General features: G+C 50.0%; 3 protein-coding genes and 1 long non-coding RNA gene across 18 annotated transcripts; 2 read left to right on the forward strand and 2 right to left on the reverse strand.

Moving 5' to 3' along the window:
- The first annotated feature begins 275 nt into the window (after window positions 1-275).
- On the forward strand, window positions 276-9,104 carry LOC139083489 (uncharacterized). The gene is made up of 2 exons (XR_011540248.1): window positions 276-700; window positions 8,066-9,104. It is a non-coding gene; the product is annotated as an uncharacterized lncRNA (long non-coding RNA).
- Window positions 9,041-119,103, reverse strand: IQSEC3 (IQ motif and Sec7 domain ArfGEF 3). Of its 7 annotated transcripts, none has more exons than XR_011540240.1 (15): window positions 118,408-119,090; window positions 84,965-85,048; window positions 65,769-66,048; window positions 52,705-53,834; window positions 50,512-50,673; window positions 35,307-35,429; window positions 34,636-34,802; window positions 24,913-25,052; window positions 23,587-23,712; window positions 21,560-21,659; window positions 21,212-21,373; window positions 18,247-18,339; window positions 16,091-16,140; window positions 15,008-16,006; window positions 9,041-12,700 (listed from the first exon to the last, which is right to left on the reverse strand). XR_011540240.1 is itself a non-coding variant. In XM_070620451.1 (14 exons), the coding sequence occupies exons 1-14, from the start codon at window positions 118,956-118,958 to the stop codon at window positions 12,295-12,297; spliced, it is 3,591 nt and encodes a 1,196-aa protein (XP_070476552.1). In that variant the 5' UTR covers window positions 118,959-119,103; the 3' UTR covers window positions 9,041-12,294. The 7 variants fall into 7 exon arrangements, 3 of the variants coding, with proteins under 3 accessions (XP_070476552.1, XP_070476551.1, XP_070476553.1); XR_011540239.1 differs by having other exon boundaries at window positions 9,041-12,717; XR_011540241.1 differs by lacking the exon at window positions 16,091-16,140 and having other exon boundaries at window positions 9,041-12,717.
- Window positions 119,104-162,078: 42,975 nt separating this feature from the next.
- Window positions 162,079-179,414, forward strand: WASHC1 (WASH complex subunit 1). Of its 5 annotated transcripts, none has more exons than XM_070618933.1 (12): window positions 162,569-162,676; window positions 163,435-163,617; window positions 165,953-166,106; window positions 175,202-175,313; window positions 175,523-175,669; window positions 175,869-176,005; window positions 176,260-176,395; window positions 176,557-176,758; window positions 176,856-177,029; window positions 177,738-177,896; window positions 178,728-178,796; window positions 178,953-179,414. In XM_070618933.1, the coding sequence occupies exons 3-12, from the start codon at window positions 165,958-165,960 to the stop codon at window positions 179,090-179,092; spliced, it is 1,425 nt and encodes a 474-aa protein (XP_070475034.1). In that variant the 5' UTR covers window positions 162,569-162,676; window positions 163,435-163,617; window positions 165,953-165,957; the 3' UTR covers window positions 179,093-179,414. The 5 variants fall into 5 exon arrangements, with proteins under 5 accessions (XP_070475037.1, XP_070475033.1, XP_070475034.1 ...); XM_070618935.1 differs by lacking the exon at window positions 162,569-162,676 and adding an exon at window positions 162,820-163,350; XM_070618936.1 differs by lacking the exons at window positions 162,569-162,676; window positions 163,435-163,617 and adding an exon at window positions 162,079-162,231.
- A 1-nt stretch (window position 179,415) lies between these two features.
- Window positions 179,416-213,052, reverse strand: DDX11 (DEAD/H-box helicase 11). 5 transcript variants are annotated; one of them, XR_011539942.1, is made up of 27 exons: window positions 212,564-212,714; window positions 209,143-209,290; window positions 203,253-203,501; window positions 202,420-202,506; window positions 202,027-202,181; window positions 195,894-195,939; window positions 194,793-194,900; window positions 194,483-194,570; window positions 193,853-194,061; window positions 192,088-192,240; window positions 191,109-191,155; window positions 190,683-190,762; window positions 189,774-189,818; window positions 189,586-189,653; window positions 188,014-188,052; window positions 187,608-187,719; window positions 187,314-187,445; window positions 186,694-186,806; window positions 183,648-183,720; window positions 183,183-183,286; window positions 182,342-182,491; window positions 182,007-182,075; window positions 181,810-181,927; window positions 181,279-181,363; window positions 180,879-180,957; window positions 180,545-180,699; window positions 179,416-180,464 (listed from the first exon to the last, which is right to left on the reverse strand). XR_011539942.1 is itself a non-coding variant. In XM_070618930.1 (27 exons), exons 2-27 carry the CDS (start codon window positions 209,284-209,286, stop codon window positions 180,435-180,437), a joined length of 2,721 nt encoding a protein of 906 aa, XP_070475031.1. In that variant the 5' UTR covers window positions 209,287-209,290; window positions 212,911-213,052; the 3' UTR covers window positions 179,416-180,434. The 5 variants fall into 5 exon arrangements, 3 of the variants coding, with proteins under 3 accessions (XP_070475031.1, XP_070475030.1, XP_070475029.1); XR_011539941.1 differs by having other exon boundaries at window positions 183,183-183,331; XM_070618930.1 differs by lacking the exon at window positions 212,564-212,714 and adding an exon at window positions 212,911-213,052 and having other exon boundaries at window positions 181,810-181,910.
- Between the last annotated feature and the right edge of the window lie 6,909 nt (window positions 213,053-219,961).

Genomic DNA, 219,961 nt, shown 5'->3' on the forward strand with positions numbered 1-219,961 from the left:
GCACCCTTCACAAGCAGGACAGCGCCCTCCCCCCGCCCTCGCGATGGAGGGACAGGCTGCGCGGCTCTCCTTCCCTTCCCTGGAAGCCAAATGCTTCCCACAGCCTTCTCCCCATTGCCCCGGGGGCTCCCCAAGAGAGTCGGCCAGCTTTGGGGCAGCCCAGCTGGCTGGAGACACGGGCCCAGGCGAGGCAGGCTCTCGGCTCCCCGCCGCCTCCCCCGAGTGCGCCTGCGTGGGGCCTGGCGCTTTCAGCTCGTCGCAGGCGTTTGCGCAGTTCCGCAGGTGGGTGGGGCGCCCGCGCTCTGCGCGCCCTGAGTGCTGAATCTCGCAGTCTCTCTGCCTCTGCGGACACGCATTGCCCTCTCCCGTTGTCCTCCGACCCACGTAGTCCGCCGGGACTCAGCTGCCGCGGCTCCCCCGGCTTCAAACCCACAGCGCGTGGAGGAGGGGCTCGGCTCGGCTCGGGGACTGCGGCGGCGGGCAGCGTGTCTGCGGGCGTTCCTCCCTCCAGCCCCAGCGCTCAGGGTAGAGCCTCTATGGCCCGCGGGTCCAAAGGGATCTGGATGGGGCGGGCTGAGGCTGGAGGAAACAGGGTGTCAGGGAAAGGGACTTCCAGCCAACTCACAGCTCCTGGGAACCCACTCACACTGGGTCCACAACATGGGCAAGGAGCAACAGTTTGACTCTTTAAAGTGCCCAGGTACTAATACAGCTGTGTGTGTGTGGGTGCGCGCGCAAAGAGCAGGGGTGGAGTTAAGCTTGGGATCCATTTTCGTCTCATCTCCTAGACTGTCGGAGTTTCAAACTGGTGGCCAGAGGCCTCGGCTGGCAGCTATGATTTGTTTGGCCAGTGTGATATTTAAAAAAAATTTTTAAGTGAATGACTTTAGGCATTTTCCAGTTTAACACAGGCTCCACCACTCCCTATTACTCACACCTGAACTTTTTACGCATTCATGTTTGAAGGCATTTGAATTCATAAAGCTGTGCTCTGGGGGAAGAACTGAGAACCTTTGGGCAAGAGAGGGAACCAGAACCCTTGCTTGAGCGGGAGGGGGAAACCAAAGGCCAGTGGTCTCAGGAGTCCCAATGTCTCAGAAGGGGGTAGTCGCAGGACGGCCACCAACTCTGTCTTGTTCATGTGTGGACTTCCCATTCTGTAGACCCTCTGATGCTGTTAATCCTGGATCAGTGACCCTCCCACCCAGGCTCTTCCCTTTCCCAAAGAAGGGTGGTGGCTAAGTTTAATTTCAAAGCTAGACCAAGGTGTCAGGCCACAGCAGCCCTCCGTGGCGGAGGGGACTCCAAAGCCAAAAAGAACTCAGTTGGATTTTCTGGTGTTTGGGATCGCTTCTGTAGGCAAAAGCATTTTTATCTTACTGTGGCACTCCTCCACTCTGTGAGGCTAAGCCTGTCCCCCCTTTCTTGGCACCCCAAGCTACCCCTGGGAGTCCCCCCTGCTCCCTAGGCTGGGCTTCCTCAGGCGCTGGCTCTCCAAGGCTGCTGGTGTCTTGGGGTTTGCTGTCCCCAGCCACTCACCTTGGTTCTCCCCTGTGTCCCCTTTGACAAGGCTGGGCCTTGGTGCTGGCCTGGCTTGGACTCTCCCCCTCCTGTCTCATCTGAGAGCCCCTTGCGGGGTCCAAGGTGTGGGTTACGCTTGCAGGAGCTGAGGAGTGGGCTAAGGTATGCTCAGTGCCCTCCACCCCCTGCCCCCAGGCTGGGAGAGTTCTAGGAGCTGAAGAGGGCCTTCAACTCTGCTGAGGTTGGAGCCCCCGCCCCCTGATGAGTGGCCTGACGGTGGGCAAGGTGGTGGTCTGTGTGTGTTAGGTCGGAAGGGCTGTCTTAACTACCGGGGCATCCCACTTCTGCAGCTTCCCAAACCCGGTCTGTGCAGGCCCCCTTAAGACAGGGCCTGGCTCTGGTTTGGGGCCTCTGGGAATCACCTGGGTGCCACCTCCAGCTGACCTTCCAAACCGCCCTCCAAGTCCAGCCCACCCTGCGGCAGACACCTAACTTCTGGTCAGGGTCTGCTGTCTCTGCTGCCCCCACAGACAGGAAGCATCAGCTGGGCCCTTTCGTTCTGTCCCAGTACTGCCCAGGGATGCAGGCTCTGGGTCCTCAGGTCAGAACTCCTCCCACCCTGGTCAGAGAGAGAGAGAATGTAAGCTGCCCAGCCTGTCAGCCTTGTAAGCCCTTGGCTGCTGAGGGGAGGGGACAGGGTTATGGGAATGGATTTGGGGCAGGAGGAGGGAACGGAATCATGTTGGGGCGAGAGGGACAGAGACTAGGAGGCCTGGGGGACTGGGATTCGGGAGGATGGAGCCTGGAGTTTGTGGGGCTAGAGTCGGCTTGCAGGAAAGGCTGGCATCTTGTCCTAGTATAGCCAGGGCACAGGAGGAGCTCCCTGGGTAACCCTTTCTGCCCAACTCCTACCTCCTTTTCCCCTTAGGCCTGTGGTGGCTGGCCTGAAGATGGCCCCCAGGGGTCCTCACCTCCTGTGTTCACACCCTTGGTCCACAGAGTGTGTGTTGGGATGATGGTGAGTGACTTCTGCTGCTGGGTCATCGAAGGCACTGTGGCTCCCACTTTGATCTCTGGGACCACTTGCTCTTGGGGAAGCCACTCGCCGTGCTATGTGGACACTCAAGCGGCCTGGCTGAGAGGCCCACGTGGAGGGAGCTGAGGCCTCTGGCCAGGAGCCATCACCAGCTTGTTAGCCAGGTGAATGAGCCACTGTGGAAGTGGATCCGCCAGCCCTGGTCAAGCCTTTGGATGGCTGCAGGCCTGGCTGACACTGGCTGCAACCTTATGAGGGGCCCTGAATTCCTGACCCGCAGTGAGAGGTAGTACGTTTGTGTTGTTTTAAGCTGCTGAGTTTTGGAGTGATTTGTTAAGCAGCAGTAGGTAACTAATGGGCCCCTTGCTTTCCTGAGTACAAGAGTCGTCCTCTTTGAGGGTCAGATGTGGCCCTCATCAGAGGTGCCCCTCAGCGCTCTGGGAAGGAGACCTCGCTGGTGTTCTTCCTGTCTGAGCCCCTTGCATTTCTCCCACATGCTCACCACTTCTGACCCTTCCAGAGCCCTCCCGGACCCTTCCCCTCGTCTCCCTGCCTCTCTCCCTCCACCCTAGTCCTCATGTGCCCGCTCCCTGATGACCCAGTGTGCGTGGCTGCCCTGCAGGTTTAGCTGCTCAGGGACGTAACAAGGGCCGATTGGATCTGACAGGGATGAAAAGCCTGTTAACCACCCGTCAATACAGAGAGGCCTGGGGAGGACGGCTGAGGACTGATGAGGGCCAAGCCTGGCAGGTCACATGGGGCTGAGACAGGCTAGAGCCCTGGGCCCTGGTGCCGTGCATTCGGGCACTCTGCTTCCTGTCTGACGACTGGCACAGTCAGGACATCTCGCAATGGGTCGGGGAGGCAAGTGCAGAATTGCCAGGTGATGCAGACAGAGAGAGGAGAGCCCTCGATGCCTTGGGTCCATCCACAGAGTCAGTACCCAACCCCACTGCTGTAGCCAGGATTTAGCCAAAACTCCAGACACGATCATTCTGAGGCTTTCTCCGCCCACACCCCCTCACCAACGCCCTGAGGGCAGCTGAGGTGGGATGGGAAGGGCCCTGTCCCTGAGGCCAGAAACCCCACGTTCCACGCCAGTGACGCCGTTGCCAGCAGAGGACAAGGCCTTTCCAGTGAGACTGCTCAGCTGCGCTCAGAGTCCAGCCTGCGGAGGGAGTGAGGGTGGCCACGCTGCCCCTGCCAAGCTGGTCCTGGCGAGTGTGGCTGGAGTCTGGGCGTGTTGCTGAGAGGAGGGTCCCAGGAGGAGATGGGGACAAGGACAGAGTGGCCAGAATAGGCGGGGGGGTGGGGGGAGCATAGGAGGAACGGCTCTTAACCGGCCACAAATTTTTCCTTTGTAGTAATTCTCAGGTTGTTTCCTCTTGATTCTTTAGGGCTTTTTACAGAGATAATCAGACTGTTCGAAATAATGACAGTTTTATTTCCCCGATTATCATTTCTTTCACTTTTCGTCTCGTCTTCCTTCACTGGGTGACTGGAAGTGGTGGTGGTCCTCCGTTCGTCCTCGTGTGGCGGGAGCGCTCACCTTTGCTCTGAAGCGCAGCCTTGAGCTGGGGCTTTGACGGGTGCCCTTTAGAGGACTATGACGCTTGCTTCTGTCCCAAGGTTGCTGGTTTTTTAAAATCAAGAATAAGTCTTGATGGGATATTAACTAGACTTATTGTGGTGATCATTTTGCAATATATACAAATATCAAATCATTATATTGTACACCTGAAACTAATACAATGTTTTATGTCAACTATATCTCAGTAAAAAAAGAGTAACTGTTGCATTTTATTGATTGCTTTTTCTGCATCTATTGAGATGGCCATATTGTTTTTCTCCTTTAATCTGTTCACGTGGTGAATTATATTAACAGATTTTCTAATATTTAACTATCTTTTAAAATTCCTAGTACAAACTAACTTGGTCCTGGTGTATCTTTTTTTATTGCTGTTATTCAATGCTAGATTCAGTTTCTTAATATTTTGTTTAGAATTTTGTATTTATGCTCATAAGCAAGAGTGGCCTGGTGTTTTCATTTGTTACATTGTCCTTGTTTGGTTTATTTTTTGTTTTTAGCTTTACACTAGATTCGTAAAAAGGCATTTGGAGATTTTCTTTCTTTTTGTCTTCTCTGAAAGAGTCAATAAGAGATTGGAACGACCTGTTCTGTCTGTGTGTCAGAGCATTTTGTAAAATCATCTGGCCCGGGGTTGCTTTTTTGGGGAGTAGAGGTGGTGGATAGATTTTTAACCACATACTCAAATTTCTTCAATGTTTATACAGCTCAAGTTTTCTATTTTCTCTTGAGAGAGTTTTAGTAAGATATTTTTTTGGATAGTGTTTATCCTGTGAAGGTTTTCAAACTTATTGCCGTGAAGTTTGTGGTTTATTGATAGTTTATTTGTGGTATTGTCTCTGTTTGGCGCCTCTGCAGTGTTGGTGGCTGTGGCCCTCGAGTTGGTACCTGTGTGATGCTCTTTTTCACCGTCAGTCTTATCAGAGGTTTGTCAATTTTATTAGTCATTTCCTAGAGATAACTTTTGGCTTTGTTAATCCTTTCTGTTGTATATATATTTTATATTTCATTACTTCTGCTTTTGTCTTATTATTGCCTTCCTTCTACTTACTGTGGGATTATTCTCTTGTTCTTTTATTCTTTAACTTCTTAAATAGTCCCCTCATCCGTAGCAGGAAGCAGGTGGACTGACTAACCTGTCTGCTGCCAGGTCCGGCACTGGGGACTCTGTGATTCCTTGTGATGGTGGACAAGGCTCCCCCACGCCTGCCTTCTGCTGCCCCGGGGGGTGGGGAGGCTACTTCCTGGCCCAGATGTCTTGGAAGGAAAGAGGACTGGGGGCTCCTGGGGGGAAGGGGCGGCAGGTCTGTCCAGGGAAGTGGGGAATGTGGGAACACGAGCCGGCTTGCCTGGTGGTCTCCTGCCTTCCTGCGGCTGGTTCCCACAGTTTTTCCAGAGCCTGCCTTGAGGTTCCTTAGGGTCATGGGAGCAGGAAGCACTGAGGTGCTAGGGCCTGGCTCCTGCGGTGACGGCGCCTGGTTCCCCAGGGAAAGAAGCCACCCAGACCTGCAGGGGGATGGGAGGAGGGGATGAGGAAAGAGTTTCAGTTCCTCATCCTCCAGCTCTTTCAGAGTGGAATTTTCCGGGTAGGACCAGTTCTGACTCCCAGCCAGGGCATGGGGCCTGTCCTTGGCCTGGCTGCCTTCCTGGGAAGCAAAGGCGGCAGACAAGAACTCAGCCTGTGACTCCAGGCCACTGGGCTCTGGCTGGGCCTCACCGTCTCCTGGAGGGCACACCTCGCCCTGCCTGTGAAGGGTCTCTCCCAAGACCAGCAGGGCCAGGTAGCAGCCTCTCCAGGCCATGCTTTGCTCTTGGATAGAGAGCTCTTCTGAATGCCTTCTTCCCTGGCACTCGCTATCTGCATCTGTGACCCCAGCCGGCTGCTACCTTGTCAGAGGAGAGGGAGTTGGTGAGAGGCAAGTAGAGCAAGTGAGGGGCTCACTGGACAGGGAGGTGACAGGTTGCCTGAGTCGTGTGGGGTCCTATGAGAAAGTAGCCTGAGCATGGGAGGGACAAGCGCTGGTGAGCTAAGGACCAGAGTGGGTGTCCCCCCCCTGAGCTGTTTGACCAGCAGTCGGAGGGCCGCAGCGTGCACGTGAGCAGCCCTGCCGCAGCTCCTCACGGGACCCTTGTCCCAGGCCCAGCATCTCGCAGCCCACAGCCGGACCTGTGCCTCCTGCTCCCTCTGCAGTGCCTTCCTTCAACGAGGATGCCGTGGGCCGGGGGCAAGTGCATTTCATCCAGGGTGTGGACGGACGTTGATGGATGGTGACTTCTGGAAGCAGTGATCCCTGAGCCACGTCTGTCAAGGCTTGGGGTGTGTGTGTGGGGGGAGGCATGCCAGGGCCCGCTGCGGTGTTCCGCCAGCCCTGCTGTGGGAGGGCTCAACCGTACTGGCCTGTGTAGTTCACTCTGAGGGGAAAGGTCGTCAGTGCGCGGGCCAGGTGGTACCAGGCCATGGAGTCCATACCCTTGTTATTTTAAATGGCAAACTCGAGTTGGCTTGGATTGGGGTGCGAGGAGGAGGTGGACAGAGCCAGGCCGCAGGCTGCCGGGAGCCGGCCCCTCCGCGTCAGGAGCTGCCCTGGACATTGGTGGCCCATGTTGGGCATCGGCTCCTGCCCGCCCTGTTTCTCTTCTGGGGTCTGCATGGCGGCCTGTGTCCTCCTCTGCAGCCACCCGCCCTGCCTTCTGGAGCCGCCTGACTGCCTGCTTTCGCTCCACTTCCTTGCCGTACGGTGACTATTTGTCCTGGGCTTTCTAGGAGAAGCCCAGTTTTATGATTTCTTCAGTAAAGGTTGTTTTTAAATGTGTTTAAGTAAGACTTAGTAAGAATTTTCATGTAAGTAAATTCCTACATCAGGAAATGGGCCTTTGGCTGTCTGACTGTCCCAAGTTTCTGCTTCTAAAAGCCGTGGTCATTCCGCCCGGTAGAGGTGGTCTCTGAACTGCTCACCCACCCTCAGCCCTGACCGGGAGCTTGTGGAATTTGCCTCTGTGGGCAGCTTCCCTGAATGCTCTAAAGGAGCTCCTCCCTCATGTCTTGTACCACCATCCGCAAGGTGAACACAGTCAGTCCATTGGTTTACCTTGGATGGCGCCGCCATTGTGAACTCCTCGAGCGCAGGCACTTTGCTTCCCTGTCACTGTGTATCCCCCACACCGAGACCAGCTCCAGGTGCTAGGTGTTTATAAGCTTATTGTTGGATTTTCCCAGATTCCCAGCACTGCACCTTGTTCTGGCCCATTGCTCTCAGCTGGAAACCCGCAAATCCCGGGACCCCTTAGTGGGAACATTCCAAGCCTATGGACGATGGGTTTAAGTTTCCTCAGCTAGAGGGTCATGACCAGGGAGACGCACTGACCACATCTGTCCATCCCCATGGCAGATGGACTCAGAGGGGCCTGGAACACGAGGGGCTCTGTCAGAATAGGATGATCTTCCTCTCTCAAAAGAGGGACGGCCAGTCCTTGTAGACGAGCTCAGGGCCAGAAGACTTGGAGAATGGCGACACCGCCCCACATCCCTGGACAGACAGCAGCAGGCCCTTTGGCCCTAGGCACTCTCCCATGCCAGGCTGAACTGGGTCTCCTCAGGATGCTCTCAAGGGACCAGTCCTCAGCTTCTTGGGCCAGAGAGTTCCCAGGGTGGGACAGGTCACAGCTGGTCCCAGGCTTCTGGAATTTCCCACTCCCTGAAAGGAGGGTGAGGTCATGTTCCTTTTCACTTCAACAGGGGATAATGGCGCCCAGCCTGGGGAGCTGTCTGGGTTTCTGGGTGCTCAGAGTTCCGGGCACCAGGAGAGCTGGATGCCCTCTTTGCAGGTGTCCCTGGACCAGCCGTCCCGCCCGGTTGCTTTTCTCCCATGGTGCAGCCCCTCTGATGCCTCAGCTTCACTCTCTCCTCCCTCCCCTCCCAGGAGAAATCCCCCTGCGTCCAGCCCGTCCTGGAGCCTGATCCGAGCACTGCACGCGGCTGTGGATGCTCGCTCGCCCAAGCGCCTGGAGTCTCTCTTCAGCCTTGATTACAGTCTTCTCTCCTGCGTTACAGCCACTTGGCTGTCACCTTATCTCTCTGCAGAATCTTGGCATCTCTTCCTGCTCCCAGCAGGGGACCTGGCACCCTGTGGGGCTCGATAAATGTTTGCTCCATTGCACTCTATGGCTCCAGGCACTTTTCCTGACAGTGTGCCCCCAATCCTTTCACTGGAGTCTGCCGTGCCTTCCATTTCAGGAAGAGTACACCCCGGGGCTTGGCAAACCAGACCACACGATTGGAAAGTCAGGCTTCAGGAGCTGATGTCTGGTGAAAATCAGCTGAGGCTGATGATGAAACACGGTCAGTGGGACCTGACCCTCCAACATACCCCTGCTCTCCACTGCAGAAAGCCAAGCTGTGCAGACGGGGTCCCAGCCGCCATCTCACTCTGCCGGGATGCTCACAGGCAGGTGTGGCGCTTCCTCCCTCCAAAGCTGCCCCTGGTCTCCACTGAGACCTGCTGTCTCACCAACTGGCTAAAGGCTGAATGTGAGTGTATGTGTGTGCATGTGTGCGTGTGTTGGCGGGGATCACATTCCTGGCCCTCTATCCCCAGCTCTGACCTAGTGCCCACCTGTCAGGTGACTCCCCACACCCATGTGTCACGTATTTAAGACGGGGCTTCCTAATCCTGTCACATCGAGGCTCGGAAGTACATCACCCTCGGAAGTACGTCACCCTGGCGACGGGATGACGCCACTACAGCCAAGGAGAGCAGCCTGGAGGCTGGCGGCCCCGCAGAGACCCCAGGGTGAGGGCGTCAGAATGTCCTCGTGCCTCGGACTCTTGCAGTTAGATGCTCTGATCTAAGGTGGGCCCTCCCTCTTGGAGAACAAAAGAAACAGAACCGACACAGTTTGCTCAAGTGACATATTTCAATATAATCTCTAAAACTCTATGAATTAAACAGATAAAATACCTCTGGGCTATTTTGTTACAAAATATTTGCCATTTGGATTAGCTGCTGGGTGCAGCCACCCTGCCTTTCCCTAGAGAGGTTTCTCTCCCATGGGGTGAAGGGTGTATGCAGGGAAGAGGGAGAGCAGCAAGGAGGTGAGGACAGCAGGACACAGGGACGGACGGACAGATGGTCATCAGGAAGCCTACTGGGCACAGAGACATTCTGCAGGCTGTGGAGGGACAGGGGTGGGGGTCAAGGGCCTGGGGCTGATAAGTGTGTGCCTTTGGACACAGGCAGGCGGGCTTCCAGGTCAAGCTGCCAGGGCAGGACCTTGCTCCAGGTCTGAAGGTATGACTTGCCCAAAAGTGGGTGGGAAAGCCAGTTTTGTCTCCCACTTCTGATTCTGGAGTTGGGGCCAAATGGATAAAATTGAGAGAGGGGCCCAGGTCCCCCAAAGTAAGGCCTAGAGAGTTGACAGAGCAGGGCCATGTTGGGGTCACTGGGCATGTACCCAGCAGTCTGTGTCCCGGAGTTCAGTCAGCACTCCACTGCCCCTCGGCCTTGGGCGACCAGGAGGGCCCAAGAGCCTCTCCAGCTGGGCCCTCTGGGAGGGCTGGGGGCCTGACAAGGCCCTGCATGGGGAGCGGCAGGAGGCTCGCTCCAGGTTTCTTGGTGCTGGGCTCTGGGGACTGGGACAGTTGGGTCCCAACCTTAGCCTGGTGACTGATCGGGGAGGGAGGTTACAGATGCTGGGAACTCTGGCTTCCCTGACAGTGAGGAGGGCCAGCTACACCTGCCCTGGCCTTCAGGAATTAAAAGCCCCTCACAGCTCAGGACCAGCTCCATGTGCTGCTGACCCCAGGGTTGTCTGCTTCCTAGGCTGGGACTCCCAGTGCTGCCAGTGGGGCCCAGGGCAGCCACCACAGCAGCCAGGGGTAAGCCCCTACCTGGAGAAGGACAGTGAGATGCCTGAGTATCCAGGGCCTCAGAAAGAGACAGGCTTCATGCACCTGCCAGCCCTAAGACCTCTGTGGGTCCTGCCTGGAAAGTTGGGGCTTCAGCAGAGGTGGGGGGAGGGGCCAGAGCTGCCCATCAGCTGGGAGGAGGGTACTTGGTCAACTGGAAGCACTATGTGAGCACGGTGGGCACTGTGCCCCTTCCTCGGCAGCCCCTGGCACTTGTGGTCCCCACCTCATAAACATATTTAGGCACCTCATAACTCCTCTTCCTCCATAACTCACTCCCCGCCGCCCAGCCGTAACTCCCAGTCTATTTGCAGCCCCCTCATTCAAGATCATCCACTGCATCCTCACAGCCCCGGTGCCTCCTGAGTCCCTGACACCTACTGCCCTGGCCAAGGGTGTCAGTCGTGTCTGGATTCGTGCACCCCATCTGTCAGCCACTCCGTTCCGAAAGGCTCTGATTGGACTGGACTCTGTTCCAGAAAAGGCACGGGAGAGGGGCCAGGGCAACAAGGAGGGGAGAGCAGATCTGCTGGGAGCCACAGTGGGAGGAGACGGCAAACTGGTCACGAGTTACGGAAACTGGGCTGACAAAGACAGGGCCGGAAATAAACTTGCTGAGTGACATCATAATGACACCTGGTGACCACACACGTACACATAAAACTAGGCCACCTGGAACCTCTGAGAGCGGGGGAGGAATCTGTGCCTCCCAGCCCCGGGAACTGCAGCTGGGGTGGGGCAGGGCAGGGACAGCGAATTCACTTTAGACCTGGCCAATATTCTCTTCCGTCTCTTGGAACACTTTGATAACGGGCTCCAAGTGTGAGGGGATCTTAGCGAAGGACAGCAGTGAGCCGTTGGCACGGGATCGGAGAGGCCAGCCTGGCTTGGGACGGACACCTCCTGAAAGGGCCATGTTTGGGCAGCCATGGCACAACCCCTGAGGTCTTGGAGGCTAGGCTGCCAAGCTCCACAGGGCCCATAAAGGTTGGCTCTCTGATTCTGCTTGACCCTGAGGTCAGCAAGCCTGCTTTGCTCTCCTTTGCACTTTTGAGGGTGTAGGGGCTCTTTCGGCCACCCATGCTGGCGGTAGGGCTGGCACCTTGCAGGAGGGGCAGGAGTGGGGAATCTAAAGGATGGGGGGCTGGTTTGGGATGGCAGCAGGGGAAATGCAAGCGCCCCGGAGCACCTGGCCCTCCAGCCCACATCCGCATCCCAGTCCCTTACAGAAGCTGCAGACTGCAAGGGAGCCCTGACTCGGGTGCACACCCCCTCTGCTGGCTGCACTTGCCCCCGGGGACATCACTGCCTGGCCCGGTTTTCGCATCGACAATGGAAGAAATTAACCTGGTTCTGTGCATGTGTTTACTCTTATGCCCCGTGCACACTTTGCCTTGGCTGGGTATTATCTGGGGCTAGAGAACTAAGAAACTCTTTAAAAGGTGCATTTTGCAGACATATGGCCTCATGATTCCACAGGCCTGTTGAATTGACCTAGTGAGAGCTGAGAATGGTCCCTGTTTCCCTCCTCCCTTCTCGAAGCTTTCCTGGAGTCTGGGCAGCCCTGGGCAGGCAGGGCCCCAGCTCCTGAGAAAGCAGGAGAAAGCCCTGGGAGGAGCCAGAGGATGTGGTCAGGACAGCCGACATCCCTGGGGATGGAGGAGCAGCCTCTTGAGACCGCGGGCTTGCGGGGAGGGGCCAGCGGCAGCAGAGAAAGCCCCTTCTCAGAACTTCCCCCAACCTGGCCCCTCCAGCGATCCAGGGCCAACCCTCCTCCACCCAGTGTGGTCCCTAGTGCTGGGATGGTGAACCAGACCACCTACTGTCCAGTGCTTGGGTGCTGGCCACCCTGCCCCTCACGCTCGCCCACCCAGCCTGAGTCCTAACAGACTCAGGACCCAGAAGCTGGTTAGGCCCTCAGCTCCTGTTTCCTCCAGTCCAGGTCCAAGTGGTGGCAGGAGGAAGGGGAGGCCTGGCCATGCCTGGCTGTGGAGGCCCTGGGAGAGTGAGGTGGTGTCTCCAGATCTGGGGGGAGGGGTGCTCGATTGAGTAAGGGAAGCATGGTCAGGCGAGGCAAACCCAGGTGCCAGGGATTGGGGTTCTCGCTCCAAAATGACGGTGATTGGTGACCAGGAACACAGCGTGCCAGGGCGAGGGGAGCAGCGAAAGGGCAATCGGGGCTGCTGGGTGCAGCCCAAGGCCCGGCGGCCAGCCCTCCTGGGACCGCAGTGTGGTGGGCAGAGTCTACACTAGGCTCCTGGAGCCGCTGGAGTACCGGCGCCGGTGCAGCAGGGAGCCGGGTGGGCAGAACTGGTGAGGGTGGTTGTAGGGGGGCGGGGGCGGGGGCAGCGGAGGCTGGTGGACCTTGATGGGGGAGCCTGGGCCACCCAGGGGTGTGGAGCTGCAGGAGTCGGAGGAGGACGAGGCATAGCAGGAGAGAGCCTGGCTCAGCAGGGGCTCCATGCGGGCCAAGCAGGGCTTGTCCAGGACAATGACCTTGACAATTTGCTGGCACTGCACCAGGGTCCCCGGGGGTGTGGGCGGCGGCGGCACGGGCTGCTCCCTCAAGGGGCTAGGCTGCAGGTCTGGCGGTGGCGCCGGCGCTCCCCTCTCGGCCCCCAGCCCGGAGCTGTGCTGGGACGTTTGAAGCCTGTTGTGAATTGACACCTAGTTTAGAAACAGCCAGAGAAGCATGAAATGTTACAAGACTACTTCCCAGCTGCTAGGACTGGCTGCCCTGAGCCTCCCTCCCGGCTGCCCCGGCTCCTGTGCCCATCAGGTGTTCTCAGCCCTCACTTTGCCTGCGCCCCATCTTTCCACCCAGAGGAAAACGGGCTGCCAGGAGTGCTGACCCTGGGTGGAGCAGGAGACTGTGTTCTGCCCCCGACACTGAGCAGCCTCAGTCTCCTCATTCGTGAGACAGGCGGTGGGACCAATGGACTCGAAGGCTCTGCCTAGCTCTGCAGTCTGAATTCAGGGATCTGCTGGGCGGCTTCCCATCTCCCTCTCCACCAACTCTGACCTTGAAAAGCAGGGGTGACAGCCTTTGCCCCCTCCCTGCCTCCCAGGGGTGTGTCGAGGACAAAGGGAGACTAGACACAGACACAGAACCAAGCATCTGTGAGCCTCTCGAGCCCCCTCCTCCCGCCGGCTCTCTAAAAGGGGTAGCTCGTCATCACTGTTGACATCATGAGGGCACCCAAACCCCAAAGTGGCAGGGGCCCCTGCAGGGTGATCTGGACCTGCCCCATCCTCCCAGACTCTCTAAGGCCATGAGCACGCATTTGAGAGCAGCCAGACAGCCAAGGCCAGTCAGGTCCCCAGCTGCCTTTCTGGCCCAACCTGGGTCCTGGTTAAATTTGTCCCGCTGCAGGAGGGGTATCCCAAAACGACTCTAGTGTGGACCCCCTGGGTGGGGCATGAGGAGGTGGCCGCCTCCCCCAGACCATGGAGGTCACTATGAACTAGCCTGGCCTCTTCTCACTAGCAAGGGAAGGTGGAGGAAATGGGTGGGAGGCTAGGGGTTTAATTCCTCATCCCTCCAGCACCCCAGCCTGTAGATGGGACACAGCACAATCCCCTCCAATGCCTGGGCCCTCTGGGGGGCGGCTGAGACCCTGCCCTCTGAGGATGCTTCCTGCCGCTTGTGGGCACCGCGACCACGACCCGCTGCTCAGAGCATAGGGCCGGAAATGGAGGCTGCAGGGGAGGGGACCTTATCCCCAGGCACAGGCCAGGATGGCCCAGCTGGAAGCTATCTCAGAGCCTTAACCCACAGATCCTAATCCTATTTATTGGCAAAAGGTGTGACTTTAGGGACCACCCCCTTCCTGGGTCTGTGCACTCTGGATGGGCTGTTTCCCTCTCCACAGGCTCTTCACATGCGTTCTGTCTGCCCCTTCAGTGGTCACAAGCCCCACCGCCGTGCTGAGCAAGCTGCGGGCTTCATTCTTCAATCTCAACCTCCAACTCAGCAGCATTTCCTAGGCCTGAGATTCCCCCAAAACATGAAGGAGCCCCGGCACCCCTCACGGCCCTGCCAAGACACCGGGCAGGCAGAGGGCACAGCTGAGGCCCGCCTCCCTCTTGGGGAGCCCTCTGGTCCCTAGTTGGGCAGAAGGCCTCTGTCCACCGTGCTGGAGGGGACCCGCTCCTTCCCCCACCTGCTTGTGTTCTGAGTTATCTCCCAGAAGAAAGGTGGCCTGAGACAGCGGGGGCAGGCTCATCCCCTTCTGTTCTTGCCCACTAGACTTGACCACTGCCCCTCCCCAGGCAAACACTTGGCCGCCCCTGTCCAGAGCCACTGGGCCCTCCTTCTCTTCCTCCTCAGCTGCTCCCCACGCAGCCCAGCTCCCGGCCTCACCCTGCACCTCCACTGTCTGCACCCTCTCCTCCGTACCCCAGCCTGGAGACTTTATCTTTAATGGTCAATACATGAAAAGCAGGAAGTGACAGCAAACCCTTCTCTCGTTCCCACCCCCTTCTCACCTCCCAGCTGATGAAAGAAGAGAGAGACAGAGAGAGAGAGAGAGAGACAGAGAGAGGGTGGAACGTGAGCAGCAGGTCAGAACAGCTCAGAGAAGATGGAGAAGCACCTGCCAGAGCTGGCTGGGCCAGGCAATGACAGAGAGAGGGCAGAGGACCGAGAGCTCAGGGTCCAGCTGAGGGCCCGGGGCGGCGAGGCTGCCCTCTGTGCAGGGGAGCAGAGCTGGCAGGGCCCTGGGACTAGCTGAGGGTGGCAGCCTTGCAGATAGCCACATGGCCCTCTGGGCAGAGTAGGAGGGGAGACAGGGCCATCAGATTGCTTGTCCTCCCTAAGCACGTCAGGCTGAGGCACGGGCAGGGTTGGGAGACCAACCCGGAGGGCTGGTAACTTCGTGTGTTTATCTGCAAGGCTAGAGAATGGGCAGCTGCAGGAAGATGGGGGGTGGGGGGGGGCAGGGGATGGAATACCCACCCTGGGGGCTTGTCAGCTGCTGGGGCAGGAAGCTCCTCCGGTAAGGGTGCCTCCTCCAGACACAGGTGTGTGAGGGGTGGGGGCCGCCGGGAGAGAGAGAGAATCTGGGCTCCCCTGGGGGATCTGGGGCTTCCCCGAGCTTAGCCAGGCTGGGGGGCAGGGCTCCTCCCTCAGACCTCAAAGTGGGGTTTTGGAGTGGAAGTTGGGAAGGGGGGTGTCTGTGTGAGCAGCTAGCGGTCCCTGGAGGCCTGGCAGAAAAGCAGTGAGTGGGGCTCCTTGGGGTGCAGGGGGCCAGTTGGGGAGGAATGGGGCCCAGCAAGTCTTGTAGGGGCAACTGCACAACCCTCAACCTGGGGACACTTGGGAGTCTGGCAAGGACCAGCTGCTGCCACTCCTTGCCCCGGTGTGACCTGGGGACGGCATCGCCTTCCATCCAACATGGACAGTCTTCAGAGTCATCGGCTGTCCCCCTGGGGACACCCCAAGACAGCCCCGACCCTACTCTGCCTCATTTCTCCTGCACACGGTCCTCCCCCATGCCAGCTTTCCAGACGGACCAGCTGCTCCAGGGAGAACTGCCCCCCGCCAGGTGCCCCCACTCTCCAACTTCTCCAAGAGGGGTCTGACTGCTCGGGGACCGGACATGAGGGGTGATTCTCTGGAGGTGCCCAAGCTCCCTCCGCGGGAGGACGGGGGATGCGGGGCAGTGGGTGGGGTTCTCTGAGGCAGCAAGTATGAGGGCTGCAGTGGGCAGTGTGCTGGGGAAGTGGACTGCGGGATTGGGAGGGCTCGCCATGGAGGTGTCATGGGCGTCCTCTCCACGGTGTGAGCTCGGCCAGGAGGGTCAGCGCGGGCAGCCCGGCTGGGGAAGGGGCAGAAAGTACTGTGGCTTAATTAGGCGCTGGAACAGCGGTGATACCCATGCTAGCAGTAACTTTTAATTGTATCTCTTGAAATTGGTAAAATGGTGAGTCGGGCTGGGGAGGCATTGATTAATACCTGAGAAGAGAAACAACAGAGACGGTGAGAAGAAGGACAAGTCGGGGACGAACCACTCACCTGGGCAACCAGGCCTCCACTTACCTCCACCGTGCTCTCCGCAGGCTTCTCCCCCAGCGCGGCTTCCCTTTTGGCTTTGAATGCAAAGAGCACAGGGCTCATTCTCCACTGGTCCCAACGTGAATCCCTACTTCCCCCCAGGACCCCCAACCCAAGCATCCCTGTAATTAGCTGGTGTGACCGAGAGGCAGCCGGGGCAGTGCACCGTAAGTCACAGTCCAGTTCTGCCACTTAGTAGCTGTGTGACCTGGGACAAGATGCTACACCTCTCTGGGCCTCCACAGACCAGAAGATCTTTCTGATGTGGGCATTGCCGAGTCTAATTTACCCACAGTCAAAGCCTTCCCGATATGGACTGTGGAAATTGGTTATGAGGTGGCATTGGTTCTTGGGTCCCAGAAACACAAGGAGGCTCTTCTGTGTGTTTGTGGGCATCATGTTAATCTGTCCCCTCCAGTCGCAGGCTCCCTGAGGGAGGGGCCATGCTCCCTTTTTGTTCCTATCCCTGCTATGTAGTTCAGTGGGGAGGACTCCACGGGCTGAGGCCTGAATGGCAGTCACCGCAGGGCCCGGCATGCATAAGAGACAATAACGTCTCCGTGATTGCTCCAGGCATTCTGACTGGCCTGGCACAGCGCCAGGGACCCTGCGGACCCCCAGGGACAGCTTGATGACTTTTTCTGGCTCAGTCACCCCAGCTCCCACCCCGCCCCCAGCAGGCATCCCAGGGCCCCTCTGCCTGAGCCTTCTGATTTCTCACACACCTCAGTGGGTGCCAGGTCCCTGGCGGTGCTCTGCTTTCTGCAGCACAAGAGGGAGCTGGACCATTGTTTGGAACCGAGAAGCACCCTACTATGGAGGCACCTGAGGGACAGGGCCCTGGAGATATGCATCCCGGCCTGGCCAGGGTTGCAGCCTCTGAAGGAGGGAGTCTGGGATGCAGGGTGCGGGGCAGGGGGTCAGAGAGGCAACCACAGCTGAGCTTTGGCTCTGGATTTTAAATAGCTGTGAAAACAAGCAGTGACCCATGCACTGTGACCTTACAGAAATGAAGGGGCCGGCTGAGAACCAGGCGAGTGGAGAAGTAGGAATGCAGGATGGCAGCTCAAACCCACACATGGAGGACGGCATCACACGGAGATCGGAGATCGGCATGCAGCCGCAAGAGCCCCAGGGCATGCTTGGGAAATGAGTCACATCTCCCAGCTGGGCAGCGGGTCCTGTGATGCTGTCTGGCCAGTCTGGTGTCATGGCTGTAATGAGGGTCTTGGACCAGTGTGAAACCCACTGGAGGGTCTCAGCTCAAGCTGATGTCTTTCCGGGCCCCTGGCTTCCCAGTGCTTTGAAGAAGTGTTAAATGTAGGAACAGGTGGCTGAATGAATTAATGAGGGACAGTTCTGGATGGTTGGCTGGGGTTTCATTGGGATGGGATTGAATTCTCATGCTGCCTCTCCTAATTCTCTTCTATTCAGGACAAGTGGAGGGGGCAGAGGTCGCTTTTCCCAGGCTTCCTGCAGGTTGGGGTGAGGTGGGGGGTAGGGGGATGTCAGTGGGGGGAAGGAAGCAGGTCTAGAGATCGTGGCCAAAGGTGATACAAAAGCTGAAGCTGGCTTGATTCGTCTGGAGTGAGTAATTCAAGCTGGAGAGACCATTTGAGAATTGGGTTTGAGGGCTTATCTGGCTTGGGCTGGGTTGACTCTGGCCTGGGATCAGAGAGTGCTGACGGGGCAGACGGAGAGTTCCAGACCCTTCCGGCCACCCCTCCTTCTTACCCTGCTCCCACCCCAGACACAGCAATTTCTTCTCAAGCGATTTCTCTTTACCACACCTCCAGGCGCCCCCAGTGAGCCTGGCTGGGGAGGGGAGAAGGCACCCCAGTGGGGCCCCTTTAGGGCTGGGGTGCCAGGGTGGACAGCAACATGTCACACGGACCCTGGGCCTTTGTGCGGGTTGTAAACTGACCAGGGTCTCTCTCACCTTCCTCCTCACGCCCACTACTAAGGCCGTGAGATAAAGCAAGTGGGAGCCCCTCAGCAGAAAGGAATGGCCCTGGGAACGTGCACATCCCTGGCCCGAGTGCCCCGGGCCCCCAGCCCAGGGTTGGTGAGTGGCCTCCCTGTGGCCCGGGGCCTGGCCATGCCGGCCTGGGGTCTGGAACCCTGAGCAGAGCCAGGCTCACCTGTAGGCGATCCCTGCTTCGACTGTGGGTCCCCCTGGGCTCCGCCGGACCTGAAGGAGAGCGTCTTTGCTCCCTGCTGCTTCTCCAGCTCCCCTAGGGAAAGGAGAGGCTCATGAACAGAGAGAAACCTTGACCTCTACCACACAGAGGGGAAGAAGAAATGACGAGAGAGAGCAGGAGGAGGAGGCAGAAGAGGAGAGGCTCCCTAACAGGGCTACGAAGCCTGGGCCCCAGAGTCTGGCACCCACCTCATGGCAAGCCTCAGGCTCTTCGTCTGTGCATGGGGACAGTAAGGCCTGCGTGAATGCTGGGGAGGTGGTAGAACAGGTCGGTAAGAGGGAGGTGGATGCCGGGTTTGAATCTGGTTCTAATACTTCCTAGCTGGTGGCTTCAGGCAAGTTACTTAACCTCTCTGTGCCTCACCGGAGGGGACAGCAGTGCCTACTTCAAAGTGTCATTAAGAGAATTAGGTGGGGAAATACATTGAAGCCCTTAGAATAAGCCCTGGCTTGTGGCAAGTGCTCAATAAACACTAGCTTTTATTACAAAGTGTAAGAAGCACTCGGCACGGCAGGCTGCAGCAGCACTGGTGCTGGCCACTGCCCCCCTGGGCCGGCCGCACCTGCGAGGAGGAGCCCCGCAGCCAGGCTCTGTCTCAGGCCAGCCCAACGGGCACCCACCTGGCTCCGCTCCACCTCCCCTCGCTGGACCACAGACCGGTGCCTCTCTCCCCCTCCTCCTGGCGGAGCGGGTGCAGCACCTCCCGGGCGATCGGCCGGCCAGGAGGAATCGCTCCTTCAGCGGCTCTTTTCCAGGAGACACGCTCCAGTTCCTCTCACTGAAGCTGCTCTCCGGGGTCCCACTCTCTGTCTCTCTGGTTGTCCACAGTCCGCCGATGCCAGACGGCAGACCCCCGACCAGGACAGTGTGTCCTGACTGCCCGAGTCACACCGGCTGGCAACAGCAGTGCCGGCTGCTGAACTGCCCATCATCCCTCCCAGAGGGGCTCTCGTGGCCCTAGAGAAATTAGCCTCGTCCTTACAAGCCAGGAGCCCCAGGACCTGTGTGCGAAGCCTGTTTAGTCACTGACTGCATGAACGTGGACCACTTCCATAAGTTCTGTTAGACTCAGTTTCCTTATTTAAAATGAGGATAATATGACTCACCTTGTGGAAGGATGTGGCAAGAATTAAATAACACAACAGATCAGCCCCGCGCCAGGCAGGCACTAAGTGCTCCTTACATGGCAGCTATTGCTGGTTTTCATTTTCTGTTTCCTACTTTCTTTCCTCCCTGCCTCCTGACCAGCCTCATCTTTCCTCAGCTGCTCCTTCCCTGTCGCCCGACCTGAAGAGGAAGAGCCAGATGTGAGCCTCTCGCGCCCCCTGCCCTCCAGGCAGCAGGAGAGGAGAGCCACCTCGACATAAGAGGTTCTGGTACTGTCCACTCCCTTGTACTTTGGGGTGGGATATGCCCTGCTGCTCCCAGGCTGATGGGCGAGAAGGCGCATCTTCTGGCAATTACGGCCCCAGGGCCATGTGGAGCCATCGGTGACATTTGGACAATGAGAGAAGTGAAGCTGTTTTAGGGCACGTCCCTGAGAATGTTCAAGATCAGTGGCCAAGGTGCCATCTCCAAGCATCCAGTCCAGCCCTTGAAAAGAGTCTGGCTGTTACACCACTGGCCTCAAGAAGGCCAGCGGAGTGCTGGAAGGACCTTACCCCCGCCTCCCTCCTCCATGAGGGACACAGTCTGCTCTGGTGGCTTTTTCTGTTAACTGCATTTAACTATTTTCTGAGCAGATTCTCAACAGAAGCCCTTCTCTCACTCTCAGAGCGGGGACTACATGAGCCTCGGAATCAGACTTAAATGCAGATGCCACCTCCTGCGCTTCTGACATGCACGACCTCGGACACACTCCTGAACCTCTTGGACTTTGATGTAACGTGGGGACAGACACCGAACGGTGTCACTGTGAGGATGGGTGGAACACAAGCAAACTGCCCCGAATGTGGTTGGTGTTCCCAGGGCAGTGAGGAAGAGCGCGGCCCTGCACACGGGCCCCTGCTCAGACACCCTGCTGCCTTTCCTACTGCGCAAGGGATTTCTATTAATTTAGAAAACCTCAGGGGCCATATTGGGCAGGCCCAAAGTCTGTCTTTATTTTCTGCTTTAGTTTCTGAGTCCATTCTTATTTAATTTTCTTAAAGGTCATCGGAAGCCGCTTCTGTGCTTCAACAGTAAAAGCTCGCAGGGGGCCAAGGTTCAGGGCATCCAGCTGTTTTCTAAACCAAAAAGCAACCGTTAAGCCACCAACACGGGCAGAGGCCCGCGTATGTCCTCAAGCGCCTGGACTGGGACAATGAAGAATGGAGGCTTTCCTCCCAGGAACAGAGAGGTGAGCCCAGGATGAGGGATAGTCAGAAACCCAGGCTGGACTCTTCAAAAAGACAAAGTTATGAAAAAATAAAACGGGGACGATTCTTGATTAAAAGATATGACAGAAGTGAAACGAACAGACGCGGTATGTGGCCCTGGGCTGGATCCGGGGCAGACCCCGCAGGCGGCTGTTTGGTGGGAAGGGACGTCCCTAGGCCCCCAGACCTCTGGTTTGCAAGCTGGCCCTGGGTGCCTGCTTGGTCCTGGTCAAACACAGCAGAGTTCTCTGTTCTATGGGGCCCTCACTCAGCCCCACGGCCTGGCTAGATGTGCACACACGTGTGCATGCCCTAGTGTACCTCGCTTTAATTGTGAAGAAACATGAAGAGCAGTACACCCACATCAGGCGTGATGGTGCAGTGGGCCTGGGGGAGGGGCGGGGGGGTGGTGGGCGGCCCCTGGCTCACCCCATACTCACTCCAAAGTGGGGCAAGGACTGAGTCAGGTCTGTCTACCAGCCGACCCTGCTCCTGGCTGACTGGGAGCCCAACCGCCTTGGAGACACCGGGGTGCACTGTGTCCTTACACTCTATCCGGATCTGCTCCAGCTCCGTCACCTCAGCGATGGATTCCTTCAGGTCCTCCACAAACTTCTGCATCTCGTCTGAACCCAGGGCACAGAAATGCAACAGCTGCTTCTTCTCAGAGCCCGAGAGCGGGGTCACCAGCGTGATGCCATGAGAGTAATCTGGAAACCAGATCCCAGGCCCCCAGGCTGTCAGCAGCGGCAGGCGAGGCTGGAGCCAGCCCCACGTGGAGAGTGGACGGGGCCTTTGGGGGGGCGCTTGCCCCTCCCGCTCCCACAGCCCATCCTGTCTCCCTCAGCATCCCCCAACCGCCCTCTGCCACGGCCCCGGGTCCGCCCGAGACTCACATTCATTCTCAAAGAGGTGGAACTGCATGCCCAGCAGGCCAACTGCCTTGCAGAAGGTATAGGTGGAGGAGCTCTTCTTCTTCGGGCAAAGTTTGAGAATCTGTCAAGAGAGGGAGATAGACACCGCTGACAGGTGTACACACATGTCAACATGCATGTACACACCTGGATGCATGAACGCCCAGGGACACCTGTGAGCACACAAGTAAACACACACAAAGACACAAGCACACACATGCATACTTATATACTTAGGCGAATTCATGCATATACATACATATACGTATGTATACACATACAATATCAAAATATGTTTTTTACTGCAGAAACCCTTCCAGTGGCTATTCCCAGGGCACTTAGAAGCCCAGCCACACTCCAGGCCCCACCCGCTCTGGTTCCTGCCTTACTCTGGCTTTATGCTCAGGCTGGGCTCTCCTTTCTGTAGCTTGAACAGGCACGCTCTGTCCCACCGCAGGCCTGTTGCACACGCTATTCCCTTCCCACAGCTCCCCCTACAGCTTTCTGCACGGCTGGATTACTCTCTGAGATCTTAACTCAAATGCTACCTCCTTAAAGATTCCTGCCCTGACCATCCTATCTAAAACACAAACAAAAACAAAATTAAACAAACGAAAAAACACACTTTAACGCTATCCTGTCCCCCTGTTTTACTGTCTTCATAGCAATTTCCTCCAACTTGACATTATCTTGTTTGTTTTCATAATTATTTTCTATCTCCCTCCTCTACTAAAAGGAGAGCTAAGTCAGCCAGTTGCTCAGTACACAGACATTTCCTCAGCACCGTCGCTGAGCTGGGCTCTGGGGACAGAGGACAAGAAGCAGGGAGGGCCCGGCCCTCAGGTGCTGACACCACAGTGGAGGAGACCGCCAGGGGCAAACCAACCATCAATCAATAAAGCATAACAAGCAAGGAAACAGCGTGAAGAAATGGATAACTAAGGTAATTTCAGAAACCGGTAAGTGTTTTGAAGTCAGTGACATAGAGTAAGGAATAGAAATAGGGCTGATGACCAAGCTAGGTGAACAGGGAGGGCCTCTTGAGGGAGTGACACATGAATCGAGACCTGAACGAAGAGAGGGAGGTGGCCAGCAAAGGTCTGGGGGAGCTTTTCAAGCAGAAGGAGCAAGAACAAAGGCCTGAGACGGGAATGAGCTTGGCCCATGGGAAGCAGCTGAGGGGGCTGGTGCCAGAGCAGCCAGGAAAGCAGTGGAGGCAGCAAGGTGGGTGGCACTGGTGGCCCAGGCGGGGAGCGCAGACCTCCTGTGCCTGGCATGGGAAGAAGGGTCGAGGCTGAAGCGTGGCAGACACGTGGCCTGATGGGCACTCTAGAAAGATCACTCTGCGCTCTGGGAAGATGGACCTTAGAGGCGGGATCATTGGATCTGGGATAATTTTAGAGGTAGTGCAAAAAGACTCCTGGACAGAGAGGATGTGGGGTATGAGGGGAAGACAGAAATCAAGGCCTCCTCACCACTGCTTCCTGCGCTTAGAACAGTGCCTGGCATGTAGTTACACTCATTAAACCCTTGTGGAATGGACGCCTATTCTCAAAGGGCAGACACCAGGTACCCCACAGATGTGTGCGCAGGCACGCACACACACACACACACACACACACACGCAGCATCCCCCAGGGCAGCGGATGCCCCTCTCCAGCCCACCGTCCCCCACCACCACCCCTGCCGCTGTGGGCTGTGCAGCGCAGCACAGTACCGTCCCTGCCCCAGGGTCCCTCTAACATGGGAGAGGCTGGTGATCGGGGACCTAGTTCATTCTCACCAGGACTGTGGAACATGAACAGATCATTTGCTCTCTCTGTGCCTAGAAAGCAAGAGTGGTCACCTCTGCCTGGGCTATTCACACCCCATGATGTGGACGTGTGTGCTGAGAAAGGCGAATCAGCCCCCAGGACACGTCTTCTGGGTGAGGTCGCTGACAGCCCGCCCCGCCCCTCCGGGCCCTGCCAAGGCCGAGCAGAGAGCAGGCGCCCGCCCAGTCGGCTCACCACCAGCAGGTCGTTGAAGAGGAACACCTCCCTCTGGTGTGCGGCCTGCTTCTGCAGCTTGTTCACGTCCGTCACCTCGAAGAGCCGGCTGCAGCAGACCAGGCGGCGATGGGGCACCGACAGCACCTGCAGCGGGCACAGCTCAGCGGAGGAGGCCCCGGAGCTCAAGCCTACCACCCCACAGCGCCCACCTTCCAGAAGAGCAGGTGGAGCCCAGGGCTCCCCAGCAGGGCCTGAACTGGACCCTAAGCCTCTCCCGTCCTCATCTTCCCCCTTCACCACACTTCTGAGGCAGCAAGGCTTGGGGAGAAGGTGTTCACCATGCTGGGGCACATGGGGACACGAGGGTTGGGAAAGGATACTGGACAGAGCTTTCAGACGGTTCAGATCCAGTCGCTCTCAACCCATTTCCCTCCAAGGCCTTCCTGAGGGCACCCCCACATCCCCGGCTGTGGCCTGCAGGACAGCACCTCCACCCCTTGCTCTATTGCACACCCAAACACAAGTGTGCAAGAGGGAGGGGGTTACAGGGACACTCGAATCTGCTGCAGTGTGTAAAACAATCTGTTCCACTGGTGCCTGCAAACTGGACACATGCTGAGACCTCAGCAGTCAAGGCTCCGGGTAGAGAAGGGCCAGCCCTGCCTGGCCTGGGTGCAGGGGTCCAGCACAGAGCCTCAGACAAGGCCCGCAAACTGCTCCCCAAGCCAGCAATTTAGGGAGGAGGACCAGGAGGTGGTTAGGGTTAGGGAGAAGTTAGGGAGGTGGATCCCAGAACCTTGGTCTTTCTGGTGTAAAGAGCCCCTGCTGACATATGGTAGTGGAGTAACCCACAGAGACAGCTCACTTTGAAAATCACTGCGAACTTGGAACATATTGCAAACTGCAACATAGGTCACAACCAAGGGGCACCCTGCCCCTGTGGCTGAGACCCCACAGTCGAGAGCCCATGGTGGCCCATTTCTTGTCTTCCATTCAGTAGGAGCAGCCAGGAGGGCCCAGGGCCTATCCCATCCAAAACCTCCCTATCTGGCCATCGGGACACTTCGTCTGAGACCACAGGCAGTCTCGCTTCAGCACCTCCTGCTGCAGGGGCTGGTCGCAAGAGGCAGTGAGGCAACCAGGCGAGTGGGAAAAGAGGCACGTAGGAGGCCTCAACAGCTACGAAGTGGATGAGTAACGGACAGTGTTTTGAAAGGTGAGGAGAAGAATGGGAGGAGACATCAGGAAGAAAGCAAGGAAAGGTGACGGAGATGGGGAGCCTTGGTGGCCACAGGAGAGGGGGTGGCCCCATGGGGTGAGTGCCGCTCTGCAGCAGGGACTTACTGTCTTCATGCCCACAATGGACTTCTCCACCTTGGTGACATACGTGACGTGGTCCTCATTGGACTTGAGCTCCTTCTGCTGTATCCTTTCGTAGATGCCTACCACTAGCTCCCTGGGGATGTCGGCGCCGTCATCCACACCTATAAATGTGGAAAGGGCAGAGGAAGGGGGGGCGGGGGGCGGTGTCAGAGGCCTGGCGCCAGATGGGAAGCCCCCTACCAGACTGATGCTCCTAAAGGGGGGCTGCGATTTTGCCCTGTTCCTGTTCCAAAGCCTTCAATGGCTGGACCCCCCCACCCATTAAATTAAGCACAAACTCCTCAGCCAGTCACCAAACTGCCATCATATGGCCCCAACACACATTTCCAGCCTCATCTCCTGCTGTTCCACAACTGGAACCCCCACTCCTCCCTCCCAGGCCTCTTTCCTCATCTCCAAACACAGCCTCCCTGTCCCTGCCTTTGCTTCTACAATTCTCTCATCCTCCGTGTATTTGTCTTAGCAACTTCCCGCTGCCTGCCCTGCCCTGCGTAACTTGAAGCCCAATGTTCTGTCTTGTTCTCTTTCGAGTCTCCCCCTCTCAGGCCCTCCCCTCTGCTCCAGGAGGGAGCACGGTGTGCAGTCATTAGTTGCTGAATGGGTGTCAAGATTCTTGCCTCTCTGGGAGCATGGGAGGGGGTCAGACATTCCATGATGAGGGGCAGGGCAGCCCCCTGTGGGGGCTCCTCATCAGGCCAAGACCCCAGGACACCAGATAGCAAGAGCTGATTGGGAAACCCGGGTCCATGTGCAAGAGAAAGTGCACCACCCCCCCACACTGTGCCATCTTGGCTGAAGGTGGAGGGCTCAGAATACGTGGCTCTTGACCCTCACCCAGTGGCGACAGGGATGCAGGTAGCAAGACCCTCCACCCAGCTCCTGCTCCACAGTAACGATAAAACTCTGGCAACAAAAAATACAAGCAGGAAATACACCAATGAAAACGAACTTCTTTAGGCAATAAAAAAATTCATAATAATAAAAAACTTCAGAGGCAATAAAAAAATTTCTTCTTTCCACTTTTTCTAAATATTTCTTTAATAACTATATGCTTCTTTCTCAAGAGGGAAAAATTAAACATAAAGCAACTTTGGCAAGTGTCCTCAAAGGAGTTTTCCTAACTACTGAGAGGACGTTACACCTGCCATGAGCAGCTCTCTGGATGGACCCTGTTTCTTCCACATCTGATCTTGGGCAGATGAGCCATGTGGCAGCCCTGGGGTCTGGGGCAAGAAACAGCACGGTAAAGACTGAACAACTGGAGGCTGACAGTTAAAGATGGCAGGCTGCATGCACACCTCTGAATACCCTGGTAAAAGGAATTTTTAAAAAAGGCATCCAGGAGGGGCTGGCCCCGTGGCCGAGCGGTTAAGTTCGCGCGCTCCGCTGCAGGCGGCCCAGTGTTTCGTTGGTTCGAATCCTGGGCGCGGACATGACACTGCTCATCAAACCACGCTGAGGCAGCGTCCCACATGCCACAACTAGATGGACACACAATGAAGAATATACAACTATGTACCGGGGGCTTTGGGGAGAAAAAGGAAAAAATAAAATCTTTAAAAAAAAAAAAAAAAAAAAGGCATCCAGGATTGGTGGTTACCAGGGGAAAGGGGGGGTGGGGCACGGGCACAAAGGGTGAAGTGGTGCACCTACAACATGACTAACAATAATGTACAACTGAAATTTCATAAGGTTGTAAACTACCATAATCTTAATAAAAAGTTAAAAAAAAAAAAAAGGCATCCAAGAGTGACGTCAGCATCATAGTGGAGTGAGCTTGCCCAGGACTCTCTCCCCTCCAACATACAACAAAAAGGAGCAACCATATTCCAACAGAAAATATCCTATAGCACAGGAATCCTCGGAGAGTCATGGCAGCCAAACAATAGAGGGCAGAGAGGCTGGAGCCCCCCTCGGAGGAGCTGGAACTGGGTAAGAGAAAACTTCACTCCCTCCCCTAAAGACTGGGATCCCTGCCACAGGAGGATCTGTGAGGGAAGGAGTGGGGTAGGGGTCAGGCATCCTTGGGATCACCCAGGACTCCCTAGGGCCCTTGCAGCCTACAGGGAAGCCCTATAACCGGGTGAAAGCTTTCATGCAGGGTGACCTCATCAGGCCAAGACCCCAGGACACCAGATAGCAAGAGCTGATTGGGAAACCCGGGTCCATGTGCAAGAGAAAGTGCACCACCCCCCCACACTGTGCCATCTTGGCTGAAGGTGGAGGGCTCAGAATACGTGGCTCTTGACCCTCACCCAGTGGTGACAGGCTATAATTGCAACCGAATAATATCACAATGAGAAAACCCTGTTCTTCCAGCATCAGGCAGTTCATCAAAACTCCAGACCAGGGGCCAGCCCCATGGCCGAGTAGTTAAGTTCATGGGCTCGGCTTTGGCAGCCCAGGGTTTCACTGGTTCAGATCCTGGGTGCAGACATGGCACCACTCATCAGGCCACATTGAGGCAGTGTCCCACATGCCACAACTAGAAGGACCCACAACTAAAATATACAACCATGTACCGGGGGCTTTGGGGAGAAAAAAGCAGAAAAAAAAAGATTGGCAACAGTTGTAAGCTCAGGTGCCAATCTTTAAAAAAAACAAAAAAAACAAAAAACTCCAGACCAGAGAGAAAACAATAAATATCCAGAATTCTGTCCTGAGGACTCAGAAATTAGTAAACTAAATGATGATTAATTCAGAATAGCTATCGTCAAAAAACTCAATGAGGTAAAAGAGAATATAGAGAAACAATTTAACGAGTTCAGGAGCTACTTCACAAAAGAGATTGAAGCTATAAAGAAGAATCAATCAGAAATACTAGAGATGAAAGATACAATGGAAGAGATAAAACAAAATACGGATTTCCTGAATGCCCGTGTAGACACCATAGAGGAGCAAATCAGCATAATCGAAGATAGACATGTTGAATTGCTCCAGACAGAGGAGGAAAGAAAACTGAGATGAAAAAGAAATGAAGAAAGTCTCCAAGAAATATCTGACTCAATGAGGAAATGCAGCATAAGAATTATAGGCATCCAAGAAGGTGAAGAGAAGGAGAATGGAGCAGAAAGCAGGCTCAAAGAAATAATAGCAGAGAACTTCCAAAATCTAGGGAATGAGAGGGAAATGTGTGTGGAGGAAGATTTCAGATCTCCTAGATTTGTCAATGTAAAAAGACCTACTGCAAGGCATATAGTAGTGAAACTGGCAAAAATGAATAACAAAGAAAGAATACTCAGGGCAGCAAGGCAGAAGAAAATAACCTACAAAACCCTCTATCAGACTTTCAGTGGATTTCTCTACAGAAACCTTACAAGCTAGGAGAGATTGGAATGATATAGTCAAAACTTTAAAAGATAAAAATCTTCAGTGAAGAATACTCTATCCAGCAAAAATATCCTTCAGATATGAGGGAGAAATTAAATCTTTCCCAGATAAACGAAAGCTAAGGGACTTCATAGCCACAAGACCTCCCCACACAAGAAATCCTCAAGAAGGCTGTCATACCTGAAAAAAGAAAAAAGGGAGAAAAGGTTAACAAAACACAGAGTAGGGAGACAAATAGACAGAAGCAGAATAAGATAGCAAATACTCAACTATAGCATTAGGCAAAAGGGAAGGAAAACATCAAAAACAAAGACAATCTTGTCACTTTAACCATAAACTCACAGCACAAGTTGGAATAAGATATGAGAATAATAACTTAGGAGGGACGGAGGAAAGGGACTGAATCAGTTTAGACTAAGGAAATAAGAGGCCATCAGAAAATGGACTATGTTATGCACGAGATTCTGAATACAAACTTCAGGGTAGCCACTAAACTAAAAAGCAGAACAGAGACACAAAAGTAAACAAGGAAAAAACAAAGAAACACAGCATAAAAAAACTGTAGAATTCAATGGGTAGACTAAAACACACAGGACGAGAAACAAAGGAAATGCGGGAAAACCAGAAAACGAGTGATATAATGACAGCATTAAGCCCTCATACATCAATAATCACCCTAAACATAAATGGATTGAATTCTCCAATAAAAAGACACAGAGTGGGAAGGTGGATTGAAGAACAAGATCCAACAATTTGTTGTGTCCAGGAAACACATCTCACCTCCAATGACAAACACAGGCTCAGAATGAAGGGGTAGAAGATGATACTCCAAGATAATGGCGAACAAAAGAAAGCAGGTGTCACAATACTTATATCAGACAAAGGAGACTTCAAGATAAGGCAGGTAAAGAGAGACATAGAGGGTCAATATAAAATGATCAAAGGGACACTACATCAAGAAGAAATAACACTTATAAATATCTATGCACCCAACACAGGAGCACCAAAGTTCATAAAGCAACTAATAACAAACCTAAAAGAAGATATTAAAAATAACACAATAATATTAGGGGACCTCAACACCCCACTGACATCAATGGACAGATCATCCAAACAAGGAAACAGTGGAATTAAATGGAAAGCTAAAACAGTTGGACTTAATAGACATATATAGAACACTCCATCCAAAAACAGCAGAATACACATTCTTCTCAAGTGCGCATGGAACATTTTCAAGGATAGACCATATGTTGGGAAACAAGGAAAACCTCTATAAATTTTAAAAAATTGAAATAATAACAAGCATCTTCTCCGATCATAATGCTATAAAGCTAGAAATTAATTATAAGAAAAAAGCTGAGAAAGGGACAAAGATGTGGAGACTAAACAATATGCTATTGAATAAGCAATGGATCATTGACAAAATTAAAGAAGAAGTCAAAAAATATCTGGAGACAAATGAAAATGATAACATGCCATACCAACTCATATGGGATGCAGCAAAAGCTGTATTAAGAGAGAAATTCATCGCAATACAGGCACACCTTAACAAACAAGAAAAATCCCAAATAAGCAATCTCAAATTACACCTAACTGAATTAGAGAAAGAAGAACAAACAAAGCCCAAAGTCAGCAGAAGGAGAGAAATAATAAAAATCAGAGCAGAAATAAATGCTATTGAAACAAAAAAGGCAGTAGAAAGCATCAATGAAACAAAGAGCTGGTTCTTTGAGAAGCTAAATAAAATTGACAAACCTCTAGCCAGACCTACAAAGAAAAAAAGAGAGAAAGCTCAAATAAACAAAATCAAAAATGAAAGAGGAGAAATAACAACAGACTCCACAGAAAAACAATGGACTATAAGAGAAAACTATGAAAAACTATATGCCAACAAAATGGATAACCTAGAGGAAATGGATAAATTTTTAGACTCTTACAATCTCCCAAAGCTAAGTCAAGAAGAAGCAGACAATCTGAACAGACCAATCACAAGGAAAGAGATTGAAACAGCAATCAAAAGCATCCCAAAGAATGAAACCCTAGGACCAGACGGCTTTCCTGGGGAATTCTACCAAACTTTCAGAGAAGATTTAATACCTATCCTTTTCAAGCTATTGCAAAAAATTAGGGAGAACGGAACACTTCCTAACATATTCTATGAGGCCAACATCACTCTGATACCAAAGCCTGACAAGGACAGCACGAAAAAGGAGAACTACAGGCCAATATCGCTGATGAACATAGATGCAAAAATTCTCAACAAAATTTTGGCAACCCGAATACAGCAATTCATCAAAAGGATCATACATCATGATCAGGTGGGATTCATACCAGGGACACAGGGATGGTTCAACATCCACAAATCAATCAACGTGATACACCACATTAACAAACTGAGGAATAAAAACCACATGATCATCTCAATAGATGCAGAGAAAGCATTTGACAAGATCCAACAGCCACTTACGATAAAAACTCTGAACAAAATGGGCATAGAAGGGAACTACCTCAACATAATAAAGGCCATACATGACAAACCCACAGCCAACATCATACTCAATGGGCAAAAACTGAGCGCCATCTCCCTGAAAACAGGAACGAGACAAGGATGCCCTCTATCACCGCTCTTATTCAACATAGTACTGGAGGTTTTGGCCAGAGCAATTAGGCAAGAGAAAGGAATAAAAGGGATCCAAATAGGGAGTGAAGAAGTGAAACTCTTGCTGTTTGTAGACGACCTGATCTTATATATAGAAAACCCCAACGAATCCATTGGGAAACTTTTAGAAGTAATCAACAACTACAGCAAAGTTGCAGGGTATAAAATCAACTTACATAAATCAGTAGCATTTCTATACTCTAATAATGAACTAACAGAAAAAGAACTCAAGGACAAAATACCATTCACAACTGCAACAAACAGAATAAATTACCTTGGGGTAAATTTAACCAAGGAAGTGAAAGACCTATACAATGATAACTACAAGACTTTCCTGAAAGAAGTTGATGATGACATAAAGAGATGGAAAGACATTCCATGCACATGGATTGGAAGAATAAACATAGTTAAAATGTCCATACTACTTAAAACAATCTACAGATTCAATGCAATCCCAATCAGAATCCCAATGACATTCTTTACAGAAATAGAACAAAGAATCCTAAAATTCATATGAGGCAACAAAAGACCCCGAATGCTAAAGCGATCTTGAGAAAAAAGAACAAAGCTGGAGGCATCACAATCCCTGACTTCACAACATACTACAAAGCTACAGTAATCAAAACAGCATGGTACTGGTACAAAAACAGGTGCATAGATCAATGGAACAGAATTGAAAGCCCAGAAATAAAACCATACCTCTATGGATGGCTAATCTGCGACAAAAGAGCTGAGGGCCTACAATGGAAAAAAGAAAGTCTCTTCAACATATGGTGCTGGGAAAACTGGAAAGCCACATGTAAAAGAATGAAAATTGACCATTTTTTTTCACCATTCACAAAAATAAACTCAAAATGGATCAAAGACCTAAAAGTAAGACCTGAAACCATAAGGCTTCTAGAAGAAAATATAGGCAGTGCACTCTTTGACCTCAGTATCAAAAGGATCTTTTTGGACACCATGTCTTCTCAGACAAGGGAAACAATAGAAAGAATAAACAAATGGGATTTCATCAGACTAAGGAGCTTCTTCAAGGCAAGGGAAAACAGGATTGAAACAAAAAAACAACCCACGAACTGGGAAAAAATATTTGCAAGTCATATATCCTACAAAGGGTTAATCTCCATAATATATAAAGAACTCACACAACTCAACAACAAAAAAATCAAATAATCCAATCAAAAAATGGGCAGGAGACATGAACAGACATTTCTCCAAAGAAGATATACAGATGGCCAATAGGCACATGAAAAGATGCTCATTATCACTGATCATCAGGGAAATGCAAATCAAAACTACACTAAGATATCACCTTATACATGTTAGAATGGCAAAAATAACCAAAACTAAAAGTCACAAATGTTGGAGAGGATGTGGAGAAAAAGGAACCCTCATACACTGTTGGTGGGAATGCAAACTGGTGCAGCCACTATGGAAAACAGTATAGAGATTTCTCAAAAAATTAAAAATAGAAATACCATATGACCCAGCCATCCCACTACTGGATATCTATCCAAAGAACTTGAAATCAGCAATTCCAAAAGTCCCATGCACCCCTATGTTCATTGCAGCATTATTCACAATAGCCAAGACGTGGAAGCAACCTAAGTGCCCATCAGCTGATGAGTGGATAAAGAAGATCTGGCATATATATACAATGGAATACTACTCAGCCATAAAAAAGGATACAATCGTCCCATTCACAACAACATGGATGGACTTTGAGGGTATTACGTTAAGTGAAATAAGACAGATATAAGACAGAATATAATAATAATAATAATAATAAGACAGAGAAAGACAGTCTCTGTATGACTCCACTCATATGTGAAAGTTAAACATGTAGACAAAGAGAACAGATTAGTGGCTACCAGGGGAAAGGGAGGGGGAGGGTGGGGCATGGGCACAAAGAGTGAAGGGGTGCATCTCCAACATGACTGACAAACAATAATGTACAACTGAAATTTCACAAGGTTGTAAACTATCATAATCTCAATAAAAAGTTAAAAAAAAGAGGCATCCACCCACAAAGACAGAGAACAGGGGAAGAGGCAGGGGCATCACGGGGCCTGGACAGTGGATGAATGAGTGGCCAGATTTGTAAACCTGAGAAAGTGGAAACCAAAGCCAGCAGAGAGGTTAGAAGCCACTCAACACACCACAGAACCACCAGAGGGCTCTGGAATTGGTGGAACCCCTGAAAGTGCAGGTGAGGGAGGGCTGGAAACAGGAAAATTGGGTGCAAGTCGGTTAAGAAGCAGTTAGACTTCCCTGTCCCTTCCTCCACTCCCAGTCTTCTGACATAGGGTTAACCCTCTGGGAGGGATGAACCAGGAACTCTGGGCTGGGGGCCTCCAAGCCCAGCCAAGGTCAGGAGCCTGTGTTGAATACTGGGGGGTGAAGTTGATGTCTGTATTAGGAAACTGCCTCAACTCCATCTCCCGCAAAGATCTCAGAACATTGGCAGCCAGACTCATGTGCTCTGGGCAACAGATTGGACGTCTCTGCTGGGGAATCAACCGGCACAAGAGAAAATATCTAAAGATACTGCAGTAGGGTCCCCCAGTGAAACAGCTCAACTAAACCACACTATGAGCAAGCCCACCAGTCAATAGCCCCCAGCCCTGCTCACAGAACTCTTCACCAGCCTTTTAGTGGCTCACTCTTAAATATGAATGGACAACCAAGTTTCATCAACTACACATAGAAAGTTTCTAATGTGAAAAAGTATGGGAAAAACAGAAAAAGGGACCCAGAATAAACAGCAGCAAGCAGGGAGAAACTGAAACAAACAAGTAAAACATATCATCAGTATCTTCAGGGATATATAAGAAGATATTGTCTTTACAAAAAAGAATAAAATACTATAACAAAAAACTTATTGAAAATGAAAAATATGACAGCAGAAATTAAAAATTTAGTAGGAGACTTGAAAGATAAAGCTCAGGGACATCTTTAAGAAAGTCAAACAGAATAGAAAAATAAGCAGAAGCATATTATTTAGAGATATGGAAGAAACACAATAAACAGCAAAAAAAAAAAAAAAAAAAAAAAGGAAGTGGTTGCCTCTGAGGAAGGAGAGTGGGACGGGGCAGGGACTAATTATTTTGTGGTAAGCCTTGTAGAATTATTTGACGTTATTAAATTACGTGCATGTATAACTTTCATTTTTTAAATGCTAAAAAAGAAAAAACTCAATTGAGCACATACCATACTGTGCCAGTTTTGTTCTGATATGTGCCAGTAGGTGCACTATATCAACTAGAAAAGGGCTTGGCTAGCAAATGCCATAAAGTTACCTGCAAGGTTATAGGGACCCAGGACCTCAAAGCCCTGTTCCTGGCTCTTCCCGCAGAAGTCATGAAGACAGAAGGGCTGGTACACCCAGGCACCAGCTATGGTGCCAGGGCCTAGAAGTCAACCAATGGAGGACATTCCATGGCGGGTAACAAGCATTGACCAAGGGCCCACGACGCTTGGTGTAGGGCAGTGGCAGTGGCTCCTGCAAACTCCCCAGATGCCTGGCATGCAAGCAATTTTCCCAGGCTGCTATGTGTGACCAGGCCCAGAGGGCAGTGTCCAGTGCCCTTGGCCACTGGGGTGACAGTCTCCAATCGGGGCTCAGACTCAGAGAATGGACCCCGGACAGACTGGGCCTGAGCAGTGGCCTCGCCCTTCTTGTCCCCAGCCCTCACCTCGCAGATTTCGGATGAAGTCCTCCAGCATCATCTTCCGGTCCGGCTTAATGTTGGGGCTGTACATGTCGGTGTTGAGGAGGATGACGGCAAAGGCGAGGATGAAGATGGTGTCAGGGTTGTGGAACTGCTGCACCACCTCGGGGTTGCACATGCAGTAGCGCTGGCTGTGGGGGGACACAGAGCAGGATGCTGAAGCCCCTCGCCACCCTCCCGGAGCTCCAGCTATGGGGGGCTATCAGGGGAGATATCCGATTCTCTGAGGGCTTTAGTTTCCCCCTCACCCTGTTGATCATCCGCCCCATGACCTGTTCCTCTTCCCCACTGAGGGGAGGGGCAGGTGTCACACGCCCCCGGATCCGCCAGGTTCCAGCCTTGCACAGAGGCCTGCCGATGGCGATGAGTGAGGTGTGTGTGTGTCCACCTGGAGGGCCCGCGGCTGCTCTAGCTCAGAGCTTGAGGGGTTCTGTTCCTTTTCTTCCTTCCCTCCTTTCCATCCAGCCCACTCCTCCTGCCTCACCAGGAGGGCTCCTCCCCAGCCTCTGACTGGCCCCCACCATCTCCTGTCCCCCAGGCTCTCAGTAGCTGTGCTTCCCCACGCCCCTCCCCCGTACCCCAGGCATGTGTTTTGAGGGGTGTGAGGGCAGTGGGGCTGGGGAAGGGGGTCCCACCTGAAGGCCTCTATGAGCCGCTCCACCTTCTGGGCTTCCCCCTGCACACGGATATGTGCCTGGAACTTGCGCAGGGCCTCGTCCAGCTCCATACCGGAGAAGTCCATCTCGTCCACCACGCAGCTGAGGGCAGGCGGGAAGGAGGGGCTGTGAGGAGCGGTCGGCTCCCCAAACCTCCCTCCACCCACTCGAGCTGAGGAGTAAGGTGTGGCCCACCCACCAGCTGGAACACCCCACTTGGGGGGTGGGCAGGGATTGTGGTCTGTGACCAACCAGGAGGGGGCAGGCGCGGGCTTCCCAGGTCTCCCTCTCAGAACCCAGGGCCATGGCTTTCTCAGCCTGACCCAACAGCCTGCGAGGCAGACGGCCGACTGTGGCCTCCATTTCACGCTAAGAGGCCCAGGGAGCTTAGCTCGTGGGCTGAGATCACAGAGCTGGGAGCAGGCTGGATGAGACCATCCTTCTCCAAATCTCAAGTCCTTTCCTTTCAACCTCAGAGCGTCTCAGAGTCAAAGGTTTAAAGAATAAATTTCATTCAGTATTCTTTCGAAGACCCGTTAGGAGCCGGTGTGTCTCCCTGTTTCCCAGCCCTGGTCCAGCGGGTTCCCGGGGCTGCAGTCTCCTCCCGCAGCACATCCCCCCCCCCCCCGCACCCCCCCCCCCCCCCCCCGCCCATTCTGCCTCAGGCCAGCTGGGAAAGGAGCAAGCTGGTCCTGACCCGGGAGCCCCCAGCTCTCAGGGGAGGTTGTGGTGGGAAGGCTGTGGCCTCTGAAGAGTCAGTGACAAACTGGCTGAACACAGGATGGGACAGTGTGACAGACAGTCAGATTCTGGCCTAGGCTGACCACTGAATTTTGTGTGATGTTGAGTCAGATACTCGCCTCTTGGAGCCCCAGTTTCTTCTTCTGAGAAGGGAGAAGGTCAGAGTCCTGCTCCCCAAGGGCCCTTCCACCTCTGAAATGCCACCTTCAGCACTGGAGAATTTGCCTCTGAATGTCCCCCTTCCGTGTGTGGGGGCAGGAGGAGGTGGGAGATACGTGCCTGTCACCTCCACTAGGCAGTCTCATTGCTCTGGCTTGGCCTGCTTCTGGGGGGCCCCTCCCTTCCAAAGGGTCTGGGGCCAGGACTCTCCCAGTCCCCACCTCATCCTTTCTTACCCTCCTCTGGGGTGCCCTGTCCCCAGGGCCATGAGCAGTGAGGCAGGAATCTAGGCCCAGCAAAGCAGCAGACCTGACGTCCCCCGAGAATTGTGGAAGCTGATCACAAGGGCCCTTAGACGCGGCTCACACATGCCAACACAGCTCTCGGCTGATTCCTCGGCTTTCTGCACCCACGGTCTGTGCTCATCTCCTCTCTCGTGCCGTTCTATACCCAGCCTCACACTGCCTGCTGAGGGTGAGCAGCCCCTCTCTCCCCAACAGGGGCACAACCCTGGGCCTCAATGGCCTGTTCACTGCCTGTCTCCCCCGCCACGGAGGGTGCCCTGTGCTCACAGATGTGAGGCCAGAGTGCGGCCCAGCACGCCGAGGGGTGCAGGAGACATTTGCCAAGTGACTGCACGAGGGGAGGGATGAGCTCTGAGCAGGACCCACTTCCTCCTTGATCCTGGCTCCTCTGCCAGGCCCGCTGCCTAGCAGTCTCAGAGATCCTGACTCAAACCTGGCTCTGCTGTCAACTTTAGGAGAAAGCAAGGGGAGGTGCCCACGTGGTAGTGCCCGGGGCCGGGGAGTCCGTGGGCTCTGCCTCCCTCACTCCTTTCAGGGGGACCAAGGGGGGTGCTTCACTGGGCTCTCCTAGAGAGGGAAGGGCTGGAAGGGTTCTCCCCCCACCCCCACCAAGGGCAGGGTGATGGCCATCTCCAGGCTGGGAGCCCATCCTTGGTCCAGCCTTCTCTCAGGCTCGTCTGCCTGGATAGTGAGTGGTGAGGGGGTGGGGCCGGGAGGTGCAGGCAAGAATTTAGCCCAAGTATGAGAACTGGCACGTCAGTATCTGGGCATCTGAGATGGACAGCTGGGTGGTAGAGGTCTCCCGATCCAGCCTGATTTCTTGGCAGCTCTTGTCACCTCCACTCTGAGCTCTCCCCAGCTGGAACATGAACTCTGATGGCAGCATCATGGGACCCACATCTGTGTATCTCCCAGCCCAGCCCAGTCAGGAGCTACAAATCGAGCATGATTGAGCTACAGAGGGATGCTGTCCGGAGGAGGCGAACCAGCGCTAAGCAGCAAGGGACCTGGGAGCTCAAGCCAGGGAGATGAGGAGAGGGAGGAGGAGACAGACACGGAGACAGTGAGAGACACAGAGGATACAGAGAGCCAAGTGAGACAGACAGAGAGACCAAGGAGAGAGAGAGACAGAGGGAGAGAAAGAGACAAGGAGGCAAAGAAAGGAAGAAAGACAGAGCAACGAAAAGGAGGAGAGAGAGATAGAGAACAAGAGAAAAACAGAGACAAGGGAGAAAGAGAGAGAGAGAGAGACGGCATGGGGGACGGGAAAAGACAGAAGGAGATGAGGGGGAGAAAGCCCACAGACTGGACGGGAGGACCCAGGCACGGAGCACAGAGGCAGCCACACCGCACACTCTCACCCTAGGGACCGACCCCCTATTTTGTAAGGCCAAGGGGGAGAGCAATGGGCCCCAGCCTGGCCAACCTTGACCCAGGGGCCTTGTTTCCTAGTGAACCCCAGAATGGCCTGTGATCCCTGGTCTGGCATCCACTGTCCCCAGGATGCGCCCCTATTGGTTCATCTACCTGCCTCCCACCTGGCCCCTGCCATCTTCCTGCGGGCCCCTGAACCCTGAGGTCCTGGCACCCAGTGTCCCTCCCAGAGCCTCGGTGCATGGACCCTCTGCCCCAGAGCTCTGGACCAGGCGCACCCCACGATGAGGAGAGTGGGTGCCAGGAGGCAGCAGCAGGAGGCGGTGGAGTGGCAGGCGCAGGGTAGGATTTGCTCAGCCGAGCACGATGGCCTAGTTTCCAGCCCTTCACGCAGGTGACACACAGCCCGCTTACTTGCCCCTGGCTGCAGCTAAAAGCTCCAGTAATGAGCCGGGAGCCTGAGTCAAGGACCGGGACAGGAGATGCAGTCAGGTGGAAACGCCAGCTCACAGAATGGGGAGCGCTGACTAAATCAATGATGGCCACAGGAGCGGGAGGACTTCAGGGAGGAACTGAGCCTGTGGCTCAAGTCTCCACATCCCTCATCTTTGAGGACCCCACGAAAGAGTTTTGAGGCAGCTTATCAAAATGTAGATCCCTGATCCTCACCCCAGATCTACCAACTGGGACAAGTGCAGGCAAGGCCTGGGAATCATCATTCTTCACAAGCTCTCCAGGAGAGTCTTAAAGGTTGAAAACCAGTGGCTGAGCTGAGTGCAGGAATAGGAGGGGATCGGCTCACATGGAGACTTTTAAAACATGAGTCCAGCAACTCCTAAGCCACCAGGGCAGCAGTTATTGGGGCACATCTGTCCCTGCCTGGCTCTCAGGGGCTGCTTTCATGGTGGAGGTGGTCAGGGAGGGAGGGAGGGACGGAGATGCCGTCCCCGTGACACATACACATATTTCCTGCCTTCCTCCCTGCAATTTCCACCATAGGGCATCAGTGTTTGATGGGCAGGTAATGTCCTGGGGTTCTCAGATCCTAGGGAAAAAATCTCAACCTCTTCTGCAAAACGCCGAGCTGGAAGGGAAGAAGCTGTGTTGAGCGGTGGAAAGGCGCTATTACTCCCCAGGAGACAAATCACTCTGCGGAGATGGGGGCTGGGCCAGGCGACCTCTCGGGACTCCCAAGCCTGACATTCTCGGACAGGAACTCAGAAGCAGAGAGGGCCACAGCCAGCCCTGAAGGGGCTGCAGATGCTCCCAGCCGGCAGGAGACCATAGTCACTTCTGGCTGGCTTTGGAATACAGCTCCTGATGACGGACTGCTCCTCCCCACTCCTCCCAGAGAACCACCACGTGCAGCCCTGGTGGGGCCTGTGCCTCTGGGGCAGGTGCCTGGGCTGAGGCTGCGCTCTCTACCCATAAGCCTACTCCAGGGACCCTCACCTCGGGGGCTCCGTCGCCCTAGCATCACCCACATTCCCTGCCCCCTCCCCACTGCATGATTCTTTTTCACTCCCTAAGTATAAGCATCAGTCTGCACTTTGACCTCTTCTATCTCTCTCCTCTTCTCTCACCCTTTCTCATTGCTTCTCTTATTTTGCAGTATCTACTAGCACTTACAATCTCCCCCTCCCCATCCTTCTTTGCCACCCTGGAATCCTTGTGGGGAGCAGATTGTCGAGAGTTTTCCAAACCTATCCTGCTGCCTCTACCCGGGATAGCCAACAGCCACCTCTCCTCTTTCATCATCTTTCAGGTGAAAACATCACATGTTTCTGGGGACGGTCTTTTCCAGTGTATAACCTCCCCACTTTACAGAAGGCAAAACTGAGACCACAAAGGGGCTTGCCCCATGCTCCCACGACTAGGAAGAGAGCAGGCTTTCGGCTTCCCGGTTTTGTGAGGCCTCTTCCCATGGTTGGGCCCTCCCCACTTCACAGGGGGTCCTAACAGCAGCGGGAGAAGCTCCCTCTGCACTCGCATTTACTGAGTACTGTTCTTCGTGCTTCACTAAGTGCCCAATGACCTAATCTTCTCAATCCTGTGCGATATTAACCATTATCCTGTTATTTTTTATTTCCTATGAGAAAGCTGAAGCTCACACAAGAGCTGGCCCTGCAGGGGGACTGCACACATCGCATCCTTCCGGGCCTCTCCTGGGCCAGGCAAGCTGCCCTCCCCGCTCGGTGGCCGGTGCTAATGTGTCTCTCCCTGGGGGCTGCTGGCTCACCCAGATGCCTCATGGGAGCCTGTGAGGGGCTGGGGGGACAAATGGACACAGTCATGGAGTCCGGTGTGAGGAGCCACCTCACTGTCAGCAGTCAGCACAAGGCTGTGCGGCCACCTGCGGCTTCAGAGCTGGCCTGGGCACACAGCCCACAGCAGGGACCAGACCCCTGACCTCCCACCTCCCCTTCTCTGATGCTTTCTTTCTCGTTTCCCTTCCTTCCTACAAACATGCATTGAGTGCCTCCTGTGTGCACTGTGCTGTGCTAGGGACCTGGTATAAGTGGCAAACAACACAAACACAGACCCTGTTCTTGGGAGAGACACGAACACCAAACACAGAGTCAGAAATAGTTATTTCATCGTAATTATGATGAGTCCTATGTAGATGAAGGACGGAGTTCCCTGAGAGGACAAAGGAGATGTACTTTATGTTGGCGCATTCGGAAAGGCCTCTGTGGGGACACGACATCTGAGCTGAGACCTGAAAGATGAGTAGGAGCTGACCAAGGGAAGGGGAGAGTCGGGGAGAGCTTTCAGGCAGAGGTGGGAAGCATATGCCAAGACCCTGTGGTCGGAAAAAGCTTTCAAGAAAGGGTGGACAAGGCTGTAACACAGAGAATAACTGGGAGAACGGAGAATGGCCGGCTATGGGCCTAGGGAGGTGGGCAGGAGCTTGATCAGTCAGAGCTCTGTGGGTCACAGGAAAGATTCTGTGGGGGACAAAAGGAGGGTATGATCAGAGGACTGATACTATCCAGTTTGTTTTAAGAAGATGTCCCTGGCTGTTGGGCAGAGAATGAATGGAAAAGGGAGGCAGGGAACAAGAATGAAGCAGGGAGCCTAGGTGGGATGCTACTGCAGAGGGCCAAGTTAGAGATGACGGGGCTTGGGCTAAGATGGAAGCAGTGGAAACAAATCAAATGGACGATCTGAGATACATCTTACAGAAGAAGGGATGGGCCTAGGTGATGGATGGCATGTGGGAAGCGAGGAAACAAGGGGCCAATGATGAGTCTCAGAGCTCTGGCATGAGCACTGGGGGCCTGGTGGTATTATTTTTTAAGAGGAGACCATGACGGGGTGGACACAGATGCTGGAGCAGAGATCGAGACTTCAGTTTCAGACACATTAAGTTTGAGATGTCTTTTCACATACTATCAAGTTTTCCCTCTACTAAATCATTCGCATTGGCACCTAAATTCTCCCTTTTCTATTTTATAAGTTAAAATCCTGCCTTGACCCTTCTTTGCTCTCTGGTCACTACTATCCCTTTTCTCTACTCCCCCTCGGAGCCAAACTTCTGAAGGCACCCCTAGCATGGTGTCTCCACTTCCTCGATCCCATTCGCTTTTCAACCCGCTCCAGCCAAGCATCTACCTCCAGGATTCCATTAAAACTTCTCTCATCATGGCCACCCCTGGCTGCCATGTTGCCAAGTCCAACGGCACCAACTTCTGTCCTCACCTTGCCAGCCTCTTGGCAGCCTTGACATGGTTAATCACCCCCTTCTCGAAACTCCCTCTCTTGCATCCACCACACCACCCTCCCCTAGGTTGACTCTTTCCTCTCTGGAGGTGCCTCTCCTCCAGCTCAGGCCTCCTCCTCCACCTGACCTCTAACTTAGGGCTGGCTGCTAGGCCCTCTTATCCCTCTTAACAACCTCTCTCTAGGTGGCCACGCCCATTCCAACGGCTCTAAATGCCGCCTGCATGCTGACAACTCTTAAGTGTTCATCTCTTGCGATGAGTTCACCTTTGTTATTTTATTATTAGTACTAACCAGTAAATTTTCCTTTTGGTTGACCTATATTGTCTATAAAAGACTGCATAAGTGAGTGAGTAACGGTGCTGCTGAGGGGAGAGGGCCCCTGGAAATGGTCAGCTCTACGCGTGGGACTGGATCTTGCCCAGCCGCTTCTGAGCTCTGCCTGTTGAGATCCTCTGGGCGTTCTGGTCTGGGCGTCAGTCCCTGGCAGTATTCACATGACCACAGGTTGTGCTCACATCTCTTGCAGGGAAGTCAGGTTGCATATATTTTATGTTTTACCTAGTAGTTAAGTTTTAACTTGTTCACAGTAAATATCTGACAATGTCTGGTTTGAGGAATTCTTCAGATGAATTGTCCCCAAACCCAGCATCTCCCTCCTCCCCCAAACTGAAAACATAGGCCTGTTTATCTGGTATAATTTGCACAGATTACTCCAGTGGGTCTGAAGCACAAACATACTCATATGCAGAGACTGAGTGTTCTGAGTTCTCAGCAGCTCAGGAGGCTGTCCACCGCGATCTGGCCACCTCTGTTCTCCTCCCACCCATCACCAGGCCCTGTTGCCTCTCCATGCCTCTGGGCTCCACCCACTGCTACCCTCCCCGCAGCCACTGCTGAGGTTTAGGGCTGCATCAATTCTTGCCACCACGTGACTGCAATAGCCTCTTAACCAGCCTCCCTGCCTCCAAGCCATCTTCCAGAACAATGCTTCCAGGGCACCCATTTGGTTCTGCCACTCACTCCTCTGCTTACATTTTTTCAAGGGCTTCTTCCCACAGCCCTAGTAGGGAACCCGAGGTCCTCAGCAAAGCAGACAGGGCCTTGCTAGCTCCCCAGCTTCTCCTGCCCCTCCGGCATGCTGGCTCCACTCCCGCACCCTCACCATCAAGCCTCTACCTTTTGCACATGCTGTCCTTCCTTCCTGCCTCCCAACCCCAACCTTACAGGTCTCTGTTTATCTAGGAGTCTCTCTAGGAGTCTTCGTCGGCCTCTGCTGCACCCTGGACACGCCTTCTGTCTACCACTGCATTTGTCTCCTGGGTCATGACATTTCCCTGACTATCTCCCCCAAGCCACGCGCTCCTTCAGGACAGAGGCGGTTCTTTTAATCTCTGCATCCCTGACCTATATATGAATTCAAGAAACATTCGTAGGATGAATGAGTGAGTCACAGACCAGCTGAGTGAATGACGGGGCCTGGAGCCCCTGCTCAGCTGGGGAAGGAGCCCAGTGAAGCCCTGTCCCTCTGGAGACTCTGCACGGTGGGCCAGGATTGCTGGGCCTGCTTTGCCAAGATAATGAGGAGCTGAGCCCGAGACCTGGACACAGCCGTCAGGGAAACAAGCCCATGGATTCTACACCTGGACAGCAGGCAGTGTGGCATGCACAGGCTTCCCTCCTCCTTTGGCTGTGTATGCAGGCGTGTGAGAGATGAGAACCGGGCAAACCCACGCCGATTAGCCTGCTTCCAGCTGAACCTGCCTGGACCTGCTCAAGCGCCGCTGATGGGCAAGCAATCACGAGTGGGAGCTTCTGCTCGACGCCCCCTCTTTCCTGTGTGTTTCTGTGGGGGCTGGGGCGTGTACTTCACAGGGCTGGGTAAGTGTAAGCACAGATGTTCCCTGCACCTGTATAAACAGGGACAATATCGCATAAAGTTGCTTGTTAACACTTATCTGTGTATGGAATCAGTTTGCATTGCGGGGAAATGAAGTGTTGGACTTGACTGTGATCAAAATGAATTTCCATCATCTCAACCTTTTTTTAATGATAGCAAAACACTGTCTGGCAGACAAAGGACTTGGTTGGGAGCTGGAAATAAGTAACGACAGCAGCAGAGATCTTTAACTGGCTGGGAGAGACAGCAGGAAGGCCAAGCGCAGGCCCAGGCTGAGCAGAGGTGCGTGAGCTGCAGACCCGGGACTCCGGCTCCAGGAGGAGACTGAGCCCAGGTTTCGGGATTAGGATGGAAAATGAAACCGCCCACCGTCACGGGATGTAGGAACCCTGGTTTTATTTCTGCAGTTCTTGGCTCATACAATTGAATTAAAAATACCGCCATCCGTCAGAGAGTTATTTTTATTAGTCAGAACTTATAACATGCCCAACAAAGGTCATGGCTTTTTGGAAATGTGCAATGTGGCTAAGAAAACAGAGCAAGAGGAAGCTGATGCAGGAGGACCTGCCAGTGCTCCTGGTGACGATAAGGGGACAAAAGAAAATCTCGTTTGAGGGGGCCTCAGAAGGGATGGCTGCCAGCCACACCTTGAGGACTCAGGAACCAAAAGAACCTCGTTTAAACTACCTAAGCAAATGAGAAGTCAGTGCGGATGCCTGAGGTGATTTTCCTTCTGCTGGGCCTGGCAGCATCCCTGTTAGCCAGTGGTTCTCGAACTTGAGCGAGCATCAGAATTGCCTGGCAGGCTCATTAACACACACATCGCTGAGCCCGCCCCAGAGTTTCGGATTCAGTGGTCTTGGGTGGAGTCTGAGAGCTGACATTGCTAACAAGTTTCTAGGTGCCGTTGCTGCTGCTGTTCCGGGGACTACACTTTGAGGACCACCACTCTGTGCCAGTAACAGTGGGCAGAATGGGAAGAAGCCAGGCCTTTGACATCAGATACCCCTGGGTTTGAATCTTGTTTCCAACATTTAGCTGTTCAGTCAAGTCACTTAGTCTCTCTGTGCCTCACTTTCCCCATCTATAGAATGGAGCTAACACCTATAACATCTAATGGGCAGGTGGTTATGAGTTTCAAGAGACAATGTATGTAAGGTTCCTAGTATATGACAGAGCTTAGTAAATGATGGCCAAGGCTGAGCAGACATGCCAGATGAGTAAGTGGATTCGGAGTTCCCTCTGGCATAGGTAGTAAGACCCCTTCCTCATTGCCAATGAACTCTGCCTGAAATTACATTGTTAGATGTTTGTCTCCAGTGACCCTTTAAAATATACGCATATCAGACAGAGGAAACGGAATCTGGCTCAGCTCCCTTGAGATTTATGAATCAGTTTCTCAGCTCTGCTTTCTTCTCTGATGAGAGGGTGAGAGCACAGCAAATAAAGGTGAGTCAAGGGACGAAATAGTAGCTGGTTCTGTTCAATTTCTCAGCCACTGGCCAGGGGACCAGTCACATCTTCTCTCTGGGCTTCAGTTTCTGCCCGGGTGAAATGAGAGGGCTGGACTAGCTGACCATCCAAGGGGTCCCTCAGCACACGACTCACACCTGGGCTCTGACAGCACCAGGAAGGCATGCTGACCCCACTTCTCCTGGGGTGGAGTGCAGAGGCAGGATGGGGCAGGGGCAGGGGCTCAGGTTAGGGACCATTCTGCCTGGCTTCAGACCTCAACCACTGATCAGCTCTGTGACTGTGGGCAAGCCACCTACCCTCTCTGTTCCTCAGTTCCTTCATTTGGTACAGATTAACAGCACTCACCTACAGAGCTGCTGTGCACATGGAATGAGGTTTTGCATGTAAGGCTCTTGGAACAGTGCCTGCTGGCGCACAGTAAATGCTTGCTATATGTGAGCTGTCATTATTACAGTTCACGGCCTGCTCACTCACAGACGGCCTTCCTAAAAAACCCCAGGAGAGCATAACTCCCAGGAAGCCCCTCTAAGAAGTCCCACTTCAAAGACTGCCCAGTCTCAGCCATACTTGAGTATCACACAGGGATTGAGAGAGATAGGGCCTGAGTAATCAGGAAGGGATCAGGTGGAAGGTCTGTTCATTTTTGTGTAAAAGCCCAATACATATGCTAATGTGACCAGGCCAAGGGGAGCTCCACTCCGAATTTGTTTACCCCACGTGTGGGGTCCCAAGATCTCCACATGCAGGAGTAAGTGGGTCTTAAACACTAATGTCTCTTTACTATTAAGAAGAATCTCTTGTCCATCAATGTGGGGGAGGAGGGGCAGCAGTGGTGGAGATGGGGGGAAGGGAACTGGAGAGTGAGGGGTCAAGGCCATAAAACCCAAAGATATCACTTTTAGAAGAGACCCCCTCCTTCTATTCCTCTGGGTGGTGGCAGTGTCAAGTTTGCAGAGCAGGGGGAATAACCCCAAAGTCTTCCATCCCTGCCTGCCCCAGGCCTCCTTCCACCCTCCTCCAGACCCATGAGGCCTGCTCTGCCCTTCCTTGTGGAATTCCTCAGGAATAAGGCAACTATTCTGAAGTTACACACAGCACAGTGGGCAGGACATTCTCAGATAATATCTTCCTAGTAATGAAAGGCCAGAGCCTTCCAGCCTGTTGAGTTTGACAGACAATCTGTCTTCATTTCTGAATGTCCCCTAAGAAGAACAAATCTGTTACACTCTGGCCAACACATTTCCATGGAAATAAAATAATGAAATCTGACTAAAATGTCAAACTCTAATATCTAACAAAGAATGGAGTAGACACGGTGAGAGAAGGAAGAGCCAGGAAACTTTCTTCTGGCAGCTCAACCCAAACGCTGCCCTTGGTGTATTTCCATGGAAATGACAGACATCCATGCCCTCCACGTGCATGTGATTCACACCGGAAAAGATCACCCAGGCCAGAAGAGAGGCTGCTCAGAGCCCGCATGGAACATTCCCCCATCCGCTGGCCTTCAAACCTGCTGAAGCGAACATTTCAGAGAGGAAATAGAGCAGAGCCAAATTTCCCAGCCATGTGAAAACTGAGAGGGAGAAGCCTCCAGCCCTAAAGCATCTTAATCCTGGCTGCGTCTGGCTCCCGCTGCCGGCCCGCCACTGCCCTTTTCTCCCCAGCACCACAGAAGGCTTCCTGGAGGACGAGATGGTCCCCGAGGGAGCTCCCCTTCCTTCCCTAGCAAGCCCCAGCAAGTTCTTGTCGTCTGAGGAGTAGATTCCATCTCAGACCAGACCTGAGGTGTTGTGGCGGAGGGGGCAGGTGCTTGTAATGCCTTGTGCTTTCAAGTGGGAAAGATAATAATAGAAATGGCTACCATTTTTAAAGAACTTAGTAAGCATCAGACACTGAGTTAAGCACTTTATATGCACTTAAAAAATTAATTCATATGAGATAGGTACTATTATCCTCACTTGACAAATGAGGAAACTGAGGCTGGTTTCTCCCAAATAAAAAACCAAAATCCTTCCCAGGTAAACTCTGACATGGACACGGCCCTTTGAGCTCAGAATGCCTTCTGTCACTATTCGATAAAGCCTGGCTGAGTACATTGCTGTTGGAACATGTCTTCTAAGCACGTAGGACACAGAGGGATGGAGGGGTCAGCTTCTAAGAGTGCCGAGGACCTGATTCTGGAGGCAAATGTCACCGCACCGGTGATGCTCAGACATGGATCAGCAGCTGAGGCAGATTCTGCTCAGCCCCTCCTCCTTTCCTGTCCCCCACAGGCCCAAGGCCGGGGTTGGGAGGGCTGGGGGTCCTGCCCCTTCCCCTCCTAGAGCCTTTCAGCCTCTCCTCTTCCTGTCTGACTGCATCTTGAGCATGCTGTGGCTTAGGCTGTCTCAGTCTCCAAGGGGATGGGTGATTTATGTCCTTTTATTCAGCAAACAGCTTTGTATAGAATGGATGCGACTTGCTAAATGTCACCGGGCGGGGGCAGGGGAGCCGTGTAGAATCCCAATAAAGCCTGGAAGCCCTGGGCAAAATGGCACTAGGTGACTTTGTTATTGTGTGTTTTCTCTGGTGGGAGTGAGGAAGAGGCAGCAGCTCCTGAAAGGTTCCAGGATAGCTGCTTGAATGGCGGGAAGCGCCAGCACCCCAGCACCTGGCTCTCTGCCCCTGCCTGCCTCTCCCTGCTTCTCGCCCTTCTCCTGGCACTGTGCAGGGGACAACAGGCGGTCAGCAGACGCAGACCTGGGGAGGAGCGCTCCTCCCTGTGGAGCTGTCAGCCTGCAGGGCTGAGTGTGCCAGGGCCTCAGAGCCCAGGGCCCGCCCGGCTGCAGAGTGAAGCACGAGGGACCTGGGCTCAGTCGGGGTCAGCCCTGCACCCGACCTTCCCCAAACCCTCAACGCCAGCTGCAGCCTCCTTGGCCCCTCACCTCCCTTTCCAGGCTCCTCTGATCTCTCCCTGCTCCTCCTGTCATTTCTCCCCTTTGACACCTGGGTCTATAAGTTTCCTGAGGCCATGAGCCATCCCTATTCCTCCCTGTGCAGGCCCCCCTACCCTGATCCCACATACATACATGGGATGCCCAGCTCAGCCCCATTCCTAACACATGGGAGACACTCAATGTTTGTTGAATGAATGATGAAGGGTCATCTTGTTCCCCCATGAACTCTGGTCCCCCAGCCCTGCCCTGGAGCCTGTGGGCTGCTCTGGCAGGATGACAACGCATGGCATTGACGTTTAGGGCAAAGGATTCTGCATGATGCCAGTGTGCTACAAATGTACTAAGGAATGGGAAAGGTGGCAGATTCACAGGAGTTGGAGGGACCTTTGAGATCACACAGTCCAAGCCTCTTGCTTTATGGATGAGCCAACCCAGGCCTGGAGGAGAAGCGACTTGTCAAAGCAACATGGCATGTTGGGAGGAGAGCCAGGGTTCAGAGCTGGGCCCTCTCGCTCAGGTCCAGCCGTTTTCCTACCCCACTACACTGCCTCCTCCTCCCAAGCTGACCCGGGCCTCAGCGGCCAGCCCACTCCCCTCCCCAGCACAGGCTGGTCTCAATCTCCAGCCCGCACTCAGTCTCCCAGGGTGGAGGGCAATTAGCTTCCACTGTGCCGCTCAGCACAGCCTGGGCTGGGGAAACCACGAGTTCCCAGCACTCCAGGTCAACGTGGCCTGGCAGGTTAGAACTCCAGGCCAGGCCACACGGGGACCGTGGAAGGCAGAAGAGAACAGACAACAGACAGTCAGGGCCTATGAGTGAAGTGGTCATCCCTGCCCCAGAGCAGAGAGACAGAGCAGTGTCACCCAGGGTGGGGGGCAGCTGGGAAGAATGGAGTGGGAGGGCACAACCTCCACTCACCCTCCCAGAATGCGAAGGGACAACGGTAAAGGGAAATGCCAGAGGGTTGAGCCAGATGCAGAGGGAAACCTGCTCTTTCTCCCCTTCCTCTCATCTCCTCAGGGCGTCCCCTCAGGGCACCCCACATGGCAGGGGGCTGGTAAACAGAGAGGCGGTCAGGGGAGAGGGAGAGGAGAGGGAGGGCAAAGGAGACGAAAAGGAAACTGTGCATGTATCAGTTTACCCCCGTCTGAGAGGCACTCGGAGCATCTCAACCGCTAGCTCCAGGCGGGAGAGCAGACCACCCAAAGCCACCGAGAGTCAGAGGCAGGAACTGGGTTCTGCCGACCAAGGGCCATCCAGGGATCTCAAAGCCCTCAGAAGGGTCCAAGCCCCCGTTCTTCCGACTGTATTCATTAGACAGCTACCCTATCAGTGAATTTAGGAAGGTGACAGGCATTCCAGAGGGCAACTGGTCCACCCCTCATAATCCAGTCCCCACTCTACAGGCAAGCAGACAGGCCCAGAGAGCAGGGTTAGCACAGCACCAAGACTGCTCCATAAACAGAAACCAGACCTCTGAGCTCCCACTCCAGGGACGCTGACGACCTTTCCAGTCAGGCCTGGTGACTCCCACGCTTCCAAACCCTTGGTCAGGAGCTCCCTGGCTCTCTGTAGCAGGCCCTTGCTGCTCCAGGGACAAGTACAAAAGGGAGAGGTTCTCCCAGGACCCCTGGGAAAACACTTCTGCTAACTGTCCCCAAGGAGAAAGCGGGGAGAGAAGTAGGGGCTGCTCCCTACAGAATGGTGACTTCCCAGAAGGAAGTGAGCTCAGGGGGCCTCGTGGAAGAGACGAGCAACAGGGGAGTGGCAGGGGCCTGGAGCAGACTGCCAGGGCCCCACGGCCTCTTGGCCAGGGGAGGAGCGGCTCCAAGGCCCTGCTGTCAGCCCGGAGGAGAGCCGCCCCCTGCCCCACCAGTAGGAAGGGGCTCTCTCCAGTCCACCCTGACAAAGTCCAGCACCAGCAAATGCAGCCCCCTCATCCTCCACTCCCATCTATCGGACTTTAAAACATTCTTCTCTGATTGTTGTGATTTTGGCGGTCAATCTATCTTTATGGAATCATAATATTTTCTTGCTTTAACACCTGTCAGCCTAACCTTTTTTCGGCCTCACATTTGCTTCTACCATATGTAAAGAAGCTTGTGTGGGGAGCAGGCAGACCTGCAGGGGGACGGACTGGTGGCAGAGGGAGGGTGGGCTGAGGGCCGAGACGGCCCTAGCCGGACACAGCCCCCTTTTTCCAGGCTCGTTCCCTTGCCCGGAGAGTGGCAGAGGGAGGCCTTTCTGTCTCCTTCGACCATTTCTGCACCTCTGGTGGCTCCAAAGGAGCCCGGCGCAGAGCGTGCTCCTCGAACGAGTGACTTTGGAGAAGAAACAGAGGCCGGTCAAGACGCGGTGATTGGCTAAAGGCCACGTGGGCCTGGCTCTGGGCCAATCAGGAAGCTGCTGGCGCTCGAGCAAGGGTTTCTGGGAAATGGCCAATACGTCAGGGGCCTCGAGCCCTGCCCTGGCTGCTGCTTCTGCTGAGGTCCCGGGACCCTGAGGAGCCCCTGGGCAGGTGTGCGGGGAAGGAGGGAGGGAGGGAGCCAGTGGGGGGGGGGGCACTCACTCCAGCACGTCGCGGTTGAACTGCTTCTTGCTGTTGCCCAGGAACTCTCCGATCATCTGCCGGCTGAGGCCCTTACGCTGGAGCAGGAAGTGGGCCACTCCGATGGGGGTGTCAGGGATGAAGCCGCGCGAGATCAGGAACTGGATGCCCTTGTCCGGGTTTCTGGAGGTGGGGCGGCAGGAGGAGGGGAGAGTGGGCCAAGGCTATCCGCGACTTCTTTGCTCCCTTTCTTCCAGCCAATGGAACCCATAAAAGTGCCTGGAGGTCTTTGTAAAGACTTTCCAGGAAATGGCAGGATTCCTTCTGCTGCAGAGGGGCTCCCCATTGGAAGCGCCTCTCACCAGAGCCTCACTCTCCTGAATCTCCCCACATGGGAGTGAAGAGAGTGAGCAGTGGAAGCGGGAAGGTGGGCTCCGGCCAAGCAAAGTGAATTCCAGAGCAGGTGGGGAGGTGTGTCTTCCCTCTTCCCGCCTCACTCCCACTGGACCTTACCCTGAGGTCCCCAGGCCAGCCAAGAAGGCCCTTCCTCCTTGCCTGTATCCTGTTATCTATACGCACCCCAGAATCTGGAGAGAGGGTGAAACTGGGACACAGAGGTGAGATTTCCACCACACCCCCTCTTCCTTGTCAATGGTGGACACAAGAATCCTGCTTGCCAGCATTTCCTTCTCAGGCTTGAATCTTTGTGTGTGGGTGTGGCTGTCGCATGGGTGCTGTGTCCTAAGGCTAATGTGCCTGCAGTGTGGTCTGAGAATCCAGGCTGCTCCCTGAACTGTTTCTTACTGTCCAGGAGGAGCTAAGTACAGAAATAGAAGGTAAGTATTTAGAATCTTTTATAGCATTTTGACATTTTCAGGACAACTAAGCATGTGATTGTTTTTCTAGCAATTCAGTTGTATGGTGTTTTACAAAAGTAGCAGCCCACAGCGTGTTGGGTAAAAACCCAAGCTGGTCCTTCACTACAGATAGTTTAAGAACCACCGTCTTGGGGGCTCCGAGTATCTGTGTGAGCATTTGTGTGCATGTCGAAGTGATGCCTGGATGTGTCAGGGTAGGGGCTGTGCTCACCAGGGTGGCAGCCTGATGTAGAAGAAAGAGCAATGGCCTGGGAGTCAGATCTAGCTTCACCTAAGTCTGGCACCTGCTAGCTGTTTCAGTGTAAGCAACTCACCCTCCTGGTGTGAGCCTATTTCCTCTTCTGTAGAACGGCATAATAATGCTGTCTCTAGATACTGCTGGGAAGATTGCAGATGCTTTATGAACAGTAGCTATGCTAGAATATAAGCTTCTTGAGGCCAGGGAATGTGTCTTACTCATCTTTATGGTCACAGGTGCCTCCCACTCAATAAACAACAGCTGAATGAATAAATGACAGTACCCTTGGGCGGGAGGGAGGGATGTTGTGTTTCCTGGCTCAGGGCTCTGAAGGAAAGGGTGAGTGGAGGGTGGAGATGAGTGCCTCATCTACTTGAGACTTCCCCCGGAGGGGCAGGTGTGTTTCCTCTGCTTGCCACCAGCTGTATACATTCTGGTTGCAAGGAAAGGTCTGGCTGGGGGCTCTGGCTGGGAGCTCGGAGCCATGGCAGTGCTCCTTTCTCTCCTTCCCTTCCCCTGTTCTCTTTCTACTCCACCTCCACTTGCTCCACACTCTCCTCCTTGTCACCGTCCCGGGTTCATCCTGCCCTCTCCTGCTTTCTACTTGTATTCCTTACACTCTCTGCTCCCCCTCCCCCACCCCAGGCCCTCATTTCCCTTTCTTCATTTTCTCCCTCACTCACTGTCTCCTCTCTCCTCTTCATCAACCCCATGAGATTGCTGTTTCCCTCATGTCATATCCCACCTGAATGATTTCTGCTCAATCCTCATACTACCTGTACTATTATTTACTTAATACTGTATTTTCTTGTAAATTTTCTCACTTTTCAAACCTAGATTCATCTTAAGCAGCAATAGTGGTGAAAGCATGGATTTGAAGTGTTATTTGGTCCCTAAACCTTCTTTAAATAAACGGTTACAACTGAAACGTGTATTCGTACACAGTATCTCAAGGAGCAGGCGCACCGGGAGGACACTGGGATCACGTGGCCAATTCCCTGGCACCGCGCTCACCTGTAACTGCGAGTCCCCCCTCTTCTTCCCTTCCCCCGGGGGCCTCCCCAGGACTCCGTGGAGCTCTGGAGCCAGGACACTTACATATTGAAGAGGTTGAGGCCGATGCGGTAGAGCCGCTTGCGCAGCGTGTCGGTGGAGAGCGTGGGCGACTTGCAGCTGGCCGGGTTCTCGCAGTGGTAGCGCGGCAGGCTCAGGATCATGGCCTGCAGGGCTTCCTTGGAGGCCGAGGCTGACACTTCCGAGCCCGACTTGGCGGACTTGGTGGACGTGCTGCTGCTGCTCAGCTGCTCTAAATGGTCGCCGGCCTCAGCCTCGGCCGCTTTCCCCGCCTCCCCTGCCTCCTCTTCCTCCTCGGCCTCCTCTGCCTCCGCGGCCTCGGGCGCCGCCTCCTCCACCACCACCTCTGCCGGCCCAGGTCGGTTGGCTCGCAGGACCCCGTCAGCTCCGGCCTCTGCGCACGTGTTCTCGGCGGACGCGTCCCCCTCCCCCGCGGTGGTGGCCCCCGGGGCCTCCTGTCCCCGGGCATCGCCTGGCTCGGCTTTGCCGCTGGTGGACTCTGCTGGGGTCTGGGCCGTCTGGGCGCCCAGACAGTTGGCCACCGACAGAGCCGTGGAGGAGGAGACAGAGATGTTCTGGTTGGCGATCTGCACGGTGACATCTCGGAAAGCCATCATGAGGGTGCTGCTGTGGCCCTGGGGCAGGCCGGCGGCCTCCGTGGCCTCTTCCCCGGGCCCCGGGTGGGCACTGTCGGTCTCCCGCAGCTCCTCCAGGCCTGGAGGCCCGGCGCCCGCGTGCAGGGCCTGGTGGATCTGGTAAGCGCCGCTCTCCTGCAGGGAGCACATGGTTTTGAGGCTCCAGGTGCTGAGGGCGTCGTCGATGGACTTGGCCAGGGACTGCACCTGCTCGGTGAAGGAGTCCTCCAGCTCGGTGAGCGTGCCCGCGAAGGTGGGCGGCAGGGAGGGCGAGCGCACCAGCGGCAGCCCCATGAGGCCGTAGCCCTCCATGAGCGCCTTCTCGGCCGCCAGGCTCTCGGCCGTGGGCGCCCGCACCTTGCGCAGGGAGATCCGCCGCGGCAGGCGGCTCTCCAGCAGCGAGTTGCGGATCTTCTCGAAGTTCTTGCTGAGCTGGTACTGGCGGAAGGCGGTTTGGATGGTGCAAGCGGCGCGCCGGGACACCAGGTGGCCTCCGTACTTGTGTTCTAGCATTTCAATCTGCAAGGAGGACGGAGAGGAGGAAGCGCGGTTACGGAAGGCGTGCTATACAGCTCCTCCGAAAGGCGAAAGGCGGTGCTGGTGGCTGCCCGGCAGCGCCGAGGAACGCACAGCTGGGGGTTGGGGGGCACTGAGGGGCTCGAGTCGAACACTCCTAGCCTGTCAAGGCCTGAGATACCAGGTCCTTGGCAAGACCCCCAGAGGTGTGGGGTGTGGGATGTGGGATGTGGGATTGGATTGCGGGCTTGGTAAGGCCTCAGGGCAGGGGAGACAGGTGCTGCTGATGGTGGTCAGATATTGCTGCTGTGGGGGCGACTTTAGAATGTTCGTATCAGAGACGCATACGGACGTAGTTACGGATGAAATGCGCGATATCTTGAATTTGTATTGAAATACTCTGTCAAAAAAAGTGGAAGGGTTGTATGAAACAATATTGATAAAATAGTTGGATGGGTGGAAACGACTATTGGTGGTGAACACGTCGCAGCTTACTACAGAAACTGAAATATAATAATGTACACTTGAAATTTACACAATGTTATAAGCCAATGGGACCTCAATAAAATAATTTTTAAAAAATAGTTGGAGCTGGGTGATGGTTATATGGGACTTTATTACACTATTCTTTCTACTGTCGTGTACATTTAAAAATGATAAAAAATGCTTAAGAAGTTGTTGCTATTCCGTTCACCTGTGTTGCCTCTCAGCATTCGTGTCACTGCTTTGGGGTAGTTCCCGGGGGCTTTATCATCTCTGTGTTCCCGGTACCCAGCCCAGGGGCTGGCACAGGGTAGGTGCTCAATAAATGTGAATTTAATAAAAAGGTGGATGGGTGATGGATGGCTGTGTCAAGAGCAGGAGCCCCTCTAGGCTGCCATGCTCCACAATTCGAGTGCCCTCTGTTCTCAACAATGGGAGCTGTACAACCAGGGCAGGGCTTGGGGGGCTGGCTGGGGCGGGGGACGGGAGGGCATGTTACCTCATCTGGGCGGGTCTGAACTCAGGATGTGGTGCCAGTTTGTCTTCAAGGCCCTTACTCACCTCCTCTCAGTCTGTCTCCCTGTCTGTGGTCTTTTCTCCTCTTTGGGTTGCTGTGCTCTCACTTTTTCTCCCTTATCAATACCTCTCAGGAAAGGACTAGAAAGACATTCTCCCTGAGGTGTGGTGTGAATAACCAATAACATTTCACAATGCCCCTTCCTGGAGGTTTTTGTATTTAGATAACAGATGAGGCCTATGGTAAGGGGATGGACATAGCGGTAGCGCTGTGGGCTCCAATCGTCCTCAGGGAAGTTTGGGAAATGAGGAAGTGTTCCTGGGCCCTGAAATTGTGTCCTGTTCACAGCCATACTCTGCACTGACATACAGTGTCATTCCTGAACTAAGAATCAGGATGGCTGGGCTGAGATGAACAATTTGAGCCAAGAACAACATCATTGCTCATGTTCCCCCGGGGTCATGAGTGGGGAGGGGTACAGATGGGCCCAATTTCATTCTCCAACACAGGGAACCTCCACTCTGCTCCCTGCTCCACCCTACCCACCAGGGACCACAGCTGGAGTGGCTGCCTCCCCACAACCCCAGCAATGCCCTCTGCTCCCTCCCTGTGGGTGCCCCACAGCTGGACCAGCAGAGGTACCCTCCTAGCCCAGGAGATGGCACAGATACAATCCGCATCCCCAGGGACAGTCCCAGGTAAAATGGGATGTCCTCAATCTTGTCTTCAGCTCTCTTAGTCTTGCCTTTCAGCGCCCTTCCCCATCCTCAAAGCTAGTGCTTTCTCTCCCCACATCCAACCCTCCTCTCCAAAGATAGTTGGGGAACTTATTCATATTAAAGTTTGAATGGCCAAAAAGGCTTCCTATGTGACTCCTTCCAGAATATTTTCATTTCACAAGGTACAAGGCCTTAAGCAGAAGGCAGGAAGTTCTCCTGGTCCCCATGATCCTCATACCATAGGCCTTCAGGCTGCTTTCAAGAATCATACCAAGTGTATTTGTTATTTACTGCTGCAGAACAAATTACCACAAATTTAGCGGCTTAGAAGAACCCGCATGTGTTTCCTCACAGTTCTACAGGTCAGCAGCCTGGGCATATCTCAACTGGGTTCTCTCCTCAGGATCTCACCAGGCTGAAATCGGGGTGTCAGTCTCATGTGAAGGCTCAGGGTCTTCTTCCAAGCTCACTGTTGTTGGCAGAATTCAGCTCCTTGAGATTATAAGACTGGGGACCTCAGTTACCAGACCCTCGGCCAGATGGCATCTTCACAACGTGGTTATTTGTCCCTTCAAGACTGACAGGAGAGCGTCTCTCTGATGCTTCACCTTCTTTTAAAGGGTTCACCTGATTAGTTCAGGCCCCCAGGCTGGTTTCCCTTTTGCTTGATGTAGCATTGACTGATTGGTGACCTAATCATAGGAGCAATGTCCCCTCTAGTCTCTAGTCCCGCCCACATCTGGAGGTGGGGGGATCTTGCAGTGTGCACACACAAAGGGGCAGGCATCTTGGGAGCCCTCTGAGAGTTCTGCCTGCCACACCATTTGGACATTTGCCTACGGGGTCTCTATCCAGATACACCCTCGTGTACCCAGGAGCTCCGGAGAAACAGATGTCTACCCCTGAGGCATTCTGTTCCTGCTTTTGCAGAAGTCACCCCAGAAGGGATAGGGCACTGTAGCTCCACTGGTTCTCCCTGCGGGACTCCGGCAGGTTCCCTGAGGCTGGAATGGAGATTGGCCTTGGCTCAGGCGGGAAAGTCCTCAACAGGAAGTGTAGAGTGAGGGGAACTGACCACTTCACTGCCTCCTTCTCTCTCCATTTCTATCTCCCTTTTACCCCTCCCCAGCCACCATGAGAAACTGACACTGCGCAGGAATTCACATCTCCTTCCTACCTGGCCTATTTATACTTATAGGGAAATCCTGGGCCCAAGAGCATTCTTTATAGGTTATGAGATGCTTTTGGCAACAGAGGGAAGGTATGAAATCCCACTGCCTGAGATGTCTCCAAAACGATAAAGAGGTCCATCCCCCTGGCATAGTATCATCCTGTTTGGAGGCAGAAGGCTGGCTAAGACAACCCAAGGAGACCTCTTCTACCAGCCCACATCCTTGCTTCACCCAAGCAGAGAAGAAAGCCAGCTTTTAAATTCTTAAATCTGTTCCATCAAGTCCTCCACTGGAAGGTAAGCCCCACGAAGCAGAGACTTTGCCTGACATGTTCACTGCTTTATCCCCGGTGCTTGGAGAGTGCACAGCACAGAGTAGGCCTTCAAGGAATACTTATTAGATAAAGAACTACTTCCAAAGTTACCTTTGTGACTCTTAAAGACCTTCCTAATCTCACCTGTAATTTTCCTCTCCTGGAGCTGATGATCTTACCCTCTCTTGCCTCCTTTGTAAGTTCCCTTCATCCTCTAGTCTCTCTTTTACTTGCGTTTCCAACCTCCATGCCAACATTGGCCCCTTTCCACAGCCTACAGGCCCTCTCAGATCTCCCCAGGCCGAGACACAACTCTGCTTGGCTTCCCTGCTCTGGCCCACTAGCCCAATCTCTTTCTGTTCCCACCAAACTTCTTGGAGGACTCGTCTACACCCTCTGCCTCACTCCATGAGCAAACACCCACCTGCCAATCCACCCCCGCAGGCCCTGACCCCTCACAGTCTGCCTCTCCTACCAGTCTTCTAAAATGACTCTCAGGAAGGTCACCAATGACCCTTAATCACTACATCCAATGGCCCATCCTCAAGCTTGCCCCTCCTTCCTTTCTACAGCTCTTGACATCTTTATCACCTTGAAACTCTGTTCTCAGCTCTCATGGCCCAGTCTATCTTGGTTTTCCTGTCTCCACGCAGCTCTTTAATCCTATATTCTCACCAGAAAATCCCCAAGTATGCTAGTTACAAGTCATACACGTGACAACTTCCATTCCCCAGACACATTCATGTTATTTTCCCAAGCACTTCTGGACATCATCCACGACTTCCATGTTGGAAGTCATTAGAGCAGCCCCTGGTAGCTGATAATTAACAACTAATTGAGAGGGTACCTATGTCAGGCAGAGCCTTTGTGGCAACTCTAAAGATGTTCCACAGGCTAATAGCTTCTTCCTTCTTGTCTGAGAACCTTGTCACTGTCATAATTCACTCTAATGGGTTGATGAGCAATCCATAGGGGAAATACCCAGTCCTAAATCTACCTCCTTCCCGCTGGTTGATCTTGGACAAGTTTCTAAACATCTCTGACTCTCAGTTTTCTTATCTGTCAAATGAGGCTAATCCTGCTGATGCTGTAGCTTGTTGCGAGGATTAAACTATTTCATATAGCACCTGGCACATAGTACGTGTCCAGTAAGTGGTAGCTATTTGAGGACATGATGACTCCGTGAATGACTGTCAAATCTCCATTCCTGGCCTTGATTCTGGACCTGCATTTCCCACAGCCTGTGGGTCCCTCTGTCTGTCTATACAAAGCCGTTTTCTTTCCCCACCTCACTCAAACCAGCGTTTAATGACTTCCTTATTTGCCTAACAGGACCTTGGCTGTGATGCCATCCAGCCTGGGAACCCTGCATTTGTCCTTGGGTCCTCCTTTGCCCCATCCTCTGCATTTGTCAGCCTCAAAGTCCTATAGCCACCCCCCCCCCCACCTCCACTCCCTGCATACCTTTTGCTATCACCATGACCGTTCCACCAGACTGTCAGCACGCGGGGCTCTCTTTTGCTCCCCACTTGGACCACTCCGGCAGGCTCCTCACCGCCTCTCTGCTTCCTTCTCACCCCTGCCATCCACCTTTACTATAGTACCCTGATCTGGTCAGTGCTTCCCAAGAGCAGATGTGTTTACAGGCCGTTTGTTGCTGGAGGCCATTGCCCAAAAGAAGTATAAATGCTTCCTCCTGGCATTCTGATGCTGAGCAATCTGGCCCGGCCCACCTCCCAGCCTCTACTGCAGCACAGAGTCCATGTAACACCACAGAAGCCTTTCCAATCCGCCAACCAGACGGGTCTCCCCACCTTGGGCCCCCAGAGAGAATGTTGTTTCATACTTCTCTTTGACATTCAGTTTTCTCCACAAATCTCTATGATATTTATCTAACCCATCCTTCCCTCCCCTGCTGCTCTCCCAGACTCCAACAGGGCACAAGATATGTCTCAGTCATCATCTGGTTCATGCAGAGCACCCAGCACAGAGCCTGGCACCGAGCACCTGCTCACGAAGGTACTGGAATTCAGTTGGATCTTCAGCATTTTTCCAATTCATTTAACACAATCATCTCCCATTTATTCCAGCCTTGTGCCTGCAGCACCCAGAGCCTGCAATATCCCCAACTGCATCCTTTGCAGCCCACCCTCAATGCTCTATCAGCACCCACAGACTGTCCCTCACAGGCAGGGTAGTATTATCTGTCTCTGCATCCCTGGTGCCCAGCGCTGAGCCAGATCCATGGCTGGGGCTTAATAAATGTTTGCCGACATGAACTAAATGGAACTCTCTTATGCCCCAGGGGAAATAAAAATCCAGACTCTCCCCAGACCTGGGCTTGAAGTCAAATGCTGCCTCTCTCCCTCTGCCGTGCATTCCCCTTCCCCCACTCTCAGAGGGCCCCAGGTCAGCTCCATCCACCCCAGCCAGGCCCTCCCATCCACCCTAACCCTGTTCTTAACCAGGACGAGGTCAGAGAGCTGAGAGAGATGGATGTGGGAGGGGACGATGGCCCCTGGGAGTGAGGGGTCTCTGGGCCCAGTGGCCAAGGAGCAGCTCTGCTCACTTCTCTCTAAACCCCATGAATCATGGGTAATTGCGGCCTCGCCTCCTCCCAAGAGAGCAATCTCTCAGCTTCTGCCAGAAGAAGCAGTGGAGGGGGCTGAGCGGACTCTGTCTCTCTAATGAGCCTCTCAGTGTTAATTAGAACATGCTCCCTCTTTTCAGGTTGCTGCAGCGGCTGAACCTGATGAGGGCTGCTGAGAGACAGCCGCCAAGTCGGGGGAGGGGGGGGAAGAGCGGCTGGCTGTGGGGCCACAGTGCTGAGGAACCTGGGGGAGTTGGCCCGGGGGGGCTTTCAAATGTAAGCAAGGATTTCCTCTGATCCAAGATTTCTCAACTGAGCACATTAAAGCATTACATGGTGTCAGCCTGCAGAACTGGGCAAGGGAAACCTCACGTGAGGCTGAGGAGCAGAGTCTGGGGAAGGGTGAGGAGCTTTGGAGATGCTGGGGGGCCCACAGGAGAGGTCAGCCTGCACTGGGCAGGGCTGTGACGCCTGTGTCTTCTCTGTGCGCCCACCTCCATGCCCACTGTCCAAAATACAGAAAGCGCTCAAGATAGCAGGGCACTGAGGCCTTGGGAACCTCTCCTGAGTACAGCCAGGTAGCCGACAGGATACTACAGCTCGGCTCCTCCTCTGTCACAGAGACTGCCTCAGGTCGAGCTGCTCCAGGAAGCCTGCTTCGAACCCCAGGTTGGGCTGCTTGCCCTCTCCAGGGCCCCCATAGTGCCCTGTGCACTGCTTCCATGGAGAAGGTGCTGGGTTAAAATCATGGGCTTTGGGTCCAAGTCTTGGCTGCACCGGGGATGCATACCTAGGAATGTGTCCTTGGGTAAGTTCTTAATATCATTAAGTCTGTTTTCTCATTCCTAAAATGGGGATAGCAACAGTACCTCTCTCACAGAGAATCACGCAGATCTGGGGAGACGATGCGTGCACAGTGCTTAGCATTGTGCCCAACACTCAGTTAATGCTGCTGGTGCTCACTAGTGCTGGGTAGCTGTCAGCGCCCACTGCTGGAATGTGAGCTCCCTGAGGACCGGGGCTGTGTCCTGCATCGTGGTGTCCCCCGGCCTTGCACAGGGCCAGGACAGAGCAGCTGTGCAATACTGCCCCCTGAGCTGAAAGCAGCTGAGCAGACGGTCAGCCCCTGCTGTGACTTGCCTTCGCCACCATTGCCACCATCGTCTGTCGGCTGGCCCTCTGCTGCCCTCCCTGTCTGTGGTACAAATCTCACTCTCGGAGTGGGAAGAAGCCTTGGATACACTCCTGTACAACCTCTCATTTCACAAATGAGGAAACCGAAGCCCAGAGGGTTGAAAACATAGCCGCCACTTCTCCCCTTGAGAGGCACCCCACGGTGAGGCTGGACTCTGAGGCTTTGGGTATGGGAGAAACGTGGGGAAGGGGCTGCTCTCCAGAAGGGAACATGGTTTCCACCCAGGACCCTGACTTGGGGAGCAGGACCTGGATGCTACTGACTGCAGCTCCATGTTCCCCGGCGTGGACAGCACAGAGAGCTTTGCAATTTGGACATCCCAGCTGGGCTCCAATGGGCTGCTCCCCCACCGTGACAGAGAACAGGATACAAACTGCCTGGAGAACCTGCATAAATCACTCCTGGAAATGACTAGGAAATCACTCCCGTGCCCTCTATATCCTTGCCACAGACGCTTCCCTAAAGGGCCCCCCAAGGGGATCTGCATGTTCCCTCCCTGTTCCCCAAGGCTGTAGCCTCAAGGATCACTGTGAGGTGAAGTGAGAGAGTTGAGGGCAGAGGGAGCTGAGGATGAGAGAAGCTGTCAGGAGGACCTGCTCTCTGTGCGACTATGGGCAGGGGCTGAGGAAGGAGCCAGCAGGTGCATGGGGCCGGGGAGAACAGGGAAGCCTGGGCGGGCCTGACTCATTCATTCGTTCATTTGTTTGTTCTTTCGTTCATGTGTTCCTCCGATATCGAGCATTCCTAGGCACCAGAGACTGTGCTGGGTGCAAGAAAACAATGGTGGGCAGGAGCAGAGCAGCACCCAGTGCACAGTACCATGGAGTACTTTGCTCCTCACACAGACTTTGAAGTGAATGGCACCCCTGGAGGCTGCACAACCTGCTCGACTCTGTGGCAGCCCTGGGAACAACATGGTCCTGCCCGTGTGAGTGGGACCACCACCAGAATGGCACAGAGTCAGCCATAGGGCACTCAGTGAAAGCACACAGCCAGGTTCGGGGATACCTGAGTGTGAGGAGAGATCACCCAGGCAAAGCATGATTGGGGGACTTGTGGGAGAATTCCCAAAAGAGGAAATAAAATATGTGAAGGCCCAGAGGCAATGGATGGCATGGAGATTTGGGGAAAGGCAAATAGGAATGGCTGGAACCCTGAGGGGGAGCAAGGCAGGACGTGGGCTGTTAGAAGAGCCTGGAGAAGTCCATCCTGCACACGATGGGGAGCCCTGGAAGGCTCTCACACAGGGCAACACCATGATCAGATGTGCTCTTTATAAGGGGATTCAGCAGCAGAGCGGAGATCCAGTTGGAAGAGGCCCAGCTGAAAGCAGGGGAACCTGCAGGAGGTTCCTGAAGGGCACTGGCCAGAGATGATGGTGGCCTGGACTAAGGTGGGGGCAGTGGGGTTGGCAGGAGAGGTGGGATTTGGGAAATTGTTAAAAGGTAGCATCAGTGGGGTTTGGGGATGGAGCAGATGCGGGGGAGAGAGAGGAGCCACAGAAAATGCCTGGGATTCTGGACTGGCTGATGGAACGGGCCTGGCAGGTTGGTGGATTGGGGAGATAATGGTTGTCCAAGATTCCTTCTGGTCCAAGGACTACAGGATTTGTGTGACTGGCAGGGATCACAGGATCAGAATACCAAATTCTAGGGGCCGGCCCCAAGGCCAAGCGGTTAAGTTCCCACACTCCGCTTTGGTGGCCCCGGGCTTCACTGTTCCTGATACTGGGTGAGGACCTAGCACCACTCATCGAGCCACAATGAGGCGCATAGCAGAACTAGAAGGACCTACCACTGGAATATATACAACTATGTACTGGTGGGTTTGGGGAGAAGAAGAAGAAAAAAGAAGATTGGCAACTGATGTTAGCTCAGGGCCAATCTTAAAAAAAAAAGGAAAAAAAGAATACCAAATTCTAGCTCTCAAAGAAACCGAAGGTAGAGTCAGGTCCTGGCCCCAGGCTTCAAGCCCATCCCCATCCCCTTCGGTCTCCGAGTTACTATTTTCCCCTTTTCATCTGTGAAGCAGTTTCTTCACTCCAGGAACCGGGGATATAATGATGAAAAGTCATGCACCTGCCTTCAAGGAGGACTCAAGCCAACGGGAGAGGAGGATATAGCACTGAAGGGCTATGATAGGGAACACCTGGGTGCTCCTTCGCAGCATCCAAAGCAGCCTTGAGAGGGCAGGGAGAGCTGTCAGGGAGGAGGAGGGGGCCCCAAAAGAGAGTCCTAAAGCAGGAGGCAGAGTAATGGAGGCCAAGTGCAAGATGTGGGGGGAGTACGAACGTTAGCAGTAGAGACAAAGGGAACAGCATGTACAAAGCCCCAAAGATATGAGGCAACTGAGGCTCAGGGAAGTTAAGCAACTTGCCCAAGGTCACATAGTTCATTTGCAGAAGAGAAAATAGCAGAGCTTCATCTCTTGTAAATGAGTGCCCTGTTTTTAATCACTTTGCTCCAGCCCCTTCAATCCCTTTGTGCCCTTTTCCTTCCACCCCTAGCCTATGCTCAGCCTAGAGAAATACATGAGCCAGGGGAGGTGAGCTGTTCCTCAAGGCTGAGTTTTCTCAGCACCAGGGCTCCTGTCACACTCTCTACCAACCTCACCTTTCCTGCCCCACTCCTGCTGGCCCAATTTGCAAACTCATCTATTAGAATTATGTCCACTATAAAAAAGGTCCATAGTACCAATCAGAGTCCTGTACAACTCTCCATATCCTACCTAGTCAGGCAGAATTAAACTAACCTCCTGCTGAAGCATGAGTTTCCTTTGGCATTGTTAGTTGGGTACTCCTTAAACTGAACGATAATCTATTTGGGGGGCAGGCAAGGACCACGTTTTTTTCTTTTTGGTACCCCATTCCCTTGTTGCTTTGCACATCATAGTTATTAAAAAAATATTCACTCAATGAGCTCTTACTATGTCTGAGACACTCTGCTAGATGCTGGAAGGGTACAGAGAGGAATAAGAGACGGTCTCTGTCCTCAAGGAGCAGAGGCATGTGGAATTGAGAGTCTCTCTCATCTGGGCCAACTGACCACCCACATCACACTGTAGTGTTCCAGATGGACTGTCTTCCAGCCCCTGCATAGGTATTCCCAGAACGCAGAACTCATTACCTCACAAGCAGGACATTTTATATTTTTAACAACTCTAATTGTTAATTGAGCTAAAAGCTTTCTCTCCATAGTTTTCACACATTAGTACCACTATTTTTGCCTGGAATGATAGAAAATACATCTAATCCCTTTTTCACATGCTTGCTCCTCATATTTAAAACTTGTTTTCATGTCTACAGTTCTCCACATGACTCAGCCAATCCTGTTTTCCTTCTTAGGAGAGCCTCAGAACCTCTTTAATAAAGCCCCCAGAACCAAGCATGGGCTCCAGAGAGGCCCTGACCAATAAGAAGCGTTGGCTCCTGCCGGCTGCTCCCTTATACTGGGGGCTTTATCTACCCAGCTGAGACGGCTGCTGCACTCACTTCTTTGGCAGCTGCTTCGCGATGTTGATTATCTTGAGCTTACAGTCAACTAAAGCCCTAAGGCCTTTCTCCCAGGACCAAGCCTGCCCATCTTATAATAATGCTGTGGGCTTTTCAAAGCTAAGAACAGAACTTTAGACTTTTTCCTTATTTCATTTGAACCATCTTTCTGCCCTCATAAGATTTTTTTTAAAGTTTTGGATTTTATCGTCAAGGTATTAGCTATCCCCTTTTAGCTTTGTGTCATCAGAAAGTAGTGCTTTGTCAAAATGGTTGAACAGGGCAGGACCAAGGACAGCGCCCCACTCACTGTCCCAGGAATGGGCATTGATAGAAAAATTAACATTTTTTTGAGACTTCTGTTTGAGAACAACTTATTTGACTCTATTGTTATCTAATCCACTTCTCACCTTGTCCACATGGATATCATGGGAGATTTTGTCAAATACTTTACTGAAAGCCAGATACTCCACCTACAGCTGGCCAGGATAGCAGCTTGGCATTGATGCCGAAAGAAAGAAATGAGGTTGGTTTGGCTTGACTCAGTCTTAGTGACCGTTCTACTAGCTTCCCTTCCAAAGACTCACTTTGTTGAGTTAAAGAATGTTTTCTTAGAACCTACACATTTTAGAGCTAGAAGGGACCTTGGAGATGATTCAACGACTAATTCACAATTTTGCTGATGAGGAAACCAATGTCCAGAGTGCTTAACTGGAATTCCCAAAGTCAGAGTTAACTAGAGTAAGAACAAGGATTGGACCCCATGTCTACGGCTCCAAGTTCAATGCTCTTTATTAACAATATCAAGTCATGATGTCTTTCTCTAAGCATGTGCACACGCACGGGTGCAAACACACACACTTACAGATCTTTCTTCGGGTCTCTTAGTTGTCAACCAAGACAAACCGTGGAAGATGGAAGCCTAGAACCCCTCAATGGGATTTGTTCTCCAATAGAAGAGCTTTGGACTCCCCTAATCTGGGTTAATCTTGGGAATCCTCAGTCTGTCTGGAGGAGACCACTGTCTCTGCACCCCATTTGAGCCTGTGTGTGCCTACTCATGGGGCTTGCCCCTTGGGTGGGCATGTAAGCTGGGCTATCTCTTTTAAACAGTACATGGAGGTAGGGACTTCCCCAAGAACAATGGGCCACTTCCCTAGAGGTTTGTGGGGCAGTTTAGGCTTCCTGCACATGGTGAGAGGAGCAGAGCCCTGGACACACTGCCTAAGGGCCTGGCATTGCAAGGGTGTGACCCCTGCCATGTAAAGGCTGGTTGCCTGAGGAACTGGGCTACATGGAAGCGCAGATTACTTAGCTCAATTTGGGAGAACTAGTGGCAAAAGAGGTGTGCTTGCAGCAGAGATGGGCCCAACTGGGGAGATCCATGGTACCCTGGACAGCTCCCGAAGGCAGGGCCCCTTCACCACCCTTCCCGCCCCCCTTGGAGGCCCTGGGTACCTGTTTACTCTTTAGGTCAAGGGAGAGCTCGTAATCGGAGGCGGCAGGGGCGTGGGAGCAGAGCGCCGTCGCCAGGGCAGGCTGCTGCCGGCCGGGGGAGGCCATGCGGTGGGGGCCAGCCCGCGGGGAGGCACCCCCCGCCCCCGGCCGCTCCTCCTCCTCCTGCAGCTCCTGGGCTTGAGCCTTCGGGACATGGGCACTGGGTCTGCCGGCTGCCACCGCCGCCGCTGCCACCACGGAGTCCTCCATGCCCCCACCGGCCTGGGCGCAGGAGCCATCACTGTGAACGAAAGGCAACGGTGCTCGGTTGGGGGAGGGGACGGAGTGCGTGTGGGCGTGGGAGGGGGCAAACCGGGCACAATGGGCCTTTCTAGGGGTGGGAACCGGTGGGGGTGCCTCCTGCAGCTCCCTCTTGGGAGGAGCTGTCTTGGCAGGGAAGAGCCCCAGGCAAGGAGGAGAACCTGAATGTGGGGAGGGTGTCCTGGGCAGAGGGCAGAAGGAGCTAGGAGCAGAGCTCACAAACTGCTTGGAAGCCACAGGGCAGAGGGAGTAAGAATAGGCTGCCTGGGTTCAAATCTGGGCTCCACCTCTTGTTAGCTGTGGGACCCTGAACAGGTTACTTAACCTCACCGTACCTCTGTTTCCCCATCTGTAAAAGGGGTTTAGTAATAATACTCCCTCATGGGGATATTGGAAGGCTTAAGTTAGTTAAAGTTCTTAAAACAGTGGCTGGCTCGTGGTCCCTGCTATGTATAAGGGTTAACTACTATAGTTATCAGTGGTCTGGCTCCCTGGCCACTGGCTTAGGTAACTGGAAAGAAGCTGATCCATATTGCAGCAGCTTCATCTTTAGACCACCCAAATGAGTCTGGGAAGGAGTAATGCTTATAAGCCTGGCTTGGGCATACAGCCCCTCTAGGGCAGGGGGACTCCAGCTTTCTTGGACTGGGTCTGTGACGAGGAGGGCTCTTGTCCTGCTGGGTTTAGGGAAGCAGCTCTTCTTCCCTGACCCCACCTCTTTCCCCTGGAGCCACCAGCAGGCTGAGCCATAGCTGCTGCCCCCCTCCTACTCTAAGAAGATATCTGTCAGCTGGAGCCGGCACAGCCCAGCATGCCCAGGGGTGTCAGTGCACTCGGGCTGCTCCCCTCCTCCGCCAGCCTCAAGTTCTGCCCTCCTTCAAGGCCAAGAGCTGAGTCACCTTCTCCGTGAAGCCTTCCCAGGTGACTCCTGCTTTTACTGCTCTCTCTGCCAGAACACTAGCAGCCATGCTTAGGGAGTCTCTGTCTGTTTCACAGCACAGACTGCAATCCAGGCTCTACCACATGTGGCTTTGGTTAAGTTGCTTTTCCTCTGAGCCCTGCTTTCCTCATCTGTATAATGGAGGGTACTAGTACCTACCGTATGAGGTTGTGGTGAGGGGTAAAGATGGCAGAATATGTAAGGTGCTTAGCACAGTGCCTGGCACAGAGCAAGTGCTCAATAAATGCCAACTCTTACTTCCCCATCTCTCCCCTCCTGGAGGCCAGGGCCCATATTCCATTTTATTCTCTTCCTCCGCTTAATGCTGGGCAAATGATAAGTGCTCAGTGAGCACTTGCTGATCAGTGAATTGGAGAGAATGCAAGGCCACAGGGACGCCCTCTATGGCAGACAGGGGTAGAAGGTCAGGACTGGAAGGGACCCTAAGGTCATCTCGTCCAGGCTTCCAATCTCCCTTTCTTACAGCTGAGGAGCAGGAGCCCAGGGAGGTGGGGTGGCCCTGGTCAGAGAGCTAGGCAAACTTAGGACTTATTTCTTCCAAGGCTTTGCCTCCATGTAAGATGCCTTGAATCATGCCAGAGAAGAGACCTCTTCCTGTTGCTTCTTCCCAACTTTGGAGCCTCCTGGTGCTAGACTAACCAAGGATGAGATGAAGAATCCTCTCTTCACTCACCCTCCATCTGTCCTCCCAGCACTGCCCTGCGCCCTCTTGCCCCCAGATAAAGTCCAGCTCATTGACCGGCCCTAGCAACAAGGAGCCTCAAACTCCCTAAGGAAACCTTCCTTGCTACTCCTTATTTCTTTGCTCCATCATTTTTTCTGTGGCTGCCAATCAAGCAGCAGAGTTGGATAAGCTCCAGATAGCTGCTGTTTTCTTCACGAGTATCACCAAGAAATTCTTTTTAAGATCTAACTTCAGCTCCTCTTGCTATCGGACATGCCCATTCTTCCTGCAGGGCACATAGAAATAGTCCTCCCCCTCTCCTGGCACAACCTACCTCCAGGGCCTGGGGGGCAGCATTCGGTCTCACCCATCTCTTCTCTGGACTGTCCTCCGTACTGGCGCTCAAGGCCTCTTCCCCCACAAAGAGTTCCAGACTCTTTAGAGAATTGGTGGCTTCTCAGGGCTATGAGCACCTTTACAAATAGCCCTTGCATTCTTTGATTGCTGGAGTGTGCTTGGCAAGAGGTTCTGCAGAGCTGATGCCCCTCCATAGCAGAGCTCAACAATGACAATGGAGGGTGGTGGATAAATACCCCAGCTTCCTCGTCCCTTGGGCAGAGCAACTCTGTGGCACATTCCACAGCATCCCCCCAAATTGCCCAGTGACTGAGCCCCAGTGGGCCAAAGCAGTGACTTTGTCATCAATGAACCTGGATTTCCTTCTCTTCTGTGTCTCAACCCCCACTCCACTAAATCAACACTTCTTGGGGTCACCTTGTCTCAAATAAACTACTTGTGTTAAAATAAAACAAATTTAAAAAATAGCCTTCTTTGTGGGCCACCCCTCTGGATACAGAAAAAGGCTCCAAGGCTTTTTCACCTGAACTCCTTCGCAGGGCCTGGGAGTGAGGCGGCCCTCCATTGACATCTCCAGCATGCTCACACACACATACACAATGCTTCTAACTAGCTCTGTGGCTTTGGGTAATTCGTGTCCTCCTCCTGGGTCAGTTTCCTCACCTGTCACTGAGGGGACCTTACTCATCTCTAAGGACCCTTCTAGCTTGGACATTCTGGGAGCTTGGATTCAAGTGCCAAGGCCAGTCCACCAAGGCCCACCAGCTCCAAAGTGCCAGGTTCTCTGGCTGGTGGAACCCACTCTGCCTTTCCCCATGTAGTGCATGGGGGCCTGAGAGACTGTGGCCCTCCCAGGTATCTGAGGAAGCTTTGAGAAAGCGACCCTGTCCTTGCCTCCTTCCTTAGACCTCTTCATAGACTCATGTGGTAGAAGGCAGCTATGAGACCCAGGACTGCTGTCATCAATGTGGCAAAGTTTAAGGTTATATAGTGGAGGGCAAAGAACACAGGCTCTGGTGTCAGGAAGACCTGGCTTAGAATCCCGGTTCTGCTACCTGCTGTATGACTTTGAGCAAGTTACCTAACCTCCTTGTGGCTCTATTTCCTTATCTGCAAAATGGGCACCCTAATAACTCCTTTGCAGGGTTGCTGTGAGGAATACGTCCAGCTTGCGGAGAACCTAGTACAGCGCCCCACACAGGAGTCCTTGATAAATGGTGATGGCAGTGGGGGTTGTATTCTGAGCTGGAAACCTGCAGCATGGAGTCCCAAAGAAATCCCAAGAAAAATAGTATGGAGAATTCCTACATGGAAGGGGTTCTCAACGTTTAGCCTTCCTCAACCTTCGCAAAACTGAAACATTAGGGTTTTTTTCATCATACCTCATAGTCTTTTCCAGACCTCTAGACTAACCCCCAGGGTCTTTAGGGAGGGAAGTGAAGATGAGTTGGCTTCCTTGGGGCTTCCTCCCACCCATGTTCACCATCCACTGGAGCAATAACACAGTGAAGGGCTTTGGTTTGGGAGTCACCACGTCATGGGATCCATGGCCTTGAAGGAATCTGTGTGTATCCATCACCTACAGGTAGGCCCCTTCGCTGTACCTACCACAGTGTGGGCATGCCCCAGGTGGGCATTTGTCCAGTGACTATTGTGTGGATTTGTGTTTTGGGTATTTTTCAGGGAGCAGTGGAGGCCCTAGTGCTCAGAACCTCTATTTGGTGGCTAAGCATCGACAGGATGTTCCCAGCCTCTGCTTCCCTCTCTGCACCCCATCTATAAAAAAGGTCCAAGGAAAGAGGTTAAATAGTCATCCTAGGCCGTCATAGCTGGAAGGACCCTCTACTTCAACTTAGAGACCATCTACTTCAATCCACAGTCTCTTATGGAACCGGAAGTCCATTGTTCCGGCACCTGGAACATCAATCCTCCTAAGACACAGGCTATGTCCCTTAAGCTTCCAGCGTTTGCTGGCCTGTCCTCACATCATGAAGCTGCCATCCTTAGTGGGTCAGATTGCAGGCAGCCTGGCACTTGGACAGGAATCATGTGGATGGGATTCACTCTATGACCTGCATAGCTTCTTGTAAGCCACTCGTTCAAGATCCTGGAGGGGCATCTTGGTGACCTTAGCCATCTCGGGTTCCATATCTGGCTGCAGAAGCAGATTCCTCAAATGTCAGCCCACTAGCCTGGGGAAACTTAGGGTAACTGCTGACATAAGGGAGATGCTAGTCACAAGAGTCTTCCCTGGGTTGGGCACCCCTTTGAGAAGGTAAACAGTAGAATGTGGGTGGCACCAAAATGAAAGGGCTCTTAGAAAGCTTTGGTTGTGCCCACATGATATTAGGCTGATACACATACAGGGGCCCAGGCCATCCACAGAGGTTATGCCACGCATGAGAACACAGAATCTGAGTATGGGAAATGAAAGTCTTTGAGAAATCGGGGGAACAAGCAGTTGCTTGGAGGAATACTACATGTGCCCAGGACCAGAATGACCTGTGTGTTGGAACTGAATATCACATTAAAGGAGGATCACTCATGTGGGAAGCTGGCTGTGCTTAGAAGGATGCGAGGGGCCTGCTGAGCATGCCTGGTCCTGGTGCGTATATGACTCCCCTGGGGTTCCATGACCACTCCAGCCTGTCTATCATCTCTGCTACCAGAGTTGACTTCCTAAAATGTAGATGCTTTAATGTCAATTCTCTGCTCAGAACCATCAGTGACTTCCTGGTACTGCTGGGATAAAGCCTGCCAGTGTGGTACTCAAGAGCATTTGTGATCTTTCCCCAATCTCCCTTTCTAGCCTCATCTCCACCAAGTGACCTGTCCACAGTGAACTCTTCCCAAATCTGCCAAGCCCTCTCAGTCCCCATGCCTCTCACATGACTTCCTTCTACCTTAAAATGCCCTCCTCTCCGTGCTCCTTCCCTTCCACTCATTCCTTTCTCTGCCTTGTCAACTCTCTCAGGACTCACTCAATGCCCCCAAGAAGAGTAAGTCCCACCCTCCAAGGTGCGCTAATAATTCTTGGCACTTGCTTCTATCTCAACAATGACCATCTTGTGCTCTAATTACTCACTGATGTGTCTCTCTCCTCCACTAGACTATGCCATGAACACCTTTTTATCACAGGTGCTTATCACAGTGGGCTGGCCCATAAGGCATGTTTAATAAGTGTTAAATGAATAGATGGATGGATGGGTGTCGTTTAATCTCTACTACTTTCAGAAGGGTAGAGATACTGGAGTGGCCTTGGTGATGCACTACCCAGACCCTCCTTCAAAGAGCGACCTCTTGCCCGGCTCCGGGAGTGCTGTTGGAGGCTGCCTTCAGCTGTCAGCCACAGCAGCCCCTTCAGAGATCGTCTCAGCTGCAGAAAGCTACTTGGCCCAAAGTTACAGGTTTCCCAGGGCTGCCTGCATCCGGTGACTGATTGAGGCGGGGATATACAGGCTCACCCATTTGACCGAGTGCCAGGCAAGTCTGATAGGTGATTCTTACTTCAGAGCTTGCTGTGGGATTGGCCAAGGCTTCTGTCGGACCTCTGTCACATTCCACTTCTCCCTTCGCCCCATGCTGCATTTCTGTCCTCCCTTCCAAGGGAGTTGATCCCGGTGCACCCCTAGTAAATTCAGCACCGTGCACTCAGTGCTTCCGGGGAACCCAATCAGCGATGAAGACTAGCGCTTCTTTTCCTTCCTGTTTCTTGACAGCCAGGTTTACCCTCATTTCCCTGCCCCCAGACCTGCAGTCTCTCTGGGCTCCACACACCTTTGACAAGGACTCTGGGCTCTCTTCCCAGAAAAATGCACATTATTTCATACATGCCGAATTTTACCTCCATGTTCAGAGGAGACACCATGGACCCAAGCTAAAAACGCCACTCTGGAGAGATGACCATGGGTTATCTGCCACATGCTGAGGCCAGTGCCAAGGGCCGCAGGCAGCTCTAGGGATGCAGAGGAAATACTTGGGGACCACACACCACGGAGCTCTCAGACACTGGCCACCATTATCCTCAACACGGATGGAATCCCGTTCACAGGTGAAAGAGCTTGAGTGGAGCGGGGGGGCCCCTGGCTCTGCAGCTCCCTAGCTGGTCATCTTGGGCAGGACACCTAACTTTTCTGCACCTCAGTTTTCTCATTTGCAAAACGGGGGTGTGACTATCTCCTTTCCAAGAGAATGATGAAGAGGAAACACCTCGTAGACGGGTATGCTGGCCACCAAGGGAAATACAGCCCTTCTCTGAGGACTGAGTGAGGAGAGAGGGCACCCGGCAGGACCCCGCATCTGTGCTCACACAGCCCCTCCAGGGAGCTGGCTGGGGCAGTGAGTGTCCTCCCTGGGCTCCCAGGCAGACCCTGCGAAGCCATGTTGCCCATGGCCAGGAGCTGGAGGGGACAGGAGCAACTGAAGAGCTGTGCAAGAGCGAGGAGAGGGGGTGGGCTCTGCTTGGAGAGGGGGAGACTCCAGGGAGGGGTCACCTAGGCCCACGCTCCCCTACCAGAGGCCTGGGCACAAAGATGGAGAAGGGAATGAGGGGGAGCCTGGAGGCCCAGCCCCTGAGGGCTAGCTGGTGCTGGTGGTGGCCGGCCGCTGTGGTGGGAGGCGAGGGCTGGTTTCCCGTCTGTGCAATGACCAGCGCAGGAATTGCTAGAGAACTTGCCAGGGGTGTTTGAAGGCTGAAGGACTCCTCAGCTGGAAGATTCCCCCAGAGGGCCAGACCAGTTGCACTAGATTATCCCAAACTCTGTCGGCCTTTCTTAAAGCTCTTCTGGGACAAAGAAACCAGGCATTTTCCAGACAAAAGCTAACAACACGCCTCACATCTCAAGATTTTTCAACCTTTACTAAATTACTGCTTTCTCTCCTTTATCAGAATCAACAAAGTGATCTCAGATGGTCAGAACAAAGGCACTGAGCAAGGGAAGCCAAGGGTCCTTCGGGGTCCAGGAGGTACTGGGAGGGCTGAGGTGAGCAGAGACCAGTGCGAGAGACACACTTGCTCCCTGCTGATTCAAACGTCAGGCTGGAGGATGCTGGGGGAGGCGGTGGAAGAGCACTGGGCTGCGAGCCAGGGTCCCATCTAGCCTCTGCCCTCAGTGTTCCGTGTAACCTTAGCAGTTGCTTCTCTCCGGGCCTCAATTTCCTCATCGTGAAATGGCCAGCCTGAGCAAGATGCTTTGCTATCCGGAAGGAAGGAGAGGCCCAGCTCCCTCCGCCTCACCTTCCCTCTGCATGGGCCCTGGGCCCATGTGGCGCCATCCCTGCTCGCCCAGCCAGTGGCTGGGCTCTGGCTCCCCTGGCCTCAACACCCAAGGACACAGCCAGAGCCTCCCCTTGCCTCGCTACATCATTCAATCCGTGCCAGCACCGCCCCCAGCCCGTGGCTCCTTGACCTCCATTGTCCAAGCTGGAAGCAATTTCTCAGAATAGAAACCCCTGGAGGAGGGCAGCTGTGGCCTTCCGGGCTCCCCCTTGGCAGAGGCTGCCCTGACTTCATGGGCTGTGACAGATGCTTCTCCCCCCATCTCCCAGGGGCCCTGAGAGAGGAAGTTATTCTCTCTCCTGTTGGCTCCTTGCAGACTGCAGGCTTTGGGCTCACACCTGCTCCAAAAGGTGCTGACTGGTGTGCTTTGTCTGCAGGGGGTTCCTTCTCTGGAACCTTCTCTAGGCTCTGTCCTCCTGGTACCCAGGCCCACACACCCAGGGCGCAGCTCATGTGGACTGTCCCCAGACATCCCACATGGAAGCCTTCTCCGCTTAGCCCACCCCACGGCGAACGTCAGCACCTGGGCATGTCAGAAGCTGGTGGGCTCCAGGGAGGCCTTATCCAGAAGCTTCCTCAGGACGTCTCCCTCAAAAGTATTGAATTTTTCCCTAAGGCATAATTTCTGAAGCTCTGAGTTCGAGATGCTAAGAGAAGCTTATCAGGAGGTAATAAGGGCTGGGAGGCAGCAGAGTTTAACGAGTATGAGATTAAGAACCAGACGAGACCAACCGTGGTTAACATCCAGCCACTCACGGGCTACATGACATTGGGCTAGTTCCTTAACTTCTCTGAGCCTGTTTCCTCATGTGTAAAGTAGGGACACTCACCACGTGATTTTGTGGGAGAGCTAATAAGACCACGTCCACCAAGCCTCTGGCACCTACGTGGTGCTCGGGAATGTGGGCTTCCTTCCCTGACCTGGCCTGTTGTGCTTCCCCAGCTTCTGGCTAAAGAGGACTCCCTGGAGAGCAGAGACCTCTTGTCCTTCCCGGGCCTGGGGGGAGCCCTGTGATGGTGACTGACACAACCCGTGTGCACACAGCGCCTCCCAGAGGCAGGGCAAGACATGGCGCCTGGGGGTTTTGTATTCTCGCAGCTGTAAAGTCCCTTCATTTCACCCTCCTCCCGTTCCTAGCCAGATCAGCCCTACCCGGCCCCAGCAGGGCAGGTGTTTCTTTGGTCCTACGTCATTTCCGGGGAAGGGTATCTTCCCAGCTCCTCATGGGATCAAATTCACCACATGCCAGGGGAAGAGTCTCTGATGGCCGACAGGTGCCTGTGGAGTCAGGTGTGTGCTTGCAGAGAACAGGAGTCTTGTGACACGAGAGATGGAAATGGCAGAATTACCAGAAGTGTGGGACATTGCTCTGGACATCCACCAAGTTACTACGGAGCAAGATTCCCAACTGTTTCCCTACAGTCACCTTTCTTATCTCCAGCTTTCCTACTGGAAGTCCTTCCTAAAGTCTAGCTTCAATCTTTCTTGCTGCAGTAGAAACCACTCACACGCTTATGGTATCAGAATGGCCATGCTATTTCCCACATGCCTGTGGGTTTCATGGGTCATCTCCAAAAGTGTTTGGGAGGGAGGGAAAATGCAGGACACACTGGCTTTGGGAAGAAGCCTCAGAGATTCCAGCTTGGGGACCCCTTCCCCCACAGGCAGGGCAGGGGTCAGTACCAGGCCATAAACCTTTCCCTGTGGGAGTTAAATTGTCTCTGGCTCTTAGGAGAACAGGCAGTCAAACTGTCAGCTGGCAAGAAGAGTCTCCTGATAAAATGCCTCTGCTCTTAATCTCATCCTGGCCTGCACTGTGACAGCTTGCGGCTCGGTGACATCATTGCCTCTCCTGCCCTGATGTCTAGAAAATCTCCTCTCTGGGCCTGTTGGCCTTGAGTGTTTGGCGCTCATCTGGGTCTTTAGCTTCTCTGATCTCTTTCCCAAATTGGCCCCTCAGTCCTCAGAGTGTCTCTCGCCTGGATATTGGGCTCTTTCCAGCCGGCACTCTGTAGGTCATGGGCCAGGCTTGAACAGAAACGCCTGCCAGCTGCCTCCCTGCCCACCGCCCGCCATCCGGGGGACTGCCGTCCCTCTCTCTGCAGGGCACGGCTCCATGACCCTGAACAACAGGCGGGCAGTGTGTCCCTCCCACTTGCCATACCAGGGGCTCTGCCACTGGAACTCCAACTCCTGAAGTCGTCAGTCCGTTCTTTCTAAACATTTCCCAGTCATACTTGAGTTCCCCCTCTCTCGGGGCTCCTGGATCTTCACCGATTTCTCCCTCTCTGCTCTGGACAAATCCAGCTTTAAAATAGCTGGCATTTGGGGTGGGCTCGGTGGCATAGTGGTTAAGTTCACGCACTCTGCTTTGGTGGCCTAGGCTTCACAGGTGTGGATCCCGGGCCCGAACCTAAGCACCGCTCATCAAGCCATGCTGTGGGGCATCCCACATAAGACAGAGGAAGACTGCCACAGATGTTAGCTCAGGGCCAATCTACCTCACCAAAAAATAAAAATAATGATAATTTTAAAATAAAATAAATAGCTAGCATTTATCAAGTGCTTACAATATGCCCGACACCTTTCCATTCATCATCTCATTTAATCCTCCCAACCACTCTGAGAGGTCAGCCCTATTATCATTCCCATTTTACAGATGTGTAAGTCGAGGATTAGAAGGTTTAAGTAATTTAGCCAAGTTTGTAAGTGGCCAAGCCAGTACTTGAGCCTAGATTTGAATTGCTCTTTCTGTGCTCGCGACTGCTCCACATTCTAGAGCTTCCTTGACGTCTTCCTGAATTCATTTGCCAGCTCAGGTACTCTTTTCCCACCTCCTCGCCTCTCTTTTCCTCTCCAACCTAGAAAGGAATCTACAGAAGTCATCTGCTGCTCATCCCTCTGCCCTTGGAGAAGCAAGGGGACTCTTGTATTTGTAAGTTCTTTATTGATCAGTAATCACGAGCATCTGTCCACCAGCCTCATTTTTCATTATGCATCAGTAAATCACACTAATACATCAGTCCTTATGAATCTATTTCTGGTGAGTCAGTTCCCTGGAATCCACGGATCTCAGAGCAGCCTAATCGATTCCCTGAATCTGCTGAACCGCAGCCTGGACGTAGAACATGGTGACCACACCACGATCCTGCCAGTCTGTGTGGGTGACGGCACCTGAGGCGTGACGGAGGCAACACATTCACACAGTGCCAAGGCAGAAACAGGGCTTGACGTCACTGCTCTTGCAGCCCCTCTCTTTGTGCGGGCTCTCTCTCTGCCAGCTTCCACCTTCGGGAGCTGGTTTAACAAGTTGCTCCTCTTCTCTGAGTATTTCCTCGTCCATAAAACGAACACAATCATTCCTGCCCCTGTGACCTTTAACAGGCTCGTGAGGATCAAATGAGTGAGAGGATGGGAAGGAGGTTTGTAACCTGGAAAACGCCATCCACATGCTAGCCGGTAAGGCTGTGCCTGGCTTTCCACTTAAATCTCCCTCTTTTCCCATCAGCAGTGTCCTCAAAGGGAGAGAAACTGCACAGAGATTAGACAACGCTGAACCTGCCAGCGCGGAGGAGGGCAGTGGGCAGCGGCTCACCCTGAGCCGTCCCAGGGGTCACATGCCAGCACGCAGGCTGCACTGCCCCAGATGCGTGGGGGACAGGGAAAATGAGAGGAGGCGTTGTGCGGGGGCTATAGAATTATGAGGGAGGTGAGGTTTTTCTCCTTTTAAAAACTTCCATTTGAGTTTTAATAATAAATAAAATGGAGAAGGAAGAACCCCATGCACTGGCCTACCCAGCGCTTCTTTCTTCCCTATGCTCCTGCTGGCCGGAGCGGTGCCTTTCCCAGCTGCCTCTGGAGTCTCCTGTTCGGACCACACATGTGCCCTCTGCCTTGCTTTGTAAGTGCTCCTGGTCTCTGTGTGTGTGTGTCCCGCCCCTGGCCAAGGCAGAGCGCCTCTGCAGAGTCACTGCCACAGGGCCCTGCGGATCAGACAGCGCCCCCTCCTCTACAGCACGGGGCGGAAGCCCAGGCGGGAAGCAAGGGCGCCTGGTCTGAGTCGGAGTGGAAAGCGCCAGCTCCGTCGGGAAGCCTGGGGTCCTGGCTGTTCTGCTCCTCGCCAGCTGGGAGACCTTGGGCAAGGGACCGCCCTCCGGTCTTCAGTCTCCTATCTGTGTCATAAAGGGTTGGTGCATCCCTTGGCTGTCTTCCAGCTGTGACATCCTGAGCTTCAAGATCAGCAGACCCTTCCTCCTTACCCCCTGGCACTTCTCCCTCCTGGGGACAGCAACACATGCCAGTCTTCCTTCACAGACACCTGTCTTTCTTGTTTTGTTTTCTTTTAATTGTCACAGAAGAACTCTCTAAAAACCTCCTTTCTTAAGCCATTTCAAGGCCTCTCAAAGGCAGTAAAGTCTTTAAAAATGGCTGATCTGATTAAATCACTCTTGCTGTAGATTAAGATTATTTCCTCTTTCTTGGTTTGATGAAATGGATTTAAAACCCTTTCTGTCAAACATCAGAAACACTTACTAAAAGTATAAATTATTCTCGTTGTCATGTTATTGGTTAAAAGATAAACGAATAGGTAAAGATGACCTTTCAGAGGAGAAAACAGAACAAAACAAAAAAGCACAGGAAATAGTGAGGTTAGAAAAATCTCTAGGCTGCAAAGAGAGGTTACTCTTTCTGGGAACGAAAAAAGACTATCCAAGGGGCTCAAATAAGAAGTTTTTGGTAAACGAAACCGGAATCTGTTTCCCAGAAAATTGGACAAAACTCTGCATTAATGAATGCCACCTGGACAGAGATAGCTAGGCATTCCTCATGGTAGCTTTCATTTTGTTGTTCTGGAAGTATTATCTTTCCTTATGTTTATTTCTTTGGATGATAAAGCCCAGAGCTTCTTTGCCCCTTAAAAGTATTCTCTCGGTCATTTCTCTCTTCAGCTTGGTGGCTCTGATGTGTTTACCTAATGCTGCCCAGAGTCCTTGCCCAGGGAGAAGGGGCAGGAAAGGAAGGCCCAGTCCTTGAACTACAAATAGGTTCTCCGGGAAAAGCTGCCCCTGAGCAGCCCACTTCCTCGGCGGGGGGGAAGCGGGAGCCGCAGGTTACCCTCTGCCACGCTTTACTTCCTGTGCTTGCAAACACCTCTCTTCTTTTGTCATCTGATTCCGGTGGTAGAAGCTGCAACAGGCACTTGGTTCAAGTCCTAGCTTTGCCATTTCCCAGGTATGTGGCTTTGGACAAGTCATTCATCATCTCGAGTCCTCAGTTTCCTTGTCAGGAACATGGGAATAGTCAGAGTTTAAAAGCTTTCAGCGAGAATTAAATAAGATACTTGTACAGCAGGTAGCAAGTGCTCAGCACACGACAGCTAGTCTTCTCTCTCCCTCTCTCATGGTGGAAGACACAGCACAGAAGTACAGAGTGAGGAGGCATTCTCTCCCTACCCCTAGGCGCAGCACTGATGGAAAGCTACCTGTCCTCACCAGCAGCTCTTTGAAGGTGGCCCAGCTTGGCCTCACTCACACCCCCTGTGGACAGGTAAGTTGCCTACATGCCCACTGGTCACAACTAGGTCTCTTGAAGAGACCAGTCTTAGAGGATGGCTCAAGGCCTGGGAGGGGAAAGTGCACAAGGAAATTGGCCTGGACAAATACTTGACTCCAAACACACTTTCACATCCCACCTGGGAAAAGTCCTCTGAACAAAAAGTCAAAAATCACAAGACAAAGCTTCCTAACACTCCCTGGAATCAAGCGGGGACCCTCCCGGCCAAGGTACCAAAGTATTTTGACATCTGTTTTGTCTTTTGTGCCTCCTGAGTCTGGCAGGGAAGACACAGATGGGGCAGAAAGCAGAGAGAGATAAAGCGACAGGCCACACAGCTCATCAGGGGACAGAACTCTCTAGTCCCGGGCTGGCATTCTTCCGCCATCTTTGTTGAGGTCACCCTGAGCGGCAGAGCCAGGCCAGGGCGGATTCTGCTGCAACTACAAGGAGAGCCTCCAAAGGCCGGTGAGCAAACCTGCTCACAAAGCCCAAACAGGAAGGAGCAGCTCCCCGCCGCTGCAGCCGCGCACTTTGGTCCAGGTGTGCTGTCCCACACCAAACGCCAGTCCTCAGTTCCCGGGTACCTCCTGGGCCCCCTAGCTGGCAGATGCTCCACTCTAGGGCGGGGCATCACGGGCATTTTCACGGCGCTGCCTTAGACCACATGATCCCAACCCGGGCAGAGGCCTCTGGGAACCGACCACTGGACTTCCCCATGGCCCCCCGGAGCCCGCTGCCTCCCTGGTGTGAAGATGCAGAGACCCCAGATCCTGGGTCTGGGCAAGGTGGGTGGGACCCCCCACCCCCCAACCCCGGGGCCTGCGCCGGAAGCCGAGGCTTCGGTGGGGAGGACGATGCGGCCCCGCAGCCCCAGGACGTCCCACTTCGCCCCCCCTGGCCAACCCAGGGCAGACTTCCCAGCTGCCTCTGCGCCGGGATGTGACTCGGAGCAGACGCCTGACGCCGAGGACCTCAAGCCCAGCAGTTTGAAGACTAGACCGTATCGACTGAGAATTTAATTGTTCCTCACTCGCTGAGTAAACACTGCTGGCCCATTGATCACGCCTCGGCCAGGCCGGCTGGCGGAGAGGAGAGGCGGGCGGGTGCGCTGGTGATGCGAGCGAAGGGCTCTCCCCAAGCCATCGCAGGAAGGGTGTCCCTTCTTCTAGGGCATCGGGAGCTCAGCCTCCAGCAGCGCCCACAGCCACCGCAGCGCACACTCTCCGGGCTGGGTAGCGGGGGACACACGGGAGCCATGTGCACCACCAGCGGAGTGGGGGCACCGGGAGGGACTGGTTAGGGCAGGAGGCGCCCTCACTGGACGCGGTATAATGCTAAGTAGGAAATGAGGCTGCAAAATCTTTTCTTTTTTCTTAATGGGGGGAAAATGTCAAACCCAGTGCCTAGAAAAATAAAACCCTGGAAGGTCGCACACTAATTTATTAACAGTGGTTAATTCTATATGACTGCTTCAATTTTTATTTTTTCTTTATATTTCTGTATTTTCCACATTTCCAACAACTAGCAAGTATAACTTATAATCAGAGAAAATAAATGTTATTTAAGATCAAATGAAATGGCTAGAAGGATTTCTCCTATGCTCTTAAAAAAAAAAAACCAAACCAGCAGCAGCTCTGTGGAAGGAGGGTGCATTGTGGTCTTAGCCCTGGGCTCACCTTCCAGCTCCAGAACTGATTAGCAGGGGTCCCTCTCTCAAGACACTGAGCTTCTCTCCATCCCAGAGTCCTTACCTGTAAGTGGGAATAGCGGCTCTTTTAGAATTCCATGAGAGGAAATATTGAGAGTGCCTAGTCAACATGCCTGGCATGTTCAATAAGTATGTTCAATAAATATTGGTGTCTCTTCCATCCTGAAGCAAGGGTGGGGTGGGTGGGAAGGAAGGACCAGATATCGGGGTGAGTCAGTTCAGTCTGCTGCCCAGAGTACCCCCACCATGCCCGATTCCTCCCCAGGGCTGAGGCTTGTTCTCTCTCTTCCCCAGTGCCTCCCCTTCCTGAGCCTGCTCCCCCGACCCCCAGCCTCCGCTCATTACTCTAATAGAAGCCAATCTTCCTCATCTCAGGCCCCATTGCCACCCACAGAGACAATTGGGCTGCCATTCTGCTGGATGCTGGAAGGCGGCTGGCCAGCTCCAGGGTCATTGTTCGGAATGTCACTGAGAGCCTGATAGGGAGGGGGCCGTAGGATGGAAGTAGGGCTGCAATTACCAGCCTATTCAGTTCCCCAGAATAAAGCCCTGTCATTAGTTAGCAGCGGGAGGAGGTGGGGAAGTGGGAAGAAAGAGCCTGGCATGCACTTGCTGGCCCCTGGCTGGCTGCTCTGGCTCCACCTCCACACCCCCCCACCTGAGGGCCTAATTACCCTAGTAAGCATTGGTCGTTTGCCTAGGGGTTTGTGAACCTAGGCACAATGTACGGTGGTCCAGCCTCAGAGGCCTTTGCTAGCCTCATAACTGCCCCACTGTACCCCAGTCCCTGATACCCACCCCTCAGCCTCCCATCTTATAGACACCCAGCTTCCAGACTTGCTCAATTTTGGGTCTTCCCACTCCTGGGGAGCATCGCTCCCTGGCAGGCTCCGGGTCCCAAGACAGAGTTTCTCCTGACCCCATCCCCAAAGGCTGCTCTACAGGTGGCTGGGGAAGGCTGTCCTGGCACCCACCCACTGAGGGCTGGGGCTTTGCTGCCTCTTTGGGACCTGTGCTGCCTCCTGGACCACCGCAGCTCTCCCCTGGGCTGAGGGTTTGCCTCAGGCTGCAGCAGCTCCTCTTTAGCGGTAGGTCAGAAGCGCTGTGGGTGATCCGCTTATATAGATCAGCTGCCACTGCAGCCCCAGGGAATGAGCCCAGCGCTGAAGGAAAGGGATTCTTGCTCAGCCCTGCAGCTTGGGGTCGCGGGGGGACAGGGAGGGGACCAACACCTTAAACTTGTGCTGTCCTTGGTCACCATTGGCTTCAGCCAGGGTGCAGGGAGAGAAGGTGAAGGAGCCTCCATGGCCAAGTAGGAGTTCACACACCGAAGGCCCTAGTGACCCTGAGATCTGACTGGTTGGTTTGGCTTCCTTATTGGGGTCTCCTGCAGAGACCCATTGGCTTATCCCTAGAAACCCTCCAAGGAGGCTGATTCAGGTGGAGCCTGGCTAAGCTCATGGGAGACCAGACTGACCGGTGGGGAGGGGCCTGGCTTGTGGGGCCCAGGATCTCCTCGGGGTGGCCCAGAGGGCTCTGTGACCCACCCACCCTGTGCTAGTCCTCAGCCTGGCCGCCCACCTTGGAACATTCTTGTAGAGAAACTCACAGGGAGGCTTGGGCTACACTCTCTGGAGGCGGGACACCTGGGTAAAGGGAAAGGATAAGGGGCGGTGAAGGGGTCACTGATAGGGTTGGGAGCAGGGATGTTGGGAATCTGATGGGAGACAACTTATCACAGGATGGAATTCCCCCAAGAAGCCATGAACACACAGACCAACTGACACATACACTATTGGACTGTCAGAAAACATCCAAAGGGCCTCCTCCCAGAGAAGCCAAGAACTGACATCAGAGAGACAGACAGACAGACAGACAGACAGAAACACACTCTAGGAAACTACAGAGCAGACAGACAGGACAACTGGGAATAGTTGGTAACAGAGGCAGACAGCAGCAGAAGGTCTGGACCAACTTGGGGGCAGTCTCCCCACCCCACACAGAGGGGAGGGGTGCAGTAGGCAGTGCTTACAGGTCTTCCATGAACCAACGTTCAGGGAAATCTCCCCCCTCCCACCATCTTCTCCAGAGCACCCCCATGCCAACCTCAGCACCTGCCCCTTGAAGGGGAAACTAAGATACGCCATTTCCTACCATCCCACCCCCAATCTTGGAAGAGGAGCCTATTCCCTTGGCACCCCTGCCCCCATAAGGGGACAGCACCCCTCCCCTCCCCCCGCATACACCCACCTCTCTTTCCCACACCACACACCAGCTCCTCCTACTCCTTCCACCTGGAGCCAGGGCTGCAGGGTGGGCTGGCCAGGCAGTTGAAGGAGTATTGGCACGTGAAAGAATGGGAGGGGTGAGTGTGAGAGAGAGGAAGGACCAACTGTGGAAATCCCAGGGGAGGATTTCTGTTGCCGGCGCCTCCCCAGGACTGAGCTTCTTGAGGACGCTATGTTATCCATCCTCACCGATGCCCAGTGCTTGGGTAGCAGCAATTAAATGTTGGCTGAATTGAGTTGCATTGATGGAGTGGGAGGCAGACTAGATGGCTCTTCTCTCTCCTCCTCCCCTGGCAAGGAGGACATTATTAGGAAGAAGACTCGGCCTGTCTGAACAGTGACAGCTCAGAGGAAGGAGCCAGGGCGCTCCAGCTCCTTCCTCCCAGATCACCCTCATGCTGCCCGACTCTCTGTCCTCTCCTCTTCTCTCCCTCTGTCTCATTCTCCCATTTTACTTCTTCCTTCCAGTTTCCAGATGAGCCATTTTTAACTTGGGGGCATCACAGTGCCCCACTAGATGAGGAGGTCCTCAAGGATCCGAGTGGCCTCACTTGTCCTCACGTCCCTGGACACGGAACTCAGCACAGAGACCACCGGAGCATCGGCACAGCACTTGGTCCTTCCCTTTGCTTTCCATCCTCCAACTTGGTCGGCCTGAGGGAACAGCCATGCTGTCCTCAGCCCTGGATTTAAGGATCTTGAAGGTGGGGGCCCTTTATTTTGGCACAACTCCCATGGTTCCCTCCTTGGAGTCCTGCCTCTTCCCCTTCCCCCTCTGACTTCCCTTTAAGGGAAAATAAGTAGTAATGCCTCTCAGGGGACGGTTTTCTGTCCCCAAGCTCAATAGATACCATCTCTGATTACTATCTAGTTATTGTCCAAGGAATAAAGGGAGAAAGATCATGGAATCAATGAATCTTAGACCTGAAATGGCAAGCAGTGCGAGTCAAATATCCTCAGTGCGAGTCTGGGCATTGGTCCCTACTGGCTGTGATTGTGGGCACGTCCCTTGAGTCTGTGAACCCTATTTTCCTCTCACATAAGACAGGGACAATGAAACCTGCAGTTGATAGGCTCAGTGAGATTATATGTAAATGTCACTTTCTAATTAGACCGACCCCTTCATTATACAGATGTGGAAAGTGAGGCCCAGGGGAGTTAAGTAACTTGCCCAAATTCTGACGACAGGACACCGTAGATGGGGCAAATCTCAGGCCAGAATCCAAGTATCTTGACTCCCAGTAAAGTAAAGAACAAGTAAAGAAAAGAGAAGTGTGCTGAACTGAGACAGAAAAATTGGTGGAAAGAAAAGAGAAGAAAGTGTAATAAGGGCCAAAGGCCAACAACACACACAGATCAGGATGAGGGAGAGAGGAAATGGATGTGGGCAAGGAAGAGAAGACATGGAGGAACAGACGGCAAGAGAGAGATGAAGGTGGAAGGAGAAAGATGAAAGCATGACGGAGAGAGAGACTCCGAGGACAGGAGGCAGGGAGAAAGAGGAAGCATGAATAACCCAAAACAAGATGGAGAAGAAAGCCTGGGACAGTGACACTGAACCCTGACTTTTCAATACCTCCCCTTCCTTCCCAGGTTGTCAACTAACTCAAGGAAGGTTGAAAAATCCTTAAAATTAAACTCAGTCATCTTGGCTCCTTTATGGATGGAGAAAGATTAGAGAGAAAAATGTAAATATTTGTTGTAAGAGGAAGGATGGACACTGTCATGGGTTGAGTGCCTACCGAGAGCTAATCACCTGCCATGTGAGGTACATCTATGTATATAATCAAATCGCCTCCCTTGATGTTTAAAAAATTCTGTTTATATGGGCTGTTTAGTGGGAAGGAGAGTAGGTTTAGAATTTGAACAGTAGGGTGCGGTGATCTCAAAAGTTGGGAATGGCTCACTGGGTTCCAGTGGAAGGAAAGAGAAATGGAAGTATGAGGAAGGAGGGGAAAACAGAGAACAAACACAAACACAAGACTCAAGAGGAAGAGGCCAAATGGTGCAGCGGTGTGCGTGTCGCTCTGAGGGGCAGGACAGTGCGGGTGGGGAAGGGAGGAGCGTCCACAGTACTTCCCACCTTTGAGAGGCCAGGTCGGAGCCGGCGGGCTTCTGCTCGGCGTCGGCGGCTGGGCAGCAGAACTGGTGCAGCACGGTCTCATTCCTGAGGGAGGGCAGAGGGAGAAGGTCAGGGTGTGGCAAGACAGGCCGGGCCCAGCTCGGTCCTCGGACACCAAGGCATTTCTGCCCTGAAACCTTGCCCTGGGTAGCGCTGAGGCCACCCCATGCTGCCCCCGGGAAGGGACAGCACTGACTCTCGGCCTCAGGCCCTTCTCTGTCACCCACAGGCCCCGTGCAAACACCGCCTCCTGCTTGCAGCCTCCCTGACCTCCTGTCCACCCCTCCTACTTCTGCATCCCATCTCCCAGGCAGGCTTCTCTATGTAGATGCACCATTTATTCTGCTCTATCTTTCATCACTATCGTCATTAGTTCTTTATAACCCTGTTATAAGGTGTGGCAAGGCAGAGCTAAGTGTGTTCATCTGTCATGCACAGAATTGCATGCAGTAAACATTTTTAAGCTGATCATATACAAAGACACAAAGTGCTCAAACAGAGGTTTCAGTGTGGCCGGCAGAAAATCCAAGGTCTGGGCTTGATGAGGGATTGATATAATGCCGAAGAAAATACCAACCTGAAGGCAGAGATCTGGGTTTTAGTGCCAACTCTCCAGCTAGCCAGCTGGAGACACCAAGTTCACCTTTTCTGGGTCTCAGTGTATTTACTAAGGAAATAAGGGAGTTGAGCTGGAGAAGTGGTTCTCAGCCCTAGCTGCTTATTAGAATCACCGGGAGATTTTTTTAAACTACCGATGCCTGGGCCCTCCCCGCCCGCAGGGACTGATTCCCTTGGTCTGGCCTGCGTTGGGGGCACCAGGACTGTTTATAAGCTCCCAGCTGATTCTAAAGGCAGCCAGAATTGACAGCCATTAAACTCGATGATTTCCAAGGTCGCTTCCACTCTGAAATGCTGTGATTCTGACATCCACTTTGAGCCACCTTGGGATTCAATATTGAAACTACTTTTGGGTAAAGTTGTCCTGATCTGTTGCCTTGCCTCCCTTAGCAAGCAGTGGCCATTATGGAGTCAGAGATCGTCAGACATGGAAGGGCCCCCAAAGATCACCTGAAAGGGATGTTTGAACTTCCTTTAGCTTCAGAACCTTTTGTCCAAAACCAGTCTTTATGGAAACCCATTTTGTAAAACAACCAAAGAACAGCTCCAGGGTCAGGAAGTGGTGGTGGTGGTGGCGCTGGTGGGGTCTGTGCCACCTCCCTGACATCCTAGCCCCAATCTTGGTAGCTATCTCTCACCCATCACTTGGGGGCCCCTTGGCTCCGAGAGCACAGACTGGAACTGCTGAGTTTGGCTATCCTCATGGAACAAAATAACATTGAAGCCTACCTTAATTTGACAAAAATAAATCTCAGAGAGAATGCATGTTTAAATGAGAAAAAAATAAAATAAGGGACAATTTAGAAGAACTGGGGAATATAGCCTAGGTGTTGGGGAGACTTTTAAAACAAAACAGAAAACTGAGAAGCCATTAAGATAAACATGTATGACTACATAAAATGAAAACATCTTGTATGGAAAAAAACCCTAATAAGTCAAAAGACAAATGATAGAGTGGGAAAATATATTTGCAATATGACAGAAGGAAAGTTAATATGCATGTTGAGATCCCACAAATTCACAATGCAAAGACAAACCCAGTCAATAGCCTCCTGGGCTGCCCGGCCTCAAGAGAAGAGGAAGAAGGAAGGAGGAGACAGGGCGGGAACTAGAAGGGCTCAGAGCCCAAACAATGGAGGGGCAGGTGGACCCAAGTGTGTAGATAAAGTGGAGAACCTATGGCATAGTGCCCACCCCCAGGTGCACCTGTGCCCCAGGACAGGTTTGGAGTTGGCCCAAAGCCCCCAAGAGCCTAGGCAAAGAGGCGCAGCTCGTTCACCACCCACAGCACTGGCATTGCAGGAGGAGAGCTCACTCAGACACAGTCACAGGCCGGCACAGCAGAGCCTGGAGGCTCTGTTCTGATCCTGTCTCTATTTCCCAGAGGTGTCCTCCCAGGGCTTGGAGCTGCTCCTCTGACCAGGCACTGAGACAGGCTCTAGATGGTCCTCCCGGGTCCCCAGACTTGGCTGTGTTGGCTCATGCAATGGGCAACATAAATCTGGATGTCCCAGTCCTTTCGTACCTTGGGCTTGGGATGGCATGGGGATGGCAGTGCTATTGGGGGTTGCAGTGTCTTTTGGGGTTCCTGCTGATGGGGTCCTCAGGCCAGTCCAGCTGAGAGAGGAAGCTTGCCTTCAGCCCTCCTCCTGTTTCTCCTCTTTCCACCTCCTGCCCCATGGGCCTCCTCAGCCTGGGCCAGGGGCTCCCCATTGTGACCTCCCTTCTTGCCTTCTCCAGGGTTTAGTTCATGCTGAATTATAAGTCCTGCTCTGCCTGCCTCTGACCAGCCTGGCCACCTCCCCGGCTCAAGGTCATGAGTCAAGTCCCCTGATGTGGGCAGATCTTACCTCAGGTTGGCTGAACGTAGCTTCAGCCTCCCAGACTTCCCTTCTCTCCATCCCAAAGGAGAACCAAAACAAAGGGACCCAAAGACTTCCTTCCCATGAAAAATGAAATTGGAGATGTGATGAGGAAGGCTCTTTACCTCTATCGTATTCTTCCCCAAAACCCATAACCCCAGTCTAACTGTGAGAAAACATCAGACAAATCCAAACTGAGGACATTCTACAAAGTCTCTGAGAAGTACTCCTCAAAACTGTCAAGGTCAGGAAAACCAAAGAGATGGGAACTGTCACAGACCAGAGAAAACCAAGGAGACGTGACAACTGTCATGTGGTACCCTGGATGGGATCCTGGAGCAGAAAGAAGATGTTAGTGGAAGAACCAGGAAAAGACAAACACAGTCTAGAGTTCAGTAGATAGACAGACAGAGAGATGATAGATGATAACCCTGGCGCAGCAAAAATACTAATAATTGTATCTTAGCACTTCATAGTGGTTACTATGTGGCATGTGCTGTTCTAAGCTCTTTCCATGTAGTAACTTATTAATCATCATAAAACAACATCCGACTAAACTTCCTCATCACTCTACAGCTGAGGAAACTGAGGCAGAGTGCATTTGTGAACCACTGATGGAATATCATGCACTCGATATGTGCCTCACTCGTTATGGCAACTCTTTATGATGTGGGTGATCATCACCTTTTTTACAGATGAGAAAACCAAGACTCCGAGGAGGTAAGTGACTTGCCCAAGGTCACACAGCTAGTTAGTAGGAGAGCCTAAAACCCAGGCAGGCTGGTTTCAAGGATCATGCCCATGTCTACTTCAAATGTTTTTTGGCCAGTGGGCATTCATGTATTCAGCCACCAAACCGTGAACTGGGAGTCCCCAGTGCCTACCCTGGGGCCTGGTACACTGTTGGCGCTCAGTGCGTGAGGGTGCATAGAAGTGTCACATGCAGTTCCTGTCTCAGGGAGCCCACCAGCTATGAGAACATCCAAATTAACAACAGGCAAAGCCCCTGTTTGATTGAAGCTGGAAAAGGAAGCCATAACCAGGGTGTGGGCAGAGGGACCATGGCCTAGTTTCTTCTTCTCTGCCCAAGTCCGAGATTTGTCCTAACCTTGCTTCCTGAATCCCTAGTCAGCAGGTCACAGCCCTTCCTCTCTCTCTGCCTGCTCTCTTCCTGTCTTCCGTGGGAGCACTGCTACCATAGCAGATGGACCACTGGGCACCAGAGGCTGAGAAGGGGAGTAGGGGGCATGAGAGACAAGACAGGGTCCTTGGAGCGGCACCAACCCAAGGCTGTTGCCAGGATGTCGCATCACAGCTTGTCCACATGTGAGGCAGGGGCATGGTCATGACCTGCCTCTGTCCAGAGAATGCAGAATAAGACTTTCTTCCCTCGGAAGGGCTGACCTGAGGCCTTGTTCCTGCCCCCTACATTGATGCCAGGGTCGTCAGCTCTCCACAAATGGATCACAACCCCTTGGAGGCTCATCCAAGCCCCTGAGCTCTCAGAGCCTCAGTGTCCTCAATTGCAAAACTAGGATAACAGTCACTACTGCCCCTTGCAGGGCTTTGGGGGAGCAAATACAACGATGGATGTAAAAGCACGTCTTAAAGGTGACAGCTACACGAGTAACAGCAGCTCAAATGACAGATGGGAAGGAAGAAGCACTTCCTTCCCCAAGGAAGTGCTGCTTCCCTGAAGGCAACCAGTGCTGCATTTTGTGAGCGCCAAGAGGCAGAAAATGTCCCCTCGCTATAGCAAGAACCAGCTGCTCTCAGAACCTGCTTCCTGGGGGCCTCTGCACTTGACATGCTCAGCTCTCTGTCCCTAATTTATTACACCAGAGTGGATCGTGACCCACAACATCTCTGCATCCCCATTTCATTGTGGTGGAAATTGAGGCCTGGTGTGGAGTGAGACAGGGTCCCAGCAGGTTGAGCAAATCCCTGAGATGCTGGGCATTCAGGCAGAGTGCCGGGCCTCATTTGCTGCCCATTGCTGACAGAGGAGTAAAGAAAGGAGATGGGCCTGTGCTCACAGGACTGACTGTCATCACTCACGGTGTGCGGGGCACCCTTCAAGGTGCATTAGGAACTTGAGCCAGGCCTTGGAATCATACAGCCCCCAATCCACCCTAGAGCATGAGCCTGGGGGCACTTTCTCAGAGCCACCAAGTCACACAATTCTGGAGGCATCATTCACATCGTAGTCTGTGAGGTTCGCAGCCCAGGGCTGTGGCCCTCAGAGTTCTGGAGCTGGCAGGGACCCAAGGAAACTGACAATGGAAGGGACCCCTGACCCATTCTCAGTCCTTGGCTCTTGGAATTCCAAAGGAGGGAATTTGTGGTATCAGGCCAAAAGCTTGTTTCTTGTACCCTTAATTCCAGGGCCCATGACTTCAGGCAGAATTCAGTGGTTCCTGGGTTTAGCAATCCCCAGAGCCTCCAACAGACGGATGTTGAAGGGGTAGTTGGATTGTGGGTAGACGTGGTAAACCTAGATGTGGGGCAGTCCGGACCCAGAATGAGGACTGCGATGTGTTGCTGTGAAGCTGGGCTGGGAAGGAGCTGAGAGCCCTCAGTGAACGAGAAGAGCAGCTACTCAGGGAATTTCAGGGCACCAGCCAATCAAGACAGGGGTTAAGGATTTCAAAGAAGGCCGTGTGGGCCTGAAGGAAGTGGAGAACCCTAGGGTTCCACCAGAAAAGGACCCTGTTTCTTAAAGAAGTAAGCTGCGAAGAGAGTGCTGGTGCTGCCAGGGGAAGGACAGAGGCTGAGGGCCAGCTGGCTGGAGGCAGAAGGAAACCTCTATGCTGCTGGAGCTCATTAATGCTTCCCCAGGGCCAGGCGCTGGAAATTACAGGAGGTTGTGCACCTACAACTTCCCGCATCTATATTTAGATTGAGACTCAAGATTCTACCTCATGGCCATAAGAATAGCTGTGCAGTTTACAGCAACTGATGAGGTCCAGTCGTGCAGGGCTGAAGTGGGCAGAGGGACTAAGAAGGGGGACTCCCAGCGAGAGAATCAAGGGGGAGAAGCCAGGATGCCGGTGGGGCAGCTTTGAAGGAGGAACTCCCCTCCCCTTCACCAAGCTGAAGACAGCGGACTTAACCCCCAGCTTTTGGAAGGAATCATCCAGGGAACCCCTCTAAAGGAAGGGCCTTGAGCACCAGGAAAAGGGAGAAATCACAGAATCATTTCCAGTCACCTCCTCCAGCCCCTCCCATCCTGGTTCCACCGTCACTAGGGCTGGCAGAGCCTGAAGACTAGCTTCCTTTTTGTCACTTCCTCTTAATTTTCTCACTTCCTCCAGGAAGCCTTCTCTGTGTAAACAAGATGAATAGGAGGAAAAGATACTCTCATTATCTCAGAAGTCGCTCCTCTTCCTGAGGCGTGGGAGAGGCTGAACAGCCAAAACAACTTTGAAAGACAAGAGCAAGTTGTAGGCCTTACACTGTGTGCTTTCAAGACTTAAAATAAAACTACTAAAATTAAGACAATTTGGTGTTGGCATAAGGAGAGACACACAGATTGATTGAATCAAATAGAGAGGCTGGAAATAGACCCAAACATTATTGATTCTTGGTAAATTGATTCATGGTAAAAGTACCAAGATAATTCAATGGAGAGTGATGATCTTTTTAATAGATGATGCTGAAACAACTGAACATCTATATGAAAAAAAAAAAAAAGACTCTGTGCATATCTTGTACCATATATAAAAATTAATACAAAATGGATCATAGACCTAAAATAACAAACAGAATTATAAAACTTCCCCCAAGAAACCATAGGAGAAAATCTGTCATTTACAATATGCAGAGATTTTCTAGATGAGACAGAAAAAGCACAATATGCAGAGATTTTCTAGATGAGACAGAAAAAGCACAAACTATAAAAGAAAAAAATTGATAAACTAGACTTCATCAAAATAAAAAAATTTTCTTTGAAAGACACTGTTAAGAAAAATGCATAATACTTATGACTCAATAATAAAAAGACAAACAACTTTATAGAAAAACGTACAAAAGATTTGAACAGATACTTCACCAAAGAACGTATACTAATGACATCATTAATCATTAGAGAAACGCAAATTAAAATCACAATGGGATACCACTACACTCCCACTAGAATCACTAAAATTAAAAAGTCTGACAATACCAAGTGTTTAAAAGGGTGTAGAGCAACTGGAGCACTCAGACACCACCAGTGGGAATGTGAGATGGTGCAGCCCTTTGGAAAGCAATCTGGCAGATTCCTACAAAGTTAAACATACACTAACCACATGGCCCCGTAATTGCATTCCTAGGTACTTATCCAAGGTAAATAAAAACATACATTGACATAAGACTGTTCATAGCAGCAAATGTTCACAGCAGTAAAAAGCCAGCGACTCTGCACATCTACAGTCAATTGATCTTTGGCAAGGCAGCCAATACTGCACAACGGGGAAAGAAGAGTCTTTTCAACAAGTGGTGCTGGGAAAACTGCATATCCACATGCAGAAGAATAAATTTGGACCCATATTTTACGCTGTACTCAACAATCAACTCAAAATGGATGAAAGACTTAAACATAAAACCTGAAACTGTAAAACTCCTAGAAGAAAACATACGGGGAAAACTACATGACATTGATCTTGGCAATGACTTCACAGATATGCCATCAAAAGCACAGACAACAAAAACCAAAATAGACAAGAGGGACTACATTAAACTAAAAAGCTCTTGCACAGCAAAAGAAATAATCAACAGAGTAGAAAGGCAACCTATGGAATGTGAGAAAATATAAGTGGTTAATTTCAGATAAGTGGTTAATTTCAGAAATATATAAGGAACTCCTACAAGTCAATAGCAAAAAGACTAATAACGCAATAAAAAATGGGCTAAAGACTTGAATAAACATTTCTCCAAAGAAGACATACAAATGGCCGAAAGGTTTAAGAAAAGGTGCTCAACATCACTAATCATCAGGGAAATGCAAATCAAAATCACAGTGAGACATCACCTCACACCTGTTAGGATGGCTGTTATCAAAAAGACAAGGAATAACAAGTGCTGGTGAGGATGTGGAGAAAAGGGAACCCTTGTGCACTGTTGGTGGAAATGTAAAATGGTGCTATGGAAAACAGAATGGAAGCTTCTGAAAAAATTAAAAATATTACTACCATATGATCCAGAAGTCTTACTTCTTGGTATTTATGCCCCCCAAAATTGAAATCAAGATCTTGAAGAGACATTAGCACCCCAATATTCAGTGCAGCACTATTCACAATAGCCAAGATTTACAAACAGCCTAAATGTCCAGCCATGGACGAATGGATAAAGAAAATGTGATATTTACATATAACAGAATATTATTCAGCCTTGGAAAAGAAGGAAATCCTGCAATGTGTGATCACATGGATGAACCTCAAAGACTATGTAAGTAAAATAAGCCAGTCACAGATGGACAAATGCTGCATGATCTCACTTATATGAGGTATCTGAAATAGTCAAATCCTAGAATCAGAGAGTAGAATGGTGGTTACCAGGGGCTGGCGGAGAAGGAGCAATGAGAAACTGCTAATCAACGAGCATAAAATTTCAATTAGACAAGATGAATAAGTTCTATTCTTCTGCTGTACAACATTGTGCCTGTAGTTAACAACACTATATTGTACATTGAAAAATTTGTTAAGAGGGTAGATCTCATGTTAAGAGTTCTTACCACAATAAAATAAATGACAATAAAAAAAGTTAAACATCTACGTGTTTTGATTTGAATATTTATTTCCTGAGTTGCATGACTAAAATGAGTGGTTCCCACTTTGTGAGCATCTGTGCCCTGGCCAGAGGTATAGGAGTGGGAGGGAACTGGCCCTGAGTCAATAAAAGGAGGACACAAATACATATGTACACCAAGGCTTGTCTGCAAATTGAATAAATGATCTATCCTGCACACATGTGGGCCATGTGCTCTAAATGTATGCAGAGGCAGTTAGTATCAATAAAATAGATTCATGTAAGAAAAAACAAACAGCAACAACCTAAATGTCCATTAACTGATAAATGGATAAACAAATTGTAGTCTATCTATACAATGGGATACTATTCAGCAATAAAAAGGAACCAGCCTACTCATACATGCACCAATGTGGCTGAATTTCAAAAGAGCATTACACCAAGTGAAGGAAGTGAGACACGAACGTCTACACATCGTATGATTCCGTCTGTGTGTCGCTCTAGAAAAGGCAAAGCTACAGTGGCAGAAGGCAGATCAGGCTCAGAGACACGCGAAGAGAGAGATTAAACTGCAAAAGGAACAAGGGGTCATTTGGGGTGATGGAAATGTTCTGTAGCTTGACTGAGATTGTGGTTACTTTTGTCAAAACTCATCAAACTATACCCTTAAAATGGGTGAATTTTATTGTAGGTAATTGTACCTTAATATGGCGGGCTCTTTTTCTAAGACCAAAATTTCTCCCTCTCCCTTCTCACTTCTTGATACTTCATCAAGAGGCTTTAGAATAACTTCCCTCCTCCCATTGACCCCAGATCACCTAACTACTAACCCTCCTTCAAGCAGCAGAAAAAAAAACACTGGATTTTTCCTTCCCTTCAACCACTAGATTGGATTTTCAGAGACCAGATGGCTCATGACTGAGCCAGAGGAGTGCAGGGGGCCAGAAACTAGGACAATGAGAAAGTTGGGGGTGGGGACGGTTGAATGGGGAAAATTTGGGGCCTGGGCTTGGGATTGAGAGACCCTGGGAAGTGCAGTGGTAACAGCGCTGAGAAGGAGACCCGGCCCCCACTCCACCACTGCCCGCCCTTGGGAAGGTCAAGTGCTGGTGAGCAAGGCTCTTCGACCTGCCCTGTTTACCTCACTGAGTTGTGGGGATTCAGTAAAACATTAAATGTGAAACTGCCTTGGGAGAAACGTAATAAACCCTGCACAGATGCAAAATCTCATAATGATTATGATTGATATTATTAGTCTTTGCCCCCAAGGAACTCAGCCACCACAGCTCTATTGCAAGCAGGATGCCATCTTGACTTCCTTCTCCCCGGTCCCCCACCCTGTTCTCCAGGCCTGGGGGCTGTGGAGCAAAAGGTAGATTTCCCTTGCTCATTGGTGCCATCTGCCACTGCACAGTCTTCCACAGGAAGCTTTGGAAAGATCTTAATAAGGCAATGATTCCAGATGTGCCAGCAGCAAGGGGCAAAGGCTACAGAAGGCACCGCCCTGTTGGCATCCAGGTCCGGGGTGGCCCACCGGGTTCAGTGTTCTTCCCCAAACCTGACAAAGGCTGCAACCTCCGGGTGGACTCCCGGTCTCCAGGATTTGCATCTCTTTCCTTCTCTGCTCACGTTCCTTCGGGAGAGCTGTAAAGCTCATCCAGTCCATGCCCCTGCCGCCAGGGATGGAAGTTACAGAATCCTGGGGAAAGAGTTGCCTGCCTCTCCTTTTCAGATAGATTTTCCCTAAAAATACGCTGCAGGCTCTTCAGCCGTTCACACGAAGGATGTGAGTTTGGTCCCGCAGGAACCCAGTGTTTTTCTCTTGGGTTCCAAGGAGCCTCAGAGCCCTACTGGCCACCCCAAGGGCCACGCTGAGGTCAAGAGGAAATTGGAGAAAGCAGAACAGAGGGGCTTACACTTCAGCCAATGGAGCTCTGAGTTGGTCTGTTTTATGTATTAGGGATGCCCATTAGGGTTAATTTTGGGGGGAAAATCGTTTTTTTAAAAAAACAGCTGGGAAAGCGTTCTTCTAACCTAACACCCCCTCCTGCCACTATTAAAGCTAGCTGAGTGTCCCCCAGTCACAGTGGCCTTACAGGCCCTGCCTGCCACCCTCCTGCAGGGCTCTCCTTGGCTCTCCTTTGCCCACTGCCTGGAGGAAGACTTCTTGAGTAATCCCACCTAAGTCCTCTGTACAAACTGTGCCTTGGTTTCCTCATCTGTAGAATGGGATACCAGAACTTCTTTAAAGCACTGTGTCTTTTTGGGTGTTCTTGCTGAGGAGGATTTGCCCTGAGCTAACATCCATGCCAATCTTCCTTTATTTTTTAGTACGGAGGTCGCCGGCATAGCACGGCCACTAGCAGAGTGGTGTAGGTCTGGCCTAGGAACCAAACCAGGGCCACTGACGCAGAACGCACTGAACTTAACCACTAGGCCACTGGGACTGGCCACTTTAAAGAGTTGTTTTGAGGATGAAATGAGTTAAGACATGTAAAGCAGTTACAGTTGAGCTTGGCACATAGTAAACGCTTAATAAATGTTAGCTATTGTTAACACAGCCCGCTTCCACCACCCTGGCCTTTGAGATCTCCCTTTGAGATCGGGGAGAGGAGCTCCCGTCCTCTCCAAGCCCCTCACGCCCTCTCCTCCCCTGCTGGTCATCAACGTCATTTTCATAGGCCTTTGCTCCTCAGCATATGAACATGCTCAAATCTCTCATCCTAAAAACGTTATTTTTCCCTACAGCTCTTCTCCCCGTCCCTTCTACAGCCAGCCTTCCAGAAGAGCTGCCTGCCGGCAGGGGCTTCCTTTCGCCTTGCTCTCCCGCCAGCTTGCTGTGATATGGCGCTTCCCCCGGAGCCCTAATACAACTTTCCGCAGGGAGGTCCCCGACGATCCGGTTGCTAAACCCAGCGGGAATTTCTCGGTTCCTGATTGACTTGTCTTTCTGCAGTAGTCATTGGCCAGACCCTCCTTCTGAAACACCCTCCTCCCTTGACTTCCAGGGAAGTGGTCTCCCTGCTTTTCTTACTTCTACCTCTTTTTTTTTCACAGTAATAGGAAGACATCAGCCACCATGCGGGAAGGGGAGGCCATGTGGAGAGGAACCAACAGCCAGCGCCAGCTCGCCAGCCATTTGATGGCCATCCTGAAAACAAATCTTCCAGCTGTGGTCAAGCCTCCCCAACCCACGCCATGCGCCATGAGGCGCAAAACAGGGCTAGTCCCTAACAAGCCTAGTTCTGAATGAAATGGACGCCTGGCCTTGAAGTTTCGCGCTGGTCGAAGACCAGTCTGGGTGGCTTCTCCCGCACTCTCATAGCACCCCGGGGCTGTCCACCGCTGTCCCCTCGAGACAATGAGCTGCCTCAGGGGAGGGGACACCTCTCTGCACCCGCTGTGCACTGACGCAGCATTGCACTTCCTCACCGCTCGTCCCCGGAAGGTGGACGCTGCGGCCGCCACTGTTCACGCTGCGCAGAGGAGGAAACTGGCTGAGGGAAAGGAGGTGCTTGTGCTTACTTATCTGTGGATTTTGCAAGTTTCCCACTCACTTCAGACTACAGCCAGCGGACCCCATCTCCTTAAGAAGGCGTGAAGGCATCCTTTCCCTAACAGAAAGCATCCTCTCTCCTCTTACTCAGCGTCTCCCCACGGAGCCGGAAGACAAGAACACTCCAGACTGCTTGCTTGTCTGTTTATTCGTTGAGCACGTATTGTCTGCTGGGAACTTGACGCACAGAAAACTAAAAAACAAAGGACTGGAGAGGTAAATATCATTATCCCATTTTACAAACGAGCAGGGAAATTTAGCAAGTGGTCAAAATCGCACTGCTAAGAGACTGAGGGAGGACTTATTGCAGGCCTGGTCCCAGCCCCCAAGTGGTTTCACTGCCACAGAAGAGACTGTGGAGACCACAGAGGAGGTCTGAGTTCAAGTTCTAGGGAGCCAGCTAGCTGTGTGGTTTGGGCGGGTCACCGAGCTCTCCGAGTCTGCTCCCTCACTGGACTGAGTGTCCTGAGAGGCGACTGGCAGGAAAGCTCTCCGTGGAGGACGCAGACTGCAGGCAGCAGGGGGTGCCGGCGGTCGCTGTACCAGCCTCCTGGCTGCAACTCCAGAGCCCAGGCTGCCCACCTCCCAGCCCCTCCGTGGACCACCCATGCCCTTCTGAAAACGTGATTTCATTTTATGGAGGCGCCAGGCACAGGGGAAACACCTCAGCTTGGAATCAGGCTGATTTGAGGGTACATAGCACCTTGGCCATTTACTAGCTGTGTGACTTTGGGAAAGTCTCTTAGCCACCCTGAGCATCTTCCCTTATTTCTCAAATGGGCATAATAATAGTAGTAAGTCACTGGATAGCTGAAGGAATTAAATGAGAATGTGCACTTTAGTTCAGCCCACGGCCCACAGCAGTGTATAATAATAAATGGTGCTCACTCCACTCTTGAGTTAGTTGCTGTATTTCCAGTCACATGCAAATTCCCTGTCCTGTGTCTCTACTCCACACACACGCACAGGGCCTGCCACCGTCGCCTCTTCAATGTCTGCTGAACTGAGGGCACAGCCGGCCTGGGCCTAGGGCATGCCTTTTTTTTTTTCCAATTATACAATACGGTGTTATCAACTAGAGTCACCATGTTCTGCGTTAGACCCTCAGACCTTATTCAGCTCATATTTGAAAGTTTGTACCCTTTTACCCACCTCTCCCTATTCCCCCACCCCCAGCCCCTGGCAACCTCTTTTCTACTCTGTTTCTGAGTTTGACTTTTTTTTAGATTCCACATATAAGTGAGATCATGCAGTATTCGTCTTTCTCTGTCTGACTTATCTCACTTAGCATAATGCCCTCAAGGTCCGTCCATGTTGTCACAAATGGCGGGATTTCCTTCTTTCTCATGGCTGAATAATATTCCATTGTATATACATATATACACTACATTTTCTTTATCCATTCATCCATTGGTGGACACTTAGGCTGTTTTCCTATCTTGGCTGTTGTGAATAATGCTGCAGTGAACATGGGAGCACAGATATCTCTTCCACATAGTGTTTTCATTTCCTTTGGATACATACTCAGAAGTGGGATAGCTGGATCACATGGTGGTTCTACTTTTAATTCTTTGAGGAACCTCCATATTGTTTTCCATCGTGGCTGCATCAATTTACGTTCCCACCAACAATGCACAAGGGTTCCCTTTTCTCCACGTCCTCACCGACACTTATCTCTTATCTTTTTGATAGTAGCCATTCTAACAGGTGCAAGGCGATAGCTCATTGTGGTTTTGATTTGCATTTCCCTAATAATTAGTGACGTTGAGCATCTTCCCACGGAACCTGCTGGCCATCTGTATATCTTCTTTGGAAAAATGTCTATTTGAGTCCTTTGCCCATGTTTTCATAGGATTTTTTTTTTTTTTTTTTGCTATTAAGTTGTATGAGTTCCTTATATATTTTGGATATTAACCACTTATCAGCTATACGATTGGTAAAAATTTTCTCCCATTCAATAGGTTGCCTTTTCATTTTGTTGCTGGTCCCTTGCTGTGCAGAAGCTTTTTAGTCTGCTGTGGTCCCACTTGCTGATTTCTGCTTTTGTTGCCTACTGCCTCCCTTACCACATTTACCACAGTGGTGCTCACACAGTACTGCCATCTCTTCCTTTTGTTACAGCACTTCATGCTTTATACCGCATTTTCTCACACATCTTTTACTCTTTGTACCACCTTGTGAGTTAAATCTAGTCATTTCCCTTTGCAGATTAGGAACAGAGATGTGACCTGGTTTTCCCCGAGGTCACACAGCTGGTATGGGGCGGAACCAGCATTGAGCTAAGGTCCTCTGGTCCTGGGAGTGTGCCCACGTGGAGCGGGGAGGCAGCCACAACCCTCCAGGAAGGACTCCTCCTCGAGGCCCCTTCTCACATCACAGAACCAGCGTGGTTCCATGGAGGCCAGCAGGCTTTAGGTTTGGGAAGACCTATGTTCGGTCCCTGCCATACCACTGGGATGGCTACGGCATCTCCACAGATTATCCCACCTTCAGCCTAAGTTTCTTCAGTTGGGAAGAGGGAGTCATAAAAGAAACTACCTCGCAGGACTATCTGAAGCTCAAACGAGAAACCACATCATGCTTAGTACGATGCTTAGCACACAGCAGGGGCCACAGAAACGTCCGTACCTGGCGCCCTGACTGAGCCGAGGCGTGGGAGGGGCAGAGACTGAGTGTGGTTTTGCACTTTGTAGTTAACAGCTTGGCCTGCCTGAGCCTCAGCCTCCTTCCCTGTAAAATAGCATCTGCCTCCAAGCCTTACCGTGAGGGTTAAATGCGTGAACACTAAGGGCTTAGAACCGTGCCTGGCCAGTCAGGATGCCCCTGCAGCTCCCAGCCCCGGAGGTGCTCCCCCGCAGCCCTCGAGTGGCGCACGCAAAGCCTTGCAATAATGCTGCGGGGCCGGCCCAGCCCTGTCCATGGCTGAAGTTCCCAATCAGGAAGCAGACTGAAGTCCAGGGAAGCCCCAGCCAGAGACCCCAGGCTACTCCAATCTCCAGATTTCCAGAGTCTGCCCACCCTTCAGGGCCCAACGCCAAAGACATTTCCTCCACAAAATCTTCCCTGGTTGGTTCTCGTGCCCACCCGCCTCTCCTGCTGGCCTCTGCCCCTGCCTGGGCTGGACACTCACCTCTGGACTCCCACAGCAGCCTCCCTGCGTGGGACACCAGCAGGCTGCAACGTCACTTTTTTCCACATTGAGCCACCAATCTTTATATACAAGTCCCATCTCTGTGCTAGAGGGAGCTCTCCAGAGCGGAGCTGTGCCTGTGACCAAGTCGTCTCTACAGCTGGCCGGCTTCAGGCATATGGTAGATACCATTTGTCACCTCAAGGCGTGAATAAGTCCCTATTACTGAAGGTGCAGGAGAGGAATGAGGAATCACACACACACGTGAAACGTGCACATGCACGGAAACCAAAGCCCAAGTACATACCACAGAGACCTCTTCACCGTATCATCAGATGTGCAAGGCGTGTGCAAGCCATTGCCATACATTACCTCCTTTTAATCCCCATTTTACAGATGAGGAGCCTCAGAGAAGCCAAGATACTTGCTTAACATCACACAGCCTTGGCATCAACCTGGCAGTCTTGGGGAAGCATAACTCAGACCAGGAAACTCTGTCTGTAACTTGCGTGTGCCAGGAGACCCCATCCTTTTCTCCACTCCACGCTCACCACCCAGCCCAGCCCTAGAGCCGTCGGGGGCTCCCAGCCCCTGAGCTTCACGCTGCCCTCTCTCCTTCCTGCCCAGCAGGGTGGCACTGCCAGCACCCCAGAGCCATTCCGTTGCCTAGGTTGAAGCCTATTTCTTTGAAGTCCAGCCGCTCTGTAGGGAGCCAGGAGGGGTCCCAGTGCCAGGCTGGGCGGCTCACTGTGGATTACAGAGCCAGGCGCTTGCCTGTGTCTTGCCAGCTTCCCTCACAAGGGATCTCTTTATCACCTGGCAGACAGGTACCTGGCCGCCGGGCGAAGCCAGCTTGAGAGCATGGATCAGGGCCGTCCAGGCCGTGCCAGCCTCAGAGGCTGCTTCTCGCCGCATCCTACTCAGCACACCAGAGAAGCCGCCCACACGCATTACTCACCCGCCTCAGTGGACTGTGGGCCTGCCTTGTGTTCCAGGATCAGCGAAGGCATGTCCCAGGCAGTAACAACGACTGCGTTTGTACAGTTTCTGATTTACAAAACACTTTTGAACGCCCTAAGAAGAAGCCCAGTGGATAATGGTAGTAAAAATAATTATGTATTATAATTGTAATAACAATTAATGTTGCTATTAATGCCGTTTGACCGATGAAGAAACTAAGAGGTTTGATGGCCTCCTGAGAACCCACAGCTAAGACCAGCCCCTTGCCCTCCCACCGCCGCAGGCTGCTGCTGGCACCCTTGACCCCGCGGCTGGCATCTGCAGGGGAGGCAGCTGCTGGGCTGTGAAGGGAGGAGCCTGGATCTTGCCCTCCATCGCACAGTCAGACTCGGAGTTAGACAGAAACATAAAACCTCATCCAGCCAACCCACCTCCTGCAGCTTCCACTGGCCTCCGAGCCACCCGCTCAGCTCATGTGCACCAAACCAACTCACGTACCCACAAACACCCATCACCCCTGGTGAGCCGGCTTCACGCTAACACCCAATGTGCTTACATACACCTGAGCGGGTGTGCAGATTCATGCCCCTTGGTGCACACACACATACATGCACACACTCCTTAATATGCACACCTCACTTCACATACACATCCAGAAACCTCAAAACAATGCACATAGGTCCTAAATATGTTCCCAGTCTCATACTCAATATAAATTCCCCAAACCTATGCACACATGATCCTGCACGCTCATATACATGAATGCAATCACTCCTGGATGTGTAGATACGAGTATACAAATATACATATTTTCACATACAACCAGGCATGTGCACACAGACACACACACACAGGACTGAGACCCTGTTCCATACAGGAGCCCTCCTCCGCATGTGGGCCATGGAAGGATATGATGTCCCATGGGGACTGCAAATCATGCATCTGTGGCTACATGTGGGCATCATCTTTCGGGTCCTCTAGCTCAGTGCTGCTTGCAGGACAGAGATGAGTGGGCCAAAGGCCAGGTTCAGAGCTGCAGCAACATGAACAACTGTCACATGGGCATGGTGCCACCAGCCTTTTTGTCCCTGAACATTGAGCCACATTCCCGATCAGGCCTTGCCTAGGGGAAGCACTTCCTACACCACAGGGAACACTCTTGGAGTGGGGATAGCTACATCAGGGCATAAGGTTAAAGCTTGCATGTGAATCTTGAAGACATCACTTTAGCTGTGTGACCTTGGGTGGGTGACCCTAACCCCTCTGAGCCTCAGTTACCACATCTGTGAAAGAGGGCTAATAATACCTTCCCAGCAGGATTGTGTGGATAAAATGAGGTAATAAATGTACATAAACGCCCAGCACAGAGCAGAAATGAGTGCATGGATATTGAAAGAAACACTGAATAACGAGTGAATATGAAATGACTAGGAACTGCACTCCAGGGCCCTCTCTGCTGAACTGTTCTCCCTCTCCTGCCTTTTGAACCCCTCAACTCTGTCTTCTGTCATGGATCACGTCACTCCCCTGTTCAAAGTCCCCACCCCCATGACTTCCCATTAACCTCACACCCCACACACTCCTCTGGAAGGCCCATTCTGACCTCTCCAACCCCATTCCTCTCTCTCTCTGCCATCTGACCACCCTTCCCTTCTTCTATTCTTTGAACAAATGCATTTCTTCCAGCCCCAGGGCCTTTGCACAGAATGTTTCTCTCAGGTCTTCACACAGCTCTGTCACTAGCTCTATTTAATCTCTCTGCTCAAATGTCACCTCCTAAGTGAGGTCTCTCCTATCAAAACTACCCTCCTCCCAAGCACCCCTTATTTTTCTTTATAGTCCTTATGAATTTATACAGACATGCGTTAACTTCCTTGCTTAATATCTGTCTTCTCCTCTTGAGTGTGAGCTCCATGATGGCAGAGTCTGTCTGGCCTTCTCACCGTGAATCCCCAGCAGCTACAGCAGAGCCTGACCTGCAGTGGGTGCTCATTAAACACTTGTTACACGAGTGCGCAGATATGACTCCAGCCCTTGAGAAACCCGAATAGAACCTTCCATCCCTAAGCAACAAGAAGATGCTCAGCCCCCCTCTCCATATTCCTTCTTCCTGCACAGCATGGCTCATCATCTTTTAATTGGCCCCAGCCCCCAGCTAGCCTAATGATACGTGTGTGCGTGTGTTGATAAATGAGTGTGTCCAGGCTGATCTGTTCTGTTGGTTCTTAGGCACGGAGCTGCAGCAGAGTCCTGAGAGCTTCATTTAAAGGAAACTTGCCTGCTCTCCTTCCCCAGCCCTGATTGACCGACAGTCTCCAGGGTGGAGGCCAGGGCAAGTGCACTTTGAAAAACTTCTCTTGGCCATTTGGGTGCATGTTACTGCAACTGTCTGCAGAAGGTGGTGGAGGGCAGAGGCTAAGAGTGCCGACTACCCAGACCACACTGCCATGGTCTGAATCTGGACCCGGCCTCTTGCTGGTGGCTTGACCAAAGGCAAGTTACTAGACCTCTGCGTGCCTCATCCCCACCAACAGAGAAGTTGTTAGGACACACATTGAGATAGTCTGTAGGGCATGTGTCACAGTGCCTAGCCCACCGTAAGCACACGGCAACACGTTAGCTTTCCTTAAATTATTATTACTTTCCTCTTGGTAGTGACGCCACCGTCCTCAGTTTGCGCCCCCCACCCCCCCAGCTTAGTTGTGGGCCTTTCCTGTGGCGGGTGGTCGGTAAGCATAGTTGACTGTCGACTGGTGGAAATAAACCTGCTCCTCTCTCTCTCATCTTAAAGAACCACCCTCTGTCTGGAACCCACTCCCCTCTCCAGTGATCACCCCATTTCCTTACTCTCCTTTAAAGCAAAGTTCATCAAAGAGTTTTCTACACTCGCTTTCTACAATTCCTCGCATTCCGTCATCTTTTGAACTTCTTGTTAGGGAAATTTCAGACACACATTTTGCCAATCTTCTACCCCCAACTTTTTTGCTGGAGTATTTTAAAGCACACATCCGAAATAATGTCATTTTACCCACAATGTCTCTCTAACAGGTAAGAGCTTTAAAAAGGTGTAATAACAGTATCGTTATTATACCTAACTAAATTAACAATAATTCTCCAGTATCTGTGTTCAAATTTCCCTGATTGCCTTAAAAATGTCTTTTTACAGTTGCTTTGTCTGAATCAGGACCTCATCAAGGTCCGCACATCACATTTGGTGGACGTGTCCCTTGTCTCTTTCCCCTTGTCTCTTAAACCCACACTGATCCAGCCCACGGACCGTCCTCATCTCTCACCGACTCCAGTGCTGGACTCTACTTTCCCGCCCTCCTCGTTGAAATGCCTCTTTGCTAGAACACCACGTGGTTCTCAGCTTTGGTCCTCCTTTGACTGCTCCTCCTCTCCCATGCGCACCTCTGGACAAGGACGGGCTCCGGGGTTCCATCCCTGGTCCTCACTAGTCTTCTTTTCTCGCTCTTTGGTGGCATCATCCATTCTCAAGGCTTTCAAAGCCATCCCAAATTTGTATCTCCAGTCCACTCAAATGCCTACCAATCGTCTCCACGTGAACGTCTAGCAGGCATCTCAAACTTAACACCTCTAAAACTCGACCCTCATCTTCGCCCCAGACTTCCTCACCTCATCCTTGCAATAACTAAGTCCCAAACTCCTGGGCTCACCCTCAGCTCCTCTTTCTCTCACACTCCACGTCAACCCCTTGGGAAGTAGTTTGGTTTAACTGCTTATCACCGTTTTCACTGCTGCTACCCCTGGTCCAAGCTACTTCCACCTCCGACCTGGACTTTGCAACCACTGCCCCCTTATCTCCCTGCCTCTGGCTTCTTCCTTCAGTCTATTCTCAACTGAAACTCAACCCAGCAGCCGAGGGTCCATTTAAGCATTCTTAGCTCAAAGCCATCCGCTGGTTCCCAGTTTTTCTTAAATAAGAGCCAAACTCTTCACAATGGACTCCAAGGCCCTATCAGTGTTTCTCAACAAGGCACATTGGTATTTGGGGCAGGAAAATTCTTCATTATGGGACCTGTTCTGTGCACTATACAATATCTGACCTAAGCCTTACCCACTAAATGCCGGGAGAGCAACACTTTCCCCTTCAGCCCTGCCAGCCATTGTGACAACTAAAATGTCCCCACACATTTCCAAACACTGCCTGGTGGATTTGGAAATCCCAGCAGAGACTCTCTCACAAGGTCTGCTGCACCCCTGCACTCTCCCCACCCCCCCACCATGCCCACCCGCATCTCTGATCTCTCCTCAGTCTCTCCCAGAGCTCCCTCTGCTCCTGTCTTACTTGAGTGGCCAGGCAGGCTCCCTCCCAGCCTGCGCTGCCTGCTGCCTCCGCCAGGAATGCTCCCGCCCAGACCGCACAGAACTCCCGTCTCCAGCTCTTTGCTCAGGTGCTGGCTTCTCAGTGAGGCCTTCCCTGTTTGAAACTGCAGGCCCCCTTCTCTCTTTTATTTTTCTCCAGAGCACTTATCCCACCAGATGTATTTTTGTCTGGAAGCTTCATGAAGGGATTTGGGGGGGGGGGGGTTGTGCACTGCTGTACCCCAGTGCCTGGAACAGTAACTGGCACACAGTAGACAATAAATACTTGTCAAGTGAAAGAAAAAATACAGATGCCATGAGTATATACTTCTGTAGCACAGAAGACAAGCACTTTTAAGCCACAGGAATAAAGAATTAATTTCATTCTTAGCAAGGACTGGAGTATGCTCAGCCTGGGTGGGAGAGCCTCAGGTTATTTCTTCCTGAAGGAGGTGGGGTTTTAGGACTCACCTTTGGCTCGTTTTGAACCAGATTATGACATGCTAGCAGCTCCCCCAACCCTGGTGACAGCAGACAACAAAGGGAGCTGCAGGGAACAAAAGCGAGCCAAGCCAGAAGAGCGGAGAAGAGTTTCCAGTAGAGAAGCACGCTCGCTGACTCTGATTTCTACCGCAGTTCACTAATGTCTGTGGGAGCCCACAGCAGCGCGTCAACAGCTGGAGGGCCACGGTAATCTCGGCCTGCCCACCCCCGCCCTCAGAAAAGTCCACCCCAGATGATTAAACAGGGGCAGCTTCCCAGAGCTTGCCATCCAAACTCTCAGCAGACCAGAAGAAAGGCCCTAGGTTCACAGCCGTACAATGGAAGACTTCACAGCTGTTAACAAGAACGAGGCAGCTCTTCTCACACTGAATAGGAAGGACCACCAAGACAGATTACTAGAGGGAAAAAAGGCAAGGGGCGAACAGCGCATGGGATGCTACCATTTGTGTGAAAAGAAATACACGCGCACACACATGCACAAACGTATACATATATGTGTAGATATCTGCTTGAATGTCCCTCGACATTTCCTGGAAGGACACAGGAGAAATTGCTGGCAGTAGTTGCTAGGGGGCAGGGCTGGCGGTGGGGGTGAGTGGGTTGGAAACAAGGGAGAGGAGACACTTTTCACTATAAACTCTTACATCTTTTCAATTCTGTACTATGTCAATGTATTACCTATTTGAAAAAAGTAAATTAAATTTAAAAAAGAACACAATCATATTGAAAAATGACAACCAACAGGGCCATGGGACAAGTTCAGCATTTTTGGTGTTGAAATGAAAGCCACGTGCACACGTACAGGTGGCCAGAAGTCGGAGGACAGAGTCTCAAGCGGAAAGAGCCCAGAGGCGTTCGCTGACCCCGTTTGACAGAGCCTATCTGTGGCCTGGGACTGAGAAAGCCAGTGGGTTCCTAGGTGCCATCCAGAGCCAGGCAGGATCCAGAACCTGCCTGGTTGGAGCAAGGGGTGAGCCCACCCTGATCTGGCCACACCCCCTGGGCACAGGGTCCCTCCTAGCTCCTGTTCTAGGAGAGCAGTGATGAGGTAAGGCTCCACAGTCATGTGGAGCGGTGTAGGTGTGTTGGTCTGAATGAAAATAAGATCGGGGGTGGGGGAAGACGGTAGATGGGAATGCCAGGGGAGGGGGGTGCATGTCTTCAAATATCTGAGGGGCTGTCAGAGAGGGCGAAAAAGAGTCGTGAGCTCTCTGGAAGACACAGGAAGATGAGGAAGAGCACCCTACCTTCAAAAAGCACCTTCTGGGCTGGTTCTTGCCAGACGAGTCCCCAAATACCAGCAACTACTATACTTTGGGGCCTCACTACACGGAGGCGCTCGGCTTGCCTGGCGCCATGCTGGCATTACACCTTAATTTTCACAGTAATCTTGGGAGGTTAGTACCAGTCGTTTCCCCATTTTGTAGATGATAAAAACTAAGCTGTCGGGGGCCACGTGGCTGTGGCCAAGTGGTTAAGTTCACACGCTCTGCTTCTGCAGCCCAGGGTTCGCCAGCTCCAATCCTGGGTGCAGACATGGCGCCCCTCATCAAGCCATGCTGAGGCAGTGTCCCACATGCCACAACTGGAAGGACTCACAACTAAAAAATACACAACTATGTACCAGGGGGCTTTGGGGAGTAAAAGGAAAAATAAAATCTTAAAAGAAAAAACAAACCAAGCTGTCATTGCTCAAGATCATGCAGTGGATACACGACTGAGTCAGGATTCAAACCCAGCGTCACACTCTGAAGTCGTATGCTCCACCCTAGGTCCGGCCAGAATTCTAAGATCCCGTGACGTAGTAAAGTACAAATATAAACATGCGGAGGCCAAGACAGGGCTGGGATTCTTTCGCCGAAGTGTCTTGGCCACAAGGAAGGCTAGGAGAGGTGGAAGTTGGACAGTGACACCATCCTGATCCCTGATCCTCTTAGCTGTCCCCGGCTCTTCTCTAAAGGGAATCCACTCACACCAGCCTGGGCTGGGGCCTGCGGAGCCGGGAAAGGAGCTCACGTGCAGCGCGAGGGTCCACACCCTCGGGGTCGCAGCGCGCGCAGAGGGTGGGCGGGGCAGGGTCTGGGGCCCGGGCGGCGGCAGCAGCAGCAGCAGCAGCGGCCCGGTGGTGACGCCGCACGGAAGCCCCCTCCCCTCCCCTTTCTCTCCCCCTCGGTTCCCAGGACGCGCCGGCGGCGGCGCGGGGGTTGCTCCCAGACACCGTGGGCGGGAGGCGGGCGCGCGCCAGGCTGAGTCGGAGAGGGCCGCGGGGGTGGGAAGGACTAGGGAAACAGCCAGACTCGAGAGACAGGCCGGGCCGCGGGCGGGAGCGGAGGCCGGCGGTGGGGCGATGGGGAGCGCGAGGCGCGGCGAGGGCCCCGGAAAGCGGGCGGAGGCGCCACGGGCCTGGGGGAGCCTGGGCGCCCAGGTGCGGCGCGGGGCGGGGACGGCGCGGAGCCTGCGCTTCCTGAGCGGGTGACTCAGCACCGCCTCGCCTGGCCGGGGGCGCGGGGCGGCGGGGGCGTGCGGCTTCCCCGCGCCGGAGGTGCCGGCCTCTGCCGCCCCCGGGGAAGCGCGGAGTTGGGCGCGGGGAGGGGCGCGTGGGCCGGGAGATTCCCTCCTGCTTGTCAGCAGCTCGCCAGCCCGCCCACACAGCCAACAGCTGATTCTGCATTCCCTCCCCACAGAGAAGCCCCCGGGGGACCGCGGCCGGAGGAGCAAGGGCTTTCCCCAGGCTGTCCGAGTGAGTTTGGGTGCAGAAGGTACGAGAGGGGACCGGAGGAAGGAAGGGGGCTCTCTCAGGCTGGGGCAGGGAAGGAGCAGGCTGGGCTCTTTCCTCCCGCCGCTCCCGGTTTTTACGCATTAATGTCCAGAGGGAGCGCGGTGGAAATCCCTGGGGTACTTAGAGCCGGAAGCCCCTGCGAAATTCACCGCATCCCTCCCTAGCCTGCAGAGCAAGGCCACTCTACACGGGACCACAGGGGTGTGTGAATTCCGCGTCTCCCTCAGTCCCCCATCCTGAGCCTCCTTCCCAAGGCTCTTATCATTTGGAAGTCACTTTTCGCCTCTAAGCTGGGTCCTTCTCGCTGCAGCAACCTCTTAACAGCTCTGCTGCCACAGGCTTGGTGAGCTGAGAGCAGAGAGGGGCAAAAAGGCAAGGGAAGATTGATTGTCCCCATTGGGAAGAAGGGGAAATCAAGGCCCAGAGAAGGGAGGGGTTTGCTCCAAGCTTACACTTGGGATCTGTGTGAGTGGGCACAGCAATCAGGACTCATCACCCTGGTGCTGCCCCACAGTCCCTTCCCTGCCTCCGGAGCTCCCTTGGCCTTCCCTGATGGGCTTTTGAGTTAGGGAGCGCCAAGAATGTTAAAGATGTCGAGTGAGCCAGCTTGGAAGCATCCAGGGCATCTGTTTGTAAAGACCAGGCTGTGCACAGGAAATACTGACTCTAGACACAAGCAAGAGATTCCCAACTGCTCTGCAGAGTTTCTGTTGCTGTTTTAAAATAATTATTGTGTTGAATGAAAATTGTGGTAGATTGCAATCGTTTATCAAGGAAGAAATTATGGAATTCCCTTGCTTCTCTGCCTGGGATGGGGAGTGCGTTCCTGATTGGAGGCAAGGCGACGGCTGGTTTGATCAGATATATCCAAAGCCCTGCGAGGTGATGCGGTGCCAGGCCCCGGCCGCAGCCAGGCCAAGATGGGAAAGTCACAGTGCAGCTTTCTGTGTGTCATGCTGCTGCCCACTTCCTGAGCTTCCACACACCGCACCACAACCGAGTCCCAGGCGCCCTGCCCCTACACCCACCCACCCTCCAGGCAGGCTTGTCCCCAGGAGCTCACTTCCTCCAGAGGCCTGGTCCCCTGCAAGCTGATGACAGAGTGAGGGGTGGAAGGCCAGGAGAGGAAGACGCAGGAGGAGCCGGCTGGCCAGGAGGGATGAAGCAAGTCATGCCGAGATAGGAGAAGGAAGCCAGAGTCCTGATGGTGTGACCAGACAGCGTGGCATGGGCAGGAGGAAGGCCTGTGCTGAGCTTTGTTGTGAGGCCTGCACATCTTTTGTGTGGTGTGGGTTGTCATCTAACTCCTCCAGCCTGTTAGTAACACAGTCATCCATGCACAGCTGTCCACTCAGTCCCACAAACACGTCTATGCCATACACACACCCACGCACCTTAACGGTGTCCTAACGTTTCCCTGAACAGAGCTGACACTGGTTGAGAAATAGGAGTAAGAGGCCTGGAGCCTGGGGTGCTGCTTCCTAGTGTATCTCTCAGGCCAGACGGTGACCCCAAAACCCAGCTCTCCTCTCTTCCACCCAGAAACACGGCCGTAATTCAGGCTTCCTTTCCCTCTCATCCTCATAGACCCATTGCCCATTGTTAGTTCCACCTGCTGACAAGGTCGCGTGCGCGCACGCACGCGTGTGTGTGTGTGAGACTGAGCTGAAATGCTCACTCAAAGGGCTTTCTTGTGATTTATTCTTAATGTAGCTTCCCAGGCAGAGGACTGGACTGGGCACAGGCTGGGGGCAGCGGGAGAGGAGGGCTCTCCATGCTCATAGATAGGACTGGGGTGGGATGTGTTAGCTGGGAGGAGCACCCACGTCTCCCTCGCTCTATGGCCAGCCTTAAGAGCTGAACCTCTGATCGAGCTTTTCACACACGCTGTGCTGTTGTGCCTAAGCACAACCTACTGCCCCAGTGGGGCCTCCCTCCGGCTGAGATCTTCCTCAGCCCTGACACCACACCCTCCCCACCCTCCACCCGCCATCGATGAGCCTGCCTGGGCCCTACATACTCAGAGTTTATTCATTCAACCAGTCTTTATCAAACACCGACTAGATGTTGAGTTAGCCTCTCCTCCCCCATCCTCTTCAGACTCATGCGACACCAACCTCTACTACCTACTGGCCCTTCCTGCCCACATCTTCCTGCCTCATGGCAACTCCAAGAGAGTTGTATGAAATTTTGTCATCCAAAAAATTGTTTTAAGATCCTAGAAAGGACAAAAGAGCTTACCAAGCACCAGGATGCTCTTAAACCTCTGCCTTATGATTCTTACACGTGAAGTTCATTGGGAAAGCACCCCTTCCACAGCCTAGAGAAGTATTTTTGCAAGACAAGCCAGTGTGGGGGTGCCCTGGGTCCCTCCCCTTTGCTTACCAGACCAGGCAAGGCAGTGCCAGTTCCCTGAAAAATATGGCCGAGGTAAAGATCATTTAGGCTCTCAATAGCCTCCCTCAGGAGCCCTTCGACTCCTTATGAGCCACCTGCCCTGGCCCTTAGTCAGCCAGTGCCATCATGGTATCCTCTTCCCTCATCAAACCTGCTCTTGGAAACCGCTCAAATAAACTCTTTCATGCTGAAGCGTAAAAGGCTGATATAGCTAAATGTGTTGTTTTTCTCCTGTCCTAGGAGAATTTGAATTTAAACAAGGTGGATAATCTTGAAGCACCCAAAGAATTCCTCTAATTGTGGAATTGCTGGCATAGGTGAGATATTCTGGAAGGCAGAGAGACCTCCGTGGGTCCTCTAACCCTGCACGCTAGCTGAGGTTTGGCCCGCACACCCATGGGTCAGTCCTGATCAGTTCTTCTGGTCTGTCACTACGTATTGTCAAGAGTACTGGATGAAGCGTTAAGAGAATCTGAGCTTTAAACCTGGTTCTGCCACTAACTAGTTTGGAAGCACCAGTGACTTCTCTCTCAGGCCATAGTCTCCTCATTTGCCAAATGAGAAGTTTGGACCAAATATCCTGATAGGACCTTTCCAGCTCTGACATTTGTCTGACTCCACAGATGGGCTAGGGCATCCTGGTCCAGCTCCTAAAGCCCTCCAGCCCCTGGAGCTGTGGCCCAGAGGGAATGGCTGATGCCAGCCCAGAGCGTGGGCAGGGATTTGGACCGTCCTGCTTGCCCTCGGTCCACTATAGCCTGCCTGCCCGCCAGGGAGGAACGGTACCGCTCAGCACACACCAGTCTTGCAGAATTACGTAACCATCCTGGATGGACTTTTCCAAACAAAGAGCAGCAGCAAAACAGCCCGTCCCCGCACCCTGCCCAGCGCCCCAACACACACACACATGCGCGCACACAGACACACAGAGTGGTCTTCCCCTATGGTGGCCTCACAGCCACACCACCCTGGGAGAGAATTTTAGACGCCCACCATATTTTCTTTTCCATTTGTTTTGTTTTTCCTAGAAAGTATTTCATCTAAGCAAGTCCTTATGAGAAGAAACTCTTTTACCCTCTGGGCTTGACCAGAGACGCAGAGTCTTCCCCCAACTCCCCACCAACCACCACCAGAAACCCCGCAACAACACGTCAGGCCTCTCATTTTCCTGGTCCCTGCCTACTGTTCTATCGAGCTTTCTGACCTCAGAGTCCTGCAAAGAGCGGGTCTACCCTTCTACCCAACGATGGAAGGGTCTGGAGAAATGGATCTAGCTTTCATTCCAAGGAAGTGGGAAGCAGCCTCCTGGTTCGGACTCTACCCCTCCCACTCTCCACTTTTCTCCTTGACAAGTCCGTGTACTACGGGAGACTGTAGTCTCCCTATTTAGAAAATGGGGCAGGTCATTCCTGTCACCATGGGGCATTGGGTGATAACTCAGGTCCCTTCGACGTCTTTAAGAGAAGTGCAAATAATCTTACAATGCAACAGAAGGATGTGAGTTGGGCTTCAGGAAGCATTTCCCAGCTGTACAGTTGTGAGACCTCATCACGAATCGCTATGGGAGGGTGGATTTGTCCTGTGGGCTGCGTTTCAAGGTCAGCGCCACATTCGTGTGTCTGGAATAGCTTGGGTGCACATTGTCCAGAGGTAGTGGGGAGAAGAGGATGGGCACATGTGGAAAGGTGGCCTGGAGGGATGGAAGGACCCTGAACCTGGATTCTAGTCGTCGCTGTGGTCTGACTGTGGGTGATCCCTGCTTTCTCTATCTGTAGAAAGCCTTCCATGTATTGAGCACTTACTATAGTGCTCGAAAGAGTACTGAGCACGTGACAATATCTAATTTTTAAATTTTACAACAACTGTTTGAAGTAGATATTATTCCTCACTTTATAAATGAACAAACAGAGGCTCAGGGCAGGTAAATAAGGACTGTCAGCTCTCCCAGCTGGTGGTGGTAGAGTGGGGTTCATACCCAGGGATGCCCACCTCCCAAGTCCATGTTCTCAACCAACTAAATCCTGAGAATTCTGTGATTCTATGGTTTCCTTATGTTCTTTTCAGCTTGAAAATCTAATTTCTCCCTCACTCTAACCTGATCCTTGTTTGTTTGTTTGTTAATGCCCTCGTTGCCTGAAATGGAGAGGACCACCCCTTTCCTCCGTGGAAACCAGAAGCCCTTTGCAGGTTGTGTGGGAACCTGCACCTTGTGCTTTTCTAGAAGCAGAGGAGGAAGGAGCTACAGTGGCCCAAGGCTCGGTGGTCCTGCCAGATGGCCTTGCATTTGGGGATCTGCCAGAGGCAATGAGAGTGTCCCCAGGACCGCTTACTAAGAAACCCCTTACAAAGCTGCTGCTGCCCTGTATCCAGGCCACTGAGAGTATGTTTGGGTTCCAGTGAAGAAATGTTTAGGCTCTGCAACAAGGGCAGCCTGTCTCAAAAGCTTTACGTGGGATTTAAATTCAGGATCCAAGTCTCATTCCAGACCATAGACAAGCTATTTGTCCCAGCTCTCTCCTCCTTTTTCGTATTACCCTCCTTTTCATTGACTCTCCACCCAGAACTGACCCCATCTGTCTTTTTTCATAAGTGACCTTTGAAACTTAGGCTGTGCAGATATTTGCTGAATCAGCAGGACCAATGGCTGCTCCTCTTGCTTGGTTTCAGGCCAATGGGAAAACGTGCCAGGATGCCTTTGTGAGGCCCTATGGTGGCAACTGTGTGGGTCTGGGAAGGGCTTGGGAGTAAGCAAGGAGAGAGATGGGTGGAGCAAGGCACAGGGCCTGGTGAGGGAGGCAACGGAGTTTCCCAGAGGAAACTTGTTTCTCTTGAATTCTGTTCTTTTTGGATGAAAGGGAGGGAAGAGCAGTGGTCTGGCCCTTGGAAAGAAAGGAGCCAGCAAGTCTTTACAGGTGCCCACTCTGTGTCAGCTTCCAGGTGAGCAGAAAGACACACACTTCCTCCTCTCCTGAGCCTTCATTCCTGCCCCATTTCCCAGCTTACCAGCTAGAAGTCCTCTCCCCACCGGAGACTGGGGAAGAGGAAGATAGGCAGGTTGGCGAGCCTTGGCCACAATGTTGCTTGCTCAGCAAGCAGGCCTTCTAGGCTCAAGGTAGACAGAGACCCTGAGGCTCTCCTTACCCTGTTGATAGGGGTTTAGCCCTGAGGGGATTAGGGTAAGGGGGACTGTAACATGAGAGGGTTTATGCACATGCAATACGGATGTCTCCGAGGGCTGACTCTTCTGGCGTCTGTCCCCCTTCCCGTTATTCTTGGCTCTTACTATTCCTGACATAAACCCTTGACTCCAACCAAGCAAACCTCCTCTCTAGGCTCTGAACATGGTTTGTATGCTCACCCTTTTTACCCTGCGCTGTTCTGATAGAGGGCAGCTCTAAGCAGCTGCAATCCGCTTACACTCGCTTGGATGTTTCTGGATATGTGTCTCGCATAGGTTGAGCAGACTGTTTGCTTCTTTCCTATCTTTCCACAGCACAGAATGCAGACTTTTGAATGGACTGGACACTTGATGCATAGAGTTGACTGACTGACAGACCTTCACACTCTTAGTAGTTCCCAGGATGGGCCAGTCATCAGCTGCCATCTCTAGGCCGACAACACTGACTCAGTAGGAGCAGAGACACCTGCTCCAATCAGCATCTTAGACAGCTCAGGCTAGAAAGCACATCCAGCAGTCTTCTAGCCACCATCCAGCCTCCCGTCAGTATGAGACCAGGGAGCTCAAAAGAAGACCCAAGAAGTACTTCACGCTTAAAGGGCGGGAGTCGAGAGGAGGAGACTTCCCCCTGCACCTTCAGTGGAAGCAAAAGATAGGAAGAAAGCAAAAGAAGGAAGAAAATATGGGAGCGAGAAAGTGTTTGAGGGAGAGGGAAGAAGAGGAGAAGAGAGAAGGAAGGAAAAAGGGGAGGAAAGTAGTGAGAAAGAGGAGGAGTATGAGAGGAAGACAAGGGAGGGAGGAAGAGAGGAGAGGACGGGAGCTGCTGAACCATTCAGATTTGATAGCCACTTGCAGGTGGGAGTTTGGAGTAGGAGCTGAATTTAAATTATATGCAAGAATCTTACCTAACCTCCGGTAATCCTCTGCCTATGGGCTTGGGGACATGGGCAAGCCTGGGTCCACGGCTAAATGCACGGCTGGGTGGGTGGGCAGACGTGCTCAAACGGAGAAGCTGTGGTCGCACTGAATCCAGTAGCTTCAGGTAGGGGCAAGCGCTTGTCTGGCAAGGAGGAGCCTTCCAGGCCAGGCTAAGGCTCTGGCTCTAGCCGGGAAAGGGATAATCAATTCTGTGGATGCTGTGAGCTTTGATTGAAAAAATAAAGAGGGAAGCTACGATTGCTGCTTTCATTAAGAGGCGAAAGCAGTGGGGGCTGGAGCTTAGCAAGAGCCAGGAAGCAAGCAGAGAAAGAGTTTTAACCCTTTGAGAGTCTTTCTTCCATGATATGTCTGCACCCATCCACCCCCACATCATTGCTTCCTTGGCCCAAACCCCAAGGCCACCACCTCTGTGTCTCCCTCAGCTGAAGGAGGAGAGAGGCCAGGCTGCATACTAATGCAGACCTGATGAGAATTAAATGATATATTATTTCCGTGTCCCAGGTTCCCCTGGGCTCCTGTCTTCTCCTGGATTTGAGCAGGAAAAGGAGTTCTGGGGGTAAGAGACCAACTGTGTGGTGAGATAATGTATCTAATACAATGCCTGGCTCCTGAGAACCCCTTCCCAGCCATCAGCAGCCTCACCAGGGCCACCTTCTCACTCTAATGAGGCCAGAGAAGGGAAATCAAGGAATGAGAAAAGACTGACAGCGAAATTACGATCTGAAGATCCCCCCTCTGCCATCTCTTCCTCCTACTTCAGCACACCCCATAGAGAACTGATTCAGCAGGGAAATCCCCAGGAGAAACATCAGAGAGAGAGCTGCTGGCTCTGCTTTTCCTCTCCTCACCTCACCCTGTCCATGAAGATCTCTCTGCCTGCTGGCTGCATCTAGCCCTGCATCATTGAGAGGCATGGGCAGAGGAAGACAAACATATGAAATGGGGGTCATGGGTGGACAGCAGGGTGGGTCCAAACATGTAGTCAGCAAAGATGATTCCTTTTGGAGGTTCTGTGGGGGAAACTTGGGTTGAAGCTAAGCAAAACAGTGGGAATAAATGAGTGGTTCAAAAGGCATTCATCCAGCCAAGATGTCCATGATTTCACATCCAAGGGGAGAGAGGGCTGCAGGGAGGAGGGAAGGCATGCATATCCTCGCTCTCTAAGTCTCTGGGTGTCCAGGCTTGGGGAGCAGGGGGAAAAGCTGGAGGATCTGGAGAAGCAAGGAGCTACTGGTGGCGTTAACCTCTTAGTGCCTGGCACAACTTCCTAAGTGAAAGATTTCCAACAACTTCCACTCTCTTCCACATTCTAATTATTTCTTATTTTTGTTCTGCTCCCTTGGGAAGCAAAAGCAGGACGAGAGAAAAGGAAAGATGAGGACACTACAGTTCCTTTCTGGTTTTGACATGTGAGGCTGGATAGGAATCCAGGTGGTTCCTAAATCCTTGGATTCCCAGCAAGAGCACCGAGGCAGGAGAGTTTGGGCTCTCTAAGCTACTGCAGGGGCCACAGCAAAGTCCTTGTCTAAGAAAAATGGTCTTTCCTCAATCCTTCTTGCGCACACAGTCCCTTGAAGGGATGCAAAGAAAATGGGGATGTAGTGGAAAAAGAAGGGAGACACTAAAGGGCGTAAAGAGAGGAATCAGATGATGAACTAGAATTACCAGGAAGCTGTGGCTGCCCCCAGGGAAATGGAAGAGTTCTTTTTCCTCTATTTGGGGAAAAATCCACATCATATCTTGGAGGACGTTGCCTTTTTTGAGCCATGGGCACTGGGTGAAAATTGACTTTCTGCTTTTTATGCCGGAGACAGAAAGGAAACTGTGATGCTGAAGAAAGGGCCAATGGGCTATTGAGGGAGCTGGGGAAGAAAACCACATCTTCTTGGGGCTTGAATCAAATGCCATAGGTCTGCCCAGTCAGATTATCCTGGATCTGTTCCCCTAAGAGCCCATGGTTCTGGTCAAATCTACTCTGTCAGCTAACATGTCCTGACCCAACTTCTCTAAGTCTACAGCAGATATGAAAAGAAAATGAGTTTTTAAGGAATACGTCAAATCTGCACAAGTATCCGCAGACCTAAAGCACGCCGAGACTGGATGGAGATGGGATTCTTGGCTCTCCTCCCTCCTCCCCCAAACCCAGCTCTTAGCATCACCACAGTCAGGGTCAGGTGCTGACGAGGTATTGATTTCCCCTGAGCTGTTCTTCCATGAGGTTCTCCCATCATCTGTCTAATCAGAGAAAGGAAGCTAACATGGTCACAGCCTTCCCAATACAAAGGAGAGAATACTCCTATCCTCTTTCATCTCTTCTTCCCATATTCCTAGTTCATGGATATTGAGAGTAAGGAGGAGCTTGAGGTCCTAGAGTCCCTCACTGGGGGTCAATGAGCATATTTATCTCGGGACTCAATGTGAGAGTCCAGTTATCACCAAATAACTGAGGGGAAACAAGTTTGCAGTCACTAGCCATAACAGAGAGATTTAAACAGGAATTACATCCAAATACCAACTCCGTTTGCCAACTGTCTCTTTCATCATTGTTCCCTTTCCATGACTGCCAACCACCCTGCACAGAAATCCTCCTTGAGGCAGAGGAAAATGCTATAACCAGACTGAATCCTCATGCTATAACTGAGTCCTCCATTAGCTGGGTGGGTTGTTTCCTTGCACTTCTTTGGTTCTGTGGGGATTCAGAAAAAAGGTGCCCACTCAGGTCAGAGCAGAGTAAGCTTCCCCAAATGAGCCACTCCTGGCTTTGACTCCCACTGCATCAGTTTAAGAGCCAGCTTATTCCTCTGGAAAATGCTTTCTCCTACCCTTCATCTTCCTCTACCTCCAGCCCCGTGCTTTCTCTCATCATTCCTGCTTTTCCACCTTATCCCCTGCCTCCTGAATTCCCGTAGACCCTAATTCTACTCTTCCTGGACCCAGGCCTTTTAAAGCTCTTAACATACCTCTTTGCCAAGCCTCCCTCTTTTTCATATCTCACTCTCCATTCAAATAATTTTACTGCCCAAACTCCCTTCCAAATTTTTCCTAACTTAAAAAAAATGTTCAACTGTTTTCTTTTCTTCAGTTTAATCTTTACCCCAACTTCCTCTCAATCTTGTCCCTTTTAAAACCTGCCAGTTTCCAACATCCTCAATCACTTAAAACCTTTCCTTTCCTGCCTTGCCCCCAATGATGGTCTGGATATTCCCTTTTGCTCTAACATCCCCCCAAACCCTCTCAAACGCTGATATCATTACCTCCTTTCCCCCAAACCTCCTTGACACACTTCTACCCCCAAGCACCTTCTCACTTCATGTTACCCTAGTCCTTCAGATTCTCAGGTGCACCCGATTTCCCCCTTGTCTCCTCCTCACACCCATTGCTTCCGTTTCTCCCACCACAACAGCCCCCATCTCGTCTTCCCCACTCACTCGGGTCTCCTGCTCAGGACGCCCTTGCCGAGGGCGGCGGGGGATTTGTGCTGAAGGAGGGTTCCAGCGGCAGCGCAACAACTCGGGGGACGCTCCTTCTCCTTGTCGGCGACGGCCCCGGGCGCCACCGGGTGCTGGTGGGGCGACTGGGGTGCGTGAGCCCTGCTGCTGGGGCCCGGCTGGGGCTGCGCCAGGAGCTGTCCGTGGTGCTGAAGCGGTGGCTGCTCCGGCGCGGGCTGTGGCGCTGCGGGCTGGAGCTGTCCGTGGTTCGGGACCGGTTCCTGGGCCCCGGCCGCGGCGGCGGCGGTGGCTGGGGTAGCCGGCAGCGGGGCAGGCGACGGGGCGACGAGCCCGGGAGGAGGCTGGGCTTGCAGCAGCTGCTGGTGCTCCCACAGGCTGCGGTTCTCGGCGCTTAGCTCGTCCAGCCGCCGCTCCAGCTCGTCGATGCGCTGGCGCTGGGTGTGGATGAGGCTCTGCTGGTTCTGCACGATGGCCGTGAGCTCCTTGAGGTAGAGCACGGCACGCACCGGGTTCTCCAGCAGGCTCTCCATGCCGCCCGCCGCCGCCTGCGCCCTGCCTGCGCCTGGGCGGGCGGCGGGGAGCGCGAGGGCGCGCAGGAGCCGAGCAGCCCCAGCGATCCGCTCGCCTCCCTCTCCGGCGGGCCCAGCCTCCCTCCCCGCCGCCGGCGCCGCGTCACTGCCACACAGACATTCACACACGCACCGAGGGGCGGACCGGGCGCCAGGGCCCACCCACCCGCCCGCCCACCTCTAGGCTTGGTGAGGAGTTCGGCATCCTGCAGGGCTGACAGGAAAGGAAGGAGGCGAGTGAAAGAGAGGGTAAGGGAGCGGGATAAACGGAGGAGACCCGAGATGGCCAAGGTAAATCTAGCGAGAAAGAGAAAGCGGGCGAGGCGGAAGTAGTGATACTGGGAAAGTGCGGTGGGACGGGTAGGAGAGAGAAATGTATGTAAGAAGAGGAAGTCATGGGACTCTGAAAGGGTCACGAATTCTTTTTCCCAGAAGCTGGGCGTCCGTCTTAAAGACCTTCTGAGGAGAGGCCACATTTGCTCTTTTGTACTCAACAATCTATTCTGCTGGGAAAGTCCCCGGAACACAAGGATCGTAGGCCTCTAAGGGACCCTAGAGAACATCCGGCCCTACTCCTTCCTTCAGCCAGGAGGAAACTTAGGGTGGGAAGGCTGTTTATGCTGGGTTTTCTCTGGGAATGGGACCTCAGGACAGTTTTGGCCACTCTAATAGGAACACAAACTAAATAAACCAAGCCCTCTGTGTCATGGGCTAATGCTTCCAGAAACTTCTGAAGCGATCATTCAGCTTGAAAAACATTTATGAAATGCATACTACTCCCAAACACTGGCCTAGGTGGTGGTAAGATAAGGATGACTAGGATGGAAACTTTGGCTTCTTGAAGTTTATCACTAAGTAGGTGAAACAGGTAATAAATATTTAATTTCAATATACAGTGGTGATTGTAAGCGATAAGATAGAGATACGCCCAATGCGCTATAGGAGTCCCACAGCTTGGTGATCTGGGAAGGCTTATTGGAGGAAATAACACTTGAAGTGGGAAGGATTTTCCAGAAAGAGGGAACAGCATAAGCAAAAGCTCAGAGATAATGAATCAGCATGAACTGAATCAGTTATTAATTTCTACAATAAATGTACATAAAACACCCACTAAGCGCTAAGTAATGTGCTAGGAACGATGCAGGCTACACGTTGCATAGATAATAAGTTATAATTTCTATAGTCAAAGAGATTACAACCTGGTAGAGTAGATATAGCATGCACATGAATAACTAAAATACAAATCAAAATGACTGTAAGAGCTCGTCAAGCCGAGTGCCAAAGCAATTTGGGGGAGGGGGATGTTGTGTTTAATTATGGTGATCGGATAAGAAGGAGGTTTTATTCAAGGTGGGCCATGAAGGATGGGGAGGATTTCAACAGGTGGACAGAACAGGGGACCACAAGATGGGAAAGATGTGTCAGACAGCAGGAAAAGACTTCGGAATGGAAATAGAGCACTTTAGTTTAATTCAGGGAAATGACCTTTGCCTCTGGGCTATAAGTGCTCTTAGCATATCTGCTGTTGTTCTGTTCCATTCTCCACACAGGTGGACTCTCAGGCCCCCTGTCTACTTGCTGTTGTCCCAAGGTAGACATATCTGTGAGTGTGTCCAGTGAGCTAGAAAAGCCAAGCCCATCTGGTACCAGACGTGAATGACCTTATGCGAAGGGATCTGTGCTTTGCAAATATATTGGTTTCTCTGCACTTGTAATGTGTTTTTATTTTGCTTTTCTCACATTTGTTTTCCTAGCAGACTTCCTTTGGTAAAGCATGAGTGAAGGAGGTTTAGCCACAGCTGAGCCAACAGTTGGGAGGACAGGGTACCCAGGAGCATACTTTGGTGGTGATCGGTTTTCCTGCTAAAGAAGGGAGGTGTGGGATGGAATGAAGGCCCACGAAAACTCAAACACTTTTCTTCTGAATTGTCTTTGCTTGCCTAGTTGACTTGTTGTCCAAGAGTTGGGTGTTGATGGAGACCAATACTATTTCTATAAGTAAAATAGCCTGTGGCATAAGCACCATGGGGCTTGTTTAAAATGCAGGTTTTTGGGCCCCATATTAGTCCTGCTGTGTTGAAATCACTAGGAATTGGGCCCAAGTGTTTTCATTTTTTAACTTTTTCTTTTATTTAAAAAAATCAACTTTATTGAGCTACAATTTACATGTAATAATATGCACCCACTTTGAGTGCACAGTTCAATGAATTTTAACAAATGCCTACACCCATGTAATCAAAATTTCCATCACTGCAAAAAGTAACCTCATGCCCTTTTGCAGTCAATTCCTCTCTTCCTCACCCCAGTCAACCACTGATCTACTTTCTGTCAAGATAAATTAGTTTTGCCTGTTCTAGAATTTCACATAAACGGCAATGATACAGTGTATATACTCTTTTGTGTCTTTCTTTTTGCCCAGCATAATGCTTTTGATGTTCATCTATCCTGCTATAGGTATCAATAGTTTGTTCCTTTTCATTTCTGAGTAGTATTCGATGGTATGGGAATGCCATAATTTATCTACTCACCTGTTTGTGGATGTTGCGGTTGTTCCCAGGTTTGAGGTATTTTGAATGAAGCTGCCATGATCATTAATGGACAAGTTTTTGCTTGGACATATGTTCTCGTGTTTTTTTCATATGTTTTCTGTGCATGTACGTTTTCACATATTTTATGTTTCATATGTTTTATCTGGAAGAAAAAGCTAGAATTGGAATTGCTGAGTCATGTTCTAAGTATTAATTAACTTAATAAGAAACTGCCAAATTGTTTTCCAGAGTCTTTGTACTATTTTTTATTCTCATCAGCAATGTATGAGACATTCAAGTGTTTCCTATCCTTGCTGACACTTGCTATTTTTAGCCTCTTTTGATTTTTTCAATTTGAGTGAGTTAGTAGTATATCAAGATGGCTTTAATAAGTATTTCCCTGATGACAGATGCTGTTGGGCATCTTCTCGTGCGCTTATGGCTATTTGTATATCTTCTTCGCTCACTGTTTCTGTTGAATTGTCTTCTTATTATTGAGTTGTAAGAGCTCTTTATTTATTCTGGAAAACAGCCTTGTTCAGATGTATGTATTGCAAATATTTTCTCCAGTCAATGGCTTGCCTTTTCATTTTCTTAACATTGTCTTTTGAAGAGCAAAAGTTTTTATTTTGATAAAGAAAAACATTCATTTTTTTCTTTTATAATTAATGCTTTTTGTGTCCTATCTAAAAATTCTTTCTCTATTCCCAAAGCCAAAAACATATTCTCCTACGTTTTATTCTAGAAGTTTTATCACTTTTCCTTTTATGTTTAGGTCTATGGTCCATTTTGGGTTAATTTTTGTGTTTGGTATGAAGAGTCAAAGTTCATTTCTTCCTTAAATCTTTGACAGCATTCACCATTGAAGCCATCCCAGCCTGGAGGTTTCTTTGTGGGAAGATTTTTAACTACAAATTCAAGTTCTTTAATAGATATGGGGCTACTCAAATATTCTATTTCTTTGTGTATCCATTTCAGTAATTTGTCCCTCTGGTAGGCAGAATGACATCCCAAAGATGTCTATGTCTTAATCTCCAAAACCTGTGAAGGTGTTACCTTACATAGCAAAAGTGACTTTAAACGTGTGATTAAATTAAAAATCTTGAAATGGGTAGATTATCCTGGATTATCTGGATGAGTTCAATGTAATCACAAGAGTCTTTATAAGAGGGAGCTGAGAGTGTCAGAGAGGAGATTGTGACAACAGAAGCAGAGGTCAGAGTGAAGCAATTGCTATCTGGGAACCAGAAGCCAAGGGAATGCAGGTGGCCTATAGAAGATGGAAAAGGGGAAACCGATTCTTCTCCAGAGCCTCCAGAAGGAATGCAATCCTGCCAATACCTTGATTTCAGCCAGGTGAAACGAATTTTGGACTTCTGACTTCCAGAACTGTAAGATAACAAATTTGTGTTTTAAGTCATTATGTTTGTGGTAATTAAACAGCAGCAATAGGAAATGAATACATGTGTCTTTCAGGAATGTATCTGTTTCATCTGAGTTGTCCAAATTGTTGGCATGAAGTTGTTTATAATATTTTCCTACCAATCTTTTAATGTCTGTAGGCTGTGTAGTGATGTCTCCTCTTTTATTCCCAATATTGGTAATTTAGGTATTTTTTTTTCTTTAATCAGTCTGGCTAGAGATTTATTTATTTTTAAGATATTTTCAAACAACCAGTTTTGATGTCATTGATTTTTCTCTATTGTTTGTCTATTTTCTATTTCATTGATTTCCTCTCTCGCCTTTATTTTTTCCTTTTTCTACCTACTTTTGTTTCCATTTGCTCTTCTTTAACCAGCTTAAGAATAAAGCTTCCATAATTGACTTTAGACCTTTCTTCTCTTTTAATACAAGCACTTAAAGCTCTGAAGTTCCCACTAAGCACTGTTTTAGTTGCATCCCGCAAGTTTTGTTTTCATTTTCATTCAGTGCAAAATATTTTATAATTTCTCTTCTTGCTTCCAAATCTTTCTCTTATTGATTTCTAATTTAATTCTTTTGTGGTCAGAGGACATACGCCATATGAGTTCAATATTTTAAAATTTATCGGAACTTTTATATGGTCCAATGTACGGTCTCTTTTGATGAATGTCCCATGTGTAATTGTCTGATAGCTACTCCAGCTTTCTCATTATTAATGTTTGCATGTGTGGTAGGCAGAATAATAGCTCCCAGATATGTCCATATCGTATCCTGGGAACCTGTGAATATGTTACCTTACATGGCAAAAGGGACTTTGCAGATGCCATTAAAATTAAGGACCTTGAAATGGGGAGATTGTCCTGGATTATTTAGGTGCACCCAACCTAATCACATGATTCCTTAAAGATGAAGAACCTTTCCTGGTTGTGGTCACAGGGATACATGGCTATAAAAGGACGGTCAGAGTAGTGTGATGTGAGGAGGACTGGACCAATTTTGTTTGCTTTGAAGATGAAGGAAGGGGCCATGAGCCAAGGAATGTGGATAGTCTCTAGAAGATGGAAAAGGTAAGGTAATTGATTCTCCCTTAGAACTTTCAGAAAGGAATGTAGCCCTGCTGATCCTTGATTTTAGCCTAGTGAGACCCACACTGGATTTTTAACTTATAGAACTGGAAGATAATAAATTTGAATGGCTTAGGCCACTGCATTTGTGATAATTTGTTACAGCAGCCACAGAAGACTAATACAGCACGTTACAATTTTTTCTCATCTTTTTATTTTTAACCTACCTGTGTCTTTAAATTTAAAGTATTTTTTCTTAACACTTAACATAAAATTAGTTGGATCTGGCTTTTTAAAAATCCAGCCTGACTATCTGTCTTTTCATTGGAGTGTTTAGATAATTTACATTTAATTTAATTCAATTATCATTAGGGTTGGATTTAAATCTACCATCTTGCTGTGTTATTATTTGTCTCATTTGTTCTTTGTTCTTTTTCACCTTTGCCTGCCTTCTTTTTAGACTATTTTCTGGTACTCCAATTCTTCTCTGCTACTGGTTTATTGATACTGCCTGTTCATTTACTTATTTAGCAGTCGCTCTAGGGTTCACAATATTTGTTATTGAATTTTCATTGTTTACTTTCAAATATTATAATATTCACATATAATAGAAAAACCTTACAACCGTTTATTTCCATTCCCCCCATCCTCGGGGCTATTGTTGTCATAGATTAACTTCTACATATTTAAGTCCCACAATTCATTATTATACTTTTTGCCTTAAAAAGTCAATTTTATTTTCAAGAAATTTAAATTTTTTAAAAACATCTTTTATATTTACCAACATATATACCATTCTGCCACTTTCATTTCTTTGTAGTTCCAAGATACCATTTGGTATCACTATCCTTCTACCTGAAGAACTTTCTTTAACATTTCTTATCATCAGGTCTGTTGGTGACAAATTCTGTCAGTTTTTCTTTGTCTGAAAAAAGTACTTATTTCTCCTTAACTGCTGAAATTTCTTTTTTCTGGATATGGAATTCTTGGTTGACTTTTATTTTCTTTCAGCACTTAAAGATATTGTTCCAATGACTTCTGGCTTGCATTTTCTGGCAAGAAGTCTGTGATAATTCTTAACATTGCTGTGGTCTAAAACGAGGAGAAAAATAATGAATTGAAACAAAATGTGAAATGACAGGGGGTGGAATTAGCAGACAAGATTTTGAAAGCAGAAAAATTTTGAAAAGCTGTCATCAATATGTTTAAGGATATAAAGAAATGCATGAACACATGAGAAATAGAAGATATAAAAAAGAACTAAGTGGAATGGTGAAAATACGGCATCTAAAATGAAAGATTTACTGGGTAGGATTAACAGCAGATATACACTGCAGAATTTTAAAAATCAGTAAACTTAAAGATATAGCAACAGAAACAAACCGAGTAATCTCGCCCCATGGGCCGTCAAGTCTCCATCTATTCCTTTTTCAGTCCTTTTTCTCTCTCTGCTTCAGTTTGGAGAGTTTCGCCTCTAGAATTTCCATTTAGCTCTTTTTTATATCTTCCATTTCTTACCTCACTGTGTTTACGTTTTCTCCTTGTTTGGGGTCTCGTTTTCCAGCTTTTTCACGTCTAGTAATTTTTTTGTTCTATGCTGGACATTTTGAATGTGACTTTGTTGAGTGTTGAATTTTGTTGTTTTCCCTTAGAAAGTGTTAGGTTTTGTTTTTGCAGATAGTTAAGTCACTTGTGGATTTACTTGATGCCTTCAAATCTTGTTTTTAAGCTTTTTTAGGGCAAGTCTAGAGTAATTGCCACTCTAGGCCTCATTTGTCGCCCCACTATGGTGTGATGACTCTGTCTGATTGAGTGCCATCTGGTCTCTTCAGTCTGGCTGGTCAGAACTCGAGTCTCTTCCAGGCTTTTGTGAGCCCTGAGAGTTGTTCAGCTCAAAACATCTCATCGTTATTTGCTCAGTTTTGTGGCATTTCACCGTATGCACGTGCAGCTTAGTGCTCAGCAGAGACTCAAGGAGGCCTTTCTGCAGGTCCCTGCAGCTCTTTCTTTGTATAACTCCCTCTCCTCTGGTCCTCTGTCCTCTAAATTCCTGCCCCCTCAGCTCCCCAAACTCCAGTCTCTGTGTCCTCAACTCAGAGACTGTCATGCTCTGCTTTGGTTGCCCTCCTGCACTGCAGTCTCGAAAGTTCCTCCAGGCAGTCACCCAAGGAGATTGTACCCTCACCTCATTTGCTTTCCTTTTCTTGGGAATCATAGTCCTGTGCTGCTAGTTTTCCAATATCTGAACGCTGGTGTTTAAATATATGAGTATATTGGGACATAATTTTCTGTTGATGGTAGGAGGGCACACACAGTCCCAATTTTTGGCTTCTAGCAAGTTTTCATGGCCAGATGCCAAAAACTGCATTTTAACGAACACCGCAGGTGATGCTGATGCAGCCTGGGCTAGAGGGGCAGAGAGAGGAAGGCTTACATTTGTAGAGCGCTTTCCAGTTTGTGGGACAGCTTCGTATTCATATTGTTTAGTCCTCACATCCGCCCTCTGAGGAAGGCAGGGAAGGGACTATTATTCCCCTCTTAAGACACAAAATTTGAGACCCAAGGAAGTTGTGACTTTCCCAGAGCAGGATGGTCGATGGGTTGGACTGCTAGAGCTGGATTTCTAGTCTTCAGACCCTAATGCACAAACTCATCTCCCGCATATTGTGAGAAGCAAAGAGCCCTGGAACTCAGGCCTAAGGGTGAGCTTGGGAGTACTCTTCCCCGAGCCGTGCTGGGGCTTTGCTCAGGCTGTGTCTGCCTTTCTCTGCCGCTGTGTTCCAGCCTCCCCTCCAGCACAAGTCCCTCACTCCTCCTAATAGATGTTAGGTTCCAACCAAATTGGACCATTTACTCCTCCCCAGATCCAGCCACGCTTCTCTGTCTTTCTGGTATTTTCTATTCTGTCTGAAGTGCTCTTCCTCACCCTGAATCCCTGCATGTCCAAATCCTGTCCCATCAAGGCTCAGTATACATGCCACTTAGGCCGTGAATATCTTCCATTTTCTCTTCTTTCTTTAGATTCTCGTAGCTCCTTGAGAATCTCTCTCTCTCTGGCATTCACCAATCTCTTTGTTATGTAGTTGTCTGTGTAGATGTCTTCTCCTCCTAGACTACAAACTCCTTGGGGGCCAGAATTAGTGCCTTGTAACTCTGGGCACCCACTCTACCCCAACCTGCACTAATCCCAGCACCTTGGCCTCAATAGGGGTTCAAATAATATGTGTCCAATAAAAGAATAAAGTAGTGTGTGTGGGGGGGGAGAGGACAATGAGCAATTGTGCTTAGTTGTAGGGAAGAAGTCAGCCACAGAAAATGACGCTTTACCCCTTTAGACCTCAGATGTCTCTCTTTTCAAATGACATGGTGAGACATTTGGTTAAATTATGTGTGTGTGTGTGTGTGTGTGTGCTTTTCTACATGTATTTATAACCAACAATAAAAAGTTTCAAAATTGTGAATGTAGAACAGAGTCATTTCTAGATTTCCTTTTAGCTATGGCATATACATTTGTAAAATCACACATCCAGGGTAAATTGATGAGGTCAGAAGGGACACTGATGAGGGCTTTGATGCCCAACAACCACCTCAGGAACAGCAAGACATTCAGTTTTTCTGGTCCAGGATACTAAATCAGCACCTCTCTTCTTCCCCAACTACCTGACAAGAACAGAAGGTGCTGCCACCTCTGCCACAAGCAGCGTCACCCTGGGGCGGAATTCTCTCACCTCAGCACTGAAGGCTCGCACACTTCACACCTGGCTCTGGTTGGACACCTCCACACGAGCAGGTTTGGGCTGGAGAAAAAACAGTGGCAGCGTCTGCTCCTGCCCAGAAGATTTGATGGATGCTAGACAACTAGAGAGGATGTTAAGGATCATTTCGTCCAACCCTCTGCCTCTGGGCAGAACAGCAGTGAAGCCCCACACACAGCCAGAACTTCTCCTGGCTCACACGTGGTCTTATGTCTTCTGTGGCCTGGACTGGAAATAAATCAGGCTATCAGCCTACAGGGAAGTAAAGCAAATATGGCCTCTCCTTGTGACCTTTTGCATCAGTTTCCACGAACATTTCCCTTACTGTTGTATAGTAACAGTGATGATAATCCTAGCCAGGATTTGTATTTCACTTTGTGATTTTAAATATCTCTGGGCCTTGGTTTCCTCAACTGTAAAGTGGGAAAAATAACTGAATCCACATCATTGTAAGGATAAATAAATAATATGTGTGATGTTCAATAACACGTATTCATTTTATTCGATTCTCATTGAGTGGTAAGCAACACATATGTTTTTCAGATGTAGCAGATGAGGCTGAGAGGGTGGGTAGCTTTCTTGAAGTTACACAGCCAATAAAGGCAGAACCAGGACCAGCCCTATTCTAATCCCCTACCCTTTTTCCTCTGCACCCCACGTTAGGACCTCTAACATGGAGATAGTAGTTTGGGCAGGGTTGGGGGGGTGGGCAGTCAACAGTGACTTTATACTCGTGTGTGTGGTTAAATGACATAAAGCCTGTGAAGCACTTAGAACAATGTGTGTCACAGAGCCTGTGTCCAGTGAAAATCAGCTTTGTTACTGGGTGGTTAATCCTGTGCTATGTATGAAATACTCTCACAGATACACGATCTTGTATAGTCCCCACAAAAGGCCCATGGAGTATTTTCATTAACCCCTTTTTACAGAAAGGGGACAGGGACACAGAAATAAAGTGACTTGCCTGAGGCCAGTAAATAACAGAGCTAGAGATCTTGCTTAGCCCAGGCTGCTCCAGCTTTTCTCAGCCAGGGCTTCTCTTTTCTTTTTTTAAAGATGGGCACCTGAGCTAACAACTGTTGCCAATCTTTCTTTCTTTTCTTTTTTTTTTTTTGTTCCTTCTTCTCCCCAAAGCCCCCCAGCACATAGCTGTACACTGTAGTTGTGAGTGCCTCTGGTTGTGGTATGTGGGACGCCGCCTCAGCATGACTTGACAAGCGGTGCCATGTCCACGCCCAGGATCCAAACCAGTGAAACCCTGGGCCACCGAAGTGGAGCACGAGAACTTAACCACTTGGCCACAGGGCCAGCCCCCCAGGACTTCTCTTAAATGCAGCCAAGGAGGTGACTTTCCCACATGGCACATGGCAAAGGTCAGTTAGGGGGTGCAGTTCACAGCCTGGGCCTCAGAGGAATGCTCTGAGGCTGTCCTGCAGGTGGATTCTGGGCTGGGGAAGCCGTATTCACCCCCAGTTGCCCACCTGATGGATCCAGCCACTCCTGCCAGGTTCTAGGACATTCTGAAGGCGTCCCAAGCTTTCTGGCTTGAACAGAGTCCTCACACCCCTTCTCCCAAGATACCATTTCCTTGGGGCTCCTCTGGATTTACGAATGGAGTGGAGTTGTGAAAAAAGAACATGGTTCTTAGAGTGACATAAGCAACATGGCAGCATGAGCTCACTGGGGACTCTCCCCTCCAAAGTACAACCAAAAAGAGCAACTGCTTTCCAACCAAAAAAACAATCCTAATAACAGAAATCATCAGAGTCCCACAGCAGCCAAACTACGGAAGGTGGAGAGGCTGCTGCCGGCCTCGGAGGAGCTGGAACCTGGTAGTAGGGAACTTTGTTCCCGCCACTAGAGACGGGGATCACTGCTGTGGGGAGCGGAAAGGAGTGGGGCAGGGGCCACGCATCGGGGATCGTCCAGGACTCCCATCTACCCTTCAGTGGAAACCCTCTAACAGGGGAAAGCTTTCACATGGGGGCACCCCAGCAAGCCAGGGCCCCAGGAGACCGGAAAGTGAGAGCTGATCCAATAGGTGGGCGTGAGTGAAAGTGCCCCTCCTCCCCCAACCCACACTGGGCGCTGCCATCTTGGCTGAACTTGCAGGGCTCAGAATGCGGCTCTCAACCCCCATCTAGTGGCGACAGGCTGTAATTGCAGCCGAATAATAGCAGCATGCGCAAAAACAGCTCCTCTACCATCCAGCAAATTATAAACGCCCCAGATCAGAAGGAAAACAATAAAAACACAGAAGTAGGTCCTGAGGGCTTGGAAATGGGTAAACTAAGTGAAGAGGAGCTCAAAATAGCTATCCTCAAAATATTCAATGAGGTAAAGGGAAATATAGAGAAACAAGTCAACGAGTTCTGGAGTTACTTCACAAAAGAGATTGAAATTATAAAGAAGAATCAATTAGAAATACTAGAGATGAAAAATACAATGGATCAGATAAAACAGAATACGGATTCCCTGAATGCCCGTGTAGACATCATAGAAGAGAAAATTAGCATAATCGAAGATAGACAGGCTGAATGGCTCCAGACAGAGGAAGAAAGAGAACTAAGAATTTAAAAAACTGATGAAAATCTCAGAGAAATAGCTGACTCAATGAGAAAATGCACCTTAGGAATCATCAGAATTCCTGAGGGCGTGGAAAAGGAAAATGGAGCAGAAAGTGTGCTCAACGAAATAATAGAAGAGAACTTCCCAAATCTAGGGATTGAGAGAGAAATTTGTGTGGAGGAAGCTTTCAGATCTCCTAGATTTGTCAATGTAAAAAGACCTACTGCAAGGCATATAGTAGTAAAAATGGCAAAAATGAAGGACAAAGAAAGGATACTCAGGGCAGCAAGGCAGAAGAAAATAACCTACAAAGGAACCCCCATCAGACTTTCAGTGGATTTCTCTACGGAAACCTTACAAGCTAGGAGAGATTGGAGTGACATATTCAAAACTTTAAAGGATAAAAATCTTCAGCCAAGAATACTCTATCCAGCAAAAATATCCTTCAGATATGAGGGAGAAATTAACTCATTCCAGACAAACAAAAGCTGAGGGATGTTGTAGTCACACGACCTCCACTACAAGAAATCCTCAAGAAGGCTCTCATACCTGAAAAAAGAAAAAAAAGGGAGTAAGGCGTCACAAAACACAGAGTAGGGAGACAAATATATAGAATCTGAAAAGGATAGAAAATGTTCAACTACAGCATTAGGATAAAGGGAAGGAAATCACGAAAGCAGAGACAATCTTATCAGTCTAACCACAAACTCACAACACAAGTTGGAATAAGAGATGAAAATAATAATTTGGGAGGGGAGGAGGAAAGGGACTGAAACACTCTAGGCTAAGTAAGTAAGAGACCACCAGAAAATGGACTATGTTATACACGAGATTCTGAACACAAACTTCAGGGTAGCCACTAAACTAAAAAACAGAACAGAGACACAAAACATAAATAAGCAAAAGTCTAAGAAACCCAGCATAAGAAATTGCAGCAGTCAATGGGTAGGCTAGAACACACAGGACGAGAAACAAAGGACACACAGGAAAACCGGAAAACAAGCAAGAGAATGACAGCATTAAGCCCTCATGCATCAATAATCACCCTCAATGTAAACGGATTGAACTCTCCAATAAAAAGACACAGAGTGGCAAAATGGATTAAAGAACAAGATCCAACAATTTGTTGCCTCCAGGAAACACAATTCACCTCCAAGGACAAACACAGGCTCAGAGTGAAGGGGTGGAAGACAATACTCCAAGCTAATAGCAAACAAAAGAAAGGAGGTGTCACAATACTTATATCAGACAAAACAGACTTCAAGATAAGGCAGGTAAAGAGAGACACAGAGTGACAATATATAATGATCAAAGGGACACTTCATCAAGAAGAAATAACGCTTATAAATATCTATGCACCCAACACAGGAGCACCAAAGTTCATACAGCAACTATTAACAAACCTAAAAGAAGATATCAAAAATAACACAATAATAGTAGGGGACCTCAACACCCCACTCACATCAATGGACAGATCATCCAGACAGAAAATCAACAAAGAAACAGTGGAGCTAAATGAAAAGCTAAAACAGTTGGACTTAATAGACATATATAGAACACTTCATCCAAAAACAGCAGAATACACATTCTTCTCAAGTGCGCATGGAACATTCTCAAGGATAGACCATATGTTGGGAAACAAGGCAAGCATCTACAAATTTAAAAAAATGGAAATAATAACAAGCATCTTCTCCGATCATAATGCTGTAAAGCTAGAAATTAATTACAAGTAAAAAGCTGAGAAAGGCACAAGGATGTGGAGACTAAACAATACACTATTGAACAAGCACTGGATCATTGAAGAAATTGAAGAAGAAATCAAAAAATACCTGGAGACAAATGAAAATGATAACATGCCATACCAACTCATATGGGATGCAGCAAAAGCTGTATTAAGAGGAAAATTCATCGCAATTCAGGCACATCTTAACAAACAAGAAAAATCCCAAATCAGCAGTCTTAAACTACACCTAACTGAACTAGAGAAAGAAGAACAAATAAAGCCCAAAGTCAGCAGAAGGAGAGAAATAATACAAATCAGAGCAGAAATAACTGCTATTGAAACAAAAAAGGCAGTAGAAAGGATCAATGAAACAAAGAGTTGATTTTGAGAAGATAAATAAAATTGACAAACCCCTAGCCAGACTTACAAAGAAAAAAAGAGAGAAAGCTCAAATAAACAAAATCAGAAATGAAAGAGGAGAATTAACAACAGATTCCACAGAAATACAATGGATTATAAGAGAGTACTACACAAAACTATATGCCAGCAAAATGGATAACCTAGAGGAAATGGATAAATTCTTGGACTCCTACAATCTCCCAAAGCTCACTCAAGAAGAAGCAGACAATTTGAACAGACCAATCACAAGGAAAGAGATTGAAACAGCCATCAAAAACACCCCAAAGAATAAAACCCCAGGACCAGATGGCTTTCCTGGGGAATTCTACCAAGCTCTCATAGGGGATTTAATACCTATCCTTTTCAAGCTATTCCAAAAAATTAGGGAGGATGGAACACTTCCTAACACATTCTATGAGGCCAACATCACTCTGATACCAAAACCTGACAAGGACAGCATGAAAAAGGAGAACTACAGGCCAATATCACTGATGAACATAGATGCAACAATTCTCAACAAAATTTTGGCAACCCGAATACAGCAATTCATCAAAAGGATCATACATCAGGATCAAGTGGGATTCATACCAGGGACACAGGGATGGTTCAACATCCACAAATCAATCAACGTGATACACCACATCAACAAACTGAGGAATAAAAACCACATGATCATCTCAATAGATGCAGAGAAAGCATTTGACAAGATCCAACAGCCACTTATGATAAAAACTCTGAACAAAATGGGCATAGAAGGAAACTACTTCAACATAATAAAGGCCATATATGACAAAGCCACAGCTGACATCATTCTCAATGGGCAAAAACTGAGCGCCATCCCCCTGAGAACAGGAACGAGACAAGGATGCCCTCTATCACCATTCTTATTTAACATAGTTCTGGAGGTCCTGGCCAGAGCAATCAGGCAAGAAAAAGGAATAAAAGGAATCCAGATAGGGGGAGAAGAAGTGAAACTCTCACTGTTTGCAAACGACATGATCTTATATATAGAAAACCCCAAAGAATCCATTGGAAAACTTTTAGAAGTAATCAACAACTACAGCAAAGTTGCAGGGTATAAAATCAATTTACATAAATCAGTAGCATTTCTATACTCTCATAATGAACTAACAGAAAAAGAACTCAAGAACACTATACCATTCACAATCGCAACAAAAAGAATAAAATACCTTGGGGTGAATTTAGCTAAGGAAGTGAAAGACCTATACAATGAAAACTACAAAGCTTTTCTGAAATAAATGGATGACGACATAAAGAGATGGAAAGACATTCCACGCACATGGATTGGAAGAATAAACATAGTTAAAATGTCCATTCTACCTAAAGCAATCTACAGATTCAACACTATCCCAATCAGAATCCCAATGACATTCTTTACAGAAATAGAACAAAGAATCCTAAAATTCATATGGGGCAACAAAAGACCCCAAATTGCTAAAGCGATCCTGAGAAAAAAGAACACAGCTGGAGGCAGCACAATCCCTGACTTCAAAACATACTACAAAGCTACAGTAATCAAAACAGCATGGTACTGGTACAAAAACCAGTGCACAGATCAATGGAACAGAATTGAAAGCCCAGAAATAAAACCACACATCTATGGACATCTAATCTTTGACAAAGGAGCTGAGGGCTTACAATGGAAGAAAGAAAGTCTTTTCAACAAATGGTGCTGGGAAAACTGGAAAGCCACATGTAAAAGAATGAAAATTGACCATTCTTTTTCACCATTCACCAAAATGAACTCAAAATCGATCAAAGACCTAAAGCTGAGACCTGAAACCATAAAGCTTCTAGAAGAAAATGTAGGCAGTACACTCTTTGACATCAGTATTTATAAAAGGATCTTTTCGGACACCATGTCTTCTCAGACAAGGGAAACAATAGAAAGAATAAACAAATGGGACTTCATCAGATTAAAGAGCTTCTTCAAGGCAAGGGAAAACAGGATTGAAACAAAAAAACAACCCACTAACTGGGAAAAAATATTTGCAAGTAATACATTGACAAAGGCTTAATATCCATAATATATAAAGAACTCACACAATTCAACAACAAAAAATTAAACAACCTGATCAAAAAATAGGCTGGAGACATGAACAGACATTTCTCCAAAGAAGATATACAGATGGCCAATAGGCACATGAAAAGATGTTCATCATCGCTGATCATCAGGGAAATGCAAATCAACACTACACTAAGATATCACCTTACACCCATTAGAATGACAAAAATAACTAAAACAAATAGTAACAAATGTTGGAGAGGTTGTGGAGAAAAAGGAACCCTCATACACTGCTGGTGGAAATGCAAACTGGTGTAGCCACTATGGAAAACAGTATGGAGATTCCTCAAAAAATTAAAAATAGAACTACCATATGATCCAGCTATTCCACTACTGGGTATCTATCCAGAGAGCGTGAAGTCAGCAATTCCAAAAGTCCTATGCACCCCAATGTTTATTGCAGCATTATTTACAGTCACCGAGATGTGGAAGCAACCTAAGTGCCCATCAACAGAGGATTGGATAAAGAAGATGTGGTATATATATACACAATGGAATACTACTCAGCCGTAAAACAGAACAAAATCGTCCCATTTGCAACAACATGGATGGACCTTGAGGGAATTATGTTAAGTGAAATAAGACAGATAGACAAGGACAATCTCTGTATGACTCCACTCATATGAGGAACTTAAAAATGTAGACAAAGTGAACAGATTAGTGACTACCAGGGGAAAGGTGGGGTGGGGGTGGGCACAAAGGGTGAAGGGGTGCACCTACAACACGACTGACAGACAATAAAGTACAACTGAAACTTCACAAGATTGTAACCTATCATTAACTCAATAAAAATTTTTTTTTAAAAAAAGAACATGGTTCTGGAAAAGGCAGACATGGGTTTGAACCCTCACTCGGCCCCTTCCCAACTATGTGACTCCTGGAGGAGTGACTTCTCTGAATCTCAGCTTCCTCCTCTGTGATGGGCATCTTGCGGTTGTTACAGTAGCACAGTATCTGGCATAGAGTAAATGCGTCGCTGTTTTTAGCATTTGGTGGGAGTGGTGATGGCTTCCCTGGAGTCAGAAGACTGAGTTCACGGCCGCGGACAAGGCGCCTGGGTGAGTCACCTCCTCTCTGAGCTTCCCCATCCTCGTCATGAAATAGGTCAGTATTGGTGTCCTCTGAGCTCGCATCTGTGAATGTTCTAAATGAACAGAAAAGGGGTAAACAAATTGTTGGCGAGTAAGCCCAGGCCCAACAGAAGCTGCGGGCCAAGCTGAAGGTGGGAATACCTCTCTCGCAGTTCCCCCATCAACAGCCCCAGTAAACGGCCGGCCTCGAATGTGGAGAAGGTCATGAAGCCCCATGACAGACACACTGAGGCAATCCTGAAAGCCCTGTAGTGGGAAGGGCATGGAGAGAATTGTCCTGCTTCTATAAAGGGGGTGCTGTGGGGTGACATCTCAATGAGAAAGCTTCGAGCTGAGCCACAGGGCTGAGAACCCTGGTTGCTGGTTCTCATCTGTCCTCTCGGCCTTCAACAAGCTGCGTGAGTGGGGGCCAAGGTCTGCCCTTCCCTGGGCCTCAGGAGCTCCACAGTGGAGTCAGGGGCTGGGGTGGAATCACTCGATCTAGGAAAAAGAGGGACCTGGGAGCTCACCTACTCCAGGACACCCTGCCACCTAAACGCAAGCATCCCCGCCATATCCTCCCTGGTCACCAGGCTCTGCCCCAAATGTCCCGGGACAAACCCTGCATCACAGGAAGGTTACCTGATTTTAGGATGACAAAATGGCTAGGGAGATTGTTCTCATATTGGGCTGTGATCCGCCTTCCCTTACGCTTCTCCCACTGGCCGGAGTTCAGCCCTCTGAAGTCTCATTATACCAGTCAAGCCCTAAACCACTTCTAGCTCTGCCTTCCTGGGGGGATAGGGGAGATAAGAAAGAGGGAGGGAGGGGGAAAGCCAGATCCAAACTGCCTGAGCTTTCTTACACAGCATCCATCTGCTCACAAGCTGTGGGTGTCATGTTTGACAAGTTGTTTTAAAATATTCTCTTCTCTGATTGCTGCCAACTCTTCCTCACCCCCACCCACAGAAACTGCTCTAAGAATGACCCGGAAGTGGGAAGTGGGAAACAGTCACGGCACCCCATCCCCTGGGGCTTCTCCAGTTTGAATGGCAGTTTTCAAATTTTTATTATTTTTTATAATTTTTTTAGAAGAATCCTTTTATCAGATAAACTCTTACACGGAACTTGGATGGATGGATGGAGGGATGGGTGGATGGGTGGGTGGGTGGATGGGTAGGCAGGTAGGTAGATAAAACAGGAATACTGTAGTTAAGCAGATGTACTCTCAAGCCAGACCTCGAAGGTCAAATCCTTGCTCTGTCCTTTACTAGCGGTGTGATCCTGAGCAAGTCACTTAGCCATTCAGCTCCTCAGTTTCATCATCTGGAAATAGGCTTAATAGTTAAAGCCCCTCTTACACAGCTATTGGGACTTCTGAGTGAGTTGATACACATAAAGCACTTAACATCTGGAGCAGCGGGTGCTCTGTGAGTGTCTGCTGTTATTAATATTATTATTATTACCACTAGCTGAAGTTGGGGAGACTCTCTTCCTCCAATCAGACAATGGAGGTTTGCTTTTAAGCCACTTATCTAGTTCATTTTCTCATTTGAAAGAGGATCAAATGAGGCCCAGAGAGGGGACCTCACTTGCCTAAGGTCACACAATGAAGTACGTACAGTGAAGCCAGAGCTTGAGCTGAGACCTCCTGACTCTCGGCCTTTGCAGTTCTCAGAGATCTTTCTGCACGCACCCAACTGTGGACCGGAAGTCAAGGCCGGAGACCAGGACTTTGAGCATCCCCCAGAGGTGGTGGGGCTGACCTTGCCTGAGCCACTCCTCGTCACCTCCAGGATGGGTCCCAGAGGGCCTCTGCTAATTTAGTAGTAGCTCTCTCTGGGAGCAGAAGGTGGAGGTTGAAAAGCTGAGGAGGAAGTGCCTGGAGGCAGTGAGCCAGGAAGCTTGACCGGCTTAGGCCGAGTCCTGAGAGCATGGGCTCCAAGGTGCTATATGCAAAGGGCAGTGATTAACCAGGCTCTCTCCGCCCGTCGCCCCCTTCTATCTCACTCTCCCTCTGAAACATTAGAGGATGTTTCTCTCCCCAGGACAGGCACCTCCAGGCAGTGGCACCCCTCTCACGTTCACATCAAATCTCCAAAGTGACAGAGGAGGGGGTCTTTAGTTTTTATCCAAACCAAATGAACTATTTATCTTCCATCTGTGACAACCCTTCATTCACTCATTTAACACACATTTATTGAATATCTACCATGCGTGTCAGGAGGGGCCACCTTCCCGAGCATGTGACCTGCACGGTGCTCAGAAGGGCCCCGCCTTGGTTTAAGGCTCTGCTCTCACCATCCTGAAATTATTAACAATTGCATCTGCACACTTGTGTTTTGTAAGTCAAGTCCCGTGGGACAATAAAGGCTGCGCACTAACGGAGGAGAAACACTACACGTGAGTGTCCCCTGTCCTTGCCGCCTGTTCACACGCGGCCTTCTCAACACCCTCGAGCGCAGAGCTCCGGTGGACCCCCACTGCGGGGTACAGGGAGACCCAGATCGAGTTCGGGGGAAGGGTGTTAAGTCTGTGATGGAGAGAGCAGGGCGCTCAGGAGCTGAGAGGCTGCGCTTTCCATTCAGGGCAGAACTTACTCTGCACGCAGAAAGAAGGCAATGACGTTTGAAGAAACACAAATAACCAAGGAACCTATCATATCTTCTCCTGCTGTTGTCACATCCCTGTGTTGACCAGCACTTATGCTGAAAATGGTGACACGAAGGAGAGGGAAAGACAGAGTCACCCACAGCTCCTGCTCCTGTCGGTCCTGACTTACTGGTGAGTAACCCAAAGCAGAGTGTGTGGGTAGAATGTGTGCGTGTCCAGAAGTGAAATAATGACATTCGAGTTAGTTTTGTGCAGCATTTCTGTTCTGCTGTTAAGAAAGGAATACATATATGGATGAGCTACCAAACAGGAGTTGTGTGATTTTGGCGATTCCACACATGAGTTAAATGCTCAGATTTCCATTTAAAATTTGCATCACACAATATAAACATAAATGGTAAAATTCATGCTAATAATTTAAATTTATTTTTTAACTTAGAATTACGTTAAATAGCAAATAAAAATTCCATGACAAGTTGAGAGAGAGAGAACAGAGGAAAGGGAAAATGCTGCATATTTTAAAACCTTTAATGGCACTTTTCCCTGCCTTTTGCCAGGGGCACTGCTTTTTCCTTTTGCACTCAGTTGCACACATTGTGTAGCTGGCCCTGGGGTGAGGTCCCAGGACACATGATGAACAATGTACTGTCCTGTCCTCATGGAGCCTCCTAGTCTAGAAAGAGAAACACACGTTAGCTGAATGATCCTAGGAATATACAATTATAAGGTGATACATGCTAAGGAAGAAAAGGACAGGGCTCTGTCCAGGTATATAGTAGTAGGACGTAATCTAGCCTTGGGGTCAGGGCAGACTTCCCTGAGGAAGATGATTGAACTGAGACGTGAAGAATAAGCAGGTGTTAGCAAAGTAAAGAAAAGGGAATGAGGGGCCAGTCCCATGGCCTAGTGGTTAAGTTCGGCGTGCTCCACTTTGGTGGCCTGAGTTTTGTTCCCAGGTACAGACCTACACCACTTGTTGGCAGCCATGCTGTGGCAGTGACCCACATACAAAATAGAGGAAGATTGGCACAGATGTTAGCTCAGGGTGAATCTTCCTCAACAAAAAAAGAAAATAAATAAAAAGAAAGACAGAAAAGGGAATGAGTGTTCCAGACAGAGAGGAGAGCATATGCAAAGGCCCTGAGACAAGAGAAAGACTGGCATTACAACTAGAAGAAAACCACCTGGCTGGGACATGGCCCAGGCTTATAAATCACATCAAGGAATTGATCTTTATTCTAAAAGCTATAGAAAGCCATTAAGAATCTAAACAGGAGAGTAATGTGATCGAATCTGTGCTTTAAAAAGGTCTGATACTGACTTTTACATGTTAAAATAGTCTGAAGGGAGCAAGACTAATTAGAAAGGAGGCTATTGCAGTAATCCAGATGAGGCTATGATGGGGATGGAGGGAAGTGAACGGATTTAAGAGATAGGTCGGAGGAAAAGTGATGGCGTGGATGGAAGTGGGAGAATAGAGGAGAAGAGGCATCAGGAATGACGTCCAAGTTTCTGGTCTGTGGCACTGTGTGGATAGTGAGGTCGTTTACTAACGCGTGCGTCAGTGCTCTAGGCCGAGGTTGGAGGATGGAGGGAGAGTGAGCGAGAAGCTTACGAGTTTACCTTTATGCTCAGTTGGGTTCCCTTTGAGACATCCGAGCAGAGGCATCAAGAAGGCCATTCTTGGTATTCTGGTATATTCATCCAGAGCCCAGAAGTGAGCTAATAAAACTGGCTAGTAAAAATTGCAGACATGCAAAAGCTCCAAAAGGCACTTCACAAAACTGATTATCCAAATGGCCAATAAGTACGTAAAAAGTACTCAGTATCATTAGTCATTAAAGAAAAGCAAAATTCAAACCACAAGGAGATACCATCTCGCTAGAATGGCTAAAATTTTAAAAGACTGACAAACCTAGATGTTGGCCAGGACGTGGAACAAGCCAAGCTCACATGCGTTACTGGTGGACACGTAAAATTGTGCAACCAGTTTGCTGTCGTTGAATCAGGCAGTTTCTTCAACAGTTAAACATGTACTTACCACACAACCCAGCTCTTGCAGTCTAGATATTTACCCTAGAGAGATAAGAACATTTGTTCACACAAAGACTTGCAAAATAGTGTTCATCACTGCTTCGTCATCACAACTCCCAAATGAAAACAACCCAAAATAATATGGATCAATTGCGAAGGGGTGAACAACTGTGGAAGAGCTGCCCAAGGGAATGCTGCTTGTCAGCAAAAAGAAACAAACTACAGGGACGTGTGACAACACGGACGAATCTCAGAAGTACCGTGCTTAGTGAAAGAAGTCAGGTGTGAAAGAGTATAGATGTGTGATTCAAATTACCTGACATTCTAGGACAGGCAAAACCAGTCTGAGCGATAGAAATGGGAGCTGTGGTTGCAGGGAGCAGAGATGGGGTGGGCTGACGGCAGAGGAGTTGGGGCGGGGGCGCAGGTCCTTGGGGCTGATGGAACTGTCCCATATCTTGATTGTGGTGGTAGTTACAGGCCTATACGCATGTCAAAACTCACAGAACTGTACACGAAACTGTGTGAATTTTACTGCATGTAACTTACACTTTAATAAATTTTTTTTTAATTGAAGCCATGAGTGTGGACAATATTCACTAAGTGAAGAGGCTAGAGCAAGAAGAGAAGAGAACCAGGGCTGCTGATCTTCCAACAGGTAAGAGGGGTTGTTATCCCCATCTTACATGTGAGAAAAATGAGGCTCAGAGTAGTGAAGTGACTTCTCCAGGATCACACAGCTACTAGGTAGGAAAGCTGGGGCTTGAACCTAGAGTCATCTGGTGTCAAGGCTCACGTTCTTTTCAGTCCCTCCTATCAACCAGGCCTGGGCCCATGGCTGAGCATAATCACCAAGCAAGGAGTAGGACCCCAGCTCCCATTCTTTGAGGAAGAAAGGTACTGACCATGAGGTTTGGATCTGGATCTGAAAAACCATGCTGTTCTTTGTATATGAAGATGCACATGAATATGCATTGTATATGAAGGTGCATAGAACGGAGGGTGTGGGGATCCTGCAATGATGGCTTCGCCCTCAGCCAGCCATATTCTTTCCTCCAGCCCTCACTGTGCTGGCAGGGAGCCCTAGCAAGAGGACAGGCCAGGGCTGAGGGTTCTGCCTGGATCACTAGACACCCAGAGAGCCACAGTGAGATCTGCTCCAGAGGAAAAGTCATACCCTGCCCTGATCCGCCAGGGATCCCGACACTGCCTTAGCTCTTGATCCTTTCCCACTCGAAGTCTTTACTGAGGGCAAGCATACTCACAGCTCTTCCCTAGCCTAGGGCTCCCTGATTAATCCCAACCCTCTTGATCTGCTCTCTCCCTGGGACTGGTACCACAGCCTCACGATGGCTCACTGCCTCCCCTCCCACCCCACTTCCAAGCTCTCTCCTCACCTCCACAAGAGGGGCTTCCCAGAGGAAGCGGGTTTCACTGCCCTCTTCAAGAAACCTGCAGGGGTTCCCCACTGTCTGAACAGTGCTTGGCAAAGTGCAGGCAGTAGGGGGTCATAAAATCAATGTAATGGGTCATTAAAAATATGAAATAGAACACAATAGAGAAGAAAACAGAGTGCAACGCATGCGATAGGGTTAAAGATGATCTTTTAAAACTTTTGGCTCAGTTAGGTCTACCTATTTAATACGTCTGTGTGTTTATTTAGGTATGCCATGTCCTTCTTGCTGTGGATCACAGCCAAAAGGGCTTGAAAGCCTAAAGAATCTTGCTGAGCTAGGACGTCAGTTACTTTGCTCGCCTCTCACCATGCATGCACACCAGACCCTCCCTCCAAACACCGGCCCCTCTCACGCGTACACAGCTTTGCTCACTTCACTCCCTCCATCTTTGTCTTCCCATTCTCTTTTTTGTTTGTTTGTTTGTTTTGTTTTGTTTTTTGGAGGAAGATTAGCCCTCAGCTAACTACTGCCAGTCCTCCTCTTTTTGCTGAGGAAGCCTGGCTCTGAGCTAACATCCGTGCCCATCTTCCTCTAGTTTATAAACTACGTGGGACGCCTACCACAGCATGGCTGCCAAGCAGTGCCATGTCCCCACCCGGGATCCGAACCAGCGAACCCCGGGCCGCCGAGAAGCGGAACGTGCGAACTTAACCGCTGCGCCACCGGGCCGGCCCCCTTCCCATTCTCTTTTGTCTATTGCAATTCTGACAACACACTTCTGAAAAATCTCAACGTTCTCCCCAGTCAGAGCTCATCACATATTCCTCCCAGTTCCCGCAGTGCATTTCCATATACTTCTCATTAACATTTTCATTCTGCTTGTATAAAGGTTAATTCAAATGTCAGTTCTCCCAGCTGCCTTGAGTTTTGAGCCTATATCTAATCCCTCTTTGTTTCCCGCTGCAACTAACACAGTGCCTGGCAAATTGGAATCCCTAGGGAAATACTTATTCAATTGGACTGAATCCTCAAATGACCCTAGGAGGTGGGTATTACTATTTCGATCTTACAAATAAGGAAAGTGGGGCTCAGAGAAGTGAGGTGATTTCCCCAAGGTTGCCCAGCTAGTTTAGGAGTAGAACAGTGGAAGAGAACAGGTCAATCGGTTTTCCCACAAACAGTCCTGACTTCTGGCTGTGCCTGCTCTCTGGAGTGTGGATGCCACTGCAGACTCCTCAATCACTGGCTCCACCAGAGAAAATTCTGAGCAAAGTGCTCTGCACACACAGGAATTGCCCCAGTCCATGCAAGCATTCTCCACAGTCAGTTGAAGCTCCCCAAGGATCCCCACCGGCTCTGGGACGTGCTGCCCTGGTAGAACCTGAACCTGGAGGAGAGGCTGAGAGAGGCAGGAAGAAGGGAGGAGCAGAGGGAGCAAGAGGGAGACAGGAAATACAGAAAACGGAAGGACTGAGAAACCCAGAGAGATGAAGACAAGGAAGAGAGGAGAGAGAGAAAAAAAAGAGGAAGAAGGGAGGACAGAGAACAGAGGAGGAAGTAAGGCAGGAGAAGGAAGGAAAGGGAGAGAAGGAAGTGTACCGGAAGACAGGACAGAGAAAGGCCTGCTGAGGCCACAGGGGTTTCCGCAGTCAGCTCTGCCCGGCCAGCTCCCAGAGGGCCTTGCACCTCTCAGCTCAGGGCTTCTGGCCCTTCCTTTTGTGTGTCACCCAGGGGCCTCTAGCATTGGGCAAATGGCAGCTCCCTCATCTTCTCTGTCTGGTCAGGAAGTAACCGGCGTTCAGCTCGGTGGGTGACATCAGCTCCTCCCCCAGGTGGAGAATGCTTACCCTGGATATGTGGCCCTTTGGTGGCAGAGCTGGATTTGAACCCACAGCTCCTGCCTCCCACTCCAGGGGGCGACTGCTCCACTTTCTCCAGCTGTGGCTTGTGAGACAGGAGACCTTTTTTCCTGGTTTCTAGATCGCAAATGAAATAACTGAGTGAACTTGGTTAAGTTTACTGACTTCTCTAGATCTGGATGTCCCTGTGTATAATGAGGATCATCCATCACTACTGACCACTTACTAGGTATACTATGTGTTAATCCCTCTACATACCTCAAGTAACTAGATGTATACGGTCGTTGCTATTTTAGAGAGCATAGGCATAGACCCACAAGCCGTTCCCCAACTGCACAATCATATTCCCTGTAATAAGAAGTGCGTCCAGGAAAAGTGGGTTAGAAGTTGGACTCTATAGAAATCTGCCAGCCAGAAAATGTCCTCCAGCCTTACAGTCTCTTCCTCTTCATTATCCTAACCATCTCCAACATCCACAAATCTCCATGCTTCATTTATTTTCTCTGCTAGCGCTTAATGAGCATCTCCCATGATCTGGGGATGCAACAGTAAAAAAACCAAGCAAAAATGATGATAAAAGCCTTGGAGAAAAATAAAGAAGGAAGAAGGATAGGGAGTGCTGGGAGTCCAGGGAGGGGTAGGCTGCAATTTTAAAGGGTGACCAGGGAAGGCCTCGCTGTGATGGGAAAATTTTAGCAATAAACTGAAGGAGCCAAGGGAGTGAGTTGTGATTTATGCGCAGGAAGAGCATTCCAGGCAGGTGCTCACTTGGTTTCGAAGATCAGCGAAGGGTCAGTGTGGTTACAGTGGAGTGAGCCAGCGGCAGAGTGGCAGGAGATGAGGTCAGAGAGATGGAGGTGACGCTCAGATTGAGGAAGGCCTTGTATGCTGTAGCAGTTCTCTGTTGCTGGGTAACAAATTACCAAAAACTTAGCAGCTTCAAACACCCACTATCTCATAATTTCTGAAAATCAGGAGTCTGGGCACAGCTTAACTGGGTCCTCTGCAGTCAGCAGACATGGTGTTGGCCAGAGCACGGTTCTCATCTAGGGCTCAACTGGGGAAGGATCTGCTTCCAGGCTTACAAGGCAGCATACAGTTCCTTGCAGGCTGCTGGATGAAAGCCTCAGTTCTTGTTGGATGTCCACTGGAGGTGTCTCTGGCTCCTTGCTGCATGGCGCTCTCCATATGGCAACATGGCAGCCGGGTTCTTCAAAGCCAGCAGGGAAGACAGTGCCCTAGCAAGCCAGGTGTTACAGTCTTATGTAACATAATCATGGATGCATAATCGCATATATACTGTCACCTTTGCTGTGCTCTGTTGACCAGAAGCAACGCACAGGTTATGCCCACATGCAAGGGAAGAGGATATGCAATGGTGTGAATACCATGAGGTGGGGATGATGGGGGTCACCTTAGAGTCTGTCTACTCTGTCCTCTGTCCCTCAGTGACTCATGTTCATTGCACTTGCAAAACACATTCACCTCCCTCCCAAGATCCCCTAAAGCTCAAAGTCCAGAATCTCATCTAAATCAGTTTTAGGTATAGATGAGTTTCCTTTAGGTGTTCCTCTTATTTGATCTGTAAAACCAAAGATACAAGGTATCTGTGTACACACACACACAACATACCATGGTGGGATAACAGCTATAGCTGTTACAGACTTTCCTGTTCAAGAACAGGTAACATCAGAGGTAGAAAGGAATCGCTGGTCCGTAGCAGTTCTGAAATTCAGCTGGGCAAATGTTGAGTGTTCCCAGATTAGGGTTTTTTTTTAAAAAAAACTATTTTATTGAGGTCATAATGGCTTATAACATTGTTAATTTCAGGTGTAAATTATTATTTATCAGTTTCTGTATAGACTGCATTGTGCTCACCACCACCTCACCACCATCTAATTTTTATCTGTCACCATATATATGTGCCCCTTTACCCCTTTCACCCACCCTGCAACTGGCTTCCCCTCTGGTAACTACTAATCTGTTCTCTTTGTCCATGTGTTTGTTTACCTTCCACGTGTGAGTGAAATGATACAGTGTTTGTCTTTCTCTGTCTAGCTTATTTCACTTAACATAATACCCTCAAAGTCCATCCATGTTGTTGTGAATGGGACAATTTTGTCTTTTTTATGGCTGAGTAGTGTTCAATTGTGTATATATATATATACCACATCTTCTTTATCCAATCATCAGTCGATGGGCATTTGAGTTGCTTCCACATCTTGGCTGTTGTGAATAATGCTGCAATGAACATAGGGGTGCATAAGTCTCTTTGAGTTGCTGATTTCAAGTTCTTTGAATAAATACCCATTAGTGGGATAGCTAGATCATATGGTATTTCTATTTTTAATTTTTTGAGAAATCTCCATACTGTTTTCCATAGTGGCTGCACCAGTTTGCATTCCCACCAGCAGTGTATGAGGGTTCCCCTTCTCCACATCCTCTCCAACATTTGTTGTTTCTTGTCTTGTTAATTATAGCCATTCTGATGAGAGTGAGGTGATATCTCATTGCAGTTTTGGTTTGCATTTCCCTGATAGTTAATGAGATTGAATATCCTTTCACGTGCCTATTGCCCATCTGTATATCTTCTTTGGAAAAATGTCTGTTGATATCCTCTGCCCATTTTTTGATCGGGTTGTTTGTTTTGTTGTTGTTGAGTTGTGTAAATTCTTTATATATTTTGCAGATTAACCCCTTGTCAGATATATGATTTGCAAATATTTTCTCCCAGTTGGTGGGTTGTCTTTTCGTTTTGTTGATGGTTTCCTTTGCCTTGCAGCAGCTCTTTAGTCTGATGTACTCCTATTTGTTTATTTATTTTTTTTGTTTCCTATGCCTGAGTAGACATGGTATTCAAAAAGATCCTGCTAAGATTGAGGTCAAAGAGTGTACTTCCTATATTTTCTGCTAGGATTTTAATGGTTTCAGGTCTTACCTTCAAGTCTTTAATACATTTTGAGTTAATTTTTGTGTATAGTATAAGATAATGGTCTACTTTCATTCTTTTGCGTGTGGCTGTCCAGTTTTCCCAACACCATTTATTGAAGAGACTTTCCTTTCTCCATTCTATGTTCTTGGCTCCTTTGTTGAAAATTAGCTGTCTATAGATGTGTGGGTTTATTTCTGGGCTTTCAGTTCTGTTCCATTGATCTGTGTGTCTGTTTTTGTATCACTGCCATGCTGTTTTGATTACTATAGCTTTGTAGTATATTTTGAAGTCAGAGATTGTGATGCCTCCAGCTTTTTTCTCTTTTTCTCTGGATTGCTTTGGCTATGCTGGGTCTTTTGTTGTTCCATGTAAATTTTACAATTCTTTGTTCTATTTCTGTGAAAAATGTTGCTGGAACTTTGTTAGAGATTTCATTGAATCTGTAGATTGCTTTAGGTAGAATGGACATTTTAACTATGTTTAGTCTTCCAATCCATGTGCATGGAATATCTTTCCATTTCTTTGTGTCATCTTCAATTACTTTCAATAATGTCTTATAGTTTTCAGTGTATAGGTTTTTCATATCCTTGATTGAATTTATTCCTGGATACTTTATTCTTTTTGTTGTGATTGTAAATTAGATTGTATTCTTAAGTTCTCCTTCCGTTAGTTTGTTATTAGAGTATAGAAATGCAACTGAATTTCTGTAAGTTGATTTTGTACCCTGAAATTTTGCTGTAGTTGTTGATTATTTCTTATGGTTTTCCGATGGATTCTTTAGGGTTTTCTATATGTAGAATCATGTCATCTGCCAACAGTGAGAGTTTCACTTCTTCCTTTCCAATTTGGATTCCTTTTATTCCTTTTTCTTGCCTGATTGCTCTGGCCAGGACCTCCAGAACTATGTTAAATAGGAGTGGCAAGAGTGGATACCCTTGTCTTATTCCTGTTCTCAGATGGATGGCTTTCAGTTTCTCACTACTGAGTATAATGTTGGCTGTGAATTTGCCATATAGGGCCTTATTAGCTTGAGATAGTTTCCTTCTATACCCATTTTATTGAGAAGTTTTTGGTTTTGGGGGGAGTTTTTTGCTGAGGAAGATTTGGCCAGAGCTAACATCTGTTGCTAATCCTCCTCTTTTTGTCTGAGGAGGATTCACCCTGAGCAAACATCTGTGCCAGTCTTCCTCTATTTTGCACGTGGGTTGCTGCCACAGCATGGCTACACAAGTGGTGTAGGTCTGTGCCCAGGAACTGAACCCTGGCCCCTGAAGCAGAGAGCACCAAACTTAACCATTAGCCCACAGGGCCAGCCTCTACTGAGAGTTTTATCATAAATGGATGTTGGATCTTGTCAAATGCTTTGTCTGCATCTATTGAGATGAGCATGTGATTTTTATTCCTCATTTTGTTAATGTGGTGTATCACATTGATTTACAGATGTCGAACCATCCCTGCTTCCTTAGTATAAATCCCACTTGATCATGGTGTATGATCCTTTTAATGTATTGCTGTATTCAGTTTGCCAATATTTTGTTGAGGATTTTTGCATCTATGTTCATCAGTGATGTTGGCCTATCATTTTCCTTCTTTGTGTTGTCCTTGTCTGGTTTTGGGATTGGGGTGATGTTGGCCTCATAGAATGAGTTAGGAAGCATTTTACCTTCTTCAATTTTGGGGAATAGTTTGAGAAAGATAGGTATTAACTCTTCTTTGAATGTTTTATCAAATTCTGCAGAGAAGCCATCTGGTCCCAGACTTTTGTTTTTTAGGAGTTGTTTTAGATTACTGTTTCAATCTCTTTGCTTGTGATTAATCTATTCAGATTCTCTATTTCTTCTTGATTCAGTTTTGGGAGGTTGTATGAGTCTAAGAATGTATCCATTTCTTCTAGATTATCCAATTGGTGGGCATATAGTTTTTCATAGCATTCTCTTATAATCTTTTGTATTTCTGTGGTAGCTATTGTAAATTCTCCTCTTTCATTTCTAATTTTATTTATTGGAGGCTTCTCTCTTTTTTTTCTTAGTGAGTCTGGCTAAGGGTTTTTCAATTTTATTTATCTTCTCAAAGAACTAGCTCTTAGTTTCATTGATCCTTTCTACTCTTTATTTGGTTTCGATTTCATTTATTTCTGCTCTAATTTTTATTATTTCCCTCCTTCTGCTGACTTAGGGCTTTGTTTGTTCTTCTTTTTCTAGTTCTGTTAGTTTAAGATTACTTATTTGAGATTTTTCTTGTTTGTTGAAGTGCCTGTATTGCTATGAATTTACCATTTAGAACTGCTTTTGCTGCATCCCATAAGAGTTGGTATGATACACTTTCATTTTCTTTTGTCTCCAGATAATTTTTGATTTCCCCTTTGATTTCTTCATTGGTCCAATTGTTGTTTAGTAGCATGGTGTTTAGTCTCCACATATTTGTCACTTTCTTAGCCTTTTTCTTGTGGTTGATTTCTAGTTTCATAGCATTGTGGTTGGAAAAGATGCTTGATATGATTTCAATCTTCTTAAATTTATTGAGGGTTTCCTTGTTTCCCAACGTATGGTCTATCCTTGAGAATGTTCCATGTTCACTTGAGAAGAATGTGTATTCTGCTGTTTGTGGATGGAATATTCTATATATATATCTATCTATTAAGTCCATCTGGTCTAGTATTTCATTTAAGACCACTGTTTCCTTGTTGACTTTGTCTGAACAACCTATCCATTGATGTAAGTGGGGTGTTGAGGTCCCCCTGCTATTATTGTGTTGCTGTCAATTTCTCCTTTAGGTCTGTTAATAGTTGCCTTATATACTTTGATACTTCTGTGTTAGGTGCATATATTTTCATAAGTGTTATGTCCTCTTGGTGGAATATCCCTTTTATCATTATGTACTGTCCCTCTTTGTCTTTCATTGCCTTTTTTATCTTGAAGTCTACTTTGTCTGATAGAAGTACGACAATACCTGCTTTCTTTTGTTTATCATTTGCTTGGAGTATTGTCTTCCATCCCTTCACTCTGAGCCTGTGTTTGTCTTTAGAGCTGAGATGTGTTTCCTGGAGGCAGCATATTTTTGGGTCTTGCTTTTTAATCCATCCAGCCACTCTATGTCTTTTGATTAGAGAATTCAATCTATTTACATTTAGAGTGATTATTGATATATGAGGGCTTAATACTGCCATTTTATCATTTGTTTTCTGATTGTTTTATATTTCCTTTGTTTCCCTTCCAGTGTATGTCTGACTGCCATTTCAGTTTGGTGATTTTCTATGATGGTTTTCTCAGGTTTCTCTATAGTTATCATTTGTGTCTCTGTTCTGATTATTTGTTTAGTGGTTACCATGTAGTTTGTATAAAACATCTCATAGATGAGATAGTCCATTTTCTGATGGCTTCTTATCTCCATTAGCCTAAGCAGGTTTCATCCCTTTCTTCTTCCCCATCTAAGTTATTCTTGTCACAAATTATTCTGTTTTGTGTTGTGAGTTTGTGATTAAAATGAAGTGGTTACACTTCAGACCTAAAGACACTCAGAAACTGAAAGTAAAGGGATGGAAAAAGATGCTCCATGCAAATGGCAATGAAAAGAAAGCCGGGGTAGCAATACTTATATCAGACAAAACAGACTTTAAAACAAAAACTAACAAGAGACAAAGAAGGGCACTACATAATGATAAATGGAACAATCCAACAAGAGGATATAACACTTGTAAATATCTATGCACCCAACATAAGAGCACCAGAATATATAAAGCAATTATTAACAAACATAAAAAGAGAAATAGGCAGTAACACAATAATAGTAGGGGACTTTAACACTCCATTTACTCCAATGGATAGATCATCCAAACAGAAGATCAATAAGGAAACATTGGCCTTAAACAACACATTAGACCAGACAGACATAGTAGATATTTACAGAACATTGCATCCAAGAACTGGAGAACACATATTCTTTGCAAATGCACATGGAACATTCTCCTGGATTGATCACATATTATGCCACAAAGCAAGTCTCAATAAATTTAAGAAGATTGAAATAATACCAAGCATCTTTTCTGACCACAAAGGAATGAAACTAGAAATCAACTACAGGAAGAAAATAAGAAAAGCCACAAATATGTGGAGATTAAACAAAATGCTATTGAACAATTATTGAGTCAATGAAGAAATCAAAGGGGAAATCTAAAAAACCTGGAGACAAATGAAAACGAAAATGAAAATACAACATCCCAAAATTTATGGGATACAGCAAAAGCAGTTCTAAGAGGGATGTTTATAGCAGTAAAGGCCTAACACAGAAACAAGAAAAACTTCAAATAAACAATCTAACAGTGCACCTAAAGGAACTGGAAAAAGAAGAACAAACAAACCCCAAACTCAGTAGAAGGAAGGAAGTAATAAAAATCAGAGCAGAAATCAATGAAAGAGAGAATTTAAAAACAATAGAAAAAATCAATGAAACCAAGAGCTGGTTCTTTGAAAAGATAAACAAAATTGACAAACCTTTAGCTAGACTCACCAAGAAAAAAAGAGAGAAGGCTCAAATAAACAAAATCAGAAATGAAAGAGGAGAAGTTACCATGGACACCTCAGAAATACAGAAGATTATAAGAGAATACCACAAAAGGTACATGCCAAAAAATTGGATAATCTAGAAGAAATGGATAAATTTTTATAAAACTCCAAAACTGAATCAAGAAGAAATATAGAATTTCAATAGGCCAACCATCAGTAAGGAGACGGAAAAAGTAATCAAAGACCTCCCTAAAAGTAAAAGTCCAGACCTGATGCTTCCCTGGTGAAACTGAAGAAGACACAAGAAATGGAAATATATCCCATACTCTTGGATTGGAAGAATTGACATAGTTAAAATGTCCATACTTTCTAAAGCAATCTACAGATTCAATGCAATCTCTAACAAAGTTCCAGCAACATTTTTCACAGAAATAGAACAAAGAATTGTAAAATTTACATGGAACAACAAAAGACCCAGCATAGCCAAAGCAATCCAGAGAAAAAGAGAAAAAAGCTGGAGGCATCACAATCTCTGACTTCAAAATATACTACAAAGCTATAGTAATCAAAACAGCATGGCAGTGATACAAAAACAGACACACAGATCAATGGAACAGAACTGAAAGCCCAGAAATAAACCCACACATCTATAGACAGCTAATTTTCAACAAAGGAGCCAAGAACATAGAATGGAGAAAGGAAAGTCTCTTCAATAAATGGTGTTGGGAAAACTGGACAGCCACACGCAAAAGAATGAAAGTAGACCATTATCTTATACTATACACAAAAATTAACTCAAAATGTATTAAAGACTTGAAGGTAAGACCTGAAACCATTAAAATCCTAGCAGAAAATATAGGAAGTACACTCTTTGACCTCAGTCTTAGCAGGATCTTTTTGAATACCATGTCTGACCAGGCAAGGAAGCAATAGAAAAAATAAACAAATGGGACTACATCAAACTAAAAAGCTTCTGCACAGCAAAGGAAACCATCAACAAAAGGAAAAGACAACCTAACAAATGAGAGAAGATATTAGCGAACCATATATCTGATATGGGGCTAATATCCAAAACATATAAAGAACTCATACATCTCAACAACAAAAAAACTAGCAACCAATTAAAAAATGGGCAGAGGATATGAAGAGACACTTTTCCAAAGAAGATATACAGATGGCCAGCAGGCACATGAAAAGATGTTCAACCTCATTAACTATCAGGGAAATGCAAACCAAAACTACAATGAGATATCACCTCACTCCTGTCAGAATGGCTATAATTAACAAGACAGGAAATAACAAGTGTTAGAGAGGATGTGGAGAGAAGGGAACTCTCATACACTGTTGGTGGGAGTGCAAACTGGTGCAGCCACTATGGAAAACAGTATGGAGATTCCTCAAAAAATTAAGAATAGAACTACCATATGATATCGCTATTCCACTGCTAGGTATTTATCCAAAGAACATGATAACGTGAATGAGTAAAGATACATGCCCCCTATGTTCATTGCAGCATTATTCACAATAGCCAAGACTTGGAAACAACCTAGGTACCCATCAAGGGAAGAGTGGATAAAGAAGATGTGATATATATACACAATAGAATACTACTCGGCCATAAGAAACGATGAAATCTGGCCATTTGTGACAACATGGATGGACCTTGAGTGTATTATGCTAAGTGAAATAAGTCAGAGAGAGAAAATCAAATACCGTGTGATCTCACTCATAAGTAGAAGATAAAAACAACAACAACAAACAGTCACATAGAGACAGAGATTGGATTGGCGGTTACCAGAGGGGAAGGGCGGAGGAGGAGGGTGAAAGGGGTGATTGGGCACATGTGTGTGGTGATGGGTGCTAATTAGTCTTTGGGTGGTGAGCATGATGCAGTCTACACAGGAATCAAAATATAATGCTGTACACCTGAAATTTATATAATGTTATAAACCAATGTTACTGCAATAAATAAAAAAGAAGAAGATCTAACAACTTCAGACAAATTACTAAACCCATTTAGCTTGGACCTAGATTTTCTCTTTTCAGTTCAAAAAATAAATGAAACTAAAGATGGAAAAATAAATACATAAAATTATAGTTATTTTTGATGCTTCCCTTCCCTTTATCTTTAGTGTTGTAATAAGTGTTTGCTAACCTGGTCCGCTACAGAGCTGCGATTTTCCTTTGTGCTATGTGGGTGTCCTCTGTTGGTTAATGAACGTCCTTTTGGTTGTATCTTAGTTGGGAGAGACTAAGGGAACAGCTCACTCTGCCATGATGCTGACGTCACTCCCTGATTAGGTTTTAAGACCTGAGACTAATTCCATGTCTCTTGGCTTTGCTCCGGGCTTCTCCTCTCTGCGTCATTCTTCTTTTTTCATGAAACGTTGCATGTGATTGTGGCTGAGTAGTTTTATCAGCTTTCTTCCTGCCAGTAGAATTTTGTGGATCTTACAGCCTCCTTTCATTTTGTATTCTCTCTCACCCTTACAGTCCAAGCTGGCAGTGCACTTGCTGAAATAGCTTTCTCAAAAATTTTGTGTCTTCCGTGGTTTTCCATGGGGCTCTTTCCATTAGGCAAAAGTCACACCCAGATCTTTGTGAGATAAACCCTTTTCTCCCCAGCTCCTGCTGAGATGGCCGACAGACAACTCACTTGGTTTCCTTGAGGCCCCATTGTTGGATTAAGAGGTTCTGTGAGGCACATTCTTAATTTCTGAAAGTGCCCTTTCTGTGACTCAATCCTGCTCTGATGCTTTGATCTTCACGATGTTTTAACAAAAGATTGTATAGTCACACTTTCTTTTTTTTCTCAAGACCAGGGTTTATCTCTATTCCATGTGCTTGGAGGCCATTTCTTAATTTCTGCATCTTTTGCTATGTGGGGAGGCTGAGAATTTTCAAAGTCGTCAAGTCCTGATTCCTTCCCCGTAGTTTTTAAACCAGTGTTTCCCTCAATTTTTCTCTCTCCTCTCATATTTTGCTATGAGCAGCAAGAAGAAACCAGGCAGCACCTCAACATTTTGCTTGGGAATCTCCTCAGTTATATTAACCAATTTATCACTTACATGTTCCGTTTTCCACATAACTGCAGGAGACAATTTTTCTAAGCTTTCTGCTGTTACTTAACGAGGGTCGCCTTCTTCTAGCTGCTAATAAAATCCTCACCTCCTTTGAAAGCTCACTGGCGAGTCCTCCAGGCCACATTTCAACTATGAGTCTCATCAAGCCAGTCCAGGCTTTCTCTCTCACACTCCTCAAAATTCTCCCAGCCTCTGCCCGCTGCACAGTTCCAGAGCCACTGCCACATTTTCAGGTACAGTCATGCACCTGAATAACAACCTTTTGGTCAACGATGGACCACACGTCTGATGGGGGTCTCATAAGATTAGTAGCATACAGCCTAGGTGTGTGGCAGGCTAGACCATCCACGTTTGTGTAAGTGGACTCAGTGGTGTTCACATGACAAAATCGCCTAACAATGCATTCTCAGAAGCTCATCCCCTCGTTAAGCAACTTGTGATTGTATTTGTTACAGCAGCACCCCATTTCCAGTACCAAAATCTATATTAGTTGTCTATTGCTGTGTAATAATTTTACCAAAAACTTAGAGGCTTAAAACCCCACACATTTATCATCTCACAGTTTCTGTAGGGCGGCAGTGTGGGCACGAATGAACTGGGTACTCTGTAAGGCAGCAATGAAGCTGTCCATAGAGACAAAGTAGGTTAGTGGTTTCCAGGGGCCAGGCAAGGGGAGAATGGGGAATGACTGCTAATGGGAATGGGGTTTCTTTTCTGTGTGATGAAAATATTTTGGAATTAGATAGTGGTGATGGTTGCCCAGCTTTGTGAATATACTAAAAACCATTGAATTGCACACTTTAAAAGGGCAGATTTTGTGGTATGTGAATTACATCTCAATTAAAAACAGAACTGTGTTGGCCAGGGCTGGGTTCTCGTCCCGGCTCTCACTAGGGAGGGATCTGCTTCTGAGCGCACGCGGCGGCAGCGGGTTCCTTGCAAGCTGCCAGACGGAAGGCCTCCGTTCTCCGACGCTGACTGGAGGCCTCCTTGGCTCCTTGCTGCATGGCCCTCTCCATGTGGCGGCTCACAACATGGCAGCCTGTTTCTTCAAAGGCAGCAGGGCTTGCCCCGGCATGATGGTATCGTAGCTTTACCGTCCTCTGTAATGTAATCGTGTTCCTGCACACGCGATCACATCCCTCCTGTCACCTTTGCTGTCTTCTCCTAGTTAAAAGCAAATCACAGGTTCTGCCCACGTGCAAGGGGAGGAGGTTAGGAAGGGTGTGAACACCAGGCATAGGGATCATGGGGGTCACCTTAGAGTCTGTTGCCACATAGGCCATTTTAAGAGACATTGGTATTCAGGGATACAGACCTAGGGGTATCTAAGATACCTAAGCCTCATGATACAAATAACAGACATGGCCTGCCCCGTGAAACACGTGCTTAACATTGCCAGATGGAGTTGTCTCTACCCCCACCCCCACTCCCCTTCCACCCAGTGCCCACCACCCACCCACCTTCGGCCCTGCCCTGGAGAGCCTTCCGCCCCACCTGCTAATTCTTCTTTTCCACCTGAAGCCAGAGTTAGGTCCCTCTTAGCAGCTTTACATCTAGAGAAGAGCTGCCCTATAGGAATATAATGTGAGCAATGCATGTGATTTTTAAATTTCTAGTAGCCACATTTTTAAAAGTAAAAAAAAGTAAAATTAATTTTAATCATGTATTTATTTAACTCAATGTACCAAAAAATATTATCATTTCAACACGTAATCATATAAAGACTTATTAATGAGTTGCTTGAAAAATTCTTTTTTCATACTAAGTCCTAGAAGTTTACTGTGTATTTATGCTTACAGCACATTTCAATTTGGATGCTAAGTTTTTATTGGAAATACGTGGTCTATATTTAGGGTTCACAAAATTTACATTGAAAAAGTAAATTCACACACTCAAGTTGTCTCACACACACCTGTTTTCCAATAACTGAATGGGTTATCAATTTCTAAATTTATTTTTAAATTACTTAAAATTAAGCACATTAACAGTTCAGTTTCTCAGCTGCGCGCACAAACCACATTTCACACCCACATGTGAGGAGTGGCTGCCAGAACAGTGGCCTCTTCTGTCTAGGCTCGGGGTCCGCCACTCAGCTCCAGCTCTCTCTGGTTACAGATTTACCCAGATCCTGCTGTTCCATTCATGACCCATACTCATGCCGGGTCTCCTGGCCCACAGTACACTTGGCCCTCCTTACCTAGATTATGTCTCTTTGCGTAAACATTAGCATCCCAGAAAGCGTATTTGCATAACGATTACTCCTCCGCTCAAATCCACTCGGTTTCTAGATCACGCATCTTTCCCCACCACTTTACGGAAACCCGGAAAACTGGGTTTTGTGTTTCTATCACCCACTAGAGAAGAACTTCACTGCTTGTTTGGTTTATTCGCATTGTAAGAACAACAACGGAAATATTGGAAAATGGACGATAGTGCGAATAACAAGCAAGGTACCTGTGGGGGTATTCGTCGGGGGGAGGACATTGCACATATGGTTCATTGTGTCAGAATGATTTGGTTGTTAAATAAGCACCTTAAGGGATTATTCCACATTTCATACTTTTAAATTTTTATGATTTAAATTCTTTCCCCCAGGCTGCGTTTTTTCAAGCTTCAGCTCAGTGGCTGGAATTCGCGTGATTTGCATAGTCCCTCCTCTGATTTAGCCCCGCCCCTTAGGACCTCCTCCTAGCCTTGCCCCGCTGGGAAGCTGTGCCTGGCCTTCACCTGCCGCAGACTTCCCGCCTTGGGCGGCCTCCCGGCTCTGGCCTCCCCTCCCCGGGGGCGAGCCCTGCCGCCGCCGCTGAGAGGCCAGGGTAATCCTCCCGGAGCTGTTTCGAGGATTAGTCCTGCTGCCCTGCGCCCGGCTCCCGCACAGGGGGATTTGAGCCCTGCGGGCGCTGTGCCAGAAAGAGAGGGGCGCGGCTCGCGTGCGGCAGATCCACGCGGGCCGTGGGCGCCTGGCTCCAGGTTCCAGGTTCCTTAGGGCATGTCACGGTGCGTGGAGTTCAGCGAGATGGACGCTGGCAGCTTGCGACCCTAAAGAGGACCCTAAGTCTAAGGGCTGGAGAGTTGAGAGCCGCAAGTCCTGGGTCCTCAATCTCTGCCTTGAGAGACCGCGGACGTGCGCTCGCCCGCACGCACACACACACACACCCCTCTTCTCTTCCCCTCACTTTCACACACCACCCTCATAATGAATTTCATAGACTAAGCACTTTTGCCTTTGTGGGGAACTTACTCCATTAAAAAACATTGAAAATTATATTTTGTGACTATGTTGGTATATAGATTAATATAATATTATATATTAAAATATCTTCTTCGATCTCATTATTTTTTCCTTCTGATTTTAATTAAAATATTTTGTGGGCCTTTAAAAGTGTTCTGTTACTGTGCCTAATGGATGTCAGCCCCGCTTGCGCTCCCCCCTCTTTTCCCGGTGTTAGTCCTCCGAGGCCACAGCGGAGGCCAGCAGTGGAGGGGGTAGGAGAGGTGCAAGGTCCTCGAGGAGGCCGTTTTGGGCTCAGAGCGGGGCACTGAAGTTCCCCGTCCCCTTCCTCTGAAAAGGGAGACCTTCCTCACCTGGGAGAGCCAGGTGCTGCCCGAAGAAGCACGCATTCACGGTTTCATGAAGTCCTTTCTGCCCCCTGAGGCTGATTACAGGTAAGTCCAAGCAAATCTGAGGGAGCCCAATTTTGGCATCAGAAAGGGACGGCTTCTTCCCAACCCACTGGCCATAATCCCAGGGTTTCAACACATTCCGGCTCGAGTCTAGACTCCTTCCTATGACACATGACCCTCTCTGAGAGGTAAGATAGTGGAGAAGAGTGCTTATTAAGAGGTGGACCTATCTGACCTTGGATAAGTTCTTACACCTCTCAAAGCCTCATTTTTCTCCAACTCTCTCTAAGAATGATGGGAATATTATCCTCACCAAATTCTTATAAGTATTAAATGTTGCATATATGCATGCATTTTGCACACAGTGAAGCTCTTACACTTGTTAGGGAATAGAATTATTACATAACACAAATAAACATAGATCTCCCACCTCTGCTCTTCTAAACGTCAGGTGCCTTATCATAATTGAGATTTTATGTGTCAAGTTCCAAGTGCATTGCCTAGCACAGAGCAGGACCTCCAAAAATGGTCCCTAGTATTGTGCTTTGGTTCCTCCTGCTTCTCTAATCTCATCCCCACTCCTCTCTGCCTTGACCTTCAGCAACACTAAACTGCTTATGGTCATGTCTCATACCTTACACTACATTTTCTCACTTCCTAATCATTGTAGCAGAAACTGGGAATGTAGACAGACTATATTTCCCAGCCTCCCCTGATGTGGCCGTTTGAGCAAGATCTAGGCAGTGGAATATGAACATGAGTGATATATGTGCATCCAGGTCTGTTCCATCAACCTCTGCATGCTCTTCATTCTCTTTCCTCTTCCAGCCTTGGAAGCTCCATGTTGAAGACGGCAGAGCCATAGATGGAAGAACCCAGGACCCTGAATTACAGCATGAAAGAGAGCCGTCCACTGATTGGGATAATCCATTAGTGAGAAATAACTTCCATTGCGTTTAAGCTGTTATATGCTCTTCGTTTGCTGCAGTAGCTAGCCTTACCTTAATTAATACACTTCTGCTATCTCATGTCGCTGGAACTCCTGTAAACGCCCCTCCTTCCCTGGGGTAACTCCTGCTTATCCTTTAAGCTTCATCTCTGGCTTCACACCCTCCAGAAATCCTTCTCTGGGCAACCCCAGCTCCTCGACTGAGGGTTAGGTGTCTCCAGCAGACTCTGCACAGTTGACTTCTCTCTGTCCATTCTCCTCTTCTTCCTAACAGAATCCCAGTTTTGTTCAGGGCAGTTAAAAGTACCCATTTCCCAAGACTACCCTGTAGCTAGCAGCAGTCATGTGATCCAGTCTTGGCCAATAAGATGTAAGAGGAAGGTGCCGGATGGAGATTCTTAGGGAAGCTTTTTGAAAAAGGAATAGATTGGGCTCATATCTGCCTTTTACCTTTTTTCTTTGTGCTTCCTTTCTTCCCACCTAGAACTCAGATGCAATGCCAAGAATGGAGCACACACATTACAACCATATGGCTGAGAGCCACGTGCTGAGACAGAGGAGACAGAAGATTCCAGGTCCCTCAAGGCACCATAGAGTCACTACACCTGCCCTGTTCTGCCCATCTCTAGTTCTCCTGTAATGTGGAGGATAGAAACTCCCAACGCTCAAGGCCTGTAGTGAGGTTTCTATTTGGCACAACTGGAAACAATCCTAACTGAATGCGTGCCCCTGCTGTGCTCCTGAGCGCCCTGTGTGCCCCTCCAAGGCCTCTGCCACAGCCCATCACACTCCGGCAATCATCTGCTCAGTGACAAGGGGCACGGTTCTGTCTTCCTCATGCTTGTTCTGAAGAAAGAAAAAGGTATCCCTGAAGGACACACATAAAAGGCCCTCAGCCAGGGAGTGGCCGCCTTGTCCCCTCACTCCTCTGTCAGTGGAGCATCGGCTCTATGACCTCTGAAGTCTTTTCAAGTCCCCGCATTCTCTGATTCCACCTCACATCCAGTGCACTCTGCACACCAAGGGTACAAAAGGCTAAGAGCCAGGCCATCTGGTTGTTGGAGTCAAGGAGCACATCCGGGATAACAGCTAGTGCTCAGGCAGCCCTCTGACACCCCAGCGTCGCTGTGTTAAATGAGGTGAAAGTCAACAAAACTGACCATTTTAGAGTGGACGATTCAGTTTAGTATATTCACAGTGATGTGCACCCACTACTTCTAGGTACTTACAAAATGTTGTCATTGCCCCAAAATAAAATGCTGCACCCACTAAGCAGCCATTTCCCATTCTCCCCGCCCCCAGCTCCTGGAAATCACCCATCTGCATTCTGTCTCTGTGGATTTACCTGGGTATTTCATGTAAGTGGAATGAAACAGTGGACCAGTGAAGGCAGGTAGGGCCTCACTGTCCGCACGTTAGAATGACATTCAGCTTTTCTTTATCCAGTGAGGTCAAGGATTCCCATTGCAGCTCAAGTGGCAAAAGATAAGGTTAAATATCTTTGCAGTCCAGCTCCTAGGAAATCTTCAAAATTAGGTCTGGGAGGAGCCTCTCCTAGAGGGACAGTAGCTTAGGGACACAACTTGTGTGAAGTGGAGGGTGAACTGTCTGGAGGGTGAACTGGGGGTCTGGGCCCGGGGTGCTGTCGAGCAGCACTGTTGTGAGAACACACAGCCAGGTTTGATATGTGATGTGGTGTGTGTGTATCTGCGTATAGACAGACATCCTGGAGCGCTTACAAATTTCCTTTCTTATTGGAATAAACTTTATAGATCACAAAGCACTTCGCCATCCTTTCTCTGCGGCTCTCAAAAGGAGGCAGGGCGAGCATCAACTCCCATTTATACATGGGGCATCCGAGGCCCCCTTAGAGGACCTGCCCAAGGTCCCCGAAGCCTGCCGTCCTCTCCTGTGTGCACGGTAGATCTTGCCTTCTCTGATGTGTCCTGGATACCTTAAACAGTGCAGTCATTGCTCACATGGAGTGAGGGGTAAATATGTTTGCAGGTTATGTTAGTTAAAAACAAAACACCATAGCCTGATTGGCTAAAACACCATAAATAATTATTTCTCATGGTTCTGGAGGCTGGGAGTCCACCATCAAGGTGCCAGCCTTTTGATTCCGAGTGAGAAGTCTCTTCCTGGCCTGCCTTCCCGCTGTGTCCTCACATGGTGAAGAGGAAGAGCGAGCAAGCTCTCTGGTGTGTCTTCTTATAAGAGCACTAATCCCATATTTCCATCCACCCTTATGACATCTCACCCTAGTTACCTCCCAGAAGCCCCATCTCCAAATACCATCCAAGGGAAGGGGAGGGCGTCAACAAGTAAGTTTTAGGGGACACAGACATTCAGTCTATACTACAGGTGGAAACCCGTTCTTTCCCCACCGGTGGGGACCATTCGCTGCAGCCAGCGAGACAGCAAAATGCTCTTGTCAAAAAAGACAATTTGACCCAACTCGCCCAGAAGGAGGGGCAGGGAAGGAGGACAAAACTCAGAGAGTATTAGGAAGAGAGGAGGGTTGCCAGATTCAGCAAATAAAAATACCAAACAACTAGTTAATTTTGAATTTAAAATGAACAATAAATAATTTTTTAGTATAAGTATGCCCCACGCTTAGTTTGGGACATACTTATACTATATCTATCTATCTATCTTTGCTTTTTATCTGAAATTCACATTAACTTGGCATCCTGTATTTTTCTCTGGCAACCCCAAAAGAGAGCAGCCAAGAACTCTAAAGCAAGCAATGGATTCCAGGAGGGCCAACTAAAGGATCTCTCAAATAATGCTTCCTTTATGTATTTAACTTTTTTCAGTCTTTTTTTTTTTTTTAACTATCTAGCTTCTTTTTCGTGGTAACATATACATAACGTAAAATCTACCATTTTAACCATTTTTAAGCGTACAGTTCATGGCCTTCAGTCCATTCATATTGTTGTGCAACCATCACTACCAATCTCGGGAACTTTCATCACTCCAAGCCGACATGTCAAAGAAAACCAGAGCTGGACAGTAGTTAAAGGGGTTAAAACTGATCTTATTTGGGACTTTGCAACAGAGGAAAAGAGACCTCAGTATAGAATTGGGGTCAATTCCGAATACCGCATGGACAACTGAGGGTTTCTAGCCAGGAAGAAGCGGGGGGGAGGGGGGCGAGGATGTCCGTGGACAGAAAATCGCTAAGAGGGTGTGTAATTCTCTGCTGAACTGCCCTAAGAGGATGCCTGCGGAAGGCGGGGCTCTCATGGGGAGAGGCAGGGACCAGGAGTTCCGTCAGATGTTGGGGGGGATCTGATACAGACGAGGGGGCCAGTCCCACTTAACGGGATTCCCGCTAAAGCTCCAGGACGCAGATGAGGCCTAGCCGGGAGGAGGTCCCCCGAGGCCTGGCCGCACTCTGCACCCATCCCACGGGGACTCCCCCGCCCCGACCCCTCCCCGAATCCCCTTCCGATCCCTGTCTCCGTGGACGACTATTCCGGGCACCTTCCGGACTGACGTGGTGGCAGACAGCATTAGTCGTTTGCGTCTGGCTTATACATTTAATTTTAAAGAGGGGGGAGGGAACTAAGTGGACTGCGGGGACAACCGCCTACAGAGGTCAGGACAGGAAAATAACGGTGTGTTGGAAGACTTGCTAGTTCATCTCCATCTGTAGGGCCAGAGGGGAGGGAGCTTCCTGATGCGTGCGGGGGTCGTGCCCGGTACCCACTGGGCTGGGGCTGCGGCGTCCCTGGAGAGCCTGAGGGAACAGCAGTGAGGGCACAGAGGCGCGGGCGGGCGCTCGGGGTACGAGGGTCGGCGCCGCGTGCACCGTTGGGAGGGGGGGCCTCTGCGCCTCGCCGCCCCGCAGCGCCGGGAGTGGGGGGCCCGCAGCACCCGGAGGCCCGCAGCACCGGGAGTGGGGGGCCCGCAGCACCGGGAGGCCCGCAGCGCCGGCTGTGGGGGACCCGCAGCGCCAGGAGGCCAGCAGCGCCGGGAGGCGGGGCCGGCGGCGCCAGGGCCGGGCGGCGGGCGGGGCGGCAGCGCGGCGGCGGCGGCGGCCACAGCCACGGCAGCGAGCAGGTGAGGGCGGCGCGGGCCCCCGCGGGCCGGGGCTCGGGCGAGGGGCGAGCGCAGCCGGAGAGGCGGCGGCCGGAGAGGCAGCGGCGGGGGCGGGCCCGGGGGGCGGCGAGCGCGCGGGGCGGGCCCGGGGGCGGGGGACCGGCAGAGCCTGCGCCCGGCCTCACCGCGGCCGGGAAGCGGCGCGGGCCTCTGCCGGCCGGGGAGACGCCTCGGCCCCAGCTCGCGGCTCCTCGCCGTGCGCCTTCCCCGTAGCGCGGCCGCCCGGGCGCAGGGGGGCCCTGCTGGGAGAGCGGCCTCGGGCCGCCCGCGCTCCGCTTCCGCTGTCGGCCGGCGGCCCCGTGACCCTCACGTGACCGAGGCCCTCTGCGCCCTGGGCCCCGGGAACAGGGCGGAAGTGAAGCCTCCAGCCCCGCTTCTGCAGCTGCCGTCCCTCCCCGGTCACCCCACACTGCTTTAACCGTGCTGGGTTCCTGCCTGCCCCCCGCAGCGGTTTCAACCTGGGGTCTAGACCCTGGGAGCGGGGTCTCGCGGATGCGGTGCAGTAAGGATGTCGTGCGCTTCCGAAATTAGAATCAGCATCGTAAGAGAGGGTATGACGTGTGTTCATTTTTCCTGGAAGAGTCCACAGTTTTTACCAGACTCTCTAAAGTGGCGCCGTGCAATAGAAATATTATGTGAGTCACGTGTGTGATTTTAAAAGTAAAAAAACAGGGACGGCCCGGTGGCGTAGTGACTGAGTTCCTGCGCTCTGCTTCCAGGCCCCAGACCTACACACCGCTCATCAAGCCATGCTGTGGGGTGTCTCATATACAAAGTGGAGGAAGATTGGCACAGATGTGAGCTCAGCGACAATCTTCCTCAAGCAAAAAGAGGAAGATTCGCAACAGATGTTAGCTCAGGGCCGCTCTTCCTCATACACACGTGCAAGTAAAAAGAAACAGGTGAAATTAATTTAGTACTATATTCTGTTTAACCCAATATGTCTAAATATGGTCATTTCAGCATGTAATCAATATAAAACATTTTAATGAGATATTTTATGGGGTTTTTTCCTACTAAGTCTTCGAAATTCACTGTATATTTTACACTTAGACTGCATCCCAATTGAAACTGTCCTCATTTCAAGTGCTCAATAGCCACAAGTCCCTAGTGGCTGCCATATTGGATGGCGTAGGTCTAAGGATTTCATTCCTGGCCGGCAGGCTTAAGTCCAAACTCCTTGCCGTGGTATCAGGGTTTTTCACAAACTGGCCTCATTATCTTTCTTTTTCCTGCCACTTGCCCAGGGATGGTTATACCCTCACCACTGAAAAGCACTTGCCATTTCCCGGCAAGCCGTGGTTCAGGCTGTTCCTTCTACCCGGAGCGTCTCGCTGCTCTCTCGCTGAGCCTCGCAGGGAGGCACAGCTTGTGCAGAGAGGCTTTTCCTGACTCCCTAACCCCAGAGGATTTCCCGCCCTCCGCAGTGTTCCCCCGCCGCGCTGTACTCACGCGGGTTAGGGCACTCATCACAGGGCGTTTGTTTTCGAGGCTGTCTCCACGCCAGTACAGTGTCCTTTTATCTTTGCTGTGATCGTGGCCAGCACCTCGTAATTGATGAGTAGCTGTTTGCAGACAGAATTAGCAAACCACTAAGCAGCTGTGCTCAGTCTCTTCCTCTTCGAAGGACTGCTGCTTTCTTGTCTAGATGTGTGCCTGTTCGACCCCCTTTTGCATGTACACACACAGACGTGGTAACTAACCATGAGGAGTGCTTCTCAAGGTGTGCACAGTAGAGTATCTTCTACCTCTTACCCCCGTCTGTCTTACAGATGGGAAACAGGCACAGAACTACGGTAGGATGGCCAGCAAATGTGCATCAGTGGAAATACAAAGAAGGGGAGCATTCTTGAAAGGAGTGCGTGGTCTCCGAGGGTCAGGCTCCTCACATGGGTAGGGATCAGCTGGCCCACTTTGGTCATTGATGGCAGGGAGGAGAACTGGAGAGGTGAGGAGTTCCTTCTTGGCCCTGATGAGGACTCCAGGCAGCTTCAGGTCTGGAAAGCTGAGGGTATCACTGCTGGAGAAAAAGTTGAACAGCAGAACTGTCGCATGAGGAAAAGTGCTGGCCTTGGAAGGGTAGGAGAGAACAAGTAGGGTAGAAGGAAGGGCGAGGGGAAACCAGCAGAAGGAGCAAAGGAATAAGCCTCAGCTTGGTGAAGATACTGGTGTGACACATTGGCAGTAACCACTTCTTAGTGGCACCACTCTCAGACTGTAGAATGGGAAATGAAAAGAATCAGAGATTCAGAGAAGACAAGCAACTTACCCAAGGTCACACAGCACTTTGAGCCCAAATGAAAACTCCTAAGCCCTCCTTTGCCACACTTAACCAGACCTACTCACACGTCTGTTGCCACCAGGGGCCCCAACATGGTGCCTAGGAGAACAGGTCTGGGGCACAGTGCCAGGCCTGATTAATGTCTTTCTCGCTGTCTTCTACTGAGGGGCTGTGATTAGGCCTATTTATAGGGGCCTGGTGCCTTAATATTCTGCCTGGTGTGTCTCTTGCCAATCAAATCAGGGCCGTCTGCAGTGTGATTGCTGCTTTAGTGGCACCAGGGAGCGGAGTTAATTAAACCCAGTATAAATAGACTCTGCCCTCATCGTGCAATTCAAAGGAGTGTTTTTTCTTCCTGTCCTCTGCCCCCCACATGTCCCTCCTTCCTCCCGGCTCTGCTTAGCTCTAGCCTGGGTGAGCAGAGCCAGACACTCCCATACCTGGAGTCACCAGCCATGGCCTATTCTATCTCAGGAACAGGCCACAGTGAGAAGAACCCAGGAGTCAACATTTTCTGTGCTTTTCCAGACCCACGTACCATTTGGAAGTTGATGCAGGGAATTTTTTCCCCATATCCATCTCTCTGCTTCCAGCCTCATTTACTCTGCAGCAAGGGTTTCTTTCTTGCTCACCCGGCGTGGGAAGTTGAAATGAGATAATGTATGGAAAGGGTACCAAGCACCTTATAGCAGTTAGTCAATGTTGCACCTTCTCTGAACGCGCTTCTCATCAGTCTCTGCTGTCCCTATGCGTTTCCCTCCCTCATTCACCCAACAAGCACCGATAGACTATGAGCCTCCCACCCAGTGCTCTGTCCCCCACTCCCCCTGCACGGGCTGAACCTGTGGCAGACAGTTGTGGTGGGGGGCTGTGCCGTCTTCTCCTGGTACCTTGCCCTGTGGTGGGTGGGTGTGGGTGAGTGTGAGCTGTCCTGACGCTCCGGTTCCCACCCACAGGCACCATGACTCCCACGAGGACCCAGCACTCATTGGCAGGGCAGACCTACATGGTGCCCCTCATCCAGCCGGACCTGCGGCGAGAGGAGGCCATCCAGCAGGTGGCAGATGCCCTGCAGTACCTACAGAAGGTCTCCGGAGACATCTTTAGCAGGTGGGTGCTGCCACCCACCCTCACCAATCAGGGGGCCACCCTCATCCGGGCAGTCATCTCTCCATTCCCAGGAATGCACCCTCTAGGAGCATGGGTGATTCTTGGTCCTGGGGGGACCCAGCTGGCTTCCCTGTGCCCAAGGGGCCCAAGCTAGGCGCCCAGCTTAGAACTTCTTCTCGTAAGAGCTCACTACTATTGCGCACTTAGCCCCCTGGGTTGCCTGTGAATCCCCAGGCCCCAGTGGGGGTACTCCTCTCCCAGCTCAGTCTCTTCCTCCCACTGGGGGCCCTGTTCCTTCACTTATTCCTGCTGCCAGCAAATATTTATTCAGCACCTCTCATGTGCCAGGCAGTGTGCTACTCTCTGTAGTTACAGCAATGAATACGGCCGCGTCCCTGTCCAACTAGAGGATAGACCCTGGCAGGAGACACAGACTCTAACGAATCAATTGTGCGTTAGTCATTTAATTACAGTTGTGATAAGACCGATTTATAATAATTTTGTAATAACTAATATTTACATAGTATTGACCGTGTACCACCACTGATCGGAGTGCATTAACTCGTTTAACACTCACACCACTTTGTGAGGAGGTGCTGTTGTTATCTCCATTTTATAGATGAGGAAACTGAGGCACAGAAAGGCTAAGAGACCAGTGCAAGTGGCAGAGGCAGGGGTCACACCCGGGTGTTGTGGCTTCAGACTCGCTGTGGAGGAGAGTTGTTAACGGGACCCCTGACCTAGTCTGGGGGGATCAAGGAAGGTATATGTGGAGAAAAACATGTATGTTAAAATCTGAAGGGTGAGTGGGAGTTACTGTGAGTGGGTAGGTTGGGAAGAAGAACGTTCCAGAAAGAAAGACAGCCCTGAGATGGGAAGGCCCTGAATGGAAGCCAGGTGGCTGGAGCGAGGAGGGGCTGAGGGTGTGAGAGGCTGGTGAGGTGGGCCTTAGGGGTCGTCGCCGGCTTTGAGCGCAGAGTGGCAGCGTTTTGCCTCACCGGCACTGATCTAGCACTGTCCTTGGGCTATAATGATTTTTCATCCCGTGTTTATTTAACATGAATGAATGGCGTTGCTGTTTCCTTGCCGAGGGCCCAGGTTTCGTCCTGTGTATGGCTCCATAAGCAACCTGAGATGGGGCTCAGGGCGTCTCCTTGCTGGGGGCCCACACCGTGCCTCACCAGGGACCTTCGACCCCACCCAGCGTGAAGCATTTGACTGCCTGCTCGAGGTCCCTCTCGTGTGTGGTCCAGGTCCCCTCCCCTTCCCCTGCTTGTGCCCTAGATCAGGCGTGCTTCACCACGCAGTCTCCTCCTTCACCAGGTGTTAGTCCACCTCTTCCTGGAAGCCTTTCCCAGTGGGGGCAGAAGGGGGGGGTCATTGTCTCCACTTGAACTTGGTACAAACACCACATCTCTTACTCTTCTGCCTCTGGCCTGTCCCTACGCACCTGTCTGCCCCAAGCCTATGCAGAAAGTAAATGTACCCAAGGGGCAGTGCCCTCAAGTGGTTAAGGGGTGACTCTGGAGCAGCCTGCCTGGGCCCAGTCTGGCGTCCCCATTTGCTGGCTCTGTAACCTTGGGCCAGTTACTTAACTCTCTAAGCCTCAGTGTTCTTATCTATAAAATGGTGATAATAATGGTGCCTTCCTCGTAGGATTATTGTAAAGATTCAGTGTATTAAAACTTTCAGGGGAATTAAAGTGCCTGGCATCAAGTAAGCATTCAGTAAGCATTTGCTCTTATTACCTGTTGATACCATCTCTGCTCATTGGCTGCCTAAGGTGGCCCTCCATTAACCTGCTATCAATAGTTATAGAAAGTGTTAGGCGCGCTTCTTGTGCTAAATATGCCCAAAGAATGCCTAAGGAAGAGGTCACAGGCCTTTAAGAGCCATCAGTCCCAGATTATGGCTACCCCATACCCAGTGATTGAGATGGATGCCAAAAACAATCCATCGGAAATACTTATGTTTCCTCACCAGGATTGTGACTGCTGCTTGCCTTTGTCTAAGGGAGCATTGGGTTTTTAGCATCCTTCCCTTTCCCTTGCTAGTATTTGGCAACTGTGGACAGTTTCGTGTCCCCCCGCCCATGGATGGGATGAGGAAAGGGCAAGAAGGCCATCTCCTGGGGAGGGAGTGGTGTGAGTTGAGCATGGGTATGGGCTCTCCAAGTGGCTAGGCTTGGCTCAGGGAGGGCAGGATGCCTCTCAAGAGCCCTGTACCTGCGTCTAGGCTCCCATTACAACCAGGTCCAGGTCACCCCATTGACCTCCCACCATGTGCCCAATATGCTGGACCCGAAGGGTGCTGAAGATGTGAACGACATGGTTCCTGTCCTCAAGGATCTTATAGTCTAGAATGGGAAAGCAGTAGGCCTAGGTTGGTTCTTAATTGCATAGCATGAACTGTGGGCTTCTGGGGATCTAGGGAAGAGAGAAATAAGTAAGAATTGGTGGCACATTTATCAATCAGAAGTCCCCAAATCAATGCAAGCAAAAAGTAACCAATTGGTAGAGAAGGCTTTGGAGTCACAGGGTTTAAATGATGTCTTCAGGACCTGATTTTTCTTTCATTCCACCCCAGCTGCTGCTGCTAGGCTGTCTCCATTCCCAGACAGGCCTTGCTCTTGTGGTGGCAAAGTAACCAGCAGGCCTGAGCTCATGTACTCAGGTTCAGGTCCAGCAGGAAAGAGTGCTTTCCTCCGTGTCAGCATTTCCTCCGAAGTCCCACTTGCCCCTTGGCCTGGCTTGGTTCTCAAGTCTATCCCAGAGCTGACTGCTGGGGCCAGGGGGCATGACACGCTGACTGGCTTAGACCCTGGTCACATGCATCACCCCTAAGCCATGGGTTAGGCCCACCTGAAATGCAGAGACTGAGCCTGGGGGAGCGATGGAGCCCCTAAAGGAAATGGGAGCCCTTACTTGCATAAGGAGGAAGTAGATGCTTGAGAGGAAAACCACACGCCTGCTCCCCATGGTCAGGGAAGGCCTCCTGAAGGAGAGGGGCATGAGCTAGGCCATTGCAGGGATGGGTTATGGTGAGGCAGGGTTAGGAAGAGGGGTGTGCAGGTCATCTGGTGGGGTCTAGAAATGGGTGCCACAGGCTCAGAGGCCCGGATGTGGAGCATGGTGTATCACGGACTCCTGGAGGAAGGCTGGCCTGAACGGGGTGCTTCTGTACTGGGGTACAGACATTGCTGCCTGTCCCATACATTTGGCTCCTTCACAGTAGAACAGGGTGTGAAAAGTCAGCTTTCCGTGTGTCTGTGGGCCTTGCTTCCCCCTCTGAGTGTGCGCTCTTGGGAGTCGGCCTCTCGCTTCTTCATGCCTCCTCAGTGCTGTGGGAATGCTTCAGGGCAGGAGTGGGAGGGAGGGGGCAGGGTGAGTGAGAAGTTGGGATAAGTAACTTAGGGCCCATGGAGGCTTCTCCTAACAGGACGGAACTCTGAGCTGGATTCAGGAGTTTTAAGGAGGTGTGATAGGTTGTCGAGCAGGGAAGTGATGGGACAGAAGAGTTTGGGGAAGATATGTCAGGCAGCCAGCACAGAGTGGACAAGGTGGGGGAGAGAGTGGACTCCAGGGACACGCTGCGGGCTGTTCCTGTAGTCAGGGCATGGAAGGGATGAGGCTGCAGTCCAGGGGAGTTGCAGGCAGGGAGGGCTGGATAAGAGACATTTCAAAGGGAACAATGACAGGACACAATGACAGATTGGGAAGAGGATGAAGGAAAGGGAGGATGATTGGGAGTCGGGGTGGGGAGTGCTGAGACCTCGCCTCATTCACCTGCCCCCTGTCCTGCAGCAGTCATCAAGCTGGGGGCTTTTCATGTTTCCTGGGCTTTTGAGTTGGGGATGTGACCCCAGCTTGGAATCTCCCCCCTTAAATGCACTCCTCCTGCTTAGAAACCTCTTGCAAAGAGACAGGTGGGTAGAGAAGAGACACTTGCTATCTCTCCTTTCCACTGCTCCCCCCATTTCAGGCCCCCCTGGAGCCTGTGCCCTGTTCCATAAGTAGGTGAGCGCCTGGGAAATTAGCATTCCAAGCTGGGGGTCCTTCCTCCTGCTCTGCCACGGCAGGAGCCGCACAGAGACTAGAAACAATGACAAGTACCTCTCAGGCTCCCTTCCACCCCCTCCTTCCAACCCCCTCCCTGGCCCCTCTTCCTGCCTAGCACACCTCCCCAGCCCTCACCCATCCCCCTCTTCACCTGGGAGAAGCCAGGCCCCGAAATATCTGCCTAGAGATGTCAGCTGCTTCACACGACTTAGATGAGGAGGCCGAGGGGGTGGCAGTGGTCCAGGGAGAGGAGCTGGACAAATTCTGGGTGTGGAAGTTGGGACTCATCAGTCGCAGCCTGTTCAGCTCCCTCTTCATGGGGAGGGTTTGCTCTGCCAGGCCTTTCCCTTATCTCTTTTTCTTTCCACTTCCTCCCTCTTCCCTTCTCCTCTTCCTGCTTTTCCTCCTCCTTCTCCTCCCTTCTTTTCACCTACCCCACACTTTCCCCTTTTCCTCACTTCCTCCTTCCTCTCTATCACCCTTCCTCCATCCTTCCTTTCTCCCCGCTTTCTCTCTACTGATTGGCACCTGGTAACTCCCAGGGTTAGGAAGCACTCAGTCAGCTGCTCACATAATTAGCAGATCATTCCTAATTATCCCAGAGAGTGGAGAAGAGAAGGGTGAAGGCAAGAGCTCTGGTTCAGGGTCTGCTGTGAGGGCATGGGACAGGCAAGGGAGGAACAGCAGCAATTATGGGTCAGAAGGGGGCTCCCTCCTCCCCAGCAGCCTCTCTGGAGGACTGGCATGCTGATCCTGAGGGGCCATGGTGGGCTTGCAGGGGCTGTGGGCCTGCCTGGCTTCATAGGAAATCTTCCCCTAAGGGAATAGGGGTAGCTTTGGAGGTGGTGGGCCCAGGCACTCCTGGCCACCCCATCCCCCTCCATCTCCCACGCCAGGAAGAGAGTGGCCTCTCTGGTGCCTCCTTGATCGCCTCCCACCCCAGCCAGGGGAGCCGCTTCCTGTTGCTCTGTACTCTGCCTCCATAGTGTTCTCTTGCGAAGTCCTGTTCCCTCAGCCTGGAGCCTCCTGGTCTGTGCCTGCTCCGCACTGCCTCTTCTTGCTTTCCTCTGAGTGCCTGCAGCCCCTCCTCCCTCCCAGTCTTACGGGCAGTAATAACAGATGTTAACTGAGCACTCAGGACATGTCAGCTAGTACAGGAACACTAGACATACGTTCGCTCATGTTAACCTTTACAATAATTCCATAATATAGAAGTTACTATTCCTGTTTCTCAGCTGAAGACACTGAGGCATAGGCCAATTAAGTGACTTGCCCAAGGTCACACTGCTACTAATAGATGTTAAGGCCAGGTCTGTGGGACGTCGTAGTTACTTGTCTCCCTGGTGGACCGGAATCTCCCTGAGGGCAGACGTGTGTTATGGGATTCCTCTCTGTCCCACCTCTGAGGAGACTGAGTGAGCCAGTCCCATCTCTGACGACGAGAGAGGCAGCCCCCCTCTGCTGGTGTCTGGGCAAACATGTTACAGGGGCGTGGCTTCAGGGATGAGCTTCGAAACCGACCTCCCTTTCAGCAGGCCACCAAGCCAGGGGGTCCAGGTCAGGAATGACAAACAAATTGCCTTTTTGCCACTGTCCCCCTGCCCTCAAGGTGGACATTGCTAATCAGTCCAGCCCTAGTGTGGCCTAACAGTCCTTCCTAACACAGGCTGCCAGTCCTCCGGTGGAGATGGCAGGGGAATTGAAAGCTCTCTCATCCACGGTCGGTGCTGTCCTTGGCATCGTGGCATATGACTATGACTATAAGAGATTGGACTATCTGGGGGCTTTGTCAACAAGCAAGCCATTACTTAGACTTATAGGCTCTTGGATAATAAAAGAACCCTGGAAATCATGCCTTCCATTCCCCTGCCCCGCACAGGAATCTTCCCTCGGAGCATTCCTGACAGGTGGTCATCCAGCTGGAATCTGATTGCTTTGCAAAGCTATGCAGCTGTTTACTAGAAAGTTCTCCTTATGTAGAACTGAGATCTGCTTCCTTGTAACTGCACCCACTGGTTCTAAGGGAGCCCTCTGGGGTGACAGAGAATAAGTCTAATCGCTTTTCCACCCAACAGCACATGATATTTTTGATATTTGAACGGAATTATCATATTCTGTAAGTCATCTTATCTGTAACCAGAACATTCTTCACTTATCTTTATATGACAGGAGTTCTCACTCATCACCAGCCTCATCACCCTCCTTTGGACGTTCGTTAACTTGTCACTTTTTATTCAGCCAGTATTGGTTACAGGTCAGGCACTGTCCCAGGTGCTAGAGATGCCACAGGGAATAAGACAGTCCCTATAGTCTAGAAGGGAATCCAGAGTCCTCTGAAAATGCGGATCCAGTTTAAAGGGGACACAGCTGTGGATGAGATTGGTGCCTGGACTAGACTAGCTCATTAATCCAGGGCTCTATTTTCCCTGTAGTGCCTCCAAGAGAGTGGATGTTGTTTATTGAAAGGCAGGAGACAGACAAGGAGCTGTATGCTCTAAGATCGCCTTTCTTTTTAAAGAGGCTTAGCATGCTTTTAGCTCATACTGAGCTTATAGTTAACCAAAACGTCAGGTCTTGCTTCACCTGAACTACTGCTAAACCTCCATCTGTATTTGAACACTTGACTTTTTAAACCTAAAGCCTGGGCTTCACATCCATTTCTTGTCAATTTCATTTTGTTGCTTGCAGTCCACCCTTCTGGCCTCTTAGGAGTCTTGATTATTTGAGTCTTGATTCCATCATGCAGCCCACTTTGACCCTCCTCCATTTGCTATCCCCAGCTTACAGTCAAGTGTTGAATGAGTGGGGCGGGGCTCTGCGGAGACCACTGTGCCAGGCTGAATCATTCCATTCTTCTGCAGTGCCCTCTTCAGCAGTGCCCTTTGGTGCTGTTGTTTGTCTGGCTCTGATGCAGTCTCCTCCAACCCCCATAGCGCCATCTTGTCCACAGGATTTTGTGAGAAGCCGTCAAAATCCTTGCTGACTCAAGATACACTGTGTTTAAGGTTTTCCCTTGATACACCCGTCTAATAACCCTGTCAAAGAAAGAAATGCTGTGAATTTAGAACAATGCTGGCCCCTGGGATCCACCTCTTCCTTTTCAAAGTGTTTACAGACCTTCAATTTAATAATCCATTCTGGAAATTTGCCAGGGTTCATTGTTAAGCTTGATGTTTGCAACTTTGAGAAATCAGCCCTTCTCTCCTTGATGGAAGAACCAGAACAGAGCAGCCTTTGTCCATCTCTGTTTCTGCTGTCCCTCCCACTCTCCATGTTGACTTCCAGTGGAGTGGTTACGTAACCACTGAGGTTGCTTCAGCACCCCAGGGCAGAAAGTGGCTGAGCTGGGAACTGGAGGAAGCAGCTTTCGCTCAGGTTCCCTTCCCAGTGGATGAAGACCTTTCTCCCTGGCAGCAAAGATGGAGCTCGTGCGAGTGGTTCTGCCTTTTCTCACTGGGAGGAAACGGTGTCCTCTTGTTCTCTATCTGCATTGCGATCCCACTTAGACCAGTCTGTGAAGGACCACTGAGCTGCTCTAGGTGCCTGCTTGTACCCAGACCCCCAGCTCACTGAGCCCTCTGCCATGAGGAGCTGGGAGTAATCAGGGAGACTTCATTAGGGATGGAGACCCCTGGATTGTGAAATTGGCTGATTGGTGGCTTCTCTGGGGGCCAAAACCTTCTACAGTTGGTGGGGGTAGTTTAGGAAGGTTGAACCGGTCTTGACTGTTCATTTCATCCTTTAAGGAAATCCCAGAGTTCCCTGCCGTCGTAGTCTCTGACCCCACAGACAATAGGGCCCCTCTGCCACCCACTGTATCTTCCTACCCATCCCCATGAACTGAACTTGCAACCCTGCCTCGTTGTTTCTCGTGCCTCACTTGTGCGCTCACTCCTGCCGGGTGAATGCAGAGATGTGACCGCTCTGCATGTGGAACTTGGTGGTCACAGGTGGGAGCTGGTGTTCTTGGAGGTAGGGGAGCGACTGGGAGAAGGATGCCCTGGCACATGTGAGCCTGAGTCCCCTCTGTGGTGAGAAGACCCTTGCTGCTGCTGAATACTGTGGGGAAAGTGTAAGGCTCACAAGCATTTACATTCAGGGCACATGCGTGTCAGTCATTCAGAGGGAGCCTCTGACAGTGCCAGGCACTGTCCCAGATGCTGGGAGTCCAGCAGGGAATAAGGCAAAGCCCTCACCCCTGGGCACACAGAGGCCTGGACACATAATGTCCAGTGGCTCTGTGTGGAAGGGGGTTGGGGAGGGACAGGTGCAATCCTGGGTTCCACCCTCGGGAAGGCTTCAGAGAGGAGGGGCACAGGGAGTTTAGGGGGCAGCCATGGGGATATGTGGGGATGGCACTCCATTTGATGCAAAGGCCATGCAACAAGGATGGGTTTGGCATGTTCAGGGAATAGCAAGGTGCTGGTGTCGCTGGAGCACCCTGATCCAGGCTGGGGGGAGTGTCAGCTTATAAGCAGCCAGACCACAAGCATGAGAACCATGGTGAGGACTTGGGATTTACCCACACAAGCCATTTATTATGTCTCAGGGCAATTCCTCGTGAACAGGTCTAAGACTTGAATTTGGACTCATCCTTGCCTGTCACTCAGCCTTGGTGAACTCTGGTATCCTCATCTGTCAATAGGTCAATACATAGTCAATATGTACGTGTAAGTCATGAGGAGTCTGTCTCTGCTTGCCCCTGCTTGAGGCTATAAACAAAATCCTGGAGGCAGGAACCAGGTCCTTCAGGTGGCATGTACAGGCACTAACTTGGGGCCAGGGTATTGCCCATCCCTACCCAGCGCTCTAAGGAACTTCATACCATTCATTCCTAGACTCTTCAGGGTAGGTGATCCTTCTAGAGGTCACCTGGGCAGTTCCAAGATCGGTCCTGACAAGCAGGTAACACTGTGTTTTGAGAGCCCTTGCCCAAACCCCTGGCTCTGCAGGTTTGCTGTGAGAAGCAGGAGGGGTACAGGAGGCTGCAGGGCTCGGGGAGAAGCCCCCAGCCCCTGTGATCTTTTTCTGTGGCAGGATCTCCCAGCGAGTAGAGCTCAGCCGGAGCCAGCTGCAGGCCATTGGGGAGAGGGTCTCTTTGGCCCAGGCCAAGATTGAGAAGATCAAGGGCAGCAAGAAGGCCATCAAGGTAGCACATGTGGCCCTGTGTCCCCATGGCTGTGGGTAGTCCCAGAAATCCCATTCCCTACCATCTCTCCACACTCAGGTCCCTGCCTCTGCTATCCAGCCATACCTCAAACTTGCCTCCTGCCCAGGATCCCCCCAGCCCCAACCCTAGCCCTCTGGAGCTTCTCAGGCCCCTGAAGAAGTGATCTCAGACCCTCCCTGTGTTGACAGGTGTTCTCCAGTGCCAAGTACCCAGCTCCAGAGCGCCTACAGGAGTATGGGTCCATCTTCACAGGGGCCCAAGACCCTGGCCTGCAGAGACGCCCCCGCTACAGGATCCAGAGCAAGCACCGCCCCCTGGATGAGCGGGCCCTGCAGGTCTGATGGACACACACAGTGCACACTTGCAGGGAGTGACCAGTGGTGGCCCTGGATGTTGGGGAGGAACTGAGGGCCCACCATAGTCTTCTGTCCCCCAAGAGGATTCTGACCAGGATGGGGTGGAGGTCACTTTGGCCTCGTGCTGAAACCCACCATCCCTCTGTCACCTCCTCCCACCCCTCACTCTCCCCCTCAGGAGAAGCTGAAATACTTCCCTGTGTGTGTGAACACGAAGCTGGAGCCTGAGGATGAGGCTGAGGAGGGACTCGGGGGTCTTCCCAGCAACATCAGCTCCGTCAGCTCCTTACTGCTCTTCAACACCACTGAGAACCTGTATGGCCAGAAGGCAGGGCTGTGGAGGGGTGGGTGGGAGGCCTGGCCTGGCTTAGTGGGGGAACCAGGGAGCATCAGAATCAGGTACAGCAGAATTCTGCAGCCTGGGGAGCCAGGAGCTGACAGATTAGTTTGTCTTGTAAGGCCTGGGAGTCCACACAACAAACTAATTGTGCCTCCTGGTGGTGGGAAAGGTGGGTCAGGACCATGGCCCTAGAACAGATGATTGCCTGACCTCCACCCCACCTCTGTAGGTACAAAAAATATGTCTTCCTGGACCCCCTGGCTGGAGCTGTAACAAAGACCCATGTGATGCTGGGGGCAGAGACGGAAGAGAAGCTGTTTGATGCCCCTTTGTCCATCAGCAAGAGAGAGCAGCTGGAGCAACAGGTAGAGACACATGCTGCTTTGGGTGGGGGGGGGGGGAACGGGGGATGGGGAAGTGTGGCCTTGCCGGTCTTCTCTAGGTGAGGGGGTTGCCCCTCCTCCCACCCGGGTATGCATGAGGCTCCCTACAGCGTCTGCTCACATACCCCTACCTAATCCTTCAGGTTCCAGAGAACTACTTTTACGTGCCCGACCTGGGCCAAGTGCCCGAGATCGATGTCCCATCCTACCTGCCTGACCTGCCAGGCATCGCTGATGACCTCATGTACAGTGCCGACCTGGGCCCTGGCATTGCCCCCTCTGCCCCTGGTACCATTCCAGAGCTGCCCACCTTCCACACAGAGGTTGCCGAGCCTTTCAAGCCAGGTGAGCTGAGAGCTGGGAGTGGGAGTTGAGTGGGAACTCCCCTGCTCGGCCACTTGCTTCCCTAGGCACCTCATACTTTCTCACACTTCTGCTCCAGACCGAGAAGATGGGGTGCTAATAGCACCCCCACCGCCACCACCACCGCCACCGCCTCCTCCAGCCCCAGCAGTGCTGGTCAGCGCACCCCCACCCCCACCCCCACCCCTGAGCACGGCCTCTCCGGGCCAAGGTACGAGGGAGGATGAGAGCAGAGGTGGTGTCCGTCCCTCAGGTAGGAGCAGCACCTGGTGCATGGGGGCTGGGGTGTGCTCTCTTAGAGGGGGCCTCTAACTTCTGGATCCCTAAAGAATTTTCCGTAGGTTTGTTAAGTGCTCATAAATTTTCAGGATAGTCCTAATTTCAAAATCTTGCTCCACTGGGTGCAGACAATAGTGGTTTTCAAACTGTCTGTAGAGCCCTGGAATTCTGATCTCCGGGGTGGAGGGGCCTGGACAGGTGGAGCTGCGGTCCCCACTCCCACTTAAACCAATGGAAGAGGGCTACTAAAAGAAACCTACAGCAACAAAACATCCGTGTGTCCCGTAAACTGCAGAATTCCAGTGTTGATATTATATTTCCAAGTCTGTCTCCTGCACCTAGATAAGCCCTGGGTGGCACAAAAATCCCCTGTTGGCTCAAGTGTCAAGTTCATCATTGTCAGCACCTGGATAAACTCCCAGGGTGCACCTTTGCAGGGTGGGGTTGGAGAGGAACCAGGGGCACCTGCACACACTGCTTCCTGAGCTCAGGTGGGTGGTCAGCATCCAGGCCCCATACAGTCTCTGAAGGCCTGGCTTCTCCAACTGGCCTCCTCTTTCAAGAAGAGCCCTTCCTCACAGCCAGGCTTTTGAGGGGAAGCCCCTGGACCCCCGAGACCCTTAGGCTGGGCCAGGCTCCTGCCTGGGCAGCTTTTCTCCCTCACACCCTTTTCCACCCCCAGCTCCAGTCCCGGAAGCTCCCAGGGAAGTGGTTGAGCCCTCCAGTGGCCGGGCCACTCTGCTGGAGTCTATCCGCCAGGCTGGGGGCATTGGCAAGGCCAAGCTCCGCAGTGTCAAGGAGCGCAAGCTGGAGAAGAAGAAACAGAAGGAACAGGAACAAGGTGAGGGGACCCCCTCCAGGGGAGGGCTCGAAGAAAAGGGCCACCTTCTCTTCTGATCCCAGACTCCAGCAGGGTACCCTCTGCCCACCCCAAGTGTCAGAAGGCCAGCACCCAGCCAGCCTGCCCCCTGCTTTCCCAAGGGCATTTGCTGGAAGCCCTGGGTGGCCATCTCCCCTGCCTGGGCCATGGTTCCTTCCTGGTTTGAAGCCTCCTTAGTGGAACTTCCTTCTCTAAGCTGGGAGGAGACGGAGCCCCACCCAGCTCGAAGTGTGAGAGAGAACCTGCTTAGACTCTGCCAGGAGCTGTCCAAGGAAGTGGTCAGGACTGAGACCCACTTAGAGACAGGGGACCTGGAGGGCTGGCTCAGTCCTGCTCCCGTAAGCCTCTTGAGGCTACAGATCCCGTCGGCTATGAATCCTAAAGGCCCGCATCACTGTAACCCTGGGCATGAAGCAGCAGTGCCCTGGAGTCCTCAGTCCTAAGTATGAGTGCAGCCCTGTGTCTGGGCTTTCCACTTGACCTCAGGTCAACTGCCCAGCCTCCTTGGGCCAGTTTCTTCATCTGTGCAGTGAGGCTGCTCGTATTTGCCCCTTGGTCTCACAGGGCGGTTGTGACAATGGGACTCAAATGTCACCATTTTCTCATTAGTGCCCCAAAGCTGGATCCACTGATTGATAGACAAGCTCCAAGAGCTGGCAGTGAATGGTGGCTGTGGAGAGGGCTGGGGTCTGTTGGTTGTCAGCAAGAGGACAAATGCGACTGAATCCTGAGGCTGTCGCCCCAGGGGCAGAGCTCATATTTGGTCCCTCACTCGTGGCTTTCCCACTGCAGTGAGAGCAACGGGCCAAGGTGGGGACCTGATGGCAGATCTCTTTAACAAGCTGGTCATGAGGCGCAAAGGTAGGAGGCAGAGCACCAGCTGCCTGCCAGGGCTGGGGTCTTGGGGTATTTTGTGTCCTGTGCATTTTACCTTTTCTCCCTGTTTTTAAGTCTCTAGGGGCTGGGTGAACTGGTGCCCCAAACCAAGTCCCTCACCCTCCACCCCTGCCCTCCCAGGTATCTCCGGGAAAGGACCGGCGCCCGGGGCCAGCGAAGGGCCAGGTGGAGCCTTTGCCCGAATGTCAGACTCCATCCCGCCTCTGCCTCCCCCACAGCAGCCACCGGGAGAGGAGGACGAGGATGACTGGGAATCCTAGGCCTCAGCTGCTGCTTCCTCCCCAGAACTCAGGCTTAGCTATGGCCCTCACTCGGAAACAGCGGGATGGGCTCCTCGGCCGGCAGCTCTCAGTCCCTGCTGCCCTTGGAGGGACCGGGATGTGGAGGACTGTCCCAAGACTGTGCCTGGACCTTCTTCAGGAAGCGGGGAGGCCGGCTTCCAAGGCCACACGCTGGAAGGGGCCGGGGGGAGCCCTTGCTCTCTGCCTGTGCTCTACCCACCCCCTCACCAGCATGCTCTCTTCTCTAAAGAGACGCTGAGATAAACAATCCATGAATCAATAAAGAAGCATAACGCAAGAACTGAGGGTGAACCAACAGTGCACTTGTCATTACGGAACGGCAGCTGTGCAGAACGCAGACACTGCCTCCGAGCCAGCCTGTCCTCCCATTCCTGCTGGCTGCAGGCAGTGGGGGCAGAGGACCAGTGGACCAAGGCCCCTTTCTCTGGGGTCAGGGCGAGCAGAGAGGTGGAGTCAGCAGGGGCAGCTATTGCGGATGGAGGGAGGGATACTTTCACAGAGGAGAAATGTCTCACTGACAGACACAGAGTCTCTAAAAATAGTCATGCTGAGAGCCTAATGGCCCTTGGCACAACTGCGGCTGTCAAGGGAGGAGGTGTCTTGGAGTCTGCTCACGTGGTTGAGAGGGAGGGAGGTGCCACTGCCGTGGAGGACTTGAAGCCATGGCAGGGAGAGAAAAATGCTGTGGGCAGTTTGGGGGCCAGCACTGCAGCAGTGAGGCCTGCAGGTGTGGCCGCAGGGCACGGGGCTCTTTCCCAGTTCTTGACGACCAGGTCGGGGAGGTGACCAGAAACCTCTGGGCAGAGCGCCCTATGGACAGCAGGGGGCTGGAAATGGGGAACGTCCTTACTTTCGAGGAGAGAGTGAAAGGTCTAAAACAGCTACTTTTAGCTGGAAAGGGAGGAGGGGAAATGGGAGAGGCAGGATGGGCCTGTTCCACCTCACCTCTAAGAAAGTGGATGCTGCCATGGAAGGCCACACCTTCCACACTGCCCACAAAGGCTGGTCAGGAAACAGGGCAGGGAGCTCGACTTGGCCATGCTGAACAGGAAGATTCAGTTCCAGGGGGGGAACTGCCCTGGGATGGGCCCAAGGACAGCAGGACCCACTGTTTTCTCCTATTGGCTTTTCCACCTGTGCCGGGGTCCTGGCAGCACACTGATTCCAGAAAGGGCTGGTCTAGACTCGACATTCTCCACCTGGGTTTCACCTCCTTAAGCAAGGTCAGGCCAAAGACAAACATTTCAAATGGGCAGGGTGAAGAGTGAGCCCGGCAACCAGGCAGCGGTGCAGCCATCCATCAGGAAGGGCCAGACCTCTCTCGATGAAACTGGGAAGACAGGGAAAGACAGTGAGACACTAGCTCTCAGGGGCGGAGGGCCCTCAGGGGACGAGAAAGGCGGGACTGACCTTCCGCATAGCAGCAATGGCGGGGCCAAAGGTGGTTTTGATCTCCACACGGTCTCGGATCCAGGCTGGCAGCTTTGCCAGGATAGGTGGGCGGGCATACCGCTGGTCCAGGAGCACTATGCTGGCAAAGTCCTTCTGGTGTCTGATGGCCCTGCCTGGATGGAAGAGAGGCTGGGGCTCTGAGTTCAACCTGCCTCCCCTACGGTACATTTCTACCCCTCCTCTTCCTCAGACTGGAGAGACGGCAGGTAACATACCTCGTTCCTGTCACCTCATTCTCCAATCATCCATCCCCAGCTATCTGCCTTGATAGCAGGAACAGTCCCAGGCTTACCTATAGACTGGTTGACAGCCTTCATACACAGATTCTCCACCAAAGCCTTCCCTGGGGGCACCTGACCTGGGGTTCTGGGCTGGGAAGAACAAAGGAAATGACCTATCAGAATATTTTCTCGCCTCCTGCCTAGTCTTCCCTCTGAGAAAATGACACAGCCAGGCTTTGGAGAAAGACCAATAGGCTTCATGGGCACAATGCCAGCAGCTGACATAATGGATGATGTCATGGAGAAGCACAGGAGGGTATGGAGGTGCATCCCATCCCTCTGGAGCAAACAGGAAACATCGGCACACATCAAGGGGCAGTGGGGAAGGCATAGCTGACCAGCCTTGGTGTCGCAGCCCTAGGGGCGACAGAACTCTTCCTCCCCATCCTCTCCAATACTGGAGGTACTCACAAGAGTCTGATCCAGGTAGGCCATCTTCTCCTGTAGTTCTGGAGACTTGATGTTGGGGTAGGGCATGCCCACCATAACCACACACCTAGGGTAGGGGCACACATGAGCCGATGGCCTGTGGGCGGTCAGGCCCTCAGCGGGTTCTCAAAAGCCAGGGGAAGGATCCGGACTTTACCCATGTCATCAACTGCTATGTCTACTGCTCCTTCAGCCCCCTCAAGCTGTGCTGGGTGGCTCTACCTCCCCCTGCCTACCCTAAACCTATGACCTGGAGAGGGCTTTTTCAGCTAAGAGATCCAGTCCACACCAATGAATTGAGTCCTGATAAAGTTACAGTCTGCCCAATTTTGCACCTGGTCTCAAAGAGCCAAGTCCAGAGTTGCCGAAACACTTCCCCATGCAGCTGGCTGGCCTGGGCAGTCAGCCTGAGTGGAGACCCGGTGGCACTGGGCTGCAGGTAGGGGCCCAGCTGCCTGGAGTGAGGAGTGGTCAGGTGTCAGAGCCCCAGGAGATGAGAGGCCCACTACTTACCGGCCAAGGTTGTCAGAGAAGTTGATGCCTTCACTCATCTTTCCTCCGACCACAGAGAGGAGCAGGGCCCCTGTCATGGTGCTTCCCATCTGGCCACAGCACTGCGGGACATACCAGCCTGAGTTGTGGAGCTGAAGCCAGGATACTGCCAGCCCCACATGTTCTCTGGACCCTAGGGCCTCAGTGACACCTCATACCTGAATGCACTTGGAATACTCCAGCAGCACCTGCTCCACCTGGTTTGCTCTCTTGGGTTCTTGAAATATCTGAAGGTAAACAGATAATGTCTCCCAGAAAAGGATCCCAGAATGCCTGGGTCTCAGGTCCAGCCTGGGACTGGAGAACCCTACGGGTCAGGGACTATGGGGAATGCTCTGGGCAGTGATCAGGGATTGGCAGTGGCAGGGTAAGGAGCTAGCAGAAGCCCCAGAGGTGAGGCCTAACTGTCCGGTTTGAAGTGCAGGGGAAGTCCTAGGAGGAACTCAGTGCTACTGTCCTCACAAGTGAGAGGATCAGCTGAGGGGTCACTCACCTTTTTCCTGACAGCCAGGCGGGCCAGCAGGCCACTCTTGTCCCAGTGGGCATGGACCTGGCGTTGGTACTCATAGGAGGGGAAGAAACAGACCACCCCTCCAGGGACCACGTTGCACAGGTTACAGAGAATGCGACCTGTTTCAGTCATCTAAGGAAGGAAGACAAGGAGCCCTCCATGGAGCCACTCCTGAAGCCACACCGAAGAAAGGCTTCCTAACCTTGGGACTCAGAAAGCAAGTACAGAGACCGCCAGGTGAGAGCAGTCAGGGAGGAGACTATGGCCGGGTGGCTCCTCCAAGTGGGAACCAGAGCCTGGAATGTGCTGCTCTCCCTACCCAACACACCCAACCACCGCTCCCGTTAACTGGCAGCACCAGGACATACGTCACGGCACGGGCACACCAGAGCTAAGACCTGCTTTGGTATGCCAGAGTCTGCCCTTCTCCAACTCCCAATGTCCAGGTGGGCAACTGGGGATTAAGCACCATCTGTGACAAACTGGGCACTGAAAACCCCAGGTATGCCACTAGCAATGTGCCCCCAAGACCTGCATCCCTGCCCAAGGCAGGAGCCACTATAACCAAATGGCAAGAGAACCAAAGGAAATGAGCAGCTTTCTCAACAGTCTCATCTCAAAGGGATGACGGGAGGTTTTGAGAAAACTTATTTAGCAGCCTAAGGGGTAAGGGGTGGGGGAAGCTCAGATCTTCCTTGATAATTTCCCAGCACTAATGTCCCCAAGGCCTGAACACTCTGGATTGGCCAGAGTGCCCCTCACCCCAGAGACCTCTCTCCTGCCCTAGCAAAGGCTGTGGTAAGGCAAACTGGCTGGTACTGACCATCTGAGGCAGCTCTCTCTGCTGGTAGGTGAATTCCAGCTGCTGGTTGGAAGGCCCGCTGCAGACGACAAGGGGGAGGATATTGTCTGGAGGGATCACGTGACCTGGTGAGATGCAGAGAGGGCTGAAAACTGGAGGTGCAGACTGTTCTGCAAGGCAGAGTCCAGAAAGAGCATTCCTCAACCTTTGTCTTCCAGACGAGGACCAGCAATGCCTAACACTCACCCACTCATCCCGTTCCCACAATAAAACTGGGCGATGCGCAGACCTCTCCCAGGTAGACAGAGGGGACACAGAGCATGAGAGCATGGGGACAGTGCACTCATGAAAAAGCCTGCAAAGGATGAAGCGATCCTTGTGGTCTCCTCAGCCTCCTGGGCCTGATAACAGGTATGCTTAAACCATGACAACAAGGAGCCATAATGTGACCACGTGGCCCATTCCACCCTGGTCATGAATCCTCACCACAGGAAAACTCCACCACTCGCTCAGCATCCACCCCAGCACATGCCAGCAGCTGCTCCCGAAAGTCGGACACCTGCAGACCACAACATCAAGGCTCCGTGATCTTCCTGAGGCCCAGGACAGAGACCTCAGGCCTGAGCAGGGAGGGAGGAGGAAACCATTTGGAGAAGACAGAAGTCTGGGTTTTGAGGCAGCGAGCACGTAAAAACAGAAAAAAGAGGTGAAAAGGAAAGCAAAAAGAGAAAAAACAATTTAATGATACCCAGGGTTGGCAGTCTCATTTAAACTACTTGGAATAGCACAGTAACTTTGGCAAATTTGGCACAGTGGTTCTCAATCCTGGCTATGCAACAAAACCACCAATAGGAATATTTTTTAAAAGACACATGGCTAGGCCCCAGCCCAAACTATTGAATAAGAATCTCTAGGGGGAAGACATATGTAACTGTAATTTTAAAGAGCTCCACGTTTTTCACCTATCAAATTGGCAAAAATCCCAAAGTCTGACCACTCGGGAGAAACAGGTTCCCACGCATTGCTGGGGGACACAGGATAGTACAACTCCAGCTGGAGGGGAATTTGACAATGTTTAACAAATTAGGTATGTTTTCACTTTTTAACCAGGCAATCCCATATCTAGGCATCTCCCCTGAAGACACAGCTCCACACGCCAAATCACATGCATGAGGACAGTTCTCGAGAAGTCACTTGTGACAGCAAGGCTGCCTTTCATGAGGGGACTGGTTGAGGGAGCTATGCCGCCTCCGCCCAATGGAGGATGCAGCCAGCAAAAGGATGCACACTGTCCCTGTGTACTGATGCGGTGCCACCACCAGAACATACTGATACATAAAACTGACTGTGGTACCTTTATGTAAGTCAAAAGAAAAATAAAAAAGATAAGTTCATATATTTATTTTTGCAAAAGAATAAAACAAAACACTGGAAGCACAGACCAGTAGCTAATAAAAATGATTACCTATGAGGATAGGGAACAGGTTGGAGAGGGATGGAAGTGAGAACTGCTGAATATATCGTTTTATACAGTTGCGACTTTTGAACCATATAGATGTTTACATTTTTAAAAAATATAATTAAGACAAAAATAAAGACAAACTCTAAAATTCACAGCTGAAACAAAGAAAGCCTAGCTATCTGTCAAATCCACAACATTAGCTCACAGAGAAAAGCTTGACTTCAAGTGACTTCATATGCTGAGTGACCATTCATCCTCAGTGGGACAGCCTTTAAGGGCAAAAGATACATGCAAAGAAATGAAACTTCAATCAGTAGTTTTACTGTTAGAAGTAACACATATTGGTATTATAATTTTTAAACTATTTTAAGTATACTGTGGGATAGAGAAAATAAGCAATTATGTTAACATAATAAGAAACCAAATGTCCAGCTTAAGAGAAAAGAGATACAATATAAGGTCAAATAAATTTACTGATTGGTTTTGATTCAGAAATATCAATATGGACTCAGGATCTTTGAAAACATATTTCCTAGGTCTGTCTACTGAAACAGCCTCTAAATAATGATAACTGAGGAGCACCATCAACACCCCAGCACCCAGATGTTGGTTTCTAAATCCTAATCCCCATTCAAAGAAACCAGGGCACCTCAGAGAAATGAACGAGTCCAGACCTAGGGCAAGGGAAGTATCAGGCGAACCTGGGAAACTCTGTTGTTCCAGAACGCAAAAAAGCATTCCAAGACTAATGGGCCATGGCAAAAGGAAGTTTGAGACAATGTGCGTGCTAAAGGCAACAATGACTATAAGTGATTTTAATACACAAATGAAGAGAAATCTATGCGTCTATACACAAGAAAGAAAAATGGAAAAATAATAAAGCTACAGGGGCAACTCTAACAGGCAGCTGAGGTTGGGAACCACTGCCTGCGTGAGGACGTTGAAGAGCTTTTTATCCAGTAAGTCCTGTTCTAGGATGCATCCCAAAGAAATAACCACCGTGCTGAGATGTAGCTGTAGCTACCACTCTATTGTTTAAAACAAAAAAACTGGAAATCGCCTAAATATCTAACCGAAGAAGAGTGGTTATTTAAAATACAATATATTCATGTAATGCAACCAAGTACAGCCAGAGTATGGCGGAATAGATGCGTATTTGCTGATGAGGAAAAATGTTTACATCGTTTTGTTGCTGAGTGAGAAAAGCAAATTATAACAGCAGCATGTAGACATAGTACCACATTTTTGTTTTTAAAATACAGCATGTGGGCCTGGCCCTGTAGCTGAGGGATTAAGTTTGTGCACTCCACTTCAGTGGTCCAGGGTTTCGCGGGTTCGGATCCTGGGCGCGGACATGGCACAGCTCATCAGGCCACACTGAGGTGGTGTCCCACATGCCGCAACTAGAAGGACCTTCAGCTAGAATATATAACTATGTACTGGGGGGCTTTGGGGAAAAGAAGAAGGGGGAAAAAAGAAGACTGGCAACAGATGTTAGCTCAGGTGCCAATCTTTAAAAATAAATAAATAAATAAAATTTAAAAATATGGCATGTATATTTGTAAAAATTATGCATACAAAGACTATTATAATATACACCAAAATCAATCTTTTGTTGGCAGAATTCTGATCTTTTGTTTTTCCCGTTTTTGCCTGTCTCTGCTTTCTACAATGAAAATATAATACTTTTCTAAACACAATATATTAAAACTTAAATTTATAAAAGAGAGAGAAGGTTGTATCTATGGTGGGTACAGGAAGGAAAGGGCACTGAGGCACCGAAATGAGGGTCTGAAATTCCAGAATGGCTTTCTAAGGGAGCAGTGTGCTCCTGTGGCTACAGAAATGCCAGAGCAGCAGCAGTGACCTCTGACCGCCCCCACCCCGGCCAAAGGGCCTGGGCAGTGAGACAGTAGAGCAATGCCACCTAGTGGCTGCTGCTTGGCCCACTCAAGCCGACCTCTTTCTGGCTTGGGGACCCAAGGAATGGGGAAGAAGCCTGACGCTGCATCCCCCGTCCCTGTCCCATCCCAGTACCTGGGGAGCAAGAGGCTGGGTCTGGCACCTTACCGGCTGCATGGTGCCTCCTGCAATGACCACGGCCCGGCATTCCTTCACCACCTGGGCAAACGGCACGGCCGGATTCAGGAGCAAGAATTTCAGGCTGCTCTGACTGAGGCTGCCTGAAAAAAAGACAGAGAAGAGATGGTTACATGAGAAGGGGGCAGATGCTGGCCCAACAAAGACTTCTATCAGTCTGAGGCAAAGGGGATCTCCAGCTGGGACCATCAGAAGGCATAAGAGATATCACTTTCTCTTTAAATCAGATCCCAGGACAATGTCCTCTAGGACCACCCTGAGGTAGACAGCACTATTATCTTCCTTTTCACACAAGGAGTCTGAGGTTCAGAGAGATAAAACTGGTCCAAGTCATGTAGCTTGCAGGTGATAGAACCAAGACTCAAACCAAACCCCACTTAGCCTCAACCACCAGCTACATGGCTTCTCTTGTAACCTTGCCCAAGACGACCCGCATCCATCCTTGCCACCTCCGCCTCCCGCCCAGGTCACAGGAGGCCAGTTATCACCACCCTGCTTCTTCATCCTAACCCAGGGAGGTGCCAGGATAGAAGTAAAGAACCTTTCCCACTCTGGCTCCCCGGCTCCAGGCCGGCTCCTTCCTGGGTTACCTTGGCGGCTCAGGATGACCCTGCCGTCCTGGTTGGCAGTGGTGAGAGCTGCAAGGAAGCCTTCGATGTGCATCAGTGGGGAAGAAGGCCGCAGCGCCCTGGCCTCCCCCTCCTCTACAGGGGCTGCAGGAGCTGCACAGAACAGAAGGACGAAGAGGGTCTGAGACCACGGACGAGGGGGAGGGCCTCCCTGCAGTTGCACTAAAGCCATTCTGCAGGGAGATGAGTCCATGTGTGAGGAAGGAATGTTCTCGCCCAGGGCCTGCAGCCCAGTCTCTCACCCTCCTGACTCACTCTTTGTCACTTCAGGCTGCAGGCTCTGCAGGAACTGTTGGAACCCAGCCAGTCTGGGCTGCTCCCTGGAGGGTGCGAGGACTGCTCCATACTTTTCTGTGAAGCCAAAGAGCTGGGACAGAGATGAGAGAGCAATGGAGAGGAATGAGGGCAGCAGCAGCGAGAGGGAGGGTATGATGGACTAGAGGCTTCTAGTCTAGAGCCGGACCCCGGACAGCCCACAGCTTACCCCCACCACCAGGCATCCTGGCACTCCCTCCCCACCCCAGCAAAGCTGCTCAACTATAAGGAGAATGGAAACAAAGGTGACTCTGGAATTTCCAAAGGGCAGGAGAGAGAAAGGCACTGTGAGGGCAGCAAGCAGGGCTGCTGGATTCCTCCCAGGCTCCGAAAGGGGAGTAGGTACCTTTCTGCTGACCATGCTCTTCTCACAGTAGCGCTGCACCTGCAAAACCAAACCCGGCTGCGGACACTCGTAAACATTAATCAAGCTGGAAAAAAAGACAACCCCCTTCCAAAACCCCAAGAAGCATGATTCACCGCCACATCCTGAGGAGCCCAAAGCCTCCTTGTGGACGACCATGTCAACCTCCTTCCTGAGGTCACTCTTCTCCCACTGTCCCCACGCACAACACGGTGCTTCTCCCACGAGATGGACTCTGCCAAGCCACATGGACACGGCCTCCTCATAACCATGTGTGCATGGCTCTGACCCTCTCTAAAGGTGACGGTTACGTCCCCTCTGCTTTCCTTCAACGTGACAGCACCTAAACTGGACCTTGAAGGATTAAGAATTCGTTTAAAAAAGTCCTATGAGCAAAGCACAACGGAGGTAAAGCTCGGGGCTCGTTCGGGGTCATCTGGAGTAGTTTAGTTAGTGTGCACAACCTGCAGAGCTTCATATGCAAGACAATGAGTTTGGAGACTTTAAAGATTTCTGAAAAGAGTGATATCCTTCAATTAAGACTCGCTAGAGTGTAGTTCGTAAAAGACATTAGAAGTGAAAAAGAATGAAATCAGGACACCAGAAAGGAGGCAAGAGGAAAAAGTAGTGAAGCCTGCAGTGAAGTAGGAGCTGTGGGAATTAACGGGGGGTGAATTCAAGAGCTCTGTCAGGCTGTGGGCCTAGCCACTGCATGCATGCAGGACACAGAGGGGGAGAGGAATCAGACAACTCAGACTGCGAGCACATCTCATAGGGAATGGCAGTGACGGGACCAAGAGGAGTGAATTGGGGCAAGCTGGTTTGAAGAAAAAAGGCAGGGCAGGATGGAAAGAAAGCAGGTCTCCAGTCCCCACAGCTGGGTGCACACGCTGGCCCCCTCGTGTGTGGCCTGTGTGCATCGTCTTCCTGAGGTGACCTCGCCGAGCCGTGGGCTCCTTCGCTTTAGAATGGTGATGGGACATCCTACCTTAGTCACAGAACCTGCCGCACTGCCTTGAACACAATGAGCGCTCAGTATCATTAGTAAACTAGATTCACTAGGGTTGAATCAAGCCACAGTGGCTGTCCCCCATCTGGGAGAGCACCGAATACATAGGCCTGGAGCAAGCAAAGAGCTAAGGCTGCAGTCATGAGAAGGGCCCACCTCAGCCTCACTGCAGGGTCATGCTCACAAAACCAACTTCCTGCTCTGTCCACAAGCCCAGGGGGAAGACTGTGCCGGCAGAGATGGAGTCTTGAGGAGGACCTGGGGGGTCTCTATCTGTGCTTGTTGGGTACAAAGAAAGGGACCTTCTCTCCCCAATTCCTACGACCCTTCAACCTAGATGGACTACTTTTTTCTTGCTGACACGTTGCTGTGTTTAAAGGTGAAATAACTACATACATCCGTGCTGTGGATCCCGGGACCTCTAGACTGTCTGAGGACAGGAGGAATTACTTTTTATTCCTTCCCTAGTCTTGACATAGCATCTGTCCACAGGTGGTGATCAGAAGGGAGCGTGATGGCTAACAGAGAAAGGTGAAAACCTCTACCTTGAACAGGTTGATGTTGTCGATCTGGCTCAGAAAGAGAAAGTCATTGATGGTCTTCAGCTCTGTCCCTAAGGGTACACAAACGAAAGGCTGGAGTCCTTGCTCTGAAGACCATGGCGTGCAGCTCCCCAAGGGAAGCTCAGAACCGGCTCAGGCCAGCTCTGGGCTTCTGAAGGCAGCCCTCTCACCTGTCTGCGAGAGGCGCTGGCTGTGGGGATTTTGCTTAATGTTCCCTGAAAAAGAGAATCGAAACAGGTCAGGATGGTGGTCTCCTAGAAAACCACCATCTTCTCACACTCTACACTGTACTCATCAAATAAGAGCATTCATATTTGAATAGATCTTTGCCATTTGTTGTACCCAAAGAACCCAGTGGGAGGACAGGAAATTCAGGGAGCCCCAAAATCTAACCCACAGGTTTGCATGTGGAGCCTATAGCCTTGTGATTTCATTCTTCTCATACATCCTCTAAGGAGGCAGGGCAGTGACCACCCCACTTTATGCAGGTGCAGGCAGGACATGCCCAGGTTGTATGGTGACCAGTGGCAAGGCAGAGATGGAAGTGAAGAGGACCAATGTGAGACAAAATTCCTCCAGAAAAATTCCCTGCTGGCCTCCTGGAACTTCAGCTTCTATGAAAGCTTTAAAGGGACTGCTGTACGGTAAAGGAAAGGGTATGTGGCACAGGATAATGCAAAGTATGGGGTCCGGAGCTGGAAGAGTCTAGTCCCTCTTGTGGCTCATGAACCACAGGCAGGTCAGGTCTGTGCTCCAAGCTTTAGCTGACTGGTCTATCAATGAGCGCTGCCATCCTCAGAGGAGCACGCCAGAGGACTGCACTGTTAGATAAAATGTCACACATTCCTACTATTATTACTACCACCACCTGTGCAGTAGCATCTGGCAAAATAAAAAGGATTCAGTACAGCGGTAAATAAACTAGGATTCTAAAAAAAAGATCTAAGGTCAGACAATTCAACTAAGCCCTAAGAAGAATTTTCTAGATCAATGGCCAAGACAATTCCTGAGACACAGGAAACCCAGGTGCCCGAGGGGTAGGCTCAGCAGGCCGGGGCTCCAGGCAGGACGGTGCTCACCACCCAGCACGGTCACAAACTTCTCCAGCAGATACAGGATCTGCTTGATGTACATCAGGTTCTTGGCCTTCAAACGCCTCCTGAGGAAAAACCAACAGACGGCAAGTGGTGGGACGCCAACAGCAACTTCCCTTCCGAGTGCCCCAAGCTGAGGCCTTTCTGTCTGATGTCTCTCAGACTGGGTCACGAGACCCACAGAAAAGGCTGGCTGTTGCCCCAGGCCTTCACAGCCGGCTGTCCTGTCCCAAGCATCCTCAGCCCACGGCGGGTACATGCCATGATGAACCAGAAGGTGGAGAGCGCATTGGTCAGCCCTACACCGAGCCTGGTCAGAGGCGGCAACCCAAGCGTGTCCGCTCGGAGGCTGACTCGGGGCACCAAGGCAGAGCGGGATTTCCCCTTCCCCCTCAGGAGGCAGGCTCTCACCCGTATCGTTCCATATATTGGAGCAACTGGGAATGGGCCTGGCAGAGCTGGGGAGAGAACAGAGAATGGGTGTGAAGGTAGACCAGGCTCTGGGCAAGCAGCCTAGGGCTGTGCCAGAGACATCTTATATTATGCTTAGAAAATGCCAACCCAGGACACACAGGAGGCAATCAAGGTGAAAAGTGGGGCTGGGTACAGACAAAAGGTATGTGTCCAAAGCCCCTTAGGCTGGTGGGAGCTGAGACAGGGGAAAGTAGGTTCTGCTACAGTGTCCTCTGTGGGTCAGGGGAAAAAGCAAGATGAATCTCTCTGCTCGTTTTTACTGGGCTAGGAAAAGATGTGTTCTCTATGAAGAGTGATGGTTCAAAGTAACCATCACATCCTGGCCTAAGGTCAACCCAGGTGTTGGTCAGTTGAAGTGATTGGATGTCATGTGGGCTGCAGGGTCAGAAATCAATGTCAAATTCCAGCTCCACACTTAGTAGCTGTGTGCCCTTAGGCATTCTGCTTAGATCTCTCTGAATCTCTGAGTTCTCAACGTAAAACAGAAACAGCAGCCCAATGTAGAGTCAGCATGAAGATTAGAGATGCCTCGTGTGGTGGATGGCACATAATAGGTAATAAAATAGTGCTTTCAGAAATCTTGAGCATCCCTCAAGACAATATTAATAACAACATCCAACCACATGAGGACCCCTGCTTCTCTCATCCCATCATCCTGGGTTATGGAGAACTAATTGGTAGCATCCTGGGCTGGAGGGACTCAAGAAGACACAGGCTAGTGAAGAGCAAAGAAACATGCCACCTTGCCTAAGCTGGGTCCCCATAGTTCTAAGATTTGCTGGAAAGCCAGAGTCAGCCTCTGACGAGGCCACTGCCTTGACTCGGTGCATCCTCTACCCAGCCCCACCTCTGGGGGAATTCTGGGTCTCTCTGCCCCATGGCAGGCCCTGGCCCAGACAGGAAGAGGCCGACCCACCTGCGAGCCGCTGACCTCCGCACTGTGGATGCCTGTGATGGTGTCGATCAGGTTGTGTGCCTCGTCGATGACCACCACCTGGCCCTGCAGCCGGATCCCTGCGGCCTGCCGGGTGGCCGCGTGCAACAGCATCTGGTAGGGCAGCACCACCAGCTGGCAGGAGGAGATGGCAGCCGCCTGAGCAGGGCCAGGACTCCCTCCCGCAGCAGGCTTGCCCAGCCTACTCTAAGTTTCTGGTGTGAACGGTTTCATTTCCTGCCCAGAAGATGTGTAGGGACCTTCAAGAGAGAAGCTGTAACACAGCAATGTGCTTTTAGCAAGAGACCCTTCCCTCAGTTTACTGTGGAACATCAAATATATGAAACAGACAAAAGAGGAGCCAATCTGACTTCTGACTGAACCAAGGGTGGGAGTGGGGATGAGAGTGGAAGCCCTGCTGCTGAGCCTCACCCATGCCCCCAAGGTAGCCCCTGAGCCACCCAAGCTTCCTCAAAACACTGTGAAAACCACTGGCATACCAGAAAGCAGCCCTGGAACTGCCACTTCCCAGCTGTATGACTCTGAGAAAGTCACTTAACCACTCTGAGCCTTGGTTTCCTCATCTGCAAAATGGGCTTGATAAACTCTATCTCAAATGAGGGTTAAGGAGTGGAGGTCAGGGTAACAAAAATAAAAGCACTGTAAATTTTTTAGGTGCTACATTGTTAAGACAATTTTCCAGTTAAAATACTGATGAAGTGAAAATCCAGAAAAGTGGAACCTTCAGGCCCAGGTTTTCATACTGGCTCCGTCACTCACTTGCTGTGAGAAAACAGATAAATCATGTCCCCTTTCAGGGCCCCAGGGTCCCCACATGTAAAATACGGAGAATCCCCGCCTTAGCTATTTCAGCGGGATCCCCTAAGAGCAAAAATGAGGTGAAAGTGCCTCACAGAGTCAAGATCATAAGAATTCCAGGATATCTCCTATATCTGCACACAAGTGTCGGCAGCACTGATCTGGCACTGTGGCAAGCAGACCGGGGAAGGGCGTGAGACGGCGGCGAGACTGGGAGGGCTCCAGAGTTCCCCTGGGAGCACCCCCACAGGGTTCAAGGTAACAGACTGACGAGCATTTAATGCCGTGTAAATGTTATTACTAACATAGTTCCCTGCACCTTTTAAAATCTACTTAAATCTTTTCTTGATTATACAGAATTCTCCACGAATGATATTCTACTTCCAAAAGTCACTCAAATTAAGGAAGTAGCAAGCAAACAGTGAAATCATACCCACCAAATAACAATGATACCATTTTTGACCTGTCAAATTAGCAGTTTTTCTTTCTGTTTCAAGATAGCACTCAATATGGGAAGTCTAGAGAAGATGGTATTCTCGTACGCCGCAGGTAGGTGCGGCTGGACAGTCACTCTGAGAGGCCATTTGGAAACAGAGCCACGTCCTGTAGCTCCCTTACTGCATTCCTCAGTTTCTGCCCTGGCATCCCCTCCCGTGGTTTCACTATGAATGCACGTTCCTTCCTGGCTCTAATCTGCTGTCCCCCAATAATGCCAACTGTCCCTGCAGCCCAGGGCCACCAAGGGACCTGGAGCTTCCTCCCACCCTCTGTACTAGGAGAGTGGTTACGTGTCATCTGCACGCCGTGTGTCGGTCAGTCCAACCACAGCTGATGGCATCCTCCTGAATTGAAAGAGGAGCGACGAATTCCCTGTGGCCCAGTCTGCAGTCAGAGCCAAGAGCTACTGCCCAACCCTCCAGGTCTTCACCTGGGCTGCTGGAATGGCGAACCGGCTCCCGTAATAGGGACAGGCGTGAGCCTCCTTCCCCAGGGTCACCAACTGCTCAATGTCCTTCACCTCCACCAGCACCTCATCCCGGAGGAGCTGCAGCTGCTCGTAGTTGTAGAAGGGGCAAGTGGCCCGTGGCTCCTGCCTTCTCTTCTTGGGCTTCTCTTCCTCAGCTTCGCTCTTCCTCTCTGAGGGGGGCACAAGTGGGGCGGGGCGGGGAGGCAGCAAAGGCAGAGAGAATGGTAACTGTCTATGGGGCCAGGAGCAGGTGTGTAATGTCAAGACTCCATGAGCCGGGGGCTGCAAAACCTTTCCAAGTACTGCTTATTAGGGTCTCATCACAACATGCTGGTATTTCACTTTGTGTCCTCTAGAAAAAGCCTAAAAAATCATCTCAAAGCCAGGGTTTTGGACAAGACAGTGACCCAGGAAACAAGAAGCCTTTGCCCAGGAGGGCATCTTTTGGCAGGAACCAGGGGTCTGCTCTGCCTTCATTTCCACTGAAGACATGTCTTTAGTTCCTGTGTCCTTGCCACCCACTCTTTCCCAGCACTGCCCGAGGCTACGCAACGGTCCCCAAGGCTCTCCACAGCTCAGGGTGGGCGCTACCGTGCTTGTTTCTCTGCATCTCCACGCAACGGTCGTTGATGAGCTGCACAGAGCCCAGGTGTCTCACGTCTTCGTTTACACAAAGGTTCTACAAGACAGAGGAGGTAAAAAGGCAAAGAAACAGTGCTGGCTAAATGCCATACAGTGAGCCCCCGGGCCTGCCCAGCCCAGCCCTCCTCTTTGTTCCCTTCCAAGGACCGGCAAGGCCAGGGAAGGGGCTGACCTCCCATCATGTCCCTGTGCCTGCAGGAGGAAGGCGGAGGCCGAGGGAAGGGAGCAGCACACACCTGGGCTGACACACGCCGTTTACCTGCCGAGAGCCGAGGGAGATGAGCCGGGTGTCCTTACCAAAGGGGCTCTTCTGCACCTCGTGCACAAACTGGGCCAGCTGGGAGTGCGTCCGACTACAGTAATAAATCTGCTCAGAGGACAAGAGGGATCTCAGGAGACTGTAGCATCTCCAAATACTCTCTGCAAGGCAAGAAACGCCAGGGCCTAGGGGCTCAGAACAGGGAGAGTGGCCACAAATACTCAAACCTAAAGCAAGGTGGCTCCATCCCATAGTAGATCTCAGCCAATGCAGGGCCAAGGGAGACCCTGCCCCACCCTCAGCACCAGACGTGCAGGAGGACACCCACAAGATGGGGCTCCTCCCCAGAGGCACCCTCAGCCTCTAACCCCCCTGCTGGGAGGGCTCGATCATCTCAGGAAAGGCGCTTCCCCTCAGCGGTGACTCTTGAGATGGAAAAGATTCTCAACAATCTAAGGAGCGTGCGGGGGCAAGGGGGTTCCACACACGTCTCCCAAAGACATGGAAGACGGGCGGGTAGTGGGGCGGGAGACATCTAGCTGAACTCTCTGTCTCTCTGTACCCCTCTACAGTTTACAAGAGGAGAGGAAAAGAAACAAATGGAGGGGGAAATCTTAATTTCAACAGAGAGAACAAAAGTCTTACATAAATGAAACCAAATGTTTTTAAATGTGAGAGGTGCCAGAACCACAGGTACCTCACAGCACTCCAAAAAGTGAAAACACAGGCAAAGGAAGACAGGGACATGTCATCAGAGCTCCAGAGGGCAGAGTGCTCCTGCTCTGGCCTGCCCCTCACCTTCCGCGCCCCAGTGGAGGGAGAAACCATCAGTCCTTGGCCCAGAATGGCTGCTCCTCGATGCCCTGGGGCACATAAGCCCAGGCATCGCCCCCCAGAGAGGTCTCCCGGGGGCCCAGCCCAACCCGCCACGTGAGCACCTGACAGCAAGGTCTGGGTCTGCAGAGCCACAGAGTCAGTGAGTTGGAGGTTCTTCATCGACGAGAGGCTGAGAAGCAGCCAGAGGGACTCTTGCATTCTCCCAGGGATGGAGCCCTGGACTCGGGACAAATCACAAGAGAATCCCAGGACACAGCGTCTTACCTTAGTTACATGTTCTTCCTCCAGGTCATCCTCATCCTTATCTACTCTGAAGAAGCAAAAAAAAAAGACAGAAGAAACAGTCCTCTCAGCAAACGCAGCAACTGAAAACACGTTTACTGAGCATCTACCACACACCAGCAACTAGCCCTCCTTTTCCTCAGAGGCCAACAGAAGTGAGGTCTGAGCTCTGAGCCAGAAGGAAACAGACACGCATCCCAGCAACGAGGTTCCAGCACAGCAGCAGGTGCTCGCTTGCCCGCTCGGTCAGTCACCCATGCTAACACCAACCCCGCCCACTGCCCGCAGCAGAGAGAGGAGAAAGGCGCACCGCATCCCCAAAGCCCAGGCTCTGTTCCACTGTCTGTCTCCGAAGGCTGCTCTCCCCTCACTGTCCACCCTCCAGCAAACTGGACTTCTCTCAGTTCCCAGAGAGCTTGGCTCTTTACCACCTCAGAGCCTCGGACACACGCTTCTCCTTGCCGGAATGCCCCCTCCCCTCATCTCCCTTGACCTAGCCAACTCCTAGTCAACCTTGAGATCTCCACATGAGCATCACCCTCTCTGGGCATCCTTCCTCGTCCTCCCTTGGTAGGCTCAGCTGCCCTGTGACACACGGCCACAGCCCCGGCACCTGTTCTTTGTAATACCCATCTCATTCCAAATCACTCATTCTTGGTCTGTCTCCCCCTGCAGACTGTCAAGTCCACAGGCAGGACCGGGTGTGTCTTGTTTCTGTGGAGCACCAGGGCTCCCACCTGGAGTGGACTGAGTGAATAAAAGATGCTGGCGCTCAGGACCAAACAAACCTCTTCTCAGTGCCTCAGTCTGCCCTTTCTAGAAACGAATTCAGAGCCCATCAGCACTGGGGGGCTGGCAGGAAGGCCAACTCTGCATTACACGGCTGAATGTTTATCAACCTTACTAGCCTTGGCTCCTTAGAAAACACAAAATTCTTTTACAGATACACTCTATCTACAGGGCCAAAATATGGATCGTTTTTGTTCACCTAGCAATTCAATTTTTTTTAAAAAAACAGAAATGCAATTAATCGCCTTAGGCTATGAGAAGAGGAATTATTTATAGGGGTGGCTTCCTGGCCAATAAGGAATTGCTCAGTCAGCTGTGTCTGAGAGGCCTGGATTTAGATCACGTGCCACATGGCAAACAAAGTGAGCGGGATCTAGGTGAGGAGAGAGATGTGAGAAGAAATGAAAAGCAGAAATTTTGTATTCCTAATTGGTTGTGCCCTCAGAGGGGCTTGTGTCTCTCTTGAAATGCCAGGGCATCGGACGCTGTAGAGGCTCCTCTGCAGGATTAATGGCTCCTCCCAGACCCAAAGGAGCACTCTGTTTCTCTAATATTCACCAACTCCACTCACGCTCTTTATCTTGTCCCCAAGGGGCTCTAGAACAGAAGCGGAAGAGCAGGCAAGCACTCTTGGAGGCAGGTGGGAAAGCCCTGTCTTCACAGGGCAGAATGCATGGAGCAGTCCAGACATCTCAGCCCTGGGCACAGTCAAAAGTTTTAGTTTTGCCAGGTCCTGAAATCTGTGCTTAAGGGCGGGCACTGAACACCAACAAAGAAAAGCCCAGGACCAGATGGTTTCACTGGCGAATTCTACCAATATTTAAAGAAATACGCCAATCTTTCTCAAATTCTTCCATAAAACTGAAGAGAAGGGAACACTCCCAAACACATTTCACAAGGCTAGCATTACTCTGATATCAGAGCCAGATAAGAACACTATAAGAAAAGGAAACTACAGGCCAATGTCCCTGATGAATATAGACACAAAAATCCTCAAAGAAATACTAGCAAACTGAATTCAACAACACATTAAAAGGATCATACACCACGATCAAGTGGGATTTATCCCTGGGATGCAAGGATGGTTCAACGTATGCAAATCAACAAATGTGAGATACCACATTAACAGAATGAAACAAAAACCATATGATCATCTCAACAGACACAGAAAAAGCATTTGATAAAATTCACATCCTCTCATGATAAAAACTCTCCACACATTGGGTATCAAAGAAATGTACCTCAACACGATAAAGGCCACATACGACAAGCCCACAGCTAACATCATACACAATGGTGAAATGCTGAGGGAATTTCCTCTAAGATCAGAAACAAGACAAGGATGCCTACTCTCACCACTCCACTCAACATAGTACGAGAAGTCCTAGCCAGAGCAATCAGGAAAGAAAAAGAAAACATCTGAATCAGAAAGAAAGAAGTACAATTGTGTGTTCATGACATGATTTCACATATAGAAAACCCTAAACACTTCACCAAAAAACTGTTAGAACTAATAAGCAAATTCAGTAAAGTTGCAGGATACAAAATCAACGTATAAAAATCAGTTGCATTTCTATATAGTAACAATGGACTATCTGAAAAAGAAATAAAGAAAACAATCCCATTTATTTTAGCATCAAGAACAATAAAATACTTAGGGGTAAATTTAACCAAGGAGATGAAAGATCTGTACGCTGAAAACTATAAGATACTGATGAAACAAACTGAAAAAAGAAGATACAAATAAATGGAAAGATATCCTATGTTCTTAGATTGAAAGAATTAATATTGCCAAAAGAGTCCATACTACCCAAAGCCATCTGTATTCAATAAAATCTCTATCAAGATTCCAATGGTATTTTTTACAGAAGTAGAAGAAACAATCCTAAAAATGAAATTAAACCACCAAAGACTGAATAGCCAAAGAAATCTTGAGAAAGAAGAACAAAGCTGGATCTCAAAACTATACTAATCAAAACAGTATGGTTCTAGCATAAAAACAGACACATAGACCAATGGAACAGAATTGAGAGCCCAGAAATAAACCCATGCATATATGATCAACTAATGTTTCAAGGCAGCCAAGAATACTCAATGGGGAAAAGACAGTCTCTTCAATAAATGGTGCTGGGAAAATGGGATAGTCACATGCAAAAGAATGAAAGTGGATACCTATACCATTCACAAAAGTTAACTACAAATGGGTTAAAGACTTAAATCTAAGACCTGAAACCATAAAACTCCCAGAATAAAACATAGGGAAAAAGCTCTTTGACACTGATCTTCGCAGTGCTTTTTTTGGATATGACACTAAAAATACAAGCAACAAAAGCAAAAATAAACAAGTGGGACTACAGCAAACTAAAAAGCTTCTACACAGCAAAGAAACCAACAAAATGAAAAGGCAACCTACGGAATGGGAGAAAATATTTGCAAACAACAGATATGATATGGGGTTAATATAAAACATATAAAGAACTCCTACAACTCAATAGCAAAATATCAAATAATCCAATTAAAAAAATGGACAAAGGACTCAAATGGACATTTTTCCAAAGAAGACACAAATGGCCAACGGGTTCATGGAAAGATGCTCAACGTCACTAATCATCCAGGGAAAACGCAAATCAAAAGCACAATGAGAAATCACCTCACACCTGTTAGGATGGTTATTATCAAAAAGACAAGAGGGGCCAGCCCAGTGGTGCAGTGGTTAAGTTCACACCCTCCGCTTAGGCGGCCCAGGGTTCATGGGTTCGGATCCCAGGTGTGGACCTACACACCACTCCTTAAGCCATGTTGTGGCAGCATTACACATACAAAATAGAGGAAGATTGGCACAGATGTTAGCTCAGTGCTAATCTTACTCAAGCAAAAAAAGAGGAAGATTGGCAACAGACGTTAGCTCAGGGCCAATCTTCGTCTCACACACACACAAAAAGATAAGAGCTAATAAATGCTGGCAAGGATGTGGAGAAAAGGGAACCCTGGTGCACTCTTGGTGGGAACAAACTGGTGCAGCCACTATGGAAACTAGTATGGAGGTTCCTCAAAAATTAAAAGTAGAACTACCATATGATCCAGCAATCCCATTTCTGGGTATTTATGCGAAGGAAACGAAATCACTCTCTCAAAGAGACAGGTGAGTCCCCATGTTCATTGCAGCATTATTCACAATAGCCAAGACATGGAAACAACCTAAGTGTCCAATGACAGATGAACAGATAAACAAAATGTGGTATCTACGTGTGTATATATGCATACATATATATATATATATATATATATATATATACATACACAAACACACACATACACAAACAGTGGAATATCATTCAGCCATAAAAAAAGAAGGAAATCCTGACATTTGTGGCAATATAGATGAACCTTGAGGGCATTACGCTAAGTGAAATAAGTCAGAGAAAGACAAACGCTGTATGATCTCATGTGTGGAATCTAAAAACCCAAACTTGTAGAAACACTGAGTAGATTGGTGGCAACTGAGGTGGTGAGGCGGAATGAGCGGAAGTGGTCAAAGGGTAAAAACTTGCAGCTATAAGATGAATAAGTTCTGGGGGTCTAATGTACAATGTGCAGTATGACCACTATAATTACCAGCACTCTACTGTGTACTTGAAAGTTGCTAAGAGTAGATCTCAAAAGTTCTCACCAGACACACACACACGCATGCGTGCACACATGCACACAAATGGTAACTAAGGTGATGGATGTATTAACTAACTTTATCGTGGTAATCATTCTGCAATGTATACATATATCAAATCATCACGTTGTACACCTTAAACTTATGCAATGTTGTATGTCAATTATATCTCAATAAAGCTGGGACGCTGGGTGTGAAGTTAGAGGTGGCAGCCAAGTTAGAAGGTGCTTGGCAGACAGACTGAAGGAGTGTGGATTCATCCTTCAGGAGACAGCTGATGGAGGGTTTCAGGCCTTGGAGTTACACTCCAGACACACAGGGTGTCAACGAGAACACGGGACACATGGGACCTGGAGTCATCTTTTGAGGAGCCGGAAAGACTTCTTCCAAACTGGCGGCCTGAGAGGGATGATCTGTAGGAGCACTCATGCTTTTGGGGAAGAACCACTGAACTTCAAGGCTGTAATGAGCTTTTAATGCCCAAATCAGATCACATCACTCCCCTGCATGAAACTTCCCACAGCCTCCCTGAGACCAGCAGCCAAACCCCTGGGCGGCCCGTGAGGCCCAAAGAAACTGACAGCTGCCTCATCTTCGGCCTCTTCTTTCTCTCTCTTCCTCATCCACTCTGCTTGGCACCTAGGCCTTCTTTCTGTCCTTCCAAGACGCCAAACCCGCTTCTGTTTCCAGACCACCACACTCGCAGGCCTCTGACTAGAACTCTCTTCTCCCAGGTCTTTCATGATGGCTCCTTCTCATCCTTCAGGTCTTGGCTCAAATGTCACCTCCTCGGAGGGTCCCTCCTGACTTCTCTACCTGGAGGTGCAGCCCCTACTCTACCCACTTTATCCTGTTTTATTTCCCTCATAGGTAAATGTGCTAATTCCAATAAGGCTATCTGTCTTCACGCTTACTGTCTGCTCCCTCCACTAAATGCAAGCTCTCTGAGGGCAGGGCTCATGTCTGTCTTATTCAGCTCGATACCCACAGCCTCTGGCAATGTGCCACACCTGGAGCAGACACCCAAGGGCATTTGTGAAACTACAGCGTGAATGAAAAAGGAGGCCGTCATGATGGGCAGTGTGGTCCAGGGATCCTAGCTGTTCTCTCCCGGGTTTTCTAACCCACTCAGGAGGTTATGGCCCATAAATTAAAAACCTAGACATCTGGGCCAACAGAAGCCTTAAGATGAAAAGAAAAACTCGGCTAAGGATACCTTGATGGTTTATGTCATAAACTTTACACCATTTGGTTTAGTGGCTGAGAGCATGAGATTTAGAGGCAAACCAGTTGGGTTCAAGTCTCAGCTCCTCCCCTTCCTGGCCTCATGGCCTCGGCCAAGGCAGAGCATCTTTCTGGGCCACAGTTTCCTTGAGCGTAAAGTGGAGACACAAATATCATTGGTGAGGATAACAGAGTTGATAGTTGTGAAGCCAGTGCCCCGCATAGAGAGGAGGCTGGCTTTCACTGTCATCATCATTTATGCACCTTAAGGAGGAGCCTGGCTGAGAGAAAGGGGCAGGTGGCCAGCATTCCATCCCTTCAGACGCCTCAGAGTGACAAAGAAGCCTGCCCCTCTCTGGGCAAAAGGGAAGGAGCTGCCTCCCTGGGAGCCCCCATGCAGACCTGGGCAGGGCAGTGGGTGGGGAAGTGCTGTCTTACCCACTAGCTGTTCCTTTCTCCTCATCACTCTCGTACTCTGCGAGGACCAGCTCCTCCTCCCCAGTTAGCTGCTCTAGCTGCTCCGCCCCTGGTCCTCCTGCCAGCATCTCTCGGCTGAGGCGGAGGAGGCGCTCAGTTTCTTCTTCTTCTTGTCTCTGTATACAGCATTGCAGATGGGGAAGGATTGCAGATGGGAAAAGCAAAGATATCTCAGTACTGGTGCCCCCACCTCCTTGCTGGAGGCAGCCTCAGAGTGGTGGAGAATTTAGCCAGTGGGCGTCAGGGAGAGGACGCTGAGGTCTGGGCCACTCCCCAAAGAAGAGACACTACGAGGACCAAGCCACATGACACTGCCTGGACAACATCCCGGCTACTCCAGGAGAGGACACTCACCACGCGCTTGGCTGCATGCTTGAGCTGTGCATTGTGGCGGATCTGCCGCAGGCGTTCTTCTCGCTCTCTCCTCCTAACCCGCTCCTCCTAAAGAGGAAGTGGCCATAAAGGAAACTCCTGTAGGAAGCCCCAAACCGGGCCTTTCTTCAAGAGTCTGGGGCGCTCAGCCCAGGGCCTCTTCACACGGGGCAGTTCTCCAACTCCAGGCCCACACTCAGGGTACTAAAGCATCTCATCACCAGGCCCTGAAGCTCGCCAGGTCCTAGCCTCGCCACTCACTGCAGGAAGTCTGCGTTCTCCCTCCCAAAGCCACACACCCTCAATCAAATTCATTCCTTAACTGAGCTTCCAGCTGCTGAACCATGTTGCCAATAGCAACAGTGAGGTTCCTTTCCCAGATGGGTAATGAATGGGAACCACCAACCCCTTGTGTAGAGAAGGCCTGTTGACATCAGCTTAAAAAAGACAGTAAGGGGTGCTGGCCTGGTGGCTTAGTGGTTAAGTTCATGCGCTCCCCTTTGGCAGCTCGGGATTCTCAGGTTTGGATCCTGGGCACAGACCCACACACAGCTCGTCAAGCCACACTGTGGTGGCATCCCATAGACAAAGTAGAGGACCACTGGCGCAGATGTTAGATCGGTGGGGGAGAGAGGGAGGGAGGGAGGGAAGGAAGGAAGGAAGGAGGGAGGGAAGGAGGGAGGGAGGAAGAAAGAATGAAAAAGCAAGTGTGACCACTGATTCAAGAAAGCCAACAGAAGAGCAAAGGCAGAGCACATATGACAGGTCAATCTCAGCATCAACCCCAAATCATAATCATTCCCCCCGGATCCTACCTGGAGGCGGTCCACCAAGTCCCTTTCTTCCTTCTTCTGCATGAACTGAGCAACCCAGTCAGGTTCCCCAGCAGGCCTCAGGACATCTGGGGTCTCTTGGCAGGAGGATGAGAGAGACGGGGGCTGGTCCTTCCCAACATTTAAGGGAAGAGTTCCCGTTTCAAGCAGACGAGCCTCCTCTTGACGTTTCTTCTGTTCAAAGTCACGGAGCCAGGAAAGGGCCCCACAAATAAGACTTAGGGATTTTCCCTATAGGAAGGAAAACGTTTTCAGAAATACAGAACAGAAAACAAAGCTTCCCAAACAAGCTTTCCCATTTTAATAAAGCCTACAAGGAAGGTCTGACTTTCTATAGGAAAGTGTGCTTAAAGACCAGCCTGGGAAAGAAAGGGAGGAATTAGCGAGAGAGTAGCCAGGAAAAATAGGAAAAAGGGAGAAAATAATGAAGCTATGTATTTAATTACACAGCACACCGTTCCTAAAAGTATTTACAGTGGCTCATCAGGTTACATATAAGTACTACAAGTTAACATAATTAGAAGAAGGTGAGAAATTAAATAATAGCCCCAAAAAAGAATTAAGGCCAAGTGATGCATAGATAAAATCCTGTCTACCTGCTGAGGGAAAGCCACATTCGGCTCTACGCTTCAATGCAGCCAGTGTGCAGAAAGAACACCATCAGTCCTGTGACTCCTAGCGTTCAAAATCTTTTAAAGCAAGCCCATCACCCTGGAGAACACAATTCTTGACTTAAAGACTAGAATTTTCCCTGTGGGTCCTTGTTATGGGTTGAACTGCCCCCCCCAAAAATTCAAAGTCCTAAACCCCAGTGTCTCAGAAGGTGACACTGAGAGAATGAATTTCTGTTGTGGGACTCTGTTATGGCAGCCCAAGCAGATTAACACAGTCCTTCTAGAGAAGCTCCCACAGTGAGGTTCACAGGGCAGTTGCTGCTGGTGTCCAAAGGGCGATTCAGCTCCGGTGAGTCTCTGGAGGGGACAACACCTCTGGTCCAGGCAGTGAGCTCTCCGAGCCTGCTTAACCTAGGGGGGCTCGCAGAGCATCCAACGACAAGAGAAAGAGCTCTATTAGGGGTGGGACTTAGAAGACATCAGAGTGTGAAGGGTAAGTGAGGCACACAACAAGGAGAAGAGGCCACAGAATCAAGAGCACCAACCATGAAGGGCTGAGCAGAGGAAGAGGATGCACGGGATGGGCAGAGGGCTGAGACGGAAAAAGAGAGGAGGGAGGAGACGGGCCTTCAGGTAAACGAGGTAGAAAGAACACGTGCTCGTCTGTTCTCTTCCAAAAACGCTAAAATTACACTAAAGGAATAAAGAGGCTTACAGCCATAAAGAAAGCGGAAGAAGTGATAGTAACGGAAAGCAGAGAAATGGAACAGACTTAGCAGAGTAAAGGACACTGAGCCTAGCGACCCTCGGAGATGTCCCAGTTCCCCCACAGAAACACCCCAAAACCTGCAGGGCTGCGGCACGGTGCTGCAAACCAAGGGATTAACTGAAATTCTTTTATAGAATGATTAGATCCCCAGGTTGCATCCCACTCCTCCAAGAAGACAGAAAGTTTATTCTCTGGGGGAGGTGAGCCAGGAGAGCCCCAGAGAGAACAGGTCAAGTGAAGAGGAGAGAGAGGGCCAGGCTGAGAGCAGGGCATTAAGTGAAAGACTACAGCTGAGGCCACCTCCCCAGGACACCCTCAGGAACACTGGCTGTCAGGCTTGGATCCATGAGGCAAGAGTTTAATGGAGCCCTCTCTGGAAACACTGAATGGTTCCAGGAAAATCCTACTGCCACTGACAACTGGAGGCCCCAACAGAGGCCCAGCCCCTCAGTCCCCAAGCCAGGCTGCACCACAGGCCTTTCACTCACTCTTGTAGTGGCTTTTTCTTGAACCCCAACAGAAGACAGCCAGACATCTAAGGAAAAGCTTCCAACAAAACACACAACCCTGGGAAAAAGCTTCAAAATACTACTATAATTGATAGTCTCAGACAGTTATGAAACAAAAACAGGATGCTATTTTTAAAAGTCAGAGAGAAAAAAAAAAGAAGGAAATCTCGCTTTTTGCGACAACATGGATGGATCTTGAGGGCATTACGCTAAGTGAAATAAGTCAGACGAAGAAAGACAAATACCATATGATCTCAATTATACGTGGAATCTAAAAAAAAGCGAGCTCACAGATACAGAGAACAGATTGATAGTTGCCGAGCCGAGGGGAGGGCAAATTGGGTGAGGTGGTCAAAAGGTACAAACTTCTAGTTATAAAATAAATAAGTCCTGGTGGTGTAATGTACAGCCTGGTGACTACAGTTAATAACACTGTATTGCATATTTGAAAGTTACTAAGAGAGTAAATCTGAAAAGTTCTCATACAACGAAAAAAAATTTGTAACTATACAGTGATGGATATTAACTAGACTTACTGGTGTGATCATTTCACAATGTACACAAATACTGAATCATTTTGTTGTACATCTGAAACTTATATAATGTTATATGTAAATTATACCTCAATAAAAAAATCATTAAAGAAATTAAAATCTTGAAAGAAATCAGAGAATAAGAACAAGTTCTTAAATATTAAAGATATGATAGCAGAAATAAACTGAATAGAAAGACTGGGCAATAAAGTTAAAAGAAATCTCAAGAAAGTAGAATTTAAAATAAAAAACAAACTAGGGTGCCCAAAGAGATGGGCAATTAGAAGAAAACATAATTACAGGATTAACCGGGGAGTCCAAAACCCAATGAATGGGAGCACAGGAAGATTACTATCAAATACAAGAAAATGTCTCAGAACTGAAAGGTGGCAGCCCAGATGGAAAGGCCGGCACAAGGAATTAACCACACGCACACCAGGCCCATCGACACGAGACTTCAGAACACAAGGAGCAAAGACAAGGTTCTGGGCTCTCTGGAGGGTGGGGTGGGGTCAGCTCACGAAGGACTAAGGTGCAAACTGCCGCTGGACTTCTCAATAGCATCACTGAAACTAGAGGGGCAATCGTGAAGGAAGATTGTTTTGAAGCTAGAATTATATACCCAACCAAACCATCAATATCAATCAAGTGAAAAGGTAGAATTAATACCTTTTCAGACCAGTAAAGTCTCAAATACTTACCTCCTACACAACTCTTCTCAGGAACATTCTCTACCAAAACAAGGAAGTGAACCAAGAAGATACGGAATCCAGGAAACAGAGAATCCAACACAGAAAAAATGAGGAAAGAATACACATAACAACATGGATGAATCCTAAAAATATTAGGCTGGCTGAGCAAAAGAAGCCAGACACAAAAGAGTACCAGGAAATTCTAGACAGATAAAATGAATCTACAGGAACAGAAAGTGGATCAATGACGGCCAGGGACTGGAGTGAGGTGGGGTGGCAGTGGGGGAACAGCAGCAAGGACCCACTGCCAAGAGGCACAAGGAACTGTTTGGGACAATGGAAATATTTTGCATCTTGATTGTGGTGGTGGTCATGAGTGTTTCCTTACGTCAAAACATTGAACTTGTAGACTTAGAAGGGGTACATTTTATTATACATCAATTATACTTAATAAAGCTATTTTTTTTAAAGGAGAGAAGGGAAATCCACGACAATAGCTGTGAAGTAGGTCTAAGGAGCGACTCATTCAGATTAGAGCAAAAGGACGGAGGACTTCAAGAAGGAAGTCTCCGGGGTAAAATGGAATTGATAATCACTATGGACTGAACTGTGTCTCCGCAAAATTCATATGTTGAAACCCTAACCCACCCACCATGTGACTGTACTGGAGAAAGGGCCTTTAAGATGTGATTAAGTTAAATGAGGTCATAACAGGGAGCGCTGATTCTGCTAGAACCGGCATCCTTATAAAAGGAGCAGACACATCAAAGATCTCTTTCTCCCCGCCACGTGAGGACACAGAGAGAAGGCAGCCGTCTGCAAGCCAAGAAGAGTCCTCACCAGAAACCAGAGCCTGCTGAAAACTTGATCTTGCACTTTCTGGCCTCCAGAACTGTGAGAAAATAAATTCCTGTCGTTTAAGCCACCCAGTCTATGATATTTTGTTATGGCAGCCCAAGGCAGTAATTTTATGTATGGAATATCATATCGGGAGACCACTGGATGGTGTGAGAGGAACTGGCACAGGTATAGTAAAAACTGAAACTTTTAAGAGGCAATTAATAATTCTAGAAAAACAAAAAAATTGTTCAAGAAAAAAATAATCATAGCATACTGACTTAGCAGAGACTAAAACTTTTAATATATACATTGGGAGGGTGGGGAGAGGGTGAGAAAAGAGATGGTAGGAAAGCTGTATCTTATCTACCAATAGGGAAAGGTACCAGTGATTAAAATCAATAAACCAAGAAATAGCAACATAAGCTTATAACTTCAAAACATGCTATACAAGCATATTTCTTAAGAAACAGTTAAAAGAATTAAAAGTGCCTCCCAAGGAACCAAGTTTGATAAATTAGACTTTTTAAATAACATGCATTATTCTTTAATTAAATTTTGTGAGGCCGGCCCCATGGCCGAGTGTTAAGTTCACACGCTCTGCTTCAGCAGCCCAGGGTTTCGCAGGTTCGGATCCTGGGTGCAGGCATGGCACCGCTCATCAGGCCATGCTGAGGCAGCCTCCCACATGCCACAACTGGAAGGACCCATAACTAAAAATATATACAACTATGTACCGGGGGGCTTTGGGGAGAAGAAGCAAAAATAAAATCTTAAAACAAAAAAAGAGTAAAGTTTAAAAAAGAAAATTCATATATTACTTTAAACAAAGGAGGAGGATATGTTCAACAAGAGCACAAGCTACAGAGTGGTCAGGTAAGGACCCGAAATATCAGAATCTGTTAACTGGGAAGTCATTACTGACCCTCAAAAATATTTCAGTGGGTTGGTAGGGGAAGAAGTCATGTTGCCCTGGGTTTAAATGGAAGGTAAGAAGGATAGTAGAATACTATTTAAAGCACAAAACACTCCACATGTTATATTCATCACCCACATTTTGTTAACTGGCAGGACTTATTCCCTCCCACTCACTGTATATGAAAGAACAAAATGGAACAACGGAGTACTCCAGTCTGCACTCTTCTGTCCCATGAGACCGTGTCATCTTCAGAGAGAGTGACACACTTCCATCAGCAAGTGAGAGAATAGGGACAAGTCACTTTCTTTTATTCACTCACTCAACACACGCGTATTAAGAGCTTCCTCTGGGCCAAACCTGCCAAGCTCTGCTAAATGACAGGGACAGAGGTAAGGAGCACAAGGTCCTTATCCTCCAGGAGGCCCAGCTTTGCTGCGGTACCTTCACGTCAACATGCGTATTTCACTCTCACACAGTACTTGCTAGAAAAGGTAATAAAGTGCACAAGAGAAGTGGAAACGGGTCAGCACAGCCAGAATAATCCTCAATGGCCGGCCTGTAGTAAATCCTCCCTCATTCCAGGCCAGGAAGGAATTAGAGGCCCTTGATTGGACCCCTCCAGCACTCAGTAACCTAATTCCTGGAGACCAAACCAGTATGTTTAATCTTTGAATAAACCACAGTAATTTCTATGTTGCTCAACATGGCAGTAATTGTGTGCCTGAGAAATCTGAGAAGTTTCAGTGCTATGGGTCATGGTTTCCACTGTCACTCAAACTCTCATTTGCATTTACCTAATTCTTCTCAGACCCTGGGGCTGTGTTTAACAACTTAATAGAGCGAAGTGCCTAGCACTCAGAAAGATAAACTGACAGAACTACTTTCCCCAACGTCACACCATGAAAATCTCTGCACAAGCAAACAAGCATGCTAAGCTGCCCCTAATTTGTTGTAATCAGGGCTCCCAAGACCCTCCTGGGCCCGACGATTCATACTTACAGTGCCGGTTGGACTCTCAAATATCCCAATCTTGCCAGCCTCCAACACCTGGTATAGCTCTGCCATGAAGTCCTTCTGGATGGAATACGGTGTGAAGGGAAAAGGGAAATGGATGTCACCAACTTCCGGGGTTTTATTAGCCATGGTCCTAGGAGGGAAAAAAAAGACGGCTGTAGCAGAATGCAGCCCGGGAAAGCTCCCAGACAGAAACCCCCTGCCACTTGACCCGGGATGCCTTTGCTGCCTGGACACCTTCCTAAGGCCTCTAGAGAGCGTTGGAGCTTTCCTCTCCAAGACCTGTGCTCCGGGACTGAAGTTGTTGCTTGTAATTACTTCTGCAGCATTCTTCCCTCACATCTCACAATGCAGCCTTTGCAGGACAAAACTGCTTCACTTTACCCTATTGTGAAGCCCTGCAAAGTCACAACACAGAGGCAGAGAAGTCCAAGGACTGCTTTTCCACATGGCACAGTTGAACACATACATCCCACTTTTACAGACAGCTTTAGTTCGCTTCTCAGTTCACCCTTGCCTCCATTTCCAGTACAAACCAGAGCTGCCTCCTAAAACTTTTTCAGCCTCAAGAAATTAGAGCTTCCTGTCTGGCTCCAGACTGGGAGAGCTCCCTTGACGGGGACCCAGCCCTGGCGGGAAGAGCTTCCCAATACTGAGCCCTCAGCGTTTCTCTTCCCTGCCAGGCCAAGGTCTAAGAGAAACTGCTCTGCTGCGTCGTCTCATCTTTTCTCTCCTCTTCTGAACCTAACTTCTCTGAGAGCTTTTGCATACCCTTTCTCCTCTAATCACCATTTGGAGGACTGACTCTCCCATCCTAGTTCCCACACTCTCTCATTGGAAGTCACTGCTTCAAGCTGTTTAGCAGGCCTATCTCTTCTAAGTACAAATATCAATAAATCTAAAACCCAGTTACATCTTTGCTATGTAACTGGCCTCGATAAGACTCGTGACAGTGTCAATCACTTATGAGGCGAAGGTAGCTGCCACGATGTTCCTCAGTTCCAGTTTAGGGCCAGTTAAAATGACAAGCGAGGTGGAGGGGTAACTCTAAGGAGGGTGACTTAAAAAAACTAGGACAATTCAACACTGAGAGGGAGGCAGGTAGGTGATCGGAAACCATTAAAACCTGCGGGGAAGAAGTAACCAATTCCGCGCACCTCCTATGCATTCAACACTCTCCAGGCCCTTTTAGCATCCCATTTAATCTGTATGACGCTGTAAGGATATGGTTATTGGCTACTGATGCTTACAGAAATTACAGAATTGTTCAAAGTCTCAGCTAGTAAGAGGAGACCCAGGGATCCAAACCCAGGTCCACATGGCTCTGTTTTAGTCAAATTCACCTGGCTGCAGGAGATAACTAGCATAAGTCGAAGGGAGATTTACCGAAAAGATACATATTGAGAGATTACGAATTGAGACGATCTAGAAAAACCAAGAACCGAAGCTGGTGACAGAGCGGGACGTCTTGCAGACTAGAAGTACAAAGTAGTTCAGATTTCAAGACAGCTCCAGGAACCTCGCCAGCAAGTCAATACCCATGGATTTCCATTCTCCTGCTCAGTCACGTGCCGGATGGAGCCAGTACTTGCTCTGCTTCCTTACTCTCAGCCTCTCATTACCCAAACTTCAGCCGGCACATGGCCTCTTCAGCCACCTCTACCTTTTAGCTTCAGCTCCTAGCGCCAAAGGAAAATTCTTTTCATGTTTCCTCGTTGTAAATCCCAAGAGAAAAATCTCATCAGCATCTCCTCAAGAAAGAGCACTGGTCAGCCTTCAGACGGTCTGCTGAGGGGCTCAGCCTAATCTAATCAGCTCGGGCCTTGCACGTGCTGTCCCCCTCCTGCCTGGGGAATGACGAGTCCTCAATACTTAGGATGCAGCTCACCTCCTCAGAGAAGCCTCTCTCTCTCTATCCGCCACCCTATAGTGGTCACATACCACCCGCATGCCCCCGCTCAAACACACACACATACACGCCACTCTGCTTTAACTCACTCTTTTATCTCCCTACCCTGTACTCAATTTCTTCATAGCTCTTAGCACTATCTGAACTTATTTTACTTACTGTCCTCCCTCACTGGAATATAAGCTGCAAAAAGGAGGAACCTTGCCTGGCTTGTTCTTCACTGCCCCTAGCACTCAGGACAGGTGCTTTGGCACCTAGAAGGTATGCAACAAAAGTCGGATGAATGAATGAATAGCCAGCTTGACACGGGCTGCAGGTGGTTTCTGTTCTTCAAAGGTGTAGGGAGAGGAGGTCCCAGCAAGGTCTGAACACACACCTGCCAGACCTCCAAGCCCCTGAGCTCTGTCTTTCAACCCTCTTCCTCCCACCAGGCCAACGAGGGCGAAAAGACCGGTTGCCAAACTTTAGCATGACAACTCGAAAGGAGACAGAACAAAAGCAATCGTTATTTCCCTTCCCTGTGGATCTCATTACCCCAGAAGCAGCACAAGCTAAGCCGTAACTTGAAGAAGGGTTAGATGAGCCATGAATAACGGATGCACTCAGCGCTGCTAAGGACGTCGGTGTGTCTGCTCCTCCAGCTCGGCCGTGTGGAGGACGACCACGCGCCCCGCACAGCCCTCCCCGGGCTCCCGCAGCGCCGAGGCACCCGCCGCACGGCCACTCCACCGCCCCGACGGCGGGGGCACCGCGGAAGCCGCAGGGCTGCAGCGGGACGAAGCGTTCGCTTCCTCCACTCTCCAACTACCACTCGTTATTTACTCGGGTGTAACTTTTGCTGCAGACTGGACTGGGTCGCCCTCCCCAAGTCCACGCGTTAAAGCCTAATGGGCGGGGCGGGGTGGGCCCGCGGGTGGAGACAGGGCTTTCAGGAAAGACTAAACTAACTACAGAGGAAAAGAGTGAACGCAGTCATTAGACGGGGCCTCATCTTTATAAGGACCGGCGCCCTGATACACGGGAGCGAGCTCGGCCACGTGAGGACACAGCAAGCAGGCGCCCCCGCCAGGCAGGCCGGCACCCTGGTCCCGGCTGCTGAAACTGAGAAATCAAGCTTCTCGGTCAGTCTGTGCAGACCGACACCGCTGTCGTAGGTTTCTCCTGCCGGCAGGCTCCGCAAAGGCCTTAGGCTCACACAGCGGAGGCCCGGCCGGGACCCCCGCCTCCGCCCCCAGCGCCGCACTGCGCAGGAAAAGCCCGCCATGTCCCGGCCTTTACTGCCACTTTCATGACGCTTCCTCCAACAACCCGGCGCTCCTGACTGGACCCTGCTCCGCCCTGGTTCCCCGAAGGGCGGTAGGGCAGGGCCGCCAGCAGTAGGGGCTCGGGGTCAGACTGCCCAGTTTGGGATCCCAGCTGTATTCTTCCTTAAGTTAATATCCCTAGGCCTCAGTTTCCTCATCTGTAGAAGAGAGCTGGGTAACAGCGAACACTCACAGCACGGTAGTGAGCAGTACGTCAGACACTCCATGAGGAGCGCACAGCATAGCCGGGCGCCCTGGGAGCCCCTCCTGCGTGCCAGCTACTCCTCCAAGCACCGCTCCAGTTCACCTGCAGGTCCCGCCCCCGCCGGCCTCCCCATCCCCCTGCATTGGTTCCTTGCCTGTCAATCAAATGCTGGCCCCGCCCCCAAGCTCCGGAACGTTTTCCCGCTCAAGACTCGCCCCGCCCCTTTCCACACAGCACCGCCCCCTCCGCCCTATTTGCGTTTCCAGGGGAGTTTGCCCTTTCTCATCTCGCTCCTCCTCGTCCGCAGCTGTGTCACCACGCAGTACTGCGCTCACCCTCTTCGCCAGCAGGACTGCCTCGCCGAGGCCCGGCCCCAGAGGAATCACAATGGAACGTGGCTGAATTTGAAACCGCGCTCCTCTCCGTCCACGTCGGCCCAGGGCGGAGCGTGCTGCGCTGCCACGCCCCCACGACGCTGCGCGTGTGCACCCAGAGCCTGGGAGGGGCGTGGTTTCCTCCTTTTACGCCACTGCGCTTGCGCGGCGGGCTCAGGGCGGGTCTTTTTTTTTTTCTGGCGTTAAGAGCCCTGCCAGGGTCGGACCTTGTGGTCAGGTATCCTGACCACAGCCTCTGGGCTTAGCGCCGTACCTTCTTCTTCCTTCCATGCAGGTACAGGGATGTGTGATGGAGCCTTCGTCAACTAGCGCCAGATGTACTCAAAAGTGCTCAACAGTTGGCTTGACTTGATCAAATTCGCCATTATTTACCAAACACGCGAGGAACTAGATGCTGTAGCCGAGAATCAGGAAACCTGCGTTCTAGTCCCGGCTCTTGTCAGGCCTTAATATGTGTGAACCTAAGTTATTTTACTTCCAAAATGGAAGGTGCCTGCCCTGCCACCTCAACAGGGCTGTGCAGGATCTTCCCTGTCTTCAGATCATGAAAATGAAAGAACTTTGGAAGACAAGCAGCTTTGTGAATTGTTCCTACTCTGTGCCAGGCACGACCCTTGGGGACAAAGAAGATAAAGCACCAGCCTTGCCTTAAGGGAGCTCACCTTCTCGTTGGGAGGACAAAACACATCACCTTAACATCCCCTAGACTTGGGTTCTTTGTTCAATGGAGGGGATTGGCTACATGACCTCTACGAGCTTTTCTCAGAGTATGTCCAATGTGTATTTTTTCCAACACCACCAAGCAATCAACTCAATTTTGACACTCTGGAAACAGCATCAGATCCCACATTAAGGGCTCAATCTTGTATTACTGACTGTAGAACTTGTAGCCCAGGTTAAGGGCTCAGTCCTACAAGACTGAGACTTCCAAGGCCAATCACAAGTCCAGGTTGTCACCTGTGCTTTTGACCTACCAGCTATAGATGGGAGTTTCCCATGATGCCCTCCTTGGGTTCGATTAATTTGCTAGAGAGGCTCACAGGACTCAGGAAAGCATTTTACTTACTGGATCACCAGTTTACTATAGAAGGCAATAACTCAGGAACAGCCAGATGAAAGAGATGCATAAGGCAAAGGATGCGGGAAGAAGCGCACAGCTCCCATGCCTTCTGGGCACACCATTCTCCCAGCACTTCTACAGGTTCACCAACCTAGCTTTCTGAACCCAGTCCTTTTGGGTTTTTATGGAGGCTTCATTACATAGGCATGATTGATTAACTCATTGGCCATTGGTGCTTGAACTCAATCTCCAGCCCCTCTCCCCTCCCAGGAGGTCTTGGGGTAGGACTAAAAATTCCAACTCTCTAATCACTGGGTTTGTTCCCCTGGCAATGAGCCCCATCCTTAGGTTACCTAGGGACTTTCCAAAAATCACCTTTATCACCACAATATCACAGTATGGCTCTATGAAGTGATAATGGGGGCATTTTATGCTAAGTGCTCCCCCAGAATGACATTGATAATTGTGTGACTTCCCAGCAGGATCAAGGAATGTTAGGGACAGTTGCTGGGACTTGAAGGAAAGGCTTTCAGGGAGAGGAGCCAGTGTCTCAAGCTGTGTGAAAGCTTGGGGGTGGAAACTTACAAAAGCTGATTCCAGAGTTAGCACTTCCAGCTACCACTGGCTGGACCATGGGGAGACGGTGGGAACTAATACCCATCAGGGTCTTGGAATGTGGCCCACCAAAATCCTGACAAGGTCTCTGATGCCTCAGTTTTAACTTTAAAATTCATGTTGCATTCTACTCCATAACATCTATGTTTGTTGTAGCATAAAAAATGTATCAGAGTAATTGTCATCTGGTAAACTTGAACTTCAAGAAGATACACTAGGTTTGGGCCTATTACTTCAAAGTCCTCCCCTCCCTCCTCCACACACACACTCATAGGGTATGAGTCCTCTAGTTTAAGAAGCACCATTGGAGGGGGGCCAGCCCTGTGGCCAAGTGGTTAAAGTTCCGCATGCTCTGCTTTGGTGGCCCGGGGTCACGGATTTGGATCCCAGGTGCAGACCTACTCCACTCATCAGCCATGCTGTGGCGGCATCCCACATACAAAATCGAGGAAGACTGGCACAGATGTTAGCTTGGGGCCAATCTTCCTCACAAAAAAGCAGCAGCATTGGAGGAACAGAAGATGGTAAGACACGAAGGTAAGTCGGGGTCTGGTTGTAGAAGACCTTAAACAACAAGAAAGGATGTTTAGATTTCATACTGTAAGCCATTTGCAAGACACTAAAACGTTTTGAACAGCAGAGTGAAATTGGAAAAGCAATGCCTTGGGAATATTAAGCCAGCAGCAGCGTGAAGGACGGTGTGGAGGGCAGAGAGATCAGAATCAAGCAAACAAGCTGGGTTATGCAGTAAACCAGACAATGCAGTAGGGACTTGGACCTCAAGAGTGTCAATAGGAACGGAGAGGATGGAAGCAGTTAATAGACCAGGCTGTAAACCTGGATCATGGACCTCTCTCTTCCCTCATCCTCAACCCAAGGGTTATATTTAGAGAGTAACACTCCCAACGTAAGACTCTGGGCTTTGTCCCAAAGGTAAAATCAGAAGTTAGCCTTATGTGGACCACCTCTGCATTTCTTACTAAAGAGCCTTAGATGATGCCATTCATTGAATTAACTCAAAGTCCTTCTTAACAAACTCCTCTTAAGACTCAAGGCCAGGGGGAAAAATTTTTCTCCTTATGTACAGATATGCTTTCCGTACCTGGACGGTCAGAGTATTTAACCCATCACGCACTCTTCCTTGCCGCTAGTAATCTCGGAGCTAAATGCTGTGCATTGTGTTAGTTTTTCAATGGCCAGTATTTTTTGATACTTTCTTTTTTTCCCCTTTCTCATTATTTCTTGCTAATTTTAAGTACATGCCTAGTAAAGTCAGACTGCCCGGATTCAGATCCCCACTCCACTATTAATTACCTGGGTCACTTTGGCAGGTGTATAAGCTTTGAACCTCCGTTTTCGCACTTATAAAATGGAGACAATAGCAGGATTTACCTTAAAGGATTCTTGTGGGATAAATGAGATAATCTTGGTAACATAAAGGGCTTAGCACCTTGCATACCACATTATAAAAGCTCAACGAAGTTTAGTATTAGTATTAATTATTAGCTATTATTAGCTATTAATAATTACTATTATTGTTAATTGGGTTTGGTTTTAGTGTCCCTATGCTTTTATTATGTTTCCTTAAGTCCTCTTTAGAAATAGCTATGATATAAACCTAACAATAAATAAATAAAATCTAATAGTAAATAAAGTTGGCTCCTAACTAACTGTAAACCAAATTTGGAGATTTAGATCTTTGGTAATTGGAAGAGCAGAAATAAGGAGGTCAAGACTAATAGTGCATTTTGAGGAGGAATGTGAATCTTGTTTTTGTGATATTTAAATTTATGCAGTTTGATGGAGTACACATTAATGTGTAGGTTGGGGGGGAGGAGGTCATCCATGTTACAGGCAGGATCGGAGCCTCTCAAAGGCATCTTATCCAGGGTGTATCCTCGCTTTGGCATTCATTCATTCAATAAATATTGACCGAGCACCAGTCCAGAAGCTGAATTAGCTTAGTAAACTCAGAAATTATCGGGCTCACTACAAACCCGTGATCACTAAATTTACATGTGTGCCAATGGACTACTTCAGAGAGGAGCCATTGCCAGTGAGCATAAGCTCATTTATCTCTTCCTATTTGGGAAGACAATGTGATTTGGAAGATTGCTTGGTGAGCTTAGAATCAGAACAAGGAAAACATAGGAATTTGAATGAGAAACGTTACCTAGGCACTGGGGAAGTCCCAGTAAATATGCCTGCCCCCAAAGAGAAAACACCTCTCTAGAGACCAGATTGCTCCCATCCCCAAGACCTCATGTGCCTCTCTCTGGAACAGTGCAATATGCACTCTAATAATATTTGTATCTCTGAATGTTAGTTTCTCTGATTACTGTGTCCAGTGTGTATATTACTTTCGCTCACTAAGCCACACTCTAGTGGCATACCTTCTGTTTCCTCACGTAATGGGTTGATCTAATTAGTCAAACTGAATTTTCAGGCTGCCCCAATCTCACTGTCTCTGTGAGAGATTCAGTTGTGTTTGAAATGGGGGATTAGAGTTCAGGAAAGAGGCAGGAACTGCATATATGGATTTGATCATCCCTGGGTTAAGGCACTAAAGCAATGGTAAGTGGTAAACTTTCTGAAGAAGTGAATAGTTATAAGGAAAAAAAAAAGGAGGGAGGCATCCACATGCAAAAGAATGAAGGTAGACCCTTACCTTACGCTATATATAAAAATTAACTCAAAATGGATTTAAACATAAGAATTAAAACTATAAAACTCTTGGAAGGAAACATAGGGGAAAAACTTCATGACGTTGGATTTGGCAGTGGTTTCTTGGATATGACACCAAAAGCACAGGTAACAAAAGTAAAAAGAGATAAATTGGACTACAACGAAATTTAAAACTTCTGTGCACCAAAAGATACAATCAGTGAAGTGAAAAGGCAACCTACAGAATAGAAGAAAATATTTGCAAATCATATATCTGATAAAGGGCTAATATCTATAATATATAAAGAACTTCTATAACTCAAAAACAAAACAAAAAAACAATTAAAGTATGGGCAATGGACTTGAATATACATTTCTCCAAAGAAGATATAGAAATGGCCAAGAAGCACATGCAATGATGCTCAACATCGCTAAGCATTAGAGAAGTGCAGTCAAAACCACACTGAGGCACTACCTCACACTCTTTAGGATGGCTGCTACTTAAAAACAAACGGAAAATAACAAAGGTTAGCAAGGACATGGGGAAAATGGAACTCTTGTGCACTGCTAGTGAGAATGTAAAATGGTGCAGCCACTATGGAAAACAGTATGGCAATCCCACTTCTGGGTATATACCCAAAAGAAGTGAAAGCAGGATTCAAACAGATATTTGTACACCCATGTTTATAGGCACAAAATTCATAATAGCCAAAAAGTGTTTGCAACCCAAGAGTTCGACTGATGAATGAATAAACAAAATGTGGTATCCACATATAATGGAAGATTATTCAGCCTTAAAATGAAAGAAAATTCTATGCATTCTACAACATGGATGAACCTTGAGGACATTATATGTATTAGTCAGGGTTCTCCAGAGAAAAAGAACCAACAGGATGTGTATATATAGATTTATTTTAAGAAATTGGCTCATGTGATTTTGGAGGTTTGGCAAGTCCAAAATTTAATGGGGTAGGCCGGCAGGCTGGAGACTCAGAGAAGAGTTGAAGTTCAATATAAAGGCTGTGTGCTGGCAGAATCTCTTCTAGCTCTGGGGAGGTCAGTCTTTGTTCTATTAAGGTCTTCACCTGATTGGATGAGGCCCACCCACATTATGGAGAAGAATCTGCTCTACTCAAAGTCCACTGATTTAAATGTTAATCTCATCTATAAAACACCTTCACAGAAACACCCAGAATAATGTTTGACCAAATATTTTGGCACTGTGGCCCAGCCAAGTTGACACATAAAATTAACCACCACATTATGCTAAGTGAAATAAGCCAGTCACAAAAAAAGGCAAATACTGTATGATTCCACTTACGTGAGTACCTGGAGTAGTCAAATTCATAGAGACAGGAAGTAGAATGGTGGGTGCCGGGGCTGAGCTGAGTGGGAAATTGGGAGTTGTGATTTAACGGGCATAGAGTTTCAGTTTTGTAAGAGGAAGAGAGTTCCAGGGAATGGGTACATGACAATGGGGATGTACTTACCACTACTCAACTGTGCACTTAAAAAGGATTAATATGATAAACTTTATGTTATGCCTATTTTAACACAATTTTTTTTAAAGGAGGGAAAAAGTAGGGAATAACCTTTAAGAAATGGCCACATTTGGGGGAAAGGAAGGTGAAAGAATGATTAATCCGAGGAATAGAAGGCAAATTAGGGCCGTAATGGAGCCAAAAGAGAAAACGATCAACAATGTCAGATACACCAAGGTCAAGGAGGGGAATAACTAGAAAAAAATCCCTTGGCAACTTCAGGATGGAGTGTCAATACAGTAGTTTGAACAAAATCACTTTCCAAGGGTTAAGAAAAATCTAAATGATGAGAAGGTTGGTAGAGCAGAAGTACACCATCCATTCAAGAAGTCTAGAGAGGAGGAGAGAAACAAGAGAAGGATGCGTGCTTGGAGGCAGAAGAAAAGGAGACTGTGCAAGGAAGACTCTGAAGATACTGGCCCAAGGACTAAGTCAGAGGGCAACTTCTCCCTCTGCCTTTGACCATTTTCCTCTCCAGGGAGCCTGACTTGGACAAGATCCCAAAAGATACAAGATTAGGGGCCCCATGAAATCTTGGATGAGGTGGGGGCAGCAGTCTTAGTATACTGTATAGGGAGCAGTGGCAAGAGCCAGAGATCATGACAGGGTTGGGGGTACCCCGAGAAGTCCAAGCTTGAAGCAAATCGAGGTGCAAATCAAAAAGCCAAAGATAGAGTATAAAGCCAGGCTGAAGGCCAAGGGGGCAAATGCCCATGCATAAAGCACTGGAAGTCTCAGCTCTTGGGTTCAGGAGCTAAAATCAGAGTGGTGTTTCTCCTCTAAAGTTCAGCTATCGCACCAACCCCCACCAACTACACTCTGTCATCCTAAAGAGTGGACATCTGTCTATCGAGTCAGAGGACAATGTCTCACACCTGTGTACTAGTCAGGATTCTCCAGAGAAACAGAACCAATAGGATGTGTGTGTGTACATAGAGAGAGCGAGAGAGAGAGAGCGGGAGAGAACGGGAGATTTCTTTTAAGGAATTGGCTCACATGATTATGGAGCCTGGCAAGTCCAAAATCTGCAGGGTGAGCCATCAAGCTGAGGACACAGGGAAGAGTTGACGTTGCAGAGTTCAAGTCCAGAGGCCATCTGCTGGCAGAATTC

This window comes from Equus przewalskii, chromosome 5 (assembly GCF_037783145.1).
Source record: "Equus przewalskii isolate Varuska chromosome 5, EquPr2, whole genome shotgun sequence".
In the NCBI taxonomy this organism is placed as follows: domain Eukaryota; kingdom Metazoa; phylum Chordata; class Mammalia; order Perissodactyla; family Equidae; genus Equus; species Equus przewalskii.

Excerpts from the sequence above, each read along its gene's own strand:
- IQSEC3 (XM_070620451.1), bottom strand. The coding sequence starts at position 118,958 with ATGGAGAGCCTGCTGGAGAACCCGGTGCGTGCCGTGCTCTACCTCAAG. Across the intron at positions 53,835-65,768 it reads TTGACCTAAAGAGTAAACAG|ATTGAAATGCTAGAACACAA; the intron begins GTACCCAGGGCC and ends TCCTCCTTGCAG. Across the intron at positions 25,053-34,635 it reads CTTCATCCGAAATCTGCGAG|GTGTGGATGACGGCGCCGAC; the intron begins GTGAGGGCTGGG and ends CCACATTTATAG.
- WASHC1 (XM_070618931.1), top strand. The coding sequence starts at position 163,224 with ATGTCGTGCGCTTCCGAAATTAGAATCAGCATCGTAAGAGAGG. Across the intron at positions 175,314-175,522 it reads GCAGCAAGAAGGCCATCAAG|GTGTTCTCCAGTGCCAAGTA; the intron begins GTAGCACATGTG and ends CTGTGTTGACAG. Across the intron at positions 176,396-176,556 it reads GAGAGCAGCTGGAGCAACAG|GTTCCAGAGAACTACTTTTA; the intron begins GTAGAGACACAT and ends CTAATCCTTCAG.
- DDX11 (XM_070618928.1), bottom strand. The coding sequence starts at position 212,613 with ATGCTGTGCGCTCCTCATGGAGTGTCTGACGTACTGCTCACTACCGTG. Across the intron at positions 191,156-192,087 it reads CGGAGGTCAGCGGCTCGCAG|CTCTGCCAGGCCCATTCCCA; the intron begins GTGGGTCGGCCT and ends TTCTCTCCCCAG. Across the intron at positions 189,819-190,682 it reads GTTTGTGACCGTGCTGGGTG|GGAACATTAAGCAAAATCCC; the intron begins GTGAGCACCGTC and ends TCTCTTTTTCAG.